Genomic DNA, 245,299 nt, shown 5'->3' on the forward strand with positions numbered 1-245,299 from the left:
ATTAGAATCAAGGAAACCACTATAGACTCATAAATCCTAGAGACATAAGGACTGGAGGTGGGAGAGGAACCCCATTGACATCACAGATCTCTCCTAGGTCACAATGCTCTTGAACTACCCTTGGAAAGATGCTTCAGGAGTGTGAGGAATGCAGTTTGGATGCAGTCAGGATGCCTTAGAATTTTGGTTTCTTAAGAAGGAAAGCATATGTCTGTTCCCTTTGAAAGATAAAAAGCAAGTCTACAAAAGTCCTAATAATATAGCAGGAAATCAGCTTTATGACTTCAGGTATTTACCATGGATAATGCCTCAAAAATTTACATTTCTCATATTTCCCTTACATTCCTTACTTTATATAAACAAAGTAAAAAAAATTCAAAGACCCTCAGCTCTTCTCTTTGGGCACAATAGGATGTATCTCCAATATTTTAGGACATTTGACCTCAGTGACATTCCTGGATGCTTTTTAGAAGCACCTGTGGGGATGTGTTCTGCTCACCAGCGGCAGATGTGGAGCTGGCAGGGGCAGGACTTAGGGGGGAAGGGAAGAGGCACGTGTCAAGCACTTTGGAAGCTTCTCTAGACATTTTGCCACCTTTACAGAAACTAGTTTCAATTTTTAAAATGCCATCAATGCAAAAATTTACTTGCCGTAGTTCCTGATTGGATTCTACATTCTGGTTGCTTAGATACAGATGTAAACAAAAGTGCCTCCTTGCCTGCGGAAGAACAGCCAGAGCCACCTGATGGCCCCCTTCCTGGCTCGGCCAGAGACCAAGAGAAGAAAGCAAGTACTTTGAAACATTTGTATTAAGAATGGGGTAGTTGGTTCCGCTCCTCTGAAGCTCGGGGTTGTGCAGAGTTTGGAGGAATCCCAGAAGCATAGCTTTCCTTTGTGTTTGCTTGATTCTCGTTTGCTCTGTCTTGATAAAGTGGCTGAGCATAGCAAGGCTGCCTTGGAAACAGATGATCTCAGCTTGTAAATATATTAATGGGATTGATTTTTAATATGGGGCTAAATTTTTAAATTTAATGATCATTGATTATGATAAAGATTCTTTAAGAAAAAGAATAGTTATATACAAGGTTCCTTTTTCAGTACTTCTCATATTTTCCATTAATGACAGAGGCCATACAAAGCAAGTTGTGCTTTTGGATTTCGTGGTTCTAAAAACATCTGAGCAGTGTATACAGTCTCTTCTTAGAAAACAGGTACCAGAAAGTCAAAATGACCTCAAGCACTGGCTTTGAGTTTCTCTTTAGTTTGATGATTGTTAACCTCAATTTCCTCTTATATAACATAAGGCTAGTTCGACCTTCCTTTTGCCATGGGGTTCTGATGAACTACTTAAATAAAGCATTAGCAAGCAAAACAAACTTAGTGTGTAATGTAGTTATTATCACATGACCCATTACTTCTCAATCCTCAAGTTCTTTATATAAAATGAGTCATCTTAAATTAGTCATTTAAAGGAACTTTTGTCATATATGATGAAGAAACAATGATACTGATCTAATAGAGATATTAGAAAAATGAAATTATAATATATATGAAAAGATTCTATAGTATAAGAACTATCATATTTTAAAATGTTTTTGTGAGCAGATGAAAACTGACACATGTGAAAAATCCCATAATAATAATTTGTGAAGTAATTTTTACAAATAATCCCATCTTAGCCTCTAAGTATATCCCCAAGGTAGAAGGGGTGAGAATACCCTAGTAATTCATTCTCTGTGGACACATTCATTCCACAAATGTTTGCACAACATGAATAGTTGACAAATGCATAAGGCAAATACCAGCCAGTTGATAAGGAAGTACTAAGCCCAGACGTTCCATGGAGAGGTGAAAAGGCACTATTTGGCCTGAAGTATTAAGTTCAGGACCCACAGCTTTTGCAGTAGGAAAGCATAGTGAGAAGCGGTGTTAGGCCAACATTTGTTCAGGTCCTCTGGGGATAGAAGATGGTATCCAGAACACAAACACATGAGTATCCAGTGAGGCTTCTCTCGGGCAGCGGTTCTCAGCCTTCCCAACGCTGCGACCTCTTAACACGGTTCCCCATGTTGTAGGGATCCCCAGTCATAAAATTATTTCATTACTACTTCATAACTGTAATTTTGCTACTGTTATGAATTGTAATACAAATACCTGACATGCAGGATATCTGATATGGAACCTAGGCATATCCAACCTTTTGCAGACTCTACTCCACAATATGCCCAGGGCCAATGCACTCTCCCAAAAGTTCACTGCCCTCATCCTGACCAGTTGGGAGCCTGTTTTGACAGCCTCTTGCCAGCTAGACTGGGTCAAGCCAGCATGGCCAGTGTCAACTTCCTGGATAATAGAGTTGCTTGGTTTTCAAATTTTGTTCAGAGGAGATGTAGTTGCAGGTGAGTGTTTTGGCCCTTAGAATTTTAATGGAATCAACTATTTCTTGGTTGATTCCATTAAAACTTCTTTAAAAACTAATTTCTGAACAAAAATTTTAGTGTTTAATCCCATTGTCTTAATTGGGGTTTCCACTGCTGTGAAGAGACATCACAATCAGGGTAACTCTGACAAAGGCAATCGTTTGATTGGGTCTAGCTTAGAGTTGCAGAGCTTTAGCCCATTATCAACAAGGTGGGACATGGCGGCAGGCAGACACGGTATTGGAGAAAGAGCTGGGTGCTCTATATCTTAATCCACAGGCAGCAGGAGTCTGTGTCCACACTGGCTGTATCTTGAGCATGAGACCTCAAATCCCTCCCCTACAGTGACACACTTCCTCCAAAAAGGCCACACCTGCTAATAGTGCCTGTCTCTAAGGAAGCCATTTTCTTTCAAACGGCCACACCCATCACTCTACTATGCAGTGATATAACCCCCCGCAAAAAAAAAAAATCCAACAAATATATCTTGTTCAATGTGTTAACTTGGAATACAAGTTACATTCCCTCCCTTGAATCCAATTCAGAGATTGGCTATGAAAATTAGAATAAAACTTGCTTTGTTTTTAAGCTTTTAAAAAGACTTTGGTTGTCTTCAGTATATGGAAATAGTGAATGTATTTCGCACCTTTTGTCTCATAGGAATGTTACAAAATTATCAACCTTTATGGAAAAAGCACCTTCTAGAAGTAGCAAAATAGTGAATTTAAGTGTTCATACAGCTAACTTGTTGCATGCTACTAAATTAACATACAGCTGTTCTGTGCTTTTATTTGTCATCTGTAATCTGACATCTAGGGTTTTTTAGAATATAAAAGTACTTGGATTGGCTAGCGTTCTAGTTTGGGGCTGTTTTGAAAATAGCTGGTTCCCCTAGGAAATGACTCTGTCAGGAATTAATCGCTGTCACTGGACTTCATTCAAAACTCAGCCAATAATCATTGGGGTTTCCATTTAGAAGCTTTCATCTTGGACTGATGTATGGCTCTAACTTCTAAAAAGCTTTTCCTGATGTGTTACTAAACCCATGAAACAAGGTCTTTAGGAGTGTCCCAGGGCTTAACTTCAGTCTTAGTCACCAACAACATAAACGGCATATGTACGGTGCTCTATATTTTGTTTAAAATAAAAGCATTGATTTAAGTACAAGATGGATAAAGAGTAGGCCACCTAAGTGTCACATGATGCATTTTGAATCTCTCACTTCTGTTTTAGGTGAGATTATCTCCAGCCAAAATGTCAACCAAGAACTCTACAGATCTAGTTGAATATGTTGACAAGTAAGTATAAAAACTAATGGTTCTAACTATTTACTGCATTCTACGGCTCAGTAGCGGTTAGAGTGGCTGAATGAATAGTTCTCTGTTTCCACCTCAAGCCTCATTTTCTCTAGATAGATGTTACTGCCTTCTCTTTAGGCAACTTCAATAAATTCCTGTAGATTTGTGGTGAAAATAATACAACTGGGGCAAGAGTTAACACATAATACAACATAATATATAGATAACTATAACTTTAAAATTAAACCAACTGGGTCTGTTGACATTATCATAAAAACCCAGGGAAACTTGAGACACATTAATAATCAGAAAAAAATTTGACTTTGTGAAAAACCAAATTCCTCTACATTTCTACACTTACAGTGCTGTATTTGGAGTCCATTCGGGGTGGTCCACAGGCATGGGATTTTGGTGTCACAGCTCTGGTAATTAGAGCACAGTATTGGTAGATTCATATTGCACAAAGATCCCAGAACTCCAGTTTTTAAGGGTGGGTTTGGGATGTGATGCATATGTTTGGAGCTGTCTTCTGCTCAGCACACAAAAGGGATGTTATCTGCACTCCTATTAATAACTTCAAAGCAGTTGGGATTTGGTCTTAGTCCTTCCACTGTTGCTGTAAACCCTGCATTTGGGGAATTTAGTTCTTTCTTTTCAATTGCAAAACAAGAAGGTTGGACTAGAAGTTCCTGGTGTCTTCTACAGCCTTAAAAATCATTCTGATTCTATAATACGCATCCTAACCACAGAAAATATGCAACCAAACAAATGAGTCAATGTGAAGAAAAACCATAAAGAGTAGGCTCATTTTGAAAGTAATCTTTGACAATGAAAATGATGACATTTTAAATTCTGCCTTTTATTGCAATAGTTATAGCTAAGAATTTCCCTGTCCTCAGCCAAATGAATTTGTTCATTTCAGCAATCACTTCTTCTCGTGCTTTCCTTCTACAATTGCTTACATGGGTTTGGATTACAATTTACAGGAGCAGGGGAGGATCAAATCATGAGAAATCATTTTTCATTTAAAACTACCATTTACTGACTGAGCTGTTTAGCCCAGTTGGGCAGCGGTGACGCACGCCTTTAATCCCAGCACTCAGGAGGCAGAGAGAGACAGGTGGATTTCTATGAGTTCTAAGCCAGCCTAGTCTAAAAAGTCAGTTCCAGGACAGGCTCCAAAGCTTCAGAGAAACCCTGTCTCGAGAAACTAAATAAATAAATTGAAAATAAAAATGTACTACTTAGATAAATAATTTTTCCTGAGTTAGGAACAATGAATGTAGACTGCCCAATACTGATGTTGAAGGACATATTAATTAAGCATCTTAGGAGAAGGGAGAAATGTTTCCACCTGTCTGCACAGGACAAATGGAAATTAGAAATCATTTCTCTGACCTATTAAGAAAATTCCAGTTTGGAGCCAAAATGATCTACATTCCAGAGGACAAAAGAATAAATTCCTAAAGAAAGATAATGAACCTTAAAGTTTAGAACATTACCTTGGATTTCAGCCCAATAAAAAGTGAGCTACATTGTTTATGTATTATTTTATACACATATGTGTGTGGACATGTGTGCACACCTGAGGACCACCCTTGGGAGCTGGTTCTCCCCTTGCCTGTGTGAGTCAGGCCGTCAGGCTTGGCAGCAAGCACTTTGTTTGCTCAGCTATCTCATGCAGTTGGATTTCAGCAAAAACGAAGAGAAGACAAAGATTGACAGGCTCCAGGATCCATTTCTCCCTCAGTTACACCCAAATCCCATCTCCCAAGGCCTAAGCATTGTGTCATTTTATTCACCGTTCAAGATGCTTAGATATAATACTGTGCTATTCACTTTGGTTCTCTCAGGTTGCAGCCCCAAAATGCAGGGGCTCTGTGCTAAGTATTTTCTTTCTTGGCCAACAAACCTCTCCGCCAACACAAAAATCCCAATCAAACCAAATCAAAAGATGCCCATGTTTAATAGATGACAATACTTCTGGGTGGACCTAGGAAAACATGGAGAGCAAAAGAGAGAGAAGGGAAGACCATGGGTAACCTGGAGAGCACGTGTTCATTCTCTCTCTGGGGGGCAGTTTAAATACCCTGTAGGAGTGGTCTTGACCTTCCCTGGGGAGGGCTCACCATTTGGCAGGCTTTCTTGAACTCCTGAGGAGGGTCAACATTTGGTGGGCTTTCTTGGAGATGGAGTTTGGACTGAGGCAACTTCCAGGGGAGGGAGCTTATGCCAGGAGCTAGGTGAAGCCCCCAGCTAAATATTCCAGACTTTTTTTATAAAGGGATGCCAGGGAGCTGAGGTGTTGCTTCCAACCAAACATTCCCAACTTTCTTTGGATAAGGAGCACCATCTCAAGTCTGGCTACTTCCTGCAGGCATGGGGAGAAGTAAGAGAGGGGAGAGCTGGGAGTTGGTGGGCTCATGCTCAGTGAGTGGTGTGGCTGGAGCAGCATCTGGTTTCCTGTTATCCTGGTGTTCTCTGGCAGCTGTTTCTTAAGGGAGATGAGACGACAGATGACTAAGAGAAAAAATATATTGTTATTATTGGACCTATGAATGGGGCTAGCCATGGGAAGCCACTAACTGCTAGAAAGAATGGGACAGAGAAGTGCCCTGGTTGTACAGATGAGGCTCGGGTGTATAAGTGGAACACAATAGCAGATACAACCAGATTTTAGTTGGTAGGTGTCCTTCATCCAGGAGAGTTGGTACCAATGGTGAAGTACCAGGAGCTGGTGCAGGTGTAGGTGTTGTCTGGAGAGAGCTTTGTAAGTTGTCCTCCCAGACAGCAGGGGTGACCTGTAAATTAGGCTTGAAAATGGGTGGAGTTAAATAGGCTCTGGAGACTGTTAGTTTTTACCAGACCTGATTTTTGATACAGCAGCAGAACTTTTCCCCAGGAATCTATAGGTATCTGTAAGACAACTGGAACAGATTTACATCTTGGTGTCATAGCAAAGGGCTATTGCTTTAGGTTAAAAGGTATGAACATTTTAGAAAACAATTAAAGGGAACTGGGAACTCTGGATCTTTTAAGAAACATCTGAAACCTGTTAGTCCTGGACTATGAAGCTTGTTAAAGAGGCACACCCACCTGTATTTTAGCAGAAAACTTAAGTACCTTAAGTCATCAAATGCCATTAGACAGATCTATGGGGGATAAGTGAGCAGAAATAAGACAGCTTGTTTAGCTACACAGGCAATCCCACGTCTCTCCGTAATCTTTGGTGAACACCAGACTTAGAAAGCAATGCTTGCCATTATCTACTGAGTACAAGAGGCCCAAAGATTTTTCTGTGTGTGTGGAGGGGGGAGATTTAGTCTACTTGTCTTGGCAGGGTGAGAAGATCGATTCCCTAGGTGTAGCATCCAGAAAGCTGAAGAGGTGGAAGGCCGCTTTTTGCTGTGTGGGTGGCTTTGCCATACCCAAAGGCAAGGCTCGAGACAGAAGGTCTTTTGTAACCATGCATCTTCTTGGAGGAGCTATAGGATGCTGCAGGAGCTGGAGTGTCTCAGTGTTAGAAGCTCTTTTGTTAAATGCCATACTCTCAGACCTGTGAAGGCACTTGAGAATTGGGTACCATTAAGTGTTATATTTAAACTAGACATATAAGTTAAATTTAGACATCTGTTTTATCCAATTAGTTACAGCTTACCAATGCTAGTAAGTGTAAGAAGATTAAAAGACATATTTTAATAAGTCAAGGAATGCAAGCGCAGCACACATGGGTACTCTTGCGCAAAATGGTGGTGAGGTCAAAATGGAGGTTACCCACGTTTGTATTTTTCCAGAGCTGTTGTAATCTGTAGTTATAAGTTTTACAGATCTCAAAACATGCACACATACACACAGACATAAAACAAGCAGACTGTGAAAACAATCACACATACTCACACAGACATAAAACAAGCAGACTGTGAAAACAATCACACATACTCACACAGACATAAAACAAGCAGACTGTAGCCACATTATTTTAACAGACAGACAAATAAAACCCTTTTAGGAACCTGTGTCAGCTGACCAACTTAAAACTCCTGGTGTAGGCAGGCGGCAGAAGCCAGAGAAGCACAGAGGTGGACCCATCAAGGGCCGGATTAGCAGATGCTGAGAGGGAACAGAAACAAAGGACAGAATAGCTATGCAGTTTTAGAGTGGAGGGACAGGAGGAAACGATCCAGATCCATTGTAGAGAATGAACAGCTAGAGAAAGCCGGGAGGGGAGTGGGAAATGGAAGTGGGGGCGGGAGCACACATCTAGAAACCATGGGCTTTTGGAGCCTTGTTTGTTTTTATGTGAGATGTTAGCCCCAATTTAAAAGGATTTTTGTAAAAGGCAGCCAAAGGACATTTGGAGATCTGGCTTTGAATCACAAGAGCCCATTTAGAAGTCTATGCCAAATCTTGGGACTCAAGCCTGTCACAATGTGTCTACTGGGATAGGGCTCTTGAGTCAGAAACGGGGTTGTGAGAGATGAATGGAAGATGTCTCTACCCACTCAGTCCCACCTCAATCAGACCCGCCTCACCGCTTGTGTCGGACACCTGGCAAAACCGTGACTCCAACAGGACAGCCAAAGATTGACAAACATAAACAAATACAAATGGGCCCCTGGGCCCTAGCGGCATGTACTAAAGAAAGGAAACTCACCGAGATGAAGCCACTCTTAGCCCTTAGGCAAAGAGCACATGTGAGAAGGACATTTTTCCAACACGTAGCCCTGGGACAATGGAATAAAAAGGCCCTCGCCCCCCCCCCATGGGACCTCCAAATGTTAAATATTTTCTTTCTTGGCCAACAAACCTTTCGGCCAATGCAAATAATCCTAATCAAACCAAATTAAAAGACTCCCATGTTTAATAGATGACAATACTCCTGGGTGGCCCAGGAAAACATGGGAGACAAGAATAACCTGGAGACCGTGGGTTCATTCTCTGGGGGGGGGGCAGTTTAAATAGCCTGTGGGAGTGGTCTTGACCTTCCATGGGGAGGGGTTACCACTAGGCAGGCTTTCTTGACCCTCCCTGGGGAGGGGTCACCATTTGGCAGACTTTCCCGGAGGTGGAGTTTGGACTGGGGCAACTCCCAGGGGAGGGAGCTTATGCTAGGAGCTGGGTGAAGGCCCCAGATAAATACTCTGTAGCTGTGCTTTTTAGTAACCCAGCAGTAGTCAAGCATGCTCTATTGAACAACAACTTTTGATGAACTGTAGCTGACAGTTATAATGGAGAGTAAGGCAGGTTGACGGGGGACTGACTTGTGTGAGCTGTACTTTCAGAAGGGCTTATGGGGTGCTGACTAGGAGAAAAACAACATGACATCCAGACATTGCCACTATTATTGCAGAAATTTCAGTTGACATATTTAATAAAAAAATGAACATTTTTTTCTTTAAATAACTAAATCACCAATTGGCAACAGTGTACTGGAAGGCAAAGGAGGCACTTAGGCAAGAAAAGGTTGTTAAACACTCATTAAACCACCTGAGTAGACACTACTCAGCTTCAAGGATTCGTCCTCACAAGCATATATCAATATTTCCAAGGGTAATATTCAGAAAAAGTAATACTAAGACCCTAAAGCAAACCTGAGTAACAAAAGAGATCATGCTATCCTACAGATGAGTTTAGCTTAGAGATATGCATACTGAAGAGATTGGGACTGACTGTGTTCACGGAACCTTTGCTGGCCTTTCGCTTTGGAATAAGACACACACATTATCAATATTTGTTAAATGTTAGGTCATAGTAAATGATCCATAAGCAAGGCAGCAGAACTATTGCTAGTTTCTATAGAACAATGGAGTCCTGGACTTCCATCGTGAACTCTCGAGTCCACAGCAGGCTGTGACTGAGGAAGAAAGCCCCTCTTCACTTCTCTGGTTAAGTTCTGCCTTCTGTAAGAAGGTGGGGCTCCATATGATCAGCGATGAGTTCCTGAGGCTTCTCAATTCTGCCCATGATTTTTTGTCCACATCTTCTGATGTAATAGAGTGGGTGGTTAAGGTTTTAGAGCACTCACTGTCCTCTCGCAGGATTTAATTGTGAATGGAAAACAAATTGTACTGGTGAATCTCTTATGTTTATTTAACTGGCTTTTCTGAAAGGGGAGAATTTTTTTCTGACCTTGGAATCAAATAGCTTCCCCAGGTCCCTTCTAATCCTTCTGAAGTGGTTATCACTCACTCATGAATTTATAGAGCACCCAGTACATACGAGCACTGGGCTAGGCACTGCAAAGTCACCAGTGAAAAAATAAGACAAAGATTTTCACCTCAGCTACCTTCCATTCCAGAGAAGGGAGAGGTGCAAAATATCTTAGTAAGCCTGTCAGGATAATTCTCACTACCAAAGTTTGTCCATCAGGAATTCAGAGGACATGGACCTGTGCAAAGACAAAATTTGTCCATCAGGAATTCAGAGGGCATGAGGACAGTTGGAGAAAGAAGAAGTATAAGCAAATTTCTAAGACATCAGATAGATTGAATCTCTAGTCTGTCTTGCTTCCTGAATCAAAAGGGGGCCTAAGAGGCCAAGTTGTTTCACACCGAGCAATAGCCGGGCCAGCTTGCACTCACTGCACATCTCATCTCAGCATCCTTCGTGGGTACATTTTGGGCAGACAGGTCTCACTGCTAGTCAAATGGAACATAAGACTGAGGTAGATAAAACTTTCAGTGTATCAAATGGATGAGACAACAAAGGATTATGAAAGTCTTCTTGTGAAAATGTGGCATTCAGGGTCTGAGGACAGCCATTGCCAGGTCTTAGATCAGTGACAGGCGTTCTTTTATGGCGTGCTTCACTATTGGCTACTGAGTGATGGAGACATATCCCCACATCATGACACATAAGAATGGAAGGTGAGGCTCTGCAGCTAAGTTCTGGATGAGGCAGATCCGACTGGGCTGTCACCAACCACAAAAGTCTTTGGTTTTTTTGTAATCTGCCCACATTACCTTTGCCCATTGTGGGAAAGCTACTGGGGATGAGTTGGCATCTTGTGCTACTCACAAAGACCCCAAAATCCACCAGAGCACAGATGCCCAGGAGAAACACAGTCATCTCTACCTCAGACGGGTCTAAGAAATGACTAATGAAAGACCCGCTGGAACATGGGCACAGTCAGACTCAGTTCTCTGGAGGGAGATAGTGGGGCTTCAGCAAGAAGAGAACCAAGCAGAAAAACTGAGCGAAACTCCACGGTGTAGGAAGCGAGTTACACACTCGTGAGCAAGAGGGTAAACATGCCTGCCTCTCTGAGGTAGGTGTAGCAGCATCAGGAACATTTTTCTCCCTCCCACAGTGAGGGAGGAAAAAGCGGGAAGCAGGCCAAGCTCCTCAGATGAGACACTGGAAACTTCCGAGTCTCTGTCTCCTGAGTTGGGAAAAATTGGTGACAAGTCATTGTGGAGATGAAACAAAATGAAAATAAGGCCCTATAGTGATATGCTAGCTCTAAGGACTACATAGAAATAAGAGGACATTAATTAAACTATGCTAGGACCTCCCCTCCAACAACTTACCACCTATGCTAATTCCCAGGACGGCCGTGATCACCACCCTTCTGTTGTTGCTGAACAGAAGTGTATAACTCACAATCTTGGGAGATACAAGTCCAAACACAGAGACTGCAGATTCAGTGCCTCTACGGGCTTGAGGCAGAGCTGGCCCTTGGGGGTGGGCACTCAGGGCAGAACTGTTGCCTGGCTTTCCATAAGCTTCTGGTAATAGCTGGCTGCCCTTGGCACTTCCTGGCTTACAGATGTTTCACTTCAACCTCTCCTCATTTTGCTTGGGCCCTTCACAAGGCCATCTTTATGTAAGGACACTAGCCATAGTGGCTTAAGGCCACTGATACTCCACTGTGACCTCATCTTAGCGATATTCATGAAGAACTAACTTCCAAATAAGGTCACCTTCTGATATGACGGATATTAAGACATCAACATATCTTTGTGTTGGCCGCAATTCAGTTCATTGTACCAGTCAAAAATTTTAAGAATTTGAGTTCAAGTCTTGCAATTCCACATACGATTTTTTTTAACTGAAGTCACATAGACATATGTTATTTACACATACACACATGGAGAGACAGACAGAGGGGAAGAAGGGGGAAAAGGAGAGGGAGGGGGAGGGGGAGAGAGAGCACGTTTTCATGGAAAATGTCTCCATGGGGCCACCAAATATCCTTGACCCCTTGCATCTTGGGGCACACATTTATTTGTATGTGCAACCAGATGCCCATCCTGTTCCACCCACGCCAGGGTTTTCCTAAGGAGCTTTACCCCTTCTAACATCTCCACAAGGAAGAAGCCAGGCATGGCATTCATTTCGCAATTCTCTTAAAACCTCACTGACCATGAGGCCTTCATGCCTTAGAGTCCACAGCTCTTCCTGAAGACACACAACTGTCTCTCTAGCCTCTTCTTAGATGTGACACTGTGTGGAACTGTCGCTATTGGAATGGTCCCCATGCAGGCTCTGTGCTAGCAACCCCTCAGTCCTGGTCATCTTTCTGGACTCTTTGCCCCAAACATGAATTGCCTCTGTCCCCCTCAGAGAATTCAGACTTACGTCAACCTCAGCAACACAGGCTTGCTTCCACAACCAGCAAAGTCCATCTGCCAGGTCAGTTATAGACAAGCAATGGAGAAACTATTAAATATGGCTCTTTCTAATTCATCATCCCCACACGCTCACAGAATCATTCTTGTGAACCACCAGAATAGTTGCTACAGTTTACTTTATATTTCCTTACAGGACTGTGTGCACTCAGAATGTAGCTAGGCCTTAACGTTGATCATGTGAAACCGTAGAGAATCTTCTCGGTATGGCCTCTTATGTTCGGAAGAGGGCTGAAGTTTTCCCGTTTTTGTCTCTGGCTTTTACAGGTTTCCAAAATGGTTATCAGAAGCTCCTAAGTAAATTTAGTGCTGTCTTCACAGGAACAGACTAGGCAGCAAAGCGAGAGGCTCATGTACCAGCGGCTTTGCCAGGCACAGCACAGCTGGTGTAAGTCACACCAGCTGAGAGAGGCAGAACTCAGGCTGGGGAAAATCTGTTGGGATTCAGCTACAGTCAGTCAGCAACGTCAGTCGTCAGTCCCTGTGCAAAGATGCCTGCGGTGGCCTGGGGGGGAGCTTTCTCCTGGGGCTAGCGATTCCATCCAGATCTGTCTGAAATACTCAGTCACATCTTCCCTTAAAGGAGAAATTTAAAGCAAGATCCCATTAGTAAGAGCTAGTTTGTGTGTGTGTGTGTGTGTGTGTGTGTGTGTGTGTGTGTGTGTGTGTGTGTGTGTTTATAAAATCAGGGTAGCCACAGCCTGCTAGGGAAAGGTCTTGGGTTACATTCCCTTTGATTTGACTAATAGTACTCAATAATAGAAATAACTCGATGATTTGAAGAATATTACAGTCAGGAATTTACATTACACAGATTCATAGGTTTGTTCTTCCAGTTACTGCTGAAGAGAAACAAGTGAGGAAAGAATCTTCCTTACAGCAATGGGCAATTGGCAGGGGAAGGAAGGCCTTTGTCGTCAGAGAGTCCTGTGAGAACTAACGAAGCATTGGGTGTGGCTTCGGGGAGCATGATTAGCAAGCATGATAATTACGCTCTAGTAACAGAAAGCTGTAGGCAAGGCAAGCTTTGCAGATACCTCTCTGGATAGAAAATGACTTTAAAATAAGCCTTAAAGTCCACAGGATAACACTATAGGCCAGCACGTGTACAAGTCCTAGGTGTCTCCGCAGTGTAAGCAAATGCATTTGCATGGTGGTATGTGCTGCCTCAGCAGAGGTTTCGGTCATGTGCCATATGGAATAGAAACACGGGGCTGAAGAGATGGCTCAGGGGGTGGTTAAGAGCACTGGAGGTCCTGAGTTCAACTCCCAGCAACCACATGGTGTCTCACAACCATCTATAGTGGGATCTGATGCCCTCTTCTGGCATAAAGTTACACATGCAAATAGAGCTCTTCAATGTATAAAATAAATTAAAAAAAAAAAAGACTAGAAATACAACTGAGCCAGCTATGACACCAGCGTTGCTCCACTAGTCCCTGCTGGGACAGATCTGCTTCTGTATTCCCATTCTAAGAACGGTCTTGACCTTAGCTTAGAGCATCCCAGGGCGGGACACACACACACACACACAATACAATGGGTCCCTTGGAGCAATGACTGCAGCGCGACTGCATGGTATTGGTCGGTCTACAGACATTCTTCTCGCTCTAACCAAACAGTCAAGCAGGCCTGAAGGCCCTGTTTGAAGAGCCGGCAACTGCAGCCCTTGGTCTCGAAGTGGTGGCTGTTGCTTTCTTACTCGCCGAGATGCTTCTGAGTGTCTGCAGAGCTTGAGAGGTCAAGGTTCACACTTCAGCAATTTACTGTATACCCTGCCTTCCCTCATTCATGGGCCACACTACAAGTCTCAAACAAAACTCTGGTGTTTGGTCTTCAGAATGCATTGGAATCACGTAAGTGCTTTCCTTACCCACACATCCTAGCTCTCCTGACCCATTCCAAGATTATGATTTAATAGGTCTACAGTAAAGCCAACAAATCTGAATTTAATTGATGGAGGAAGGTCATTGGTTAATTAATAAAGAAACTGCTTGGCCCTGATGGGTTAGAACATAGGTGGGTGGAGTAAACAGAACAGAATGCTGGGAAGAAGAAGAAGTGAGGTAAGACGCCTCAGACAGACGCCATTTCTTCTCCTTTCTGGGGCAGACGCGATGAAGCTCTGACCCAGGATGGACATAGGCTAGAATCTTCCCGGTAAGCGCACCTTGGGGTGCTACACACATGAATAGAAATGGTAATCAAGATGTAAGAATTAGCCAATAAGAAGCTAGAGCTAATGGGCCAGGCAATGTTTAAATTAATACAATTTGTGTGTTGTTATTTTGGGGCATAAGCTAGCCAGGTAGCCAGAAGCCAGGCTGTGGGAAGAGACCCGCAGCTCCTTCAACATTTAATAACTTCCCTGTCCTCCCATATCACTAATTCAAATGCCTTTATGAAAAATACTAAATTACACTTAGTCACAAAGTAGGCGATTTAGAAAATACTGAATAACTGCTATATATTTATTGGTAAATCTTTAAATATAGGGGCTTACAAGGCAGTTCGGCAGGCAAAAGAACCTACCAGCAATCCTGAGCACCTTAACTGGATCCCAGGATCTACTCCTGTGCCGCAGCTGCTATGCACCCACCACCCCCACACACTAAATTAATCATAATGTCATGTCATTTTTCTTTCTTTCTTTCTTTCTTTTTTGGTTTTTCGACACAGGGTTTCTCTGTAGCTTTGGAGTCTGTCCTGGAACTCCCTTTGTAGACCAGGCTGGCCTCGAACTCACAGAGATCTGCCTGCCTCTGCCTCCCAAGTGCTGGGATTACAGGCATGCACCACCACCGCCCGGCTTCATAATGTCATTTTTAAGCCACTAAATATGACACATTGTTTTTACCTGCACATAATAGAAACCCCCAAGCAAAGGTGACTTAAATATAAAGATACTGATTAGCATAGATAACAACAATAATGAAAAAATCTAGAGTTTGGTTAATTTAGTGGCTTAACAAATTTGTCCTGCAGCCAGAATTTTATGTCCTTTTTTTTTGCATTCCTTTTGTTTCATGTTCACAAGATCAATTCAACAGTTCCCTGAACCACATAGCATGACAACATCCAGCAGAGAAGGATGCCCTCCTCTTTTTTCAAGGCTGAGATACCTAAGCTAGTCTCCTCTTGCATCTCCTTCTCTGGAGTTGCTTCACATGTTTCTATCTAAAGCACGCACATCTCGAGCTAAAACCATGAGGCCAGCAGAGAGGATGCAAGGGACAGGAAAGTGAGCCAAATCAGGCAGAAGTTTGCCATGCCATTAGGAATATATGAATGTAATCAACAGTGTCTGCCACAATGAAAACACACAAGAAAACATCTTACAATGGGGGGAGGGATAGTATCTGTCTAAAACCAAAAACTAGAGGTCCCCTTTATTGGCAGTCTAGACTATAGACCACAAAGAAACATTAGCTCAGAGAAACTAATGGGCAAATTTACAAATCTCATCACCATCAGCAGGGCCTGGCAGCCTCTTCTACTCAGCCTCTGAGTCACACACCTAATTGAGGAAAAAATATATATATATTCCACTTGGCAGTGTTCCAGGAGAACACTTGGAGGCAAACGAGCAGTAGGCTCTCTGCCTAAGCAAAGCCCTGAGCACAGCACCGTTGTCATCCTTTTCCTTTTCCTCTTCCTCCTCTTCTCTCTTGCATTACAAAATGCACAGAGGAAGGAATAGCTCTGACTGGTCTGAGGCTGTTTCATTTTGCCCTGGAAAGCAAACTTAAGTCCAGAGGTTGCAATGACCTACAACTTTATAGTCATTTTTTACTCAGCCTAAACAGAACAGGGAAATTAGTCAACTATAATCACTTGACCTCCTACTATGTGCTATGCACTCTTCTGGGTGCTAAGGATACTGTGGGAAAGAAAAGGTCTTACTGTAGGGACGGAGGACAGAAAAGGAAATGAAGTCTCTAGAGAGACAACTTGTGCTTGCAGAGGACCTCCGCTCCATTCTGAGCACCTATGACGGCCCTACATACACATGGGGCACAGACACACATGCAGGAAAATAAAAATAAACAAATCTTTGTTTTAAAAGAAAGAAAGTCAGTCCAAAGAAGTAAGTAAGAACAAGTTTATGTACTCAAAAGTCTGTGGAAAAGATGATCTGGGTGTTATGATAGTAACTGAGTTGGAGGGGAAACGTGTTAAGACTGGGTGATGGGCAGGAGGCAGCTGTGAAATAACTGTAGGAAGAACAAATGCAACAGGAGAATCTGCAAGTGTCAAGGCTCCCAGCAAAAGAGCTGCTTGGTGTCAGAGGCGCAGGCAGGAAAATCCAGTGGGAAATGAGCTAGGATCTTTTCTCAGCTCAGATAAGACACAAGAGAGAGGGGGGAAGTCGGTAAGTGCTGTCGTTCTAGGGCTTGGGAAGATGGATTGCAGGAACCAGAGCTCGGATTTCCAGCATCCATGCAATGTGAAAGCCAGTGCTGGTGGCTGCAACCCCAGAGTGGGGACACACAGCTCCAGGGCGTTGACTAGAAGAAGTACAGTAGATGGGACTGGATGAGATCCCCAGGCTCTCATGTCCCAGCACACGGACTGGACATCATGATTAGAAATAGAGACAGTTTATTAAGAAAGAGAAAATGACATCCCCAGCTGTAGAAGGTAAAAGACAGACGTGCCTGGTAAATTCTGATCCTTTGCGGGTTGTTTCTATGCCATCTGCCTTCTCTGTGTGTCAGAGACCTGCTGTTTGTTACAGAGAGTCCTGGAGGGGAAGTGTTTCCAGATGTCTCATCCAGTTATCTTAAGTCTCTCCCACACCGTGAGCCCAGAGGCGCCAAGATGTGGACAGAGCACCAAGCTCCAGAAAAACACAGGCAGCCTCTGCCAGGCCTACAAACGACCTTCCTTCAGTTCTTTATGCTGCTTGTGGAGAAACAAAGTTAAAGGGCAGTGGGGCCGGCAGCCGTTTGCAGAGGGAGTCTGTGGAGGACACTGGTCTGAGGCAGTCGCTCCTCCTGTTTCTTGTTTGTGACTCAGCACCTCATAGAAGCCCTCAGCTCCTCCTTCTCAAACTCCCGCAGGAGAGTCTGAAGTCTCCTGTGCCTAGTTTGTTCCAGAACCCCTCAGCTCCTCCTCCTCAAACTCCCGCGGGAAAGTCTGAGTTTGTTCCAGGGCAGTAGGGAAGCCTACTTCCTCCCTGCTCACCCCCACCTCCAGGCTGGGCTGTCTCTTACCTCAGGCAGAAGTGGTTACCTGACTCACGTTGCAGCTCTTAAGAAAGGGAGCCTGTGAAAGCTATGGTGACTTGGAGCAAAGCCAAGCCTTCACGCCCGCTCATACACTGCCTGCAAACTGCCCCACTGGATAGGACCTTGACAAGGTGATTCCACCTAAGCAAGTCCCAGAGCCTTGCTGAGCCACCTGCTGAAATTTGCCTGCTGGCAGCCCTTCCTTCCTGAGAGCACAGGTGTCAGGCACATCACATCACAACACACACACACTCTCACACACTCACATACCACACACACACACACACACACACACACACACGGCCCCAGAGTTTCTCAGAGAATACATGCTTTCAAGTCTTTCAAGTTCTCATAAGAATTCTCTCAAGTTGGGAAGAGGGTAATTGTACTAATTCAGCATTTTTGTCAAAACTATCAGCAATCAAGAAAGTTACCCAAAAGGTTTGTTCAAAGGAGCAGGACCTTTCACCCTGAGCCTTATCTCAGACGACTTGTGTTTTTTCAAGGTGTACATCAGCTGGTGTGGTTGTTAGTGAGAAGGCAGTAAGGAAACCACCGAAAGGTTCTCTCACAGAGATGGAGCATCTACAAGAGTCCAGAGCAGAGGAGAAAAGCAGCAGACTGGGTGCAGCCAGGAATAGAGAAGTGGGTAGTGGAAAAATCGTGTGGAAGGAAGTAGCTCAGGGAAGGGAAGCCTGTGAGCTGGAACCGCCTAGGAGTTTAGGGTAAAAGAGGAGGTGAGGAGGGCCAGGATGCTAGTGAAACAGGTAAGGTACATATGAACAAGGACTGAAGAAGTCTAGAGGCTAGCATGGCCTTTGAAGTGGCCCTTTGTGGCGGGCAGATACCCAATTCACTAGTTCCTGAGATTTGCTGCTTGTATACTAAAGCTTGAGCTGAGCCTGAGCAAAGACTGTCATGATGGGGTTATCCACTACCTTCAGGGGAATTGGGGCTCTGTTTTAGACCTGACAAAGGTCACACAAGATCGCGAGCTTCAGACTCCTTTAAAGTTTCAATTATTTTTCAAGGTGGCTAAAGCTGTATGTGGCTCCGAGTCCCATCTAGAGCTAAGTATAAAATTCTGTGTTCTCAGAGCAGCCTCAGCAGAGATTCTAGAGTCACCAGGACACCTGGGCTGAGCAGAAGGCAACATGTTCCCTTGACCCAAAGACTGCTCAAGGAGTTGGATAGATCTCTTTTACCATATTGCAGGCCCTGGTCCTCCAGTCAATGGTGAGCAGCACCAAGGATTCGGTAGAGTCAAGCTTGACAAAGGGATAGGATCAAGGCCCAGGTAGACAGTAAGCTAAGGTAGGGCCAAGGTAGTCAACAGGATCGGATAGAGACCCAGGTAGACAGTAACACAGTATAGAGCCAAGGTAGACAATGGGATAGGATTGAGACCCAGGTAGACAGTAATGTAGGGTAGGGCCAAGGTGAACAATTCAGTTCTTTTCTAAGTGAAGCTAGTGAGGATGTAATGTTAGCATCTAACCTCTGCAACAGCTGCCTCACCCAATTTCAGACACCTACTGACACACTATACATCTCTAGCTGACAGGCAATCCCAGTAGAGTGGCTATAAGTGCTTGGCTTCCATAGGATTGTGGGGAAATGTGGTGTGGTTAACACCTAGCTTAAACTAAACTGCTGAGACTGCCTTCTCCCTGTGACACATATGCATGCCCACATCGATACATATTGAAAGACCCCCGGTGTAGGGAGACTGTCACTCAAGTCTCAGGATAACACAACCCCCCCAGTAACTCATGAGAGACCGTCCTTGCTGCAATCACGCAAGGTTTATTCGACAAGACAAGAACCAGTGCACCGGGGCCGAGATTCATAACCCACGCAGGGGAGGAGTTTGACCGCGAGTAACTGGGAGAAGGGGTTTTTAAGGGAAGAAACCACAGCCCAGTAATCCGAAGTGAGTCGGGAGGGCATCATAGAAAATTCTGAAAATCCAGTGATGATCACAAGGGGGCAACTCCCTGTTTCTCAAGATTATTCTCAAGATTACAATCTAACTTTATCTTCAGCTAATTCCTGAAACAGTCACTAAACTGGCTAATCCTAGATTTCTGATTCTTCTCTTCCTGCTTAGGTTTTTGGCTCTATTTTTTCCTCCTGGGGGGGGGGGTCTGAATTTATCCAGGTCTTTCAATATCAAATCATCCAGTCTTATTGTCCTCATCCAAATTGTGAGCTGTCTCTTCATTTCTAGAAAACATCCAAATCTCTCTATATAGATACATTTCAGGCTATCCAATAGGCAACTTTGTATAAACACAAAAAAGCTCATTTATTTCCTTCTTGTACATCTAGTGTTTTTAATTGCAATTTTAATTAAATCCAAATAAGAACCGGCAGAATAGCTGCCTTTCCCAAGCTCATTTCCAATCTCTCTTAACTTCTGGGTCCTTAATCTCTATCATGCCTGTGCTCCCCTTGTGTCCAGAATCAACATCTTAGTCTCAGGCCATTCCATATTTCAGATAAACCACTGTTTTTGATAAAACACCAAATATTTTTCTACAGTGTCTGTGGCTTGGGAGTCCAGAGTGGTTCACTAGGTTATTTGGGCTCAGTTGCCTCACAAGGTTGTAGTGAGTTAGTACCCAGAGGCTGGGGCTGCTCTTGCAATGCCTGAGCTCGCTAGCACATGGCCAGGAGACCCCTCAGTTCCAGGCTGTCTGATGCACCAGTCTTTCCATAGCCACACAGACTGTGTCTAAGTCGAGAATACGTCCACATGCCATGGTTTCAATGAAATAGGTAGAAGTGCCAAGATAAGTCCTCCAGAATTTCTCATGTTAAAGAAGGAAGGCTGGACAAGCTCAGTCGGTAAACATCTTATTCTTCACCTTGTTTTTCTGTTTAAAATACAAACATGGTATGACAAGGTGGTATGAGTACCTTCAGGCTGCAAGGAAAGGTGTGCTCTGTGTGGTTATGGCCCACTTGAGGTCATTTTAGTCTACCACACCGCTGCTGGGCCAGCTCCCTTAAGGCTTCTAATTACATGACCACAGATCTCTATTTTCTTATGTCATTCTTCTGTAGTACCTATTATACACACCCGTGTAGAACACTAGCCAGCACTTGAAGTCTTCGGAACACCCTTTATAATGAGCACTCTTGCAGAAGAAGCTCAGTGTGTTAAACAAAAGCTCCAACAAGAAAAACCCTTTTACTGGACCACAGTATAATGGAAGTCCCCCAGGAAATTCAATATCATTGCAGACTAGTTTAAAATTAATATAATTCTATCCAAATCTAATGAAATTGTAGCCTTTTAAGAGGTCAAAAATCTGCACTCAAGCATTGGAAGGGGCCTATACTGGGATCTGGAATGACCTCAGACCAGTTTTTTACCTATTCTACTAATCTATTTCCCTTTCTTGTGAAATTAATATAATACTGTTAAACACTGATAGAATGTAACAGAGTGTAAGTCACCAAGAGAAAGATACTGTATACAATGTTTTCCAGCTTTGTACGGCTGTAGAAAGCTTTCGCAGTGGCCAATTTTACTTACTATTCCAAGACAGAAGCTCATAGAAACTCTCCCAAGTCACTTTGCACATTCACATAGTGTGTGTGTGTGTGTGTGTGTGTGTGTGTGTGTGTGTGTGTGTGTGTGTGCGCGCGCGCATGTGTTGGCTAGAGGTTAACATAAAGTATCTTTCTTAACCATCCTCCACATTATATTTTGAGACAAGAGTCTTGTAGTAGGAGGCCACTCATTCATTCCTGACTGCTCAGTCCCTAAATAACCACTCTTAAAGGAGCCCCAGCATTAAGCTGTGGTTAACTCTGTTCTTCTGTATCTAGAATTCCTTTCTAAACTTTCTCAGGTTTTATGTGAATTTAGCTAGAACATGTTGGGTGCCAGTTTGTAACAGGAGGTCACTCATTCATTCCTGGCTGCTCAGCCCCGAAATAGCCAAACAAAAACTTTATTATTTGCAATACTGTTTGACCAATAGCTTAAGCATATTTCTGGCTAACTCATATCTTAAATTAACTCATTTCAATTTATCTGTGTATAGCCACATGGCTGTGGCTTACCAGGTAAAGTTCCAGTGTGTCTGCTCCTGGCAGTGGCTACATGGCATCTCACTGACTCTGTCTTCTTTCTCCCAGCATTCAGTTTAGTTTTCCTCACCTACCTCTGTTCTGCCCTACTATAGGCTCAAGCCAGCTTTCTTTATTCATTAATGGTAATCACATCATACTGAGGGGAATCCCACATCAGGGTCTCTCACTGATCATGGAACTCACTGATCTGTCTAAACTGGCTGACCAATAAGTTCCTGGAATCTCCCTGCCTCTGTCCCCCATGGCAGAAGTCACAGGCATACACCACTGTGCCTGATTTTGTGTGGGGGTTCTGGTAATATGAACTCAGGTCCTCATGCTTACACATCAGCCATTTTACCTATTGATCTCTCCAGGTCCCCCATTTGGCATTTTTAAAGTTATATATAAGAACTTGTATTTTTTTCAGATTAAAATAAAATTTGTGTACAAGGGTATATACATATATAAGTCATTGAAGAAGTCATCTTCCCTTAGGTCTACTATAAATTTCTTCGCAACTATTACCATTTGCGCTTTAAAATTTGTCGTCATTGAGTATGAAATAACTCTAGCTTGGGAAAAGTGTTTAAATATCTCACAGGAGAGAAAATGAAAAAAGTAGCAGTGAGAAAATGAGTTCAGGCTCCCAGCCCCTTGGTTTGGATGAAAATGACTCCCATGGGCCCATACATACATGCTTATTCCCTGGGTGATGAACTGCTTAGAAAGAATTAGCAGTTTTCAACCTGTGTGCTGTGAACCTTTTGGCATTGCATATCAGATATTTTATATTATAATTCATAACAGTAGCAAAATTACAGTTATTATGTAGCAACGAAAATAATTTTATGGTTGAGGGTCACTACAACATGAGGAACTATATCAAAGGGTCGTAGCATTACGAAGTTTGTAAACTACTGGATTAGGAGGTGTGGCTTTGAGGTTCCTTCTGTCCACTGCTTGTTAGTTGTTAGTCAGGATATAAAGCTCTCAGCTACTTTGCACTTGAATGCCTCCGCACTTCTTAATGTGATGATAATGGACTAAACCTCTGAAACTGTAAGTGAGTCTCTAATTCAATGCTTTCTTTTATAAGAGTTGTCTCTTCAGAGCAATAGAACAGAGACTAAGAGAGCCCTCCTACTCATTCTTGTAACCCTGCGGTGTTTCTTTTGACCAGAGGTTCCCCCTCTCTTCCTGTCATTCCAAACAACCAGACATGTCCTCTGGAAGACAGATTGAATAACCAGGACCGCACCATAGCTTTCCTTCTTGAGCAAGCCTTCCGCATCAAAGAGGACATCTCCACTTGCCTCCAGGGGGCCCAGGGCTTTCGAAAAGAAGAATCTCTTGCCAGGAAGTTACTAGAAAGTCACATCCAGACCATCACTAGCATCGTCAAGAAACTCAACCAGAACATTGAGGTAGGTCTGTTTCCACGTGTTGACATCACTGCTGAACAAGGGTTATCAACCACCAGAGTCATTTTCAATTATGGAAATGTGTTGCTACTGCTCCAGAAAAAGAGTTAAACTTTTTGACTGTAAGTTATGATGAAAAATAAAACAAAAACCTTCCCTTAGAAAGTACTAAACAGCTATTTTCTGACAGTAAAGAAAATGCTTTAATATGTCAAACATTGTACTAAAAGACTTTATCAGTCTAAATCCATAAGACTATGATAATTCGAGTAGAGCTTTATATGCATCAACACACTGAACCTAAAGACCCTCTTCCCAGTTCTCTCTTCCGCCAGCCTCTCAGCTGTGCACTGCTGTGCTCTAGCTAGACCATTGCTGGGGTCCAGCCCCAGCATAAATTATTTCTCGGACCATTGTAGAGGTGTGGAAATAATTGAGGCACAGTTCATACAGCGATATTGGGGGGGGGGGTCCCCAGGGTTCATTCAAATCCTGAAGATCACCTGAGTTTATTATCCAAACAGCTTTTATATCAAAGGGTAAACTGAAGGGGAAGTTCATTAGCATTCTGTTTCCGGGGTAGCAGGACTTAAGTCATGTCCGCAACTATGGCAGCTCTGTAACAAAACGTAGCCTGAATTAACACCTCTTCCCAGGCGATGTCCATAATTATAAAGAAGGAGCAAAGCAACATTAGCATATCCTGACCCTTTGTTAGGGATGGTGATACTTTGTCTGGAAAGACTAGGTGACCTCCTCCTGTGAGGCCTGAGAGTGTGACTGCCGTGCAATGCAGAGACATGGGACTGTATGGTGCATAGCCCTACAGACCATCTTCCTGTAGCTGTCCCGACGAATGCTCCTTATTTTCTTCACATTCCTACTCAAGTGCCACCCTACATGATAGCACTTAGTCCCCTCCGGCCTCAACAGTGTCTGCCTCCCTTCTATTCCCCCTTTGTACAAAGTTCTCACCACCCTAGAGCGATCAAAGTCATCTGTCTGTCTGTCTGCTTTACTCTTCCTAAATACAATCTCCAGGAGGCAAAGATTTTGTTTAGTTCACTTCACATACCAGACCCCTCAAAAAAGATTTTTAAGATGTTAAAGGAAACAAAGTTGATCAAACAAGATCCCTCCAGTAAACAATGGGGAGCAAATGCTCAGTACAAGCCTTTGGTTAGACTTCTGTCAGTGTGTGCCCACGGTGAGTCTGGGCAAACAGCTTCCAGAGACAGCTCAAACACCTGTAGAACCATCAAAATTGACAGTGTCCTGCACTAGACTTGCCCCTGGCTAGTAACAGTGAAACTTCAGGGCTGATTCTTTTTTAGTAGGAAGAAAATGAGACACCATCCATGGAGTTAACTCATCATAACTGGCTCCTGAACTCATGTAATGACTGAAGGTATTTATAAACTGGATGTTTGTGTGTACGCCTAGTAGAATTCATAGTGTAACTGAGAGAATAGAGGAAGTTAAAAACTCAGCATAAAGTTACAAAACTGAATGTGATTACGGTGCTTATGCACCCGGGCATGCTGACATGTGCCTGTAATCTCAGGAGTTCGAGGCAAAACAAGGGAATCACAAGTTCTAGGCCAATTTGAACTACACTGTGAGACCTTGTCTTGCAAAATCAAAAGTTGAAGGTAAACTCAGTGGAGAGCACTTGCCTGGCTTGTATAAGTCCTGAGACTGATCCCCAGGGCCACAAAAAAGCATCCAAGATGTTAAGATAATTTAACTAACTATGGCAAAATAGAAACTAGTAGGCTAACATTAGTAAATAACTCAGCTAATGAACATTATATAGGAAAATGGAAGCTATTCCAATATTTTAAAGAAAACTATACACATCAACTCAGTTCATTTGCACATTGGTCCTAAAAATAGATTCAAATATGAAATAAAACTTAAGTCCTTGAAAGAAATGGGGAGGGTTATTTTTACCACCATTGCGGCAGTTAAGTGGCTTTCCCGTTTTAAAAGTCAAATGGATTTTGAGACATGCTGGCCTTGAACATGACTTTTCATTCCCAATGCTAGGGTACAGGCATGCGCTTACAGTTAGAAAAAAATAAATTTAACCAGGAATTTACTGGGAGCTCACCAAAGCCAGCTGGACTGGGACTGAAAGAGCACGAGATCAAACTGGACCCTCTGAATGTGGCTGACAATTGGGGCAGACTGAAGGGCCAATGATAATCGCACTGGGATTGGTCTCTACTGCATGTACTGGCTTTTTGGGATCCTAGTCTATTTGGATGCACACCTTCCTAAGCCTGGATGGAGTGGGGAGGGCCTTGGACTTCCCACAGAGCAGGGTACCCTGCCCTCTCTAAGAACTGGAGGAGGAGGGAGGGAGGGTGAGTGGGGGAGTGGGATGGAAATGGGAGGAGGGGAGGAAGTGGAAATTTTGAATGGTATTATTTATAAAGCAACGAAAAATAAATAAATAAAAAGAATCAAAAGAAAATCACTGCAGCTTCCAGCTGGGACCCAGAGAGTTCAGGCTTCTGAAATTAAGGAATGGGGGCGGACTCTGGTATCCTTTTTATAGAAGGAGTAAGCATTAGGCATGGACAAAGAAATTTTACAGTTTTGAAGAGAAGCATTTTAAGATTTAAGATTTCTGATAATACAGTTTTAGCTAAAGTTTTACCCAAACTTACAGATCATCTTCATAGTTAACAGTTTCTACAAGGATCCTCCAACTCTTTCAAGCACAACCGGTTTCACAAAGAGGGAGGGAGGTATACTAAGCAAAAACAGCAGGAAGGCTTTTGGTTAAAGTTTATAGGACGGGATGGTCGTCTACTGAGGACCAGCCTTCCTATGTTCCAGGTTAGGAGCGTGAAGATTAGAATTACTAAGCAAAAGGAATAGGGATATAAGAGAAATGAGAACAGCCCAGGAGGGAAATTCAGTGAATACTGACCCCAGGCATGTTGATTCCCTCCAACAAGAGATACAATAGACTTCATTAACATGATAGAAGGAATAGCCTTGAATTTTGTGAGCCTCGGTCCAGGTGCTCCAGCTGCACCTCCATACTCAAAACACTAATTAACCGCACCCTAGGTCGGATCTCTTTGTAGCCACACCTGTCGGCTCACATCTGAGGACCCACATACAACATTCCATTAAAAGTAAACTTTGGTTCACGGCAATTGTCAATTACAAGTGAAAGGCAGGTTATTGTAAAAACTATCGCTAGCTATAGAGAGCTATAGTAACAGAAACTAGCCTTTGGTTGCAGCCAGAGCTGCTGGTGAAAGCAAGGAAGACCCCTGGGAGGCTAAGAAAACTCATAGCATGACAGGCTGCTCCTGATTTCCTAGGCTACAACTGAACACACTCACTTTTATTCTTGGATTCTTCAGGATTACCCCACAACATATATTCTTGGAAGTGGACTTACTAGGGTGTAGACATGATAAAATTATACATGTTGCTAAATTGGCTCCACGAGTGAATTGCACTAATTTACACCTCACTAAGGTTCTGTGCAATGCTTCACACTGGGCTTATGCCAATTTCTAGATTTATTGTTTCAATCCTTGCTATGTACAGAAATTAGGTTTTGGATTTTTTTTCCTTAAAGATGTTGAGTTCACTTGTTAATCTGACTCTGATAATGTTGTAGTAAGGAGGCTAGCCAGTGGTACACTGTTAAACACTTTACAATGAGCAACCACTATTTTCCTGAAGAAAATCCCTACTCTGTCGTCTGACTCCTTTGATGGTATATATTTCCACTATGATTTTAATCAACCCTCTGTGTGCTACCGCACACAGAGATAGCAAGAGATTGTACAGTAAAGACTCACATTGAGGCCCTTGCTGGCTGGCTGACATCAGCAAGCCCTTGGTGAGAACATTTCTTTGGGGAGATTTGTCATTGTTGTTACATTATTTTAGTTTTATTTCACTTTTTTATGGACTCATTGGGAGTTTTATATCTTGCATCCCAATTCTGCTCACCTCCCAGTCCCCCCATATCCTCTGCCATATACTTTGCACAAAAAGAAACGTATCAAATATAAGCAAGTGTTGAGTCTGGCATCACAAATGATGGGGGGACAGACCACCAAAGTCTATCAGAAGCAAGCTTTATTCCAGAAAAAGGAAAAAAAAATCACCATGGGGCACACAAAGCTTATCAGCTATAGCTGTGACCACAGCCAGAGACCAGCTTCTGTAGCTGTAGCAATGGGGTTGCTTTTCAGCTCCTCTTATAGTATGGTATGGGTCAAAAAGCTTTTACAACCTTGGGGTCAGGCTTAAAGTCACAATACATTGTAAGTTTTACAACTTTGGTTATAGGGTGTTAATTTAGGATGTTTGTAAAAGCCTGTGGCTGGTCCAGACACTTTTTACTGTCCCTGAAAGAATGCAAGACAAAGTGTAGAGTCACATAGCAGACAGTTAAGAATTAAGGGAATATAAGCAGAGGGTCCCATAGAGGCAATGTCTGCAGTACCTGCCTAGCTGGGAAGCCGGAAGACAGGAGACAAATGTTAAAAGTTTACATATGGGCCCGGCGGTGGTGGCGCACGCCTTTAATCCCCCAGCCCTGGGGAGGCAGAGGCAGACAGATCTCTGTGAGTTCGAGGCCAGCCTGGTCTACAAGAGCTAGTTTCAGGTGAGGCTCCAAAGCTACAAAGAAACCCTGTGGGCGGGGGAGGGGGGTTACCTCTCTACACAGTGGCTGCCAGGATTCTCTTAAGGCAGAAAGTGTTTGTTAAAGGTTAACAGTGGCTGCCAGCTTTCTTTCTTTATTTTTCTCCCAAAATGTGTTTGGGCTTGCAACTTTACATTTCAATATTCCTAGACTGGACCTTTTATTTCTATATTATATTCCTGGACTCTTCAGCAAGCAAACAAACAAAAGCAAAAACAACAACATAAAACCTAAAAACAAAAAAAAAAAAACACAACAAAAAAAATCTCTTTGCTCCTGCATCTTTCCTACCTCTCCAACACCTCGTCATTCGTCCTGGTGGCAATGGAGGATTGTATGATAAACAATACAAGGCATATAGTACACCTCTTTTTCCACCAGTTTTACTGGCAAATGTTCACTGCAATGACTCACTGGTCTGGTTCAAGGCATCTGGATGCTCACTGGGACTCCTGGGATATCCTTTGACTGCTATGAGTCTTGGAGATCTGGCGGTTTTCATTCCACCAGACCAGTTCCTTTACTGGCTCCAGTAGTTCCTAGATGGACCAGGAGCTAGGGAGGGTCAACCCAAGGCCTGGATGAGTTGTAGCCAAGCTGGTCAGTCCCAGGCTCCTGCAGCCAACCACCTTGGGCCAGGGGTGGCCTCAGCTCCCCTGTCAGTCCACCCTAGCTTGTGGTGAGGGGTGGGGACCATCTCTCCAATGCGCAGGGGCCAGCTCTCGTGCTTTAGGCTCCAGGGAGAGTCAAAGCTTTCCCAGGGCCGGCAAAGGGAGGGGCAGCTCAGCATGGCCCTCTGATTTCATCTTGCATGGTTCCTAAGGCCTCCTGAGGTGACACAGGTCACAGACATCCACACTGACCCCAGCTGTAACTGGACCGTGGACTCAGACATGGCTGTCAGCAGCAGCTTAGGCCTGGACAACATCCTGGCTCTGGGTGGAAGGAATGACCACTCAGGTGAGAATGGTTCTGGTTGATAGACGCCATCAACACCTTCGGTTGTGGCCCTAACCCTGAGTCTCTATGTTACCTTTGGTGGCAATGCAGGATCTGGACTTCAGCACAGGCCCCAGCCCTGGTAGGACCATGGACCCCTATGTGGTCCTTGGCAGCATCTGGGTCTGGATGTCACCACTGCCCCAGCAGCTATATGGCCCTGAGACACTGATATGGCTCTGGAACTCAGGTGTCTGTACAGCCTTGGGAGGTAACAGGAGTTTCAGACATCAGCAAGGACCCTGACTTGATTTTCAGCTGCAAGTCTGGTCCAGACACCACCATGACCTTGTGTAGCAATATAGGCCACTCAGATCTGGATGTGACCCCGCCCTTGGACACTAACCTGGATTCAGGTGGCTGATCTGACCCTGGGCATCCTAAAGGCACTCAGGGGCAATAGGAGTCACATAGATCAATCTGGACCCTGGCTGCTATAGGGCCACCGACCCAGACATGGCCTCAGGCTGTAACTTGGTCGGTCAATATCCTATCTCCAAGTGTTAGCCCCAGCCACTCAGATCAGACAGCTCTGGTATCAGCATGGCCCCTGGACAAGCAACAAGGCCACAGGCTGCCACTCAGAACCCAGGCTTCCTTTGGCCTTTGGTGGCACCATGGGACTTGAGCATCAACATAGACCTCAGCTACTGTAGGACCATAGACTCAGACATGGTTCTCGGAAGCAGGCTAGGCCTGGTTGTCATCATGGTCCCAGGTGGCTGCAAAGGCCTTCCAGATCAGTAAGTCTCCAGTGGCAGTGTGGATCAGGGACCCAAACACGGACCCAATAGGTGGCCTAGCCCACTGGAATCAGCCTGGAACTCAACGGCAACAGGAGCCGTGGATATCAACACGGACCCTGGATACTGTAGGACCAGGGACCCTGCCATGGCCCTTGGCAGCAGCCCAGCCTGGACAGACGTCCCCCTGTCTCCTCCTCACTGCCCTTCACCACGGCCCCAGGCGGCAAGCAGCCCACCCACATCTGTCAACTCCTCACTGTCTTCATTTCTTCCTTTCCGAGTCTTTCCACAAAACAATTCCACTTCTCTCTCTCCATTTCTCCACTACACATTGCCACAAGGCACCAGGCAGGGTCCTAGCTAGCAGAGCCTTGAGGACCCCAGCTGGCTAGACCCGGTCTAAGCAATAAAATTTGTAATGGCCTCCTGTGTGGTTTTTTAATTTTTTATTGTTTTTATTGTTATGTATTTTCTCCCCCTCCTCTTCTGCCCTCTCCAGTGATCCCCATGCTCCCAATTTACCCAGGAGATCTTGTCTTTTTCTACTTTCCATGTAGATCAGATCCTGTGCGTTTTTATCTTGTTTTTAAAGTCCATTTACATGTTTCATATAAAGTTAAACATTCAAATATTCTGCTTTGCAACTACAAGGTAACCAAAATTACTGATACCTTTTGTCATGGTATGTAAGGTCTTTTTCATTCCTATCGTTCACTTTTTTAAAAACTCCTTTTGCCTGGTAAAATTTATCGAGTTTAAACACAGTTCAGGCATTTTTTTTCTCACCTTTGTGTGCTGTGACACCATAGGGTTGATGGAAATCATAATGGAAATATTAGTTCACAAGTAGAGTTGTAGCAGGCTTTCTCTGACCACCACTCCCCAAATCATGACACGGAGACTTATTGTTAATTATGAATGCTCGGGCTAATCTTATGTTTGTCCTACTAGCTCTTATAAATTATATTAACCTGTTTCTCTTCATCTGTATTTTGCCTCGGGGCTTTTAACCTTTCTTTCATTCTATATGTCCTACTCCGTGTCTGCTTGGCTGGCTGGTGACTGCTTGGCTGGCTCACCCCAGACATCTACCTCTCTTCCTCCCTTGTTCTCTTCCCCTCATCTCTCTCTAGCCTCAATTCCTCCTCCTCCTCCTACTTATCCTCTCTGCCTACCAGCCCCACCTATCCCTCTCCTGTCTAGCTATTAGCCATTCAGCTTTTTATTAGACCAGTCAGACCGTCGTGGGCGAGGTAAAACAGGTACACATTTTACATAATTGAACAAATGCAGAATAAGCAAATGCAGCACATCTTTACATTCAGTGAAATTCTGCAATATAAACAAATGTAACACATCTTTACATAGTTAAACTAATATTCCACAGCAAGGAGTCAAACACCACAGAGCAGGGATTTTTCTCTCAGAAAAAATACTGATTATTTATTGCTAAATGTCTTATTAAATTCAACCATTTCCAGAAATCACAAGTTATTTGTTTTCTTCAAAGTACTATGCTCTTTTTCTCAACTAAATGTTTGTCAGTCTACACTGAAGTTGTCAACTAAAATATTATTTTTAATGGACATGTATTTTTTCATTTTTAAGTTAATAGTTACAAATTGATATAAAATATTTTAAAACTACTATTCTCAGCACTGCCAACTTGGTACTACAGGAAAAATGCCAGAACACATTTGAGATATGACTAACAGGGATAAAATCTGAACACACATAAGAACTCCTTCACAATCTCTAAGGAATGAATGTGGAGTAGACCCTTTTCAAAATGATGTCTAGTTTGGATTTTGTCTCCTCCATTGTCTGGTGACTCCTTTTAAATTTTTTTCATATCTGTTTATAGATAGACAGATAGATAGATAGATAGATAGATAGATAGATAGATAGATAGATACTCTAGTAGCATATGATCAAATGGCCCTTAGTGTTAGCTGTTGGCTGGTCCTCCCATGTTCCCTCTCTTTCTCCTTTCCTCCTTCTTCCTCCTGCTCTAATCTACACTATGTCTCTTCATAGCCATGTATTTTAGTTTCCCTTCCTTGAGAGATCCTTCCCTCCCCCCAGACCCTTACACCATCCCTAACCTCTGTGCTTATATAGATGGAACATGCCTGTTGAATATTTAAAATAAAATAAAAGCTATTATCCACATATAAGGAATATATACCACATTGGTCTTTGGGGGGGCATTTCCTCATTGAAGATAATTTTTTCTAGCTCCATATATTTACCTGAGAATTTCATGATTTTATTTTTTAACAACTGAATAATATTCTATTGTGTAGAATTATGGCATCTTCATTACCCATTCATCTGCTGATGAACATCTTGGCTGTCTCCAGTCTCTGGCTATTAAGAAGAGAGCAGCAATGACACGGGGGGGGGGGGGGCAAGTGTCTCTGTAGCAGGATGAGAATCCTTTGTGCGCGTGCCCAAGAGTGGTGCAGCTGGATCTGGATCTTGAAGAGGATCTGTTCCAGCTTCTTAAGGAACAGCCAAACTGATTTTCATAGTAGATGCCAATGTGTTTTGATTGAGAGATTTGACATAAAACCTTGCTTTCTGGCTAGTGTTCAGAAATTATTATGACTTCATTAGCCCCTGGCAGCACTTCATCAGCCTCCCTTAATTAATACAACTTGCTCTCTCTTCCTCTCTCTCTCTCTCTCTCTCTCTCTCTCTCTCTCTCTCTCTCTCTCCCTCCCTCCCTCCCTCCCTCCCTCCCTCTCTCCCTCCCCTCTCCCTTTCCCTTTTCCCCATCTGCTTAACCACAATTTACATTTTAGTGATGTTCTCTTACCATGAGTATTGTGAAGTTAATGATGGTCTTAACTAAAAATTACAGATCCTAGAAGACCAAATAAGAATTCGAGACCAGGTGGCCACAGGAACTAACTTTGCCGTGCAGGATCTAAACATCAAACACCTACAAGGAGTTGGAGACCTTCGAGGAAGAGTAGCCAGGTGAGACGTGTGTTTGGCCGTCTAACAGCCACAGCTGTCCACAGAATTCCTCTCAGCAGAGTTTCCCATTTTAAAAGATGAGCTACGTGGATAACCTGTAGTTGAGAAACTGCCTCATAAAACTTTGAAAGTCTGATGCTTGCTTTCAGTTCCATGAATTCTTCTAGAGAATATCCAGTTTGGGGCTAGTGGAAGTAACCAAGGTCTTGTCTTTACAGTCTTCAACTGCCCAGATGTTAACAGTTATACTCGGAACACCAACATAATACAAAATCCCCACATGCATTGTATTAAGAGAAATAATGGATTTAAAGTATGCAATGATTACATACAAATCAGCCAAACAGATGAGTTCTGAGTAACATCTTTTATATGAGACATTTAAATCAAGAGTTAATGAAACAGGGAAAAAACAGTCTAGATAATGCCAATGGTAGAAAAACTGACAGACATACCAGAAGTTAGGTGTTGACAATGTCTGGACTGGCCTGACAGACACATGAGAAATTACTTGAGAGGCCATTAGCATGGGTATCTTCCACCTTTACATATTCTGTCAGATCTATTTCTTCGTTCTTTGAATTTTCCAACTTCATCTTATTCTTTCCAAAATGTAAATTACCATGAGACTCAGATGACTGACATTCAAGTCAAACTTCCCTTAGTCTGCTTACGCAGCTGTCACGGGATACCTGAAACTAGGTATTCATAAGAACAAAAACTCAAGGTCTCACAATTGCAGAGGCTGGGATGGGACAGCAAGTGCCATTGCCTTGTGAGGGCTGCATCTTCCAGGGGGAATAAACAGTGTTCTTGTGTGACAGAAACCTGAAGATTCCCTTGAGGGCCTTCATTTGGTTCACCACAGGAAGCACTCCAGTGATCTAACGCCTGTCAGTTGCCTCAGCTGATGCTATCGCACTGAAAACACTTAGATTTGGGAGGATACAGAGTTAAATCAGAGAATCCTAGGGTATCTAGTCTGTCAATTAAATAAAAATCCATTCATACTGAGAACTCTGGAGGGAGAAGCAGGAGGAGCTGTGAGCTCAAGGACAGCCTGTTCATACTGAGAACTCTGGAGGGAGAAGCAGGAGGAGCTGTGAGCTCAAGGACAGCCTGTTCGCACTGAGAACTCTGGAGGGAGAAGCAGGTGGAGCTGTGAGCTCAAGGACAGCCTTGTCTACACAGGGAGCGTCATGGCTTCCAGAGTACCAGTCTCAACACAACCAAAGACAAAATCCACAACACATTCAACTCATTCATCAGTTACCATACGCCAAGCTAAGACCAGCAGCACAGCCCCTCAGTAGCTCTTTCCTGTGCACCTGGCAGAACCACCTCTGTCAACAGCTTGCCCCCAATGAGGATAACACCATCCTGAATGCCTGGTATGCCACAGCCATGTTGAAACCACACTGGACAGAAGAGGCTGCTCCAAGGATCCAATACTAAGGATGAGTTTTGGAAGACCTGCAATAATGAACTAAGAAAGATGGGAAAGACATTTCACACAGGAAGGAAAATGTGTAGAAAAGAAGAAAGGGAGGCCTGCTGAGGCATATTCCTGCCTGCCCAGGAGGAGAGTATTCTGGTTATGATACTCTGGAGTATACATCTAAGAAAAGATGGGAGATAATGCTAACGAAACAACCAAAGTTGATAAACAAGGGACCTTGTGGGCTGAAGTAAAGGGTTTGAACTCCATGTGGAAGGTTGTAAACAAAACTCGAGGATTTTTGGAATGGGGATGGTATATGTTGTGGCGTTCTAATAATACCTGAATTGGTGGAGCATACAGCAAGAGGGTGCAGGATCTGTTCAGCAATGCAGGGTAGAGGTGGTAGGGCCTGAACTCAGTCACTAGCCTTGAATATCCCGCGCAGAGGACAGACACAGGAAAACAAACTCTGTGGGATGACTACATGAATCAACATTAATTAGGACAGAGAAATACATGTGAAAATTTTTAGGAAAATAACCAATTTTTATGTCTGGGGTTTGATTGAATACCTGTTCCCCGTTATTCAGCAGAGGCAGTTGGGACAAAGAAGCAGAAGGTCTCAAACATTATCACAGCTGGGAAGTCTGTGGGATCTTAAACAGGATGCACAGGCACTCCAAAGGGCAGTGGAAGGGTAGGGATAGGTGCGGAGCCCCGGACATTTGCTGTCCTCCAGCACAGATAAGTGTGTGGCACTAGCAGAGACTCTGCAGTTCGGAAGTGTCACTGAAAATTCAGTAATGTCCTGGAAATAAGACTCTGGTTAGAAAGTCATCAAAGAAAAATTAACTGACAACCCAGGGATGCAGATATTGTATACTATATACAAGTAAAGGAATACACTATTTACATTTCCTTCTATATATTTATTAGACAACATCTGATATGAAAGAACTTTTAGATTTGGATGAGTTATACATGGAATTAATAAGATAATCACCAGTGAACTTAAGGCCCTACTTAAATATTTTTTTAAAAAAACATAATTCAAATACTTCCCTTTGAATAAAATATGACTTTGTTCAGTTTTGTGTTGAAATGATAACACCAGATAAAAGTCTGTTATTTTGTTCTTATAAATTCTGGTTTGCATATAAGTCAAAGAACAAATGGATTCAAAGTAACCAAGGGCTAAGAGATGATTCAATGGGTACAGGTGTCTGCAGTGAAAGCCTAGAGACCTGAGTTCAAGTGCTAAAACCCGGAGTGCAAAGGGAGAACTGACTTCTAAATCTCCACATGCGCACACACACGCATGCACACACGTGAACACACGCACACACGCATGCACACACATGAACACATGCACGCACACACATGCACACACGTGAATACACGCACACATGCGCACGCACACATGCACACACACGCACGCATGCACACACACACACAGAATTGTTAAAAAGTAACAGAGCCCAGTAGAATAACATCAGGAATATATGACATTCTTTTTCCTTTGCTCCAAATTAATTTTAAATTTATTTATTTATTTATTTTGGTGCAGGGGACCAAACCCCACGGATTTCCCACAGGCTCAACACATGCTCTCCTACCGACCTGCTTCCTTTCTTTCTGCCCCCACACTTCTCTCTCCCTAGACAGAGTCTTGCGTGTGTCCCATGCTGGCTGAAACGACTGATCCCTTACCTCCCCCTCTCAAGGGCCTGCATATACAGGTATTACTAACCAAACCTATTGTTGCCAACATTTTCTGAAACTTCCATCCTCAATCTTTAGTAACTTCAGGGAAAGGTCTTATTTTTTCTTGAATGTCTAGTTTCTATGGAAAATTTCTGAAATCTATTTGGTTATCTGAGAAAAACTCTGGCTAGAAGCCATCAGACATAAATTTACTCTCCCTCTCCTGCTTCTTTTCTGTGTTTTTGCCAGAAGCATGACTAATGATGAGCTAGATCATCTTGATTATTGTCTTTCCAGAAGCACTGATTTTAATTCCAATTAGTATTTTGGCATAGCAAAGTTGTTAATTGTTTTAACATAATTCTTAGCAAACACTTTACTATTTCATAAATCAGCCTTAATATTTAATTTTAATATTTGATACTTAATTACCGTTCCAATCCCTTCAATTTTCCCTTCTCCACCACAGTGTATTTGTAGTTTAAAAGTTCAATGCTTCTGTTTCTGTTGTATAGCCTCCTCTGATGTTCTCTTCCCTGATAAATTAATCTTGAGAGCAAAACAGAGAAGGGTGAGTGTGCACAGGGCTCATGGAGAAGGGTGAGTGTGCACAGGGCTCACAGAGAAAGGTGAGTGTGCACAGGGCTCACAGAGAAGGGTGAGTGTGCACAGGGCTCATAGAGAAGGGTGAGTGTGCACAGGGCTCATGGAGAAGGGTGAGTGTGCACAGGGCTCACAGAGAAGGGTGAGTGTGCACAGGGCTCAAGGAGAAGGGTGAGTGGGCACAGGGCTCACAGAGAAGGGTGAGTGTGCACAGGGCTCATGGAGAAGGGTGAGTGTGCACAGGGCTCACAGAGAAGGGTGAGTGTGCACAGGGCTCACAGAGAAGGGTGAGTGTGCACAGGGCTCACAGAGAAGGGTGAGTGTGCACAGGGCTCATAGAGAAGGGTGAGTGTGCACAGGGCTCATAGAGAAGGGTGAGTGTGCACAGGGCTCACAGAGAAGGGTGAGTGTGCACAGGGCTCATGGAGAAGGGTGAGTGTGCACAGGGCTCACAGAGAAAGGTGAGTGTGCACAGGGCTCACAGAGAAGGGTGAGTGTGCACAGGGCTCATAGAGAAGGGTGAGTGTGCACAGGGCTCACAGAGAAGGGTGAGTGTGCACAGGGCTCACAGAGAAGGGTGAGTGTGCACGGGGCTCACAGAGAAGGGTGAGTGTGCACAGGGCTCATGGAGAAGGGTGAGTGTGCACAGGGCTCACAGAGAAGGGTGAGTGTGCACAGGGCTCATGGAGAAGGGTGAGTGTGCACAGGGCTCATAGAGAAGGGTGAGTGTGCACAGGGCTCACAGAGAAGGGTGAGTGTGCACGGGGCTCACAGAGAAGGGTGAGTGTGCACGGGGCTCATAGAGAAGGGTGAGTGTGCACAGGGCTCATAGAGAAGGGTGAGTGTGCACAGGGCTCACAGAGAAGGGTGAGTGTGCACAGGGCTCATGGAGAAGGGTGAGTGTGCACAGGGCTCACAGAGAAGGGTGAGTGTGCACGGGGCTCATAGAGAAGGGTGAGTGTGCACAGGGCTCACAGAGAAGGGTGAGTGTGCACAGGGCTCATAGAGAAGGGTGAGTGTGCACAGGGCTCAGAGCAGGGTGAGTGTGCACAGGGCTCACAGAGAAGGGTGAGTGTGCACAGGACTTACGACCTGTAGCAGCACCTGTGGGTAGTCATGTTCGGCTCTTTAGAACTACAGGGGAACTTGGATTTTAAAAAATGATAAATCATATTGATTGGTGATTAAAAGCAATAATCACATATTTTGAGAATGAAAGTTGAGAGAAGACAGATTAAGGAAATTTTGCTCATGTCTCCATCAATATCTCAGTGCTAATGGAAAATTTAAAAGGAAAACAACATTTCCACTGAAGAAGGACGCTTAAAAGAAATCCCACACTAGCTCAGAATTGAGAATAATAGATGGTTATCTATTTAGGGGTAGACTCACAAATCAATATCCTCTGCTAGAATGAAGAAGAACAACCAAATCACACAGCCAGAAAAGAGGTTGGACACATGTTTTACATCAGCATAAATAGTATAAGATGCCACACCCCAGTGGGCAGGTAACTTAAGGGCAACTAAGGGTTTCCTACAGCACCTCCCCTTTTTGTTTAAATAAGAAAGTTCTAAGCCTAATACAAAATTATATACAATAAGAATAAATATATTCAACAATTATCCTACCCTAATGAGTTTAAGTCTAATATAATAAATAACTTGACCAAGTCATGAAAGGAAAGTAACTACAACTCTCTAGTCTTCAACCCCATCGAAGATCTAAGAAGGGAAATAATATTACTTGAGTAAGCAGGAAGTGCAACCAAGCAACTTCTAAAACTCTAGAATTGACAGAGACATCTCACTTCCTGCATAGTCACACAGAGTTCTTTTGTATCATTAGCCTACAGGCCCATAATATCCAGCAGACTTTTCCATGAAGCAGGAAATTTCAAAGACAGTTCTGCCTATATTAACAGTTTGTCAGTCACTTTTTTCTGTATCCTGCAGAATGTCTCGCAGACTCTTTCATGAAGCTGGAACCCCTAAGGATCATCTCACGTCAAGTTCAGCAGTCATTTCTCTGCAGGTCCTGCATGTCCAGTTAAGCAGTCCAGGCAGGAGCAGTTTCTTGCCCAAATAACTAACCAACTCCATAAGGAGCCTCTTCAATGCCCATCTTCCTCTTGAAGTAGCTTTGTGCTGCAGATGTGTCTCACTGTCAGGAAAAGTACTAAGTTCTTAAACATTTTAAATACCATATTCTAAAGGTCTCTGAAAAATTTGAAGAATAGCCTCTCTAACTGAAATATATCTCTAAACATCTAGAAAATCTAACTAACATGACTACAAGCTTGACTATTATAGATGATTATCTATTAACCTATATTTTAATTTACATTACATTTTTAAATAAACTACACAATCATAATACCTTAATCAAGAGCAGAAATATGCATACAACAAAATTGACCTTAAATTTGTAAGCAAGATCCATATAAAACAAATTATTCATTTCTATTGCATATCCCCCTTTAAATGTAAAACATTTATAGACAATATTTGAAAATATGGGTGTAGTTTTTTTCTCTCCAAACTTCTTCCTGCTGTTTATTGGGTGAAGTAATTTTTTTAAGGATATTTTTGGGGTATTCACAGATTCGAAGCAATCCACAGATTCTCATCTTCTGTAGAAACAAAAGAACCTTTTTTCCAAAGCAACATATTCTTAGACTCAAATTTGGAAGTCATAATGCTTTTAGAACATATATGCTGGTTTAGTTTAATGGCTAAATGAAATGTCTCTCTATACTTAGCTCCTTCACAGTCAAAAATTTAAAGAAAGCACAATAATATACATAATCCATACTCTCTGTGAATTTTCCATTTTTACTGGCTGATTTTTTTACTCCTTTTAATCTATGACTATCTGTACTCTGTCTCTTTACCCTTTCTTAAAACCATTTACTTCTTTTGATAACTCTTTATACTCTTTTTCTTCTCTGTCCCAAGCTTACATACATTTATCCAACACTGTGAACCATTTTGAGTTCTTTTATGTCTGAATCTGTCCTTGCTGTGTTATCTGTAATTCTCTACTGTCTTGAAGAACTTTTAAAATGGTAAGCAGCTTGGTTGCAGCTGCTCTGGATGCTGGATCCACCTCTCTCCACTTTTCAATATGGTGAAAGCACCACTACTGCTATCTTTGGGTAATAGCTAAATCTGCCATGCAGCACACTGTGCGGCCTGGAAATACCTCTGTGCATGGCGGCAGGAATCTGCCATGCTTTCCTGCTTGGGCACACCTAGTAGATCTGATCCCACCGCCTGCCCAGGCAGGGAGAACTGAGCTGTGGGCATGGTCTCAGCTACTTTCCTCCCGACCCCAAGTGGGCACACAAACACCTGAGCCCACAAATGCCATTCAAATTCTCCAGAGCCAGAGTTCACACTGGCAGCATGCCCAGGAAGCCACATTTTAAAACCATGTGGCTTTTTTTAATGGCTGAATCAGGAAAACTTTTCTTAATGGAGCTATGACAAGCCACCAGCTGAAAAGAAATTGGCTAAACTTTGATTTTTGTGTCTAGAATTCCTTTTTAAGCTCTCTCAGGTTTTACATGGATTTACTCTACCATGTTGGTGCCAATCTGTAGGAGGGAGGCTGCTTGTTCATCCCAGTTGCTCAGAATCAAAATAAATACACAGAAACTGTATTAATTAAATCATTGCTTGGCCCATTAGCTCTACCTTCTTATGGGTAACTCTTACATATTAGTTTAACCCATATATAAAAATATGAACAAAGAAAAACACTCAGTTTTAGTCAGGCATTTGGGTGCATGTTTTTAATTCCAGCACTGGGAAGAGAAAGCAGCTATATCTCTCTGATCAGGGCCAGCTTGGTCTACAAAGCAAGTTCCAAGCCATCCAGAGGTACACAGTGAGACCTTGTCTTAAAAGAAAGAAAGAAAGAAAGAAAGAAAGAAAGAAAGAAAGAAAGAAAGAAAGAAAGAAAGAAAGAAAGAAAGAAAGAAAGAAAGACCCCTACAGTTAAAATGTAACATGTCCTCCACTCACTGGATTGCTCCCGCAGCACCTCAGTGTGTGATCACACTAGCTTCTCAGTCTCCGCATGCTCCACATCTGCCAGCATGGGGAAATGTGGGTGACATGTGAGTGCACAGACCCTGCTTGCAGTTTACGATCACGTGAGCTTGCTGATCTCACACAGATATCCATCTTGGCACTAGATGTGATTCAAGCATTGTGAAGCTTTCCGGAGACATCCAGTTGATCAGGCAAGAGTGCCGACAAGTTGAGAAATCATTCCAAGACCTCTTTTCTGCCCTAGAAACGCTTTCCAAGAACTTGGATGTGAAGGTAATGGAAAGAGGTGGGCTTTGTAGGTGACTACTTTGTAAGGTGACTACTTTGTAACTACTGTTTCTACTAGCAATAAGTTGACAGAGAGGTCATCAAAGGGTCTGGTCAGAAAAGACAACCCTTTACTTCCAGTGAATTTAATCTGAAGCTCATTCATATACATTATGAGTTCAATCAGTCAAACCAACAAATAAGTGCCCCTGTGTCTCAGGAAAGGCTACCACTGTGAGGATGAGCTGTTTCCATCATGACTGCATTTCCTCACTTCCTGGCTGCCTTCAACTCCTGCCTGCAAAGGAGTTCCCATGGAAACTATTCTTTTTTAAAATTGTTTTTATTGAACCATATATTTTTCTCTGCTCCATTCCCTTTCTTCTCAGTCCCCATATACTCTCTCCAATGATCTCCATGCTCCAAATTTACTCAGGAGATTTTTTTCTTTTTCTTTCTTTCTTTCTTTTTATTTATTTATTTATTTATTTATTTATTTATTTATTTATTTATTAAAGATTTCTGTCTCTTCCCCGCCACTGCCTCCCATTTCCCTCCCCCTCCCCCAATCAAGTCCCCCTCCCTCGTCAGCCCAAAGAGCAATCAGGGTTCCCTGCCCTGTGGGAAGTCCAAGGACCACCCACCTCCATCCAGGTCTAGTAAGGTGAGCATCCAAACTGCCTAGGCTCCCACAAAGCCAGTACGTGCAGTAGGTTCAAACACCCATTGCCATTGTTCTTGAGTTCTCCGTAGTCCTCATTGTCCACTATGTTCAGCGAGTCGGGTTTTATCCCAGGCTTTTCCAGACCCAGGACAGCTGGCCTTGGGAACTCACTACTTCACATGTAGATTAGATCCATGTGTATCTCTCTTAGAGTCTTCTTTGTTGTTTAGGTTCTCTGGGATTGTGAATTGTAGGCTGGTTTTTCTTTGCTTTATGTCTAAAAGTCACTTATAAGTGACTACATATTATATTTGTCTTTCCGAGCCTGGGTTACCTCATTCAATCAGATATTTTATAGATTCATCTATTTGCCCACAAATTTCAAGATGTCATTATTTTTTCCTGCTGTGTAGTACTCCATTGTGTAAATGTACACATTTTCCTTATCCATTCGTCAGTCGAGGGGCATTCAGGTTGTTTTCAGGTTCTGGCTATGACAAATAATGCTGCTATGAGCATAGTTGAACATATGTCCTTGTAGTATGATTGAGCATCCTTTGGGTATATACCCCAAAATGATATTTCTGGGTCTTGAAATAGGTTGTTTTCTAATTTTCTGAGAAATTCTGCTCTCTCCAAGACCCTTTATCATGAAGGGATGTTGTATTTTGTTGAGAATGTTTTCAGTGTCTAATGAGATGATTATGTGCGGTTTTTTTTTCAGTTTGTTTATATGTTGGGTTACATTGACAGATTTTCATATGTTGAAACATCCCAGTAACTCTGGGATGAAATCTACTTGGTCATGGTGGATGATTTTTCTGGTGTATTCTTGAATTTGGTTTGCCAGTATTTTATTGAGTGCTTTTGCATCAATGTTCATGAGAGAGATTGGTCTGTAATCCTCTTTCTTAGTAATATCTTTGCATGATTTGGGTATCAGGGAAATTGTAGTCTCGTAAAAAGAGTTCTTTTTCTATTGTGTAGAACAATTCGAGGGTTATTGGTATTAATTTTTTTTTAAATCTTGTAAAATTCTGTTCTGGTCCTGGGATTTTTTTTTAAATCTTGTAAAATCATCTGGTCCTGGGATTTTTTTGTTTGGAAAACTTTTGATGACCGTTTCTTTTTCTTTAGCAGCTATAGGTCTGTTTAATTTGCTTATCTGGTCTTGATTTAATTTTGGTAAGTGATATTTATCCAGAAAATTGTCCATTTCCTTTAAGTTTTCCATTTTTGTAGAGTACAAGTCTTTAAAGTGTGACCTGATGGTTCTCTGGATTTCCTCCGTGTCTGTTGTTATGTCCCTATTTTCATTTCTGATTTTGTCAATTTGCAAATTCTTTCTCTGCATTTTGATTAGTTTGGATAAAGGTTTGTTTATTTTGTTGCTTTTTCTCAAAGAACCAACTCTTTGTCTCATTGATTCTTTGTATTGTTTTCTTTGTTTCTATTTTGTTGATTTCAGCTCTCTAATCCTCCTGGGTGAGTTTGATTTTTTTTTTTTTGTTCTAGAGTTTTAAAATGTTCTGTTAACTCACTAGTGTGGGTTTTTTTCAGTTTCTTTATGTAAGCATTTAGTGCTATGAACTTCCCTCTCAACGGTGCTTTCATTTTGTCCTATAAATTTGGGTATGTTGTATGGTCATTTTCATTAAATTTTAGGACATTTTAATTTCTTCTTTTATATCTTACTTGGCCCATTGATGCTTCAGTTGAGCATTGTTTAATTTCCATGTGTTTGTGGGCTTTCTGGAATTAGTGTTGCTGTTAAATTCTAATTTTAAGACATAGCAATCTGATAAGATACATGGAGTTATTCCCTTTTTTTGGTATGTGTTGAGGTTTGTTTTGTTACCTAGTATGTGGTCAATTTTTGAGAAGGTTCCATGAGGTGCTGAGAAGAAGGTATATTCTTTTATGTTTGAATGGAATGTTCTACATATGTCTGTTAAGTCCATTTGAGTCATAACATCTGATAGTTTCCTTATTTCTCTGTTAAATTTCTGTCTGGCAGACATGTCCAGTGGTCATTGAGGTCTCCCACTGTTAGTGTGTGGGGTTTAAAGAATGATTTAAACTTTAGCAGTATTTTCTTTTACATATGAGGGTGCCCTTGTATTTGGGGCATAGATGTTCAGTATTGAGATTTCCTCTTGATGTGTTGATAGAAGTTTCTCTCCTGCCTGGTCCCATAGCTATTCAGTACCAAAGAAACATACAGAGGTCTACATTAATTATAAAATGGTTGGCCTATTATCTTAGCCTTCTTATTAACTCTTGCACCTTAAATTAATCCATAATTCTTGTCTGTGAGTCATGTGGCTTAATACCTTTTATCGGTGGGGCATTCTCATCTTGCATCATCTGCATCTGGGTGACGATTGCAGACTGAGCCTTTCCTCTTTCCAGAATTCTCCTGTTCTGGTCACCACACATACTTCCTGCCTGGCTGCTGGCCAATCAGCATTTTATTGAACTAATACAGTGACAAATCTTTACAGGGTACAAGAGCATTGTCCTACAGTACTTTTTTTTTTCAAAACAAGAACTCTGAATCTTATCTCTTTTGTTTAGCTTTTTTCCCTGGCCATTATCCTTAACAACTTGTAACTAACACTCTAAACAAAGACAAACATTCACAATCCATTTTTTTGGGAATGTGGGCACAGTTTTCTAGGATACTTAATACTGATTGGAGGCAACGGCAATCTTAGGAGAACCTAAAGAAAATTTAGAATTATGGTCAAGTCCTGACTAGAATATTCTGTGAGCCTTGATCATCTCAGCCAGCAGTCTTGAAATTGTTCTGGATGTAGAAACTCCAACTGAGGTCCTCTGAAATATTGGATCATGTGGGCCATCTGCTCCTTTCAGAGATTTTTCAGTGGGTCTTCCTTCATCAAACCTGATCTTTCTTAACCCAGAATGAATCCACAGCCTTTCATTTCCTGTAGAAACAAAAAGCAAAACCTCTTCTTCAATGCAACATATCTTTGGCTTAAATTTTGAAGTCAAGGAATTTTCAAAATACATATGTTGGATTAATCCAGAAGCATATAGGTATAATAGTCTGTGCTGGCATCTGTGGTCTCTTGACTTCTGCATAACACTTGACCAGGACCTTCTGACTTTCATTGTTTCCACTGAGAAGTCAAATGTAATTCTGATAGGTCTGCCTTTATATGTTTGTTACTTGGCCTTTTTCCTTTACAGCTCTTAATATTCTTTCTTTATTCTATATGTTTAGTGTTTTAATTATCATGTGGCAGGGGGACTTTTTTTCACTTACACTTCATTTTATTTTTTTAATTTATTAGATTTTTTTTTTAAAAAAAATACCAATCCAGCAGGGCGATGGTGGCACATGACTTTAATCCCAGCACTCAGGAGGCAGAAGCAGGCGGATCTTTGTGAGTTCGAGACCATCCTGGTCTACAAGAGCTAGTTCCAGGACAGGCTCCAAAGCTACAGAGAAACCCTGTCTTGAAAAAAAAATCCAAGTTCCCATTCCCTCCCCTCCTCCCATCCCCCTCCACACACCCTCACACCCCACCTGCAGCTAATCCTCAGAGAGAATAAGGCACATTGCTTTGCGGAAGGACAAGGTCCTCCTCACTATATCTAGGCTGAGCAAAGTATACATCCAAAAAAACAGGATACCAAAAAGCCAGTACAAGCAGTAGGGATAAATCCTGGTGCCATTTCCAGTGCCAGCATGTAATGGCATAAATGACTGTAGACAGATTGTAAAAATATATACAGCTTTAATGGGGAAATAGACTTACAGAACCACCATTCTGTGGAGACCAGGAAAGCAGAAGCAAGCGCTGGGAGCACGCTGGCCAGATTTATAGGTAAACATTAGCCTGAGGCAAACAAGCCCCCTAAGGGGTGGGACTTATCCCTACACCAGCAGCCTCTCAGCCTGCCCCAGTCATGTAACCGTTAACCACATTCAGAGGAAATAGTTTGGCCCTATGCTTGTTTCTTCCCAGTCCGGCTGGAGTTGGTGAGCTCATGACTACTCAGCTAACAATTCAACCAAATGTAACTTAGTCCACCACTGGAAGCCTTGTCTGATTATAAAAGATGGCCAGTTCACACTCCACATCTTCTATTACTAGGAATCCTCTCTAGGGTCACGTTCATAGATTCCAGGAAGTTTACATTGTAATAGGTAATGTCCCCTAATTCTAGCTGTCTCTCCCTACACTCTAACCCTCCGTCCCTCCCCACCTGATCCCTCCTTCTCCCACTCCCAGCTGCCCCCAGTCGAACCAAGAATCTTCCCAGAGAGATCCATACCCCCCATACCTCTCCTCTTTTTCTAACCTCTCTGGGTTTGATTGTAGTTTGACTATTAGTTCCTTAACAGATAAAATGCACATAGAAGTGAATACATATGATAATTGTCTTACTAAGTCTGGGTTACCTCACCCAGAATGCCTGCAAATTTCATGATGTCATTTTTAACATCTGAGTAGTACTCCACTGTGTAAATGTACCATATTTTTAAATGACACCTAGGTAGTTTCCAGTTTCTGGCTATTATTAATAGAGTAGTGGTGAACATGGTTGAGCAAGTGTACTTGTGGTAGGATGGAGTGTCACAAGAGTCGCATAGCTGGGTCTTGACATAGATCAGTTGCCAATTTTCTAAGAACTACCGCATTGATTTTCATAGTGGCTGTACAAGTTTGCACCAAGAATGGAGGGTGTTTCCTCTTGCTCCACACCTTTGCCAGCATGAGCTGTCATTTGTGTTTTTAATCTTAGCCATTTTGACAAGTGTAAGATGGAATCTCAAATAAATTTTGCTATGAATTTCCCTGATAACTAAGTGTTGGGTGGAGGTTGCGCTTTTCGTTTCCAGCTACATTTGTTGGTGGAGGCTGCTTGTTCATTCCCAGCTGCCCAGACCTGAAATAATTACTCAGAAACCATATTATTTGCAATATTATTTGGGCAGTAACTTAAGTGTATTTCTGGCTTACTCTTATATCTTAAATTAACCCAATTCTATTATTTTATACTTTATCATGAGACTCATGGCCTACCATCAAGTTCCAGTGGCTGGCATCTTCTTTCTCTGGAGGCTCCATGGCTTCTACCTAATTCTGCCTCCTTTCTCTCTCTATATATATATATCTCTTTCAGCTTGGCTTTACTATTTTAAGCCATTGTCCAAAAGCAGTTTCTTTATTAACCAATGGCAATAAAACATATTCACAGGATACAGCACCTCCCATACCAACTAAGGATGTTGAACATGCCATTAAGTGTTTCTCAGCATTTGAGCTTCTTCTACTGAGAATTCTGTATTTATATCTCTACTACACTTTAATTGAATTATTTGATTTTTTTGATATCTAGCTTCTACAGCTCTTTATATATTTTGAATATTTGCTCTCTATCAGATGTAGAGTTGGTTAAAAAAAAGAAATCTTTTCCCATTTTGTAGGTTGTTGTTTTGTCTGTTTGACAGTGTTCTTTGTTTTACAGAAGATTTTCAGTTTCATGAGGTCCCATTTATTAATTTTTGATCTTAGCACTTGTGCTAACAGTGATTCTATTCAGAAAATCTTCTCCTGTGCTTATGAGTTCAAGTTTATTCCCCACTTTCTCCTCTATCCGGTGCAGTGTGTCTGGTTTTATGTTGAAGTCTTTGATCCATGTTGACTTGAGTTTTGTGACAGACATGGCTCTATTCACATTCTTCTACACACAGACATCCAGTTTAATCAGCACCATTTATTGAAGATGCTGTCTTTTTCCAGTGTATATTTCTGGCTTCTTTATATATATTTAAAAAATCAGGTACCCATAGATGTGTAAATTTATGGCAGGGTCTTCAACTGGGTTGCATTGATCACCATATCTGTTTTTATGATGTGGTTTTTAGTACTAAAGCTCTGTAGTAGAGCTTGAAATAAGGGATGGTAATATCTCTGGAAGTTCTTTTATTATTCAATATTGTCTTAACTTTCCTGGGTTTTTTGTGTTTCCATATGAAATTGAGAATTGTGTTTTCAAGGTCTATAAAGAACTGTGTTGGAATTTTGATGGGGACTGCATTGAATCTGTAGATTGCTTTTGGTCAGATGGGCCCTATGTTAATTCTTATTAACATGGGAGATTTTTCTTTCTTCAAAGACTTGAAGTTTTTGTCATACAAGTCTTTCATTTCTTTGGCTGGCATCACCCCAAGATATACTATTTGAGGCTATTGTGAAGGGTGTTGTTATTCTGATTTCTTTTTGAGTCCCATGGGCTACTGATTTTACGAGTTAATCTTGTATCCCGCCACTTCACTGAAGGTGTTTATCAGCTGTAGACATTCCCTGGTAGAATTTTTGGGTATACTTATGTATATATATGTATGTATACTATCATGTCATCTGGAAATAATGATACTTTGACTTCTTTCCAATATGTATCCCTCTGAACATCAGTTGTCTCATTGCTCTAGCTAAAACTTCAAGTACAATATTGAAAAGATATGGAGAGAATGGGCAACCTTGTCTTAAAAACCATCTAGCCCTAAGCCTTTTTGGATTGGAAGATTTTTAATGACTGCTTCTGTTTCTTTTTTTAAAAATTTATTTATTTATTATGCATACAATATTCTGTCTGTGTGCATGTCTGCAGGCCAGAAGAGGGCACCAGACCTCTTTACAGATGGCTGTGAGCCACCATGTGGTTGCTGGGAATTGAACTCAGGACCTTTGGAAGAACAGGCAATGCTCTTAACCACTGAGCCATCTCTCCAGCCCCGACTGCTTCTGTTTCAATAGGGATTATAGGTCTATTTAAATTGTTTATGTGATCTGGATTTAACTTTGGTAAGTGATACCCAATGAAAAAATTATTCATTTCTTTTGAATTTCCAATTTGTTGAAATGCAGGTTTTTAAAGTATGTCCTTATGATTCCCTGGATTTCCTTGGGGTCTGTTGCTATAACCCTCTTTTCATTTCTGATTTTATTAATTTGAATATTATCTTTGTGTCTTCTAGTTAATTTTGATAAGCGTTGTCTATGTTGTTGATTTTCCCAAAGAACCAACTCTTTGTTTCATTGATTCTTTGTACTGTTATCTCTGTTTCTATTTTATTGACTTCAGTTCTCAATTTGATAATTGTATTCCATTCAGTACTCTTGGGTGTGTTATTTCTTTTTATTTTAGAGTTTTCAGGTCTGCTGTTGAGTTGCTAGTCTGAGCTCTCCAATTTTCTTATGTAGGCACTTAGTGCTAAGAACTTCTCTCTTAGCAAGGCTTTTATTATGCCCCATAAGTTTGGGTATGTTTTCTATTCATTTTCATTGAATTCTGAAAAATCTTTAATTTCTTTATTTCTGTCTTGACCCATTTATCATTCAGTAGTGAGTTGTCCAGTTTCTATGAATTTGCAAGTTTTCTGTTCTTGATGATATCCAGCTTTAATCCATGTAGTCTGAAGGATGCAGGGTGTTATTTCAGCTTTCTTGTGTTTATTGAGACTTTCTTTGAATGTGGTCGATTTGGGAGGTAAGTTCTGTGCTAAAAAGAATGTATGTTCTTTTGTATTTGAATGAAATATTCTGTAAATATCTGTTAGGTTCATTTGGTTCACAACATGTGTTAGATCCTGCATTTCTCTGGTTAGTTTTTGTCTGGAAAACCTGTTCATTGGTGAGAGTGGGGGTATTAAAGTCCACCACTGCCAGTGTGTTTCCTTTACAAACATGGCTTTGTATTTGGGCATAGACGTTGAGAGTTGAAATGGATGTTTTATTTGATAAATATGTAGTGTCATTCCCCATATATTATGATTAATTTTGGTTTGAAGTCTATTTTGTTGTGTATACCAACTTCCTTCTCAGGTCCATTTGCCTGGAATATATCTTTTCCAATCCTTTAACCTAAGTTAATAATGTTTATCTTTGATATTGAGGTGTGTTTCTTGAATGCAGCAAATGGATGGGTCCTGTTTTCAAATCCATTTTGTTAATCTTTGTAGTGAGGGGGAATGAGGCCATTGATATTGTGTGATATCGATGAACAATGATTGATGATTCCTGTTATTTTGCTGTTGTTGTCAGTGATGGTGGTGGTGGTTGTGTTTGTGTGTGTTCCTTCTTTTAGTTTTGTTGATGTGAAATTACCTATTGCCTGTGTTTTTGTGTTTGTAGTTAATCTCCTTGGTTTGGATTTTTCCTTATAGCATATTCTGTAGGACTGGACTTGTAAATAGATATTGTTTAAATTTGACTTTATTATGGAATATCTTATTTTCTCCATTTATAGTGATTGAAAGTTTTGTTGGGTTTCGTAGTCTAGGCGGCCATATGTGGTCTCTCGAGTCTACAGCATAAGAACCCAAGCCCTTCTGGATTTTAGAGTCTACATTGAAAAGCCAGATGTAATTCTAATAGATCTGCCTTTATATATACTTAGTATTTTTCCTTTGAAGCTTTTAATATTCTTTCTTTGTTCTGTTTGTTTAGTGTTTTGATTATTATGTAGCAACAAAACTTTCTTTTCTACTCCTATTTGGTATTGTGTAGGATGGCCCACTTGTTCTTCTGACAGGAGGCTCATTTTCTAATTCGATGCGCTCTGGCTTCTTTAGAAAGAAACAGTGTGTATGTGTGTCAGTGTCTTTTTTCTCACACATAGATATCCTGTACTTCCCTTAGGTAATGCAGCTCTTAGGAAAGATAGAGGCATCCTCTTCTGAGCACACCTCAAACTTAAAGATCGTCCAGGGAGATTATCGGCATGAAATGAACCTATTGGAATTCAAGTAAGTAAATGGATGGTTTTTAATTCTATTCAGTGAATTTCAAAGGGTTTTGCATAATGAAAGAACTGGCAATAAATAAAGCCTTTTCCAGGAATTTGAGTCTAGACAAAAAACAAAGTAGCAAATCAACTCAGTAGACACTCCACACTAAGGTAATTTATACAATGTTCATAAGAGAATAAATGTGAATTTTAACATAATTTAGATTATTTAAAGTTTATACCATTGCATTTATTTATTTATTTATTTATTTACTTATAGAGGTGTGCATGGCTGTAATACTGATTCTCTCCTTCCATTATGCGGGACCTGGGGTCAGCTCAGGTCAGCAGACTTTGTGCGAGCTCCTTTCGCACTGCGGCATCTCGGCAGCCCAGGGTTGTGGATTGGATGTTTGCTTTGCACACTGGCTGTTCTGTAAAACTCACTCTAACACTTCCTATAGCACAATTTTAATTTTTTAACCAATTTTATATTATAATATATCAATGTAAAGTAATACTGAACACAAATTGATTACCAAAGAGTATCTGATGCCTTAGGACAATCGTGGCTTGTTTACACTTGGTCTGGGGCTGTGCAACTGCTGCTTTATATCACCCTTTCAGGAACTGAATTTCCCTTACTTGAAAAAGAAAGTAATGAAGAGGATTAAACAAATGTGTCAATGACTGTCGTCCTGTTTAAATGACCATTGTGTCCCAAGAATACAACATAAAGAAAAATTGTTACTTGATTACTGGGTACTATGATCTTACCATTCTTTGTACCTTGTCCTTTTCTCTCTCAAAAGCACCAGGAAAATACCATGCTTTCTCTATTCTCCACATCTCTTCTGTATCCTCACTGACCATATGCAACACCATAGTATTTTGTACTTCAAAATCACGAAGCCAACAAACTATAGTATGCCATAATGTGAACACACTTTACATGATAGTATGCCATCATGTTAAAATGGAAAATGTATGTACCCTAAAAATTATGATAGATAAGTTATTGCCAACACCTGGAGACAGATTTCTCAAGTAAAGGGAAAATATCAATTTCTTCATATTTATAACATTTTCAGATTCAGAAGCTCCCATCCATTGAGACTAATCAGTAAGCAGCTATGTGGTTGATCTAATAACCTTACTTTCAGATTAAGGAAAATAAAAATATTTAAAGGGAAAGGGAAAGTGCAAACCCTTTTAGGTATACAATTTGAACAGTAAACTTTCACAATTACTGCGATGTCAGCATGGAGGCCCCCGAAAACGCTAAAGATAGAGCTACCATGCAAACCTGCCATACCACCTGAAGGGCATTCAGTCAAGGTACCACAGAAATATTTGCACATCCGTGGTTATCACTGCTTTCTTTACAACAGCTAAACAATGTAATGAGACTAGATGCCCATCAATACATGAAAGTTAAGAAAACTATACTATATGCACAGTGAAAATTCTTTCAGTCATAAAGAAAAAGTGAAATCATGAAATTTATGGGGAAGTAGAATGGAAGATGGTTGTGTTAAGTGAGATAAACCACACTCAAGAAGACAAATATTGCATATTTTCTGTCATATGCAGAATCTAAGAGTATGTGTGTGCACTTGCATGTGTACATGTGTGTGTATGTGTGCGCATGTTCATGCATGTTGTTCAGGTCAGAAAGTAAGAAGGGAACAATGCAAAGTGTGGAAAAGATGTTCGGGTGGAGAGAGAGAAGATAATGGAATCCGGATAATGCAAAAGCAGAAGGAAAACTGTTGGGACTGAGGAAAGAAACTATAAAGAGGAGAGAGAAAAAGTGTGAAGGGCAGACTTGGTTAAGAAGAGCACACCTTTAATCCAAGCTGGTCAGCTAAATAATATCCTAAGGAAGCAAACAGTGTCAAATGACTTAGATAGAAATAAAAAACATAGCACTTGTTTACAGAAAACTACCAGTCCCTAAGATCTCAAGACTCACAGTGCACCCCACCCTGCATGGCAACTCTCAACACTACTCAAAAGACAGGTCATTTTGAATTACTATGAAGTGATCTGCCCAGATCACACAAGCAGTGTCTAACTTCAAAGCCCAGGTGGTTACTTTTAGTACATGATGCCTCTAAGACATTCATTTAGTTTTTTGTTTGTTTATTTGGTTCAGCACTGGAGATCCAAGCCAGGGCCTTCCACACACTAGACAGACAATGCATCCCTGTCCCTTAACATAAATGGGTTTACAAAAACTATCCTTATGGGAGTTAACTTAGGAGGAAAAACATATTTGTTAGAATTAATTTCTCACTTCTGACATGAAGCTCAAAATTGACTCAATTTCCAAAGAAATAGCACATAGTCTACCACACACACATAAAAAATATAATTACAAAAAGTAAAAATACCTTCTTTGTTTATAGGTTCATTACAATCCATTGCTTTTTTTCTTCTCTTTTCTTGCTTTTTATTTTTATAATTTTACATTCACTTTGTCAAAGTCACAGTCTGATTTTTTTTTTTTAGAAAATCTTTAAATCTTCTAAAAACTGTTAATTTGGTGAATTGTTTAGGGCAAGACATTGCATTGGGGGCATCAGTGGCCCTGGTAACAGTGGCTCAGAACAGAGCTGTCTGGTTTAAATATGCCAACCGTAACCAAGGCATTTGTACCATTGGTCTCAGCACAGCTCTAACTGGCCTCTGTTGTAACTTCAGGTTCCAATTAAGCCTTCCTAGAATTGCCCTGAGGATGAGAGTTAGCCTTTGTTTCATCTACATAAAAATTAAACAAGAACAAAATGAGTCACCTGCATTGTCCTACTGAGGGCTCTTACTATATTTTTAAGTCTGGCTTTTGCCTTATAAGAAAAATTTAAAAAGCGCTATCTACCTACCAACCTATCTGCCTACCTATATGCCTGTCTGTCTATCTATATATGTCTATCTGTCTGTCCTTCTGTCTGTCTGTCTACTTATGGCTGAACTACTGCCACACCAGGTACTGAAGATGGTTTGGTAACTAAATTGTAAATGTCACACACATAAATTAATGATACTGCAATTTTTAACTATTAGTTCTGTACTGAGTTAGGGCAAATCATGCTCCTGATGTTAGAGATTTACACAAACTTATTTTACTCTATCTTCAAAGGAAAATGCTTTTAAAAATGTTTTTCTGTTTTAATATATTAACAGCAGATGCAGTCTGATTTCTAGTGTTAACAGGAAAGTCATTTTTCAGTTGAAAGCTTGTAGTAATATGAGCGGCGGGGCTGCGTCCCCAACACCCCAGCCGCCTGCTCGGCTAGCTTATGCCCCGAAATAATTACACGGACACTGTATTCTTTTAATCACTGCTTGGCCCTTTAGCTCTAGCCCTTACTGGCTAATTCTGATATCCCGATCAACCCATCTCTAATAATCTGTGAGCACCGGTCTTTCCGGGAAGATTCTAGCCTAAATCCATCCTGGGTCGGAGGTGGGGCATGGCGTCTCTCTGAGGCGTCTGCTCAGGAGAGGAGAGCTGTGGAGTCTGATCTCACTTCCTCTTCCTCCCAGCGTTCTGTTCTGTTTACTCCACCTACCTATGTTCTAACCAATAAAATGGGCCAAGGCAGTTCCTTTATTTGCCAATGACCTTCCTCCATCAAAAGCTGGCCTTGTAAGAAGAGGTTATGATAGTAATTGTGTTTTGGGTTTTATTTCAGTTAGCAACGCACCCTTTCAGAAGATGCTTCTTGGGCATAGTGTGTTCTTGTTCAGAAAGACATTCCTACTGTGTATGTGATAAAGGAACAACGACTAATACTCATTACAAGCAAAAGTGAGCCGAGAATCTCATTCTCAGTTGTAAGACTATTGATTACCTGGGACTTACTGTCCCTGTAAACTATAACAACTTATTACTTCCCCCAGACAGAGAAAAGAAGATGAAAATCAAAGCATGGTAGATCTCTAAATAGCTTAACAAGCTTTTTGTCAATTTGTATTTTTTTTATTTTATAGATTTTATTATTGAAAAAAGCTTGGAAATAAATAAAAATATCACACACCCAAATTAACCAGACCCAAAGTCTATCCATTTCAGTGGACTTTTATACAGTTAAAATAGACAGATGCTGTAACTTCACATTAAATTTCACACTCACTTTCAGTATTGAATATATCTTATGCATTTATCTACTACCAAATCCAAAAATTCCATGACAGAGTTAGAACTAGGAAAACAATGAGCTTCATTCACTCTTTCATAATGTGCCTGCATTTTGTCCTTGTTCATCCCCTTATGTTTACATTCTTATTCTTCTTCCTTTATATTATGCTCTAGCTAAGCACATTTGTTTACAAACATGTGTTTATTACTGCTTAAATTCTGCATATGAGAGAGAATATGCAGTTTCTTTCTGAGATCATATGACCTTGCTAAATAATAAACATTCTAAGTCCTTTAATCTTCCTGAAAAATTTTTAACTTCATTTGTTTAGAGCTCAGTAGCATTCTATTTTATATAAATACAAAATTTTGAAAATACATTTATCTGTTGAAGACAACTCGACTGATTCTAATACTATGCTCTAGAGAATAAAGCAGCCGTAAACAAGAGGGTGCAAAGTCTTACAATGGAGTATGGCATGTGCTGTGTACGGCCAGGAGTAAGTAAATACCTTGGTCATATGGTAGTCCTTGTTTTAATTTTTTGAGAAATTGCCAAATTGATTTCCACAATGGCCATATTAGTTAATTACTCAGCAAAAGTGAGTAAGGGATCTTTTCTCTCTGTGTCTTCTCCAGTATTTGTTGTCATATTTGTTGATGATAGCCATTCTGACTGGGTGAGGTGGCGTCTCAGAGGAGTTTACTTCTCATTTCCCTGATGGCAAGGGATATTGAATTATTAAAACATCTATTGACCATTTGTATTTCTTTTTTTAAAACTGTTTAGCTAATTTGCCTATTTATTATTTGAAATTTTCACTTCCTTGGTATTTAATTCTGGCCATTCATTGTAAAATATGTATATATTAGCCTCTTGTCTGAAAAGTAGCTGGTATAGATTTCCTCCCATGCTCTGGACCATCTGTTAACTCTGTTTATGGTTTCCTTTGCTGCACAGAAATTTTTAGTTTCAAAACAAATTTAAACACAAAAACTGAGATAATTCCTTGTCTCCTCCCAGACCATATTGTAATAAAACTAGAAATCAACAATAAGAGAAATTACAGAAACCACAAAAATATTTGGAGAATAAAAAACACACTATGGGTAATCCATGAAATCAGAGAGGTAATTAAAAAATTCCTAGGGACAAATGGACAGAAAGTGTAATCAGAACCTCTTGGATGCAGCCAAAGCAGTCTTAAAAGAAAAGTGTATAGCAATATGTACTTATATTAAAAAATCAAATAACCTAATGATACACCTCAGGGCTCTCGAAAAACAACAGCTAATTCCAAACAGAGAAGGTAGCAAGAAGTAGTAAACATTAGGGAAGAAATTTAATGAAATTTAGATTAAAAGAATAACACATAAAATGAACCAAGGAGTGGTTCTTTGAAAAATTTAGTAAAATAGACGAACCTTTAGTAAATCTGACAAAAAGAAAAAGGAGATGATGCAAATTAGTAAAATTAGATCATCATCAACAATTACCATGAGAACTTAGGCTCTGAAAAGTTGGATAACTCAGGAGAAATAGAACATTTTCTAAAGAATATTATCTATGAATATTAAACCTCAAAGATATAAACAACTTAAACAGATCAATTAAAAAGCAATGAGGCAGAAGCTCTTGTTAAAAGCCCAGGACCATATATATGGATTCTATCAAACTTCCAGGGAAGATTTCAGACCAATTTTCTTAACTTGTTCCATATAATAAAAAGTGAAAGAACACTGCCAAATTCATTCTATGAAACCAATATCATCTTTATTTGATGAGAAAAACAACTACAGACCAATTCCTCCTTTTATTAAACATAAATTCTTTTCTCATACAATATAATCTGATTACAGTTTCCCTTCCCTCTTCACTCCTGAGTTCCTTCCCACCTCCTCTCCCATCCAAATCCACTCCTTTCTATCTCTCATTAGGAAAGGGGAGGCTTCTAAGAGATAACAAACCAAGCCAACAGAAAGTTAAAGAGCCCCAAGAGCGGGCACAAGAATCAGAGACCCATGCACACATTCAGGAATCTCATAAAAGTACTAAACTGAAAGCTGTGGTGTATATTCAGGGGACCTGGGGCAGGCCTGTGTAGGCCGTGTGCTGCTGCTCCAGTCTCTCTGAGTGCATGACCTTTGCCTTCTGCGTCCTGTGAGTTCATATGAGCTACTCTTTCTGCTTCCTCTTCCAGGGGGATTCCTGAGTACTGAAGTGAACGATTTGATGTAATCATTTAGAACTGTGTGTTCTGAAGTCTCTTTCTGCATATTGTCTGGCTATGGGACTATATTTGTTCCCACCTGTTGCAGGAGGAAGCCTCACCGATAACTGCTGAATAAAGCACCAATCTATGAGTATAGCAGAATATCATTAGGAGTCACTTCATTGTTACTTTCTGCTGTTTTTTAATGCTGTTATCATGTTTTGTTTTGTTTTGTTTTATTATTATTGCTTTGTAGTACAACTTGAGATTAGGAATGGTGATACCTCCAGAAATTCTTTTATTCTTCAGAATTATTTTAGCTATCCTGGGTTTTTGTGTTTTCACATGAAGTTGAAAATTGTCCTTTCAAGGTTTATAAGTGTTTTCACATGAAGTTGAAAATTGTCCTTTCAAGGTTTATAAAGATTTGTGTTGGAATTTTGATGGAGATTGGATTGAATCTATAGATTTTTTTGGTAGGGTGACCATTTTCAATATAGCAGCCCTACCTATCCACAAGCATGGGAGACCCTTCTATTATCTGATATCTTCTTCAGTTTTTCTCTTCAAAGACTTGAGGTTCTTTCCATGCACATCTTTCATTTACTTGTTTAGAGTTTATCCCAAGATACTTTATATTATGTGTCTATTGTGAAAGGCATTGTTTCCCTGATTTCTTACTCAGTCTCTTTGTCATTTGTATATGGGAGGACAACTGATTTTTGTGAGTTAATTTTTTTTTATCCAGTTGTGTAGAGGAAGACCACTTATTCATTTCCAGACAACCCAGACCCTAGATAATCACACTGAAACAATATCAATTACAACACTCATGAGTATTTCTGGCTATCTCTTACATCTTAAATTAACCCATTTCTATTATTTAGTATTTTACCATGAGACTAGTCATTTACTGGTAAAGGTTCTGGCATCTATCTCCTTCGGCGGCTACATGGCATTTCCCTGACTCTGCTGCTTTACTTTCTATCCTGTCACAGGCTAAAGCAGCTTTTTTCATTAACCAATAAAAGCAGCACATATACAGAAGGACTTCCCATACCACAGCTACTTTGCTAAAAGTGTTTATCAGCTGTAGGCATTTCCCAGTGGAATTTTGGGGATCACTTATATATACTATCATATCATCTGCAAATAGAGTAAGTTTGACCTTTCCAATTGTATCCCCTTGATCTCTTTTTGTTGTCTTATTGCTCTAGCTAGAACTTTAAGTACTGTATGAGTAGATAAGGAGAAAGTGGACAATCTTGTCTTGTTCCTGATTTCAGTAGAATTGCTTTCAGTTTCTCTCTAATTAATTTGATGTTGGCAATTGGCTTGCTGTAAACTGCTTTTTATTGTGTTCAGGTAGGTCCCCTGTATCCTCAATGTCTTCACTACTTTTATCATGTAAGGCTGTTGGAGTTTATCAAAGGCCTTTTCTGCATCTAATGAAATTATTATATGGGTTTTTTCTTTCGCTTTGTTTATATGATGGATTGCATTTATTGAGTATCATATATTGAAGCATTCCTGCATCTCTGGGATGAAGCCTAATTGATAATGGTGGATGATCTTTTTGATGCGTTCTTTAATATTTTTTTGACCAATATATTCATTTCTTCTGTCATACCTTCAATGCCTGATACTCTCTCCTTCATCTCTTGTATTCTGTTGGTGAAGCTTGCTTCTATGTTTCCTGTTCAAATTCCTAAATTTTTACTTTCAGAAATCCCTCAGTTTTCTTTATCAATTCTATTTACATGTTCAGGTCTTGAACAGTTTTATTCATTTCTTCCCAATGTTTTTTGTTCGTGTTTTCTTGGCGTTAGTTCCTTAAGGATTTTCTCATTTAACTTTTCTTGTATTTTTTAAAGGGATATATTGATATCCTCTTTAAGGACCTCTACCATATTCATATAGTTGGCTTTAAGGTCTTTTTATTGCGCTTCAGCTATGTTTGATTTTTCAGGATAGCTGGACTCTAGTGGAGACAAATTGCCATGGCTGTTTTGATTGTGTTTTTATGCTGGCATTTAGGCATCTGGGTTTGAGATGACTTAAGGTCGAGCTGCTGATTTCTGGATTTGTCTTTGTTGTATGGGTGTTTTGTTCCTTGGTTTCTGTTTCCTCCCTTTGATGCCTGTTGACTGTTTTCCTGGCCTGCTCAGCTGATGTTCAGAGGTGTTTGAGGCTGGGAGAGTGGGATGAGTAGGGAGAAGAAAGGTTGGAGGGAAAGGTCTTTGTGATACATTGGAGATTGGGTCAAAGCAGGAAGGGAGACACAGCAGGTTTTCTGCTGCAGAGTTAAGGATGAGACTTGGGGAGATTAGACCCAGAGGACCAGAAGGAGAGGTGCATCCACCATCACCTTACATGTTCCCTGGGAGGAGAAGTCCTTGAGATAGTAGGAGGTCTAGAATTAGGGTTTGGGACAAAGAAATGAGTGGGGGGAGGGATATTAGAAGGGGAAGATCTGTGGATCCACAGAAGATAAAATAGAGGTGCAGGGAAGTCTGCCACATGTGTTCTGCTCCAGTGCTGGGAACGATACTAAGGTATTGGATCTGGAGGACCGAGGGAGAAGAGAAGATCTGCAGGCAGTCTACTTGGTTTTCTGGCAGGTTTGGTACCTGCTGGAGTTGGAGAAAGGAGGTTAGGAGGGGATGATCTGTGGGATCCATAGGAAATGGGGGATGTGGACAAGGAAGGTGCACCTAGTGCTCTGTTGCAGAGCAAGGAATAAGTCTGGAGGATTGGATTTGGAGGGGAGGAGGGCATGGTGAAGATCCTCAGCTGGCTTACCTGTTTCCCTGGCCTGCTTACCTGGTGAATGTCCGCTGGTGAAGGAGACTGGGGTAATGGGATGAGTTTGGGAGAAAGGAGGTTAAGGAGAAGATCTTTGTGATTTGTGGGGCATGGGGTCAGAGAAGAAAGAGAGAGACCACATCAGGTTTTTAGCTAAAGAGCTCAAGATGAGACTGGGGGACATACCTGGAAGAGCAGAAGGAGAGGTGTGTATCCAACATCAGCCTATTTGTTTCCCTGGCAGGAATGGCCCTTGGGTTAGCCAGGCATCCACACCAATTTTTTTGATGACTACAGATGCAGAAATTCTTAACAGAATATTTGTTAATAGAATTCAGGAACATGTTGAGAAGGGTATACCTTGTGACCAAGTGGGGTTCATCCTAGAAAGACAAGGTTTGTTCAACACATGTAAGTCAATATAAAACACAATCCCAGGGACAGAAGCCACAGAATTATCTCAGTTGATGCTAAAAGGGCATTTGACTCAATTCAACAGGCCTCTGTGATAAAAGTTCTGTATAAGGTAGGAATAGATGGAATGTACCTCAAAATAATAAAGGTTATGTGAAACAAGCCTGCAGACAACATTTTATCAAATAAAAATGAATTGAGAATATTTTCTCTAAAATCAGAAATGATACAAGAATGTTCATCCACTCTCCCCTGTCATATTTGAAATAGTGCTCAGAGTCTTAGCTATGACAACCAGATAAAAGCAATATATAAAAAGATAACAATAGAGAGGGAAGGAATCAAACCATCCCTACCTACAGAGAACATGATTCCTTACTTTAAAAACCCTCTTGAATCTATTAGAAAACTCTTGGAGCTTATAGTAAACATTTCCAGTAAGATTATTGCAAGATACAGAATAAGTATGTACTTAAAAAACAAAACAATATTACCCTTCATTTATACTAATAGGCTACTCTCTGAGAAAATTAGGGAAAATATTCCATTCAAAATAGGACTCCCCACCACCAACCAAGTACTGCTGTTCTGCTAAAGGAACATAGCAATAAAATGTCTCTGAAAGGCATTTTGCTACCCATAGATCAATGCCTCATTCAGCCATCATCAGAGAAGCTTGCTCCTGCAGTAAGATGAGAACTAACACAGAGACACAACTGGGACCTTGGAAGATTAAGGCCTAAATGGTATGTCTTCATCAAGTCTTTGGGGGTCAGGGAATTATGTGGGAGAGGAGGTAGAACGCTTCTGAGCACCAGAGGGAATGGAAGACTCCAAGGAAACAGTGCCTTCCAGACATAACGGAAATGACACACATATAAACTCACAGACACTAGGGCAACAGGCACAGGACCCGCACAGGTTCAAGTCAGACTGAGTACCAGCACTGAGAGAGTAAGTGGACATAGCTCCCATGCCTAACCAAGAAGCTATCTCCAATCGACAACCACTTATGAAGGAAGAAGTAGTTTTCTCCATTGAAGAGAACTTACCAGGTATATTAACCACATACAAGTATAGACCCTTCACCAAGTCGTAGAGGCCAACACACACACACACCAAAACTCAGTGGCACTGTTTTAGATTTTTTGGCTCATGCTGCTATACATGGGCATTTTGTTTTTCATCATAGCCTTCTGCTTATACAATATGGTTTCCAATTTTGTGTTTTTATGAAATTTGTTGTTGTTGTGTGTATGTGTGTTTGTATGTGTTTCGTGTGTGTGTGTATATGTGCTTTATGTTTTGTTTAGGATATTTTTTTAAGATACCTGTTTTCTAGAGAGAGAAAGAAGGGGTGTGGAATTGGGTGGGTGGAGAAAAGGAAAGGATCTGGGAGGAATTGGGAGAGGGAAACCATGATCAGGATATATTGTATGGAAACTTCTTTCAGTTAAAAAATATTTTCCTCCAAAATTAAGTATTTAGGAAAATATCCAATTTAAGAAGTGAAAGACTTTTACAACAGAGATTTCAAGATGTTGAAAAAAAAATCACAGAAGATAGTAAATAATGAAAACCTATTTTATGCTCCTGGGTAGGTAGAATTAATATTGTGAAATGTCTATATTGTTCAAATCAATATTAAAATGAATTAATAAAAAACATATCAGAATCCCATGTCACGTTTCAAAGGTATAGGAAAATCGAAACAGAATTCATAACAGAACCACAAAAGAATACAAATTGCCAAAGCAATCCTTTTTGGAGGTAATACCTGACCACAAATAGTACTTCATAGAGTTATAGTGATAAAGATAGTTTGGTTTTTGGCATAAAAATAAACAGATAGACCATTGAAATACAAAAAGAGAGCCTACAAATAAAATGACAAACCTATTTCTACTTAATTTTTAATAAGGAAGTTCTGGTGGTTTGAATATGAATGGTCCTAAAAGCTCAGATGTTTGAATGCTTGGCCTCCAGTTAGTGGAACTGCTTGAGAAGGATTAGTAGGTGTGGCCTTGTTGGAAGAGGTGTGTCACTAGGGGTGGGCTTTGAGCTTTCAAATGCAAACACTAGGCCCAGGATCTCTCTCTCTCTCTCTCTCTCTGTCTCTCTCTCTCTCTGTCTCTCTCCCTCCCTCCCTCCCTCTCTCTCTGCCTATGGATCAGGATGTGGCTCTCAGCTACTGCTCCAACGGCATGTATGCCACATGCTCCCTACCATGATGATAATGGACTAACCTGTAACACTGTAAGCAAGTCCCCAGTTAAATGTTTTCTTATACAACAGTCATGATGTCTTTTCACAGCAATAGAACAGTTAAGACATGGGTAAGGGAATGTCACATGAGGTAAAGGGTCCTCTTTGTCAGGGTGGTCAGAAAAGAGACCTCTATTAAAATGGTATTTACCAACAGATAAATCTGAATGAATGAGAGCAGGAGGGACGAATGAAACTTTCCACAAGTTGGGAAAAAAGTTGGCCCAAACGGTGTTGTCCACCAACACTTATTGGTTTTATTTCCCTGAGATCTGACAGCAATTAGCCAGTTGTGTGGGTGATTGGAAACCATGACACTGTGTAGAAGAGAAACTGATTTCATCTTCTTCAGTGTTGAGGGACTCGGCTTAATCAAGCTATATTTTCCAGTATGTCAGAAATTAAAGTGAGAAAATGTAGAGACAATGAAGTTCTGAATGTAATAAACTTACTCTCCCCCTCCGTTGTTTGGGCTCCAAGTCACGGATTCCAGCCTTTAGCATTGCTTGATTGTGTGATTCTTTCCTTGGTAACATCCCTAGTTTCCTCCCACTAAACGACAATAGTGCCTCCCACTGCTGAAAATGAAAATTGTTGTCAGGCATTGCTCCCACCCTGCAGTTGGCAGCCACTGCAGTCTAAATAGAAACTATCTGGTAACACCTGTTTTTGGTTGATGTTTTTCTTTCTTCCTTTCCATTCACTCCCTTCTCTCCTGCGTTTGGAGACAGTGTCTCTTTACATAGCCCTGTCTTTTAGCCAGTTTAATATGTAGACCAGCCTTGCCTTGAACTTGAGAACAACCCTCCAGGCTCTGCTCCCGAATTGCTAACATTTTCAGCTGATGCTTCTATTTTTTAATTATGAGTCCAAATACTTTTTTGGTAGACGGAAAGATATAAACATGTCATATGTCCCTCACATCATTTGATTTCTAATGATTAACACCATAAACTAAGTTGTACCTTAATTTTATCAGAAAAATATCAGATCAATTATTACTTTGTCAATACTACACACTACGGAGTAGTTTATCATCAGTGACAAACAGCATAATATTTGGCCTGTCTCAAAAGGGACAGGAAAGGTATCAGGAGATGAAATGGATACTGTGACCCAGGTAGGTGGCTTGTCCTAAGGGTAGTGTAGAAGGGCTGGAAGGAATCAGTGGGAGGCACAGGTCCATGCTGTGCTGTGGGAATGGAGTCAACACTTGCTGTGTAGGTACCACCCAGTCAGTTCTGGTTCTTGTCCATGATGCTCTCTGGGGACTAAGGACTAAGAGTTTGCAGGTTAGGGAGGGCATCAAACAGCCACCAAACATCCTTGGGATGACCTCGAAGCTGGCCTGTGGGACTTGTTCTGAATTCTCTCCTGAGGACTTTGGTGGGTTTGGTGTCCTGGACAGGCTTGGGGTAGCCTGGTTTCTCTTGGTAGCCATTGTCAGGGATGCTGTGTCCTGGAGCACAGGTAGAAGGTCCTGAAGCTGTGGCAGGAATTGTGGGTGGCTCCAGGGGTGTTAGGGAGCAGAGTGGAGTCCCAGGAGGCAGGTAGCTCTTAGTCACTCGCTCAGGCAGCCCAGGCCACTCACAGATCCTCAGTGCCCGGACGAAGAACTCTACCCAGCCAAGCCGACGCTGGCGCGTAATGAAGAGTTCCCAGAATGTATCATGGTCCCCTAGTTGCTTGTAGGAAGCCCGCAGTCAATCCTGGTACCTGGCTGTGAGGCAGAGCAGGTAAGACGGGATCTCCAAAACGTCAAGACAACAAAACTTGCTGTGGTTTGTTATGCCCAGATTACGACCCCCAGAGAGAGACCACCAGAGAGGCCCAGACTATAATAAGCAAGGTTTAATCAGCATAATACAAACATGTTTGGAACCCATCTCTGACCCAGCTGCAGTGAGGTAGAGAGGAGTTGTATCTCCTCTGTGGGGTAAGCTTTTAAAGGTGTAACTACAAAGAGGCTTTTTGAAACTGCTTTTGGCATGGGTGCAAGGTCCTTTGCTCTCTCCATCCTTCTTAGCGAGCAAGGCCACACCGTCCCCGAGTCAGGCCATCCTTATCCTCACTCTGTGCTTTGTATTCTCCTGAGTCGGGAGGGGCCACTGTCCTTCCTGGGAGCATGAAGCTAGCTTGGGGTTTCTAATTTTAAAACATTTTGCTAGGAATTTTTTTCTCGCCCCTTTGAGAATAAGGGGTGAGGGTCCCACATGGTTGTCACAGATATACTTGTAAATCTTGACCTCAACAGATGTCATGGCTGCTCAGCTTCTGGAGTGGACTCCGGCCCTGGGAAGGATAGGACAGACTGAGAGAGATGGATGAAAGGAAAGCAGATTAGCTAACCGACAAGTCTTTACAGAGTACAAAGGCGTTATCCCACAACTCACAAGCCTCCCTGCTTCCTCTCCTTTCTTCTCAGATCTGCATGTCCCCGGTGTGCCACTCAGCCACTCTACAGTGACTTTTTATATTAAATTCTACCTGCTTACGATGCTTTTAAGCTCTGAAACAACATTCACTTCCAGTTTTTAAAATCTTCTGTTGTTTGTTAATGTTCTTACAGTTCATAGCGTCAGCAGCCCTTTCTGTAAGTCTGCTGCTTCAGGCTTGTTGGTTTGTTTGTTCTTTGTTTTGTTACATGACTAACTCACACAAATGATGCCTCCAGCAGCCTCAAATCCATCCACACAGATCCACTAAGCAGAGAACATAATGATTTGCCAGCGAACACGCTCCCTAAGCCAAACCTTAGACGCTTCTTTCCAAGCTACACTTGGGGCTCCTGCCCCTTCCTCTACAGAACATTGCGGGTTCTTTTCCATCAGAGTGGGGCTCACAAAGCAATTGTCAGCAAACTCGGGCAGCTGAACTGCCCAGAGGTGATGCATTTCACATTTCTGAATAATGTTTGTAAGAATTATACAGCATGACCTGAAAATATTCTGTGGGATTTGACTCTGGGTATACACAAACACAGCTTGATCAGAGCACAGCTCTGTGCTTTGTTTGTGTTCCTTCTGGCTACTCTGATACCACAGTAGCAACATTGTTTGACACAAAACAAAAGACTACAGGCCTGAAACACTTACTTTCTGGCTCTTTACAGAAAAGATCTGTCACCTCCACCATGAAGTGACCTGAGTGTTTCTTTCCCTCACACAGTAAACTCAAGCCTTGAGGGGATATCCGCATGGATGATACTAACGTGCCTTTTTATGTGAGAATGTTATCAGTGAGCTTACAATATACCTATCACCATGTAATTTATATTATGGGGTATATGAAGAACAGAGTATCCCAAGTTATCCTATAATTACTTACCCAGGCACATGGGACCATTATTTTACTGTATCATTTTAATGCTAAATTTTTCAATCCACTCATCAAAATTGTTTTCCTTAGATTTAGCTCACTTTCTACAAATGTGTATGAAGAAATTGAAAACAATCAAAAATGGACAGAAAATCAGTTTATCAAGTACAGAAAAGACCACCTGGGTCATATAAATGAATGTCTGAAGGTTGTGCAGGAAAAGCTGGTAAGGGGCTCTGCCATTTCATGGTTGCTGTCCTCATGGTGGTCTGGGTGGCTGCCCCCATCCTTGCCATTAATCTCTGCTGCATGGGAGCATATTTGAATTTTAACACCTCTGTAGGAGCCCGGTGCCTGCCTGTGGTCAAGGAAGCACCTCTGCAGATGAAGGAGCCTAGGTTTCCCAAAGTATGCTCTCCCTGGTATAGCAAAAACAAATAATATGAAAACCTTCCTCAACCCAAACCTAAGAATCCCTGTCCTGGGGTCCTCCATCAGGAATCAGTGGCTCTGGACAAGTTCCCTAGGTGAAATTTGGCCTCATGACAGTTTGAGAGCTTCTGACAGACAAGAAGTTTATGCTGCCTTGAGCAGATGCAAAGTTTTGGGGGTTTTTGTTTTGTTTTTGTTGTTGTTGTTCTTGAGATAGGATCTTACTACGTAGCTCTGGTTGGCATGGAGCTCATCATGTAGACCAGGCTGGCCCGGAGTTCACAGGGATCTGCTTATCTCTACCTCTTGGCTGCTGGGATCATGCCTGGAATAGATTCAAAGTTTTGAGAAGAAACTCCCAGTCTAGAGTGAGTAACAAGGCATTTGAGTGACATACCTATGTCCAGGCTTCTTTCTTCCACTCAGGCTGGCAATCTACGTCTGCAGAGAAGGGCAGCACAAGGTCTATGCGGTCCGTGGCTGCCTGCCTACTGACTGTATATATCCAGTTCTGAGAAGTTCATTAGCAGGGCGCCAGCAGTGCAGTAAACAATGTCCTTAGCCCACACCTGAATCTGCACATGAGGTAGGGGCCAAGAACTGCATGAAATCTACAGCTTATGGCTGCTGTGACTATCAAAGCCTATGTAGCAGATTCAGGGCTGCCGAGTGAGCCTGCTCGTTCAACTCCAAAAGCACCCGGATCCCTCTAGATGTCTCTAGGTCATCCTATGAGGAAGAGAAAGACCGAGCCCATCATTCCTGGAGCACATAGCAGGAAACAGATTCAGAGGAGCCTTGCCATTTGTGCTCAGTCCCTCCTCCCTTACTCTCTATGGCTGCTGCGTTGCCCCCACTCACACGGGCTAAGCTTCCCTATTGTACTAGCTCCTGAGCTCCACCATAGATCAATTAAGTCAGAACTTCTTGGGGGAGGGTATGACCGGGTTGTAGAAAAATGAACAGCTGGAGTGGAAAGTCAGCCCTTCCTGCTGATTGGGGTCCACATGGGATGCAGACTCCAATGGAGTAGGGGTTAGTTCTAACACTTAGGAGCATTTCCAAGGAGCTCAGAGAAGGCAGTATCTACTATCTTCCTTGTGATACTACTTTAAATACCAGACTACAGTTCCAAACCTTCCAGGCACTTCAGCAACTCCAAGCGTTCAACATGTATAGCACAAGAGCCCAGAAACAACCAAGCCAAACAAAGGAATTAACTCACACTCATGACCACAGTTTGAGACAAAGTGTTGGTGTTTTCCATGGGAAACCAGCATTGTCTATAAGCTGAAGCTGTTCCTCTTTTCCCAAGAGGTATATCATATGATCTCTCTTTTAGGAAAAGTCTGAGATGAAAACAGAAGAAAAAGTGTTGCAGCTTTCAAGCAACTTGGAGAATTATATTAACTCCCAGAAACAGCAAGCAGAAGTAAACAAAATAAAACTCATAGAAAATAAACTATCCAAGAGAATGAACCAGATGGAAAAACGGATTTGGGGTGAACTAGAGAGGATGCAAAATGACTATCAATCAGGTGAGCAGGGAAGAGCGGGCCTTCCTTTCCCGCCTCAGTTTCCCCCAAGATCCTCCTTCCAGCCGGTCTTGTCACTAGCGACATTGTCACACATTTAATCCGGTTTCCCTAACCTTCTCATGGAAGGCCGGCAGAGTACTGAAAGGTACGGAAATGAGCAGATGGTCTTCATTTCCCCTTGGCGCTGTCACATGCCTACCATTGCTCTGAGAACATTTACTTTCTAAGATCTCTGCACCATAGAACTTGTGAGAGCAAGTTCTGAAGCTCATAAAGACCTGACTTGTGGCTCCATTGTGATCTTAGAAGAAAATATTTTAAATATCTCCCGCAAGATAAAATTATTTCACTAGCCAGTAAGTTTACAGAGAGGGGTGTTCCATGAACACCCCTTAAAGGATCTCAAGGGACTTATTTAGGTATAAAATGGGGATACAGAACAAACAGATTACATGCCTCTGCAGTCCAGTTGCTGTGTCCTGTTGTGCTGTCCAGGGGAGCAGGGGCCCAACCACCTGAACAAGAAAGCAAGAGCATGTGACTCCTCTCCCTCAGCTTGTAAGCGGCACATATGCAGACAAGACCACTGTTACCATTCATGGGTGACCCGAGGCTGCAGCCGCTGGGAGATACACCATGCAGAGAGAGAGCCTGGGTATAGAAATTATTTAGCGAGTATTTGGAAGGGCATAAGAATAAAGACTTATGGGGTGGGAGAAAGTGGGGAGGCAGAGGGAGTGGAAAGAGAGAGTGGGGAGAGGCAGAGACTGACTCCTCAGAAGGATGGACAGAGAGAAAGAGATGGAGAGGAGGCAGGAGATTCCTCTTGCCTAGGAGGGAAAGGGAGGGTTGGGAGTGGGCAGGGCTTGTCTCTTAAGGGGCAGGGTACACAGGTGACAGGGCAGGCCAGCAGATTTACTACAACAACCATGCCCTAGGGCTTGCTGCCCAAAAGGTATTGACTAAACTTTTTGAGGAAGACCCTCTGACAAATCTCCAATAGAACTGGATGACCCACATGATCCAGCGTTTTAGAGCACCTCTGTTGCAGCTTCCTCTGAATTCTACATCCAGGACAGCTTCAAGACTACTGGCTGAGATGATCCAGCCTCGCAGAATACTCCAGTCAGGACTCGATCATAATCTTAAACTTTCTTCAGGTCCCCATAAGATTATCAGCACTCCCAGTCAGCATGAAGTAGCCTAGAAAACTATACCCACATTCCCCCCAAAAATGGATTATGGATATTTGTCTTTGTTTAGTATGTTGGTTACACGTTGTTATGGATAATGGTCAGGGAAAAAGCTAAACAAAGGAAATTAGATTCCAAGTTCTTGTTTTGAAATGAAAAAAGGGGGGAGATTAGATATGATAAGATAAAGGGTAGATTGTTGAATCTACTCTGAAAAGAAAAAGGGTAGCTCTAGATTTAATAGAAAATGGTAGATTGTTGAATCTACTCTGAAAAGAAAAAGGGTAGATCTAGATTTAATAGAAAATGGTAGATTGTTGAATCTACTCTGAAAAGAAAAAGGGTAGATCTAGATTTAATAGAAAATGGTAGATTGTTGAATCTACTCTGAAAAGAAAAAGGGTAGATCTAGATTTAATAGAAAATGGTAGATTATTGAATCTACTCTGAAAAGAAAAAGGGTAGATATAGATTTAATAGAAAATGGTAGATTATTGAATCTACTTTTAAAAAGCAACTATTAGTTTTAAATATCTTACATTGGATTGGACTTTTGTATATTGTATACAAATTTTTTATATTGATACAAATTTGAGATTAATTTTTGTTAGAACATACTATACATACATTTCTACTCTTGTTTCTAGTATTGTACCTATAGAACTCATTTAACAATGTAACAAATTTCTAGTAGTTGAAAATTATTATTATTATTTAGGATATTAAGAAAATATAGATTAGTAGTTAATCACCTAAGATAATTGAATTGTAGTCACATTAGGTATTTTTCAAGGTCAAACAAAAATACATTTTAGATAGCCATATATTTTCAAACACTTCAGAGTTCTACAGAATATGGCATTTAAGATTCTTTAATAACCTAGGTTCTAGTTTTTTTATGACAATGAGACATGTCTGCTCCTGGCAGCCCCAATCTACTTCAGAGAAGATGATGGGCATCGAAGAAACTCCACATGGAGATTACTTTCTTTGTGGCAAAAGTAAGCCACCAGGCAAGAAAATGATCCTGCCTCAACTTCTGACAGTATGCTGTCCTAATTAGACAAGCAGGGTACAAAATATCCTGCTTCACAGAAAAGTCTGTCATATATGCTAGGCCTGTAGGATGAAGATGGATGATGCCCCAATGTTGCAGAGTAACTTTGGGTGACTGTCCAGGCAGCCAGCTGTACCTGTGATTATTGCACTTCCTGCTTACTCAGTTAATATCATTTCCTTCTTGGGTCTCTGAGGTAGTTAAAGACTCGATAGTTATAGTTTCCCTTGTTTATGAGACACACAAAAGAAATTCACTAAAGAAATGTAAAGTATGAGGTTGAAAGATATCAAAAGATAGGTTTGGATGGTAATGTGAGTTATGATAGAAAGTAAATTAGGTACAAAACTTTGGACTCACCACGATAGGACAGATATAGAGTATTTTCTCTGAATTTGTCAAATGCAAATAGACTAGACATTGTTGCTATATTCATTGCCTGTATAGATTATATAGTTATTGTGCTTATTGTATATAGTTTTTCTTGTATTAGTTATAGCCTTCCTTTTTGTTTTAGACAAAAAGGGGAAATGTAGCAGTATTTCATTTGTATTTTAATAAATAAAGCTTGCCTGAAGATTAGGGAGTACAACAGCCCCACTGATCAGTCTTACAGCAGGCAGTGGTAACACATACCTTTAATCACAGTAGCTACATTAGTTGCCATAGAAACTGGATGATCCATGGTTTCTATTTCAGTGGTGCACGCCTTTAATCCTAGAGAGGATTAAAAAACAGAAGGAGACAGTCTCTCAGGCACAATCTCATTCTGAGACTTCTGGAGGCTGGATTGCCATTCCAGACTGAGGTTGAGGTAAGAGCCAGTGGCTGGCTATTTTGGTTTTTAGATCTTCAGGTGGAACCCAAATTTTTCTCTCTGAGTATTTAACTAATCATGTTTCAGGATCAAAATCCTATAACACTTCCTCCTTTTATCTAAATAAGAAGGTTTTTATCCTAACATAAAACAATCTACAATAACAGCAACTACCAAGCATTGTGTAAAAGAAAGGTAATAATATAAGCAAAGATGAAACCAAAATTAAGAACAACATAAGCAAGAAACACATTCTAAATATCCAGGCCTTAATAATTAGCAAAAACCAGATGTCCTATCCTGGAGAGTCTAAGTCTTATGCCCTAGCTAAAATATGAGAGGACTGTGACTGTAACTATCTAATCTTCAACCCCATCAAAAACCTGAGAAGGAAAATAATATTACTTGAGCAAGCAAGAATTGCAAGCAAGCAACTTCCAAAAGATGCAAGAACTGACAAAAAACAGCTAGATGTCTGGTCAGTCAACCAATGTCTTTCTGCAATGTTATGGAAAGGACTTAGAATATCTAACAGGCCATTTTCAGAAGCAGGAAAATTAGAAAGACTGACCTACCCTGACTTGGCAAGGTTCAGCAGTCAGGTTTCCTTGTGTCCTGCTTGACTGGTTTGAAAAGCATGCTTACTGTCAGCAGTCAAAGCAAGGGCATTTCTTTGTCCAATAGGCCAGTTTTGCCAGGAAGTAAACAAGCTCCACATGGAGTGTCTTTGGTGCCCAGCATACTCTTGGGAATAGATTGGTGCTTCCAAAAGCAGCAGTGTCTCACATCAACAGAATTTTAAGTTATTAAAACATTTAAATGTCATATTTTGTAGGTCTTTGAAATGATTGAAGATTACCTATCTATATGGAATATATCCTGTACATCTAGAAAACCTATAACTATAAGTACGACAAACATGAGTGACCACTAACCTGTAATTCTTAATACCCTATATAGCTTAAAGACATAAGCTTTACATTGTAAAAAATAAACAGTCTGTAAACAGATGAATATCATAAGGATAATGATCTCAAATTTGTGACAATATATAGAAATATCTATATCAGAAGTAGAAATGTATAGTACAATATGACAAAATCCCTTAATTTGCATCAATATACAAAATATCTTGAAAAGAAGGAGAAACACACATACAATATGACAGAAACAATTTTACATTTGTATCAAAATACAAAAATATTGTAAACAGAAGTAAGAACATATACAATATTACAAATATAATTATAAATTTGTATCAATATATAAATTATCTTAGTCATGCAAGTGTAATTTTACAGAAGGGAAAGAAATCAGTTTTCACAATAAATCCAGATTCCAGCTAAGCTGTTATGAACTAATTCATCTTTGTATATTTTTAGATTTGTCCTAATAGAATTTCATGGGCTTTGAGTTAAATGATGAACAATTGTGGAAGGACTGCTGAGGGAAAATTTGGGGGTTAGAGAGATCCAATGGATTGTTTTAGTATATCTATTCTCTTTTCTTCTAGGATTCAAATCAATTCATGACTCCATCAGCTCTCTCCAACAAATACAGAAAACAAAAATGGATTTAGAGAAATATAAAGTACAGAAAGACCTGAAGAAATTAAAGCGTAAAATTGTGGAACTCCAGGAAGTATAACTTTGAAGTTACTTTCTTTTCCACTAGCTAGTTGTGAAGAAGAAAATTAAGATTTTTAGGATGTTGACTTCTTCTAGTGTTTCTTATCACCTCCTAAAGAAACTGATATACCAGGAAAAAGGCACAATAAATCAAAAAGCTTCATGATGTCTTTAATTTATTAATGAAATATTAAGTAATGTCTTTACATGCACATTGTTAAATTTTTATTTGCCCACAAATAAGGGAGGAGCTATCTATCCCTAAGTTCAGCTTCGTGGCAGAGCAGTGATGAACTAGACTACTGACTGCCAGAAATCAACAGCCAAGGCGTGGTTACAGTCTGTTGTGCATTCCAGCAAACTATATCTCCTTTTCAAAAGAAACATTTCTGTTTTTTAGCACTAGCATTCGAGATCCAAATACTTTACACATTTACAATCAAATTACCTCAGAAACTATAAGGGAAACATCTGTGGAATGTATACATCAGAAGGCTAATTTACAACTTCTGACCCAGAAAATGCTCTTTTCTAAGAAAAACAATGTCTATACAAAGTCTAATTTATACATATTTAAAATATATTGTTATTGTACGCAGTATGTGTCAGAATTGTAAGTACTAGCCCCTAAAAACCAAATAATATACTAGCTTCCACTAAAAATATTCCACAACATTAGGCTATGTGGTAAATTCAGAAGTACCTCAAAAGCATTGATTTCCTATCAACTCAAAACTCAGTTTAGGTGCAGAGTTGATATGGTTTCATATCTGTTCCTGTGATAAAACATCCTAACAAAAAAAACAGCTTTAGGGGAGAGAATGGTTTCTTTGGCTTACACCTCAGTGCAGAGAAACTGAGCAGCAAGAGCTTGAAGCAGTCATCCCAGCACACGGTTAGGGATGGAGAGAAATGAACACACAAACCTTTCACATGCTTTCTTGTGTTCAGCTGTCTTCACTCCTCCACAGTCTAGGACCCCGCCTAGAGTACCACTCGCTAGGCATAGTCTTCCTACACCAATTAACTTAAAACAGTTCCCTACAGATATGTCCACGGGCCAACTGAACTATAGATCTCTCAATGGGGTGCCCTTTCTGGGCGAGTCTAGGTTGTGTCAAGTTAATATTAAAGTTAATCATTACAAGAACCATTGGTATAAAGCATTTATATTTATGAAAAATAAAAGCAAAATATTTGTGGCATACACTATTTGTGCTGAAATAAGAACTAATTTCTATTCACAGAGAATTTTGTAAACCTGACAAGGGACCTCATTAGCAGATTTAGGAACTTTCTTGGGTTTCCAGAACAACAGTTTTTCCCATAATAAAGAACAATATTTTACCTACACCCACTTCTCTAATTTTTTAGCCATGTAAAACATCTCCATTTATTGTTTTTTTTTAACAGACTTAATTCACTTTTATTTTCCTTGCATAAAAACCCTTATGTGGTGGCCACAGCTGGAGCCTGTGGTCCTCTGAACAGAGACTCTGGTGTGGGTTTTCACAAGATGCTCAGTGAATTCCTGATAAGGAGACTTGGTGAACACAGTCTCTTTCCAGAGGTCGGGGGTCAGGTAGCTGTAGGTCTTAGAGATGGCATCAAAGGTGGCCTTGGCAAAGTTGCCCAGAGTGGCAGTACAGCCCCTGGTGATGTGTAGCAGTCATCAATGCCAGCCATCATCAGTAGCTTCTTGGGCACAGGAGCGGAGACTATGCCAGTGCCTCTGGAGGGTAGGAATGAGACGCACCAGCACAGAACCACAGCGGCCTGTCACTTTGCAAGGAACAGTGTGGGGCTTGCCAATCTTGTTCCCCCAGTAGCCTCTCCGCACAGGGACAATGGAAAGCTTGGCCAAGAGGATGGCCCCTCGGATGGCAGTGGCTACCTCCTTGGAGCACTTGACACCGAGACCTACGTGACCATTTAGTCCCCAATATAGCGACGAAAGCCTTGAACCTGGTCCGCTGGCCTGCCCTAGTCTGCTTCTGCACGGGCATGATCTTCAGAACCTCATCCTTTAGGGAAACTCCCAGGAAGAAGTCAATAATTTCAGATTCCTTAATGGGCAGGGAGAACAGGTAGATCTCCTCTAGAGACTTGATTTTCATGTCCTTAACCAGGCGGCCCAGCTTGGTGACTGGAATCCACTCCTTGTCTTCAGCTTTACCTCCGTGAGCCCCACGGCCTCAGCCTCGGCCACTGCCTCAAACAAGGCCGAATCCTCTGCCGAAGCCGCCATGGCCTCCTAATCCTGGACCCCCAGGTCCTCCGGGCCCTCCCGCTGCACCGGCGTCATCCGCCATATGGTGTTTTCCAGAAGAAGGAAGAAGAAGGAAGAAGGAAGAAGGAAGAAGAAGAAGAAGAAGAAGAAGAAGAAGAAGAAGAAGAAGAAGAAGAAGAAGAAGAAGAAGAAGAAGAAGAAGAAGAAGAAGAATCTCCATTTATTGTTATCAGTATATACACAGTATATATACAGTATATATTGTAATTGGAGGGAATTTCATAGTAGATTTAAGAGTTCAAAACATGAAAGTCTCATTTGTAATCAAATGTCATGCTAGTATCAAGATCTGATACAAATGTTACAAATGTTTGTAAATCAAAAAAATACATTCAAAATTTTCTTTTCAAAATGGTCACAAGATATGAACAGGTAGCAGAATATAATAACCAGTGAAAGTATAAAAATGTTTAACTTCAATATTAAAGAAAAAAATCAAAGGAGCTATTTATACTTGATAATATTGCATGGACAAGAGAGGCAAAGCAAACGTTCTCAGTAAGTACTAGTAAGCCTATAGACTGGTACAGTGACTTAGAGGGCAATTGGGAAGCATCTATTAAATGTTCTCTTCCTTTCCTCTCCTCTCTTCAAGTCCCGACTCTATCATGCACATACTCTTCAGACCTACAATTCCTAACCATAAGTTCACTTATAGACAAAACGCTCCCAAAGACCTTCTAAACACACATCCAGGACTCACGCCCAGGGCTTCTGAAGCTGAAGAACCTGTGAAGGGTACACAACATTTAAACTCTGTTCAGGGGACAGCAGAGCACTGAACCTCTCTTAAGTGCATTCTTCCACTTAAGTTCACCCAGGAATCTTACCCGCTTGAATAAGCGCTTTTTATGAGAGGTCAAGACAGAGGCATGGCATGTACTCCATGTTGAATGTGCTTGCTTAATCATTTAGGAAATGTTGGACTCCTCTCCCCCAAATGCAGGCTAATGTTGGAGCACTGTAACTCTGCAATCATACACAGAACATATGATAAAGTGGCTCGTATGCTTTTATATACACAGTCTTGGATAGTGTAAGGGTACTAGTGTCTTCCACAATTTACTCTCCTTTATTAGAACCTGCTGCTGGAAAAATCTCTCAACATTAGTAGTAGCAGTGACTAAAGTGGGGGTGGGGACTACATCAAATGAAAAGGTTTGCACACACCAAAACATGAGAGGGCAGTGAGGGGCCACAGAGATGACTCAGTGGATGAAAACATTTGCTGCGTTGTGATCCCAGCACCCACATAAAAAGTTGGCATGTCCACATCTACCCTTGCAGTGGGTTGAGACAGGAGGATCTCTGGAGTTTATTGACACGGGTATAACCCCAGGTTCCATGAAAGACCCTGTCTCAAGGGAATGAGGAGAAGAGCAACAGAAAGGATACTTAGATGTATAGTATCATCTATAAGCACATGCACGCGTGTACACACACACACACAGCACTTCAGAATATGGAAACATGGCTGTCCTTTGACATCAGCAGGTATGATGATCCATGCATATTGAACTCTCATGTAAAATCATGCAGCATTTGCTGAAACCTGTATATTTTATTTGTTCCAGTGTTAGAGTGACTCCAAGGTTTCATGTATACTATACAGATACTCTACAATACAGCCACATGCCTTGCCATACATGTTCTTTAAAACCTCGCTAGATTACTTATATCTAATGCAATGTCAGTCTTACATAGTTTTGCTAAACCGGTTTTGTTGTTGTTGTTCAATATAGGTTCAACTTTTAAAATGCTTTTTACCTATGGTGGAATCCACAGATGAGTAACCTGCAGATACGGAGGACAGAATTCATGTTTAAACCATATATTTGATAGGAGGCTAATATCTGATCTTATGACAGTAACAGTCTGTGGAAAAGGCCAATAATTACATTTGCAAATACACGGGCAAAGCTATGATGAATATTAAGGCGAGGGGAGTAGAGGGGGAGATAGGTCTGGAGGGTAAGAAATTCAATATAGTCAGAGCCTAACATGTATCCTGGAAGACAGGGAAAGGAGGAAAATGCAGGGAATGGGGGGGGGGGGAGACTACAAGCTGGACAATGTAGGGGTATGGGGGGACCAACCACAAAAGCTTTATAATTCATATTGAGAAAACAGGCTTTATACTAAGGACTCCAGATAGGCCCCAAGCAATTTAAATAGAAGAGTAACTAACATTACTAGATTTGTACCTGATATTGCTTTGCCTGGTGTATGTGGAATAGACAGGGTGGAAGAAGCACAATTGAGCTGAGAAAAAGGGAACTCATGCAGCAGGGCAGGGACTGTGCACCCAGGTTATTTGGGACAGTCAAATTATGTGTCCAGTGGTTAATGAGAAAAGTGGCACCTGGATAAAATCTAGACGGAAATTAGCTTTTTGGAAGTCATCAGCAAAGAAAAGGCTACTGGAGTTATGAGTGGAGAAGACTTGCCTGGGAGAGGGTACCACAGGGTGTGAATACTGTGAGGGGAAGAACCAGGTGCTGAAGGAACAGCATGCCCAGAGAAGATAATCGATGATATAGCAGAAGAGGTGGCGTTCATAAGAGGCAGTGTCGTCTTCGAGGGTTGTGGTGACTCATTAGTATTCTACTAGCACTGTTTCAAGAATTGTTAGATTCCGCCTACCAAAGATGGCTGGTCCTCCAGTGTAAACAAGTACAGAAAGACTTAAATGCTTTCTTTATTGCTCCTCTATTTCATACATAAAGACACTGCCCTTTCAAACACAGAGGGGGATGAGTTCCCCTTTCTTTGGAGGACCCTGCTTTTCTCTTCAGGTTCCTTTCTGGAACACAGACTGTGCCAAATTGTTATGGTATGTTCTTAATACAGCTTGTTAGAACAACTAATGTGTGCACATGTGTGCACACGCACGCACACACACACACCACTCTTCCACATTTCTTTGAATTACAGCAATGAAGAGAAACAAACACCATCAGCAATGATCATTTAGGTACATTCTACATGCCTAAAAGTACAAATTCAGGAACGAGCTTTTCCAATCCTTGTAATTTTCCCCTAAAGTGGGAAAACTTACTTTACAAAGTTGTGAGATTGAATGAATACATTGGCACACAGTAGGTATTCAGTCTGTCTCTCTGTGTAAGTTCTTGGGTATTGAAGGCCTGGTGGGAAATGGCTATTACAGAAAGTGTACATGAGCATGAACATCATGGCTGATGCAAATGTTTGGCTGCTGTCATGTCAAGCTACTGGATGTTAATTTGGGTTTCCCTACAAGCTACTTGACTGGAACAAAAGCTTATTACTATTTCTTAATATTACACTATTTCTAGTTCTTGTTGTGAACTAGTGTCCAGAAAGCTTGCTCTAGAAGAGCCTTACAATCACAAGCTCAGCACAGGAGCCTCACGAGATTCAGAAGTGTGTTTACCTCCATCTTACGGAAGCTTCTTATTGTTAAGTCCAAAGCAGTCCCCTGAAAGGGACCACAAAAATGGCAGCCCATGTTGGACTTAGCTCAAGCTGGGTTCTGACCCAATAAACAGATGGATGGCTAGCCAGTTAAAAAAAAGAAATAATGTAACTCAGCATTCCTCAGAACCTTCTGAAGCAGGTTTTATGTCATAAAAAAGCCATGACTTCCTTATCCAGATGCCCATACAGCCAACTGCCTCCAGCAAGGGCCTCTGGTTTCCAATGAACTCAAAGAGGCCTGTAATGGATCAAAGCCCTGGTGCTAGTTCCTAGGTTATTCTGGTTTGCACCCCACTTCTGATACTCCCAGGTTGTTCTGGCTCACAGGCCTCCCCCACCACTACCTGTCCACTTAAAGCTAGCCAGGCTCTCCCCTCATTTGCTGTTCTCTGATGATGAGAGATAATCTGGCAGTTTGGATCTACAACAAGCCTTTCTTTCTACCTCAGAGTGATCCAGTTTGGTGGCTTCGTTGCACCTTGTATATATACATCAGTGTAAATTTCTCTCTCAACCAATATTTTTATTTCTCTGTAACTTCCTCTTCTTTCTCCATGAAAACCCATCTGTTCCACATGGCTTCTTCCTTGTGTCCAGACATATCTGTGTCACAAACATAAGAGGAATCAGCACTTTCAGAGATGGCCACACTCAGGAAAACATGTCTTTTACTCTGTCCCCACCTGCCATCTTCCTAATTTCCCAACCTCTGAGCTATGTGTTTACAAAAGCTGTCTCTACTTTTACTTTCTAAGAGCTTTAAACAGTGCAGATCAATCTTTTACACTAGCTTATTGAGGTTTTTCCAAAAAAGTTACAACTACCTAAAAAATTATAAGCATTTTTTCTATATAGAGATTAAACAGTGAGCATACTTTGTATGAACAAAGGGAGGGAATGACATTAAAAAGGCAGGGGCATAGAGATTTGTGTTATTTAAGATTACAAAACAATGCGAATTTAATGTGTGTGGCCTTGTAAGAAGCACAGCCTGTTTGGCGCATTGCAGGAGCAAGCAATTACATTCAATGACTCACGGATGGTGGCTTCCCATGCGCATCCTCTGTAAGCACTGCTTTCCTTCCTCTTCTCAGATCTAAGACCATTCCCTACCTCTCTTTACCATGTGAGCCTATTGCAAAGGCTTCTTCTATCCTAAGGTACAGGGGTTGCAGCAACAGTTCGTTCTAGTACTTTGTTTCATTCATTTCTGGTTTGGAACTTTGGTGACCTCACTAGAGCATCAGAACATCACTATTAGCTATCTAGCTAAGACTCTGAATTTATCAATTTATAGACAATTCAAAGACCAAAAGGCAATATTTAAAGTCACAAATCTAGTTCATACTTAAAACACTCTTTAAAATATTTCATACATGCAGTGTGTTTTGATCATATTCTCCTCCCAGCTTCCCCTAATTCCTCCCAGTTACACGCTCCCCTCCCCTCCCCAGAAACCATCAGCTGTCAATAGCACCTGAGCTAGGGGTGGAGGTTTGGGAGCCCCTTCCTGCTCCTGGCTGGACTGCTGACTGACGAGGCTGCTGTGAGCTTCTGGGTGCAGACATGCTGTCATTTCCAGCACAAGCTGTTGCTCGGGTCCTCTCCAACCTCCAGTTTACAATCTTTCGGCTCTCTGCCAAAATAGTCCCTGATCCTCGGGAAAAGAGTGTGATGTGGCTGAGCACTCCAGACACGTGTGCTCTCTATTTAGACCAGTTGTGAGTTCCTGCATTAATCCTGTCCACTGAAATTTCTCTCGTAAGGTCTGAGATCTGCACTGATTTATAGGTACAGAAATAAGAATTTAGAGGACAGTTGGCATTTTTCATTTAGCAAAATACTAGCAGTAGGTTCATTCTATTGGTTTCAATCTACGGGCTAACTCTTGGACAAATTTACAACACCTCCTGGTATTAAATCCAATCACAAAGTAATTGGTTACCATCATATCTGTGGTAGCACTGCAGCCACGGCTGTATCTCACCATACCTGCCATTGGATGTCACAGGGTCACAGCGGGGCAGGACCACTGACGGTTTCCCCTCAGCAGCCTACCTAGTACCTTCCAGTTAGAGGCCATTCTGGTCCACAAATTGAGTTCCAGGACAGCCAGAGCTGTTATACAGAGAAATCCTGTCTTGAAAAACCACATATACGTACAATTATAAGGTTAGAGAGATGGCTCAGTGGTAAGAGCACTGACTGTTCTTCCAAAGGTGCCGAGTTCAATTCCCAGCAACCACACGATGGCTCACAACCATCTATAATGAGATCTGGTGCCCTCTTCTGGCCTGCAAGCATATATGCAGGCAGAACACTGTATACATAACAAATAAATCTTAAAAAAGAAAAGTAGCTAGGAAGCCTTCTTGAATTTTCCACATCCTTCATCAATAGTATCTTGCCATCTACTTCCAGTGAGCAGCCAAGAACCATGGCAATAGCTTGCATTGTCTAGAGAGTATCCAGGACCCTTTGACTAACAGTGACAATAGCTTGTATTGTCTAGGGAGTATCCAGGACCCTTTGACTAACAGTGACAATAGCTTGTATTGTCTAGGGAGTATCCAGGACCCTTTGACTAACAGTGACAATAGCTTGCATTGTCTAGAGAGTATCCAGGACCCTTTGACTAACAGTGACAATAGCTTGCATTGTCTAGAGAGTATCCAGGACCCTTTGACTAACAGTGACAATAGCTTGCATTGTCTAGAGAGTATCCAGGACCCTTTGACTAACAGTGACAATAGCTTGCATTGTCTAGAGAGTATCCAGGACCCTTTGACTAACAGTGACAATAGCTTGTATTGTCTAGGGAGTATCCAGGACCCTTTGACTAACAGTGACAATAGCTTGCATTGTCTAGAGAGTATCCAGGACCCTTTGACTAACAGTGACAATAGCTTGCATTGTCTAGAGAGTATCCAGGACCCTTTGACTAACAGTGACAATAGCTTGCATTGTCTAAGGAGTATCCAGGGACCTTTGACTAACAGTGACAATAGCTTGCATTGTCTAGAGAGTATCCAGGACCCTTTGACTAACAGTGACAATAGCTTGCATTGTCTAGAGAGTATCCAGGACCCTTTGACTAACAGTGACAATAGCTTGCATTGTCTAAGGAGTATCCAGGGACCTTTGACTAACAGTGACAATAGCTTGCATTGTCTAGAGAGTATCCAGGACCCTTTGACTAACAGTGACAATAGCTTGCATTGTCTAGAGAGTATCCAGGACCCTTTGACTAACAGTGACAATAGCTTGCATTGTCTAGAGAGTATCCAGGACCCTTTGACTAACAGTGACAATAGCTTGCATTGTCTAAGGAGTATCCAGGACCCTTTGACTAACAGTGACAATAGCTTGCATTGTCTAAGGAGTATCCAGGGACCTTTGACTAACAGTGATGAACAACTTGGGGGATTTTCACACTGGTAGCAGCTGGGATCAGTATCACATGCCTAGCGTAACTCCATTCAAATTTCTTTATATGAATGTGTGTGTGTGTCTGAGAAGCTTTATGAAAACACTGTGTGTGCATAGTGATGTGTGTATGTGCTGTAGGAATTCCTATGCCTGTAGCCTTTAAGTTACCTGCCCACTTGGGCGTGGCCTCATACTATTTCTGATGCTGTAAAGCACACGCCCAGCCTCTTTTCCTGTTGCTGGATTTGGTTGTTGTTCTCTGTTCCAGCAGAGGATTGTAATCTGTGAGTCTACCCCTAAATAAATAACCCTTTATTATACCCAATTCTGAGCTAGTGTGGGATTTCTTTTAAGCATCCTTCCTCATGGATGTAGGTATACATGCTGCAGTGTGCCTGTGGAGGCCAGAGGACAACTCTGAGGAGGTGGTTTTTCCAGTCAACACAAGTTTTACAAATGGGACTCAGGATGACCTTGATCTGCTAAGTCCTCCCACCAGTCTGGAACACGTATCTTTGATATGTGAGTATAATTTAATGAATTTAACAAGAGAATTAGATAGAAATACTTATTGATGAGATTTTATGAAAAAGGCATTTTATTTTCATAACAACTTTGTATTTGAAACTATAATTACATTGTTTCCCCCTTTAGCTTTCTCCAATTCTTCCCACGCAACTCCTTGCTCTGTCTCAAAAACCATTGTTGGTGTCTTGCTTTGTTATTACATAAGTGTGTGTGTGTGTTCTCATATAAATAAATACAATATGTTTGGTTCATATATTGTTACATGTAGGATGTCAGGGCTGAACATCCGAGAGGCCTGTCTTAAGCAATGATAACATTGATGGACATGGTAACACAAAAGATGGAAAATTCTTGGATCTCAACTCTGTATGGGTGCCTGTGGAGGCCAGAAGAGGGTTTGGGAGCTGAAGTCACAACAGCTGTAAGCTGCACAACAGAAGTTCTGAGAACTGAACAACTTAAAGTCTTCTGGAAAAGCATCAGATGCTCTTAACCCCTAAGCAACCCTGTTCATTGCCTGTTTCTTAGCTTCATTGCTTGTTTCTTAGTTGGCCATACAAAGTAACCAATTTTATTATGGGTATTAAAAAATGTTTATTTATTCTTTGAGAATTTCATCCACAAACCCAAGGTATTTTGATCATAACCACTCACATGTCCGCTCCAACTTCCTCAGTACATCCCCTTATCCAACTTCATGTTTATTCCTTTTATAACTCACCCAAGTCCAGTTAGTGGTGACCATATGCACATCGGTATTTCCTCAAGAAAATGACGCTCACCCAGCGGCGTCTGTTACTTTATGGCATGTTTCATATACTCTGTTTCGGTTGACCCTCCTCTTCCCAGGCCCTGCTTCCTGCTACCTGTACCCTCCCATACTGGTAGTCCCCTTTTTGGTTTCATGTCACATATATCCTGTTAGCCTTCCCTGCCTCCTTAAAACTTCCTCCCATCATGGCCGGCCACCTTCCTACCTTTATGACCTATCCCTTCACTTAGGACAATATACGTATATATGCATACGACTTAACATTAGGATCCACACAGGGGAGAGAACAGGTTTTGTCTTTCCGTGTCTGGGCTACTTCAATTAATATACTAATTTCCTGACCTATTTGTTATCCTGAAAACTTCCTTTTTCTTTACAGTCAAATAAAATGCCTGTATCTACACTACACTCCTGTCCTTTTACCGGCTCATGGATAGCTATGCAGACTCTGCTTCCTGGTGGTTATGAACAGAGGAACAATGGCTATTTCTTAACAAAATTTTCTACTTCAAATATTTTAAAGTAAAAGGTAGCATTTATGAAGTATATAGCTGTAGAGGGTATTTGGATAAACTAGAATTTGAAATATTGCTATGAAAAATTCCCTAATCAGCAATAGGAAGTTAAAAAAATTACCACACAGAAACTATAGCCATGCCAGCAAGACAGCAAGAGTGGTCTCTGGGGCACGGCAGGTCTCTTGTGCCAGCTTTCTCAACTAAAAATGTAAAATGTAAAAATATATTGTACAAGATGCAATGTTCTGACTTACTTCTCTCATATAAAGTCTATGATATATAAATACATATTTTTAAGTATGTAAGCAAAACCAGAACATCCTTGCCTATAAAGGGAGGTTCATTATGAAACCTGGTGTTACCTTTTAGAATCAATGCCATGGGAGGAACTCAAGGAGGAGGAAGGAAGGGCTGCAAAAAAGCAAGAATAAAGTTGACAAAAAAAAAACTTCCTAATTTTTCATTGTGCAAAAATCATATCTGTAATCTACATTGACTCATATCCTAAAACCTGCCTCATGTTTATGTTATTACAGTCATGTCAAAGGAGAAACCGAGCTGTGCTACAGGTGGTCACAGACAGTCATCTCAGTCTGTATATTACCAGCAGGTAAACCGAGCTGTGCTACGGGTGGTCACAGTCACCTCAGTCTGTATATTATCAGCATGTAAACCGAGCTGTGCTATGGGTGGTCACAGACAGTCATCTCAGTCTGTATACTACCAGCAGGTAAACAAACAAACAACTAACACATTTTTAATGCTCCCAAGTTTTCCTATCCAGTCCTACTTTGTGCTGAATCCCAAATTTAAGAAACCTTGTCAATTGCTCATATAGTTGCTAACATACAAAAAGAAAATAACACTTTACTTTTTTTCTGACCAAAAATAGAGGAGACACTGTAAAAACCATGACAAGTGATTCCAAGCAAATAATAGTGGTCCAGAACATACTTAGAAGTTAAAGTATGTTTCCTCCAAAAGATGACCACTGGGAGCTGAGCAGCACTGTCAATATCTAGTCCATTAATAGTTAAGGGAAAAACCAAAGAGAAAACACACTGTGATTCTAAAACCAAATGTACAATGAGTATCAGTTCTTGGAGAAATTAATTTTAATTTAACTAAATTTTCCACAGTTTTATAATGTTGACTTGTTTCAAATTGACTTTGAGAAGGCTGTTGAACGAAGGAGAAGTTAAAGAAAGAGGATTCTAAGTTTGGCACAGGATACCCTGCATGTGTACATTCTAAATAAAAAAAGAGACCTGCAGTAAAGACATTCTTACCACCCCGATTTCCAGGAAACTCAGGTTTCAGGTCAGAATTGGCAAAAGAATTCAAAGCAAGAACTGGCAAAAGAATCCAAAGGTTATCATTTGAATGTGGGTTGGAGCAAAGGCTAAACACACCGTAAATGACCTTCAGGGCACAAATCCTAAATAAAGGCATTTTCTTCCAGTTTTTCGAGAGAGGGTTTCACTGTAGCTTTGCAGCCTGTCCTGGAACTAGCTCTTGTAGACCAGGTTGCCTGGAACTCAGAGATCCGCCTGCCTCTGCCTCCTGTGCTGAGGGAAAGTATTTCCTACACCAGAAACTGGTCCCATAATCTAAATGGGGAAGGAGGTCACCTTGGGAAGCTCATGATACCCACAGAGCAGGCGGATGGCAGGGACTACGTCTACCACAGGCAGATGGCAGGAGTCCACTCCTGCAGTGCATCTCCAGCAGCCTGCGGGTCAGGCTGTAGGCACTGATCCGCTTAGGAGGACTGTGTGTGTTCGCTGTACCAGTGCTAGACTGCTACGGCTCCATCTGGACCTGAGCTCTGATCCTCCCATCTGAAGGGCTCTGCTTCAGTAGCTGTCAGTGACTCTAGTGTTCCACCGCAGTGGGGAAATACCAGGTTACAATTCTGTCTAAGAGAAGAACCTCGAAGTACAACTTAATTAAAAGGTATTACCAATTCATATGATTTCACAAAATAATACAATGAGCCTGCTGACTTAGAAAAAACACATACTGAATTATTCTGACACATACCTCTGTACAGTCATCTGAAAAATTGTTGAGACAAGATATCATTCTGCAATTTGGGCTGGTTTGGAACTCCTATGTAGACCAGACTAATCTCAAATTCAGAGATCTGCCTGCCTCTGCTTCCCAAGTGCAGAATCAAAGGAATGCACCACCATGCCCACTGAAATACTGAAAACCACAATCCAAAGTAAGTGACACATAAATATATAAATTACTTTGAAAAAAAATGGGTAATTCTGCTTTTAAATTTTTAAACACAAAACTTAAAAACTATGTCTCATATTGATAATATAAAAAATGATTTTTGTTTTATTTCAGGTAATTCATGTCTTTTCATCATGAATGAAGAGACTGCACAAATAATTAAATAGTATCATCATTTTCAACAAATTTTTCATTAATATTTGTTCTTAAATGCAAGCAGCTAACTGCGCGTTCTACACTTTACAGACATCCATTAGCGGTGCACATCGTACAGGCAATCGTGTGATGCTCGGGCTGAGGGGAGCCGCTCCTCTCTGGGTCTGGGGGGAGCCGCTCCTCTCTGGGTCTGAGGGGAGCCGCTCCTCTCTGGGTCTGAGGGGAGCCGCTCCTCTCTGGGTCTGAGGGGAGCCGCTCCTCTCTCGGGCTGAGGGGAGCCGCTCCTCTCTGGGTCTGAGGGGAGCCGCTCCTCTCTGGGGCTGAGGGGAGCCGCTCCTCTCTGGGTCTGAGGGGAGCCGCTCCTCTCTGGGTCTGAGGGGAGCCGCTCCTCTCTGGGTCTGAGGGGAGCCGCTCCTCTCTGGGGCTGAGGGGAGCCGCTCCTCTCTCGGGCTGAGGGGAGCCGCTCCTCTCTGGGTCTGAGGGGAGCCGCTCCTCTCTGGGGCTGAGGGGAGCCGCTCCTCTCTGGGTCTGAGGGGAGCCGCTCCTCTCTGGGTCTGAGGGGAGCCGCTCCTCTCTGGGGCTGAGGGGAGCCGCTCCTCTCTGGGGCTGAGGGGAGCCGCTCCTCTCTGGGTCTGAGGGGAGCCGCTCCTCTCTCGGGCTGAGGGGAGCCAGCTGACTGACTACTAGAGCACGCACACTTCAGGACTTGCTCTCAAGAACTCTGGAGTTTAAAAAAGATTACAAATTTACTTTTTCATATTATTTGTAAAATGGCTACAAAAGCTTTATTGTGAGAAGCAACCCTATTCTACCCATGCAAATGTAAAACAATGGTCTGTGCTGGGTGGCAGCGGCACATGCCTTTAATCTCAGCACTTGGAGGCGGAGGCAGGTGGCAGGGCAGCCTGGTCTACAGAGCAAGATCCAGGGCAGCCAAGGCTACACAGAGAAACTCTGTGTAGGAAAGAAAAAATAAGCAAACAAACATACAAAAAACAACTAAGGAATGAGGACCAAGTCAGAGATGTCATGTCTTTTAGGTTAAAAGCAGATCAAGGAGTACTGGAAAGTTACACCCCTAACTAAAGAACTTCAACTTCTCTAAATAAATGGAACGAAAGGAAAAGCAAAGGATGATTAAAACTATAGGTTTTAATTTACTTGTTTTTATTTTGTCAAGATGGAATCTTACTGCTGGGTGGTCTGTAACTCACCACCCACCCACCTCCGCCTCCCAAGTGCTGGGAGTAAAGGCGCGCGCACCACACCCAGCAGATACAGTACAGTTTGAGAAAATGCTGTTCTCGCTGCCTCCTCCTGTTGTCTTCAGTTCTGACTGTATTCCACACCACGATTACTGTGATGACAGCTTCTCATTCAGTTCCAGTGTCCTTTTATCACTGTGGGTTTCAGCATTCTTCACCAACACCTGCGAGGTCACAGACAGAGAGGGTGACACTAACCATAGCGGTGCAGTTACTAAAGCTAACGAGTAAGCATTGTTTATTAGAAAAAATGGCGACCTGGACTGTTATAATTACCGACTGTGCACAAAGTTAAGGCTTACACTCCTGTCTCCTGTAAACCCTGACCCCACCTGAGCCTGCTCTATACAGGACTGTCCTGATGGCATCACCCTGTTTAGAGCCATGCACACTATCTAAGCTCTAGGCTGGAAGGAGCAATTCCACCAAATGTTCAGTTGTTTCTGCTTGCCTGGTGTCAAGTACTGGGAAGCAGTGGACTGCTCTCCTCGCAAACTAACGAGAGAGTGTACGGCACATCAGGTTCTGCCTGATGACACAGGACTCCTGGTCGGAGACTCACTGACTGCACTGCTACTGGTACAGCCGTGGCCCGGAGACTGACACACTGACTCCATGCCCTGTGTCCTCTCAGCCTCTCAGGGCAGTGATGTGGATGGGTACAGACAGCTTCCACCTGCACAGCGAGATGCACTATGAGAGGAGCTTAATCTAGTGGGAGACACTACCTCACTACCTGTTCCCCATACACCAGAAGAAAGACTACCTGAAAGAAAGAGCAGTCGGGACCCTATTCACGAGAGGTTCAGAAATGCAAAGGACACTTGATAAACCTGCAAATTTTGCTACGTAAGGATTTTGAATTAGCCCCTCTCAATGATAAACCTCTGTATATCTGGTAAGTGACTTTTATATTTATCGTGATCACAGGTCACAGAAAAATACTACCTTTTTGACACTTTCCTTAACATTTTACCCTTCTCTTCCACTTAAGAAACCTCGTAAAACTACGCTGATTAATAGATATGTGAGAATAACTTTTAATCTAAACTTGTCAACATGGTTAATATGCAGTCATAATATTTAAATGGCTATGAGAAGGTTTATTCTAGAGCCAAATATGAGTGACGATGCCCACTTACTCAGATTTAGGTTACCTTAAATTACATGTCTCAACATGGCTAACAATTTCATGCTATTTTTACAGTAACAGACCAAAGAAAGTCATAAATAAAGACACTTTTAAAATCCATTGATGGAAGTATAAAATCCGTTGATGGAAGTATAAATACAGAGTGGGTGAATTTGTATATAGATGTATAAATTCTATTTACTATTATACATATGGGGTGGGTGAATATGGACACGTATGTGGATGTATAAATTCTATTTACTGTTATACATACAGGATGGGGGAATGTGGACACATATGTAGATGTATAAATTCTATTTACCGTTATACATATGGGGTGGGGGAATGTGGACACGTATGTAGATGTATAAATTCTATTTACTGTTATACATATGGGGTGGGGGAATGTGGACACGTATGTAGATGTATAAATTCTATTTACTGTTATACATATGGGGTGGGGGAATGTGCATACGTATGTGGATGTCCTCCCACAGTGGGCTGCAGGATCTAAGCCAGGCCTTCACAACAGGAGTGATTACTTGATATGAAATTCTTTAGAAAATAGCCCACAACTGGTCTTGATAGAGGAGTTTTAAACCAATGCTCTCCACTCTCAGTGGCAATGCTGAAGCAGGCATGGGCAGCCTGTTTATACTGGGTTTCATGGTCTGAGTTGATGAGGATGACTGACCAGGTCTCTTCCCTAAGGAACAGGTTCCACTGAGATACGAACTCGAATCACTGGATTCAGAGTCCAGAGCGTTAACCATTACACCACGGAAGCTGGTAGACAGTAATTTGGACTTTGGATTCTAAATGGTTACTCAAAGAAAACTTAGTATGGCTTCCTGTTGAATCTACACTTAACTATTTTTAAGTAAAGCATTAATACCATGGCTTTTCATGCCAAAGAATCTTAGTTTTTCACTATTATAATGCCAAGGTAAGAATTCTATAACAAATGTATGTAAAACACTAACTAACCACATATTAAACCTTCAAACCAAGTAAATAACTATTTCTCTACTCTCCGCAATGCAACATTAATCGTAGTATTTTGGCCAAAGAAATTTATATTCATCTGTTAAAATTTCACTAATAGTAGGGTAAGTTTGAAAAGATAACTCTAGTATTTTAATGAAGTTAACAGCTTACATCAATGAGCTCCTGGTCATTTTTCGCATAGAGGTGTCTTAAGAGGTACCAACGTGCCGTTGATACAATTGAGTTGGGATAGCCAGACTGGTACACTACTCTCTCCAAGAGTCGCCGCGTCTCTCTAGAAGAAAGACATTTACAATTATTTCAAAGTCTTTAAGTTATTATGATGGATTTTATATACTAATCTCATACATATATTACCTTTCTCATTCATTTGAAAATCTTATCTGATTACTTTATTATTTTATTCTGATAAGAAAAGTAATAGTTATTATTTATTAAATGTTTACTATGCACAAAGCACTAATAGACTTAGTCATACTTAATATTCATAAACTTATTGCTGTTATTCTTACTGCAGACATGCAAATTGAAGCTAACTTGACATACAATGGAGAGAAGATTCTAAATTACATGAGCATCTCTGGGTGTTTACCCTGTAATCGTTTTTGACAGTTACAGAAAAATCAGCCAGGCACAATGGTGAAGGCAGAATGCTCACAAGATCCAAGGTAGCTTGGGCTATGCAGTAAGACCCTATCTCAAATTCTAGAAAATTCATGGGAGAAAAATAATTCTTACAGAACTAACCAACTAACTAACCAACCAAACAACTAAACAACTATTAACACAGCCATGCTACATTGGAACAACAAATATTTATTATCTGATAACAGGCCACATGTGTAAAATCAAGTTTTTAGCATCTTCAAGGAGATGTACAATATGTGAATTCAACTCATAATTAAAATGATTTACAGTTATGTTCTGACTTCTTTCTCTCCTAACTTACTAACATTTATGACCCCCAAAACTCCTTAGTGGTAGAAATAACATAAAACAACTCATTTTAGAAGTGCTAAGTAGAAGGATCATATAAATAGCAATTAGTTTGAGTAGGACTAAGGAAGTCCCATGCTCGGTTACATCACAATCACAGCTTCCGCCGAGACTGTACTCGGGCGAATAGTGAAAATGACAACAATGATAAGAAGTCCAGACAAATGAGAACAGCAGTGCCCCAGTGCATGAGGTGTTTACAGACAGAACATTTCTCTGGGAAACTGTACTCCCTGCCAGGGGAAAATTACAAATAATGCCAGAATTGCTGAATAGCGGCAGGATCTTAATCCATCCTTCCGTCTTATTTTGTGAGGGTTGGCTTTTTGAGGGGGCATATTTATATATATATTGAGCTCTATTTCTATAATACCTAATCTGTATCCAGTGTCAGTATTGTTTATCCCTAAATCATTATTTCATTTAGAATTGACTTATTAGAACCATGTTACTTTTAAAATTTTTAAATACTTTCCACCCACACATATGACTTGTAAGTAATGTTCTTCATGTTTGTGACCCTCCACCCCAACCTCTAATAATATTATCAAAACTTTTGTTTTTAATTTGAATAGCCTTTGACTTTTCCAGACACAAAAACATTGTTCACAAATAGCCTTGGTTTCCAAAATTTGCTAATTTTTCCAGTTTGTTAAATTAGCGAAACTTCTATTAATATAACCTTCAGCCAGGGTCACTCTGATTTTTGTCTGCCTCTAGAACCGATACTACACTGCTGGCTCACCCTAAAATAGAAGAGAATAAAAAACCCCAAGGGCATCTTCACATGACATGCTGCCATGCCAAACTTCTCATATTTATATCTATGCATCATTTTTTGTTAAACAAACATGAAATGTTTTCTTCCTCACTGCAATACAAAATGAGATGTTCCTGGAGTAATGAGACATGAATATTCCAAAGCTTATTTTACTAGTTTATCTCATTATAAATCCTCCCTTGATCATTTCCTAGGAGGTTTACAGCGAAGTAGGGGTTCCAAGCTAATAAAAAATAGATTTCTTATACCTTGCTCCCATCTTACGGTTGAACTGTAACAAAGCTTGCAAGAAGACAGCCAGCGGAGAGAAGCAAACTTTCAAGGCCTCACTTGTGGCTTCTTGAAGCAAGGACGACCAGTGATCACCAGAAACATTAGCCTAGAAAGCGCAGAATAAACATTAACTCTCACTAAGGATTCCTGTCTTGTCTATCATCATACAAATACTAAGGAACAAAATTGTAATTACTAAAAATGATCTGGGATCTGTCCCTGCCCTTAAGAATTGACAAAACAGTGTACACTAAGATAAGGGAAGAGCTCAAAAAGAAAACATTATTTAATAACACGAAAGCATTGTTAAAAGAAAAATATGCATTATAGATGACAACTCTATTAGCAAGTAATCTTTTCTTTAGTCTATCGAATTTAACATGACCAAACTTTTAACAACGGTGTGGTGGTTTGAACAGAAATGCCCGCTATAGGCTCCTAGCTTTGAATGCTTGGTCACTGGGTGGTGGTACCATTAGGAGGTATAACCCTGTTGGAGGAAGTGTGTCACTGAGGTAGGCTTTGAGATTTTAAATGCCCAAGTAGCTTCAGTGTCTCTTGCTCTGCCTGCTCCCTGCAGATCAAGATGTAGAACTCTCAGCTACCTCTCCAGCACCACATCTGCCTGCACACTGCCATGCTTCCCACCATGATGACAATGGATGAAACCTTTGAAACTGTAAGCCAGCTCCAATTAAACGCTTTCCTTTATAAGAGTCGCCATGGTCATAGTGTCTCTTTGCAGCAGCAAAACAATGACTAAGACAGAGGGAAATGGAATATGTTGCTTTTTAAAAATCATCTGAGAAGAAAATATGAAATTTAATAAAGTCATAATATAAACACACAAAGTAGATGAGGGAAGAATTAAACCAAAGTTATTAATACTGAAAATAAAGTAGTGCCATTGCATGGGAGGAAAATGCATGTATATTCCTTCAGTTATGAACAGGTTTTAGAAAAATACTGATTCAATAGTAGCATAAACTTGCTAAGAAACAGTAAGGGAAATTAAGCAGTAACAAAACTAGATAAGAAGAAAAATTACTGTTTTCCCTGGGGCTGGGGCTGTAACTCCATGGTAGTGTGTCTGACTATGAGACATGAAGCTCTGGGGTTCATGCCCAGCACTGCGTAGATGAGACAAGCATGCCTGTTATCTAGCAGGTGGATTTTATGTAACTCCATGGTAGTGTGTTTGACTATGAGACATGAAGCTCTGGGGTTCATGCCCAGCACTGCGTAGATGAGACAAGCATGCCTGTTATCTAGCAGGTGGATTTTATGTAACTCCATGGTAGTGTGTTTGACTATGAGACATGAAGCTCTGGGGTTCATGCCCAGCACTGCGTAGATGAGACAAGCATGCCTGTTATCTAGCAGGTGGATTTTATGTAACTCCATGGTAGTGTGTCTGACTATGAGACATGAAGCTCTGGGGTTCATGCCCAGCACTGCGTAAACGAGACAAGCATGCCTGTTATCTAGCAGGTGGATTTTATGTAACTCCATGGTAGTGTGTCTGACTATGAGACATGAAGCTCTGGGGTTCATGCCCAGCACTGCGTAGATGAGACAAGCATGCCTGTTATCTAGCAGGTGGATTTTATGCAGGGAGCTTAAAGGTGGAAAGTAATTCTCATAAGACTCCACCTCAAAAACAGTCTCAGCAAAATCCCTGCTCCCCTGGCTCTTAGAATTTTTCTGCCTGACCTTCTAAAATAATCCCGATCCTTAGATGTGGGAACTGTATTTTAGATGAAGCAACACTACAGGGGTGGAAGGTGGGGCACACAAAAGATTAAAAGGAAGAGAAGGGAGGAATTATACAATCATAACTTCCAAAAATAAAAGTACTAAAAAGGAAAACAAAACGCAAAATCTTTACATTGTTCTAAGATTTCCTAATTACTAGTATCCATAATATGCATTTTAAAAGTCAAAATAGTTTATTTCACATTTTCATATAACCATATAAAAACAAATACATATAGTAAGTATAACAATCTACAGATTCAATGCAATCCCCATCAAAACCCCAACACAATTCTTCACAGACCTCAAAAGAACAATACTCAACTTCATATAGAAAAACAAAAAACCCCAGGATAGACAAAACAATCCTATACAATAAAGGAATTTGTGGAGGCATCACCATCCCTGACATCAAGCTCTACTATAGAGCTACAGTAATGAAAACAGCCTGGTATTGGCATAAAAACAGACAGGTTGACCAATGGAATTGAATCAAAGATCCAGATATTAATCCATACACGTATGAACACCTGATTTTTTGACAAAGAAGCTAAAATTATACAATGAAAAAAAGAAAGCATCTTCAACAAATGGTGCTGGCATAACTAGATGTCAACATATAAAAGAATGTAAATAGATCCCCACGCGCAAATGGATCAAAGACCTCAAAATAATTCCACCCACACTGAACCTGATAGAAGAGAAAATGGGAAGTAGCCTTGAATGCATGGGCACAGGAGACCACTTTCTAAATATAACACCAGTAGCAAGGACACTGAGAGAAACAATTAATAATGAAACCTCCTGAAACTGAAAAGCTTCTGCAAGGCAAAGGACACAGTCAGTAAGACAAAACGGCAGCCTACTGAATGGGAGAAAATATTCACCAACCCTACATCAGTCAGAGGACTGGGCTCCAAAATATATAAAGAATTCAAGAAACTAGATACTAAAATACCGAATGATCCAATTAAAAACTGGGGTACAAATCGAAACAGAATTCTCAACAGAAGAATCTCAAATGACCGAAAGACACTTAAGGAATTGCTCAACATCCTTAACAATCAGGGAAATGCAAATCAAATGACTCTGAGATACCGTCTTACTGAAAAGTTTCTCAACCAAAGCAATAATCTGAATCAGATCAAATCAAACAAAACTAGAAAAGCCCAGGTTTTTTTTTTTTTTTCGAGACAGGGTTTCTCTGTAGCTTTTGGTTCCTGTCCTGGAACTAGCTCTTGTAGACCAGGCTGGCCTCGAACTCACAGAGATCCGCCTGCCTCTGCCTCCCGAGTGCTGGGATTAAAGGTGTGCGCCACCACCGCCCGGTGAAAAGCCCAGGTTTAATGGATACAATCGCACATGGATGGCTTTCCAGTCCCCCAGAGAGGAGACAGGAGAGGAAGACCAGAAAACCAAGTGTTTGTTCTCTGAGGGGCAGTTTAAATACCCTGTGGGAGTGGTCTTGGGCATCTCTGGGGAGGGGTCATCGTTTGGAAGGCTTTCTTGGGGGTGGAGTCTGGACTGAGGCCACTCTTGGGGAGGGAGTATGGAGTGGAGCCTCCATCCGAACATTCCGGAGTCTTTGGGTATGTGGATGCCAGGAGCTGGAGTCATGCTTCCACCCAAACACTCACACCAGTCAGAATGGCTAAGACCAAAAACACCAATGGTAGCTTATGCTGGTGGGAGTGCAAACTTATACAGCCACTTTGGAAATAAGTATGGCTGTTTCTCAGAAAATTGGGAATAAGTCTACATCAAGACTCAGCAATACCACTCTTTGGCATATACTCAAAAGGTGTTCAACAAATGTATTACAAAGACATTTGTTCAACTATGTTCATAGCAGCATTATTTTTAATAGCCAGAATTTGGAAACAATCTAGATGCCCCTCAATGAAAGAATGGATAAAGAAAGTGTGGCACATCTACACATTAGAGTACTACTCAGAGTTAAAAAACAATGGCATCTTGAAATTTGCATGCACATGGATGGAACTAGAAAAAACAATCCTCAGTAAGGTAACCCGACCCGGAAAGAAGAAGGCTGTATGTACTGACTCATAAGTGGATATTAAATGTAAAGCAAAGGATAACTAGCTTATAGTTCATGAACCCAGAGAAGCTAGGTAACACGGAGAACCTTAACATAACCATACATGGATCTCCCTGGGAAGGGGAAATAGACAAGATCTCCTGAGAATATTGGTAATGTGGGGATGGGATGAAAAGGGAGGGTGGAAAGGGGGGAGGAGAAAGAGGAAGAAGGAGAAGAACATGAGGGAACAGGATGATCTAGATGGGGGAAGGACAAAGAGGGAGAACCAGAAAAGAGATATCTTAGTTGAGGTAGTCATTATGGGGCTACCAAGAAACCTGGCACTAAGGAAATTCCTAGGAATCCACAAGGATGACCCCACCTAAGACCCTAAGCAATAGTGGAGAGGGTGTCTGAAGTGGCCTTCCCTTGCAATCAGTTTGATGACTACCTTAATTGTCATCACAGAATCTTCATCTAGCAACTGATGGAAGCAGGTACAGAGATCTACAACAGAGCACTGGGCTGAGCTCCCAAAGTCCAGTTGAAGAGAGGGAGAAATGATCATATGAGAAAAGGGGTCAAGACCTTGATGGGGATACCCACTGAAACAGATGATCTGAGCTAATGGGAGCTCAATGACTCTAGACTGACAGTGGGGGAACCAGCATAGGACCAAACTAGGCTCTCTGAATATGGGTGACAGTTGTATGGCTGGGGAGGGGGGGCAACGGCAGTGCAGCCATGATTTACCCCTGATGTTTGAACTGTCCTTTTGGAGCCCATTCTCTTTGGAGGCACACTTTGCTCAGTCTAAATATAATAGGGAGGGCCTTGGGCCTGCCTCAGAGGGATGTGCTAGATTTTCTTGCCTCCCCATGGGAAGCCTTATTCTCTCTGAGGAATGGGTGGGGGGTGGAGAGGGAGGAGAAACTAGGATTAATATTTAAAATTTCAATTAAATAATGAAAAAAAGAAAATAGGATATCAAGTGATAGAAGTCTCTAGAAATACCCTGAGGAATATCAAATTGAATTAAGAAAAGAAAAAGTTAAATGTTGGCATCTTTGTCACAATAAGTAACAGACTTTGAATTATTAAGTTACCAAGAATACACCTGTTATAACTCAATTTGTAAAATTACATTCTTAGATTGTCTCTAAACAATTAAGAAATTCTCTTGTAGTCTGTGGGAGGCTATTGCTCTACATTCCTCTGGAGGTCAAGGTACAAAGTCCACAAGAGACCACCACAAAAGATAATGACGCACTGGGAAAATGGCACAGAGTATCGCTATGTGAAAGGTTCCGTATTCACAAAGGAAAAGGGGTTTTGAAGAAATCAAGTTTTCATGATCACAACTGTAACACACTCACCATGCACACATCCAATGCAAGCAGTGCTAGCTTCAACAGACTCGAGAGCTTCCCACTCCAGCTGCCCTGTTGGGATGCCACTTGTAGACTCTTTCTGTAGCACATCTCTGCAGCACCCATCATTCCTTGGGACTGATACACCTGTGCCAGCCACTAAGGGACAGAAAGCAAGAAAGATGCAAACATTTGAGTTCTGTACAGAGTCTGGTTCCTCACTTCCAACAAATTCACTCAACTCTAATGAATTTAATTTTTAATTCAATTATTGGTATGTTCTGTGTCCCCCAAAAGAAAGAGGGTAATCACATTGTTTATTCTGCCAGCAACAGTTTCCTGGCCATATCATGCTGAAGTCTAAAGCGTATCCCACGATGCCAAATCAAGAATATTAAATTACAATGCAAAAATTGAATAAACTATATAATCAAAAGCAAGTTTGTGCAGCTATTCAACAATGTAGCCTTTAAGCCAGAAAAGGCAAAATATGAAGTTGATACTGTAACAGCATTCCTTCCACATAAGCAAGTCTTCATGTGCAAATCCAAAACAACACAGAATTCACGGGGAAAGGCTGACAGAGACCAATAGTAGACAAGTTCAGAGTGACAGGTGATTTTAACATGCCCTATTTCAACAAGCATATTAAGAAACAGAAGACATAAAAATTCAGTAAGGAGACAAAAGTTACAAACAATTACAAGTGTTGTTTACATTACCTCCTTAACAAATACTGTCAACAACTGCAGAACACATTTTACAACTCTACATGAAAATTTTACCATATTTGACTTTATTCTGGATTAAAAAACAAATCTGAAACCAGACATGTTGGCTTGTGATATAATCCAAACACTCTGAAAGTCAAGGCAGGTGGATCACAAGTTCCAGGACTCCCAGACTACTAACTACTGAGTTCTTGTCCCAAAAATTATCACAGAAAGTACATTTCAAAAGAATAGTCAGTGACTTGACACTATAAAATTATGTTCTAAATAAATAGAATGCTTGAAATCATTAATAGAAAAGTACCTAGAATCATCTCATATTATAAATTTTTCAAGATACTTCATATAAAAAGCAAGATAAAGAAATCCCAATGACAATTAAAGAGCATTTCGAAACAAACGACAATAGAAACGCTACACTAGAATGCAAATTAGACGGTGCTGCCGGAGCAGCAGGCAAAGCACTCCTGATGCAGACCAGAGTTCAGATCCTGAGAGTCCACAGAAGGAGTCAGGTGGGAACCGTAGCCACTTGTAATCCCAAGGTCCAAGAAATGAGACAAAAATACTCAGGCGTGCCAGAGGAGCCAAGATGGTGAGCTCTGGATTCAATGAGAGACACTGAGTCTCTGAGAAAGACACCCAATACTAATCTCAGGCTCTACATTCATGCACACACACATGTGCATCTACACACACATGAAACTACTACACATACAAACACACCTGAAAAAAATGAAAGAAAAATACATATTACAATAATAAAATCTGCCTCAAGAAGCTATGGCAGAAAATAGAAACTAAAATGAAACAAACAGCAAAGAAATAGCAAAAAGAAGAAATTAGTTTTTAGAAAATAAAGAACAAAGAAATAAGAACATAGATAAAATATTTAGCAAAGACCTCACAGGAATAATTACAAGCTAATTTCTCTTATGACTCCAAAGTCAAAAGTTCTACACCTGAGAACTGGAGATGGCTCAGCAGTTAAGAGCACTTGCTGCTCTTGCAGAGGACCTGGTTTCAATTCCTAGCACTCACACAGCAGCCTCTGGACTGGGGCTCCAATGCCCTCTTCTGGCCTTAGCAGTGCCAGGTACACATAAACCAAGTAAAACACCCATATATAGAAACAGTTCTTAAAAATCCTAAACATGATATTTGCAAAATGGCATCATCATTACATTACATTAATATATCACGATCAAGTGGGACTTAAAAGATTTCTTATTTTTCCTTTCCTGTGTGTATGTGTATTACATGCATGTGTTAATGGGGTGTGTACACACAGAAACCCGAAATTGATGCTGTATGCATGCATGTGGTCATGGGGTGGGTATACACATAGGAACCTGAGATTGATGTCAAGTGTCCCCTTTCAGCACCCTCTACCTTCTCTGCTGAGCCAGGGCCTTTCACTGAACGTGGAGTGCAATGAATGTGTGTGTTGAGGATCCTAGCTGAGTTCTCATGCTCGCACAGAAGCACTGCACCTACTGAGCCATCTCCCCAGATCAAGGTTCATTCACAGTAAGGAAAATAACAAACGAAAACTAAAACAAAACTCCCACCAAATTCAAAATCTGCTAAATTCAACCATCAATATTAAAAGCTGGCATAAAAATAGCATCAAGAGAATGCTAATAGGAGCCACAGCTGTAATGGTTATATACAATGCAGTCACATTCATAAAATTTGATAAATTACAGTGATTCATTATAAATGCTTTATATATCTCATTAATCTCATTTAAAAACCAATTTAAAATGTACAAAATGGTGCTTCAAATAACAGAAAGGTCAACAGCATTTGAGGAGCTGTTCAGCATCATCAGTCATCAGGTAAATGAAAGTTAAACCACGAAAAGATAGTATTACATGTCTAAGATAGAGAAGTACAATCAGCAACACCATTTCATATGAGATGCTCATTTGGGTGCAAACTGGTACACACATATGTAAGACCCCTAGGACACTAACAGTTCCACTATACACAATAATACAAAATAGCAACAAATGAGATGACTAAACATTCTAGCCACATGAAGCAAAATGAATCTCCCATATATAATATTTAGTGAATATAGACAGATACAAATGAGGATTCCATTTATATGGAGTTCAAAACCAGGCAAAGTTACACAGAAATATGGGAGTCAGAATTACAGCTTCTCTTTTCTGGGAATTTGGGAGAGGAAATGAACTTAAAAGGCACCAGGGAGGTGGGAACTTATATAGATGGTGGTCACACAGGCATACACACATGTGACTGGGACCTACTATTCCATGTGAACAGATGAGAAAATACATGTGCACACATGTGCACACTTTCTTAAGACTTTGTTACACCATTTCACCTTCGATTTCCCATTTTAATTCAACAAGGTTCCCTAACTTACCTTAGGACTTAAGTGTCTAGATCTCAAATGAAAACTTCTATAAGAGGGGGGAAGAAACATCTTTATTCAAGAATTAGAAACTTAGCCTGCATACTCCAAAATATTTTATGACATTATTTAATTTTCTTATTTATAGATTATAAAATAAAACATTTTATGACATTATTAATTTTCTTATTTATAGCTTATAAAAAGCTTGATATAAAGAAAGGTAAGAATGAAGACTGTGCCATAGTGAAATGAATGTTTAGGCAAGCTATATTCAAATTTTATCTTTTTAACACCTTCCTGGACAATGGAAGAACTAACAATCTGAATTCAATCAACATGTGCTTCTCTGTATTTTATTAAGAAAAATTAAAGTGACTACTATGTACTTTTTATAAAGGTCATCCATATGAATGAAAAGAACAGATAAGCTGCTAATGAAAACTTCTAGCTCTAAAATAGCCATTTTAATTTTAGATTATCACAGAATTGTCATTAAAATTTTAGATATTCATAAAGTAGCTGGAGAAAACATACTCCTTTTAAAGGCTGAATTAACACACATGCATACACATAACACTCAAAATTGTGATACATGTTGTGGTAGTTTGAATATAATTGCCCCCATAAACTCTATCAGGAGATATGACTTTGCAGCTATTGATAAGGCCCTGTTAGAGAAAGTGTGCCAATGTGGGTGGGCTTTAAGGTCTCATATATGCTCAAATCACGCCCAGTGTCCGAGATCACCTCCTGTTGCCTGCCAATAAAGATGTAGGACTCCCAGCTCCAGAACCACAGCTCCCTGCACACCAACATGCTCTCTTCCATGACAATGGAGGAAACCTCTGAAGCTGTAAGCCACCCAATTAAATGCTTTCTTTATAAGAGTTGCTATGGTCATGGTTTCTCTTCCAAGCAACAGACACCTTAACTAAAGCATTTAATGGTTAATCTTAACTGCCAATTTGCAATTTCAAATTACTATATAAATAAACCTCGGGCATTTCTGCCAGGGAGTATCTAGACTGGGTTAATTGATATGGGTATACCCAATCTAGAGTCTTAGTCAGGGTTTCTACTACTGTGATGGAACATCATAACCAAAAAGCAAGCTGGGGAGAAAAGGGTTTATTTGGTTTACACTTCCACACCACTGTTCATCACCCAAGGAAGTCAGGACAGGAATTAAAATAGGGCAGGAATGTGGAGATAGGAGTTGATGCAGAGGCTATGGAGGGGTATCGCTTACTGGCTTGCTCAACCTGTTTTCTTTTTTTAAATTTTATTTTTATTGAACTCTACAGTTTTTTCTGCTCCCCTCCCTTTCAACCCTGTCTCATGGTCCCTATGCTCCCAATTTACTCAGGAGATTTTGTCTTTTTCTACTTCCTATGTAGATTAGATCCATGTATGTCTCTCTTAGGGTCCTCATTGTCTAGATTCTCCGGGATTGTGATTTGTAGGCTAGTTTTCTTTGCTTTATGTTTAAAAACCACTTATGAGTGAGCATATATGATAATTGTCTTTCTGGATCTGGGTTACCTCACTCAATATGATGTTTTCTAGATCCATCCACCTGCCTTCAAAAATTCAAGATGTCATTATTTTTTTCTGCTGTGTAGTACTCCATTATGTAAATGTACCACATTTTACTTATCCATTGTTCAGCTGAGGGGCATTTAGGTTGTTTCCGGGTTCTGGCTAAGACAAAACAAAGCTGCTATGAACACAGTTGAGCACATGTCCTTGTGGCATGATTAAGCATCTTTGGATATATACCCAAAAGTGGTATTGCTGGGTCGTGAGGAGGGTTGTTTCCTAATTTTCTGAGAAATCGCCACACTGACATCCAAAGGGCTGTACCAGTTTGCATTCCATCAGCAATGCAGGAGTGTTCCCTTTACCCCACAACCTCTCCAGCATAAGTTGTTTTTGATCTTGGCCATTTTTACAGGTGTAAGATGAAATCTCAGAATTGTTTTGATTTGCATTTCTCTGATGACTAAGGATGTTGAACATTTCCTTAAGTGTCTTTCAGTCATTTTAGATTCCTCTGTTGAGAGTTCTCTGTTTAGGTCTGTACTCCATTTTTTTTTATTCTTTTGATGACGAATTTGCAATGATCTGTCTCTTTAAGAGACAAGCCACACCCACCCCACCCCGTCTGCTGAGACAGGATGGTCTTCAGCTTCCAGCCTGAGTTCTCTCCCTTTTTTTCTTTCTCCCTCTTGAAGAGGCATCTTCTGCCTCTCTTTACATCTACCCTTCTGTTCCTTCCTCCTCACTCCCTCCCTCCTTCCCTCCCTCCCTCCCTCTCCTCTTCCCCTTCTCCCTTCCCCCTTCATAACCCACTGAATAAATATCCAACCTCACTTTGCATGGCATGCCTATCCATGTCTCTGTCTCTTGCCCGCTGCTGCATGTCTCCCTGCCCTGGACCTGCCACCGCCCATCCCTGCCTGGGACTGGCTGCTCTTGGGGACCGCTGCCTGCAGCCATGTGGCCTGCCCACCACATGGCCCTCTGCCACCACTTGGGGACCTGCAGCATTTTTAATAACCCACTTCACAATTTCTTGAGTTCTTTGTATATTTTGGAGATCAGACCTCTGTCTGATGTGGGGTTAGTGAAGATCTTTTCCCATTCTGTAGGTGGTTGTTTTGTCTTCTTGACTGTGTCCTTTGCTTTACAGAAGCTTCTCAGTTTCAGGAGGTCCCATTTATTGTTTCTCTCAGTGTCTGTGCTACTAGGGTTATATTTAGGAAGTGGTCTTCTGTGCCAATGCACTCAAGTGTACTTCCCATTTTCTCTTCTATGAGGTTCAGTGTGACTGGCTTTATGTTGAGGTCTTTGATCCATCTGGACTTAAGTTTCATGCATGGTGATAGATATGGATATATTTTCATTCTTCTACATGCTGATATCCAGTTATGCCAGCACCATTTGTTAAATATGCTTTCTTTTTTCCATTTGATATATTTTGCTTCTTTGTCAAAAATCAGGTGTTCAAAGGTGTGTGGTTTAACATCAATCTGCTTTCTTATAGAAGCCAGGACCACCAGTCGAAGGATGGTACCATTCACAACGGGCTGGGCCCTACTCCCCCAGCAATCAGTAATTAAGAAAATGCCTTATGGGCTTGTCTACAACCCAGTCTTATGAAGGCTTTGTCTTAATTGGGATTCCTTCTTCCCAGGTTTGTGTCAAAATTGACATAAAACTAGCCAGCATACTAAATATCCCAGAGCACTCATTACTGAGGACCTAAATTGAATTTTTAAAAGAAGAGAGAAAAGTGGCATTCATTGTTCTCTGCTTCCTACATACAAAGTGACCAGCTGTCTCCACCTCCCACCACCATGATGGACTTGGAGGCTACTTTCTGATACTGAAATACAACACCACAATCAAGCCAATGTACAGAAAGAAGGAAGAATGTTCCCTTATAGAAGGCTTATGGTTCCAGAAAGATATAAGTCCATGGTGGCCAGGAGGCACGGCAACAAGTAATGGGCCTGGAAGCAGAAGGCAGGAACTGAGATCACATCAGGAAGCAGAGACAGCAAACTAGAAGCCCACCCACAGTGACAGACCAGCAAAGCTGCTCTGGTATCTCCCCAATCTCCCATCAACTACAGGCTTGTTTTCAAATGCCAGAGCCTCTCAACCAAACAACCACATCCCATTTCCTGGCCCCTTAAAGGCTCCTGACCATTATAATGAGAAATGCATTTACTCCACCTCTAAATGCTCCCCACAGCCTTTCAGTCTCAACTGAGACTCAAGACAATCTCTTAATTGTAAGGCACTGTAAAATCACAAAGCAGATTACAGCCTTCCAATATATAATCCACAGCATGTACATTCCTATTCTGAAAAGAAGGATGGGTATAGAGGGAAAATACTGGACCAAAGCAAGCCTGAAACCCAGCAGGGAAAACATGTCTGGTATCTGGGACTTTAACGGGCGTAGACGGCTCTGCCCCTCTAGCTTTGCTGCCAGCACCACTGTCTCCCTATGTGCAGCTCTCCTGGACAGATGTCGCATAGTTCTGGCATCTTTTACTATCGCAGGATCTCCACTGCAACTTGAGCTTCCTGTTTACACTTCACAGCAATGGCCTCCACGGTGTCTTGCCCTCTAGGGGCTTTCAGGCAGGGACACCCCTCCCACATGCTGCCTGTGCTCAGCAGCTCTCTGAAACTACACAAGGAAAACAGAGAACCCCTCCACTCCTGAATCCTTCATGCCTCTAATCCCAGTACAACTTGGATGGCTTTGCCAAGCTTGGCTGCCAGTTTGGAATAGACACTGGCCCCTTCAAATCACATTAGCAAGAACACTTTCCTTCTACTGTTTTCTAGGATCAGAAAAACACCTTAGGCTCTTTCTGCAAGACGAAAGCCCAGCTGGGAGGGGTCTGGGCCTGGCATGCTTTCCTCTGTTCCAGTGTGGAGCAGGCGTCTCCTTAATGGCACTATCTCCTTCACAAGTAGAGCCTCTCATCTAGCATACACCTTGGCTGGAACACTAAGTTTCCTGGAGCTCATTTTCTCTCCAAGCTGTTCATTTCATATTTCCTTCTGCCCACTCACTCACCGTTTTCTTTGTAGACCTGCAAAGGAGTAAGCAATAACAAGCACTCGGCTGACTCAACACTGTATAGTATAACTGCTCTCCATTAAAGAAATCACCCCACTACATTTCCATCTGCCTCAGGAAAGTTCTCAGGACATGGGCAAAGCAGCTAGATACTTCGCAAAATTATAACACAAGTGTTCTCTAGTCAAGGGGCTGAGACCATTCCCATCAGAAACCTCTGGAGCAGGCTCCAAAGTCTGCACCATCTCAGCACCGCTGCCTTCCAAGCTCTTATTAGAATAGCCTTTTATGCTCTTCTTACAGCGTTCAATTTCTTCTCTAGTGTAAGTCCCAGTCTCTGGCCTCCATCTTTGGGGGACCCCCGACCCTGTGCCAGCCAAACCCTTGGTCCCTCCCCTAAGGGAGGATGAGGCAGTCTGCCAAACCTTGACCCCTCCACCAAGGAGGGGCAAGCATGGCGCCAAACCTTGACCACTCCCTGGGAAGTCCTTTAGTGGTCTCTTCTCTTCCCAGTTCCCCTCGGGTCACCTGAGAATGCAGGAATCCCATTAAACCTGGATATCCTTTAATTTGGCTTGTTGTGATTTGGCTTGATTGTGATTTTGTGTGGGCAGAGAGCTCGCGTTAGGAATGTTCCTAACATCTAGTACAAAGTTTCAGTCTTCCATATTCCTTTGAAAACATTGTCAGGTTCTTTTAGACAAGTGCTCATATGCTGGAAACAATTTCTCTAGTAGTTATTTTTCCGTTGCTGTGATAAACATCATGACCAAAAGAAACTTGTGGAATAAAGTTTATTTTGCTTACAGCTCCAGAGTGGTAAAACTCCAGCAAGGGAGGGACGATTGTAATAGTGGTAGGCATGGCAACAGAAGAGGAAGCTGGAAGACCACTTCAAGAAGCAGAGAGAGCAATTCAGAAATAAACTAAGGCTACATACTCTCAAAGCCCAACCCCTGAGACATACTTCTTCCAGCAAGACCACACTTTTTAAACATCTCCAAAAAGTACCATCAACAAGGGACCAAATGCCTGAAACTATAGAAGATGTTTTCACTCAAACCACCCTGGAACTATGAACCTCTTTCCTTTCATTGCTTGTATCAGGTATATTGACACAAAAGCAAGAAACGTAACTAAGATAGCATCCTCATTGTTATCATCCAGGCAAACCTGTCCCTGTCTCTTGGGGACCTGGCAGAAGCAGAGTGGCCACCCCTGTACACTTGGAAGACAGTACCCTTGTAATGGATTAAGTAAAAATGCTGCAGGATCCCGAGTAGCTGCAGCGGGCAGAAGGCCAGGAGACCATGCAGCAGGTCCCCGAGTGGGGGGCAGGCAGCAGGCAGGGGATCCCGAGAGTAGCCAGTCCCAGGCAGGGACAGCACACAAGAACATGCCACAGGTCTCTGGAGGCAGCTGGTCCTGGACAGTGAGCCACATGGTGGGCGAGAGACAGATAGATAGGAATGCCATGCAGAGTGAGGTTGGATATTTATTTAGTGGGTTATAGAGGGGAAAGGGAGAAGGGGAGAAGAGCAGATAGATAGATAGATAGATAGATAGATAGATAGATAGATAGATAGATAGATAGATAGATAGATATAGATAGACAGACAGACAGACAGACAGACAGACAGACAGATAGATAGATAGATAGATGGAGGAAGGGGGGAAGTGGGGAGAGAATAGAGCAAGTCAGAAACTGCCTCTCTGGGGGACAGACGGAAAAGGAAAGGACTCAGGCAAGAAGCTGAAGATCAGCTTGCATCGATAGAGGGGAAGGGAATAGGTGTGGCTTGTCTCTTAAAGGGACAGGACAGATCATTACAACCCTGACTCCATATGCAGGTGCAAAGGTCCCTTTAAGAGACAAGCTCTGCCCACTTCTGTTCTTTTTCTGTCATTTCTCTGAGGAGGCAGGTCTCTGTCTCTATCTCTCTCTTTCTCTCTCTCATTCTCTCTTTTCTCTCCTCTCAGTCCCCTTCCCCAAAAGTTCCTGGCCATGTAAGTGCTGTCTGTGTTTGTCCCCACCAAGGGGACCCAGTCCCACCTCACACCAACAGCATATCATCACACTCATTATAAAGCGTCTTCAGCAATGTTATGTTTCCACAACTCCCTTCACATTTGGAAACTGACAAATCATAATGAGCCTAAAGACAAGATTTAATAGAGATGGCGTGCATTCATTCCTAAACTAGCACCACAACACATTTCAAGTTAGGACTCACATAAGAAAGCAGAGAACTCACCTGCCAGGCCGGAACAGAGGTGGAGTTGGACATGACTGTTTTTTGCAGTTCTTCCAGTACAGCATCTGGGAGGGGCTTCTGAGACTCCAGGAGTGATTTACACTGCACTTGTCTCAACAGCAAGATAACAGCTGGCTGATCAGGGTTGCCTTTTAAATTCTAAAAATTAAACCCCAAACAGAAACATAACAAAATGGCTCTAAACTGAAATAAGTAAAGGACAATTAAAGTGTGCTCCATGCTAAGAGATGTTTTTTCTTTAATTTAAACCTTTTCTGGCTATAGTGAAAAGAGGTATAAAGTTAAACAAGCAAAAGTCTACACAGCCTGGGAATACCAAAGTTGACACTGAGATAATCTTTCATGTAAGTAATACTGCTGTAGTGTTTGATTCTATTAGTTTACCTTTAATGTGCCCTGTTGAGTTGGCTTATTCTCAGCGGTTATACTAAAAACTGAATAAAAAAATGACCCCAAAACATAAAAAATAAAGGTTATCACTATTTCAGTGGAACATACCATACTCCATGATTAATATAAGATTTGTACTTATTTACGGAGTACAGCACCATGACGCAGTGCATATATCATGATCAAATCAGAATCATTAGAATTGCCTTCAACAATGTCATCTCTGTAGGCCAGCAAATGTCTAACTCTTCTGGAGTCAGAACACTTATGCGCTGCTTCTTTCTTAAGAGAATGTTTATCTATGTTTGTCTTATTATATCACATCACACATATGTTTAAAGTGTATTTGAAGGCTTTCTTCTAAGAGAGACGGAAACAATAAAATAAAAAAAGGCTGATGAAGCATTCCTCATTTTAGCAAAACAGATAATACAACTGCTAATTTATGCTTAGCCCACACTCACAATATAATCAATACACTGTCCCGGTCTTAGAGCAGACAGAATTCTATACATGAAAGAGAAAATGTATTATTCTGCTTTTCAAGGAATTCAAGGACCAAAGGGATCATGAAAGATCATTTTTATCTCTCTTTAAAATCTGTTTCTCTCCCAAAGACCATTTATTTAAAACTCTCTTCTTTTTAGTGGGTCCATGAAACTGATTTACTGACTGAATAAATATTTACTGAGTTCTAACCATGTGGCAGGAAAGATGCTAAGAATGTATCCATAGAACTTGCAAGCAAAGAGCCCCACAATTGCAGTGCACGGTGATAAACAAATAGTTCCAGTCAATAATCTCCAGTTATTCTATTGCTTTAGAATGTAGAAAAGTGAACAGATCCTTGAAATGCTGTATTCTAAAGGGAATAACCAGAAACCAAAGGAATGACACCCTAAACAAAAATAGAAATTCTATTCAGAGTCCAGGAAGGGATCCAGGAAGACGGCCCAAGGATTAGAGAGCATATTGATCTTGCAGAGGACCAGAGTTCGAATCCCAGCACCCATGTAATGCAGATCACAACTGGCTATACTTCCAGCACCAGGAGATATGATACCCTACTACCCTATACATAGATACACATGCATACACATAAAGAAATAATACCATTGCTTTTCAAAAGAGAGACCATGAGGGTTGTAGCAGTGGTACAGTACTAGCAATTCTTCTAGCTGCTGTGAGCTTCTTAGCAAATATGAACTTCAAATACTAATTTTCTTACTTAAAAAAAGGTTGACAATCGTAAACACGTACATCACAGACTGCTGTAAAGCCCAGAAATAATAATGTTAAACAGAATGGCTGACTTGAAGTAAGTAACCAATAAATGTTGCTTGCCATCACCACCACCAGTCTCCCCACTTCTAGGTAGGACCAAAACACAAATTTCAATGTATAATTCCACATAGTACCTTTGTGCACAGAGATTCAGCTTCAGATATTCTTCCTGTGTCAATTAGACCAGTGACAGCTTGGGAGAGACACCACTTTTCAAGTGACTGGTTGTAATTCTGCAAAATGTCTTTGTCCTTAACTGTAAACAACAAAAAAGGAGATGACTGCTACTGTCTTCTGTTGTGTATGATGTGCTCTCGAGGGAACTGGGCCACTGCTAACAATGATCACAACTACATTTCACACACTATTTTTTTTTTTTTGAGACAGAGTCTATATAGCCCAGTCTGGCTTTGAACTCACATCTCTGGAATTTCACAATTACAGGCACATACCATCAAACCCAGTATCTGAATCTGCATGTGTTAAAACACACATGTACCACCAGAACACTACAGACTTATCCTGAATACTTCTGACTGATATTTTAAATATATATCCTGTATAGAACTAATGAAAATTCACTGAATAACAATGAGCAACTTCTGCAGTGGCTGAAGTAAGATAAGCCACATCTGCTCTGCAGCTCCAACCACGCACACACTGCTGGACGGGCACCACAGCTGAGGGAGAACCACGCACACACTGCTGGACGGGCACCACAGCTGAGGGAGAACCTCGCACAACTCGGCGTTAGCAAAAGCTGCCTCCCGCCCTGTGTAATCAGTCACTCCTGTTTCCAACTCACCCCAACCCTGCTCTTCTGTTCCTGGGAAACCTATAATCAGACTTTACTGTCTGTAACTTCACAGGAATGGCATCTTTCACAAATACTAATGTAAACCGCGTGCATCTCCGAATTTCTGGGACAAACCCCACCTGAGTGTGATGCGTGATACACCCTTTCTTATGAGTTTCCGGATACAGATGCCAAGATGTGAGTTTTATCATGCATGCTAGGGCTCACCCTGCTCAGTCCTTTTCTGCTCTGGCAATGTCTTTTGGTTTTGTTACTGGGAAAAAGCTCGTTTCCTAGAAGATACTTCCATATCTTTGATTTTCTAGAAAATTATTTTTTCCTGAAATGACTGGCAGTGATGTCATCTGGTCTTACGGTGTACTTTGTGAGGTTTCAATCTGGATACTCTTAATAGATATGTAGCTACTGAATTTGTTTCTGTTTAAGTCATCTTCGTGTTTTACAGAATTGCAATATTTTCTCTGAGTTGTCCAATTTCAAGGCATGAAGTTTCTGCTGAAATTTTATTAGCATGTCAATAAAAGTAGTGATACTTTCATTCAAATGCTGGTATCCATCTTCTTTTTCTTGAATCATATAGCTACGTATTTATTAACTATATTGCTCTTCTCAAAAAAACAATAAAATCACATCTTTTTATTTTATTGATTTTTTTCGTTTTTATCTAAAAGATTTTTTAAAACTTTATTTATTGATCTATTATGTATACAGTGTTCTGTCTGCATGTATGCCTGCAGTCCAAAAGAGGACACCAGAGTTCATTACAGATGGTTGTGAGCCACCACGTGGTTACTGGGAATTGAACTCAGGACCTCTGGAAGAGCAGCCAGTGTTCTTAACCTCTGAGCCATCTTTCCAGCCCTTATCTAACAGATTTCTATTTTATCTTTATTATTTCTTTCTTAGACTTACCTTGGGCTAAATTTATTCTTCCTTTTTTAGATTCTTAAGACAGAGCTGACATCATTAATTTGAGGGGAGCCTTTTCCTTTTCTAACGTAATATTTAATATAAATGCCTTCTAAGCTGTACTTTACTCGTGTTATATATACAGTTTTGACCCACTGTGTAAAGACTAACTCAGTTCAAAATATTCCCAAATTTTCTTTTAGGCTTATTATTTGGTCTTGGTTATTTGGAAATACACTATTTAGTTTCCAAATATTTAAGAATTTCCGACTTTCTGTTGTTTACTGGTAAAGACAGGAAATGTAATTAACCTTCCACTAACAGCTTCCTAAGTGGAATAGAGCAAGAGCCAGTTCAAGCCCCCTGTCGGGCCTGTTCTGCCCACATGAGTACAGAGGGATAGACTGGGAAGCATGGCGGTATTCACAGAGTACAGCCACAGGCACTGAGACGGAAACAACCTATTCAAGGGACCTCGCCGTGCATACACAGCGCACCCTCCCTCAGCACCACACTACCAAGGGACCTCGCCGTGCATACACAGCGCACCCTCCCTCAGCACCACACTACCAAAGGCTTACAGCAGCTCCTTTATCCATGGCAAAGTTATAAAGGAAAAACAATGCCTCAAGTGCAAAAGATGTATTCTTACGACAGAGTAAGCATCCGGACTGCAGTCAGTGTTTCAGAGATGCTGGAACATGGCAGGGATGCTACAATTATTAGAATTTAACAACAACGATTACGGAAAAGGTTTTCATGGATTAAGCAGACATCATGCAACAGAGATGAGCAACGTAAATTCTGAAAAACTCAGAAACCACAAAAGATAGAAACCAAAAACACTACAGAACAGAGTGCTCATAGTCAGTTTATTGACAGACAGAAGAGTGCTGAGAAAAGAATTTCTAAACTACAGAAAAGCAAAGGCAAAAAAAAAAATACTGAATGTAACAGAGTAAAATTTCCAAGAACTATGAGACAATTACAAAAGATCTAAGCAAACCTAATAGGAATGCCAGGAGAAGTAAGGAAGAAAAAGAACACATTTAAAGCCATGGATGAGAACGTTCCCAAATTAATGTCAGGCACAACCACCAGTTAGCAAGCTCAGAGAACACTGAGAAGATGAACACCAAACAAACACAAAACCTTAAAACTTTATCCAGCCACATTATCTTCTAACCATAGAAAAAACAAAGATAAGGCAAAACTATAGCAAGAAGCCAGAGGGGAAAAGAAAGCTAAGATCATATCTGGCTTCTCTTCAGAAAATATAGAAAAACAGAATAAAATAAAATATTTAAAGTTAAAAGGAGGAGCGGTTAAAATTCTGTACTCTGCAAAAATTATTCTTTAAAAAGTAAAAAAAGAAATAAAGACTTTTTCAAACAAAAATTGAATGACCATGTTGCCAGTGGACCTACCCTGCAAAATGTGAAATAAAAAATCTTTTAGAAAAAGGAAGTGATAAAAGTCATTTATTAAAACTCAGAGTTACATAAAGAATATCAGAGATGATTTGTATTCTTGATTTACTAGCATGTAACAGTTAACTTAAAATTGATAACAATGTCATTCACTCATGTTTAGAAGAATGACATTTGTCGGTAAATGAGTACATTTTTATAACCATAAATACTGAAGCTCTATGTGTTCTTGATTGGTGGAATCTGAATTAAACCATGTAAAAAATACTTTCTACAAGCTACTTGAAAAGGGATTTTGTAGGATCTCTGGACTAAGCACTCTCATACCACTGACAGTAAAAGAGAGGAGAGGTCACTAGTGGACCAAAGCCAAGACAGCTTCTGAAAGGCCTCAATCCTGCATCCAGTTTAGCCTCAGCTTATCCTCTAAACCACAGGTGAGGGGGCGATGAAGCAAGATTCTGCAGAAGCCCAGAGCCAGCAGGTTATCAAGGGCAATAACCCACTGCTTCAGCCGCTTCCCCAGGTCATTATGCTCAAGTTAGCAATTTAAGTCATGCTTGGCAAACAGGCAATGCAATCAGTAAATCACTGAGTCAGCACCTATTTTCTACCTATTCTACTTCAGAAAGGAGTATGCGAAGGCAGAGAAAGGAGGGAGTGGGGGGGGGGGGATAACTAACACTAAAGGTCTTTTGATGAGCCATATGGAAACCTGCTATTCTAGAAGATTCCTAGTGTAGAAGGAACTTAAATGGGGTTATCATATAATGGGGAAAAGAATGCCCCAATGAGACATCAAGTGCTACCAAATAAAACCCCCAGTGCCAGGAAGGGATCCCACACAAGCCCTCCACCATTCCAGAGTGCCAGCGCTGTCGGTCACCCCCACAACACAGCAGCAAAGCCCTGTTGCTGAACACACCACTCCCTGCGTTATCACACAGGGGAAATAGACTGTTTCCAGCCGGAAGCTTTGCCTCTTCTGGCTAGCATTCACAGTGCTGGAATCTGTGAACCTCACCCAGCTACAGACCCTGGGACCTACAACAGCAGCCTGTCTACAGGATACACTGGTGCAACAGTGGCATAAATGTTATGGGGTTACTAAACATCTTTTAATAAATAGATTTAAGGTCCACTCCATGAAGTGGAACTCACACCTGTCCCTGTTAATGAAGCCAAGAACCTAAGACTAAGTTCTAATGAGTCCTAGGGAAAACCTACTTACTTTATTTACTGCTAAATGCACAATTCAATAAAGCAATTCCCAAAAGACTTATCACTATCCCCATAAATCAGTGCATCCTTCAACCTCATCAGAGGTTTTTTTTCTTGCAGTGGATAGTTCTTAACACAGCGATCTACAACTGGACAGTGTGCAGACAGTAAGAGAACTTGGAACACTCAGCTTTTAAAGAGATGTCCTTACCAAAGCCCTACCCTCAAAGCTCAGGGATCATTGTAGAGGGGGACATAAAAGGATTCTAAGAGCCAGAGGTAGTAGATGGTACCAAGGAAAAGTGTCTTCAGATACAACAGGACTGGCGGAAATATGAACCCACAGAGACTGTGACAGCATTTATAGGACCTACACAAACTCAAGTCAGACAAACTCACAGCAGAGATAAGGGAAAGGGGGCACAAAGTTCCACCCCAACCAACAAGCTAACTGCAGTTGACACCTGCCAGGAGAGCAGTTTCTCTAGGACAGTGAGATTGGGTATATCAACCACACTCCAGGACTGGTCTCATGCTCAGCAGTGGCTGACCAAGAGAAAATGGACTCCATGTTTTTTAATTTGTTTTTCCTTTTTTTTGTTCTTATGCCTTGGTGTTTCTGTCATTTTGGTTTTTTGTTTTCTTTTCCTATTTTTTTTTTTTGAGAGAGAAAGAACGTAAAGTTGGGTGGGTAGGTAGAGAAGATCTGGGAGGACTTGGCAAAGGAAAAAGAATATGATCAAAATATTTTACATACAATTTAAAAAATAATTTAAAAATGTAAATTAGTAAAAATAAAACTTACGTGCGATAGAAACAGCAGACAGCTGTGCCAAGTGCAAATTGGCCCTCTTTGGCTGAGTGTTGCTGACCACGGCCAGCTGGGCCAGTTTGTCATCAGCATGGCAGGCTGCCATCAGTCCAGCCCAGACAGCAGGGTCATCTAAACAAGAAATATAGCTTTAAGGCTTGTTCATACCAACATGATGCTGTAAAACTACCAGAAATAAAAGTATGTCTCTCCCAATAAAAATTAATAATATCTTAAGAATAAAACCACAATCTCTTAAAGGAACGCTAACTTGCTTCCCCCAAATAAACTGGTATATTTAACCTTCAAGACCTGCAAAATTTCTGAACATCACATAGAAGGATAATCTATTAAGTTCCTGTCCCACGGCTGTCCCTGTGTGGCTCAGTTCCTGTTCCACGACTATCCCCATGTGGTTCAGTTCCTGTTCCACGGCTGTCCCCGTGTGGCTCAGTTCCTGTCCCACAGCTGTCCCCGTGTGGTTCAGTTCCTGTCCCATAGCTGTCCCCATGTGGCTCAGCTCCTGTTCCACGACTATCCCCGTGTGGCTCAGTTCCTGTCCCACGGCTGTCCCCGTGTTGCTCAGCTCCTGTCCCACGACTGTCCCTGTGTGGCTCAGCTCCTGTCCCACAGCTGTCCCTGTGTGGCTCAGCTCCTGTCCCACGGCTGTCCCTGTGTGGCTCAGCTCCTGTCCCACGCTGTCCCTGTGTGGCTCAGCTCCTGTCCCACGGCTGTCCCTGTGTGGCTCAGTTCCTGTCCCACGCTGTCCCCGTGTTGCTCAGCTCCTGTCCCATGGCTGTCCCTGTGTGGTTCAGTTCCTGTCCCACGCTGTCCCTGTGTGGCTCAGCTCCTGTCCCACGGCTGTCCCTGTGTGGCTCAGCTCCTGTCCCACGGCTGTCCCTGTGTGGCTCAGCTCCTGTCCCACGCTGTCCCCGTGTTGCTCAGCTCCTGTCCCATGGCTGTCCCTGTGTGGTTCAGTTCCTGTCCCACGCTGTCCCTGTGTGGCTCAGCTCCTGTCCCACGCTGTCCCGGTGTGGCTCAGCTCCTGTTCCACGGCTGTCCCCGTGCGGCTCAGTTCCTGTCCCACGACTGTCCCCGTGTTGCTCAGCTCCTGTCCCACGACTGTCCCTGTGTGGCTCAGCTCCTGTCCCACGGCTGTCCCCGTGTTGCTCAGCTCCTGTCCCACGCTGTCCCGGTGTGGCTCAGCTCCTGTTCCACGGCTGTCCCCGTGCGGCTCAGTTCCTGTCCCACGCTGTCCCCGTGTGGCTCAGCTCCTGTCCCTCGGCTGTCCCCGTGTTGCTCAGCTCCTGTCCCACGACTATCCCCGTGTTGCTCAGCTCCTGTCCCTCGGCTGTCCCCGTGTTGCTCAGCTCCTGTCCCACGGCTGTCCCCGTGTGGGTCAGCTCCTGTTCCACGGCTGTCCCCGTGTGGCTCAGCTCCTGTCCCACGGCTGTCCCCGTGCGGCTCAGTTCCTGTCCCACGGCTGTCCCTGTGTGGCTCAGTTCCTGTCCCACGGCTGTCCCTGTGTGGCTCAGTTCCTGTCCCACGGCTGTCCCTGTGTGGCTCAGTTCCTGTCCCACGGCTGTCCCCGTGTGGCTCAGTTCCTGTCCCACGGCTGTCCCTGTGTGGCTCAGTTCCTGTCCCACGGCTGTCCCCGTGCGGCTCAGTTCCTAAAGTGCTGTGTAATTTCAGTCCCTCTCACTAGACATGAAGAACAAGTCTCCAGCACACCCATATTTTTCTATTACTCTATTCCTATGTGAAAGGCTTAGTTTGAGGAGAAACACGTGAACTTTGTTTTTGGTGTTTGAATTGAAGGAAACACTCAACAAATGAAATTATGTTCTAACAAGGAAGCATGAAAGACATCCTACGACGCCATGTGGATGCTGCATCTATGATTATGTCCTCCTGGGAATGAAAACTGTTTGATACCATCGCTCATATTTAAGACAGAACTGCCAGACTTTGCATGACCTTCTCGCCCTCTAACACTTCCAGTAGTGACGTTGGAAACACACTGGGGTGGTGATGTGCAACCCCTCACCACCTACAAAGTCAACAGCATCAATATGACACAGCCTGCTAGAATTAACAACCGCTACCTGAGGCGAGGCTATACATTTCTAGCAGTTACCATATCTGTGAGTCAATCTCATTAACTTGGTAAAATTTAGAGTCATCATGGAAATGGGTGTGTCTATGAGGGTGTTTCCAGACAAGTCGACCGTGAAATGTGGCAGTGCCCATCCAGCCGAAGTGACAGTGCAGGATGAGCAGGAACTTGCATCTCCCTCTACTTCCTGACTTAAATGCAGTGTGCTGACCTGCCTGTCCCACCACCGTGTCAGACTGTCTGAACTCTCAAATCACCACCCAAAATAAACCTCCTTCTTAAGTTCTTTTGTCATAGAAACCAGGAAAGTGACACCCCTGTCTTCCAGAGCTAACCACACATGAAAATAATTTACTATGTAATTTAATAGGGTTAGATAGACACACAAAACCAGACTGATGGGAACTGGAATCAGCTTGAAAGTAGTTAAGTCATTTCAGATTTTTGGTAACAGATAATGAAGTATCTCTAAGAAAATATTCTCATCGATCTGTTCAAACAACTGAAATATTTTAATTATCAATAATCAAATTTAGATAACCAAGTAATATGCAAAACTTTAAAATACATTCTTAGAATTTCTTATATCATGAAAATACAAACCTTGTTCTTTTAACCCACAAATGCGAAACTGATGACAGCTAGATTAATGAAATGAAATGGATTCACCTGGAGAAAGGAAAGCTGCCTTCTGAATGGTCTTTAGAGCAACATTTTTTCCGTCTTCTGCTGAACTGCTTCCCATGGCCAACTGGTTTAACGCAGTATACAATAACGCCTTCTATAGAGGAAGACAAGGAGGTGTGTCATCAACTGTCTTCACAGTTCCCGCTTTTCAAGACTGACCTAAGGGCCTGTATTTAATAGGACTTAAACTACAAAATAATGAGGCTACTATTCTGACTCATTAATACTGTTTAACAAGTTAAATATGTCTTTTTTATGAGAGCAAGAACTAACCTTTCCATGATTTGAATCCAGAATATGAGCCACGAGTCCAGCTACAGCACCTCCCTACAACAAAAGACGATAGTCAGACAAACACACTGTCGTGTGTGTGTGTGTGTGTGTGTGTATGTGTGTGTGAGTATAAACGTAAATATATCCACTTGCATAAATACACACATGCATATATGTATTTAACACACAGGGTACTTTACTTGGCAGAATTTTAGACATTACTCACCTTTGCATTCCGTTGAGTGTACTGAGCAACAACTCGAGACAGCAAAGACCAAAGAGCCGGGTCAGCTGGGTTACTAGAGAAAACAAAGAAAAGGTTAGACTTAAAGACAGGAGTTACTGCTGACCCGGATGACCGGCACACGGGCGAGTCATCCCAGGAACACAAGCATGAGAGATCCGAGAGAACTGGCCTTGCCCCCATCTGCCTCTGGTGGTGTGGGCAACACAGTAGGTGTAGGTGTGGCTGAGCTCGCCCCAGGAGCATGAGAGCAAGAGAATCGGCCAGCCCTTTGCTGCTTATGTCATTGGATGAGCTGGCTGGGGCAGTGCTGGAGAGGATGGTGATAATGAGGGAGAGCTAGTGGGCTGACCAATCCAGAAACCACCCAGGCCCAGAACCAGGGCTGTGGGTTGACTCACCCCAATAGCCACCTCATCTATGATCTGCTGGAGCACGTGAAGGGGTCTGATCCACACATTCAAAGATGCAGGATCTCCATGATACAGGGAAACAACAGAGTATCCAGGAGGAGCCCATTGAGGGCCCAAGTACCAAGGATATAGCACAAGTCAGAGGCCTAGAATCAGACCGATCACTCACTGCAATCAACACTTGCAAGTAAAAAATGTATGAACTAAAGAGATAGTGTGTGACTCGCTGTGTTACACTACAGCTTCCACAGTGAGATTTTTTTTAATTTATTTATTTATTAAAGATTTCTGTCTCTTCCCCGCCACCTCCTCCCATTTCCCTCCCCCTCCCCCAGTTAAGTCCCCCCCCCCCGCCCCAGCCTGAAAAGCAATCAGGGTTCCCTGTCCTGTGGGAAGTCCAAGGAACCTCCACCTCCATCCAGGTCTAGTAAGTTGAGCATCCAAACTGCCTAGGCTCCCACAAAGCCAGTACGTGCAGTAGGATCAGAAACCCATTGCCATTGTTCTTGAGTTCTCAGTAGTCCTCATTGTCCGCTATGTTCAGAGAGTCCGGTTTTATCCCAGGCTTTTCTAGACCCAGGCCAGCTGGTCTTGGTGAGTTCCCAGTAGAACATCCCCATTGTCTCAGTGTGTGGGTGCACCCCTCGCAGTCCTGAGTTCCTTGCTCGTGCTCTCTCTCCTTCTGCTCCTGATTTGGACCTTGAGATTTCAGTCCTGTGCTCCAATGTGGGTCTCTGTCTCTGTCTCCTTTCATCGCCTGCTGAAGGTTAATATTCAGGAGGATGCCTATATGTTTTTCTTTGGGTTCTCCTTATTTAGCTTCTCATTGAATAAATGGGACCTCCTGAGACTGAGAAGCTTCTGTAAAGCAAAGGACACTGTCGCTAAGACACAAAGGCAACCCACTAACTGGGAGAAGATCTTCACCAACCCCGCAACTGACAAAGGTCTGATCTCCAAAATATATAAAGATCTCAAGAAACTAGACCGTAAAAGGCTAATCAACCCAATTATAAAATGGGGCACTGAGCTGAACAGAGAATTCTCAACAGAAGAACTTCAAATGGCCAAAAGACACTTAAGGTCATGCTCAACTTCCTTAGCAATCAGGGAAATGCAAATCAAGACAACTTTAAGATACCATCTTACACCTGTCAGAATGGCTAAAATAAAAAACACCAATGATAGCCTTTGTTGGAGAGGTTGTGGAGAAAGGGGTACCCTCATCCATTGCTGGTGGGAACGCAAACTTGTGCAACCACTTTTCTTTTCTTTTTTAAATTTTATTTTGTTTTATCTTGGGGGCTGAGAAAGGTTGCAAGGTCAGAGGGTAGATACAAAGGGACAAGGAGATAAGTGGGATGGAGATGCAGGAGAAATCCAGAAAGAATCGATAAAAAGTTAAATTAGAAAAATAAAAAAGAGAAATAAATGGGACTACAATGTTCTTTTTCTCTCCTATGACGAGAAAGAACACTACACTGATTTGAATGTCTACTAGTCCTGACTCAATATGCTTAAAGAACGTTGGGTACAGCCATATGATCCATAATTAGTTTTGATTAATAAAATACAAGGTACCAGATACTGCATTAAAAAAATGGTGGTTACTTTAACCATGACAAGTACAGCAAATATTTTAATTTAAAACAACAAAGGTTATTAACAAGAATAAATAAATGAAGACAGAAGTCAAAGCCACAACAAATGAAAACAGAGCTGCTGTTATAACTTTCTCTCTGAGACAGTACTTCTGTATGTAGGGCTAGCTGTCTGCCTCTGTTAAATAATAACTTAATTTCCAAATCTTTTTTGGTTTGTTTTTGTTTTTTTTATTGATTTTATTGATCTCTATATTCTTCTCTGCTCCCCCTCCTAGCTTTTCCCCTCCCCTTCAACACTTTCCCATGGTCCCCATGCTCCCAATTTACTCAGGAGATCTTGTCTTTTTCTACTTCCCATGTAGATTATATCTATGTATGTCTCTACTAGGGTCCTCTTTGTTATCTAGGTTCTTTGGGATTGTGATGTGTAGGCTGGTTTTCTTTGCTTTATATCTAAAAACCACTTATGAGTGAGTACTTATGATAATTGTCTTTCTGCGTCATGGTTACCTCACTCAAAATGATGTTTTCTAGATCCATCCACCTGCCTGCAAAAATTCAAGATGTCATTATTTTTTTCTGCTGTGTAGTACTCCATTATGTAAATGTACCACATTTTACTTATCCATTCTTCAGTTGAGAGGTATTTAGGTTGTTTCCAGGTTCTGGCTATGACAAACAATGCAGCTATGAACATAGTTGAGCACATGTCCTTGTGGCATGATTAAGCATCTTTGGATATACACCCATAAGTGGTATTACTGGGTCTTGAGGAGGGTTGTTTCCTAATTTTTCTAAGAAATCACCATACTGATATCCAAAGGGGCTGTATCAGCTTGCACTCCCACCAGCAATGCAAAAGTGTTCCCTTTACCCCACAACCTCTCCAGTATAAGTTGTCATCAGTGTTTTTGATCTTGGCCATTCTTACAGGTGTAAGATGGAATCTCAGGGTTGTTTTGATTTGCATTTCTCTGATAACTAAGGATGTTGAACATTTCCTTAAGTATCTTTCAGCCATTTTAGATTCCTCTGTTGAGAGTTCTCTTTTTAGGTCTGTACTCCATTTTTTTTATTGGATTATTTGTTCTTTTGATAACCAATTTCTTGAGTTCTTTGTATATTTTGGAGATCAGACCTCTGTCTGACGTGGGGTTGGTGAAGATCTTTTCCCATTCTGTAGGCCTTCATTTTGTCTTGTTGACTATAAACTTTGCTTTACAGAAGCTTCTCAGTTTCAGGAGGTCCCATTTATTGTTTCTCTCAGTGTCTGTGCTACTGGGATTATATTTAGGAAGTGTTCTCCTGTGCCAATGTGTTCAAGTGTACTTTCCACATTCTCTTCTATGAGGTTCAGTGTGGCTGGCTTTATGTTGAGTCTTTGATTCATTTGGACCTGAGTTTCGTGCATGGTGATAGGTATGGATGTATTTTCATTCTTCTACATGCTGATATCCAGTTATGCCAGCACCATTTGTTGAATATGCTTTCTTTTTTCCATTTTTTTTTTTTTGCTTCTTTGTCAAAAATCAGGTGTTCAAAGGTGTATGGATTAATATCCGGGTCTTCAGTTCGGTTCCATTGGTCCTCCTGTCAGTTTTTATGCCAATACCAGGCTGTTCAGTACTGTAGCTCTGTAGTAGAGTTTGAAGTCAGGGATTGTGATGCCTCCAGAAGTTCTTTTATTATACAGGACTGTTTTGGCTATCCTAGATTTTTCCTTTTCCATATGAAGTTGAGTACTGTTCTTTTGAGAGACCATGGATGCCAGTCCAGACTGCTATACCCAGCAAAACTTTCAATCACCATAGAATTTCCAAATCTTAAAGTGACTAAGAATTCCTAAATCCATCCACATGGTCTGTATTGATACATATCAGATAATGAGCTGACCATATTACAAATGAAGGAATTACAGACCTTTGTGTCAAAATAAGTGGAGCTTCACCAATATAAAGGAAAAATTTATCAACTCACCAAAATAAATGACATACAATTTCCAAATAGAGATGCGTATTTCATTTTATATCCACAATAAAGCACAAAAGCTGAACATAATCACATCAGATATAATCCGTCCCCCAACTCAGGGCTCACCTGTGGACAGCCTTAGCGGCTTGTCTTTGCACAGCCACGCTGCGGCCCTGCAGTGCACACACTGCCGCCGTGAGAAGGCACCTGTGGTAATCTTGCTTGTTTCTGACATGCTTCAGTAACTCATTAAGAGCTGCTTTCGACAGTGTGGCATCCTGCATTGCCAACCCTAGGGCACACAGGGCTTGCAGGCTTTCGATGGTTGGTTCCTTTAAAATAGAGCTATAAATATATATTTAGAAGTCTGCTAGCCATTAGTACAGTGGTCTACTATCTAGTAAGAGTTTTTATTTAATACAAAAAGCTATTTACTTAAATATTTATCAAAATAAGCCAACTTTGTGCTTAATATATATATTTTTTTTACATTCAAAGATAATAACTACCTGACTGGAGCAAAATAGTATCAGCCTTTCACAGCACAAATTGACTAATCTCATTCCATGTCATCATGTCTAAATCTTAGAAACAAACAGAAACTGGTCCCTTTGGGTCTCAGTTTTCAGTAACCAATGAGAACAATTTTAGTGAAATGTTTAGTTGAAGTCAAATTCTACTTTGTTAATGGGAAGCAGAAGACGGCAGATGAGAAGCACCAGCACCTGAACCAAGGCAGAGGCAGCTGCTTCGTGGTGGGACAGCGTTGCCAGGGAGCACTGCAGCACCAGCCATGGCAGAGCCAAGCAAAGGCTAGAAGTACCAGGGAGAGTGCCCCGAAAGCTGGCTGGCTGGGGAGTGAGTAAGGCCCTGGTCTCCTCAACACAGAAGCTGACCTAGCATGCTTTAGTCCAGGAAGAAAGGAGAGCTAGGGCCAGGAGGACTGGCCACAGCAAAGGTTCTCTGGCCTTTCCAGCAATGTCAGAGGGCTGTGGTGGCTGCATTTTCAGAAGGGTCCTATCATTTTCCTGCACTGCTTACAGGGTCAGAACTACTCCACTTAGTGTCTGTGGGAGCCAAGAGTCTCTTCTCATCACGGCTCATCAAACAACCAAGCACAGAGCCAGGGAAGAGATTTCCACTGCAACACAAGTTCATGACTCTGAGGCTGAGGAGGAAGATATCAAGGCAATGTTTTGCTTGTCACAGTAAATGAGTGATTCTGCTATTAATAAGCAATGATGGGAGAATAAGCTTCCCATGGGAAGGGGCTGTCTGTCCTATGAAGATCTACACCATTCAAAACACCAATAAACCTTACTGGCAATAGCCTGGATTAATCATCTACTGTTCCTGGAGGAATTACAGCCAACTTTTAAAACAAAACAAACAGGCCTTAAGAAGTTACCAAGAACTACACATGATCACAAGCTCTCATTTTAACTTGTTCTGAAACTAGAAGTATATAAGTTCTACAGGTATCTTTAAAGATGGGCTTTAAATAAACTTGTTCTCAGGTTAACTTGAGCAGGAAGGAAGGGAGGAGGAAGAGCTCTCTGAGAATGCGAACAACCAAACACCAAGTCAGTTTACAATTCCTTTCATTGTTTGTGGTCCACATGGCCACTTATTCTCGAAAACAAATGAGCAGTATTAGACAGACACAAAGCAATGAGCTAAGCAATGGTACTCAACTCCACCCATGACTGTCAATTTCAAACAAAGTCGCTCCAATTCCTTCCGTTCACTTAAAAGTTCCTTGTTCAAATCTCTTCTCACACATAAGGACCTGCTGTCCAGGTGGTAAAGCAGCTGTACATACCATTTGAAAAGCAATGACTTGGCTGCATCCATTTGTCCTTGTTTGTATTCTATTATTGCCATGGCTGTCAAGACATGAGCTTTGTCTTGCTCTGATTTCACAACGGTCAAGGCTCTCTCATAGGCTAGTATATAGAGGAAGGGAACATCAAGCAAAATACAAAAGAAATTCGAATTAACAAAATGGGCCACTTTCCCCTTCCTAATCCCACTTTTCAAAGAAGATCTAAACAAAATTCTACTGTCCTTGTTCTCTTCTTTTCAAGCAGACAGAATAAACCTGACCATGGCTTTGCTATTTCAAGATGACCCTGAGGGTGTTTTTATGATGGTGAGGGACAACCCCATCTTCTGCCTACAGAATACACCGTGAGGTCCGAGTCACCTTAAGTAGGAAAGGAGACTTGGAAACACCGATGTAGAATCACATTCCCAGTGCAGACCATCCCCTTCACCAAGCAGATAACGTTAAGTGCACTGCACACACAGTAGTGGAACTCACACATAGCAGAATGGCCCCAGTTAAAACTTTCGGAGAAATAAAAATCTACTACTAACAAAAGTCGTAGAAGTCATTTATCAAGTTTTCATTTGAGCATATAGAATAGTAATTAACTGCTTTCAAATGTTAAGCTACATACCCACCACTAAGCCTGTGCCTTAGCCTCCTCAAATGGACAATGGATGTTCAGTTCAAATTGTTCATAAGGAGTACTCATCATCACAGCACACTAAAGAGATGACACATAAATAATACCTATTACAGCTCCCGACTCCCACTCATATTTTAGTAAATTCTGCAATCCCAAGGCTGGGAAGTGGCTGTCCTTCCAGAGGATCCAGGTTCAATCCCCAGCACTCACTCAGCAGCTCACAACTATGTAACTCAAGTTCCAGGGGATCCAATGCCCTCTTCTGGCCTCCAAGGACATCAGCCACACAATTTTGAACTGGCATACATGCATTCGGACATATCACATTTTTTAATTTTCAACTAATTAGTAAAGTATTGCAATCCCATCACAATCCCAATACTTTATTTTTCTGCAAAGTCTCAAGCAGTGGTACTTACCTTTGTTGCTCTCCTTATACCGTCCCTTCATAAACAAGGCCAATGCAAACCCTATGATGTCCTCTAGTTCCTCAAGGGGCGTCGACTCAAAGGCTTGCACAGCTCTGTCATATTCACCAATGGAGCTAAGAAGTGAGCACAACTTACTTTTAAGATAAAAATATTAATCTTGATTTTGTGAACGTATACAGACATATTCACTCAACTACTTTTAATGACTTACCTAATGTCCCTTTTATAGTAATTTAGCAAATAAAATATATTAGTTCTCAAGTTGTTGAAAAGATTTGAAACAGAAGGCACACCATAAGTAGAGTACACCAGAATGACTTAGCTTCACGCTTTTTAGTTATTTTTTTTCTCTTAAATTATATGTGAAAATGACTAGCTCTGCTAAACTCAAAATATCCTTAAATTTATTGTTTTTTTAACAAAATTTACTTAATCCCAAGTTATCAGAATAATTTTAGGCTGGCTTTTATGAAAAAATTCTAATTTTTTAAGCTTCCTATGTTAGTTAAATTAAATATTATCCTAAGAATATGGCTCTATAATTTCCATTAAGTGATAAAATATTTAGCCAAGAGCAAAAACTTTCTGTAAACTATTTACAATTGCAGAAGTTCTTTGGATGGCACATAGGCACAATAAAAGTCCACAGAGAAAATTTTACTATTCTATGCTTCCATATGTAGTAAGAAAAGCAACATGAGGGTCCTAATAGCAAAACAGCTGCTTATCTTACAATGAAGTCATATGATCTCAGTTGCCATCACCTAAAGACGTCTTTAATTTATGCATATGCGTGTCTGGCTGAGTCTATGTCACATGTATGTGGGTGCCAGTGGAGGTCAGAAAGAAGATCAGATTCTTGAGAGCTAGAATTACACTGGTTGAGAGCTGCCTACCACGGGTGCTGAGAACCAAACCCAGGACTTCTGGTAAAGCAGCAAGCACTCATAGATGCTGGGCCATCTATCTAGCCCCAATTGTTATCTAAATAAATATTTCTGAGATTCTTGTTTGTGGTATTTATCACTGTAATTCAAAAAGTTTTTATAAATGTTAATGAAATATGTTTTTAAAAAGAATTTTAATCTCTGAAGCTGTAAGTTAAAATCACAAACAACTTTTGCCTCTAATACTAGTTTTATAAAGATGAAAAATATGAAATTAAGCTTTAATTTTGAAAGACTAGCCTTTGATGCAAACAGATTGTAAATATGCACATATTTATTTCTTCAGTAATGTGTAGAAGAAAAACGCAGAGAAAGGAGTAGGGGCTTTAGTGTTGTGGATGTCTCCTTGCCATGCAGAGATGAAGCAAAGTGAAAGGACTGTAGTGTGTGATTTGTGAGTTGTGACTTCACAACTATACTACACACTATAGTCTATTATTTACCATATACCTCTGTGTTCAAGATACTGCCTAATAAAAACAGAAAAGGGGCTGGAGGTGGGGGGCTCAGTGGTTAAAGTATATACTGCTCTTACAGAGGACACAAGCCTGTGCCTACTATATTAGGTGACTCGGTACTATGCACTGAGTCAGGTGCAGGAGCGCAACACCCTTTCTGGCAACTGTGGACATCAGGCACATACATATTGCACATACATACAGACAGATATGCTCACATACACTTGAAATAAAAATAAATAAATCTCTTTTTTAAAAAGAAAACAGATGGCCAATTTTCTATAAAAAGTAAAATTTTCTTCAAAAGTATTTACTCTATATGAAATGTCAAACCTAAGAAGACATGCTGCAGTACCTTTTACTCTAGGTATTCTCTGCTTCAACAGAAACAACTACAAGTGTAAGTTTAAAAGAGCTAACAGGCGATCAGAGTAGTAATATTTCCCCATCAATGGACTTGATTGAATTACAGCAATAACAGGGAAGAAGAACTGGCTACCTCATGCCTCATGTGTAGGTCCCTAAAGATGTAGAGACCGACCGTATAATACCAAGCTGCAGTTAAATATTTAAACTAACCATTCAATTTTAGGGCAACCTAAGGAATCACTGTGTGAGTCAAAACCGTTCGTCGTATGTATCTGTACTCTGGCTTTGCTTCCACCCTCCACAACAACTAGTCTGCCTATCTTTCTGGTCAGAAGACATAGAGACTAGAAGGGAAGTTCGTTCTTCACTGTACTAAAGTTTTTAATATGTTTCAAAGAAGCTCCTAGACCACAACATTCCATCACTAATCAGAATAAATCCAACTCCCCAGCTAGTTAATTAGGATTCTAGTAGAGAAAACTACAACCTCTCTCCCAAACCTCTATATCTAGCCCGTAAACCAGCGGTTCTAATTTCACTCTTCACCAGGCCCACTCAGGCTAGATTTTAAGGGTATAGAAATGTTAACACATTCTGGCCCTTGGGTCTACCCCACGGCTCTAGACACCAGTCTACAGAGTCACAGAATTAATGACAACAGCCTTACCATAGCAATCTGCCCCAGTTTCTCACTGTAACAGTGTAAGTGTCTTGGTCTTCTGTGGGATGTAACAGCGCAGCCGCCCTTTAAAAAAACAGGACAAGGTTTTGAAATGCTCTATGTGCAATATTTTGTTTTACTCAGTCCTCCTCGGGCAAATCCAGGGATTTATAGTCTTTTCTTTCAGTTCTACTAATCAGCCAATGCTGGCCATGCAACTTATTCATGTTCCAGTAACTTGATAGCACAAAGGCACTTAGATATATTTAATTTTTAAGTTGTCAATAAAAATAATCTTATTTTTTCATTAGTAAAACCATTTATTATTGTATCTAGATTGTAAAAATTCTAAAATTTATAATCTGAACATAGGCAATGGCCAAATCAATGTTGTATTTTGACACTCTTGAAAATATTTATGCAGGAAGACAGAAAATTCAATGCTTTCGTGTGCTCTGGGCTGTCTACTCGGGAATACTAAAAGACGATGTGTTCAGGGAGAAGATGAGCAGTCCCTCTAGACTCAGAATACATCTACCAAGAACTAAGTCAACATTTTCTTCTCCCACTGTGTTCTCTATAGGCAGGGAGGGAAACGTCCTAAAAGCTAAGAGCTCTTTTTAATGGTTTCTTTCTTTTCTCTTTAAAGATATCTGCCAGGTGAAATATCTAGGAAAGACTTTTTATCTACTAGATGTTGGACAAAAAATAATTAGCTCAGGAAGCATAAATGTGCTACCGAGGTGTCCTGACGGGCGTGAGAGCAAAACCGACTCTGCCACTTGCTGACTGGGACATTGGGTGAGCTAACCTGGGCAGTGCTGGAGAGCTCGTCCAGTGCTGAGGAAGAGGGAGAGCTGGCAGGCTGACCAACCCAGGTATCACTTGGGCCCAGAACCAGGGCTGTGAGCTGCCCCACCCCAACATCCACCCCATCTATAAACTGTTGGAACATTGAAGGGACCGGTCCTGCAGACCCAATGCTGCAGGAAGGCACCAACAGGATATCTACAAGGAGTGAGGCCCAGAGAGGTTCCGGTAGTGATAGCGCAGCAGAAGCCAGAGGCCTTGAAGAACATTTGCAAGAAAAGACTATCTGCTTGACACGCTGGGACACACTACAGCTTCCACAGTGAAATTTTTTGTTTTGTTTGTTGTCTTTATTTATTTATTTATTTATTTATTTTTGTAGAAACTGTTACAAGGGCAGATGCAAAGGGACTGGGAGTTGAGTGTGATTGGGGTGTACGATGTGAAATCCACAAAAAAATCAATAAAAAGGTAAAAATTTTACAGAAATTAAAAATAATACTTCTGCTTAAATTTATGTACTATTTATGTTTCAAGAAGCAAATCAGAACATACAGGGCAGCTGCTGTGGTCAGGACATATCTTTTTGTGGTTGTGGCTGGTCACTTTAAGCCTGAGGTAGCGAACACCTTAGGTTATCTTGGTTAACTTTTATATTCTACATTTTATTTATCTAAGTTTATTGACAATCTAAGAAGAAAACTGGTTTTTTAATAACCCCTCCTCCATCACCTGGAAAAATAACTCCACTATGTAAGCTCTAGTACCATCTAGTGGTTACTCCTTTGAAGTACATGGCAATCCACAATTAAGTATTTGGGACCCTTCTTTACACCTGACCAGACATCTTCTAAATAGTCACATTTGAAGGCGTGGTGTGCCTTAAAGTTAGATATCAGCTCTTAAAACCATTCTTTTAGTAGTTACTCAGGAGATCAACAGTTGTTCTCCTACTCATTAGGGTATAGAGAAAAAGCTAGCTGCTCTCATTTCCTACCAGTCCCCAGGATATGACTCCACTCCAGTGCACTGGGATTTTGTTTGTTAAATATGGCAAACTACTTCTGTGTGAGTACTTGCTCTCACTCTGTCTGAAATGCATCTTCTACTCTCACTCTTTCTTAGCAACAGTTATTGAGTATCTTGCATTGAGGAGTTCCATGAGAACAGGGCCTCAGTCTATTGTAATTCCCTGATAAACTTCTCATGCCAAGGACATTGCTTGGCACATAGCATCCAACAAACATTTACTGACAGGAATAAGTATATAGTAGATAATAAGGTAAGTCAAGCAAATATTCATGTTGTTTCTTGTCTGATTATAGGGGATGGATTTTTCTAAAATAGAATCTATGAGGTTTTATTTTCTGCCCTGTTCTGTTCTCCACCCACTATCAATGGAACTCAAATTATGGCTGAAAATGTGGAAGTCATCTTTTCACCTTTCACCATGAGGACAGGTAATGGAGTGAAAATCACATAGTTCTTCTGTCCCAAGAGCAGACTTTGTAGTATCCTGACCCCGCCATGAGTGAGGTCCACCAAGCACAACCCACCTTTGGTACGCCTCTGCGGCTTCTCTTCTCAGCTGCAGATGTTCGTTTAAATAACCCAACATCGTGAAAGCTGGAGCATAATTCTGAATCCTTTCTGGAAATTCACAAATATCTCTAGTTTGTATGTGTATGCTGACTAGGTAAACAAAATAATAATTAAATTCTTTTTGTTTCAGTAACTCAAAGCAGGGGGTTACCTCCTGAGATTATTAAGAATGGCCTAATTTATCTTGAATATACCAGTGATAATTTGATAGTTCTTCTAAATCACTGAATAATATTAAAGAAGTAGATGTGGTTTCTAGCTATAGCTTACAGTTTAAACATGTTTTCTTTAAGTCTTTGGAACATGCATTTCTAAATGGGATGACTCTATCAAATCCCTCCTCTCAGAGCTCAGGGACCCCGCAGAAGCAGAAAGAGTGTAAAAGCCACAGGGGGTGGAGGACACCAGGAGAACAAGGCCCTCTGAATCAGCTAAGCAAGGTTCATATGAACCACAGAGACTGAAGCAGCAAGCACAGGGCCTACAGGTCTGCACCAGGTCTTCTGGGTATATAGCAGAGCTGTTAGCTTAATATTTTTCATGGAACTCCCAAGTGCATGAATGACTGGGTTTCTGATTCTTGTGCCTGCTCTTGGGGCTCTTTTCCTTCGGTTGAGTTGCCTTGTCCAATCCTGATGTGATGGTTTTTGCTTTATCTTAATATATTTTATTTTTTTCAAGTTTGGTTTAAAATAAAGAAACGAAAAACTGTTTTAAGTAAAACTATTTGAAATTGTAACTAGGTAAAAACTAGTTCTAATATTTATAAAAAAAATTCAGGTTGTTGCAACTTTTTATTAGTTCTAAAAGAATTTCATACAATTTTCTGGCTAATGATTAAATCTCTTGTGATTTAATTTAGCAACAATTTTCTATTGGTGGTTCTATGCAAAACTCTATGTTCTAAAAAAAATAATTCAGGACTTCACACCAGGAGCAAAGAAATGGATCTGGGCACTTTCAAGATAGAATTTTCCAATTTTTATGTTGAAAGTGCGTTATATATCTACACTAGACAAAGAAAAATATACCTTACCTACTTAAAGCTAGTATTAAAGAGCAGGCTTTTAAATTTCCTATGTTGTTTAAGAAATACACCACAATTATGAATCTTGTGTGATGGCTGGGATCCTAAGCTCAGAGTGTAACATGGCTAAGTATAAGGTATATGACTAACTGAGTCACAGTCAGTCTCCAGAGCCATCAAAAACGTTGGCTCCAGTCACTGCTGCGGTAGAGCAATGAACGCTCTGCAGGAGTCTGCATCCTCGTATCTGTGCTCGCTTGTTCTGCTGGGTTAGCACTTCTGGCCAAGCACACAGCATTTAAAGAAGTCTAAGAAAAAGGTTCCACCATTAAAAAAAAAAGTTATGACATTTGTTAAAAAAAATAAGAAAACAATGTGTTCATCATTTTAGATATCTGCATTTTATTAAAAGATTTACTGCTTATGTAAATTCTCTAAGTTACTTATAAAGCAAGGAAACTCATGAGTAGCGTTTCTGAGCAGACACTTCCTCATCTAGGATTTTAGTGTCCTTCCGTCAGCATATGGCCATAGACGACAATGCCCACAAAGCTGATGCCAATAAACTCATCACCTTCACAAGCAGCTCAGACTAAATATACACGAGAACTGACAAATACTGACTTGGGCTGAACCATTTCTACTTCACGTTAATCAGCTGCTGGTTTCTTTAGTGACTACCCCAGCCAAGAACTCGGCCTTGGACTCTGTCCCTCTCATACCAGCAAACCCCACAGGTAAGAAACCTAAAATTCACAAGTGCGCAGGATACCAAGGACTCAATACTGACTACTAGGCAGAGATAAAGACTCAGTGGTGGTTTTATTTTAAAAGACAAGAAATTATTACCAGGGAAAGCCAATAAACTTTACTATTCTGTCAGTTTTCTAAATGTAAATTATTTTGGGGATATCTTCCAAGATAATCAAGAGTAAATAGGAGAGGTTGAAGTCACCAGGGATGGGTCTGGCAGCTCATATACCTTATCTTATCTAATTCTCCTGACTATACAACCTTGGAATTGTGACTTCTCTTCCCAAAAATAAAACACAACTTAACGGAAATAAAATACCTGGACCACAAACTGAAATGAAAGTATACAGAGGAATCGCTGCAGCAACAACTCAAACCCATTAACCTTTAACACACTCCCATTATTGCAAGGAAATCTTGACTCAGAAAGTAATAAAGTGAGTTTAATCACTCTTGCAGAGTCATTACTTTGATTTAAACATTGCACTCCTCCCAAGTAGCAACAGAAAGGTAAATTAGCATCTGAAAGAACACTGATACCTAAATGAGATGGGTGAATTAAGCAAAATCCCGTCGTTTGAGGAGTCTGACATTGCACCATATACGACAGGTATTTACAATGTATTTACACATTTCAATAGTCTGATATTTTGCCACATGCAACAGGTATCTTACCCACGTATTTACACAGAACACCCTGTGCTGCAGGGACAGCGTTCATCTGGAGGATGTTATACCTGTAGAGCTCCGTTTCTCTGTTGCTTTTGTCTTGTAATGTTGTACAAACCCAATATGCATAACCTATGGCTCCTTCAGTCTTGAAAAAACAAAGTAAACTTAAAATAATAAGTATTTCATTAAAACAAAAAAATAAAATATTCCAATAACAAAAGTGTCACAACCTAGTCTTTTTTAAGTGCCTTTAACGAAAACAATAAAACCTGTTGAGATCAATTTAAAATCACTTCTCTAATCCTTGAGTAGAGTCAAACACAACAAAGAGTAGAAAACAAAAGGCTTGCCAGATGGGCTTGTTCCCCCTCTCAGACCATTCCCACAGGTAAAACCAAATGAACTCAAGTCTTTTCAGAGTCCAGATTATCAACTAAAACTATTCTTCACCTCATGTCTATTTTTTTCTTGTGGTCTCAATCTCTCTTCCACAAGACTCTTATTACATGTACTAAATCTCAATGGGGAAGACTGGAGAGACAGACAGCTCAATAGTTAAAAGCACTGCCTGCTCTTCCAAAAGACCCAGACCCAATTCCCATCACCGATATAATAGCTCACATCTGTCTGACTGTGACTTCAGTCCCAAGAGATCCAATGCCTCCTTCTGGCACCATGGACACCAGGCACATACTTGGTGCACAGACATACATGCAGACAAAACACCCATACACATAAAAATACATAAATAAAATGTGTAATCTCATTGTCATTTTTCATCAGTTTGAACACTGAAGATGAAAACAAGTTCTATATAAAGAGAATTTATCTGCTTCTAAGATAACAGTAAAAGCAAGAGCTTTTTAGCTGACTTACATTCCTGATCCTCCTGCCTCTATCTCCCAAGCATCACTACTCCCAGTCTCTACACATTTTCTTAGCAAGGATAATATTTTCCCATTGAATTCTCAAGAACATTAAGATTCTTACATGCATACTGAGCTCTGTAGTGTGTCTGAAGAGATCCATGGTGTCATAACTTCCAACTGTCTCTGCAATAAGAGCCTATTAAAAGGATTTTGAAAGGTTTTAATTAATTTAAAAGAAATAAAAATGTTAATAAACAGTTCTGGAAGAAGGGAAGATTTACGAGCCATGCTTCAAAGCAAAGTTAAGTTTCAATTCCAGTGATTCCAGTTTAAACTATGTCTGTGAGTTGTGTCCTGAGATAATTACTTTTAAGAACAAAATACTTTCAAAACAGAAAACATTTTACATAGAGGTAACTATGACAGTTTTCCCTAACCTAAAGCAACACAAAGTACGCTGAACAGTCTCGTCATAAGATTCTGACATCTGGCAGAAATGCAGGCTGGTACTCTCTGTCTAAAAACTGACACAGAGGACAGAGTGGATGCCCTGCTTCCATGCACCCTTGTACCTAGAGGACAGGAAGTTGCTGGGCTATCTCTGCTTGCACCACCAGATAACTTGAATTACACTGAGACACAAAGCACAGTGAGACATAATCTGTGACTGATGCTTTTCTGACACATGCTCCTTTTGCTGCTGAACCACCTAGCAATTCATTGATACTCTCAACTAGCCAAGGCATTCAGTTTTCAGGTGATATGACTAGTAAAATAATCAGTATCAGACACAGACTAGTAACAATTAACCCGATGCTATCTGGCAGTACAAAATCTAAACATGGTTACAGAGAAACACTCAAAAGTGTACAACCCAATATAAAGACTTTATAGAAAATTACAAAACAATAATAGCCAAATGATCTTTGTAAATACATACTGTCTTTGCAAATGGAAGTTTAATGAGAGTTCTAGGTTTATGTTCTAGGCAAAGTAATAATCAGATTCATAGAATTCAAAGTTTAACCACTACCAGCGGTGACAAAATATTTAGGATGTCTTAACTTAAATTTCTACATCTCTAAAAAGAGTATAACAATAGTCACACCTCAAAGGATTGATAACAAATTAACTAAGATATTCCTTGCAAAGACCTAAGCACAATGACCAGCATGCAGTAAGTTTTCAAATGATACATGAAATGTTATCATTATTATCATTAATATGAGGCTACTTTATATTGATGTTTATTAATAACTGTTATCTTACTTGTCCAATCCAGCACAGTAGATAAGACGGATCAAGGGACTGAGCCATTTTGAAAGCTTCATGAGCTTGCTAGGCAAAAAAAAAAAAAGCGAGAAAATACCACATCAAGCAATCTCATAGACTTCAACTGTTTAAAAAGCGTAAAAGAAGGGAAGTCAAACATATCATAAATATATATAAATTAAAAATTTCATTGTTCGGCCACAATTAATAATACCTGGATACAATCTTTTAGCTACAGTCTTAGAATAATGCTGTGTGCAACAGATTTCCCTACAGATTAAGACCTCTGGCACCCGGCAAATTATTCTATAGGTTTCTATCACAGAGGCTGCAGCAAAACTTTTAAATAATGCTAACTACGTGTGAAAGTAATGATTAAATAAGTCTGAATCTATTCCCCTTTTTAGAAGGAATAAGAACTCACAACCAATGCAGCTGGAACTATGGACCTGCTGCTGGAGAAAGAGAAGTTAAAAACACAATTCTATAAGAATCATTCACAAACTATTAAAGACACCTCTCTTGAACCATAAGCTCATATGCTCCCTGCTTTAAAAGAAACAACAGCAAAAGCACCTTACTCCATGCTGCTTTCCACTGCTTCAGGATAATCCGTGTGGTGTAAGGAAAGACTAGGAAGAAGAAAGCTCTTGAGCAACTGTTGGACCCAGCAGTCCTGATGCTCAGTCTAAGTGTGTACATGTTATGATGTGGGAGTCCTTCTGCATATGTTTTGCTTTTATTGGTTGATGAATAAAAGTGCTTTGGCCTATGGCAAGGCAGAGTAAAGCCAGGCAGGAAATCCAAACAGAGATATAAAGAGAGTAGGCAGAGTCATGTAGCTGCCAAAGGAGTAACATGCCAGCACTGGTAAGCCACAGCCTAGTGACAATACACAGATTAATAGAAATGGTTTAATTTAAGATACAGGAACTAACTAGAAGTATGCTTGAGCCATTGGCCAAACAGTGTTGTAATTCATATAGTTTCTGTGTGATTATTTGGGTCTGGGCAGCGGGAAAGCAAGCCAGTCTCCATCTACACCTTTAGCCTGGGCCTTGCACATTAAGTGTGTACACTTTAGCCTGGGCCTTGCACACTAAGCGTGTACACTTTAGCCTGGGCCTTGCACACTAAGTGTGTACACTTTAGCCTGGGCCTTACACACTAAGCGTGTACACTTTAGCCTGGGCCTTGCACACTAAGCGTGTACACTTTAGCCTGGGCCTTGCACACTAAGTGTGTACACTTTAGCCTGGGCCTTACACACTAAGCGTGTACACTTTAGCCTGGGCCTTGCACACTAAGTGTGTACACTTTAGCCTGGGCCTTACACACTAAGCGTGTACACTTTAGCCTGGGCCTTGCACACTAAGCGTGTACACTTTAGCCTGGGCCTTGCACACTAAGTGTGTACACTTTAGCCTGGGCCTTACACACTAAGCGTGTACACTTTAGCCTGGGCCTTGCACACTAAGTGTGTACACTTTAGCCTGGGCCTTGCACACTAAGCGTGTATACTATCCTGACCTGCAGCTACAATACCTCACAGACCTTCAGATCTAATCTAAGAATTTCTTTCAGTCTATTTACAATCATCCAAAGCTGAACATTTTTGCAGTGAGCAATTAATGTACTCTCAAAAACAGAGAAGTTTTTGGTCAAACAATAAGATCCAGCACACTGACTAAACCAAGAAACAGTGAAGATGTGGCTCCTCTGTCTAGACTTGTGGAGACTTCCCAAATGTGGCCCAGCAACAGGATCCCAGGTGCTAGGTTCAGGCTGCTCAGTTGAAAGGAATTCCACTGGGATGTTTAAAGGCAATAATATTTGTTAAAGCCATTATCTAAATCACAATAGCAAAAGTTCAATTTAAGATGTTAAAAATATACTAATTATCTCTCTTACCTTCACTCATCAAGACTAAACAATGCACTCAAAGAACTTCTCTTATATTTATAATTTTGCCAAATAAGAGAACTGTTTTCATCTATAAAAACTACATAAGGAACCTGAAGTAAGAAGATGGCTACTTCAGAGTGAGCTCAAGCCTAGTGTGGGCTACACAGAAGTCTTCGCTATCTCAGAGAAGAAAGTATACACAGATATAAAACCAGTAGTTGCATGGAAGAAAAAATAAATTTTAGGTATTCAATACTCAACATAATAAAACAAATGCCATCAATCAACTGGCATATTTGACATACTGGATAGATAATACATAAAACAGTTCTCCACAAAATTGAACATTTTCTATTTTTTATACTTTTTAATATACTGAAACTGATAACGATACCTCAATGTTTTCAGTTGCGAGGTAGAGCACGCCTAAGTTGGTCCAGGCAGCAGCATTCTAAAAGATATATTGAAAATAGGCCTCATTGGGAAAAGCTTCTCTCTGCAGTATGCAGCACTTAATGAACAGTGGACATCTGTATCATACCCCCCGAGCTCAGAGGACATCTGTATCATACCCCCCGAGCTCAGTGGACATCTGTATCATACCCCCCGAGCTCAGTGGACATCTGTATCATACCCCCCGAGCTCAGAGGACATCTGTATCATACCCCCCTAGCTCAGAGGACATCTGTATCATACCCCCCGAGCTCAGAGGACATCTGTATCATACCCCCCGAGCTCAGTGGAAATCTGTATCATACCCCCCGAGCTCAGAGGACATCTGTATCATACCCCCCGAGCTCAGTGGACATCTGTATCATACCCCCCGAGCTCAGTGGACATCTGTATCATACCCCCTGAGCTCAGTGGACATCTGTATCATACCCCCCGAGCTCAGTGGACATCTGTATCATACCCCCCGAGCTCAGAGGACATCTGTATCATACCCCCCGAGCTCAGAGGACATCTGTATCATACCCCCCGAGCTCAGTGAACATCTGTATCATACCCCCCGAGCTCAGTGGACATCTGTATCATACCCCCCGAGCTCAGTGGACATCTGTATCATACCACCTGAGCTCAGTGGACATCTGTATCATACCACCCGAGCTCAGGAGACCTCAGAAGACACAACAGAAAGAACGTAAGAGCTGCGGGATGGGAGGAGGGCTCGGCCTTCTCAACAACACTGTCCACTGCTGCATTCATCAACTCGAGCAGGCATGGTACCCGCCACAGGAGCTGTGAGGCTCAGAGGCTAATGGAGAATGGGGAGTTCCTTTTCTTCAATGGTGTGGCTACTGGTAACCCTATAGCTATTCTCAGGTAGGCAATCCAAATTAAACTCAGTAGTTCAATTAAAAAAAAAAATCACAACATAGTGGGAGGGGACTGCTGGGGAGATGAAGGGATCAGAGCGAGGGGGAAGAGGACCAGACACATTATGTACATGTATGAAATTGGCCAAGAATAAACTAAACTCCTCAAAGTAATCCTGACAACCATATACACGTATGCACATTCACACGTGCGTACACACGCACATACAATAAATAAATATGGTCATTCTAAAGTGAGAGAGAGCCTGCCTCAACACGGTGGAAGTGAGACCACAAGGCACTCTATAGCACATGCACACCACACTCACTCATGCTTCCACACACACAAATTAGATGAACTAATTTTAAAAGAAAATTAATACACTGAATTTTGCAGTTCTTTTTGTAGACACAGGGAACACTTACAATTTGTTCTGCCTGGATTGATTTGATAAAACAGTGCTGAGCAAGGGCATAATTTCCAATACCTGAAACATACACAACTTAAAGTAACTAAACTTTGCTGCCTGAAAACAAGTATCTTGTAAAATAAAGTAAGTGTTGGTCAGTTCTTACCATGATGACATGCAATCACACCAAGAGCATTCCAGTATAAGTGATTATTGCTGTCCAGTCTCACAGCCTTTTTCAGACACTGAAAAGAAGTTAAAGTAGATTAAATTTTTATTTCTTCCGTATCAGCATAAATAAATAAAATGTGGTTTAATGTTAAAACAAAATGTTTATCAATAGCATCTTTCATAAAATCACTGTGTTTTTAATTTCATAGGAAATTTCTTGTACATGCACAGATTTCTCCAGGAGCTCTGTAAGACCATCCGTGCTGTTGCCTGTCTCTGCTAGATGCTGTGCTTGGCGGTAATAATTAATTCCAAGATCACACCATGTATTAGATGTAGACATCAACTTTAACGCACGACCATAACACCTGCAGAACAATAAAAACGAATGGTAAGGATGCTTTTAGAATATACTGTTCTAATTTAACTCTAAGGCAATGACTGGTGTTCTCCGTAAATCACCTTCCTCCAAGATGCAGGAGCTCATCTTTCTGTAGTACTTCTCTTCCTCCCTGCTGACCGAGGAGGACTCCTAGGACATGAACATGCACTTTAGATGGTGAAACAGCATGCAGGCTGGTGCAGGCATCCCCAGCGAGCTTCCAGAGGCAGGACACATCAGCTCGATGTTGCAGTGCCCTGCAAGGAAACACAAAGGCTTTCAAAATTATGTCCCAAAGCTCAGTTGCATGCCTCTTAGGACTGCATATTCTTAGAACAGAAGAACTTTCTATGCAGTCCTGGATGACAGCAATGACTTTAGTCCGGTTCTGTGCATGTGCCACTAACCATTTAACAGAGCTCTATCCTATCACCTCCTTACTAGGAGAAGAAAAAGATCTGGAAAAAGGAGAAGCAGGAAAAACTGATTATTTGATGTGGCAGAAAATTTTTCATTTTTTTTCAGATATCTTCACCATGATTATGAAAAAGGACGGGAACTAAATGGAAAACACTTGAGGACTCGTTTAGGGCAGGTCTGTTACCGGTGTTTCAGTTTGCTTTAATACCAGGGTTCTAGGTGTGCCTTTGGTTTAGTTAATCAATAATCAAGGCAGTGACTTTTTGTTATGAAAGTTTATATCCATGGACTTCCCCTCAAAAGACTAAACAATGCAACAACTATGTGTATACCAATTATATTTGATAGAGCACAGGATTTTCACTGAGGGCAAAAATAAATAAATAAAAATTCCAAACAAGAAACTCCACAAGCCAGGCGGTGGTGGCGCACGCCTTTAATCCCAGCACTTGGGAGGCAGAGGCAGGTGGATCTCTGTGAGTCCGAGACCAGCCTGGTTTACAAGAGCTAGTTCCAGGACGGGCTCCAAAACCACAGAGAAACCCTGTCTTGAAAAACCAAAAAAAAAAAAGAAAAGAAAGAAACTCCACAGATCTACCTGGAAAAGCAAGTAAGAGCCGCCTGGAGAAACGACTCGGAAGGTAAACAGGGTCTGAGGACTTGGGGAGGGCTAGTTCCTCTTAGGATGAGAAGAATCAGAGGGCACGTCTCCGCCTTTCTCAGAGCAGCAGCTCACTTTAGGCCAAGACTCCACACTGCCATGTCACAGGCAGACGGACAAGCAGTAAGGACGTCTTCATAGCCTTTCCTACTGCACGGCAGAAACACTAATTATTGCAGGCCCCACTGAAAACCCAACCACTGTGAAAATCAAAAGGAAGGACATTATTCCTAAGATACTTTTAATATTGACACATGTAAGGAGAAAAAAGAAAACAGTAGCAATCTTAACTGTCCAAACTCATGTCTTTTCAATTTTTCTTCTTTTTATCAGGGCTGGGAATTCAGCTCAGTAATATAGCTGCTGCCGAGATGTTACTAAGATTCTTTGAAGTTTGCAATCCTCTTGCCTTGGCTTCCCACGTGGCTGGCTGCATTACAGGCATGCACCACAGACAATCTCTAAACTTGCTGTTGCCTTTGCCACTGGGGTGTGTGCGGGGAGGGGGTGTGAGCATATGAGGCCAGAGGCCATCAACCGTCCTGCTCCATCCCTCTCCATATTTCTTTGAAACATGGCAGATGTCTCTCTGAACCTGAAGGCAGGATGGCAGCCAGTAAGACTGAGATTTTTCTGGTCCTGTCCTCCCAAACGCTAAGAGTTCCAGGCACATGAGCAGTCACACAACACAAGTACTGGGCATCTAAATTCCGGTCCTCAAGCTTGCCCACCAACTGCTCTTCCCTGCAGAGCCATCTCCCGGTCCCTACTCCATGGACTTCTTAGGGCATCTAACACGAGTAACACTTTGCCCTTCTATAACACACTAGATTGAAATCTCCCCGGTTCTCTTCTTACTAGATACATCACATTTTCTGAAGCTTCTCTCCAGGAATAATCTGAAGACTCGTTTCCCTTCACTTCAGCCCATCAGCCTGAAGCAAGCCTGCTGATGAATGAAAAGCGACCTGTGTGTCTGAAGTTCCCTTCTCAACTAGAGAGGCTCTTCTGCTCCACTAGTGACCACTGTTAACCATGTCGCCACAACAAGGCAGCCATAACAAAGAGCACAACCATGTGTCTTTCTCATCAGGGGTAAAATTACTAATGTGTTCGCTACAGAATTAATCGGCACATCTGCTATTCTTCATGTTTGACAGTCTGAATAACTGCTGTATCTAACAGCAGAGACATAAAATTATACTCTAAATTAGCTTTATTATACCACCAAGAACATAAGAGTGCTAAGCAAGGGTGATACAAACCCAGTAAAATATTCCAGCGCTTTTTCCACATAGTCTACCGCCTTTCCGTCCAGGAAATCCGCTAAGGCTGCTTTCGCCATCATCAGATAGCACTCACCCAAACCTGCAGCGATGACAGTTGTGCACGTCATTACAATATACAAACGAACACTTCAAGCCAACTGGAGATAAATCTGTTGATCTTCTACAAAAGCTTCACAGAAAATACAGTGTTATAACATTATTTCTATATACAGTCTTGACACATTTAAAAAAGATCTCCAAAGTCAAGGCAATCAACCTACACTAAGACTCATAGGAAATCATGTGCACAGCACTCTCTTGACATTAATTTGTCTTTGATGTATCCTAAACTAGGGGCAATACTACTCTCTCCTATCATATGGATTTAGCTATAATGCAAATAGTATTAAATCTTTTATGTTAAAATCTATGTAGCAAACTCTACAGTAAAAATTAAATGAAGAAGTAAACTCCTCAAGTGCCTAGAAATATTTAATAGACGTGAGCTCTTTTCTCTTGAGGAAAGTTTTATAAACAAAGAAAAGGGGAGAGGAAGGTAGAGAAAAGAAAGGGATCCCAAGCTCAAAGTTATATGCTACCAAAACCTACAATTCCAACAACTGAAACCTTCGTGGTACCTTTTAAGAAGCAAATAGAGGAGCACACACAGTAGCATATATATTAGTATAGGCTATCTCAGTCGGTAGAGCATTAGACTCTTACTCTCGAGGTTGTGGGTTCGAGCCCCACGTTAGGCGCCATTTGTAGAAGGAGCTGTGGGCCACTACCCTGCTGCCCGGCCGCCTGGCTAGCTTATGCCAGAAAATAACACACAAATTGTATTCTTTAAACACTGTTTGGCCCATTAGCTCTAGCCTCTTACTAGCTAACTCTCACATCTTGATTAACCCATTTCTAATAATCTGTGTAGCACCACGAGGTGGTGTCTTACCGGGAAAGATTCAGCATGTCTAACCTGGCAGCTGGCTCCATCACATCTGACCAGAGAGGAGAGGCATGGCAATTGCCTCACTTCCTCCCAGCATTCTGTTCTATTTACTCCGCCTACCTAATTTTCTGTCCAATAAAGGGCCAAGGCAATTTCTTTATTAATCAATAAAATCAACACAAAACAGAAGACCCTCCCACATCATAGTACGAAAGGGTAGGATACAGTCTCAAGAACTTAAGTCGTAGGTGGTGCTCTTCCTTTTATAGCTAAAAACAGGGTTAGGAAGGGCTACTGAAGGGAGAGCTGAAATCAGCTTAACTCCACAACATAGAAAACTGCATTTAAAATAATTTAAGTAAGCTTCTACAACATAATAAAATTATTAAATAAAAAATTATTAGGCTATTCTGGGAATAAAATGTAAAATTATTAAAACATAGCACCATAGAAATTTGCTTGGAAGATCTATTTGGGGCCTATAGCTTTTGCTCTATTTGTCTAAAGGTGAAATCTCTATCATATTACTATTTATGAACTATTAGAAAACAAAACTTGATCTGTCACATTGTATATATGCATGTTTCAACCTCAGTTTAAGACATTTTGTGTAGTGAAACAATTTTAGGGTATATTTTCATATTATTAAAGGTCAATAGTTGTTCAAGTTTGTTGTACATAGATCGATTAGGTTCTTTAGATACATAGAGAGTGTATTCTGCCTAGACAGGTATTCTTCAACCACTTCAAGGATCTGTAAAACATGGCATTTAAATAACTTAGGGTTCTGTTGACATGAGACATAAGTGCTTCTGACAGCACAAATCTATCCCCAAGAAAATGTTGAGAACTGAAGACACTCTACTTAGAGCTTTGGTGTAGGGGGGGGTCTTCTTCCTATGTGTTGCTTTAATTGGTCAAATAAAGAAACTGCCTAGGCCTTTTGATAAGGCAGCCCTTAGATGGGTATGGTAGACAGAACAGAATTCTGGGAGGAAGAAGACAGTGTGGCAGACACCATGACTCTCCTCTCCGAGATGGACACTGGTTAGACTCATGCGGGTAAGACACAGTCAAGTGGCAATACACATTAATGGAGATGGTTAAACTAATATGTGAGAGTTAGCTAAGAAGGGGCTGGAGATAATGGGACAGGCAATGTTTAAATGAATACAATTGGTGTGCGGTTATTTGGGGGTTAAGTTAGCCAGGTCGGGAACACCGCTGCTCCTTTTACAACAGAGTTTGTTTTCTTCTTGGCAAAACTGGCCTTTGGGCAAGAAACTGACAATGCCTCAACCACTGACAAGTTACATAGTATTCGAAAATGGATAAGCAAGACTGTCAAATCTTGCCAAGATGGGGTAAAATGGATTTAAAACATTTCCTGCCTCTAAAAATGATCTGTCCATTACACTAGGCCTTAGCCAAAGTTGGTTGCTTCAATGTTGCAAAATGAGAATTTGGGTGATTGCTCAGGTAGCTAAATGTCTTCATCATATATTGCTTGCTTTGGAAACTTGCTTTCGATTGTACTATCTGCCTGCTTAAATAATATTATCTCCTTTCTCAGGCCTTTAATGGGGTTGAAGATTACATAGTCATAGGTACTGTACTTTTGTGATCTAGCCAAGCCATTTCCTATACAAGACTTAGACTCCACAGGATAAAATGTTTATTAAAACATTTAGTATACGTTCCTTAATATTGTTTATGTTGATTGTAATTCTAATCTTATACTTGATATCTGTTCTTATGTATATTGTTTTGTATCGGGGAGGTAAAAATGGGGGGAGGTGCTGCATGAGTTCCTTCCATTCCTTCTGCCAATAGCCATTAAGATACCAGCCCACTGGGGTGTGTTCTCTTATACTTTAAAAAAGCAGCAGGAACTGAGCACGCTCTCCCTTGCTTCTGGCTCCCATCTCAGCTGCTAGACTCTCTGTTTCCTGTTTGCTATGAGAGGGCTGTTGTTTGGGACGGTGATCTGTATGTTTTTTTCCCTCAAATAAATAACCCTTTTTATTATCCACAATTCTTAACTAGTGAGGGATTGTTTTGCAGCTTCACAACTCTATTATCAAGTTATACAATAAGAAATTCTCATCAGATACTTGCTATTGACTGCATACTTTTCAAGCTATTTAATATAGGTAGGTAGAAAATTTACTTGGGTTTTACAGTTCAGCATTATTAAAATTAAAAAAGAAACTCTTAAAATTACCTTTCAAGGCTGGCACATAATCCTCTTTCTTTTCAATGATCAGCTGATACTGAGCAACGGCCTCTGCATACCTGCCTAGGATCTGCTGTATGGCCGCCACTTTAAACACACTGTAGGTGGAGTCTGGGTTCAGCTCACTGGCTCTGGTGAAAGACTTCAAGGCTGTCGTATAGCCTCCCCTGCTCAAGTACGCCTCTCCCAAGGATTCCCAACAATTGCAGTCCTTTGGGTCTGCCCTTAGTGCCGCCTGCAAACTTAACAATTAAGAAACAGTGAAAAAATTAAAAGGAATAATTACTACACCCACATCTAAAATCATCCACAAGTCCTCTGATTTGTATAAGTGATACTTAAAGCAGTCTTCTCTGCTTTCTTTTACAATTTGAGTATTTTTAATGGTAAGAAGATTTTGTGAAGTGATTTTTAAAATATAAGAGCAAAATGCTCTTTGGGGAAAAACCATAGTTTCTTTTTCTTTATTGTTTGACAGAACTCCAGTTTTCTATGCCACCAGGACAGGTAGCCATCAGTCTATCAACCTGTCAATCCTTTTCAAACATCTGAAATACAGGAGTGGGAGGGATACTGATATTTCTGATCAAATGGCATTTCTATGAAAAGAACAAAATATTTACATCCTAGAAATTAACACATATCAGACACGACTCTATCTTGACTCAATTATATTTTTACTCTGAAATACAGTTCAAGCAAAATGACTAAAATCAATCACACACGGGCCTCTCCAAAACACCCTTCAGGCTGACATGATCTCCCCTGCTACCTAAGCCAACCAATGTTAGTGTAGCAGCAGCAGCAGCAGCATAAAGCTCAGCTTTTTATTACTGGCATGTCTCTCAAGGGGCCTATGCACTATGATGTCAACAAGACTTCAGACTAGCTCCTCAACAACAGTACATGATTTGGTACCCTTTAAATTCTAGTACCTTGCAGGCAATAAGCACCCAAACAATAAATTTTGTTATAGTTCTCTCAAAGTGCATCTTGCTTAGAGGCCATGTCTAAAAGTCACGTGGCTATCAAGGAACTGTAAGGAAGCACACACGGTTTGAATGTAAATGGGATGAGTTGTCTTACTCGGCCACGGCTTGAGAATGCTGACCAGCTCTCAGATGGTACAGGCCTCGCCTCAGCCAGGCCCACTTCGCTGCTCCGGCACTTGCCTTTTGAGTTACTGCTGTTAAGATAGCCAAAGCAGTTTCCTAATGAGAAAATATCAATGTCAGGAACATCAACTATAAAAATGCACAATTATGAAAAAAGCATACTTTCACTTCCCACTTCTGATTTTTTTTAAATTTATAATGAAACACAAAAAACTACTGTTAATAATAAAGGAAACGCTGGAACTAGGGACATAAACACTAGGACTTGAGGTCTGGCCCCCACATCTCCAGAACTTGTGTAAAAAGATAAAAAGATGGGGTGGGGAATGTTCCTGAAACCCCAGCACTGTGGCCTGTGGCGGGGCAGATGGAGACAGACAAATTCCTGAAGTGCACTGATCTAGCTGAGTCAGTGAGCTTCAGGCTCAGTGAATAAGCTCTCTCAGAAAGTCAAAGTGGAAAGTTCTTAAGAAAAGACACCTGGTACTGCCCTCTCTCAGGGTGATATAGATATGAATAATTTGCATTGGTATAAATCTTGGTTTATTGATGCAAATTTAAGGTCAATCTTGTTATATGTATATTTCTGCTCTTGATTAAGGTGTCGTGATTATGTAGTTCAATTAAGAAATATAGGTTAATAATCATCTATAATAGTCAAGCTTATAGTTGTGTTAGATTTTTTAGATGTATAGAGATATATTCAGTTAGATAGGTATTCTTCAAATCTTTCAGAGACCTTCAGAATATGGCATTTAAAATGTTTAAGAACTTAAGACTTTTCATGACAGTGAGACATGTCTGTTCCTGGCAGCACCAGTGACTTCAAGAGGAAGAGGGACATCGAAGAGGCTCCTTATGGAGTTTGCTAGCCATTTGGGCAAGAAACTGCTCTTGCCTGGACTGCTGAACTGGACATGCAGGACCCATAGAGAAATGACAGCTGAACTTGCCTAAAGGTGAGATCATCCTTCAGGGTTCCTGCTACACAAAAGAGTCTGCTAAACATTCTGCAAGACACAGAAGAAAGTTACTGACAAACTGCCAATATAGGTGTAACTATCTTTGAAGTTTCCTGTTTCATGAAAAAGTCTGCCAGATACTATGGGCCAGTAGGCTAAAGATGTATGCTCCAATGATACAGAAGAACTTTGGGTGACTGTCCAGGCAGTGAGATGTCTCTGTCAATTCTAGAGTTTTGGAAGTTGCTTACAATGTACTTCCTGTTTACTTAGGTAATATTATATCCTTCTGGAGTCTTTGATGGAGTTGAAGAACATAGTCTTCCTTAGTTATGAAAGAAGATAAAATAGATATAACTGTAATTCTTGCATGATAACTGTTTTGTTGTATGTAATTTTACTATGTTAAAGATAAAGCCTTCTTTTTTATTTAAACAGAAAAGGGGAGGTGATATAGGATTTCCCTCTATATGCTGTGATTACCATTAATCCATTAATGAATAAAGAAAACTAGCTTGGCCTGTTGACAGAGCAGAACTTAGGTAGGCGGGGAGGAGGAAAGGCTGAGTCAGAGAGGTGCCGTGAATCTGTCACCAGAGATAGATGTGCTGAAACTTTGCTGGTAGGACACAACCTCATGGTGATATACAGATTAATAGAAATGGGTTAACTTAATATGTAAAGGTTAGCCAGTAAGAAGCTAGAGCTAATGGGCCAAGAGGTGATTTATTAATACAGTTTCTGTGTGATTATATCAGGGCTAAGCTGCCAAGAACCAACAAATAGTGCCCTTCTCCAACACTATAGAGGACATATATGAATACCATGTGGACAGGTACACAGCCATGTAAAAGTACACACAGAAGAGTGACAAGGAATTTAGTATCTGCCAATGAGAAGAAAAAGTAGCTTATAAATAAGTGCAAAGATATTTCTATTTTACCTACAAAGAATAATGAAAAAAAAAACTTTCAAGAAAATATATTATAAAAACATCCCAATTTATATACTGGCATAAAAGACTAAGAGACAGAGTGGCCATAAAACAGACCGTGTCTTCAAGTTCCACACTCAGGTCGACGGCTGCTGCTCCGGACTCAGCATCGCTGCCATCTAATTCAAAGGCTTTCCTGTAGCATCCGCGAGCTCTGCTTCTGTCTCCAGCGACAAGGCGGTAATAATGACCTAAATAGCAGAAAACTTTACCCATGTATGTGTCCAGTCTTGCAGCCTTGGAAATAAATGTTGACAATGGAATAGTAAAAGATTATATTAATGCATATTAAGAATGTAGTACACTGATTTAAAAAAGAAACTATTTTATTGAAAATAATATGCCCAAAGAATCTTTTAGTGTGATATTTAAAACAAACACAAAAGCTGCTCCACACTGCCTATGGAAAACAAACACAAGGTAAAGCTAGCATTTCTTTGGTAATCAAATGAGGGATTACAGCCATTGTTAAGTTAATATGCTCCCTGAGACTCTATATCCATCAGACTACAGAGGCCTCAGCTGAAACAGCTCTGCTTCCACAGCCAACATGTCTCAACTTCTGTAACAGAGACTTCTGAAGCTGACACTTTTATACTTTCATAATTTAAATTTTCATCTAGAAAAAAATATTCTCACAAAACCTCTTCTATGAGAAAAGAAATGCAAAATGATACTTTAGTAAATAGTAATTTTAAATAACTATTCTGTTGGCTATTTGACTATAACAAATCAACTTTAACAAAGAATTTGGTAGTAGCACTGGCTTACCTTCAGAAAATGGGCAAGAGCCTTTGCTTTATCTTTTCTTGTTTCTTCACCCATGAACCAGTATGTCAACCCAAGCTGATAATGATATTCAGCAACTTCGGAGTCTTTCTCAAGTGCTCTCTGGAAACTAAATAACCAAGGGGGAGCAGAAAGAAGTATTAAGTGTGCGTGTGTATTTCTCTCTCTCTCTGTGTGTGTGTGTGTGTGTGTGTGTGTGTATGTGTATCCCTCTCTCTCTCTATCTCTGTGTATCCCCCCCATGTGTGTGTCTGTGTGTATCCCTCCCCCCTCTCTCTGTGTATCTCTCTCTCTCTCTCTCTCTCTCTCTCTCTCTCTCTCTCTCTCTCTCTCTCTCTGTGTGTGTGTGTGTGTGTGTGTGTGTGTAAAACATAAGGGACTTTAAGACAGAACAATCAAGTTAGGTGATTCAAGAATCCCATATCTAGCAGATGAAGAGATGCCCCAGGGTTAAGCACCTGCTGTTTTTCCAGAGGACCTGGGTTCCCAGTACTAACAGGAAAGCCCCAAATTGAAACTCCAGTTCCAGAGGTTGTGACACCATATTCTGAACTCCTCAGGTACTAGGTACACATGTGGTACACATACATACATGAAGGCAAATCACTCATACACATAAAATCCCCAAATCTAAAACATTTCACTACTTCAGGATCTAGACTTTAATAAACAAAAAATGGTATTACTGAAAGAAGAGCTTTAAGAAGCATAGTGATCGTTTAACACTACACATATTCAGAACATATACCAAATACTACACTCTCTAACCAAACATTATGATCAGCTAATTAGACTAGGAATCTATCACATAAAAAAATGTATAGCTCCTATGCTACAAGTGAAATGAAACACACACACACACAGTGGAACTTCATTATAGCCACGTCAAATTTTTAAGAAACAGCTGAGATATGAATGGAGCCCCAGGCAATCTATACTCCCTCACCATGCTTCTGCTTGTAGATAGTCCTTCTTAGAAAAATGAATCAAGCCCTCAAGTGCGTGGACTTCGGCCAGGCCAGGGTAAGAAGCTTTAAGGTCTTCCATGATCTGTCAAGAAGATACCTGTCAATTCCATATCTCATTAGAAACAAACGGGGGGCTAGAGAGACAGCTCAGTGGTTAAGAGCATTGCCCGCTGTTCCAGAGGATCCATGTTTGGTTCCCAGCACCCAGATGACAGCTGACAACCATCTACGACTCCAGCTCCATGGGATCCAACACCCTTCCCTGATCTCTGAGGACCCCAGGCATGCACATGGTACACAGACACATGCAGGAAAACCACTCATTCACATACAATAAAAAATTAGTTATTTTTAAATGGGTTTTGACTTTTATTTCTCAGTTTTTTTGTTTAGTTTTCATTTTATATTTTGTTTTACTTGATTTTGGGTTTTGGGGACCAAATCCAGGGTCTTACACTTTGTAGGCAAGCACTGTAACACTGAACTAAACTCCTAGAACTTTCTTTTAGCCTTTAAATAATGTTCCATTTGAAATCAAAGCACCAACCTTTGCAGACTTGTCTACAGCGCCTGTGTTCAGATGGGCCTGGCCTTGAAGAACCAGCAGTCGTGGGGTATTATCTGCATCTGAAACCTAGAAAATGATTGACAGCTGCTACAAGTCTCTCCAGAAAGCTGCAGGGGTGTCTGTTCTGCTTAAAGAACAGACACGAATGAGCTGGTTATGACAGGTGTAATCCGAGTTCCATTGCTATCCAGATTTTTATTCTTTAATCATTTAATTGGAGAAACTTCAAATACACAAGAAAATTAAAGACCAGTGTAACAACCTTATAACATACTCATTATCCAGGTACAGAATTATAAACTCATGTTTATAATGTCTGTCCAAGTATATATCCAAACCTTTGCCATACCTTTCAGATGAAATGATAACAAATATCTGGCATTGTAATTCTCACCTGTGATATTTCAGCATGCATATTTAAGATAGTCATTTATAAATGGCAAAAACATTATAATTCTCAGACCCAAAGACAACCATGCAGATTTTATATGATCAGATTTCCTAGTTGCCGCAGGAAAAATTTGAGCAACTTATTTTAGCCAAAATTCAACTAAGATACATATATCTCAATAAGAAGACAGTTCTCTTAACTATCTTTTATCTCCAGGGTCCCCTTCTGCCTCTCTGCTTTCTTTTTTATAACTTAACTGTGAAAACACAGACCATTTGTCACAGTTTCACAAAGTCAAGACTACTGAATGTGTTCTCATGGTGTTTGATACTCTCCTGGTCCCTGTATCAACAGGTAGGGCTGGACCTGGTCCAGCAACAGTATGCTATGTGTGTTTGTCATGGTTGTGTTGGGCTACCATCTTCTCTGTGGAAGTCACTGATTCTCAAGGCCTACATCCATTCATTTATTAAATTATAAAATGACTTCTGGTTGATCACTGCTCTTTCCACTTTCACCTGAAATAGTTAAACCTAGAGGAGCTTGTCCTCCCTCGTCACCTGTTCGGCTATCTCAAAGAGCAGTTAGTAAGAGAGGAATAAATGTTCCCTAATATCAGCCCGTGAGTCGCTTTCGCAAGCTTGCTGGGATCTTTTTCTTCGTGGTAGCATCATGCACACCTAAATTCAGACATATTTAATCAGTGTTTCTCTTTGGCATAAGTGCTGCTGCCCTCAGGGGTCAGCTCCTGTGTGTGTAGTGTGGCCCTTTTACGGGGTCTGTTTTCTAGCATAACATGATGTTTATGATCTACTTACAAATTTTCTGTCTCAGATATGAACTCTTACATTTAAAAAAAAAACCTTTTCATTATGCTTTTTGTATATGTCAAAAAAAAGGTACTGGAAAGGTATCTATAAAACATCTAAACAAGATAAATACTAAAGACAGACAAGTAAAAAGTACAGTATTGAGTTTTGGGGGGTTTTTGTTTTTGGAGACAGGGTCTCACAGTGTAGCTCATAGCTCAGGCTGGCCCAGAATTCATAATGTGTCACAGGTTGGCCTTGGACTCATGGTCATCTTTCTGCCTGAGCCTCTGTGCTGGGATTACAGGCATGAACTAGCACATCTGTGAACCACAACATCATGCTACATAGGAGTTCTTAAAGGAGGCCAGCAGCTGCTGTTACTTTAAAGAAAACAAAAATGCAAAATCCTTTGAAACACACAAAGCAATGATGAAAAAAACTGCAATAACTAATATATTTGACTAAACTCTTTAAGAGACAATGTGGCTAAAATTCTTGATCTGCCGGTTATGTTTTCAAATTAAATCAAAAGTCTTAAGAAAACAGTTTGCTAATTAAAAACAAAATCAACATCTGTGGAAAACCTGAGCCTTACATTCTTGAACATGAAGCTATGAAGTCACCACTCTATCAGTAATCTGTAAAACATTTCCTGAAGGAAAAAGTTAAAGCCCTAAATTGTTAATAATCAAGTGTGCTACTGCCATAAGACATAAACAAGATGAGAGAACAGGCACTAAAATCAAACAGAAAATCTTCACCTAAGATACCGCCTGAAGATCCAGATGTAGAACTCTCAGCTCCTTCTTCTCTAGCACCATGTCTGCCTATGTGCTGCCATGCTTCCTGCCATGATGGACTAAACCTCTCAACTGTAAGGCAGCCAATCAAATATTTCCCTCTATAAGACTTGCCATGGCCATGGTGTCTCTCCGCTGCCGTGGGAACCCTGACTAAGGCGAGCAGGTTCAAGAGTGTGGAAGAGTTAACCAGAGTATAGACACAACTCGGAATTTATGATGTAAGCATTTGGCAGGGAGAGATGGCTGAAGAGGAAAACTCAGACCACCTACCTGATCGAGAATGCGAATTGCTTCCTCTGAAGATTCACAATCGTAGAGTTTAAGCAAAGCCTCTGCTTTCAGAAGAAGACAAAGATTCTTCTGATGATGACGGCCACCTGCTTCACCGTGATCATCTATGTTCTTAAGTGCTGATAAGATTGAGGACATGGAAATCAATCTCCAGCATTTCAGTTTGCTTGCTATTTATGAATGACAAACAGTCAAAGAGGCAGCTTAGAAAATAATGGTGTTTGTGCAGCCTGACAACCTGACTTCAGTGAGTGCCAGAACTAAAAGATAGAAGAGAACCAAATTCTGGCAATTGTCTTCTGACTTCTACACTCATGCAATGGCACATGCACAGGTGTACATGCACACATACACAAATAATTAAATAAATAAATGTGCACAAAAAAACTTTTAAAGGATGACATATGGGAATAGAGAGATGGCTACTCTTCCAAAAAGCCTAGGTTTGACTTCCCAGCAGCCACAGGGCAGTTTACAACCACCTACAACTCCAGCTCCAGGAGATCCCCTTCTTCTGACCTCCACAGCACCCACAGGGCAGGTTACAACCACCTACAACTCCAGCTCCAGGAGATCCCTTCTTCTGACCTCCACAGCACCCATGAACATGACGCACAGACATACATGTGGGCATTCCCATGTACATAACATGAAGTCAGTCTTAAAAAGTTAAGATTTTCTTTCAAAAACAATAACATAATACATTGCAGATACAGTAAGCAAAATTTCTAATATATATAATATATATTATATAGAGAGATAGAGAAAAAAAGAGATGAATAATCCAATCACAAATAAACTTTCTCTTAAATTCTTCTAGAAAGAGCTGAATTTAAAACCAAACACATGAATTTAAGACCTCTATTTTCACATGGTAGGAATAAAATTGATGGTGCTTAAGAATATTGCTGGCTACTAGTCCTCTGCCTCTAGTAAATTAAGGACACTGGAAGGGAAAAGAAGTCAGATTAGAATGGACTGTTTGGTGCTTCAAAAGAAAATGGCCGCCAAAGGAAGTGGCACTATTAGGTGTGGCCTTGTCGGAGTAGGTGTGGTCTTGTTGGAGTGGGTGTGGACTTATTGGAGTAGGTGTGGTCTTGTTGGAGTAGGTGTGGGCTTGTTGGAGAAGGTACGTCACTGTGGAAGTAGGCTTTGAGGTCTCATATATGTTCCAGCATGCCCAGTGAGACAGACCACTTCCTAATGCCTGAAAGATATAGAATTCTTGGCTTCTTCTCCAACACCATGTCTGCCTGTACACCACCATGTCCCACAATGATGATAATGGACTGAACCTCTGAACTGTAAGCCAGGCCCAATTAAATGTTTTCCTTTGTAAGAGTTGCCATGGTCAAGGTGTCTCTTCACAGCAATAGAAACCCAAACTAAGACAGACTCTCTATGGACTCTGGAAGAAGCCAAATTAGAATGGACTGTCAAATACAGAAGTTTGCCAACCAACTAGGTCAAAAACAAAGAATCATCTCTCATCTTTATTCATGGCATTAAGAAATCATGAAGGCCCTAAACATACCAGAAGGTTCCTTGTTGGAAAAGCAGAACACTGCATCTATGCCCGCACCTTAAAGATGCATTTATCAGCAGACATGCACACAGATCAAGCATTTATTTTCCTCAGTGCCATTTAAATCAACCACAAATTTGAAACAAAGTCAAAAAGCTATTTTTTTAAAATAGTCTCTTTCTCAAGTTAGATGAAAGCAAACAGCATTTGTCCTCCTACATACAAACACAAAGTACATAAGAATACCTTGGTTGCAAGAAAGAATAGCTTCCTTAGGTCTGTGCACTTTGGCTTGGGCTTCTGCTAGATGATACCAGCCGGTTATGCAAAGAGGGCTTTCTGTCAAGCCTAGGATGGAATAATCATAAATACCATGGGTTCTAGGAGTCGACCCCAGGTCCTCATGTTCACAAGACAAGCACTTGATTGACACATCTACCTTCCCAGCCCCATGCTGCCACAGAAAATCTAAACACAAGATGACAGTTTCTATGCTTAGAGCCTTTCATGGGCTCCTGCTGTCGTCAGAACACATTGTAAGCTTGTTAACAATGTTTGCAAGGCTGTGTTCAGCCTCACTTCCTATCCTTTCCCGTACCTACACACCATCCTCAAATCTTACTGCACTACCAGAAACAACAGATTTCTTCTCAGCTCTGCTGCTCCACAAATGCATTCCTTGACCAGTGTCCTCCCACTCGCTCCAGCTGCCTTTTTCACTCTGTCAGTCATATCTCAACTAGAATGTAAGTCTCCCAAAAAACCGCCACACCTGAGTTGACTAAGCCAAGCCTCTCTGTATCTAAGCTTCCTCAAAGTATCCCTACCGTACAAAGAAAATCACCAGGACACATATGGTTGAACTTTTCCCTGCTCTTGAGAAACTCAAATTTAATGAGCAGACTCCAGGATATGTGTGTTCATCTTCCGTTTCACTTTGGTTTATTTCCTTACAGGAAGGCTGAAATTGTAGTCATACATTACCTTCCGTTAGGTGATTAACAGCATCTTCATACTTCTTGTCTTGTAAAGCTTTAACGCCTAAGCCAATGAGGCCTGGACCACTTTTTGAATTCATTTCCACTAGTTTACAACAATACTGCTGTCCCTCATCTGTCAGACTCCCTGAAATTAAAAGAAAACATTATTAACATTCATATATACATATATATGTATGTATGTGTGTATGTATATATATATATATATATATATATATATATATATATATATACTAAGTACACCGAATTCTCAACTACCATACCCGTATACATAAATTTCAAAAGCTGCTTCATACATACTTTACTAAGTCCTGATTTAAGGAAATATAAACTTAAATAAAGCAGCAAATATAGAAGATAACATTACTTCATCAACACGCTTAAACACTGGAAGTTAAATCACTTTATATACACACGTACTCTGAAACTGAATTCATGCTCAAAGGTTTTGAAGAACTAAGGCTACTAGTCCATGGGCTGCCACACAGCCCGTGGCTTGCCTCAGCTTTTCCTATTCAACTCTCAGCAGTAGCACCTATTCAGCCGTATCACTTTAGCATATGCATGAAAGAAATGGAGTATCTTATTGTTCCCTCAGGGCGATAATGCACAGCTAGAGGCATGGCAGCCAACTCTGACGGGCTTTCCCAGCATCCTGGTATCAGAGGACACCAAATGAAGAGTTTGTCGCAGTTTTTGTAGGTTTACAGGGCTAGCAATACATTCCACATATTTTTACCAAACTATTCTTGTGTATATAATTATTAGGCTTATATATTAATTACAATGCTGCAATAACCTTAATTTATTTTTGTAAAATAATTTCGGTTAGAAAATATACATTTTGTTATAATTCCATTTTCTCCAACACAGAAGTTCATATGCACCCCAAGTGAAAAAATGTTATTTGTTTATAATTAAAGAGGAACATTCAACACTTTAATAAATCACACAGGAAAATTCTGAAAAAGTTACTAAGACAACTTGTTAAAACAATAAGCAAGGGGAATAAATATAATTAATATTTTAACAGACTTGCTTTTTAACATCTATTGTGAAATATATATATGAGCAAACCACATATGGGATCTCTGATTCAATCACAGATATTAAAAGTAAATTATCTATATAATGCCATTATATTTCGATGTATGCATTATATTAGATGCATACCAATAAATAATCTGTAAGTAATGTTACATACATTTCTGTGCCTGACCAACTAAACTAACCAATCCCTAAACAAAAAAACTCCCTGGGAAAACTCCGTCCCTAAGAAGCCCTAAGCCCCTCTGCCTGTTGAGTTCCAGGCTGTCCTTTCCCACCCTGGCAGAGGCAGTCACTCTCCTGGACTCCTCCTTCCTAGAGAAATCTCTTTCTTAAGAGTCTTGGTGAAGACCTTAATTCACCTGTGCAGATAGAAGAACCTTGCTGAAGGCCAGCTGGATTGGGACTGATGGAGCATGTGATCAAACCGGATTCTCTGAATGTGGCTGACAATGAGGGCTGACTGAGAAGCAAGGACAATGGCACTGAGTTTTGATCCTACTGCATGGACTGGCTTTATGGGAGCCTAGTCTGTTTGGATGCTCACCTTCCTATACCTGGATGGAGGGGAGAGGACCTTGGACTTCCCAGAGGACAGGGAACCCTGACTGCTCTTAGGACTGAAGAGCAAGGGGGAGGAGGAGGGGGTAGGGAAAAGGGAGGAGATAGAAATTTTTAATAAATAAATTAAAAAAATAAAAAACCAAGAATCATAAAGTAAAAAGAAGAAGAAGAAGAACCTTGCTGAGACAGCCTTTAGAGAACTGAGCAGAAGAGAAGACCCTTGCTGTGATGTTCCCTTAGGTGGGCTGAGCAAGGCTGGGCAGAAAAAATAACAACTTTCTGCCAGACCCTACCGAGACCCTACATATCTGCAGGGGCTTCCCCTTTAGGAGAGTGTGGCAGAAGTTAACATCTGAAGAAGCAGACAGATCTCTTAGGACAGTCTTTTAGCGGAACAGAGCAGAGCTCAGCTGTAGAGCTAGGAGAGGAGCAGGATTGCTGTATCCTGCCAGGAGCCCATCCCCCACCACATCCCGACGTCACGTAGCCAGGCTTCCCACTGACAAGTCAGGACACCTTTCTGGAACTCCAGGGCTGAGCTGTCTGTCCTGTTGCAGCTCCAGCCTCCAGAGCTGTCCTGCTGTGGCTCTGAGTATAGCCTGGTTTCCTGATGAGCTTTAATCCATTTACGTTCCTGTAGCTTTGCAGCTCCAGAGCTGTGCTGCTCACACACGCTTACAAAAACAATTATAAAAAAAGCTTAACAAAACAATTTTTTACTTCTCAAAAAGGCAGTCAAGTCCTATCTATGGCTGCTAAAAACCAAAACTTCATGTATAAATTGATAGATACAAAATAGCTCTATGGAACTCAATTTCCTAAATTATACAACAGCAAAAGGTTTTATTTTGTTTTGAAAGTCATTTCTGACATACCAAAGAAACCAACTAATGAACACTAAAATTTTCACTTTTTAATAAACCTAAGTTTTGGAGGAAGAAAAAGTAGAATTTGATGGCTCTCATCTCTTCATTTTCACCTGCATTTTCAAATACTTCTAAGACATAAAACCTCATTGTTAGGAACATTTCCTAACCGAGCCTCTCCGCTGGCACAAAAAACTCCAATCAAACCAGATTAGACCGAATCAAAAGTGTCCACGTTTAACGAGTGCCACGCTATTGGGTGCCTGGGAGCATGGGAGAGGGAGGGGTGCATGGGGGAGAGGGGGACAGAGGGAGAGCAGACACAAAACCGCAAAACCAGAAACCACATGTCATGTCCGTCCCAGTGTTGTGTTCCCCCACTCCCTGCACGCAAGCCTGAATACTCTTTTAGTGGTTCTGACCCTCCCAGCAGAGGGGGTCAGCGCTTGGCAGGCTGGGAGTTGGAGTCAAGACCAGGGCAATTCCCAGGCCAGGGGCTGGGGTGACACTTCCAACTCAATATTACATTCCAGACTCTTTGGATATAAGGGTGTTAGAGGGCTGGGGTCTCACTTTTGACCACTCCTTATTTTTCATTGTCGGTGGTCACACCCAAAGCTTCAGTCACTAATGCTAGCAAGTGTCTCCCTGGGCCTAAACACAAAATCATAACTCTTAATGAAGTTGTTTTCTGCTTGAATTTAAAGAGCCAAGTCCCTTTGTCCTCTTGTGTTTCAGCTACAATGCAAAATAAATCAAAATAGTTATTTAGAACATACACACACAAAAAAAAAAAACACCTTTCAACAATGACAACTCGGAAATTATTCAAACTTCATTCCATGCAGCTCGACAAATGAGTCATGCTGAAAATGGGTCTTGAGCCTCAGCACACAGAGAAAGACCCAGAAGTATGGAATACATTTGTCCTTGCTGGAGAGACACCGTGATTAATTGCTGTAAAGTTCCTGAGGAAGGGTATGCCTCAAGGTTTGGAGAAGCTCTTCATCTCCAGAGGATGACGAAAAGCCAAGTCATGTGCAGCTCCCACTGTCCCAGAACAAGAACTCTGAGTCCCAGCACACATCTGCGTGCTACCCATCCACCCCTGTTCACCACGCTGCAGACCTCCCTCCCAATAGTTCTACAACCCAGGCTGGCCTCAAACTTGGCATGCAGCCAAAGCTGGCTGAACCCTGGATCCTACCACCTCTCCCTTCTAAGTATTGAGATGACAGGCATGAACCACCACACTCGGCTTTTAAACCAGGTTTTCTTACCAGTCAGTATAATTCTTTCAGGATGCCTTTATTAACTGTCACATACACACACATATGCACACACACACACACCGTGCCCCTTAAGATAAACCAGGGTGTCTTCTACACTAGACAAGTACTCTACCACTTACCAATCTGCTACATCCCAATCCAACTTTTATTTACTATCTCTAAATGTCCACAGGCTGATACTGGGTTTTGTTTAACAGTCAATGTTTTGCACCATTTCATTTATGTTTCTTACTCTAGAGCAGGATCTAGGTAAACTCTCAGATCCATTTTATTGCAAACCTCAAGGAATGATAGATAGGTTCACACTTTGATAAATGTTATGTTGGAAAGCATCTCATGTTTTCATACCCTAATAATTCACATTGGTTGAGGAAGGAATACTAGGGCCATGTTTACCCCCAAACAAGCAAACAAAAAACATACTAAAGATAAATTCACTTACTGAGAAAGCATTCAGCCAGTTTTCCAAAAGAAAATATCCACAAAGTCACCTACAGCCTTTACTGTCTGAGCAGACCAAGGATGGTATGGGGCAAACCACTAGACAGCTCACCAGTCACCAATCTCAACTGCAACGCTAACAATCACAGAAACTATAGCAATCTTTATATCATACACTGAGTCTTAGGATAAAATTGGAAGAAACCAGATGATTTTGATAAACAAAAACACGTATCTCCTTGTGTGACAGCCTGTGTCCCTGTCTTCCGTGTCTCCTTGTGTGACGGGCCCCTTCTGTACTGTATCTTCCAAGGGCTTCCCACAGTATCTGTCCAGTGCAGCTGACCATTCTTGAAGTGGTTCAGAGAGACTACGACTACACAGTCATTCTCCCCCTGCTTCTCTCGCTGCCCACAGCACACGCTTCCCTTCCTCTGCTTCTCCCATGAATTCAGATTGGATCCCTTTTCCTTTTAAACTTCTCGCTACTTCCTCAATTTTCTCCATTATTGTTTCAGTTCAATTACTTTATTTTAAAATAGCTTTACTATTAGTTTTCTTAATCATAAAAATAGTTACTCAGTCTATCATGAGAATCCTTTCTTTCCTGTCTTTGCATCAGGGACCCCCATTGCTCTCTTACCGAACATTTTCTTGGTCCTCCTCCTTTTCTTCCTCTTCTCAAGTCAGCACCGTAAAAGCAGCCATCCTCAGCCTTCTAACTTGGGTCTTCTCTGATGGCAGTCACTCCACCTCACTTGCAAACAAATGATTTCCAAGCTACATGCTTAGCGCTGGTCTGCAGACATCTACATCTCTGGCTACTTTTACAGCTCCTTTCAAACGTACTTCTCACATAAACCATCATGGTTCTTTCTATATCAGGCTAACTTTTCTGAAGAACTAAAACTTGCAAATAATTCTGCCCTTCCCTTTAAGAAGCTGCTACATTTCCATTCACCTACTCCTTTCTACCACCACCATCATGTTCCCAGTTCATTTATGCATTCTTAGACTGCTCACTGTGGTCAACGTCAGCCCCTCCTAAACATTATTAGCTCGAGCCCTTGTACTTCACATAAAGTAATTCACTTTGTACTTTATGATAGTGGAAAATATTCTCTTTGAGACTAAGAAAACGATCTTACTTGTTAGTGGAACTCCCGACTAAAAGTAAGAGCACTGACCTCCCTCAGACCAGGAAATGATATCAAGGAGTTATCGATAGAGGAGAGGGGGATGGGCAGAATGCAAAGGCCACAGCCTACCCACGATAATGTGGTCACGACAGGCTACTGCAGGTGCTGTCTCCCGTTCAGTTCCATCACTGACTGCTGTGACGCGCTTATGTCAGGAGAATAGAAGCATGTGTGTGAGTGTATCCCAGTCATCATAAAGCACTGTATTCAAACACTGACAAGGACAGAGGATGTCATGAAAAACCATGGTGGTCAATGCACACAAGTACCTGCCTAGGTCACAGACATACACACTTCAGATGACCCAGCTCCTCGTAACCCAGCTGTTAACAACCACCTCTTTTCTACCTAAGTACACAGAGAAGCAAGAGTATGTCACACACAACAAGAGACACTCTCCAACCTGAATTTACTCTAATTCACTTAGAGACTAACAGCTCACAATACCGCAAAAATTTTAAAAAACAGACCATCACTATGGCATTAATATCAACACTGTGAAGCTCAATGTTTCCTTTTCATGGCAGTCAAGATTTGTGTGATTTAACCCAACCCATTCAGCCATTCCTTCTACTGCATCAAACTAACCAGGAGGGGAGAATTTCACACACCACAGGTGCACACCTGCCACCTGCACCCCGAGACTTGCTAACATCAGACATCTAACATCAGAGAAAGTTCAAGACATCCTTCAAGTCCCCCCACAAAAAGACTTCACAAAATTGTAAAATATAAAACTAAATAATAACAGAATTTCATTGATGAATCAATAGCTGTATAACCCATAAGTCCTGCATCACCCTACTCTCCTGTATTTCTCAGACTTTCTATAAATAGCAACACTACATATTTCTTTTAATGTCCAGAAACACTGATATTTCATACATAGCGAGCACTAAAGCAGTGCTTAATTGATTGCAATATCACTTTCATACAATCACACACCTCTGGGAAGCAATATAAAAAAATTACCTGACTCAATCAAGTATAAACAAATCACTTCTAGTGGATATTGTACGGTAGGATAGATATTTATCATTCCTTCACAGGCCTTCTTCAACCTAGTTGTCTCATGAGGGAACTTGAAAATATAAAAGCATAACAAAGTAAATTCCAACAGCAATCAAACATCCTGATGAACATTTTCATAATTAGAAACACACAAACATCACTTACTTTAGATAAGCACTGAAGGAAACGCTGATAAAGCCCTTGGTGCTCTTCACTGGGAATGCTGTCCGCTAAGTCCAGTGCGTTCTCAAATGCCGTCCACAGCTGAAACACACCACACAGCTGTGATGCAGCATGCTAAGTGAAAACTGCGGCAAGTACTATACTGTATGGAGAGTCCTTTAAAAGCTGGGCAATGGTGGTGCATGCCTTTAATCCCAGCAATCAGGACACAGAGGCAGGTGGATCTCTGTGAGTTCCAGGACAGCCAGGGCTAAAGACTCCTTTATAAAAACTAAACTTTCAACTTATGCCTGGCCCTCATGAATCTTCTGCTTGTTTGGTTATTTATTTATTATTTATTATATATACAGTGTTCTGTTTGTTTATTATGTATATGTGTCCTGCCTGCGTGTGTGCCAGTACGACAGAAGACGGCACTGGATCTCATTACAGATGGTTGTGAGCTACCATGTGAATGCTGGGAATTGAACTCAGGACCTCTCAGCCATTTCTACAACCTGTTTGGTCAGATTTATAAGGTAAGGTGTCTCTCACTAGTAGCCCAAGGTAGCCTTGATGTTGTGGAAATCCTCTTCCTCAGCCTCCCAACTACAGGAATTACAGCTTGAGCCACCACAATCTGCTTAGTCCTGACAATTTAAATGAGGGGGGAAATGTCTATGTAAGCTTTAAAATACATCCTAACTCCAACTGGCCAATGGAGTTTACTAAACTAGTAAGGGACAACTTCAAATTTAAAACATCGGCTTAATAAAGTATCAACTGCTGGTTGCTACAAAGCAGCCCACTAGAACATTATCCTGTATAGTAATATAACACCACAAGCACACTCTTTGGAAATTCACCCAGAGAAGGAAATCTTTCAAGTGTAGCACCTGACCCCTCACTGAAGAAGATTCTCTTCACAACAGAGACCATTACAGAAAACCACAATTCAAAATGCAGGGAACAACTGATCATGGGATGCCCACCTTGAACAGATGACTCTTTTAACACAACTCCTGCACCCAAGGCTCAGAGAACATTCCAGAAGAAGGAACAAAAAGATTTGAAGAGCCAGGGCACTAGGAAATCTGCTGCTACAAGGCAGCACATCCTTGCTATCTCAATAACATGGCTGCTGAAAACAGACCTGAACGAGCACAACACCAAGGGCCATGCTAACATGGAAGTGGATCTCATGGCCCCACCTAGGCAAACAACTACAGGCAGCTAAGGAATATTGAGAGCATGAGTGGTCTCCCCAGGGAGCTGTCCCCTAATTGGTACCAATTTAGTACCAAGTGGTGAGCCCCGAAGTCATATATATGCAAGCAACACTGGATGGACTTTATTCATATGAACTAATATATTTGTGCATATATAAAGTATGCATAATGATAACAAAGAAAAGAAGGCCAGGAATTTCAGAGAAAGTGGGAGGTTGTAGCATGCAGGAGTTGGGAGAAAGGAAAAGGAGGAAAATGTAATTATATTTTAATTTTTAAAAAAAGGACTAAGAAAAGGACAGGAGGTAAGGAGAAAGGGTAGAGAGATGGGTGAATATGACCAATGAATGTTCTTTGTATGAATGCCATAAATAAGCATGGTAAATACATGCTTATAATAAAAAAAATTGTTAGGTACAGTTAATCCTTAGTATGCAGGAGAACGAGGCAGGAGGATCAAGAACTGATGTCCAGGTTGGCCTGCCCCTTTCTGAGTGAAAACAGAGGAGGGATAGATTGGGGGGCAGGGAAAGGGGGAGGGGAGAGAGGAGGAAAGGGAGGATGCAGTTGTGATGTAAAATAAACAAATAAATAAGAAAAAAAGAATTCCAAGCCAGCCTGGGCTACATAATAAGATCCTGTCTCAAAATCAAAAACAAAACAAAACGAACAAAAAGTGTGCAGGTGTGTGTGAGTACGTGTGTGTGTGTGTGTGTGTGTGAACTGGGGACTGGGAATAGGTCAGTGTTCAGTATGGTCCTACAACATGCAAGCACTAGATTCAATTGTCAACACAGAAAATAAGGAAGGGTAGCAGAGAGGGGGAGAAGAAAGATGAAATGAAAAAGCAAGAATGAAGGGAAAGAAGAAAGGAGAGAGAGATGGGGAAAGGGAAGGAGAATGAGAAAGGTGGAAAAGGGAAGAAAACGAAGACAAGAGGAAGCTTGCTTACTACGGAACACAGAAACTCAGGAGTTTGGGCCAGCCTGGGAAACTTAGTAATACATTATTCTTTTTCCTTTCCTTTCTTTTCTTTTCTTTCTCTTCTTTCTTTCTTTTTTTTTTTTTTTGGTTTTTTTTTTTTTTTGGTTTTTTGAGACAGGGTTTCTCTGTAGCTTTGGAGCCTGTCCTGGAACTAGCTCTGTAGATCTGTAGATGAGGCCGGCCTCAAACTCAGAGATCTGCCTGCCTCTGTCCCCGAGTGCAGGGATTTAAAGACATGTACCACCTATTATTTTTTTTTTATTTATGAATTTTCTTCCATAAATAGAAGTAAATAAAAACTATATTTTACTAATTTTGGTATATGTTTGATACTGTGTTAACCAAGAAAAATAGTAAGGCTATATTATATAGATATTGCTTAACAGAAATTGATGAGCTACCCAATTTTGTCACTACTAAATTTCTCCTACAACTTCTTGTACAAGACAGTCATTACTACTGCATGTTATAATTGGATATAAAAATATCCTTGAAAGGTCATGTGTTGAGGGTTTGGTCACCAGCCTGTAGTGAACTTGGTGGTGGCAGAAGCTTGAGGGAGTGAGGCCCAGTGTAAGGAAGATAGGTACCTGCAGCGGATCCGGGATCCTTTGGCTCTTTTCATCCTAGGCACCACAGGTGAACAGCTCTAATCTACATGGGCTCCCGACCCTGATGCCCTGCCTGCTCTACACACAGAGCAGGAGAGAGACACTCAGTGCCCACTGACACCTTTGAAGCTGTGCACCACTGTAAACCTTCCCTACTGACACCTTTGAAGCTGTGCCCCAGCGTAAACCTTCCCTACTGATACCTTTGAAGCTGTGCACCAGCATAAACCTTCCCTACTGATACCTTGGAAGCTGTGCACCAGCATAAACCTTCCCTACTGATACCTTGGAAGCTGTGCACCAGCATAAACCTTCCCTACTGATACCTTGGAAGCTGTGCACCAGCATAAACCTTCCCTACTGATACCTTGGAAGCTGTGCACCAGTGTAAACCTTCCCAGTGACAGGACTGAGTGGCACACTGACAACCGACAAACAGCTTCTTCTAACAGTTTTAATCCTCAACCCTTTGGGGACTGCCTGGCATACAGTATATTCTCAACAACATTTTCTGAACACGAGAACAAACTGATGACTGAACAGGTAAACATACACAAAGTTGTGTTCAGTCTGCAACTGCTAAGATGTTAAATCACACTCAAGTTAGTAAGAGGACAGTGTTACATCACTGTGCCTCCATCTTCTAACTGAATTAAGTATTGATTTTCATGATGGCAACCACGAGGAATAAACAAGTTGATACCATCTGCTGGGTTTCATTATCCTGATCCTCTATCTCCTCAGCGAGCATCTGAGTCAGTTTTCTCCACAGCTCGTAAAGCTCTTGCTTGTCTGCTCCGTCGTCTTGCCGTGTCTTTATCAGTTTACTCCATGTCCGAGCCACCTATTGAAAAGGAGATTTCAATAGTTAAGTTACCATAAACTTAAAATGTTTAAACTAAAGACCAAAATCATTTCATCCATTAACATGTAAAAAATAGCAAAAGTACAATATCCCATGCCATATGAACTCCAACAAAAAAAAAAGTGGGTTAGGCAAATTTCCAGGGTTCTTCTATGAGAAATGTCACTTAGACAAGAGACAGATGAGCACACCCCAGCCCCACAGTTTGTAATACATGGCTGCTAAACCCCACAGGCACACACTTAGTAAACGTAAACCAGAATCAAAGGTTAGAACTAGGATATCACAAATTGGAGTTCAATTTCCACAACACTGTAATTTATTTCTCAAAATTTTTGATATCACACTATCTTAATTTTAACTTGTATTAAGCTAGATGAAGCCTTTTTCTAACCCTTTCACACACAGCCTTTAGAAGCCACCGACCAACCTCTAGGTATCTCTTTTCCTGGTGATGTAGATCCACGAGTTTCCTACAGACATCACACCACTTCTGCTTGTCAACACTTAGGTTAAAGAGAAGAAGAAAAGGAATTTTAATCTGATAGCGGAAACAAGCAAATACATTTGAAACAAGCCTTAGACATTTGAGACAACAGTGTTATTGTATACAACAAGTCTTTTGTAAAGGGTGAGGAAAGATCATCATTCATTATCTTGATCATAAATTTTAAAATTCCAAACTGAGTCAGTCATTGTAATAGTCTTTTCAGACTAATTCAATCACAGGAAATTCTGTGACAAATTTCTGGAAGAAAATTGCTCCTAAATTCTTAATAGATGTTAACAATCCTTCCACTTAGCTATTTTTGGGTGTCAAGAATCTGGAATTAACTTAAAACCCAAGCTGTTGGGCACAGGTTGAAGGGATTTTCTTGACTGAATCATTTGAGCTGGGAAGACCCACCTTAAAATCTGTGCCACACCTTCTTGTGGCAGCCTATATAAAGGACATGAATGACCGACATATCTGCTTGCCCTCACTCTGGCAAATCCATTCCTTTACTGGCACTAGACCCTGCTTCTTTGAAATTCCTGAGTTTACCTCAGATCATCTGGGACACCCAACCTCATGGGCAGAATTATTACTGGATTCATGGGCTTTCTCTGTTGCAATAGTCTCCTAAGTGCTTGGATTAAAGGTGTGACCGCCACTGCCCAGCTCTATATAATCTCTAATCACTCTATCCTAAGTCAGGCTTGTGAAGACTCTGTCCTTTCCCCACCTGTTCCTCACCTTTCATAGAGATCCAACAGCTTTTGGTAAACCCCAGGTAAATCACCCTTAGCATTTTCATGATCACACTTCTCATACAAACTTGCTAGCCCCTAAAAAAGGAAGCAGCGGTTAGGACTCTTAGTAAAATCTCTCATGTCCCCACATTTATTTATTGTGTGAAATAATGCACTAACACCTAAAAATTACCAACGTTTACAGGTGAATTATGTGTGGATTTCCTTCCAAGTAAAGTGAAGTTTAAAAATAATCCATTTGGGTAGGAAGGTAAATAGTGATAAACAGTATCTTTGGCACCTAAAATTAACTTTTACATTTAGGAAATTTAATTTTTTTTCATGAGACAGGCTTAAGTCCTTATTTTAACACAGGAGTCTACACTTGCTTCCCCATACTATAGGAAATGAAACACGTCCCCAGACCTGCTTCCCCATACTATACTATAGGAAATGAAACACGTCCATACCTGCTTTCCCATACTATACTATAGGAAATGAAACACGTCCCCAGACCTGCTTCCCCATACTATACTATAGGAAATGAAACACGTCCATACCTGCTTTCCCATACTATACTATAGGAAATGAAACACGTCCCCAGACCTGCTTCCCCATACTATACTATAGGAAATGAAACACGTCCATACCTGCTTTCCCATACTATACTATAGGAAATGAAACACGTCCCCAGACCTGCTTCCCCATACTATACTATAGGAAATGAAACACGTCCATACCTGCTTTCCCATACTATACTATAGGAAATGAAACACGTCCCCATACCTGCCAAGCAAGCAGCTGCTCTGGCTCTAGTTCGGTAGCCTTTTTATAGGCACCCTGAGCCTGGTCGGGCTGTTCTAGTTCAGCCGCAGCAACACCAATGAAGACCCAGGCATTATAGTTATTTTTTTCTTGTTTTAGCACTGTCTGATTAAGAAACAAAAAGAAGAGAGTAAGTTATTAACTTTTGAAAACTAATGAACAAGCAACAAAGCAATAGCCAGGACACTGGATCTGGCACCAACAGCGCACAGAACAGTGCTCTGTAGCCAGGTACAGTGAAGGAAAAATCATAAGGGTTTGGAACATGAGGTACCTTTTAGTAAAATGCCCAAGGGTTCTTGATACCTACATAAAATGACCTCACCCTTACCCCATGAGAATGTTAAGTAGAGAAGAGCAGCAATTCCTAGTCGCATCCCTGCCTCCAAATCACTGCAACCAACTCCAATATTGCCTTTTCCATAATAATACACTCCAAAACTAAAGACGAATTCTCTGTGGCAGTTATAGATAAATTCATCCTAATATAACTATACCAAGCAAATCAACAGAGGCAATAAATGTTTAAATAATACCTGTCATCAAGAACAAAATTATACACAGAGATATTTCTTTGAGAAATATCAGTATTTACTAAAGTAAAGTAAATAGCTTAAAACAAGATTAATATATTTAGGGAAAGGAAAAAACTAGGAGCTAAATTAAATCTGGCTCTCAAGGTTTTGCATATTCTAAGGAAAATCACACTTCTACGAGTTGAACCTATGATGTGGGATTCCCCTCTGTATGCTGTGAACACCACTGTTTAACAAAGAAACTGTCTTAGGCCTGGGCAGGGCAGAATAGAGAGGTAGGTGGAGAAAACTAAACTGAATGCTGGGAGAAAGAAGTCAGAGTCAGAAAGAAGCCATGTAGCCCCACCGGAGACAGAGGCTGAAACGTTACCTGGTAAGCCACAGCCTCGTGGCAATACACAGATTAACGGAGATGGGTTAATTTAAGATATATGAGTTAGCCAGAAATACGCTTAAGCTATTGGCCAAACAGTATTGCAAATAATATGTTTTCTGTGTGATGATTTCACTGCTGAGCAGCCAGGAACAAGTGGCCTCCTACAACAGATTGCTGCTCCAATGTGTGCTAGCTAAATCCACATAAAACCTGAGAGAGCTTGGAAAGGAATTCTAGATACCAGCAAGCAAAGTTTAGTCACATTTTTTTTTTTTTGGATGGGCTCTGGTTCCTGGCGACATGCTGCAGCTCCTTTAAGAGAGGTCTTCCTGACTCAGTGGTAGCAGAAAAAGAAGCCATGCGGTTTTGAAACAGCTTCCTGGGCCATGCTGCCAGTGCGAACTCTGATGAGGTCTGGCTATGGAGCATTTAAATGGGGTTTGTGAGCAGAGTGCTACAACTTGCTTAAGGGCAACATAGACCTCTGTGTGCCTGAAAACAGGGCAATGCACATGGCTCTCAGAGGCAGCGAACATGTCTCTGCTATGCTGGACTACACAGAGTAAGCAGGCAGGACTGCAGAGTTGGTCTCAGCCACGCCCACTTAGCATTTAAAAAAAGTGCTCCTGGTCAAAAACTAATTACAGATACACAAGAAAAACAGATTCAGAAGAAAAAGACCTCTAAATGGGTCGGTGTGTTTTAAAAATGTATATAGGCTTGGGAGAGAAAAGAAAAGGAGTAAAGAGATAGTAAATGTAATATAAAAGAGTACAGACAGTCATAGATTAAAGAAGTAAAGATTAATAAAATAAATATTAAACTACTAGAAAAAGTAATATGAGGAAAGAAAAATAAGTCATGTAAAGATGGAATATACACAAAGAGTCTGGATTATGTGTATTATTGTGTTTTCTTTAAATTAATTGACTGTAAAAGAGCTAAGAGAGATATTTCATTGTATGGGCTGCTAAGCTAAACCAGCAAATATACTTTAAAGGTATCTTGATTTCAGAATTTGGGTCTAAGGATATGTTACTTTGGAAAAGAGGTTCTTCTTTTGTTTCCACAGAAGATGAAAACCTATGGATTTCTTCCACACTAATGTGATTTGATGGACCAAAAGGTCTCCCTGAAAACCCCCCCAAAAATACTTTGCTCAAAAAAAAAAAAGCAGGAAACAATTTGGAGAGAACTACACCCAAACTCCCAAATATTGTTTATAAATGTTTGTCTACATTTAAAGAGGTATATGCTATAGAGATTGGTATGAATTTTGGTTTATTGATACAAATTTTAGGTCAATTTTGTTATATATATATATATATATTCTCTTGATTAAGGAATTGTGTTTGTGCAGCTCATTTAAAAATGTAATATATAATCACCTATAATAGTCAAGCTTGTAGTCATGTTAGTTAGGCTTTGTAGATGTACAGAGATGTATTTCAGATGGAGAGGCATTCAACAAACCTTTCAAAGACTACAGAATATGTCATTTAAAATGTTTAAAAACTCAGAACTTTTCATGACAATAAGATACATCTGCTCCTGGCAGCACCAATTACTTCAAAAGGAAAATGGGCATCAAAGAGACTTCTTATGGAGATTATTAGCCATTTGGGCAAGAAACTGCTCCTGCCTGGACTGCTTGATGCTGTGCTGTATGAACTGGACATGCAGGACCCACAGAGAAATGACTGCTGAACTTGACTAAAGGCGAGATGATCTTTCAGGGTTCCTGCTTCATGAAAGAGTCTGCAAGACATTCTGCAGGACACAGAAAAAAGTGAGTGACAAACTGCCAATATAGGTGGAACTGTCTTCAAAATTTCCTGCTTCATGCCAGATACTATGGGCCTGTAGGCTGAAGATAGATGCTTCAATGAAACAGAAGAACGTTGGGTGACTGTACAGGAAGCAAGATGTCTCTGTCAATTCTAGAATTTTGGAAGTTGCTTACAATGCACTTCCTGTTTACTTAGGTAATATTATATCCTTCTGGAGTCTTTGATGGAGTTGAAAAACAATTATAGTTTTTGTTAGTTTTGATAAAAGATAAAGTAGACATAACTATTGTAACTGTAATTCTTGCTTGATACCTGTTTGGTTATATGTAATTTTACTATGCTAAAGTTAAAACCTTTACCAAGTAAGCCACAGCCTCGTGGCAATACACAGAGTAACGGAGATGGGTTAATTTAAGATATGAGTTAGCCAGAAATACGCTTAAGCTATTGGCCAAACAGTATTGCAAATAGTATGTTTTCTGTGTGATGATTTTGCTGCTGAGCAGCCAGGAACAAACAAGCGGCCTCCACTAATTAGGCTTATGTGCACCCACACTCTCCCAGCAATCGGTCACCATGTACTATACAAGTGGCACTTTATTCAATACTGATGCCTCCTACAAAACTCAGCAAAAGTTAAACTCCAGTACTAGAGGCTTGTTCTGCTTCTGTTCCGAACACCAAGAATGATGGTGGCACATAACTGCTTATCAATGACACAAGCTACATGTCAACCGCCAATCAGTAATTACTGTCTGACTCATGATCAAGGTTTCAGAATCTGAAGTACATTTTTAAGGAAACAATCACACATAAAAGAAATGTGAAAAAAAAAAGAAAGAAAAAAAAAAGAAATGTGGTAAAAATAGACAGAAGATTCTGGGAGAACACAAAGAAGAAAATACCTAACTATATGAACATAAACTGGAGCCATCTTCCCCAAAGGAAGGCTTATCCCCTGCTGTAGAGCTCCACCAGACAGAACCACAACAAATATATTCTCGGGTAGCTTTTTAGTCTCAAACAATTTTGGGTTACTACAAATAAGAGACATCTCCCATTGCTTAGTTCTCCACTTATAGTCTAAGTCAGGAATTTTGCCATTATAAATTATGAGATATTTGGTGAAATTCACACCAAACTTTTGCAAAATACCCACAGAAAGATATCCATGCTGAGTAATGTAATAAAAATATAGGCCAGTAAAATGGCTCAGTGCGCCACCCAGGCTTAAGGAACTAAGTTCAGGCCCTAGGACTCATATAAAAGTAGAAAAAGAGAACTGGTCGCATAATGTTGTCCTCTGATCTCCACATGTGTGTGCCACATGGCATGCACACGTACATTACACCCATGCACACGTACATTACACCCATGCACATACACACACACTAATAATAGTAATAACAACAACAGTCTAGCCGCGTAATCATATACACATGGTGACTTAGGTAAGCCCAGTGCTGGAAGAAGCAGGCTCTCCATCTGACCACATCTGCTCCACCCTCTATGTGAGCAAACTCTCAGTTCCGCATCTCATCAGTACCACAGTGCCTTCATTCCTACAGGTCTCAGGCATCACTGTACTGGTATGAACAAATGTGTCACATTCAGAAAGGCTGACACTTTTTCTGGACCTCACAGCCAAGTAAATAATAAACCTTGAGGCCATGCAGGACTTAGGCTTGATAGCCTGCTGTATACTCAGCCTACTTGTTCAGCCTGCCTTTAAGAGTACAACGTTAACAGACAACTTTACTTGTTTTGGACTTCCCACAGGTCTGAATGGGTGCTACAATAATCATTTGCTGAAAACATCAAGCAGTTAAGAAGTGTCTGTATAAACAAATATTCACCATAAACATTGGAAGCAATGTGGACATAACTTGATAACTCTGATTAGGTTTTCTTAGGTTTGCTTTTCTGAGTACTTCTGGATCAGTAAGTTCAATCTTGTAAAACTGTTAAAGGGTTCTGTAAAGTAGCCCTTATTCCTTCCCTTTGTGATGTTCTCTATGCTGACCAATAGAAGTTAGCAAAGCCCCTTGTATGGACAGAGTCAGAGACAGCATTCAAGCAGAACAGATTCAGACTCATGCAACGGACAGATCACATAGAGGCCTGGAGCCATGAACTACAGACAGATGGAAGACAGGGGAGAGAAGTAGGGAATTCAGAACTGGGCTTGCTCTTGGCCAAACGACTCCAGGAGCAAAGGCTTTGATTACTTTCCTCACTGTAGCACCAGTGTGCTCCGGTGTCTCTGAGGCAGCCTCCAATGTGTTTAGCCAACGCGCCTACCCCCAATTCAATTACTATGATAGTGGACAGATGCTGTGGATTCTGACTTCTGAAGCCTCCTCTCCCCCACTCCTGTTTACCCTCATGATCCATCACTGTCACACATGCGCGGCCATCACACCTTGCCTCTCTTCCTTCCTTCATCGTTCTCAACTCCATCACTCACCGAGTTCACTTTAATAACACAAAACTTCCAGTGGACACTTATTAGGGTTAAGCAATTCTTCAAACTCTTACTCATAAGCTTGCAATCCTTTGGCCTCTTACGCATAAGTTTTCGCAGCATAAATAACAACTGCTTCAAACCTGCTTTAGTCTCAAACTAAAGCAGCAAAGTGAGCACCTCATCTCCTACCATCAACCACACCACCAAAAGTAGAAGAGCACCTCATCTCCTACCATCAACATGAGCACCTCATCTCCTACCATCAACATGAGCACCTCATCTCCTACCATCAACATGAGCACCTCATCTCCTACAATCAACATGAGCACCTCATCTCCTACCATCAACATGAGCACCTCATCTCCTACCATCAACATGAGCACCTCATCTTCTACCATCAACATGAGCACCTCATCTTCTACCATCAACATGAGCACCTCATCTCCTACAATCAACATGAGCACCTCATCTCCTACCATCAACATGAGCACCTCATCTCCTACCATCAACATGAGCACCTCATCTCCTACCATCAACATGAGCACCTCATCTCCTACAATCAACATGAGCACCTCATCTTCTACCATCAACATGAGCACCTCATCTCCTACCATCAACATGAGCACCTCATCTCCTACCATCAACATGAGCACCTCATCTCCTACAATCAACATGAGCACCTCATCTCCTACAATCAACATGAGCACCTCATCTCCTACCATCAACATGAACACCTCATCTCCTACCATCAACATGAGCACCTCATCTCCTACAATCAACATGAGCACCTCATCTCCTACAATCAACATGAGCACCTCATCTCCTATAATCAACATGAGCACCTCATCTCCTACCATCAACCACACCACCAAAAGTAGACGCCATCAGAGAAAAATGTTCTTAGTTTTCCACTGCCAAATCACAAATGGAGCCCTGCGTGGATCTGGCCCTATCTTTTCTCCTGCCACAACAGAAGAGGAGCTAAAGGCTTCCTGTCACACTCTGCATCATCGCAGAGGGTGATCTCCCTAAGGACTTCACTTCTACCTCTACTATCTGTTTCTCCAACACATTCAACTTCTCTGTTTAACAGGAACATTCCCATCAGGACGTGAGGAAGCTTTAGAATCTTTTTTCTTCCACCCACTGGTCAGATAGAAACTGGAATGTCAACATTCCTCAAAATAATAAAATGCTAGGTAGGCAAGGTGGCCCAGAGGTTAAGGTGCATGCTATCAAATCCAATGATTTGAGTCAAGTCCCAGGACTGACGCAGCAGAAGAAATGACTCCTACAATTTGTCCTCTGACCTCCACAGCACAACACACATAACAGATACATTTTGTAATGTAATACAATAATAATAGTGATAAAGTATAGTTGCTTTCCATAATGCATGGTGCTTATGATATGTCTGGTTTTAAGAACATGGCCTTGGTAAGTTAGCAATAAAGAAAATCAAGTGCAGCAATAATAGCCTACCCCATTAATAAGGAGATATGCTCTATAAGTTCTACCATTGTCTGAATGTGGACAGTAAATGACTTATACCTTAAAATAACTCATAAATTGGTACTATATTTGGCTGCCAAGGAAACAAATATCCTTTACCTTGCAATGTTTCAAAGCTTCTTTGTACTCTTTGTTTCTGATTGCGTCTCGTGCACTCTTCAGGGCAGTCTTCACTTCTTTGCTAGACATTCTATCAAGACAAGAAGTCACAGTGAACATACAATAATATCTCCCCAATGAAAAGAGTCCCAAAAACTGAACCGTGCGAAAACGAGACATCTACTTCCTGCTCTCTGGGACAGTCTGCCCCTTCTCTACACACAGTTCCTCAGATTTCTACTCCAATGTCTGTTCCACATTGGAACCTCCCTGAATGAGTTACTTAAAATTTTACTCCTTCCACATCCTACTCAAAACCGTGTATTTTCCCTTCTACCCTTCCCTTGCTTTACTTTACTTCAAAGGCTCAACACATCTCCTGTACGTATGTTCTATGGCTCTAGCCTACTGTGTGTAGAGTCTAGTTCTGTATAAATAGGGTTTTGTCTGCTATTGCTTTTTCAGCTCCAGGATTAGTATCTGACAAATGGTAGGTGACCGGTAGGTGCATGTTGAAACTGAGCTGTGTTAGAATTCCACTCACTCTCTACACATTTAGCTAAAGTACAGATGATCTTATGAATAAGAACCTACAATACATAGTAATTCCAATCCAATTTTATAAGCAAGATCCAGTAGAATAAGCTAAAGACAGAGAAAAACATAAATAGCTTTGGTAACTAAGATGAGAGAATTTTTTAAAGGCCAACATAGTTATTTTAATACTAGATTCTGTGCTATGTAAACCAGAATACTGTCCTCATATTGAAGATTACTGTAATATTACTTTCTCTAATGAGAAATAATGTAAATGTTTACACAGGGATAGAAGACCGTGCAAAACTGCACACTAATACCAGCCATGAAGAGACACTACATGTGCCCAAGTGTGATATCAATTCCTGTAATCCCATCATCAGGGAGGCAGAGGCAGGAGAATCATGAGTTCAAGGCCATCTTCTGCTACACAGCAAGTTCAAGGCCAACCTTTGCTACATGAAACTTTAACACTCTGTATATTGATTTTTTAAAAGTAAGATTTTAAAAATTTCAAAGATATATTACTTCATCAGCAAAGCACTTTATTTAATAGTACAATATAGTAATTTAATCATAAATAAGGTAGTCCATGTTAATATTTTACAAATTACCAACTTACCCAAAACAAATAAAATCACAATACAATGTTTAAAAGAGAAACATTTGTATTTTCTGCTTACTCGACCTATTTCTAATCTTATCATAAAGATAAAGCAAATAAAGTTGATTATTGTTCTCTCAAAGTCTGTGAAGAATTGTGTTGGGATTTTGAAGGGAATTGCATTGAATCTATAGATTGTTTTTGGCAGGATTGCCATTTTTACTATGTTGATCCTTCCTATCCAAGAGCATGGGAGATGTTTCCATTTTCTGGTATCTTCTTTAATTTCTTTCTTCAAAGACTTAAAGTTCTTGTCAAATAGGTCTTTCACTTCCTTGGATAGTGTTACCCCAAGATACTTTATGCTATTTTTGGCTATTGTGAAATGTGATGTTTCTCTGATTTCCCTCTCCACTTCTTTATCCTTTGTGTATAGGAGGGCTACTGATTTTTTTTTTTTGAATTGATCTTGTATCCTGCCACATCTCTGAAGGTATTTATCAGCTGTAGGAGTTCTTTGGTAGAGTTTTTGGGGTCACTTATGTACACTATCACATTATTTGCAAATAATGAATGTTTGACTTCTTCCTTTCCAATTTGAATCCCCTTGATCTCCTTATGTTGTCTTATTGCTATTGCTAGAACTTCAAGAACTACGTTGAATAGATATGGAGGGAGTGGACAGCCTTGTCTTGTTCCTGATTTTAGTGGAATTGCTTTGAGTTTCTCTCCATTTAATTTGATGTTAGCTGTCGGCTTGCTGTATATTGCTTTTATTATATTTACATATGATCCTTGTATCCCTAATCTCTCCAATACCTTTATCATGAAGGGGTGCTGAATTTTGTCACATGCTTTTTCTGGAACTGGAAGCAGACAAGATCGCCTGACAAAATTGGGGAGCATGGTGGCGGAGGATGGGGGGGGGGTTGAGGAAAGGGAGAAGGGGAGAAGGGGAGGGTTGGGGAGATCTTGAGGGAATGGGATAGTTGAGATGGAGGAAGGACAGATATGAGAGCAAGGAAAGGGATTGATTGAGGGAGCCATTCTGGGGTTAGCAAAAAATCCAACTCTAGAAAAATTCCCAGGAAGGATAACCCCAGCTAAGACCCTAAGCAATAGAGGAGAGGGTGCCTGAACTGGCCTTACCCTGTAGTCAGACTGATGATTATCTTAAATATCACCATAGAACCTTCGTCCAACAACAGATGGAAACAGAAGCAGAGACCCACATCGGAGCACTGGACTGAACTCCCAAGGTTCAGCTGAAGAGCAGGAGGGAGAGTGTGAGCAAGGAGGCCAAGACCATGAGTGGTTCACCCACGAGACAATTTGCCTGAGCTAATGGGAACTCACCAACTCCAACTGGACTGGGAATGAACGAGCATGGGAGCAAACTAGTCCCTCTGAATGTGATTGACAGTTGAGGCTGACTGAGGGGCCAATGACAATGACACTGGGATTTGTCTCTAATGTATGTACTGGCTTTTTGGGATCCTATTCTCTTTAGATGTATACCTTGCTCAACCTAGATGTAGTGGGGAGAACCTTGGACTTTCCACAGGGCAGAGTGCCTTGTCCTCTCTTAAGATTGGAGGGGGTGGGGAAGGATGTGTGGAGGGAGTGGGAAGGGAGTGGGAGGAGAGGAGGAAGTGGGAATTTGGATTGGTATTTTTTTAAGTAATAAAATAATAATAATAATAAAAGATAAAGCAAAGACAGATGGAAGATAGATAGATAGATAGATAGATAGATAGATAGATAGATAGATAGATAGATAGATACGATATTCAGAGTAACAAACTAGGTGACCACCACAGCACACTGCCATAGTATTCAAATGTAGTATGGGGACACAATAAATATTCTACCAGCATAAGCACACTAACACATTATAAAAGCACCATACATGAACACAATCTATTATGAACACAGTACATGAACACTTTATACAAACACGTACACTAATGTCGCTCACACAGTACACTAACATAGTACACTAGCATTGTACACACAGTACACTAACACTTTAAACAAAGTAACTAATATAACAATGCAGTACACTGAACTGACACTGTACCCTAACAGTTTACACTGACACAATTCACTCATGCAGCACATGTAGGTCCATATTTCTACGAGGTATGGCGACCAGAATCCCTGGCCATAGTTTGCACCTGCCACACAGGAGGTCGTCGGTCACCTAGCCTGTCACCATCCCTAACAATGGGTCAGGATGTTGTTCTGCTCCTTCTTTGTAACTTGGAGGAAACCTGGGATAGAGATGCCAATTCAGCCTATGCGACAGAGCTGGCACACAGAGCAGGAAGATAGGAAGACGTGACAGAGCAGGCATAGATGGGTGTGGACGTGACCACATCCATTCACCTGGTTACCTAGGAAGCAGAATGCTAATGAATTTCACCCTCAGCTTATGTTTTGGGATATAAGGCTGTTCGGAGAATAAACACAGAGAAATTTTCAGGATGTGAACTGAGGATTTCCTGAGGGATCACTGAGAATCTCCCTCCTGATAAAGCCATGTGAGTTGTGTCTTTAATCCCACGACTCCCCTCTGGTACTGGAGAAATAATTTAGGGTCCAGGCTGGTACCAGACCCCGACAAGTACACTAACTCAACACAGTAACCCAGTACACTAATTTAATACACTAACACAGCACACAAACATGCTACACTAATATAATAAATACACTAACACTCTCCACTAGCAGTGCACTACCATGGTACACTAACAGATTATACTAACACAGTATACTAACACAGTGCACTACCATGGTACACTAACAGATTATACTAACACAGTATACTAACACAGTGCACTACCATGGTACACTAACAGATTATACTAACACAGTATACTAACACAGTGCACTACCATGGTACACTAACAGATTATACTAACACAGTATCCTAACAGAACATTACCAGTACATTCCAGCCAAAGTAAAATGTACAAATATAAAACAAATCTATGATGTTGGAGATTTCAAGATAAGAGGATTTTAACTTAAAGCAAGCTGGTATTCAGAATAATACAAAAATTAATACATTATAAAATCAATTTAGCTGTGAGACATTCAGATTTCCCAAATACTTGTTGCAATAATTACTTAATTTAAAACAGCACATCACATTCTATCACCTTTGAAACTACTGTCTTACCTGAAAGTATCTCGATATTAATTCAGAGGTGAATTGGAGAAAAAAATCTTTTCAGTCTACAAATCTTAATGGCAGCAACTAATAAAGTTCAGTGCTGATTTCACGTTAACTTTCTCAAGCCACATTCCTTCTATTAAAAAAACCTGTAGACTAAAAGAAAGAAATCAATGAGGATGACTGACCTGGACAAATAAAGAGAGATACCCAAGTTGAAAGAAAGAGAGAGGGAGGGGAGGGGAGGGGAGGGGGGAGGGGAGGGGAGGGGAGAGGAGGGGAGGGAAGGGAAGGGAAGACTTTATGTGGGAGCATGCCCAAGTTAGAAACAACATGTGGACCCACGCTCAGCTCACCCATGCATGACGAAACACAAAAACACCCTGCTGCTCTGAAGAATACAATCTAAAGCTGGAGAGACATCTAAGACATCATGTGAACCATGAGAGAACCAAATGTTAAAGATTAAGAAGAAAAGTCCTGTAGGAATTTAGAGAAGGTGTGTTGGGTAAGCACACAATGACTACTAGGAGAAGACAGAAGATAACAGTGGAGAGGAAAAGAATTCCAGTCAGAGAAAGGGGAGACAGGAGGAGGGGAGAAGGAAGAGGAGTGAGAGAAAGCACAGCCGCCTAAGATGTTAGATCTCAAGAGTCAGGTGGATGAACGTAGAATAAGGACAGCAGCAGGGAAACATTACGACTGTGTAAGTTATTTTGAAGCACACTAGAGACAAGCACACTTTCTCTTGATAACAGCTGCCGTATTCAATACCTTCCATAGCTATGTGTTTCCACATGGAATTCTTTACACTACAATATAACCATCCCTTCTCTTCTCATTCCTTCTTCCTTTATATACAGGCTCTCAGGTATTCCCTTCATCAAACACAGATGCATGTATGAGTGCACAATGCGTATGCATGTTAATTCCAAACACTCCTAAGAGTGCCACTTCCTATGATGTTATCGGGGCCAAATGCATTCAAACTACCACATATTTGTTTTAACCTGTAGTATAATTTAAAAAAAAATCTATTGAAGGAATGGTAAAGAACTATTAAGTAAAGACAGACTGCCTGCTTGTTACTTAGCAACCCACTCAGTTCCTACCTGTTATCACACCTGCATCTTCTTTTTGACCTGGATCTCAATCTGCTCCTTACCCACTTTTTTCATCTAAATTAAGTAAAACAACCATGAAATGGTGATATAAAACACCCAAACCCTTCCAAAGTTTTTAAAAATCAGATTAACCATGATCATAATGTGGGAGCTGATGTATGCTGTGAATATGCTTTATTGCCATTGGTTAATAAAGAAACTGCTTTTGACCAATGGCTTAACAGAGTAAAGTCAGGCTAAAAGAGATAGAGAGGGACAGCAGGCAGAGTCAGGGAGAAACCACGTAGCTGCCGCTGGGGTAGCTGCCGCTGGGGACACGACTTTGTGGTGATGCATAAACTAGAGAAGATGGGTTAGTTTGAGATATAAGAGCTACCTAGAAATATGCTTAAGCTATCAGCCAAACAGTATTGTACATAACGTGGTTTCTGTGTGATTATTTCAGGGCTGAGCAGCCAGGAATGACTAACAGCCTTCCGCCCACATGATCACAATCTAAAACGTGAGAAAATCTGAACAGACGTGTAGAGAGTAGGTGGAGTCGAGGAGACGCCATGTAGTTACCAAAAAAGAAAGATGCAAACCGCCAGCCAGAACCCTACTGGTAGACCATAACCTCATGGTGATTCACAGATTAATAGAAATGGGTTAATTTAAGATATAAGAGTTAGCTAAAATATGCATACGCTATTGGCTGAACAGTGTTATAATGAATATAGTTTCTGTGTTATTATGTGGGTCTGGGTGGCCAGGAAATGAATGAGCAGTCTTAGAATATAGGAGGTGATCACAGGAAGACACAAAAGGCAGGGAAGTGCTGAGATGATGTGACTACAGCACACATACATTTTTTTTTTAAGTTTAAAAACATTACTCAACCCATCTGAAACTTCATCCCTTGCTCTCTGAAGAGGTAAGTTTCTTGCCTGCTTAACTGCCAACAAACACTGAGTATGTCCTCTTCAAATAAGCCAGGACATAAGTACTAGCAAAAAAGCCTGCGCTATCCTGATCTACTCAACTCGAATGCAGTAGAACTTTTTAACTGTTCCACCGAGATGTGTGTTCTTCTCCAATTCAGTAAGTGTCCAAAAGCAAGGTTCATATTGCTTGGAGCCCCTTAAATAATCAATCTCTGCTGGCTAGTTTTATGTCAGTTTGACACAAGTTAAAGTCATTGGGGGAGAGACCCTCAAAGGGGGGGAGAGAACCATTAGACTAGGTTGCAGGCAAGCATGTTGAGAGCATTTTCTTAATTAGTGACTGCTGGGAACGGGCCCAATCTATTGTGGGTGGGACCACACCTCGGCTGGTAGTTCTGGTTTCTATAAAAAAGCAGGCTGAGCAAACCAGTAAGCCTCACCCTTTCATAGACTTTGCATCAGCTCCTGCCTGCCCTGTTGGAGTTCCTGTCCTGACTTTCCTCCCCAAGTCGCTTTGGCCATGGTGTTTCACCATAACAGCAGTAACTCTAACCAGGGCACAATCTTCTTGAGTAGTACATATAAGACACACCACAATCTAGCCGCAAAATCTAGATCAGCAAAAAGACTGTCTCAGCACTCACACATCGCTCTTGGATAGCCCTCCAGTTCTCTGGGTATCAGTGCTTCTCCCAACCAGTCATTCTACTTACTTCTGCCTATTCTCATGTTACTCAAAATTAAAGGCCAAGGTGAAGTGTCAAGCATACAATCTGACCCATACCAAATTGACACTAGTCTGATCCTGTAACGTTTATGACCTATGCCAGCATTTCCAAAAGTATATTTCAAAGAACATGCTTGAAGGTATTACTCCATGGTGCAGGAAATTTGTGTCCACCACAAAGATCTCACTCTTCAGTCTCAATATATACTGCCACCTTAGAGCCTCTGGGGAACCCTAACACCCCAACAAGCTGAGGCAGCAACCACCTGACATTTTAAAGACACTAGCTCCAGAACATAACTTGAAATTACTGTTTTTGTGGCTTTTTAATTCAACCATTACTCATACTTTTTAATACCTTTCTAGATGTATATCTGTATGTTTCCCAAAACTGACTGGAAGTTCTTTAAGAAATTCTGTTGTTATTTTGGATATTAAAAGACCTGCAGAAGACCACAAGCTAGACCCAGAATGTTCAACTGAAGACCTAACATCTAAAGAGTAAAGTACTTTTACTAAAGCAACCTGAACCTAACATAGAAATCATTAGCTAATGATCATAGACAATACAGATCTGAGCCTGTTGTGGGGATAATTGTATCCCTGTGTTATATAGTAATTTTTTTTCCAAATTAAAACATTCCATCCTGGTGGGAGGCTTAAGACTCAGAAAGTAAATAAAGCTTATGATGCTCAAGAAAAAATTCACAAGTCTCAGAAATCACCCGAAACATACATGATTACCAAGGCTCTTCCCACAAGGTAAAATAAGCAGTAACAAATGCGGGACAGGATACTCTCAAGTAGCTGAGCTATCAACAGGGAGCTTCAAAAACACTCTTCTGGAATTATCACCCATGTTGGAATGGGCTTTTCAGTGATGCAGCAACCTTTGACTCATCCATCTTCCTCTAAGTAAGTCCTCACCCGTGCTCCTAAGTAAGCCCAAAAATTCATTAGTTCAGCAAACTGAACAATGAACAATGGTAGAGTTATTTTGATCTATTGCTGGTGCCCTATCTGGAGTGAACAGGTGTTTGTTCATGTTTCCACAGGAAGACATACAACACCCCCAAAATTCACACATCAAAGTACCAGTCCCCACATTTCAGAATACAACAGTATTTACAAAGTACAAAGGTAATGAAAGCTAAATGAGGTTCTGTAGGAAGACCCTGATCCAATCTGTCACTCTCAAAAGAAATTTAGACACACCAGGAAGCACATGCACAGAAGACAGATCAGGTGAAGACACACTGAGGTACAAGACAGAAACAATGGCCTTAAAAGAAATCAAATGTTACAACTCTTTGATGCTGGACTTCTAAACTCCAGAATTATGAGAAAATAAATTTCTGTTATGGTATTTTGTTTTATCAGTCATAAACCAGAGCTCCGATCCTGCATGGTATCTAGCTACATAAACCCATGCACACATAAAAGTTCCTTTGCTCACAGAATAACTCAGTGATTAACTTTTGTTGAACATTCTATGTTCAGATGACAGTCATTAAACAATGAAGGAATCTGAAGAACTGGGTAAAGTCTGAAAAGGCTACTAATGGAGAGGAAGTGGGAAGACAAGCTTCTGGCCATGTAAAATCGAAGAGCAATACATGAGTGGTTACATGCAGCTGTCCCGCTCAAAATCAGAACTTGTAATACTTAAGCCTACACAAATGTGGGATGAGGTGCTCAAAGAAATGTTTACCGTCAGGAGAGATGAAGTAAAGGCTGGAACATTTAAGGCCCACTGACTGTCAGATGGAAAGTAGGACCTCTTAGATTCTAGCAACACTTTGTCTTCGGGTCCCTAAAATATCTATGTTTCATCAACCCACTGCAGCACCTGCTCTCACTCCCACAGCAAGGGCAGAAACCAGGAGAAAAAGATGTGCTCCTGTCATCAAAAGAAGGGCCTGAAGAAACAAAGCCCTCGGGAAATATTAATAGTCAAAGAACCATTACTATGCCAAAAAAGAAAGCTAAATATAATTTTTCTAAATCTAAATGCCAGTTGATATTGATTCTGAAAAATATGTTCTACATTCCAAATTAACTCAACATAATGTTGGGGAGTGTGCCCTGTTTAGGAGGCAATCTACCTGGATAACTGTTCTTACTGTACTGTTACTTTGTTTGTTAGGTTCTTCTCCCCAAGACTGTAAACTCCTCAGAGACAAAGAGTGTGTGTTTGCACACCCACACACATCTGCAGAGTGACACTATACTCACAATTTTGTTCAGTAATAGAGATGAAATTCAGTAGACTCATAAAAATTTGCAACTGGAGACATAGTATCTCTGAGTTAGGGCACTGACTCTTCAAACAGTTTCCTTGCACAAACCCTGGAAAAGTCATTTAACCTCCCGGTCTGACCGTCTACAAAGTAGTCAGAGTGAAGGCTACAAAATAGATTCCACAAAAAAATAAGTTACACAGTAAATACATAGTAAGGCTTAAGACCACACAGCACATACCGCTATGCATTAAATATATATTTCCTCATTACAATTATTCTGTACAAAACGCTGCCAGATATTATAGTTAAGTTTTTAAATAAATAGAACTCCTCCTTCTTGTCAAAAAAAATCAAAACAATTGGTTTAATGTACAAGTGTATGTACCTGGAGCTATAATAAGTGAAGAATTTGAGTTTGAGATAGAAATTTGCTGTTCCGGAACTCTCCAAAGGAATCTAACAACCAAAAGAGAGGTAGCATTATCCTGCGCCCAACTATTGTGCTCCGAACCTACGTCAATTAGCAGCACACATCACACAGCCCACATTTTCTTTTCGAACCTGTTCCTTTCTTTCTCACTGTCCCCGCCCCCTTGCGACTTGGAAAAGAGCAGCCAAGCTTTCCCGCATCTAGAAACTGAAACTTAACAAAGCCCGGCTCCTCACCGCACACCACCAGCCCTAGTGTCCCTAGTGTCCCGGCCAAAAGAGGCAATCCGACGAGGCAGGCTGCGTGACCAGGGCTCTGCAGCAGCATGGGATCCAAACCACTACCCGGCCCACACCTGAGGCGGCCCGGCCTTGGCCACAGGGGCACAGCCCATCCAACTTAAGTGACAGAAGCACTGCCACCTCATCACCGCCAAGTTCACTATGCCAGGGAACATTGGGTCGCGCTGTCCCGTGCAAAGGAGGACGACCCCTAGCAGCACCTCCAGGCACAATCCCTTCTCCCCCAATGCCATTTCAACTGCCTTTAAAATGTAACTTCTGCTCAAAGCGAAAGCAACCAGAACCCACCTGGCACATGCTGGACTGCCGCAAAGTAGAAGCGCATGCGCATTTCCGCAGGCATCGCTTTCGTGATGGGAAGTTGCTGAGCGATCATTAGCTCGAGATTTGATTAAAATGGTCTTTACGCGGGTTAAGAGTGAGAGCGGGACTCCATGCTTGCGCATGCGCATGCTCTGAGCCTGATGGGAGTTGTAGTTTCGCGGTGCCCCCCACATTACTTCAGTATACAGAATCCAAATCGTCGCTGGGCGGCAGTCCAGAGGAGACCTGCTCGGAGACCTGGTCTGCACACGCCTGCAGGCGATGCTGCCGCTGTGGGTGTGTGTGGTCGCGGCGTCTGCGCTCGCGGCGCCCACCCCCGGAACCCAAGAGCAGAAGCTGCAAGTGGCCCAGAGGCCCAATGTGGTGCTCGTTGCCAGTGACTCCTTCGTAAGTAGAGGGAGGACTGCGAAAGGACGCCACAGCCTGCTGAGAGCCCTCAGGGAGAGCGGACCGTGGGGTTGAGAGGTCCCGCACGTGCATACCTGCAAAGTAATAGTTAAAAGGCTCTGGCGACCCTTCTGCCTCAACCTCCCTAGAGAGACTACACCCGCGCGCCAAGGGCGGAGATTTTCATGAATTTTTAATACCAGACTAGGTCCACCAAAGCATTTTTGCCATTATTATTTAATGTATCCTGGTTTAAGTAAGTTATGAAGGGAAATGCATTATGCATTTCCATAAAAGCTTATTTGTTTTCCCACACTTGCAAAAATTAATGTTTGGGTGAGAAATGAAGGAAATTTAATTTTCTAAACCAGCGGTTCCCTAAGACCATCGGAAATATCAAATTAGGTTGCATTTCGTAACAGTAGCAAAATTACAGTTATGAGGTAACAACTAAACAATCTTATTCTTTGGTGTCACCACAAAATGAGGAACTGCATTAAAGAGTTTCAGCGTTAGGAAGATTGAGAACCACTGATCTTGACATTTAATAATTGTGTTACCAGTGATTTAAATATTAGTTGTTATAGTTTAATCTACTTTTGCCAGGAAGTGGAGCTGCACGCCTTTAATCCCAATACTTGAGAGGCAAAGGCAGGCGGATCTCTGTGAGTTCCAAGGAGAGCCTGGTCTACAGAGTAAGTTTCAGGACAGCCAGGACTGTTGTCTCAAAAAGACAAAAAAAAAAAAAAGTACTTTCTTGAAAAAGAAGGATGATAAAACATAATTCTTTTCGCTTTCAAAGCTTATGACAAAGCTACAATAATCACAATAATATGTTACAGGCAGAAAGGTAAATATTCAGAGCAATAAAATCGATTTAAGAGTCTAGAAATAAATTCTGATAAACAAGTAATGCTGAAATTAAATATCCATATATTTAATTTCAAATTAAATTAAAAGAACAAAATTGAGCCCTGTCTTCCACCATATGTAAAAATTAACTTAAAATAAGTTTATGAATTAAAGACTTCGTCATGAAAATGGAAGTATAAATTTTCATAATGTTGGATTAGGCAACTTAAAAGGAGCCAAAGATTTGAAAAACATTTCCCCTTAGAATATACACAGGTGGCCAATAAGCACATGAGACGTTTACAAGCATTGATAATCATTAGGGAACTGTAGGTCAAACCATAGTGAGACTCTATGTAGATCAAACCATCTCATTCCCATAAGGCATGAAAGTATTAGGGGATTATTTGAGAAGATACGGGGAGTCCCAGGAGGGGGAGGAGGTAAATATGTTCAAAGTATGAAACCGTTGTGTTATTTTGAACAGTTAACATATAAGAAGTTCTTCCGTATTCTAATTACACACGCCCGCACACACACGATAGACAATGACCACAGTTTGTGAGACTATAGAGAATGCTTTGTAAAGTGGTAAAGCCACCGTGGAAAGCATTTTAACTAGAGTTACTATGCAATCCAGCAATTCTATTCCTATGAGTTTGTGTCTAAGAGAAATGAAAACAGAGTTCACACAAAAACTTCTATATGACTATTAATAGCAATGTTATGCTAGAAGCCTTGAGTCGTGGTTGTGTTTGTCCCAGCAATAGGATACACTAGAACAATGCGTGACATCTAAACTTCTCCTTTGGTCCTCCTTGGTCCGGAATGATGCCATGGCTCAGAAACAGCAATTGGAAAGTGTTAGAACCAGAGCCACAGTTGTGATGTAGCTCATTTGGTACAGTCCTCACCTAGCATGAGATCAACCAGCAGCACCACAGAAGGAGGGCATGGTAACGTCTGCCTCTGACCCCAACACCCAGGAGGCGGAGACTGGGCATGATCGAAGTTAATTTACTAGTGTTCTTTTACCTCTCCCAGTGGGCTGTGGGTGTCCTGGGAATGGGCCTCTATTCTGTCTCACCATTGTATCCTCAGATGTTACAAGGTGCCTGACACATAGACACACAGGTATTTAAAGTTTATTAAAATAATTTTTAAATTATTTTTTCATTCTTCAAAAGAACTTTCCAAAAAGCACTTTAACTTAATATATGTAAATGGATTTGAGCATAAAACTCTCTCCAGTCTTATTTAGGTACTAGATTCTTAAAACATAGCTCAGTGCTTGCTTTTTATTCTTCTTGAGATTTCATACAAATATATTCTCCTACTTCTTTCCTCTTCTCCTTCTTCTCCTTCTCCTCTTCTCCTTCTCCTCCTCCTTCTTCTTGGATTTTAGCATTTCATGGTCTTTTCTTAATTTAACAACCCGAATTTTCTAGCTTCCTGTCTTTGGCTTTTGTATCCCAATATTGGTTTAAGTATGAGTAACAGCTCAATGAAGCAGCATCATAAAGTAGCACATGTTCGTGTGCAAGCGCAGATAGAAATGAGAAGAACATGGTTGCCACCACCTGTTCAAGGAGAGAGTGGCTGGAGAAAGATGAGAGACTAGGTTGGGAATGGGGTGCCTCCGAGAGCAAAATGGAGTGATACACTATACTGATGGTCTGCGTTTGCTGTCTGCACAATAAAAGTTAAAGTGGAAGGGGAAGAATGGACATCTAAAATTGTCCTCTGCTTTCTCTGTGTACATGATGACCAACAGTGGTTGGATTTCTTTATTTCAGGATGGAAGACTAACATTTCAACCCAGAAGTCGGGTAGTAAAACTTCCCTCCATTGACTTGATGAAAGCTCATGGCACTACCTTCCTGAATGCCTACACTAACTCTCCCATCTGCTGTCCATCTCGTGCAGGTAGGACAATGCTAATGGAACGGGCTGATCCCTAAAACGACATCTACGTGTGAAATATCATACGCAAACCTATTTTAAAACCTATTGTAAAGTCGCTTCTGGTACCTAATAAAAAATACCTCGGGGTAACTGCTGTGTGTTCTATGGTGTCAATGTTCGGGTCATTCGAATTTCTAATTTTTCTGAAGAATTTCTTTGATTTAGAATTGAATTTGAATTTCTTGTTTCTCGGAAGAAAAGCTTTTTCTTGCGTGGGATGCTGTCTAGTTCCTGTGTTGTTGTTTCATTTCTTCCTTTGGTTGTCAAGCAGATGTCAAGAGAGTTCTGTGTCTAGGATGTCTTTCCACGAGGCTTTGGGAGGAGTCCGCAGCTCTCTGGACGCTCTTCCCAAGCAGAACTCTTTTTTCCTTTCTTTTTCTTAGAAAAACCTAGTGAAAAGATAATGAATAGGAAAGTCCTTGAAAGGTAAGGGAAACAATGTCTATAATTGTCAGTACTCTAACTTATGGTTTAAAAAAACTAGAAAAAAATACATACAGAAAGCTTTTCTGACTGAAAAACACTAATGATGTGCAAGCTTTATATTTAATTCCAGCCATAAATACAACAAATACCTTAATCAACTTAACCTCCAGCCTTGGTGAATAGAAATCCTTGTAGGGCTTGCCCTCCGATAAAATGGGTACCAGTGAGAAATGCCCGGGATCTGCTGAAGCTGATGGCGTTTCTTATTCCAGATCACAGACTGAAACAGCCAGTGATGATTCAGTTTTAACCTTCATCCGTTCCTTTCATTTCTCTTTTCACCTCAGCGATGTGGAGTGGCCTCTTCACTCACTTAACAGAATCTTGGAATAATTTTAAGGGTCTTGATCCAAATTATACAACATGGATGGATGTCATGGAGAAGCATGGCTATCAGACTCAGAAGTTTGGAAAACTAGACTATACTTCGGGACATCATTCCGTTAGGTAAGATGAAAGCAAATGCTGCCCCCTGCTGCACACTCATGGACTCTGCATGCTTACTTTACCGCAGGGCTTACTTTACCCTTACTCCCTTGAGTATGCCAATTTGGCTAAAGCTTAACTTCGTTTAATCTTCTTAAAATATTAAACTGTTAACATTCTGATGGGTTTTTGTCTAAAACATTAATATCTATGGTTAATGGATTTAGATATTTGTGAAATAGCTTAGCCTCTGAATTATTTTGTGAGTTTCCATTATAAATCTTTTTCATTTTACAGTCTTTGTAACAGTAGCCTATTTACCTTTGAGGGTTCTCTAGAACTTGAAACTATTGTAACTTTCCTCTCGTTTTAGTAAACCTTCAAATGGCAGGCAGCTAGCTTAGCTAGGGCTTTGGCTCCAGGGTAGACAAGGTGCTCAGCATGCACAGGGCCCTGGGTTCTACCCACACCACCACAAAAACAAAGCAGCTGCACACTGTGGTAAAGAGTAATGGCCTAGTTTTGAATTCTAGTTTTTCTACTGTAGTTTGAATTCTAGTAATTTTGAACATGCCTACTCTCTCTGAACGCCGCTAATGTGATGATTAAACTGGACAAGAAGGGCAGGGAAGTGCTAACGTGCAGGCCTGAAATTTACCTTAATAATATTTGCCCACCCATATGGTTGGCCCTGGCTGGTGTCTGGAAACTCAGGTTTCAAGGGTGTTTTCCACCTTTCTGTAACTGTAGGCGTGTGCTGGGGTGCTTGTGTTAATCAGCTTTCTTCGGAGACAGGTTTTTGGTATGGTGTGTCTGAGTCACTAGGGTCTGCACATGCATGGACTAGAGGCAGCGCTTCCCCCGCCGTCACAGTTCCACACTGGGAGATTCGGGGGTGCCCTGAGCTCTCTGCACAGAAGCTTGTGCCTATGCTTCTTCACCCCTGCTTCTCTTTGTGTTGTTTGCTTTGTGCGCTTTAATGTAAAAACATATCCCGGGTCCTAAAGTTCCGCCTACAAACCTGGGTGTGGTCTTCAGTTCCCTAACACTGGGGACTCACAACAAAAACAGAAGACTAGGTAGCACCTTGTGCCTAGAAAGTGATCATTGAGAGTGACAATATTAATAGTGGCGAGCCATGGCAAGTGAGAGAATTGAAAACTAAATGTCATAAGGTGACAAATTAAATAGTGTTCCACCCAAACTTCATGGGACTTCAGAATGTTATCTTATCTGGAAATAGATCCTAACTACAATTATAACTAGTTAAAGGTCTCAAGATGACACTCTGTACTTAGGATCAACTCTTATTGGAAGAAGGGAAAGGCAGGGATGCACAGAGAGGACAGCTGAGGGCAGAAGCAAAGACTGGAGTGATAGCAACAAGTCAGACATGACAGAATCGCAGGAAGACACAGCGCAGTCTGGCAGAGAGCCTTCAGCAGGAGTGTGGCTCTGATGGCTGACTTCAGACTTCCCGTCTCTAAAGGTGGGAAGCACACACTCTGCTTTAAGTGATTCATTCTGCGGTAATTTACTAAGCAAGCCCTAAGGAGGCAGTGCAGTGAGTCTGTGGTTAAACCAATGCTAGAATACTCTGAGTATTATTTTGCTGTTATTTCTGGTATTAAATTTCTCCCCTTTTCTGTTTAAACTCTAAAATATAGCCACACTCCTCCCTTCTGTCTCCCATCACGGAGCTGTCCCTTCTGCGGGAGAGCATCCCCAGCCTGCTCACCGTCTGCCCCCCTCAGGCTCCTGTCATTCCTCCCTGAGTTATCAATGGCCTCCAGCTGGACTCAACAGTGATCTATAAATGTACACCTGATCAATCACATTACTGACCTGCTTTGAATCCATGAGTTATTCTTCCTAGATTTCATTAGAATCCCACACCCAGCATGGTTTATATGACCCCGCCTGCGGACATTCTGGATTCATGCCATGCGCTAATGCATGTCCTTAATGTGCTTTCACCAGGGACTGTTGTCCAAGGTGCCGGGCTTTCTGGGTAAAATCTCACCCCGTATTCTGCTTTGCCTTAAGAATTTAGCAGAGGGGGCTGGAGAGATGGCTCAGAGGTTAAGAGCACTGATTGTTCTTCCAGAGATCCTAAGTTCAATTCTCAGCAATGACATGGTGGCTCACAACCATCTGGAATGAAATCTGGTGCCCTCTTCTGGCCTGCACACATACATGCAAACAGAACACTGTATATGTAATAAATAAATTTTAAAAAAAGAATTTAGCAGAAAGGAGGGCAGACAACATGCAGTGTGAGAAGTGATGTTATCCTGCTTACTATCCTTCTCACCTTGGGAAGATTCCTTAATTTCCCTTAAGTTTGGGGACTCCTATTTGTAAATTGGAATCTGTTTACTTATTGAACAGCTGAGTCTTATCTGGTTAACATTGAAGATACTGTAACAGGAATAAATGAAACTGTCTGTGGCAGTTCCTGGTGCAGAATGAACGTCTGTTCTGTGGGAAAGATTGGAGTGATGTGGATCCAGTCAACAAGCCTTACAACTCCTGCCTTTCTGAAGTGGTTTACATTTCCCATTATTTCATGGAATTTCACAAATTTCTCCTGAAAATATTTCCTTTTATTTTTATAGAGAAAATGTACTTGTGGTGGTTTGAGTGAGAGCTGCCCCCATAGGAGCATATATTTAAATACTTTACCCCAGTTGGTAGAACGACTAGGAAAGGGTGGGAGGTGTGACCTGATTAGAGGAGCTCACACAATTCCCAGCCAGTTCTCTCTGCCTCGTGCCTGTGGGTTGACAGGGCACCATGCCTGCTGTTGTAATGCTCCCTGCAATGACTATCATAAACCCCAAAACTGTAAGTCCAAATAAATGCCTTTTGATAAGTTGCCTTGGTCGTAGTTTCTTATCACAGCAGTCAAAAAGTAAGTAGGACAGAAACTGGAATCAGGGAGTGTTCTGCTGCAGAGACAGGTCTGATCATGCTGCCCGTGCAGGGAATGTGGAAGACCTAAGGGCTTTGGATTAGGAAAGCCATTGAATGCTATAAATGGGGATTAATGGGACCTCCTCGTAGGAGCCTGGAAGACAGTGTTACAGAGAGCAGTGTGGACTTATGGAGGCCCAGCTCAAAGTTTAAGAGGGGAACAATATTAGACACTGCCATTCTTGTGATATTTTAGCAAAAATATGGCTACTTCCTGACATTGTCTCCAAATTTGCCTGAGTCTAAACTGAAAAACATTGAATGATGTTCTTGGCCCAGGACATTTCAAGACCACCTGATGTTGACTCTGTGGTGTCATTGCTTGTTATGCAGGTCTGTGTAAAAAGAGAATGAGTGGGGCAAAGGGAACCCGAAATGCACAGCTAGAGCACTGACCGAGCAGGAGATGCCATGTTAGAGATGCACAGCTAGAGGACTGACCGAGCAGGAGATGCCATGTTAGAGATGCACAGCTAGACGAGATTCCATGTTAGAGATGCGCAGCTAGAGGAGATTCCATGTTAGAGATGCGCAGCTAGAGGAGATTCCATGTTAGAGCCGAAGCCGATGGAGTCAAAGTTGCATGATAGCAGCGGCTCAGGCGAGGTCCTACCCAGCTAACCCTGCAATTTGTGGAAGATTTTTATTCCTCCTAAAAAGTAGCTACCAAGGAAAACTTAGGCAAATATAATTCCGGGAGGGGCCGAGTTCCATCCCAAGCGGGCACACAGACCTGGCAGCATGGGGCCACATGCTTCCTGTATTAGAGTCCTGACGGGTACAGGAGTGAAGGATCATGGGATCTTCCTTGGCCTGTGATTAAGGAAACTCAGGGGAGTCCCTGTGTGGAGGCCCTGAGAGGCAGGCCTTTGGGCGAACCTGTAATAGTGAAGCCTGGATGGTGTTGGAGACACCAGAACCATGGGGTGTCTGCAGCGACCTGCATAAGGGAGTGGACCAGACTAACAGAGAGAAGTGTGTTGTAGTCAGCAAAGCTGCGCATGTTAAGCCATCGAAGCCATTTGACTTCAGTCAAGGATCTAGAGTTTGCCCTGATAGGTTCTGGTCTTGCTTTGGTCTAATATTCCCTCAGTATGCCTCCACTCCTCTCTTTTGGAATGCTAATATATATTCTGTGCTGTTATATATGACAGGTATGTAAACTGGTTGTGATTTACTGTTAACATTGCCATGAGTCTCAGAAGAGACTCTGGACTTTGACCTTTTAAACAGTGTTGAGATTGTGACAGATTATAAGGACCTTTTAGAGTTGGACTAAATGAATTTTGCGCTATGATATGACCACAAGTCTTTGGGAGTCAGGGAGTAGAATGTAGTAATTTGAATGAGAAGAGCCCCCATAGGCTCATTTGTTGGTCCCTTTTGGTGAAAAGAGGTGTGTCACTGAAGGTGGACTTTGAGTTAGCTCTCTCTGCCTCCTGCTTATGAAATAAGAAGTAATATCTCAGTTACTGCTCCAGCATGATGCCTGTCTGCCTGCTCCCGTGATCCCTGCCATGATGGTCCTTGCCCCCTAAAATTATAAACCCTAAATAAATGCTTTCTTTTATAAGTTACCATGGTCATGGTATTTTATCACAGCAATGGAAAAGTAACTAGGAAATTTTCTTATTTATGGCGTGCCATGAAATGTTTCTATAAAATGTATACATTGTATAATACACAAATCATAGTTTGTCTCTATATTAGTTACTTGTCTCATTGTTGCCATAAAATACCTGACAAAAGCAACGTCGTGAAGAAAGGGTGGGATTTGGCTCACAGTTCAAAGGGACCGTTCATGCTATCAGGGAGGTCAGGACAAGAAGAGCGTGATGTGCTCATAACCCTGAAACTTGAGTCAGCCGGCAGAGAGGGCTGGAAGCTGCTGCTTGCTTACTTCCTTCTCTTATTCATTACAAGACCTCAGCCAAGGAAGGTGCTGCCTATCAGGAGAGGGAGGAGTTGCAGGATCTGCCCGTTTCTGATTGGCCAACTCTAGCCTGCCCAGACCTTGCAGGCTTGAGGGCTCAGGAGCTGACCAGGATGGAGGTAGCAGTCCAGCCTCACCAGGGAATGGACAAGTGGTAAACCGGAAGTGCAGAGCTGGGGAAAGGGAAAATTGGCTGTGACAAGGCCAGTCAAGGTAAGTGGGAGCAGCCATGCAGGTCGGGCCCCCAGCTCCAAGCTCACACTCACCTGGGGTACCCTGCCTCATCAAGGCTTGGTGCCTTCGCACTGCCCACATTAAGTGATTCTTCACACCTCAGTTAACCTAATCTAGACGTTTTCGCTCAGAGGTACCCTGAGGTTAGTCTCTTTGGTGATTCTAGATCCTGTCAACTTAGCTCTCAGAGCTGACCATCACCGTATCCTCATACATCCCTTCTCGGGGCAAAAACTCTCAGAGTCCTTAATATTCTGAAGTGCTTAATAAATATCTGCCTACCTCACCACGTAATAGGAAAGCAGGATGGCTTTCTGCTTAGGACGTTGTTAGAATGTTGATCCCGCAGTGTGTGTTTCTCCACTTACGCCATGCCACACTCCCCTCAGCCTGTGAGAACCACAAGTCTAGTCCCAGCTTCCAGATCTACTTTTTCAGGAAGTGAGCCCATGCCCTACTTGTCTTCTGTGCCTGGCTGATTCCACTTGACACAGGGCCGAGTTCCCGCTGTGGCAGCACACGTGACAGAACGTCATTTTTCTGGGCTGAGCACTCCTCCAGTGTATACAGCACATTTTCTCTATACTCTCTCTGGTGGATGACGGCTTTAGATTGTTTTAGGGGGGTTATATTGTTTTTCGATTGTCTTGCTTTTGCTTTTTTTTTTGCTTGTTTTTCAAGATAGGGTTTCTCTGGATAGCCCTGGCTGTCCTGGAACTCTCTGTAGAAGAGGCTGGCCTCAAACATAGAGACCTACCTACCTACCTCTTGGCTTCCAAGTCCTGGGATTAAAGGCATGTACCACTGTGCCTGGCAGTCTGGTGAATTTTTTGAGAGTCCGTTTAATTTCTTCTTTTAAAAGTTCTGTGTGTATGTGGCGGGGGAGGAGAAAGAGGGGACACTTGCATGCTTACATGCCGTGGTGCGTGTTGAGGTTAGAGGACCACTTTCTAGAATCCATTCTCTTCTTCCGTCATGTAGGTTCTGGAGAATGAACGTGGGTCTTCAAGTTTGGGTGGCAAGTGCTTTTATCTACTGAGCCACCTCCCCCAAACTGTTCCTTGGTTGACCTGATTTGCCCCCACCTTGAGGACACCCTGATTTACTCTGCGTCTTTCCAGTTGTTGCCTGTCTGTTGGCTCTTTCTCACTGCAGTTGCTGTGAATAATACTGCCTTTCTTTTACCACCTCTTTCTGATAGGAAGCTAGAAATGTTAAAAATTAGGCATATAAAGAATATGAGAATTTTCAGACTTTTTATAATTTCCTAGTAAGGTTAAAATAAATAGTTGGAGGTGTATGGGTAAACCAGCATTCCTACCAGCAACTGGAGTAGCATAGGCATTCTTAGCAGAGAAAGCAATGGAAAAGAAAATTACTCGGAATATGAAATACTTTAACTAATGTCTTACTTAGGGTTATTATTGCTGTGCTAAATCACCATGACCAAAGCAGCTTGGGGAGGACAGGGTTATTTGACTTACACTTCCACATCAAGTTCATCACTGGAGGAAGTCAGGACAGGAACTCACGCAGAGCAGGGACCTGGAGGCAGGCGCTGACACAGAAGCCATGGAGGGGTGCTGCTTACAGGCTTGCTCCCCATGGCTTTCTCAGGACGATGTGCCAGGGCTGGCACCACCCACAAGGGGCTTGCCCCCACCCATCAATCACTAATTTAAAAAATGCCTTACAGCTGGATCTTATGGAAGCAGTTTCTCAATTGAGGTTCCCTCCTTTCAGATAACGCTAGTTTATGTCAAATTGACATAAGACCAGCCAGCACAACTAAATATCTTTCTGTAAGAAAAATTACTAGTCTATGCAATCTGTCATAACCTTAGCACAAATCAGTATTTAATTATATTCCATGGTTTTGAAAGATGTGATATTTAACTTTTTAACTGAGATGTGTCGTGATACAGTTATCTAAACACTTAAGGAAATCTTAACACTGTTTCCCTGTTTCTTTCCAGCATTTGTAGAGCCAGTTTCTAAGGCAGCGTGAATGTTTTCTAAACTGCTTATGTTCTTATACCCTCAGTAACCGTGTGGAAGCGTGGACGAGGGACGTTGCATTCTTGCTCAGACAAGAAGGCAGGCCTGTGGTTAATCTTATCCCAGACAAGAACAGAAGGAGAGTGATGGCAGGGGACTGGCAGAATACAGACAGAGCCGTGGACTGGCTGAGGCAGGAAGCCATTAACTCCACCAAGCCATTTGCGCTTTACCTGGGACTGAATCTGCCCCACCCTTACCCTTCACCTTCTTCAGGGGAAAACTTCGGCTCTTCTACTTTTCAAACGTCTCTGTATTGGCTTGAAAAGGTAAGTATTCTGTGTGTGCCAAAAGTAGACATTCATGTCACACGCAGAGCCCCTGGTGCCAGCTCAGGTTTACTTTTATTATTTTTATGGAAAAATTGGAAACTTACACTTTTTCCTTTTTTGTTTTGTTTTTTGTTTGTTTGTTTTGAGACAGGGTTTCGCTGTGTAACAGCCCTGGCTGTCCCGGAACTAGCTCTGTAGAACAGACTGGCCTTGAATTTACAGAGATTCCCCCTGCCTGCCTCTACCTCCCAAGTGCTGGGGTTAAAGGTCTGTGCCACCACTGCCCGGTGGGAATTTATACTTTTAAACTAAAACAGTAATGAGTTTGTTAAAAGGATAGTATTTTGAAAATAAAATATTAGTGCTTGTTACCTGTATAGAGTTGCATATGGTATGTTTATAAGAAGGAAATGGAAGACATTATCTCTGCAGTGTGGGCTGGCCTTATATTCCTAGTTCAGACTGCTAAAAATAATCACCCAAAAGGAAACTGAAAAACCATCTTAATTGTCAAAGGAAGAGTTTATCATTTTTTCTAAAAATTTTAAAAACATCTGTCAAAATAGTTAAAATTTTGCCATGATTTGTCAATAGAGAGAGAAAATGTATTATTTAGTACATTGTGCTGAATACACAGAGATGTCTGGTATCAGTGTTGTAAAGAGCATACTAGGTACATTGTGAGCCTTGCCCGCCTCCCCTGTGCAGCTCCTGACCTGCAGTATGGCCACCGCCTCCCTTGTGCAGCTCCTGACCTGCACTGTGGGCCACCGCCTCCCCTGTGCAGGTCCTGACCTGCAGTATGGCCACCACCTCCCCTGTGCAGCTCCTGACCTGCAGTGTGAGCCATGCCCGCCTCCCCTGTGCAGCTCCTGACCTGCAGTGTGATCCTTGCCCATCTCCCCTGTGCAGCTCCTGACCTGCAGTGTGAGCCTTGCCCGCCTCCCCTCTGCAGCTCCTGACCTGCAGTGTGGGCCACCGCCTCCCCTGTGCAGCTCCTGACCTGCAGTATGGGCCACCGCCTCCCCTGTGCAGCTCCTGACCTGCAGTATGGCCACCGCCTCCCCTGTGCAGCTCTTGACCTGCAGTGTGAGCCACTGCCTCCCCTGTGCAGCTCCTGACCTGCAGTGTGAGCCACTGCCTCCCCTGTGCAGCTCCTGACCTGCAGTGTGAGCCACTGCCTCCCCTGTGCAGCTCCTGACCTACAGTGTGAGCCACTGCCTCCCCTGTGCAGCTCCTGACCTGCAGTGTGAGCCACTGCCTCCCCTGTGCAGCTCCTGACCTGCAGTGTGAGCCACTGCCTCCCCTGTGCAGCTCCTGACCTACAGTGTGAGCCACTGCCTCCCCTGTGCAGCTCCTGACCTGCAGTGTGAGCCACTGCCTCCCCTGTGCAGCTCCTGACCTACAGTGTGAGCCACTGCCTCCCCTGTGCAGCTCCTGACCTGCAGTGTGAGCCACTGCCTCCCCTGTGCAGCTCCTGACCTGCAGTGTGGGCCACTGCCTCCCCTGTGCAGCTTCTGACCTGCAGTGTGGGCCACCGCCTCCCCTGTGCAGCTCCTGACCTGCAGTGTGAGCCACTGCCTCCCCTGTGCAGCTCCTGACCTGCAGTGTGAGCCATGCCCGCCTCCCCTGTGCAGCTCCTGACCTGCAGTGTGAGCCATGCCCGCCTCCCCTGTGCAGCTTCTGACCTGCAGTGTGAGCCACTGCCTCCCCTGTGCAGCTCTTGACCTGCAGTGTGAGCCATGCCCGCCTCCCCTGTGCAGCTCCTGACCTGCAGTGTGGGCCATGCCCGCCTCCCCTGTGCAGCTCCTGACCTGCAGTATGGGCCACCGCCTCCCCTGTGCAGCTCCTGACCTGCAGTGTGAGCCACTGCCTCCCCTGTGCAGTTCCTGACCTGCAGTGTGAGCCATGCCCGCCTCCCCTGTGCAGCTCCTGACCTGCAGTGTGAGCCACCGCCTCCCCTGTGCAGTTCCTGACCTGCAGTGTGAGCCATGCCTCCCCTGTGCAGCTCCTGACCTGCAGTGTGAGCCACTGCCTCCCCTGTGCAGCTCCTGACCTGCAGTATGGCCACCACCTCCCCTGTGCAGCTCCTGACCTGCAGTGTGAGCCATGCCCACCTCCCCTGTGCAGCTCCTGACCTGCAGTGTGAGCCATGCCCACCTCCCCTGTGCAGCTCCTGACCTGCAGTGTGAGCCACTGCCTCCCCTGTGCAGCTTCTGACCTGCAGTGTGAGCCATGCCCGCCTCCCCTGTGCAGCTCCTGACCTGCAGTGTGGGCCACCGCCTCCCCTGTGCAGCTCCTGACCTGCAGTGTGGGCCACCGCCTCCCCTGTGCAGCTTCTGACCTGCAGTGTGGGCCACCGCCTCCCCTGTGCAGCTCCTGACCTGCAGTATGGCCACCACCTCCCCTGTGCAGCTCCTGACCTGCAGTGTGAGCCATGCCCGCCTCCCCTGTGCAGCTCCTGACCTGCAGTGTGGGCCACTGCCTCCCCTGTGCAGCTCTCTATAACAAGCATATTCCCTTGGCTTTGCAAATTGTCATATTTCTTTCTCTATTTAGGTCAACTTCCTAACTTTTACTTTTTGGCTTCCAATATAGAGTTCCTTTGGTGTGAATATTTTTACCAGTTTCTCAATGTAAATCTCAATCCTTTTCTTCAGACTGGTCATCCTGATTGTGAATCTGAATCCTTCAAGATGGCACACATTAGCATTCCAAGAGCATCCTTTTCTTCTGTTATCTCATATATGTGTGGTTTGGATCCACTTCAGCACTGGCACGCTTTGTTTCTTTACTGAATGCTCATCTTTCTGAGTTTCCTTTCATTTTCCCCTTTTGTGAAGTGTCTCATGGATTTATCACTGGAAGACAAATTCACTCTATGACTTTTCAAAGAAAGCTCACCAAATCTGAAAGACTCCTGCTCCTGATCATAGAAATAGGTTTACTCAGCCCATTCTTGTTTGGAGAATTGAGTGCTTAATTTCCATTCTCTTCCATCCTTCTGTGTATGAAACATTGTGAAGTTGGCCTGTGGGAAGAAACGGTATTATACCTTTGCTTGTATGAAGAATTTTCTTCTCCTTTTCAGGTAGCTTATGATGCCATCAAAATCCCAAAATGGTCAGTTTTGTCGGAAATGCACCCTGTGGACTATTACTCTTCCTATACCAAAAACTGCACGGGGAAGTTTACCAGGAAGGAAATTAAAAACATTAGAGCATTTTATTACGCTATGTGTGCAGAGACAGACGCCATGCTAGGTGGGTGGCGTCATTAATAAGCAACTGCAGGAAGAACAGGGCACTGTTTTTCCAACATGCTGTGAATGTCGGTTGGGACTTGCAGGAGCGTCCTCAGAGATCTCTTAAAGCAGTTGCTTAAATCCCTCAGATGTAGAACCTTGGAGATACTGACTCATAAAAATACACTAACAACAGAGGAAAAGAGCCCTTTCTGTTTTAATTATTCATAAGTTCTCAGATTTGTTCATACATAAAAAGTCATAGAAATCTGTTTTCTGCTTAAAACAAAACACTGTTGGTCTTGTCTGTACTTGGCTGAACGTGACAGGCGTGTGAGAGGCAGCTTAGCTTCCAGGAGATAAAAAGTTCTGCTTTCCAAACACTGATGTAGAAGAATCAGTTTGGTTTTTGCAAACACCTTTGGACTCTTGGGAGAGTGGACGTCGGGAGTTAAATCGACAGAGACACAGAGGAATTAAGAGTAGAAAAATCTCTTTAACTTTTCTCCCAACAGATTTAATTTGTCACATATGCTCATGACATACATGACATAACACTAGTTATCAAGCAACATTTTTATGTAAAGATAGAAAAAGTCACTTTCTGATAAAAAAAATTGTAGGTGAAATTATTTCTGTGCAATCACTCATATCTAAATTAAAATGAGAAAAGTCCAATATGAATCTTGTGAATACTGGGAATGTCAGTCTTAGGGGAGGGACAGATGGTAGGTTAAGGTATTGTGAAGACAACATAGCACTCATGGTTCCTTCACAGTATCATTTGAGACATCTTCAAATGTGTTCTGTGGGAGAAACGAGAGCGGGGGAACTGCAGCCAGGATCTAATATATGAGAGAAGAATAAAATAAAATAAAATAAAATAAAATAAAAATGTCTTCCAGAGTGCTTCAGAGTACTTGCTGCTCTTCAGAGGGCATGGGTCAATCTATTGTCCAAAAATGTTCTGCTTCTTAGCATCAAGTAAACAGAGGTCCATGTGCCTTCCCTGTACTCTGACTGGACCTTCAAATGCATGCATTTAATATAGACCTTCACTCCCCAAATTCAAGACCTAGGAAAATAAAGATATTTTCTCCTTTCTCTGCACTATGCTTTATTATGATTCCCATAATTCCAATGAGGAGCAACTTTCGAGTCAAAGAGACAAGGTCTCTCAGAACATCTCTGCTCAGTTTTTCCCAAGTCCCACTATATGCTCATGGCTCCTCCTCCTTTAAGGTGGGATATCCACAACTGCGCCAGCTTTAAGAGCATACCATGGCAGTTGTGCAAGGGGCTAGGAGAAGGGATAGCTGGGAATTTAGGGTTGCCCCTCACCCCTCTTCTTGTGCAGAAAGCTTGAGTCAGTACTGGTAGCAGTCTCATTAACATCGGAGTCATGTCCAGAGTGACATCCAGACTTGTCTGTCTATCCCCATTTGAGGCACTGAGAGGAAGAAGCCACTCTGGTCTCAGTGTTCCCTGACAGAAGCTAAAGAGGTGGTCTGGTCTGGCAGATACTGAGTGTCAGCTGAGGAGAAAGCATGTGAGGCCATGAGGTTCTACCTAGGTGGTGAGAAGTATTGCAACAAGCTCTGAGTGCGCTCGTTTGAACTTGGTGTGGCAAAAAAAAAAAAAAGCGCGAACTAAAGCTAATCCAAAGAACTTTCTTGATTTCTATGATAGGTGAAATTATTTTGGCTCTCCGCAAGTTAGATCTTCTTCAGAAAACCATTGTTATATACACTTCAGACCATGGCGAGATGGCCATGGAACACCGCCAGTTCTATAAAATGAGTATGTATGAAGCGAGTACCCATGTTCCACTTCTGATCATGGGACCAGGAATTAAGACCAACCTACAAGTACCAAATGTGGTTTCTCTTGTGGATATTTACCCTACCATGCTTGGTAAGTACTGTGTTTATGGAAATACTTGTTTGTAAAGCTGGAGAGAAACAAGTGAAGTACTCAGAATCCCACTAACTTGAGCAACTCTCTCATTGTCAGTCAGATTCGTATTCTGAGAAACAAGGACAATGTTCCCAGTTCTAATGGCCCTCACTCTCTTTAGTCATTTTCTCTTCAAAAGATTCACAGTCTGGATATGACTATAAAATAAGACACATCAGATTTTGGGATGCATACCTTTATCTTTTTACTTATATACAACTTTCTGCCACCACCTCCCTAGAATATAAGTATTTCTACTACTGAATCTTCTCTCCACTTTTTACAGGGCCCATCAGTCACTTTTCTATTGCTGAGACAAAGCACCATGGCAAAGGCTACTATTAAAAGAATTTAATTGACTTATGTTTTCAGAGATTAAGAGTCTATGATGGGGAACAAAAGCATAGCATCGTGGCAGGAACAGCTCAGACCTTGCATTATGATCCATACGTTGAGGCAGAGAAAGAGCTCCGGGAATCACATGCGTCTTTTGAAACCTCAAAGCCTGCCTCAAGTGACACACCTCCACCAACAAGGCCACACTTCCTAATCCTTCCCAAACAGTTCCACCAACTGGGAAGGCTCCACCATGTATTCAAATATGTGAGCCTATACAGGCCGTTCTTTCTCTGTCTAATAGTGTGAACATATGTCCCCTCAAAAACATTTCCTAGCTGTACACTGTTTACTTTATATCCTGCTTCTTAATGTCTGTAGAGATACCCAAAGGTCCAGAGTAGTAACATTTGGACTGCTGTTTCTATTGAAGGTCATAGACTATAGAAAATTGTCTAAAACTGTTGTGTTTTAATTTAGCAGAGTAAATTTATTACATTTTGCAGCTTGTACATCATCCAGTGAAGTCAGGGCAGGAACTCATGATGGGAACCTGTAAACAAGAAGTTTACTGGATGGCACCTCATGTTTTATTCAATTTGCTTTTTGATTTTATTTATTTATTTATATTTTATGTGTGAGTGCTCTGCATGTAGACCTTCATGCCAGTAGAGGGTATCAGATCCTATTACAGATGGTTGTGAGCCACCATGTGGTTGCTAGGAACTGAACTCAAACCCTCTGAAAGAGCAGTCAGTGCTCTTAACTGCTGAGCCATCTCTCCAGTCCCCAGAAGTGTCATTTAAGTTCATCACTGTTTAAATACTACAGTTCTGTTCCGTGGCATTACGTTTTACAAAAATCACCATTGACTTGTACGTGTTGGTGAAAGATAACTTATTTCCCTACTTTGGAGATGGTAAAATGTGAAATACCTACCTTAAAAAAATCAAAGCAGTACAGGTTCTTATTTTCTTCCTTTATTTGCCTGGATGTTAATTTAAATCAGAGCTGTCTCCTTTGTCACTGTGTGCTTGAACATCTTTCTAACTTTGGAATTTCTGTCTCTGGTTGGTCATTCGTCACTTGGTTTCCCTTTGTTGCAGAGCAATCACCACGTGGAGCCAGGCCTTGGCCACTTTCCCACTCGATGCCTTTGTCTTAAAGTAGAATAAGGTAGAAAAGAGTAGTTATTAGATACTGATTTATTGTTTCTTTAGTGGTTCACTTAAAGCACTGCTAGTACAGCCTCTTTGCCCAGCATGACTCTGCTCACTACCAGGAAGAGAACGACCTGGAGAAAGAGTTACTACATGGAGATAACATGGGGTACATGCCAGTTCACAGCCGGTCGTTTCTGTAAAATCTCTGTTGCTTGTCTGCCCCACCTTGTGGTTTTACAGTATAAAGTGAGAATACAAGCTAGGTTGGGCACGGGATTGAGGCCTTTCAGGAGCTGTCCTGGCTCTGGTCCACCAGTGACCCCTCCTTTCTTGCAGCACGTCGGTGTCAGAGCGCTTAGTCCAGAGCACTCCCCTTCAGGTCGGCTTGAAATGCTCCCTCTTGTGCCTCCTCCTCTCATGTGTTAGTCCCAGCTACAGTCTCCCTCTCTCCCTCTCCTTTCCCCAGATCCTTTCCTCCTCCTTTCTCTTCATAGAAGGACAGGCCTCCCAGCTATATCCAAACATAGCATATAAAGTTACCACAAAACTAGGCCTATCCCATCATATTAAGGCTGGATGGGGCAACCCCGTAGGAAGAAAAGAGTCCCAAAAGTAGACAAAAGAATCAGAGAAATATCCCACTCACACTGTTAGTAGTACCATAGGAACCCCAAGCATCACAACCGTAACATTAGTAGAGGACCTAGGTCAGACCCATACAGGCTCCCTGATTGTAAGTTCAGTGTTTGTGAGCCCCTATGAACCCTGATTAGCTGATTCTTTGAGCCATTTTCTCATGGTAGCTTGACCCCTCTGCATCCTACAATCCTTTCTGGCCCTGCTCTGCAAGATTCCCAGAGCTCTGCCTGGGTCTGTTGTGGGTCTCTGCATCTGCTCCCATCAACTGCTGAAAGAATCCTCTCTGAAGACGATTGTGCCAGACACCCGGCTGGTTACATAAGACAACTAGTTCAGGTTCGGTATCCCCCATTCCTAGGAGCCTTTGTCAGGCTCACCCTTGAAGCATCATTCATAAAAACTCAGAGAGAGTTATTGGGGTTCAACCTGAAGGTTGAAAAGCAAAACAGCCAACCACTGGCTCTTACCTCTACCTCAGTCTGAAATGGTGGTCCTGCCTCCAGGAATCTCAGAATGAGACTGTGAGCTGTCTCCTCCTGTTTTATAATCCTCTCTCGTTCTGGAATTAAAGATGTGCACCATCACCCAGTTTCTATGGCAAACTAGTATAGCTACTGGGATTAAAGGTGTTTGTTAACATTACCTGGTCTGTAAAACCGACTAGTGGGGCTGTTTTAATCTCCGATGTTCAGGCAAGCATTATTTATTAAAATACAAATGAAATACCACTACACACCCCCGTGGATTCCTAGGAGTTTTCATTGCTTTAGGTTTCTACCTCACCCCAGAAATGCCCCCAATTCCACTTGTCTCTCCCAGTACTTTCCCCTCCTCTACCCTTCACTTCTAATCCTTCTTGTTCCCATTCGTACTCATCCCCAGTACACCTAAGAAATTTATTCTCTTTCCCTGTCCCGGGGGTCTATGGATTGTAACATGGTTATCCTGTACTTTATAGCTAATATCCATTTATTATTGAGTACATATTATGTTTGTCTTCCTAGGTCTGGTGATTTTTTATAGTCCCATCCATTTGCCTGCAAATTTATGATGTCATTTTTTTAACAGCTGAGCAGTACTCCATTGTGTAACTGTACCACATTTTCTTTAAGTATTCTTCAGTTAAGGGACATCTCGGATGTTTACAGTTTCTGGCTATTAAGAATAAAGTTGCTATGAACATAACTGAGCAACTATCCATGTGGTATGGTGACTTGTCCTTTGGTTGTATGCCCAGGACTGGTATAGCTGGGTCTTGAGGGGATCAATTCCTAATTTTCTGAGAAACTGCCATATTGATTTCCAAAGTGACTGAACAAGTTTGCAGTCCCACCAGGAATGGCAGAATGTTCCCCTTGCTCCACATCATTGAGCAGATTGAGCTGTTGCTTGTGTTTTTGATCTTAGCCATTCTCATGGGTGGAATCTCAGAGTCATTTTGATTTGTATTTCCCTGATGAGTAAGGATGATGAATATTTCTTTAATAACATTCCTTGGCCATTTAAGATTCTTCTGTTGAGAATTCTCTGTTTAGATCTGCACCCCATTTTTAATTGAATTACCTGGTTTTTTGATGTCTAGTTTCTTGAGTTCATTATGTATTTTGGAGACCAGTCATTTGTTAGATGTGGGGTTGGTGAAGATCTTTTCCCAATATGTAGGCTGCTGTTTTGTCTTATTTACGCTGTCCTTTGCCTTACAGAAGTTTCTCAGTTTCAAGAGGTCCTATTTGTTAATTGTCAATCTTAGTGCCTATGCTACTAGAATTCTGTTCAGAAAGTTGTCTCCTATGCCAATGCATTCAAGGCTAGTCCCAACTTTTTCTTCTGTCAGATTCAGTTTATCTGGCTTTATGTTGAGGTCTTTGATCCACTTGGACTTGAGTTTTGTGCAGGGAGACAGCTATGGATCTATTTGCATTCTTCTACATATCAACATCCAGTATGACCAGCTACCATTTGCTGAAGATGCTTCCTTTCTTTTTTCTCTATTGTGTATTTCCAGCTTCCTTATCAGAAATCAGTTGTCCACAGGTATGTGGATTTATATCTGGGCCCTCAATTCAGTTCCACTGATGAATACCTCTGTTTTATGTCAATACCGCCCAGTGTTTTACCAACACTGTCCTTAAGATCAGTGTTTGACATGCATCCCTTTTGTGAGTGATTGGTTTCATGTGCTCTTATTCTGAGTATTTGACAGGTGAAACAGTCATTAAGTCACTCCGGAGCACAGGCTGGACCGTGCCAGAGCACAGGCTGGAACGTGCCAGAGCACAGGGTGGACTGTGCACCACTTTTGAGTTCATAAGGCACAGCAACAATAAATTTTATCTACAATACATTACCTGCTTTTGTTTAATTCTGTAATCACTTTTAACTACTAGCCCCTCTTTGCGTAGGCCTTGTTACTGTCCCATGAGCTAAGTGTGTCAGGCACTGTTCTCAAATTTAAGTGAGTTAGCTAGTTTTCACCAAAAATGAACATTTGAGATAGAAGTACTCTTATTATACCTCTCTTAGAAATGAGGAAACATGGGGCTGGAGAGATGGCTCAGCGGTTAAGAGCGCTGGCTGCTTTTCCAGAGGATCCAAGTTTAATTCCCAACACCCACATGACAGCTCGCAACTGTCTATTACTCCAATTCCAGTGATCCAACATTCCAAAAAGAGAAATATACAGGGGAAACACCAATGCACATAGAAATAAAAATAAATAAAAAAATATTTTTAAAAGAGAGATGAGGAACAGTCAGAGAACTTACTAAATCACTCAAGGTAACATGGTCTATGCATGAGCTCTTCAGTCTAGGCAGTTAGGTTACAAAATCTGCATATGCTCTCTAGTCTGCAACCTTTAGTGATGGGAAAATAGGAATGATGTTTCAAGATAATTCCAATGAATTAGTAAAAAGGCATTTTACTTTTGTTCCGAAGATATTGCTGGGATTGCTGTGCCTCAGACCCTCAGTGGGTACTCTTTGTTGACACTGTCATCAGAGGCATCTGCAAATGAGCAGACATTCAAAATGCACCGTCCGCCCTGGATCCTAAGTGAATTCCATGGATGCAATGCAAATGCCTCCACCTACATGCTGCGAACCGGCCAGTGGAAGTATATAGCCTACTCTGACGGTGCCTCCGTGCAGCCGCAGCTCTTCGGTAAGCTTCTTGATCCAGTCTAAGTAGAATGAGGTGTTCTACACCACATGCTCAAGGGAATGGATAATTGTTGTTAACACAAATGAATACCTATTGCTTCTCATACTGGGACAGGCTACAATAGGTCATCTCAGTCTCATGGTTTGGAGTGAGTGTTTAGATCTAGTCTCTGTTATCTGTGACTGCTAATGGTGAAGATCATTTGTGATATGAGTTACCAGTGTTCACTAATGGAAGAGGGGCCGCTGCTTCCCACATCAGCACCTGAAGCTTGGTCTCCAGATCTCATGTAGCCATGTGTTTCTTGGTAATGTCTTCCCATGTTTGTTCTGTTTCTCCATTCCCAGTCAACACCTTGTCATTACACCTAAGTTTCATCGATTCTAGGAGATCAATGCCTAGCTGCTGGAGAGTCTGTACATTCTTGATACTTTATTTAATGTTAATCATGGTCCTGTGAGATCATATTGTTCTCTTCGCCTTACTGGGAAGGAAACTGGGGAGTCACAGGAAGTTTGCTAGCTGTGCAGGGCCTCAGATCTAGGATGTCATAAAAGTAGAAGTTCAGCACGGGTCTAAGCACAAACCCACAGCTCCTTCCACCTCCGAAATGCCTTTTAGCATCATTCTCTGTGAACTCATTCTTAAACTGAATTTTTTATTTAGAGTTCTTCTCCTATTTTATCTTTATTTATTATTATTCTTATTATCATTCTCATTATTATTTGTTTTTTTGATACAGGGTTTCTCTGTAACATCCCAGGCTGGCCTTGCACTCAGAGATCCGCCTGCCTCTGCCTCTTGAATGCTGAGATTAGAGGCATACGCCACCACCACCCGGCTAGAGTTTTTCTTATCTTTTATCCCCACGTTATACATAGAATAGGTATGAAGGCCACTATTAATACTTATTACTTCCGAAATTTCCCTCCTAATTACAAATATTAGAATTATTGACAGAAATAATTCTTTTGGGGCCAGAGGACTAACTTCCTTAAGTTTATGAACATGTATTTGTGGATTCCAACAGAGAAACTCAGGTACCTTCATAGACACTGTGAAATGAAATCTGCAGAACTCCTACATCAGGCCCAGCAAACCTAACCAAGTCAGAGCAGAGTTCCTCAAGCCCAGGGCCATGCAGTCCAGCAATCCTTCACAGCAGCTAATCAGAAGGGCACACCTGAGCAGCTCCCTATGATGAAGCACCCCTGCTCTGCTGTGGGACAGTGGTCTGTACCCCACCAGTTGTATTTTAAATAAACGCTGATTGGCCAGTAGCTAGGCAGGAAATAGAGGCAGGGCAACGAGAATTCTGGGAAGAGGAAAAATTCAGCCTGCAGTAGTGTCCCAGACACAGAACAAGCAAAATGTGACTGGCACACTGAAAAAGGTACTGGCTAACACAGACAAGAATTATGGGCTAATATAAGTTATAAGAGTTGATAAGAAGCCTGAGCTACTAGGCCAATCAGTGTATAAGTAATGTTGATTGCTGTGTGCTTATTTGGGACTAAACGGCTGTGGGACTGGGTGCGACAGAAACATCAGCCAACAGCGCTCTGACCATGATGGAAAGTGATGACAATCTGCTGTCTGTTCCTGGTTTCCGATTCCATCGTCCTTTCTCAGCTCACAAAGCCCTCCTTCCTCTCCTCTCCCTCTTCCCCCTCAGCTCATCAGAGCACTTTGTCTATTTAAGTGGATAAGTCCACTTAATGAATTACTAAAGAAAATTCAGGGGCTGGAGAGATGGCTCAGAGGTTAAGAGCATTGCCTGCTCTTCCAAAGGTCCTGAGTTCAATTCCCAGCAACCACATGGTGGCTCACAACCATCTGTAACGGGGTCTGGTGCCCTCTTCTGGCCTGCAGGCATACACACAGACAGAATATTGTATACATAATAAATAAATAAATATTTAAAAAAAAAAAAGAAAATTCATTTACATCTTTACAGTTGTTGAAATTTTTGGCTTTCAACATATTCTGCAAAAGGTGAATGTGTCTGAAGGATCAGTAGGTACACTGACCATGACAGAACTCTCTAGCGTTTATTCATGGACTGTTCTTTCCTCTAGAGATGCCATCTTTAGTCAGCTGGCAGACTTACGTGTGCCTTTCAACATCTCCTGGCTAGTGTACCCAAACGGACCCACAGAAACATTCCCGACACACAGTTTTCCTTACTCTCAGAAGTCCATGCCCATAAGTTATTGCCTTGCTTGTTTTCCGGTAGAATTGGTACCCTGAGCCGTCACATCCTCTGTCTTCCCATCCCCTGTAAAAAGAATGTGTGTGGGTCTGAAGCCCTTGTCAGTATTCCTCACTGGTCCTTACTAAGAAGAGTTCTTATTTTCATGGCTGCTTGCTCAATTGAACTGGTTAGTGAAATTTTCCGAAACCCTAGTGATAAGATGCTTGAAGAGAAAAAGGATGTAGTGAGAAGTGAATGTGGTTATTTGTACGAGGGATTGTTCTGGCTGGGAAGTGTGAGATGGCTGTAAGTGGGCACTTGTGAACCGCCTATGTGTCAAGTCAAGGAAAGGAAAAGTTCATTCTAAGCCAGCTTGCTAATTATGAGGATTTGGTTGTTTCTGACATCAAAGAACACATAAGAAAAAATGGGATGGTAGGCTGGTGACAGGAAGATGTCTGTTCACTCATTACACAAGGGCTTCGCTGTGAGTGTATATCTGTAGCCATTCCTTGCTTCGTGGTCATGGGTGTGAATGACTGAGTCATTATGGGTTGTAATGTCAGCAGAGCGTGTTGAGTATGAGGTCACCGTGTGATCTGTGAACGCACACTGCCCATCTTCGCAGAGAACGGAAAATGGATGAATCCTAATGCCGTATCTGTCACAGTGATAGTCTCCAAAACAATTCAGCACATAACTTTCACGTCTTGTCTTTCAGATCTTTCCTCAGACCCAGATGAGCTAACGAATATCGCTACAGAATTTTTAGAAATTACTTATTCTTTGGACCAGAAGCTTCGTTCTATCATAAACTACCCTAAAGTGTCCGCTTCTGTCCATCAGTACAATAAGGAGCAGTTTCTCATGTGGAAACAAAGCACAGGACAGAATTACTCAGCTGTCATAGCACACCTTAGGTGGCATCAGGATTGGCAGAAAGAACCAGGGAAGTATGAAGACGCAATCAACCAGTGGCTCACAGCCCACTCCTCTCCGGAAGCTGCAGGCTATAAGAAAAACTTTCCCGGGATATATATGAACTGAAACAGACTAGTAATTGCTAATTTTGCTTTCTGTTAAAATGTGTACCATATCTTAAGTGCCAGTGGTTACAGAACTACGTATTTTCAGAACTGGCTACTGCTAAGACCTCATTGTTGCAGGCCTATGATGGTCCAACAGCAGAAGAATTTAAAGGACAGGAACACACATTCTTGTGTGGATAATATAGAATATGAAATATTAACAACTGTTGGTTATTACTTATGAATCATGATGTTTCATGACTTGCTTGTTTTTGATGCAACTCTTTGAATGTATTTGATGTGTTAGAACTATTAAATGGGATACAGACTCTGAACATAGCTGATTTTATTTTTGTGTTTTAAAAAGAATATGTACAAAAGGTAAAGCTTCAAAAGGCTTCCCAGTCAACTCCCCCCAGAAGGCAACTACAACCAACTTGTTTGCACCCTTTTGTAGACAAACTATACATTTGTCACCAAAGAAATGAACATACTCTTTACACACAACATGCAGACACATACACAATTGATAATATGCCCAATAGATAGCAAATATTTTATCTTTATTGTGAGCATTGATATATTTCCATAGATCTAATAACCATTAGAATTTGCATCAGAATGATCTCCCCTATGTCTGTTATTGGCCATTTTCCTTATTGGTTGCTAGCCTATTTTTCCATTACATGGATGCTTTAGATTTTAGCCTTTTGAAAAATAAAAGAGAAAAACGAGCTGGGGAGATGGCTCAGTGCTTAAAAGCACTTGCTGTCAACCAGAGGATTCAGATTCAATTATTGGCATCCACACAGTGGCTCACAACTGTCTGTAACTCTAGTTCAGGGAAGCCAATGCCTTTTCCGGGCCTTCAAGGGCACCAGGCACACATGTAGTGCACAGACATAACTGCAGGGAAAAATCCATACACATAAAATTTTTTAAGTAATAAATATTTTTAAAAATACTGGAAATAATATTTTCTTTGTAGTTTATCTTTTGTTATTGACCTGGAATTTTTTTACATGTAGAAATTTGTATTTTTCTTGTAATGTATTTATAAATCTTTATACCAAATAAATATAATTTTTAATTAAAATGTTCTTTAAAATGTTTATGAGTCGTTGTTTTGTGAGGTTTTGGGTTTGTGTCCTAATTAGAATGCTCTTCTCTCTTATGTTCATAAACAGTTTTCTTTTTAACCTTAGGTCTGATCCATGCAGAATATTTTACATATTAAAGATCTAACATTTTATTGGTGTTGCTGTTTTCTTCAGTTTTGTTTAATTGCTGAACAATTGACCTTTTGTTGCATGATCTATATCTTTTCCACTTCGTTAGTTACCTAACACCTTAGGTTGAATGCATTATTCCTTCCAAGGTCACGGGTTGGCCCTTCTGAGGGCTCTGCTTCCTGCCCCTCACATCTGCTGCCCAGGACCTCACTGGACAGTCTCTTTTTGCCCCAGGTACCCTTGCTTAATTTTTTCCATACAAATTTGCGCTATTTGCTAGTTATCAAAATGGAAAATCCCCTTTTTTTTTCTTTTCTTTTATTGGGAGGGGTACAGTTTCTCAGTGTAGCCCTGGCTGTCCTGGAACTCACTCTGTACATCTGCCTGCTATTAAGTATTTTTCCTTAAACGACCAACCTCTCCCCAGACACAAATAATCTCGATCAGACCAGATTAAAAGATGCTCATGTTTAATGGCTGCCAGCACTCCTGGGTGGCCCCCGTAGAAAACACGGAGAGAGGGACAGAGAACCAAAAGACCAAGGGAAACCGGGAGACCATGAGTTCATTCTCTGGGTGGGTGGGGGGGGGCAGTTTAAATAGCCTGTGGGAGTGGCCTTGGTCCTCCTGTTTGGCAGTCTTTCTTGACCTTCCCAGGGGAGGGAGCTTCGAAATGGAATTTTCCACCCCACATTCCAAAAATAGATGCCAGGGGGGGAGGGGTGAAGCCCCCTAACTAAACAATACAGACTCTGTATAAAGGGGGCCAGGGAGCTAAGGTGATGCTTTTAACACACCTGCCTCTGCATCCCAGGCGCAAGGATCAAAGGCTTGTGCCACCACTGCCCAGCTGCTTAGTAAATTCCTCATGCTGGCTTTGTTCGGGAGGGTCTGAGATCCTTTTAAAAGAAGACATTAAATCTGTAGCCTATTTTAGAGAGAATTAAGTCTTGGTGTCAGTCATTCTGAAGAGCATAGTCTACTTACTTTTTCTCTTTTTTTACACCTTGGCATAGAGGCCAGCCTGGGCTACGTGAGACCTTCTCTAAGAAAGAAAACTGCCGCCAATTCACAGGGACCCCTGAGCGCTTCCTCGTGTTGTGTTGTAAAGCTCTCTGCTCCGTGACCCCAATGTGACGCTGACATGAACTCACTCCTAGTTGGCACGTTAGTTATTCTGTTTCGTTGTGGCGTATTCACCAGAGAAGACTGCTCGGACATGGATTTAAGCCATTAAAAGCAGGCCAGTGACTACACTGGGCTCTCCAAGTCTTTCACAGGGGGGAGGTTTTAAACACAAAGCCATAGCCTGGCTGACAACTGCAGTTAGTGGAACAGTTAGCCCAGAACGGCAGAAGCCCAAAAAGCAAGGTTTGGACATTTAGAGACTTTCCCAGAACTATGGACTTTGGTGGATTAGGTCTTTGTCTTCATCTTGGTGGGCGTTTTTCTCCCTGCTGTGCGGCACAGCCTGAAGGGCACTTTCAGCATGAAGCCTGCTGCAGTTTCTACATCAGTGGACCTTCCTTCCCATCATTCCTTTTGTCTGTGCACACTGTGTTTGTTGTGTATTGAACACCTGTGCAATAGCTTTTCCTTTTTTAATTAAGATTTTATTGTTATTTACATTATTTTTGCTTGTGTGTATAAGATGTGTGAACACGTGTGGAGGCCATAGAACAACACTGTATGGTAGGCTCTGTCCCCCACTTTCACATGGGATCTAGGCATGAACTCCATTTTAAGACTTTCACAGAAAACACTGCTCGATCCCCTGAGCACTCTCTGCAACCTTCAGATCTTTTTCAGTTGGTACCTTATGTTTTCCAAGTAAAGGCCTTATCTGCAAGCATTATTTTACATAGCAAATCTATTTGCAAACTGTATATGAAAGCTTTCTTCAGAGCCTTCCCCTTTATTTTACTTGTTCACTGGATTCGGATTAGCTTATATTTGTAGTCATTTATAAATTTCTGAGATATTTCATTTAATACATGTCTATCTTATAGTCACAAACTCACATGAAAATATACCTTAATATGATCTCAAAGTATCTTAATATGACATTAAGGTTCAGTAAAAATACAGAATCTACCTCCCAGTGTCTCCTGACTGAGACTAATGATCATCAACTCGCTCACGTGTAAGTGTGCATACTAATAGCACGAGCAAAGCCTATAGAACAGCGGCTTAGAGAGAGGTCCTGTATGAAGTACTTCACCTCATTCTCCTCAGACCCTCCAAGACAAGGCATTAAAAACTTACCAAGAAGCCATGTGTGGTGGCACACACTTTTGGTCCCAGCATTTGGTAGGCTTAACTCAGGCAGATCTCCAACTTCAAGGCCATCCTGGTCTACAGAGCTAGTTCCAAGACAGTCAGCACTCTACAGGGAAATCCTATCTCAAAAAAGAAAAAAAAAAGAAAAGAAAGAAAAAGAAAGGCATAATTGTATGTGTGTGTGTTGCCTGCTTATCCCTGGTGCTCTTGGACAGAAGGCAGCTTTAGATCACCTGGAACTGGAATTACAGACAGTTGTGAGCTGCCATTTTAATGCTAGAAACTGAACTTGGGTCCTCTGGAAGAGTACATAGTTCTCTTAACAACTGCGTCATTTCATTTCTCTAGCCCCTGCCATTGAAAGGCTAATTTTAATAGTTTTATTTTTTATGAATGTGTGTGTGCATGTGCACGCATGCACATGCAGAAATCTGTGCAGGTCAGAGGACAATCTTTGGAGTCAGTTCTCTGCCTTCACCACAAAGGTCCCCAAAGATGAAACCCAGGTCATTGAGCTTAGTAACAAACACCTTTACCCACGGAGATATCTTGCCGTTCTGGCACTGTTGGGAGCTGTTGGGGGCTGTGGACCCCCAGACCCTGAATTCCCTGCAAACAACTTGTTTTCCTCTGCTCTGAGCAGGCTGCAGCCGCTCTGAGCGTGAGACCCTGATGGCAGGCTGGTGGGCCTGCAGCTGAAGACCCCGAGAGCTGGGGCGAGGCCAGAGCCCTATATAAGTTGCCCCTGAGCACAATAAACTTGGCACTCTTGTATCAAGGATGACCCGTGGCCTCGTGTCTCTGTCTGTCTGTGTGCATGTGATTTTAAGTCTCCAGGCCAGTTCCTGGCTCAAGTAATTTGTCCTGTGGTGCAGGGGCTACAGGACTGTCAGTTTATACATGGCACTATTGAATTTTCAGGACAATTTAATTCAAAATGGAATCAAAGCACAAAAAAAAAAAAAACCTTTAGCCGGGCGGTGGTGGCGCACGCCTTTAATCCCAGCACTTGGGAGGCAGAGGCAGGTGGATCTCTGTGAGTTCGAGGCCAGCCTGCTCTACAAGAGCTAGTTCCAGGACAGGAACCAAAAGCTACGGAGAAACCCTGTCTCCAAAAAAAAAAACAAAAAAAAACAAAAAAAACAAAAAAAAAAACCTTTAGCATCAAGACAATTACTAGTGTCAGAATCTGAGAGGAATTGACAATAATTCAAAGCTAAACTAGAATAACGTTGGGTTTTTTTATTTTCTTTTTCTCTCTATTGAGACAGTACCTCACTGTAAAGCTCCTGCTGCCTGGAACTCACTATGTAGACCATGCTGACCCCAAATTCACAAGTCCTAGCACCACCTGGGGCTCTGGCAGGCTCGGAAACTGACCACTTCAGCTTCTGAACCTGGTGATTTTGTATCTTCAAAGGGACAAGAGTCATAGCAGAATCCTTTGTTACCTTGATGGTGTGAAAAAACATGAGATTATGCTTGGTCTGCTGAAATGTCAAGGTATTGACCCCAGCAAGGTTTCCTTAGAAGAGAAGGACATCTCCAGTCATTCATCGTAGCATGAATTCTAACTGGTCTTAATAAATAAACCCCAGAGTTCATCTAGGGGTTTATTTAGAAGTTAATACTGAAAGATCAGAGAAGAACAGCAACCAACCACTAGAGGGTCCTTACCTCTACCAATGCTCAGACCAAATGGGCGATCCTGTCTCTACAAATCCTCAGACTGCACTGAGCTCCTGTCTCTTCCTACCTTATATTCCTCTCTCCACCCAGCCATTTCACTCCTGCCTCCACCTCCCTAGTGCTGGGATCCCAAGTGCTACATCACCTTTGAGTGATCTCTGTTTCTCTTTGAAACAGATTCAATCTCACGTAGCCCAGGGTAGCCTTGAACTCACAGAGACCCTTCTGCCTCTGTTTACTGAGTGCTGGGATTAAAGGTGTGCGCCACCACTGCCTGGCCTCCATGGCTAACTAGTGCGTCTCTGCACTCTGATCTTCAGGCAAGCTTCATTTGTTAAAGCACAAACAAACTATCCCTACAATTCATCACTGTCTAGGTTCCACTCTCCTTTTTGAAACTGTCCACAGGTTAGGACGACAGCACCACCTGCACCTCTGAGCCCATCCAAAAGCTTTTCTAAATATCCAGCAACTTCTTTGATAGCTATTAGCATGTGTGATTGCACCTACCTTTTCCAGGTTCTGATCATTTCTCTGATTCTACAGCCAAGAGCCAAATAAATAGGTAGAAATGAACATCCCAGGGAAACTAGGTCACACGGGGAAAAACTACACTATACCAGATTAAAGATGCCAGTGAAATATTAGTTTGGTTAAGAAACCTCAATGGAGGCGCTGCAGGTCGTGCACAGGTTAAAATTCCTTCACCAAACAGTGGAGCATAGCACTCATGCAATTGATCAGAGAATTATCCCATGCCACTGCTACCCTGTTCACACACGAGACACGGTTCTTTCTAGCACTTCCTGCCCCCCACAAGGGCTGAGTGCATACAATGCATGTCCTAATACCCTGTTCGCTGTTTCATTACCACCAGGTATTAGGTGATATCAAAAATCTCCATGCAGGGAGAAGGTCAGGGTCAACTTGTCCCGTGGGTACTCTTTGACCACAACCAACTCTGGCAGCATGAGCAGCTCGAAAACAACTCTTTCTTTGTTTTTGGTTTTTTTTATCAATATTTTATCAAGTCTTTCTAAAGTTCTGTGGAATGCAGTTTCAGTGCTAGAATTTTGCTTTGTAATTTGTGAGAACATTCCCACAAACAGAATTTGAGAAATACTGAACTGGATTTGTAGGAGAGTCATTGGCTGTCCTACACTGTTCAGAAGGAAAGATTGGACTGCGTGGTGCACAGGAAAACGCCTTGGACAGACTCTGTGAGGAAAGAGTATGAAAATCAAATTAGGACTGAAAGTCTCCTCCATTTTTACTCTGCTGCTTTCTTCAAAGCCCCAGCAAAGACATTACCATCCACACACCCTCTGGTCTTCCTGGGGCTCCTCTGGATGATACTGGTACAAATAGAAAAGGCACCTACATGATACATTTATAGTCAAGACTAGAACTTTGCTCAAAGTTACCTGACATGCATTATATAGTTACTAATTCATCAGCTAAACACATATTTACTGATATCTATCATGTGTCCAGTCCAGCATGAGGCACTAGGTGTATAATGACTACAAATGTCTCCAGTCAAGGTGATAGACCTTAGGCATCGAGATCCCCACAGCAATGGGCAGGATGGTCTGTACCCTACCGAGCCCTCCTAACTCATGCCTCTGCAGATTGCAAACGTTGCTGCAGCCTAGGAAGCAGCAGACACCCACACCTCCCTGGCCCAAGACCAAGAAGTACAAGAAATTCGGCTTTCACGGTGATTAATGTGATGGGTGCACAAAAGACCAAATGATGCTTCCAGTGGGAAAACTGAAATTTGTTTGTGAAGCAGGGCTAAAAGCGGTAGCATTAAATCTAAACCATTTCCTGTGAGTTGGATTTCTTTTTAAAAAATTGGCCGCCGTAGCATTTTCTTAGTCACCTTTTCTCTAGGCTTTATTGGAGGCGTAGTCCCTCCTAGCAACCTCCCATCTGCTAGAAAACAGAATCAAGAGAAAGAGGAGCCTTGGCGACACATCCCTCGCTGATGGAGATACTAGGGGGACTCAATACGCGAAACATCATTTGTATAAAAGCCTATTAGAGCCCTTTTCAGACTAACAAAGTGAGGCGTACATCCCTGGAGGAGAGCCGCCGTCATCTGTGCTTCCAGTGAGTTTTGGAAAGCTGCAAACTTCTGCTGTTCCTAATTGCCAGGCAACAGTAAGGCCCTTGGTTCTTTCCAATTAAACCGTTCTCATTGCAGGCAAAGGAAGGCATGCCCCTACCAAAGATTCACCTAGTCAAAAAGATTCACTCTGCTCAAAAAGTCATTACTGCTGTTAGCAGCTGGGTGTAGTTCTGTAGTAGATTGCCTGCCTAGCATACGCTCTGCGCTGGTGCCCAGCTGGATTGGGAGTGGGGGGGGAAATGAGGAACCCTGCTGGGTTGCTTGCATCCTTGCATTTCTCTAGCAAGTGCGGACCTGTTGTCTTTACAAAATGTTTCTGGTTTTTCTTTTTTAAAAAAATAAAAAGTAGTATTTATAATTTTTTTTTCTGCTAGAAATCACTTTTTTAGCGGGGAGGACACTCTCAGTCAGGAGCTTCCTATCTCTTGTATTGCTTCAGGGATAACTTGAACTAGTCTCGGCAGAAGCCACACACGGAACTTTCTGTCTGGCTGTACGTTGCAGGGCAAGGTTTCCAGAGCCCAGCGGTGGCATCATGGATGAGCAGAAGCTTTGCTGGGATTGGAGGAGGGGGCGACATGTTGAGAAGGTGGAGAATAGTGATCATGTGTGTTCCTCGAATGTACAACCCACATTTGAGTGACAAATGACGAGGACAACTATAAAAACAATTAAGCACAATTCCACCCGAATCAATATCGCCCCGGATGCGTGTGTGTGTGTTTTTCCAACTAACTTTAGGAAGTCGGAGAGACCCAGCGGTGCGGCCTGTGAAACCTCTCAGCGCCTCCACTTTGGCATTTTAAGCGAGAACCGCCTTCAGCGGTTCCTCTCCTTCCTCCGGACTAAGGATGGAGGATTCCTTCAGCCCCTCAGCCCAGCCTCTGGCGCCTAACCTCTCCGTAGCCATCCTGCAGAGCTGGGATCTTAACCTGACTTCGGGGCAGGGGGCCTCTGTCCCAGGACCGCAGCCGCCGCCACACGGGCCACCCAACCACCCGGTCCACCTGGTCTTCATGGGAATCATCCTGGTGGCCGCGGTGGCGGGCAACACCACCGTGCTGTGTCGCCTGTGCGGCGGCAGCAGCCGGCTTTGGCCGGGTCCCAAGCGTCGCAAGATGGACTTCCTGCTGGTGCAGCTGGCAGCGGCCGACCTGTACGCGTGCGGGGGCACTGCGCTGTCGCAGCTGGCTTGGGAACTGTTGGGCGACCCGCGTCCCGCTCTGGGCGACCTGGCGTGCCGCTTCTCGCAGCTGCTTCAGGCATCCGGGCGGGGCGCCTCCGCCCACCTGGTGGCGCTCATCGCCCTCGAGCGCCAGCTCGCCGTGCGCCGTCCGCAGGGCCCGCAGCTGCCCGCGCGAGCCCTGGCTGCCCTGGGCTGGCTGCTGGCGCTGCTGCTGGCCCTGCCGCCGACTTTTGTGGTGCGCTGGGGCGCTCCCCCAGCTCGGGCCGCCAGCGCCTGGCCGGGGGAGCATCGCTGCTGGGGCATCTTCGCGCCTCTGCCGCGCTGGCATCTGCAGGTCTACGCTCTCTACGAAGCTGTCGTGGGCTTCGCGGCGCCGGTTGCTATCATGGGTATCTCTTGCGGCCACCTGCTGTGTGCATGGTGGCAGCGCGGGTCTCAGGCTCCGGTGGCTGGGGCACGCTGGTCCGCCAGTCCGGCCCGAGCCCCCTTGCCCAGTGCGCTGCCCCGCGCCAAGGTGCAGAGCCTGAAAATGAGTTTGTCGTTGGCGCTGCTCTTCGTGGGCTGCGAGCTGCCCTACTTCGCCTCCCGCTTGGCCGCCGCCTGGTCGTCGGGGCCTGCGGGTGACTGGGAGGTAGAGGGCCTAGCTGTGGCGATGCGCGTCGTGGAGGTGGCCAATAGCGCCCTCAACCCTTTCGTCTACCTCTTCTTCCAGGCGGGCGACTGCGGGCTCTGGCGGCGGCTACAGAGGCGCCTGGGAGTTGTGTGCTGTGTGCGGGAGGGAAAAGCCGAGATCAACGAGGGGGCTGGGGACCACCAGGCACTCCACCGCCACCGCTGGCCCCATCCCCACTATCACCACGCCCGGAGGGAGGAGCGGGACAAGGGCTGCCAGCGTCCACCCCCGCCGCGCCCCAGACCGCCGGCCTGCTCCTGTGAAAGTGCCTTCTAGGAACTGCTGCACAGACAGGTTTGTCACTGTGCCACAGCCTCCAGGCAACACCGGGAAGGTCGTAGGAGTCTGCCTAAATCACAGAGTGGAACCTCTGAAGCCGTCTGCTCTCTCCATGCCGTTGTATTTTCTTCTAAGGAGGACAAGTCTTTCACTTCCCTTTTGTTTTCTTCTCTCCAGTTCCTTTCATATTTGCCCATTTGGGGGAGACCAAACTTGAAAAGTTGTAAAAATCTATCCGAGTTCCAGAGTTATTATTTTTGCAATTCTCTTTTATACTCCCATTGTGTTCTAGATAAGACCCTTTATTTTAACTAAATTGTCAAATTTTCATTCGTCGCCGTGTTATGTTTTTAGTTATTTGGAACTGTGCTTAAATGAAGTGCACCTTTGGGGAGCAGCAAATTTGCCGCTCCTTCCAAGGGAAAAATCCCCATAACGCTCCTCCTGGGGAGTTTAGGAGGCCTACTCGCAATGCTGTAGAAAAGCTAATCGCGCTGCTCTTTCAGAAACAGAGCATTTGAAAAATAACATTTCCCACGGAGCCGTTAGAACATTTTTTAAACATGGTAATATGTTTTCTGGGAAGAAAAATCGGTGTGGCTTTTGCTTCCAGTCTAACTTCCACATCAATAAAAACTGAGTAAAGGAAAACAACATAAAGCTTCCCTGAGTCCTTTCCCAGCATGCTTGTAGAACGGGGCTGCTGTGCCCAGACCAGCGTCTATGCCTATCCACACTGAGCTTCTAAGGGCAAAGTCTTGAGCAAATTAGAGAAGAAAAAATATCAAGGCGATGAAAGATGTGAGAGGGTGGGGCTCGCTGTTCAAGTGTTAAGGAGACCGGCAGCAGAAAGCTCCAAGAGCTGCCTGTGTGGATAGAACTATTTAAAACAAACCCAGCTAGGGGTGGAGGCCCTGCCTGCAATCCCCGCCCTCTGCAGCAGGAGCACGGGCTCAAATCTGAGGCCGACATCCATTACATAAGGAGTTCTAGAGAAGTCTAGGCTACACTGTTACACTCTGTCTCAAACTAAACAAAACAAAGCCTAACTTATTTAGGTGGGTTGGTAAGAACTAAACCAAGGAACAGAGTTGATCTGTGACCACATCCTCTTAGCTGTCCTTGCTTCTGGGGGGAGTGGCAGCATTTATGAGCACCGTACCCATGTGCTCAGCATTTCACACAGCTTGGTTTCTTGACAAAAGCGAGCATGCCACTAAGAAGCAGAGGAGATGTGACGGATTAAAGCTTATTTATACAAGTAATGATCATTGAGGATTCGGTTTTAACATGTGCACTCAGTGAGGATTTGTTGCATAGCTTAGCATGAGTCAGGCATAGGTAGGTTACATAAAAGAGAAGCCAAAGGAAATAGACACTTAGTGTGGCTTGCATTTCTCCAGAATTCTTTTTCTTAGTGAATATACCAGCTCGGTCTACAGTAGGCCCTGTATGGGCTGGGGTCTGTCCTCCTTGGACATTTGGATCCTGGGGTTTAGCATCGTCTTCCCAGCTGAGAGCTGCCAAGGTGTTTCTCTGTGAGGACCCAGTAATGACTTCACCCAGCAAGAGTGTGTCCTTGCATCAGCACTCCATCATCTCCTCTACCAGCTTGCCCCCAGAGAGCCCTTTCTATAGCCCAAAGAAGTCTGTCCAAGGAAGATCTGGGCTCACTAATCCCAAAAGCATCTTCACCTTCTTAGTGACCTGGGAAGGCACTGCTAATGGAAGCCAGACCACCATTGTCGTACATGAGAACACGGATTTTTCTACCAAATCTTGGGGCAAATTTGACTCTGAATGTTTGATTTTTAATCTTCAAGTCTTTTCCACTGGAGGTCACCTATGAAAACCATGTCATAGTTTGGCCAAATTGACTCTCCAGTACGTTTCTCAAGGCCCCTCTGGGTCTCAGTGCTCTACCCAGAATGCTGGAAGTGAGAATGTTAGTATAATCTTTCTCTGTCCTCCCTCAGTTTCCTAGTCATTGTGATCCATGTAAAGGAGTTCAAGTGAGACACACAGTGTAGGGTAGAAGACAGATGGAGTTAATTACAAGATAAAGTGGGCTGTTTCTCAAGATGTGAAAGTGGACAGAGAGACCACTGTGGAAGAAAACACTCAAAGGATGAGACCGAACATCTCGGTGGCCTGGAAGATGACAGAGAAGGGAAAAGCTCTCAGGGTGTGAGAGTGGACAGTGGACAGAGATAATTGTGGAGGGAAACATTCTCAGGGTGTGAGAGTGGACAGTGGACAGAGATAATTGTGGAGGGAAACATTCTCAAGGGGTGAGAGTGGACAGTAGACATGAAGACCCGTGTTCCAACCTACATTTTCAGGCCTGCTTTATACAATGTCTTAAAGTTTCTGAAACAGACTACTTCTTGAAGGGCATCGTCTCATCCAGATGATTGACAGGCCTTTTAGACTAACTCTTGAGGTGGGGGAGGGAGTGCAATGATTAACTCTCAGGGGACAATGCAATATCAGTTGCATGTTTTTGTTTTTACCAGAAGTCCTTCCACTACATAATAACCTTATAATCTTCCTGGCAGTTTAGAATGCCATTTCTCCACCAGACACCGGAGATAAAACCTCCTGCTTTTACAAGGTGTTGACATAAAAGGAAGGATCAACCCTCAAGAACTTTCAAGTCTGCTAATATTTGGCTAGCAATGTGACAGCAGTCATGATTACAGCCCCTTCCTTCCAGCCCCTGGCCTACAGGGACTACCCTCCCCTGTTGAGTACCGGGAGAGTGAAAACTCAGAAGATTATGCCCTGGCTAAGGCCAGAGGACCTCTGGACACCCTTTCCTTCAGGTTTTCCTTCCTCTCTTTTCATCCTCCCCACCCTGCTGAGGATGTTATGGTCTGAAAAACACCAGGAATAGATCAGCCAAAGAGCAAATACAAGCTTCTGCACAAATCCAAGCGTTACTTTTATGTTTATTAATAGATATTTATTAACTAATTATCTTATGCTAGGAGATATGCTAAGCATTGGAAAAACTAAAATGAACACGACACTTTTGGCTCAAAGAGACAATATGGGCAGACGTAGGAGACAATCTAATATCACTGCAATAGCATATGTTTAGTAGGGGTCTGTTAGGAGCTGGGAGCACTGTAGGGGACTGTCTACAATCCTGGGAGAGTTGGTGTGTCCATTCTCTTCTCACCACTGGCTTGTGGTTTAGGGGATTTCAGTACACAAAGCAGGAAAGGTGTTTGGCCTTGGCAACAGGAGATGGCAGCAGGAGTGTGACTTATTCTTAGCAAGAGGCAAACAGCTCCATGTGGAGCCATGACTATTGTCTTGTCCTCTGTCTCAAGAGCTACACAACCTTCGTAAAACAGCATCACCTTGACAGTGGCTTAGGAGACCCTCGACGGTCAAAAACTAACCCTAACCTGGAAGTGGGGATGGCTCATCAGGAGGGAGGGCAATGTTGGGTGATTTGAATGGGAAATGTCCCTCACTGGCTCAGGTGTTGGAATACTTGCCCCACCCCCCGCCAACTGGTGTTTGGGGAAGTTATAGAAACTTTGGAAAGTAGGGTCTAGGAGGAGGTGGGACACTGGGGGAGGGTATGGGTTATAATTGTGTGCCTTCCCTGTTCTCCAACCACCACTTCATGCTTCCTCTATCCAACTTCAGCCACACCCATGCCTATGGTTCTCCACCATGCCTTCCCTGTCATAATGGACTATAGCCCAATCATGAGCCACAGTGAGTATTCGCTTCCTTGTTTTTGACTTGTATTGTGACACAAAAATGAGAAAAGTAACTAACACAGCAAAGTGTTCCAGACCAGGGGAGTAGCCCCGTTGGAGCATGGAGAAGACAGAGTTGAACAGAGAAGACAGCAGTTGCACTGCACGGTGTTAGGATGCCAGTGGGGCCTGACCTGCTGAACTATGTGGTAAAAGCAGACCTGGCCTTAGCTGGATAAAAAGATTTGTGCATAAGGCCAAGAAAACTAAAAGTAAACTTCAGAGAATTTAATCAGAGCTATAAAGGATCAAACACGAGCTGTGGAAAGGTTCTTCTGGTAACATCCTTAAGGGTAACTGAAAGGTCAGCACTTTATTGAAGCAGAGATCCATAGAAACTCAGAGAACCCTCAAAACAAGATTTGAAGTCTGGGATAATAAATTTCAGCTGGTTCAGTCAACATTTCTGCCCTCTTCAGTTTTTTAGGGAAAAAGATCAATGGACTCATCTTGCTTCAATCTTTCATCTCCCATGACAAGTCATCCAACAGTGGGCTGATGAACTCAGCTTTATAGTCACAGACTGTGATGGTAACTTTATGTGTCAACTTTAATCAGTTAAACGGTGCCCAGATGGCTGGAAAATAACATCCCAAGTGTGTTGGTGTGAGTCTCTCCAGGAGGGGCTAACCTTCCAAACAGTAGACTGTGTAAAAATGATCTCCCTCACAACTGTTAGCAGATATTATCCAGTCTATTAAGGACCTGTTTGAGTAAAGCCAAAAAAAATTATAGGAAAAGGGCAAATCAAACTACTGTCTCTTCTTGAATTGGGATAACATCTTTCTCTATTTTGGGATGGAAGCATTCCTGTCTTAGAGCACCCAGATCCTAGGATTGGCTCTCACAGCCCTCCCCAAAGCACATCTGATTCTCAGGCTTTGGCACTTAGAAGTGACACATAGCACAAGCTTTCTCACTCCTCTGGTTTCTACACACATACTATGGGATTGTCAACCTCCATAACTACAGACCAAATCTCAGAACAAAGTCTCTCTATATCATTGGGTTTTATTTCTCTGAAGAAACCCCATACCACAATTCCTCCTTTCCATCTTTCTATTCAGCAATCCTATACAGTAGACAAAACACTCAGGCCAGGTCCTCTGGAGGTTGTTAAATGCTTGCTTGATGCATTTTCAGGCATGGCGTTCAAATATAAGCATACCCTCTGGCTGTTCTTAGGGACATTTCTTAGAAGCCACCTAGCAGACTGTCCTATACAGTTCATTAGGACTGTATCATACGTGTTGGGTATTCTAAGAATTGCCAAAAGTCCTTTTCCCACATTCCAGACCCCACCCCACGTTCAGTGACTCAGTACCGGTGTTTCTGCTGTATTTGCCTTCTGCACATGCTCCATACCACCTATAAAGCCCACCATCACGAACTGTTCAGTCCCCAGCCTTGCTCAAAGGCAGCCATTTTGTGACCCACCCCTCAATAAATTCCTTGTGTGAGGTCTGTTGTGTGGTGTGATTTTTGTGGCATTCCCTGGCCCCTGATTACTGAGTTACTCTTTTTCCAAAACCATTTCAATGTGCCAATGCCTAGACCTGTAATTGCAAGAGAAATAAAGCCACCATTATTCGGTTGAGATAAAGAACAGTGGAGAGGAACTTCATGGGACAATGGATGAAAACAGTTTCTACATCAGAGAAGAGGAAATGATTATTAGGAAGACAAGCCTAAACTCTTTACATAAACCATAAAGGTGTTTTAAAAAAGATTGAGTCTCACTGTTCTAAGAGGAACTTTCAGGTGATTGCCAGCTACAGATTTTGAGAATTCCTCTACTAGGGTAGAAATATAGAATACCAACTACAAATAAACTATTCCCTAAATTTTGTAGATTTAGTTAAGACCAGTTCATACAGAGATGCTTTTAAGTGAGGAGTTTCCTCTAATTTTAACTAAATCTGAAATTGTAATGTAGATCTAAGCAACTCAGTGACTACTCCTGGAACCATTAATAGGTTAACAGAACTGAGGCACCCTGTTAGCATGGCCAGCTGTCAGTGTTGGACCCAGGAATTCAAGTTCTTTTTGAAAACCTAGAGATTTGGTTCTGCAATAGTGTGGTGGTCTGAATAAGAATGGCCTTCATAGGTTCAGCGATCTGAATCCTTGGTCACCAGGGAGTGGCACTATTTGAAAGGATTAGGAGGTATTGCCTTCTTGAAGGAAGTTTGACGCTGGGATTAGGCTTTGGGATTCAAAAACCCAAGCCAGTCTCAGTGTGTCCTTGTCTTTCTGCTTGTGCAGATCTAGATGTAGGACTCTTGGCTTTTTCTCCAGCACCACATCTGCTTGCATGCCACCTTGCTCTCTGCCATGATGACCATGAAATAACCTTCTGAAACTGTAAGCCAGACCCAATTAAATGCTTTTGTTTACAAAAGTTGCCATGAGAGCACTGACTGAGACACATAGTCAGGGGGACTTTGCTCTTCATGTTTCAACACTTGCTAAAATAAGACATTACTTACATCATACAGCAAAGCTAAACTAAGTGAAGTGACCTTGAAATTGTTCTCTTCTTAAGGTCACGCAAGAAGAATCACTAGAGGCAAAACTAGACTCACATATTTGGAGTCCAGAACAACCAAGTTGACCCCCTGAAATAAAGTAAAACCATCCTTTCTAGCCACTGATAGACTTTCACCAAACCACTGCATATGGGCCAGAGCTGCAGGACACCACGAGATTTTGTGCACATAGAAGGTTCCATGTCACCTCCAGAGTCCAGCAATGTGACAGCCTTGCCTTTATTAGAGGGATGTGAAGAATTCTATTCCTGTGGGGGAAAAGGAAGAAACTCACCACACAGCAGCATAGAACTAAGCAAAAATAAACCTACAATGTCACCACCGGGCAGTGGTGGTGCACGCCTTTAATCCCAGCACTTGGGAGGCAGAGGCAGGTGGATCTCTGTGAGTTTGAGACCAGCCTGGTCTACAAGAGCTAGTTCCAGGACAGGCTCCAAAACCACAGAGAAACCCTGTCTCAAAACGCCAACAAAAAAAAAAAACAAAAAAAAAACAAGATGTAAAAAACAAACTGGTGTGCCAGTTAGCACATAGCCAGTGATTAGCCATAAATCGTATGTAAAAATAGAAGAGCTTGGCTTATTTGTGAAGAAAAACAGTGCTCAATGGTGTTTTCTTCTTAGGTTACTTCTTACAAAGCGAAAGAAGTTAGAAAATGTGTTTTTCTGTTCTGTTCTTAAAAATGTTCTCACTGGATCACAGGAAACTTTCACATTAAAAGTGAGAGCTCTGATAAAAGTCAGCAAACTGGGAGCAGGTGGTTTAGTGAGGGGGCCCAGAACTCACATCCACATAGTAACAAAGAGAATTCGGGGACTTTGCTTTGCTTTTTCTTTACCAAGTGCTATGGAATAGAACCCCGGGCCTCAGTCACCATCATTTCAGCTCCTGACAATTTTTTAATTCATGGTTTCCCAATAAAACAGTAGTTATATGATTTTCTTCTTAGGATCTGTTTGTAAAGTGCTGACCTAAGTAGGACTTGAGGAATCTGGGCTTCTCTCTTCGGATTCTTGTTGTTTTCTTACACTGACTGAGGGATAAAAGTCCAGTTTAATAATATTGTGTGAGAAAAGCAATGATGTTGGGGAGCCATGATGGAAGGAGGACGTCTTTCCTACTGCATAGTTGGAGGTTATGGCTATGGGGGTTTGCATTCCTAACATTTTCCAGATTCATTTTAGGATGGATATACCCACCCCCAGCAGTAGTCAGGTATTCTGAGAGAACCCCAAAATTGACATATGTCTCATTCCAGAGTGGGCTAGATTAACTAAACCCATCAATATAATTGCACTGCCTCAGTCACCATGTCTTACTCAGCATGGAAATAATCCGATTAAGGTGAATGAGAATACAGGGAGAGCATAGGGAATGAGGGTATAAACAGGAAGGAAGTTCTCTCTCACACAATTCCTGAAGATAAATGAGTTAGTTGGTGGCCCTCAGAGCCGGTTGAAGACACTATAGCTATGATGATAAAGCAAGAGGGAGAGCTGGATAAAGTTTCTGTGCACTGATAAGCCTCTCCGCAGATGCAATAATCCAAATCAGACCAGATAAAACCGAATTAGAAAAAGCCCAGGTTTAATGGATACCAATGCTCCCAGGTGGCCTTTCGGCCCCTCATAGAGGAGTTGGAGAAGGAAGACCAGAAAACCACATTTGTTCTCTGGGTTGTTTAAATACCCGATGGGAGTGGTCTTGAGCATCTCTGAGGAGGGGTCATCATTTAGCAGGCTTTCTTAGGGGTGCAGTCTGGACTGAAGCAGGGAGGGGGCCTGGGATGCAACTTCCATCCAAACATTCCAGACTCTTTGGATAGGTGGACTTTTTGGGTATAGGGGCACCAGGTCAAGTCTGCCTACTTCCTGTGTGTATGAGATGACATGGAAGAGGAGAGAGTTGGGAGTTGGTGGGCTCATGATGTGGGATTCCCTTCTGTATGCTGTGAATACCATTGGTTAATAAAGAAACTGGCTTGATCTGATAGGGTAGAATAGAGGGGGGGATAACTAAACTGAATGCTGGGAGAAAGAAGGCAGAGTCGGGGAGAAGCCATGGAGCTGCCACTGGAGATAGATGTGCTAAAACTTTGCTGGTAGGCCACAATCTCGTGGTGATGCACAGATTAATGGAGATTGGTTAAATTAAGACGTAAGAATTAGTCAATAAAAGGTTAGAGCTAATGGGCCAAGCAGTGATTTAATTAATGCAATTTCTATGTGGTTATTTCAGGGCTGAGCAGCCGGGAACAAGCAAGCAGCCTCCCTACAACAAATTGGCACAGGCTCATACAACAAATTGGTATAAAAATGTGGCTAAGTAAAATTCACTTAAAACTCTGAGAGCGTTTGGGAAGGAATTTTAGGCACACACACACAAAAAAACAAACAAAGAAACCAAAACAAAAAAAACAAACAAACCAAAACAGAGTTAAGCAGAGTTTAATGCCATGGCTCCTTTAAGAGAGATTTTCCTGATTCACCAGTAGTAGAAAAAAAAGCCACATGCTTTTGAAACATCTGCTTCCTGGGCTGTGCTGCCAGTGCAAACTCTGGCTCTTTCAAGAGGTCCAGCTACAGAGCATTTAAGTGGGGTTTGTAAGCAGAGTGCTACAACTTGCTTAATGACAACACATACATGCTCTGTGCCTGAAAACTTGGGCTGTGAGCACGGCTCATGGTAAACAGCCCACCACCCCACCATGTTGAACTGTGCAGAACCAAAAGGAAAAGCAGCCTTAGTCTTAGTAAGAATGCATACCATTTTAAGAAGAGCTTCTGCTCAGAAAATAATTACAGATATTCATTAAAGACAAATCCAGATGGAAAAGACCTCTAAATGGGTCACAGTGTTGGATAGATATACATAAAAAGAAAAAGAAAATAAAGAGTTATAAAAAGCTATAAAAAGAAGCAAATGATTTTTTAAAAAATATAACAAAGTCTTTAAAGAGAAACTAAACTTGTAGAAAAAGTAATAATAGAGTAAGAAAAATGAGCCACGTGAAGATGGAATATACACAGAAAGTCTAGATTATGTATATTATTTTGTGTTTTGAATTTTTGACTGTTAAAGAGTTAAGTATAGAGAGACATTTCATTGTATGAATGAAGTTAAACCAACATAAAGGTACACGATCTTTAAAATTTGGCTCTACGGATATGTTGCTTTGAAAAAGAGGTTCTTCTTTTGTTTCCACAGAGGATGAGAACCTGTGGAATCCTTCTAGACTAATGTGGTTTGGTGTAACAAGAACCCCCGAAAGGTCTCTGTGAACACCCCCAAACAATTACTTTACCTAATAAATAACAGGAAGTGGTTTGGAGAAAACTATCCCCAAATTCCCTAAATATTGTTTATAAATGTTTGCTTAACATTTAAAGAGGGATATGATATAGAGATTTTCATTGATATGAATATTAAGGTCATTTTTGTTATACTGTGTATATGTATTTCTGCTCTTGATTAAGGTATTGTGTTTGGGCATCTCATTTAAAGATGTAATGTATAATTAAGAAATATAGGTTAATAGATAATCATCTATAATAGTCAACCTTGTAGTCATGTTAGTTAGGTTATATATATACATATATATAGAGAGATAATATATAGAGATATATTTCATTTAGATAGGTATTCTTCAAATCTTTCAGAGACCTTCAAAATATGACATTTAAATGTTTTAAGAGTTTAAGACTTTTCATGACAGTGAGACACATCTACTCTTGGCAGCACCAATCTACTTCAAGAGGATGATGGGCACTGAAGAGTCTCCTTATGGAGTTGGTTAACCATTTAAGCAAGAAACTGCTCTTGCCTGGACTGCTTGATGCACATAATCTGGCAAACCACTGGAACTTCAGGTTTCTCTTCCAACCTGCCAGTTCCCAATGGGCCCACTCTGATGATTAATATTAATTATAAATGTTTGGCTGATGGCTAAGGCTTATTATCAACTTGCTCTTACAACTTATATTAACCCATTTCTATTTTTTTATATTTTACCATGAGGCTCATGATTTGTTACCTCACATCCTGCTTCTCCAGAAGCAACTGGCATCTACCTAACTTCACCTTCTTTTTTCCTGTCTCTCTATTTGGAATTCCTGCCTAGCCATATTCTGTCCTGCCATAGGTCAAAGTAGCTTTATAATTAACCAGTGGTAATAAAACATTCACAACATATAGAGGTACATCCCACATTAAACTACTAATTATAACAGACATCTGTTCCGCTTAAAATTAACCTTTTGGGTATAAACTTTTTATGCTATCCTTTTCCATAGTCAGGTCAAAGATGACAACGATAAACTTTCTGGAATAGATTGTTAATTTAAAGGCTCATAACGGATCACTCCAGCACCCATCTCCACTCCGTATAATCTTAACTCACACTGAGGCCAGGCTTGGTCATGTGATCTTTTTTAGTTAAAGAGGTACAAGAAGATGTTTCACAAGCCAGATGATTGATAATATTTCTACATGGCTACTTGCTCTTTCAGAACAGTTGTCCTAACGTCACCCAGAGGCAAATGCTGCACGGGGGCAGAGGCTCAGGCACTCAGTGACTCCAGCAGGGTGCAGCCTCCAGCTGACCCTCCATTTGTGCATATCCACACATGTGAGCCTTGGAGAAAGCAGTAGAACTGCTGCTTTAGGCTCAGAACTAACTGTAAGAAATCTTAAGCTGTGGTATTTTAAGCCTTAAATATCTGAGTGATTTTTTTTCATTGAACAAATAACCAAATAGCAGTTCAAAGCAAGCTTGAATGAGGGAGTCAAAACCCCAGACTTGGATTCTAGTCTCTAGCAGATTGCTGAGTTGGAATATTTAGCTGATTATCACACAGCTTGATAAGACATCACACCAATGTGAGAGAACCCAACAAAGAAACTAAAATGCAGAAGCTAGACATACTCAGGTCTTAAGTGAGATCACATTTCCATGTGGTGAAATTCCAGTTGACCAACTGGGGAAGTTCTGGATAAAAGCCTGATTCTATTGTATTATGATGTACCATAATCAAACTATTAAATTAGAACCGAGGGTCCCTAATCAGAAGAGATTGATGTGTCTCTCATGTTCCTACTTAAGCAAACTGAAACCTGATGGAGAATCAGATAGAAAATAGGTCTTACATTCAACCAATTACAGGAGAGCAACTAGGCATCTGGTGTTCTGTTAGTCATTTTTCATCACCGTGACAAAATGCCTGTGAAAACAACTTAAGAAAGATTTATTTTGTATAGTTTTACGGGTTTCAGTCCACAGTCACTTGTCGCTGTTGTTCCAAGGCTTCTGGTAAGACAGATTTATCAATGCAGCAGTGAATTGTGGGACAGAGCTACTTCCTCATGACAGAACACAGACAGGTGGTGGTCATGGACAAGAAAATCCCTTCAAGACACAGCCCCTGTACTCTTCCTCCTCCAACCAAACCTACATCCTGTTCGTTCAGTTTGACCTCACCAGTGGATTAGGTAATTGATGGACTTAGGGACCCAGTCACTTCTTTGTAGTGGGACCAAGCTCTTACTGCATGGGTATGGGGAAGGATGCTGCTAGCTCTGGGGTGGAGAGAAGAGAGGTTTGAGAGGAAGGCATTGAGTTAGGATATATATATACACATGGTACAATACATATTATATGGTGCTACACACACACACATATGGTATAAACTTTATTAAGAGACTTATTAACACCACAGATAGTAAAACAGGAAGAAAGAGGTTTCATTCAGTCCTACCATAAAAAATAATTGTTTACTTTAAAAGATTTCCAAGGGAGGGAAAGATCCTTAGATGGGGAAGAAGTGAACCCAGTTAATATGTACCTTACAATACAATGATGGGGTAACAGAAACACTAGCTAGGAGAGAGGGGCTTAATTAATATATGACGACAATCAAACTACTACTTTGGGCCAGCATGGTGGCACATGCCTTTAAACCAAGCACTCAAGAGGCAAAGACATACAAAACTCTGTGAGTGTGAGGACAGCCTGGTCTACATAGTGAGTTCCAGGCCAGTAAGACTACAGTATATCAAGATGGCTGAGACTGTCGTAATAAAACCAAAACCAAAACAACAACAGCAACAAAACCTGACCTACGTTGGACCCCATGTGACAAGGTCTGGCTGCTTCTGCCTGCCCCTGCTTACACAGGCAGAGGATTGAAGCTGCTCAGTCAGAATAGAACATAAAGGTGCTGGGAGTTCTAGCAGAGACTTCATGTATAAACAATCACAAGTGTGCTGTCATGAGAAATATTCCATCAGTTACAAATTTCTCCCAGATAAAGAATTTTCTTTTCTGCTTCAGCATTCGCCCTATAAAAACTTTTTCTCTGGGCACATTTAATAGATCCCTGCATTGCTTTCCCTTTGAATCACCCCGTTCATGTCTGCTCAAAAAAACTTGAATTTAAAAAAATTCCATATATGTGTACTATATTTGCATTATTTCCTTCTCCCTCAGAATTATGTACACCTCCTCAAAATTATGACCTCTTTTTCTTTAATTATTTTACATAAATATGTGTGTATATATATGCAAATTAATGTATAAATACAATCTGAATCCATTAGTGTTGCCTGTAAATACGTTTTCAGGCTGACCACTTGGATAATCAATCAGGGTCTCATTTATGGAAAGACTGATTCTCCCTCTCTAAGCAGTCATTTATTGTCTGTAGCTCTTTATCTAGGGGTGGTGCCTTGTAAAAGCTCCCCATTTACATGTCAGTTGGTGTTGTCAAGGCTCATGACTTGTTTAGGCAACAGTAGTGTTGAATATTGAGTGTAGCCTCCCTGTAACATATAGACAACACCATGGCCTGGTCCTTTGGCTCTTACAATCTTTCTACCCCACCCTTCACCCCCTTCTGTTATGTTCCCTAAGCTTTAGGTGCAGGATTGTGCTGTAGATGCATCCCTTGGTCTGGGCATCCCACCAAGGTCAGCTGTTCTCTGTATTTTCTCAGTTACAACTTTTTGTAACAGTCTTTGTATGCGACAAAGAGAAATTTCTATAGGTATCATCATATACAACAAGAAATGTGCTAGTTTAGAGAAGTGGCTAAACTTGAAAATGTTAACCTATCCAAACTTGGGTTTTTAATTTTATTGTAATAGCTACAATTTATTAAATGGTTTCGATGAAGCAGGCATTGTGCTTGGCATTTCATATGCACTAACTAACTCACGTGAACCTCTCAACAATCCTCTGCCTCAGTAAGCAGGGGCAGGCAGCAGCAGCCAGACCCTGTCACGTGGGGTCCAACGTAGGTCAGGTTTTGTTGCTGTTGTTGTTTTGGTTTTATTACGACAGTCTCAGCCATCTTAATATATTGTAGTCTTACTGGCCTGGAACTCACTATGTAGATCAGGCTGTCCTCACACTCACAGAGTTTTGTCTGTCTTTGCCTCTTGAGTACTTGGGCATATCCCAAGTCGCTTATGGAATTGGAGAGGAAGATAAATTGCCCAAGTCCTGTACCCGCACAAAATAAAGGCAATGCAGATATCAAAGAATATTTACCAGTTTATTGTTAAACTTACTGAACCAAAGTTCCAGCGTAGCACAGGTAGCGAGGAACAAAAAGGGGTGAGCCGCCTCTCCGCGCACCCTTTATTGGCAGGGATTCGCCTGAGGCAAACCCCGCCCTCTAAAGGGAGCTGATTTAACCCCTTCATCTCCCCCTTTTGTCTAAATAAGACACAACTAAACCAAATATAACTATAACAATAATAACAAATGATAAATATAACAAACAATATTGAGAGCAAAAGTTTTGCTAAAGAGTAACTACAATTAAATAATCTTCAACTCCATCAAAGATCTGAGAAGGGAGTAAATATTACTTAACAAAAAAGAGATATCCAAAATGTGCAACAAATGACAGAGACAACTGACTGCCTGGGCAATCACCCAAAATCTCGTTTGCAATGTTGAGTCAACCAACTTTGGCTAAGGCCTAACATAACTGACATACCATTCTCAAATGCAAGGAACTTTCTTAGGATTATCCTACCCTGTCTTGGCAAGATAAGACAATCCTGTTTATATCTTAGTCAGTAGTTGAGGTATGGGTTTTTCTTAACCCAAAGGCCAGTTCTGCCAGGAAGACAAGCTCCCAGTGGAGTGTCTTTGGTGCTCAACGTTCTCTCGGGAGTAGAGTGGTGTTGCCAGGAGTAAATTGTGTCTCGATGGCACAGAATTCTAGGTTAGATTAAAGGCCATTTTCTACAGCTCTTCAAAGAGGCTGAAGATTATACTATCTATACTGAAAATAATCTCTATGTATCTAAAAGACCTGATTAACCTAAAAATAATATGACAAACATGTAATTCTCAATACCTATCTAATTTGAAAACTAAGGGAATAAACAATTGTGCAATGTATGAAGACAATGATCTTCACCTGTAAACAATGTCATTACTTATCAAATGTAAACAATGTTATTACATAAATAGTACCAGAGGTAGAAATGTACATTGTGATATGATAGATGTATCCATACAATATAAGCATACTCTTATACCAAAATAGAGGTAGGAACACTCACATTCAATATTCAATATATCAATATACAAGAAACAGTACCAACATAATTTTCTAAAAACAGTAAGTCACAAATACCAATCATCCCATCAACCCAGTTAATCCCCCCCTTTTTTTTTATCCCTAATTACATACAATATCTCCCCATCCCCTCACTCCTAAACCAACCACTAAAAGATGTCCCTAACCCTGTGGGCAAACTCTGTTGGGAGAGGGGACGTCGTCCTCTTAGATTGCTTCTAGCTGACATGGGGGCGACGTTCTTCTTAGGGGCCCCTGTGAAAGCAAACGATGGTAAAATTCCCAAAATAACCTTTGACTTAAGAAAATTATAACTAGTCTCTGTGTGTTTCGAGAAGGTCCGGCCAGAGCGTTGTCAAAAATGTGCATCATATGAAATTGTCTCTTGCAGTTGGTACCAAAAAACAGGTCTAAAATTAGTGCTTAAAAAAAAAAATTCATGACGTCATAAAAACCAGATTGAGTTGATGTTGTGGGGCCCCATCTTCATCCTGGAAACTTCAAAAATTACTGTAGGAAAATATGTTGCTTGTTATGGGAAATTTAAACATTAACAACAAGGACTTATACTGACATATAAAGAAAGACACAGATGTGAGGGAAGACAAAGAAAGTTTATCAAGTATAAAATTATTCTTATTCTGTCCCATTTCATGGCTCCTGACCTGAGACAGAAACTTTGAAATATCTCTTATCAACAGGCTTGGAATTGAAGAAGGACTGAGCCATAGTCCAACTCCAAAACCAGCTCTACACATTTATAAAGAAGTGTTCAATAAAACATATAAATATATATATATATAAAATCAATACTTACGATATGTATAGAATTTTATTGTTGATGTTTAATGGGTCGTAACTATTTTCCATCCATCAGTAATTAAATATTCAGGGTCCCTCAAATTCTTTGGAGATGAATATTTTCCTGTGGAGATAAGAAAAGAACCCTGCCCCCATCCTATTAGTAATCCTTACCATCTGTATGTCGGTCATCCTTGTGAATGAATTGTTATTTATCTTTTCCAAGTGACTTCTCTTCCTCAAACCGAACCTTTATTAATTTTGACGGTATCCATAATTTTTCCTCACCTGTGGAGATAAGAGCAAAACCCCTTCCCCAACGCAGCACATATCCTGGCTTCCATTGTGAGGTCAGTACATCCTTGAAATAAACTGGTTGATTTAGTTCAGCAGACTTTTCCATTATCCAATGTCTTTCTGCAGCCGTCGTTCCCTTCTCGTTAGCGTTGAGAAAATTCAAGGTTAACAAAGCATTATGTAACCTATTTCTAGGGGTGTTTTCCACCCCTTTCTGTTTGTTCAACATATCCTTTATAGTTCGATTTGATCTTTCTATGACTGCTTGACCTGTAGGATTGTATGGTATACCTGTAACATGCTTGATATTGTAATGATCAAAAAACCGTTTCATCTTCCTAGAGACATAAGCAGGACCATTATCTGTCTTTATTTGTGTAGGTATACCCATGATAGCCATGACTTCTAATAAATGAGTGATTACTGAATCAGCTTTTTCTGAACTTAAAGCAGTTGCCCACTGAAAGCCTGAATAAGTGTCGATGGTGTGATGAACATACTTCAATTTGCCAAATTCTGCAAAGTGGAACACATCCATCTGCCAGATTTCATTTCTATGAGTGCCCTTTGGATTAACTCCTGCTGGCAGTGGCGTTTGGTTATAGAAAGAGCAGGTAGGGCATTTCTTCACAATCTCCTTAGCTTGTTGCCATGTAATAGAAAACTCTTTCTTCAAACCTTTGCTATTAACATGATGTTTTTTATGAAATTCAGAGGCTTGAAGCACACTACCAATCAATAATTGATCAATTTCTGCATTACCTTGTGCTAGAGGACCTGGCAGACCCGTATAGGATCGGATGTGTGTTATGTACATAGGGCAAAGCCTGTTCCTGATCAAATCTTGAACCTGGATAAACAATGAGGTTAGTTCTGTATCATCAGGTATAAATTCAGCAGTTTCAATATGTAAAATAACTCTTTCTGCATATTGTGAATCAGTAACTATATTAATAGGTTCTTTAAAATCTCTTAGTACCATTAGAATGGCATATAATTCTGCCTTCTGGACAGAATCATAAGGACTTTGTTCCACCTTACCCAAGTCTTCTGATTTGTAACCTGCCTTCCCTGATTTATTGGCATCAGTATAGAATGTACGGGCTCCAGTTATTGGAGCATCACGGACTATTCGAGGAAGGATCCAAGAAGTTCTCTTTATGAAGTTGAGCCGCTTGCTTTTTGGATAGTTGTTATTAATGTCTCCCAAAAAATTAGCACAAGCTCTTTGCCATGGTTCATTATCTTCCCATAATTTCTTTAGTTCATCAGCAGTGAAAGGCACTATAATTTCTGCTGGGTCTATGCCTGCTAGTTGACGAAGTCTCAGCTTGCCTTTTATAATTAACTCAGAGACTTTTTCCACATAAGTTTTCAGTTTCTTACTTGGTTTATGTGGTAAAAAGATCCATTCCAAGATAATATCATCTCTCTGCATTAAAATTCCTGTAGGAGAAATTTTCGATGGTAATATGACGAGAATACAATCGAGCTCTGGATTCACTCTGTCCACATGTGCCTGTTGTAATTTCTCCTCAATCATTGTCAGTTCCTTTTCTGCTTCAGCTGTTAATTCTCTGGGACTGTTTAAATCTTTATCACCATCCAAGGTCTTGTTCAAATGAATTATTAGATCAGGTGTTATCCCAATAGTTGGTCATAAACTGGAAATGTCTCCTAACAGTCTTTGAAAGTCATTAAGAGTCCGTAAGCGATCTCTCCGAATTTGTGCCTTCTGTGTCTTAATTTTTTGCAAACCTATTCTATAACCTAAATAATTAACAGAATCTCCCTTCTGAATCTTTTCAGGAGAAATTTGCAATCCCCATTTAGGTAACAGTATCTGTATTTCTTCAAACAGTCTGTTCAAGGTATCTATGTTTGAATCAGATAACAATATGTCGTCCATGTAATGGTATACAATAGATTTGGGAAATTTCTTGCGTATTATTTGCAATGGTTGGTTCACAAAATATTGGCACAGGGAGGGGCTATTTAACATACCCTGGGGGAGGACGGTCCAGTGGTACCTCCTCGAAGGTTGAGAATTGTTATAAGTAAGCACTGTGAAGGCAAATTTTTCTCTATCTTCTTTTTGCAAAGGTATAGTGAAAAAACAATCCTTCAAATCAATAACTATGAGAGGCCATCCTTTTGGTAATAAAGAGGGCAATGGAATTCCAGATTGCAGAGGGCCCATAGGTTGAATAACCTTGTTGATGGCCCTGAGATCTGTCACCATTCTCCATTTACCTGATTTTTTCTTAACCACAAATACAGGAGAATTCCAAGGGCTGGTAGATTCTTCTATATGTCCAGCATCTAGTTGCTCTTGTACCAGCTGTTCTAAAGCCTGTAGCTTTTCCTCAGCTAAAGGCCATTGCTTTGTCCATATTGGTTTCTCAGTCAACCATTTTAGAGGCAAGGCTGTTGGTATTTCTGAAGGGACATCAATTGCTTGTTCCTGCACAGCCCTAATGGCCGGTTTTGTCCTTTTGTAATAACTTTTAATATTCCTTTCAGAAATATGGGCTCTAGAAGTAGCAGGAATGTTAATTTGAGTATTCCATTGTTGTAATAGGTCACGACCCCATAAATTCATTGCGATATTGGCTACATAAGGCCTTAATTTTCCTATTTGTCCCTCAGGCCCTATACATTCAACCCATCTCGTGCTCTGCCTTACTCGAGATAGGGTTCCAATTCCCAGGAGCTGAACATTTACATTCTGAAGAGGCCAATATGGATGCCAAGATTCTGGGGTAATGATACTTACATCAGCACCTGTGTCCAGTAGGCCAGTAATAAAAATGCCATTTACACACACTCTCAGCTTAGGTCTTTGATCATTTATAGAAGTTTGCCAAAACACACGTAACTCATCTTTCTGATTACTATTGCTTGTAACAGTAGGCATGTGGCTTTCTAATTGTCCTGACGAGGCATGTTCTCTGCAGAAACTGGGAATGTCTGAACCATGTTTGCCATGGGGGCCTGAGAGGGCCCCCCTCTCACGTTTCCCGTCTGTATCAGGTTGCCTTGTCTATCTCTTGTAGACCTGCATTCATTCGTCCAGTGTCTGCCCTTCCCACATCTTCTACATAAACCTGAAGGCTGATTCCTTCTATTCCTGTTATTTCTAGAAGACGCATTATTATTACTTCTGAAAACCCGTTGTTTACAATTCCTTTTCATATGACCCATTTTGCCACAATTAAAACATTTGGTATTCTGGTGTCTCCTTTTACCATTGGAAATTGCTTCTTCTACCCATTCTTCAGTGCCATAGTCAAATGTGTCAACATCTAGTGTATGCAAGACCCATTCTTCCAAGGACGCTGATCTGAACATTAAAGGCCTCAAGATCCTTTTGCATTCCACATTAGCATTTTCGTAAGCCAAAGACTCAATTATTATACGTCTTGCTTCTGGGTCAGGTATCCCCATTTGTACAGCCTTAGTTAATCTTTGTAAAAAGTCACTAAAGGGTTCTCTCTGACCCTGTTTAACTGTGACAAATGATTCCATTCTCTGTCCTGGGTCTTGTACTCTGTCCCAAGCCCTTAAGGCTGCTGTAGTACACATGGAGAGTATGTTTTCATCCAAATTAGCTTGTTCCTGAGGGTCTGAAAAGAGCCCTTCACCTAGAATTTTATCTAGGGAAACGTCAATTCCCTTCGCCTTTTCCTGCTGTTCTAAAAGTCTAGCCTCTTGCCTGAATAAGCATTTCCATTTTAATTGCGGTCCACTCTCAAGGACCGCGGAGCTCAGCTGGAGCCAGTCCAAGGGGGTTGCTTTGCTTGTTGTGGCCCAAGATTTTAGCATCTCTTTAACAAAAGGGGAGTGCATCCCAAAAGACATGATGGCCTGTTTAATTTCTTTGAGATCATTCATACGGACAGGCTCCCATGTATTTTCCTTGATGACCCTAGGGTTTCTGGAACCAACCACCTTTTCTGTTGTTATTACAGGAAAGGCATGTAGGGCTGTAGGTAGAGCTTTGTGAAAATTGTCCCGGAGGGATTTATCCACAGATGTAGTTAAAATTTGCCTTTCTACCCTTTGCTCTTCTTCATCAGAATTTAGAAATTCCTCAATCTTTTCAATTCTATTCACCATTGCTTTTTGTAATGTCTGAATCTCCTGCCCAGAATTATGTTCTAAAGCCTTCATTGAGGATTCTAGAGTATGAAATTTGTCCAGTAGAGATAACTTGTCATCTTTGGACATAATTTTTATGGCATAAACCGTGCCTTCTTGTATTGACAATCTTTCCGCCAATCTGTCATAAGCTTTAGACAAAATTCGATTGTCACATTCAGCAGTTTTGATTCTCTCAGTTAACGTTTCAGTTCCTACAGAAAGGGACTGCTGAAACTTACAATCTAATTCAGCTGTTCCTTCTTCCATAGTAATGAATTTCTCCTTAACATCAGAAAGGGACTGCTGAAACTTACGATCTAATTCAGCTGTTCCTTCTTCCATAGTAATGAATTTCTCCTTAACATCAACCTGTACCTTTTCTAGATTTTGCTCAGTTAACCGAGTCATGTTAAACAAAGATTTGTTTTCTTCCTGGAGAACTTCAAGCTGATTCTTGAGAAGATTGTTGTCGCTCTCAATAGTTTTCAAACGTTCAACCTCTGCCTTAAGAGATTTGATCATTTTCCTATTATCAAACCAAATAGTGCTAAGGAAAATTAAGAATCCCAGGAATATCCATATATGTGGTGTGGTAGACACCTCTTGTAAGATCTCCCAAATGGTGCACTCAAAAGAACTATTGAAATAGGCTGCGGTCACGTTCTCAGACATTATTTAGAAAAGACAAAGTTCTCTTACCTGTAATAACTGGTTCCTGCCAGTGGTGGCGAAAGAGTCCAGTTGAATCCACGTGTCCTAAATCTGAAATAAAACGACTCAAAAACAAAATTGAAACAGACACCAGGCTGATAAGTATTTTTTGCCGGGGCTCTCAGGCCGCTATCACGTGACCTGAGCGCTGGCGGCGGTGGGAGGGGGAGCAGCAGACACAGGCAGCGCACGGGCCGGCGGGCGGGCACGGGAAATCTGGCCGGGGCGGCTCGGAACAGAGGCTTAGGCACTGTTAAAAAGGCTCTGTCGATATCAAACTCACTGCTTGATACTCTAACAAGCAGCAGGGAAAATCGAGTCTCTCAGAATCTCAGCTGTTTCAGCGCGCGCCCAGAGAGACTGCTCAGAATCTCAACTTCTTCCGCGCGTGCCCAGAGAGACCGCCGCAGCGACCGGGGGTGCAAGAGACTCCGATTCGGGGCCGATTCTCGGCAAAGCCCCACGGGGCAGGCGCCAGATGTACCCGCACAAAATAAAGGCAATGCAGATATCAAAGAATATTTACCAGTTTATTGTTAAACTTACTGAACCAAAGTTCCAGCGTAGCACAGGTAGCGAGGAACAAAAAGGGGCGAGCCGCCTCTCCGCGCACCCTTTATTGGCAGGGATTCGCCTGAGGCAAACCCCGCCCTCTAAAGGGAGCTGATTTAACCCCTTCAAAGTCCAAACATCTTTAAATAGCAAGGCTTGTCTTTTTGCTGTTCTTCTCCTCTGAGAATATAAGACTAGAAGTTTGTGGAGTTTTGTTTGTTTCTTTGTTTTAAGATACAAACCTTACTTTGCAAGCATAAATTCCAGTAGGAAGAAGCTGGGAGTGAGGGTATTAGGTAAACAAAAACAAAACAACAATAACAGCAAAAAATCTGACTTACTATCTAAAGAGCAAAAACATAGTTTGGACAAACAACATATAACCACCAGTATTTTTCATCATTTCAGCCTCTTCAAGTAGAGAACTCATTTGCTGGAGATGAAGGAGTGCGCCACTCAGTCTAGGAAATCCACGCTTCTCATCAGCGACTACTCAGTCATGCTGCACTTCACAGTCCTCTTTGCTCCGAGATACAGCAAGTGACTCATTTCTCAGCTGTGGAGTGTGTGATGGTAGTGACGTGTGCCTTCCAGATGTGGGCTCTGACAGGTTCTTTCTTCTTCCTGTGGGCCACAATTCAATCCATGACAGCTACAAGAACAAGGACTCAAGTGTAGCCATGCAGATGGGGAAACTGAAGAAGCAGCCTGCCTCCTTGTTAGGCTTAAAAGCCATTGAATAGTAAAGAAGAATTGTTTATGATTAAACCTCTGTGTCTCAAGGATTGGGCCCTGCCCCACCTGTAACCTTTACAAATCGTTCTGTACTTCCTGTTCTAGAAATAGCAATCATGTCTTTGTTTCAGGAGGCCATTATGACTAACTCCTATGCTTCTGTTCTGATCCTGTAATCACACCTATTTTTTCCTGACAGATCTGCCATTTGGAAACCCCTTTACCCTGCGGAACAAAAGCATTGTCCTCTAAAATCCTGACGTAGGGTGAGATAGTTGGCTTGCCAGTCCCAGGGCACCTCTAACATAAACCTTGTTTTAATTAGACAATCATGGATTTTTATCTCCCTCCTCACAAATTCAAGTTTAAAATAAACATGCTGGGGGTTGGCAGAGCACCAACTGGAATGCAGTCTGGATGCATCTTTTGGAGTCTTGTGATACAGCAGCAGTCCGACCTAGGCAGAAGATCTTGTGAGATCTCATGTCTGTCTTCCTTTAAACAGTGCCTTTGGTGGGTTTTTGTTACAACTAATGGACTTTTCCTTTACATAATATCCCAAGGTTGTATTAAATTAGACAAAGATATGGTTCATGCCTCAGTTTCTAGGACATGCTGGTGTAATTAGATGGACACAAAGTTAGAATATGACACCCCTTAGGGGATTAAAGGATGACCTAGAGCTTGAGCTGTGGCTCTATCCAAATTGTATCAATGAATATGTGTTCTGTTTGCCCTAAAGGATGTCCTATCATGTCAGAAGCAACCCTTCATCCATCTAAAAGCTAAGATTGTTAGAGAAACTCATTAACAGTACAGAGCAGATGTTAGATGGAGCAGGCAGTGGTACCCACATTAACCTCCACGGTTTCCTCCTTTGATAGCAGAACCCAGGTCTTATTCAGGATCAATATGTTTATAAGCTGTTGCCAAGTAACCTTGTGGCACAAAGAAGCACTATTTGATTTATGTTCATGGATGCTGTAGAGCTAACGTTCAGGCCAAGTACACAGAACATCCCTCCTGTGCACCATGATACTGGAGCTTCATCCTGGAAGACAGAAATGGAAAGGGCTTCTATGAATAGAACCTAGGATTCTCAAAAGCTGGGCTCATCAGGATTTATTGACCAGGGTATGGACATACCCTCCTTATGCTCTCAAGAGAGCCAGACTCCTTTCTTAGCAGACAAGCAAAGTTAGCATCCTAGTAGCAAGGCAGAGCAATATGGTTTTGTATCACTTTGCCTAAGAAATCGTTTCTCCGTCCTACTGATTAAAGCTGCCACGTAGCTGACACACGAAAAGAGAACATAGATCCCTCCTTCTGATAAAAGGAGTGTCAAAAAGACTGCCTTACTGTCTTTAAACTGCCACACCAACCCAACAGAAACTGCGTGACAATCAAGGAAATACTGACATAATTGCTGTGCTCTAGATATGACTGAGTGTGTCCCTCAAAACTTCATGTATCCAGTTTTTGTTTGACTATGTTATCACCCTTCCTTAATTAAGGGTTTCTTTGCTGTGAAGGGACACCATGAGAACAGCAATTCTTATAAAGGAAAAATATTTACTTGGGTGGGCTTATGTTTTCAGAGGTTTAGTTCTTTATTGTCGTGGTATGACATGTGATGTGCAAGCAAATATGGTTCTGGAGCAGGCAACAGGAAGTCATCTCTCACTGGGTGTTGCTTGAGTATATATGAGACTCAAAGCCTGACGTCATAGTGATAAGCTTACTCCAACAAGGCCACACCTCCTAATAGTCCCCTCTCTTTAGAGGCCATTTTCTTCCAAACCACATACACTCTCAGAAAAAATTACACACAAAAGTTATACTTTAGGAAAAATATAGAACGCATTCTATTATCTCCTTTATAATCATCCGGGAGTTGTTTAATTATAAATAACAAAAGCTCTTTCAAGTTGGATTAGGTTAAAAGCCTTGAAATTAAGAAATCCAAGAATACAAAACAGTTGTGGGAAAGCTGGATCCTGTGGCAAAAAATATGTCACAAGAAACAGCTCTTCCATCTCTCAGCTCTCCCTTTCTCTTGGTTGCTCATTCTGAGATTATGTCAGCATGATGACTAATGTCGTCCATCAAGATATGAACAGTCTAATGCCACCAATGGAAAGGCCAGCAATCATCACATGCCCAACCTTACTCACTTGAAAACATGACAAAATTTGTGCATACTCCTTTTAAAGGATAGATGACAGCAATTGACCTTGCCAAACCTTCTGGGAGGAGCGCTGGTCTGCATCACTGCTCCTGAGGTAATACTAGAGTATAGGATCTGAGAGCGCTGGTCTGCATCACTGCTCCTGAGGTAATATTAGAGTATAGGATCATAGGAGCGCTGGTCTGTGTCACTGCTCCTGAGGTAATACTAGAGTATACGATCATAGGAGCACTGGTCTGCATCACTGCTCCTGAGGTAATACTAGAGTATAGGATCTGAGAGCGCTGGTCTGTGTCACTGCTCCTGAGGTAATACTAGAGTATAGGATCTGAGAGCGCTGGTCTGCATCACTGCTCCTGAGGTAATATTAGAGTATAGGATCATAGGAGCGCTGGTCTGTGTCACTGCTCCTGAGGTAATACTAGAGTATACGATCATAGGAGCACTGGTCTGCATCACTGCTCCTGAGGTAATACTAGAGTATAGGATCTGAGAGCGCTGGTCTGTGTCACTGCTCCTGAGGTAATACTAGAGTATAGGATCTGAGAGCGCTGGTCTGCATCACTGCTCCTGAGGTAATACTAGAGCATAGGATCTGAGAGCGCTGGTCTGTGTCACTGCTCCTGAGGTAATACTAGAGTATAGGATCTGAGAGCGCTGGTCTGCATCACTGCTCCTGAGGTAATACTAGAGCATAGGATCTGAGAGCGCTGGTCTGCATCACTGCTCCTGAGGTAATACTAGAGTATAGGATCTGAGAGCGCTGGTCTGTGTCACTGCTCCTGAGATAATACTAGAGTATAGGATCTGAGAGCGCTGGTCTGCATCACTGCTCCTGAGGTAATACTAGAGTATAGGATCTGAGAGCGCTGGTCTGCATCACTGCTCCTGAGGTAATACTAGGGTATAGGATCTGAGAGCGCTGGTCTACATCACTGCTCCTGAGGTAATACTAGAGTATAGGATCTGAGGAGCGCTGGTCTGCATCACTGCTCCTGAGGTAATACTAGAGTATAGGATCTGAGAGCGCTGGTCTGCATCACTGCTCCTGAGGTAATATTAGAGTATAGGATCTGAGGAGCACTGGTCTGCATCACTGCTCCTGAGGTAATACTAGAGTATAGGATCATAGGAGCGCTGGTCTGCATCACTGCTCCTGAGGTAATACTAGAGTATAGGATCTGAGAGCGCTGGTCTGCATCACTGCTCCTGAGGTAATACTAGAGTATAGGATCTGAGGAGCGCTGGTCTGCATCACTGCTCCTGATGTAATACTAGAGTATACGATCATAGGAGCACTGGTCTGTGTCACTGCTCCTGAGGTAATACTAGAGTATAGGATCTGAGAGCGCTGGTCTGCATCACTGCTCCTGAGGTAATACTAGAGCATAGGATCTGAGAGCGCTGGTCTGCGTCACTGCTTCTGAGGTAATACTAGAGTATAGGATCTGAGGAGCGCTGGTCTGTGTCACTGCTCCTGAGGTAATACTACAGTACAGGAGCTGAGGTGCACAGGTCTGCATATATGCTTCTGAGGTAATACTAGATTACAGGATCTGGGTGTGAATACCAGTCATGGTGCAAGCTTCTAATTTTATTTTTTTGACTACTGTGTTAACTGCATTCAACTGGCTCTTCTTCCATGCGCTTAAAAGTGCATATTTAATTTTTAAAACAAATTTTTTATTTTATTTTTTCTCAGCATTTTCTTATTGTGTTCCTACCATTATTATATATTTAAATTATAAATACCAAAACCTTACCCTATGTAGGTACATTCTAGAGTACTCTCTATTGCAGTGATGGTGCTGTTATTATCAAGAGAATGAAAGTGTTTCATAATCACATATTTGGAACATTAGGTTAAAGAGACTCTGCTGCTTTCTAAATTTTCATTATAAAATATAAAAGAAAACACTCCAAGGATAATACAAAAGAACACCCACATATTCACCACTGAACTTCAACAGCTGTTAGCATTTGCTGTTTGCTTTTGTGTGCATGTCGGTGGCAGGGATAAACTGAAGATCGCTTGCAAGCATCGTGATCTCCTCTCAGTACACTTTGGCTGTGCCTCTGAGCACAGAGCTGCTCAGGCGTTCTTACATAACTGTAAAAGCATGATCTCACATAAGGAAATGACTTTTATACTCAGTCCAGAGCCAAATGTTCTCTGTTGTTCTCAATATGACTGCAAGATATATTTTCCTTTGAACACAAATCTAATTGCAATTCATACACTTTATTTTATTGTTTTCTTCAGAAACAATCTTTTGACTTCTGAAAACTGATACTGACTGTGTTTTTAAAGAAACAAGATATCTTGAAACTTTTTTTTTTATCTTGCTCTCTTTTGACCTATTGGGGGAAGTGTGTGTGTGTGTGTGTGTGTGTGTGTGTGTGTGTGTGTGCATGTGCACTTACATTATGTGCCATGGACCATCAATGTTCAGCAATGAAGGTCACAGATGCATGGCAGAAGTGAGAAAGAGATTCAGACAAAGTGAGAACGCCCAGAGTGTCAGGAAAGCATGCTTGAGCTTTTGACCAGTATCTGAAAAAGAGATAGGAAGAAGCGGGGGAGGCGGGGGGGGGGAACTACTGTTTTTTGAGTTACGACTTGGAAAGGAGCAAGCTTAATACTGTTATATGGCAGAAGCTATCTGAGTAGGTTCGCGGGGGAAGGGCTTCAGGGAAGTAGAAGTACATTTTCTCATTAAGAATATAATATTTCTCCCACTGCTTTAGCATGTCCTCGGGTCAGTCAGGTTTGCTGTAGGGTAATCTTCTGGACAGGAGGTGGATAAACCACCTTGGCTGGAGTCACTCTCAAGTAATGGTCTCATCTTCAGAGCAGAGCAGAATCTAATGCCTCCACCCAGGGCTGGAGGCAGAACTCAGAATCCATCTTTTTGACCATGAAGAAAAGCTTTCCCTTGATGGGCCTCAGTAAAGTCCTAACTTCTCCCCCTTTTCATATGGCAATTTAAATGTGGAGGTGCAGTTGGGACATTTCCCTTCCTAGCATTAGCAGGGAAACGGAAGAAAGAGTTGAAAACTGTCTATGCGATATGGGTTCATCCTCAGTGGCTTCCAGACTGTTAACCCCTAGAACACTCTGACCTCAAGAGTTAGACTGAAATGATTTAAGAAATTGGATATAGACGGGTTTAGGGTTGATGGTAGGCCTAGGAGGGGGACCGTGGGAACTCAGACAGCTGGAACTAGACTGCAGCAAGACAGTCTGAGTGTGGCCTGACAGTGAACAAAAGAGGACAAAGTTAAGATGGCAGTTCGTGGTTTGTTACCTCTCTCTTCTTGGGCAGCTACATGGTGTTTGCCTCCTTTGGCAGCTACATGGCAGCTCCCTGACTCTGCCTACTCTCTGTATATCTCTTCTACCCTGCATTAGGACAAAACAGCTTTATGCATTAGCCAATAAAAGCAACACATATACAGAAGGACATCCCACATCAACTCTACCCACTGCTGTTTAAATGTCCAGTGGGCCGAAAGACAGTCCTTCTAAAACCTGAGTCTTGTTTTAGCTGCCTGGTCTCTACGGTCTGCCTTTGTGCTCTCTCTTCCTTTGCTGAGACTCCAGATGGTGGGCATTCTGGGCACTGTTCAAGATAAAGAAGCAACAGCCTATATCTAAATCCCTTTATTTGGACCACTGAATTCTGTGTGTATTTGCTAAGTCAGGCTTGATCCAGATCAAGTGCAGCACCCTTCATGAGCCCAATCCTTCACCATCTCCTATTAGAAGTAGTGTATTAATTGCTGAAGGGTAGGTCATAAATTTTACCTGAGTGACAAATCAGGGAAAAATGAGAAACATTTCCCCTCCTTGGAGCACAAGTGTTGCTCACTTTCGATGTGCATGACTCAGTGGCTGCTCTCGTACAGGCAGAAGTTACAGTAGAACTTGTTCTTCCAAAAGGACTGAAGTAAGGACAGTGTCCATTTGCATAAATAAATAAATTAAACAAATAAATAAAATAAATTCCAGAGGCTGTTAGCGAGACTTGTGAGCTACATCCTAACTGAAATGATTATGATTAAATAAAGCTTACATTGTTCTCTTTCCTTCTAGTCTCAGCTGTTCTTTCAGGCAGGAAAGAAAGTTGTTCTGGTCTAAAGCACAACACAAAAAGACAATGATATCTACAAGGTACTCTCAGTAGCTAAAAGATGAAGGATAGTTAACCTGAAGTATATTTTCAGAAATAGAATTAAACAGACTTCATGCTGGTTTAGCTGTAAGGATAATGTCTGGGACCAAAGGAGCCTTCTCATGAGTTGTCAGACTGTACTTTTTCAGCAATGAAAGTGCAGAAATGTATGCAGTGTTCATGCTAAAGGA

At 41.6% G+C, this 245,299-nt stretch overlaps 4 protein-coding genes and 1 pseudogene across 5 annotated transcripts; 3 read left to right on the forward strand and 2 right to left on the reverse strand.

Annotated features, from left to right (window-relative positions):
* The first annotated feature begins 278 nt into the window (after positions 1 to 278).
* Positions 279 to 71,976, forward strand: Fam81b (family with sequence similarity 81 member B). Its single transcript, XM_075977869.1, has 10 exons — positions 279 to 288; positions 690 to 787; positions 3,655 to 3,719; positions 22,850 to 23,093; positions 32,389 to 32,507; positions 40,457 to 40,586; positions 49,926 to 50,032; positions 65,263 to 65,398; positions 66,947 to 67,142; positions 71,723 to 71,976. Exons 1-10 carry the CDS (start codon positions 279 to 281, stop codon positions 71,854 to 71,856), a joined length of 1,239 nt encoding a protein of 412 aa, XP_075833984.1. The 3' UTR covers positions 71,857 to 71,976.
* A 1,284-nt stretch (positions 71,977 to 73,260) lies between these two features.
* Positions 73,261 to 74,149, reverse strand: LOC142852868 (small ribosomal subunit protein uS5 pseudogene; annotated as a pseudogene).
* Positions 74,150 to 85,998: 11,849 nt separating this feature from the next.
* On the reverse strand, positions 85,999 to 181,831 carry Skic3 (SKI3 subunit of superkiller complex). Of its 2 annotated transcripts, none has more exons than XM_075976431.1 (42): positions 181,768 to 181,831; positions 175,737 to 175,879; positions 171,412 to 171,502; positions 164,593 to 164,736; positions 163,811 to 163,902; positions 163,004 to 163,079; positions 162,412 to 162,552; positions 158,888 to 158,986; positions 158,684 to 158,792; positions 152,289 to 152,429; positions 151,551 to 151,652; positions 149,759 to 149,898; positions 147,462 to 147,548; positions 146,893 to 146,996; positions 145,929 to 146,055; positions 145,215 to 145,394; positions 143,173 to 143,297; positions 142,075 to 142,328; positions 138,899 to 139,001; positions 136,633 to 136,809; positions 136,394 to 136,538; positions 136,166 to 136,244; positions 136,016 to 136,077; positions 134,668 to 134,724; positions 132,366 to 132,434; positions 131,218 to 131,292; positions 130,231 to 130,372; positions 127,730 to 127,823; positions 125,370 to 125,447; positions 122,917 to 123,041; positions 121,846 to 121,969; positions 120,150 to 120,368; positions 116,018 to 116,090; positions 115,792 to 115,845; positions 115,501 to 115,612; positions 112,710 to 112,847; positions 107,662 to 107,783; positions 105,833 to 105,991; positions 95,861 to 96,013; positions 90,664 to 90,794; positions 88,789 to 88,912; positions 85,999 to 86,662 (listed from the first exon to the last, which is right to left on the reverse strand). In XM_075976431.1, exons 3-42 carry the CDS (start codon positions 171,499 to 171,501, stop codon positions 86,588 to 86,590), a joined length of 4,701 nt encoding a protein of 1,566 aa, XP_075832546.1. In that variant the 5' UTR covers position 171,502; positions 175,737 to 175,879; positions 181,768 to 181,831; the 3' UTR covers positions 85,999 to 86,587. The 2 variants fall into 2 exon arrangements, with proteins under 2 accessions (XP_075832546.1, XP_075832545.1); XM_075976430.1 differs by having other exon boundaries at positions 86,367 to 86,662; positions 175,737 to 175,886; positions 181,768 to 181,829.
* Positions 181,832 to 181,919: 88 nt separating this feature from the next.
* Arsk (arylsulfatase family member K) lies at positions 181,920 to 208,370 on the forward strand. The gene is made up of 8 exons (XM_075976433.1): positions 181,920 to 182,190; positions 184,839 to 184,968; positions 185,781 to 185,940; positions 193,107 to 193,389; positions 196,484 to 196,655; positions 198,326 to 198,550; positions 203,668 to 203,892; positions 206,808 to 208,370. The coding sequence occupies exons 1-8, from the start codon at positions 182,065 to 182,067 to the stop codon at positions 207,131 to 207,133; spliced, it is 1,647 nt and encodes a 548-aa protein (XP_075832548.1). The 5' UTR covers positions 181,920 to 182,064; the 3' UTR covers positions 207,134 to 208,370.
* Positions 208,371 to 215,172: 6,802 nt separating this feature from the next.
* Gpr150 (G protein-coupled receptor 150) lies at positions 215,173 to 217,226 on the forward strand. The gene has a single exon (XM_075977870.1). It carries the CDS (start codon positions 215,301 to 215,303, stop codon positions 216,582 to 216,584), a length of 1,284 nt encoding a protein of 427 aa, XP_075833985.1. The 5' UTR covers positions 215,173 to 215,300; the 3' UTR covers positions 216,585 to 217,226.
* Positions 217,227 to 245,299: the final 28,073 nt, after the last annotated feature.

The sequence above is a fragment of the Microtus pennsylvanicus genome, chromosome 6 (assembly GCF_037038515.1).
Source record: "Microtus pennsylvanicus isolate mMicPen1 chromosome 6, mMicPen1.hap1, whole genome shotgun sequence".
In the NCBI taxonomy this organism is placed as follows: Eukaryota; Metazoa; Chordata; class Mammalia; order Rodentia; family Cricetidae; genus Microtus; species Microtus pennsylvanicus.

What these genes read in the sequence shown, in the direction of transcription:
- Fam81b (XM_075977869.1), top strand. An exon ending in CTTCGAGGAAGAGTAGCCAG is followed by an intron (nt 32,508 to 40,456) that starts GTGAGACGTGTG and finishes TCTTGGCACTAG; the next exon opens with ATGTGATTCAAGCATTGTGA. An exon ending in AGGTTGTGCAGGAAAAGCTG is followed by an intron (nt 65,399 to 66,946) that starts GTAAGGGGCTCT and finishes TCTCTCTTTTAG; the next exon opens with GAAAAGTCTGAGATGAAAAC.
- Skic3 (XM_075976431.1), bottom strand. Translation starts at nt 171,501, where the DNA reads ATGTCTAGCAAAGAAGTGAAGACTGCCCTGAAGAGTGCACGAGACGCA. An exon ending in CTGTTGGATCTCTATGAAAG is followed by an intron (nt 163,080 to 163,810) that starts GTGAGGAACAGG and finishes CTTTAACCTAAG; the next exon opens with TGTTGACAAGCAGAAGTGGT. An exon ending in TGTTAATCACCTAACGGAAG is followed by an intron (nt 151,653 to 152,288) that starts GTAATGTATGAC and finishes ATTCCATCCTAG; the next exon opens with GCTTGACAGAAAGCCCTCTT.
- Arsk (XM_075976433.1), top strand. Translation starts at nt 182,065, where the DNA reads ATGCTGCCGCTGTGGGTGTGTGTGGTCGCGGCGTCTGCGCTCGCGGCG. An exon ending in TCGGGACATCATTCCGTTAG is followed by an intron (nt 185,941 to 193,106) that starts GTAAGATGAAAG and finishes TTATACCCTCAG; the next exon opens with TAACCGTGTGGAAGCGTGGA. An exon ending in AGAGACAGACGCCATGCTAG is followed by an intron (nt 196,656 to 198,325) that starts GTGGGTGGCGTC and finishes TTTCTATGATAG; the next exon opens with GTGAAATTATTTTGGCTCTC.
- Gpr150 (XM_075977870.1), top strand. Translation starts at nt 215,301, where the DNA reads ATGGAGGATTCCTTCAGCCCCTCAGCCCAGCCTCTGGCGCCTAACCTC.